This window comes from Bos indicus x Bos taurus, chromosome 16, assembly GCF_003369695.1.
Source record: "Bos indicus x Bos taurus breed Angus x Brahman F1 hybrid chromosome 16, Bos_hybrid_MaternalHap_v2.0, whole genome shotgun sequence".
Taxonomy (NCBI): Eukaryota; Metazoa; Chordata; class Mammalia; order Artiodactyla; family Bovidae; genus Bos; species Bos indicus x Bos taurus.
The window spans coordinates 69,587,902-69,844,114 of NC_040091.1; the positions used below are offsets into that span (position 1 = coordinate 69,587,902).

The following is a 256,213-nucleotide window of genomic DNA, read 5'->3' on the forward strand; positions in this document are numbered from 1 at the left end:
GTAAAGAATCTACCTGCAATGTGGGAGACCCGGGTTCAATCCCAAAGAAGGGAATGGCTACCCACTCCAGGATTCTTGCCTGGAGAATTCCATGGACAGAGGAGCCTGGTGGGTTACAGTCCATGGGGTTACCAAGAGTCAGACATGACTGAGCGACTAACACACTCAGAATTATAACCACTCTAAGAAAAGATTTCCAAGAACAATGTAAGAATTCTGTTTTCCCCAAAGTTACTCAAGGTAAGTCTTGAGTCATCTAGAATATTGATTTTTTTTTAACTTTTTCTTTACTTAAAAAAAAAAAAATAGCCTGTTTCTTCAGTGGAAACATGAATATTTGGTTTAGAAATGACCAGTGTCTCAAAAAGCTTTGATTTCTTGCCACCTACTCTTCTCCAAAATGCCAAATTAATGGCATCTGATCCTAACCAAGTAAGGCATCCACAGCTAAAAATGTCTTTATAATGGGGGTAGGGAGAGTGGGGGAGAAAGCAAGGGTAATTTTTTTCCCAATATGTTTGTCATTATTATAGGTTATATATACAGAAGGAAAGTTAATTAAGCTTTAAAAAAAAATCCATCACACATCAATGGCTGCATTTTAATGAGTACAAAAAGTTGAGGTGTTTACTACCAATTAAAGTGGTTTTTAAATAAGCATTAATTAACACAGAAATTCAGAAGAAAGTTATACCTTGTCAAAGAAAGGCCAGTGCAGGCTATGCCCACTTGTGCTCCCATTCATATTCAGATAGTAATTACCACCAACCCTATATTTTCCATAATAATGAGGAGATGCTGTCATGTCTATCAAACAACAACACACACAAAAGTGGGAGAATTAGAAATTCTCAACCTGAAGTAAACTTTTCAAATTTTTTCCTTCTGGGTTTTTCCCTCATCTGTGTCAAAGTTATTCAAAGAGGAGGTTGGCCTGATTTTAATGGTGAGGTTTCTGTCTTTTTCCCTCTTTTGCAAAGAACACTATATAAGGAGTACTCATTGCTCAGTCTACATCAGCAAATCCAAACAATTACCCAATCATGATTTAAGAGGGCCTGCAGTTCTTCCTTCAGAGAAGGCAATGGCACCCGACTCCAGGACTCTTGCCTGGAAAATACCATGGGCGGAGGAGCCTGGTGAGCTGCAGTCCATGGGGTCGCTAAGAGTCAGACATGACTGAGCAACTTCACTTTCACTTTTCACTTTCATGCATTGGAGAAGGCAATGGCAACCCACTCCAGTGTTCTTGCCTGGAGAGTCCCAGGGACAGCGGAGCCTGGTGGGCTGCACAGAGTCTATGGGGTCGCACAGAGTCAGACACGACTGAGGCGACGCAGCAGCAGCAGCAGCAGCAGCAGCAGTTCTTCCTTTGTTTCTTCATGATAATGTTAATTTGCATACTACTACTGACTGACTACTCCACTTCCTTTTAGAAAATTATTGTCTATCTTAAGGTGGTAAAGGGGAGAAAGACATAAAACCTGTAAAGCCCACAACCTAACTAGCACAAACTTTGATGGACAGTCTCCTCCTTGAGTGAAAAGTAATGGGGAGCATACTGGAGTCTGGGCAGCACCTAGGAAGATGCCACAGGGTGGTCGCAGGAAAAGGGTTCTCAGGCACCTCAGGCAACATGTTCCAGAGATGGATCCCCACCTCACAAATCAGGTTTTCTTACAGATGAACGTATTCTTACCAAATTCACGTAAAATTAGCCAATAAATCAGTGTATTAATGTACTAATCTTTAATAGAGGATTTAAGAAACTCTCTTTCTAGAGCTGCAATTCTCATGTTTCCTCTCCCTTCCTAATATCAATGTATTTAGGAAAGAATGCTGAGTTACTAATCAGAAGGCTCCTTGGTGAATTCAAAATCAGATCAGGAAAGCAAATGGTGTGGGAGGGTTCTGCCCAATGGAATTTCCCCTTCACATAACAGGGAACCTCTTTCTTGTAGTCAAAATACTGTGATCCTTTGAAAAGAAGTGCCTCTCACTTATTCAGTGTAAACAGGTTGACTTTGGTCTCTCTGGACTCCAATTTTCAGTGAAGATTCTTCCTCTATTTCACTGGTACATATCTTGCTTTATCTACCAGTAAAGTTCTTCTCTTTGCAGTAAATTAAGTAGTCAAATTCTCACCATGGGAGAAGCTCCTCCCAGCCAGTCTTTAGTGATCCAAGAATAGAACACCAAACAAGAAAGGTCAATTCCAGGAGTCTGCATTGAACATGTTTTCAATCAAGTTGGCTAAGTTGCTATAGAGTCGATTCTTGAAGCTAAAGGGTGAGAGGGAACAGTGGAAGAAATTTCATCATCTCCCAGAGAGGGGTGGTTTCTCCCCAGTGTGCAAAAGTTAACACCATGTTTCCAAAAGTTTGCACAAAAAAGTGGGAGGGAATCTACTGGTCTTCTTGAGCCCTGAATTGCGCATGAATAAAGAGATGGATGAAGAGATGGTTTGATTATGCAGCCCTTTAGTTGCCAGAGTGTATTTTCAGTGCACACCCAGTGTAGCTTCAGAATTTCTATTTATAAAATAGGTTTAGGGAGCAATCCAGTTGGAAGGGGCTTAGAGAACTTGTCTGGAAGCCACATTTGCAAAGCAAACATGCCATTTTTACCTAGATTGAATGTTTCTTGGAGTGGCCTGGGGGTGTTGATGAACACTGAGGGAGGAAATGAGGACTCTGCCCGTTGCTATGGGATTACTGAGGGCGGGAGCCAGGTCTAATTTATCTTTGAATCATGTAAATGCCTAGCAGGATGAGTAGTACAAGTGTTCAAAATGTTTATTAAATGATCGATGAGTGAGTTTTTAGTTCCATGTTAAAGATGGTAAGTTTATGCCTGGGTTTGATGCTTTATAAGCCCACTGGCTTGCCTCTAGTTTTATGACTAGTGATTAGGCTCTTAACTTGTACCAACCAACTGGTATACCTGCCCTTGTCACAACCAGGCCCAGGAAGAGGCTGGTAATGGACCAGCAAAAAGCTACAGAGAAAAAAAAATCTACAAAACCCAGAAATTTAGTTGGAAAGAGAACAGGCTGAATTGACATACAAGATAAGGAGGGGCTGGTAATCAATGAGGAGTAGGAAGCAGACTGCGGCCCATGCCTCACTGATGAACCACAGAGCACAGATATGCTGCCATTCAAGTTGCAAGTGCTCTCCATCATACTTTTTTTTAAACTGTTCACAGCTGATGTTCACCTCTGTCTTATCTGATCCCTTTGTACAGGAATAAACAGTCTTTGAAGAACAGTGAAGTACCAATATGCTTTTTAGGAGAGGATAGTAATAGGCTGGCAATGCCTCAAATTCCAGAAGTATGAAAATCTCCTACCTTGACTGCCACTTTGGTCTTTGCTTTTTCTCATTCTTTTCACTGTTCTTGCCCAAACAAATGCTTGTTTGGGGGCACTGTTTAAACATGCAGTCAATTGTACTTCTTTTTGGCAAAGTGTGCAGTTTTCCCCCATAGCATAGAGAAGGGTAACATACCTCCTTGGTCAAGTTTGGAAAAAGGAAATGTCTCTTTTTCTGCAGCTCTTCATTTATGTTACCTTTATCTGGCCTTATTAAAATGGAAAGAACTTCCCCTATGTGTGTCCCATTCTTCTATTTATCAGACTTGGGATAGATTTTGCCTTTCCACTCAATTTGGACAATGAACTGAGTTTCATTTTTATTTATGGGCTTCATAAATCCGTTTCACTTGCTGCTTTTCATGCCCCAGTTCCATGCTGTTGTGTTGGGATTTCCCACCCTGCCAGGCAATTAAACAAAAAACTCATGGAAAAGAAATTTCTTTACAAAACTCTTTTAAATTCAAAATACACACAATCATCTCCATTTCAGATCCAATATATTTAATGGATGGGGCTTTTAAGTCTCTTTTTTTTTAAGCATCCAACTCTCCAAATTAATTATTTCACTGTCATAGCCAACTCCTCATTTGAGTTCTAAAGATTAGTTCAAAATTCCAAGACAGAAAGCACACTTAACTTTAAACCCTCTATTTGCAGACCAGGTGGCAGGCATGTGAGAAGATACTACAGTGGCCACGTGGCTGATGGGTTTGAAGAACAGGAGGGGGCTGCACATCATGGTCACCTGAGCTCAGAGCAGGATAAGCCCAGAAACCTAGGGCAGCACCAATAGTTACTTGTCCTAGGCTGGATTAAAAAAAACAACAACAACAAACAAGAGCAGCCAAACTTAACCACACAGACCTACACTATTAAAGGAAGCACGGAGAGATGTAGTCCCCTTTCTCAGTGCTGTGTCACCCTCAGAGGAAATTACTGCTATTTCTTTAAATACATGACCAGACAGCAAGTTTCTGCCTGACAGGGCTGCCTCCAATAGGACCCGATAAATCAGAATCCCATCTAAGAAAATTTACAGATTGGGTTCAAGCATAGTTCAGTCCAAGAAAAGAAATCCAATAAAACTTTATTTAGACAGAGACCCAGTAATCTGAGTCTCGCATTGCTCAGACACAGGCCAAACTAAAGTTTACTTTGATGCTTTCTCTGATTTCCATCTCTCTCTCACACACACATACTATAGACAGATGATGGACAGACAGAGATATGCCAAGTAGAAGTGGGCAAAGAATGCTAAATCTGGTCCTACCAGGCTGTAAGCTACTTAAGACCAGGAACCGCTGCTGGTTGCCCACTGCGTCTAGTCCATGGAAGGTGCTCCAAGGCCGTTAGATTCATTTACCTGAAATTCTTTAAGTGTGAAGTGAGCAGGCTGCTCCAGCTGTCGTGTCACCAGTCACTAGGGTTGACCCAGATGTTCTGACTGTGAAGGTGTTTCCTTTCTCCCTCTGTGTGGAGCCGAGGAAAAGATACACTAGAAAGCAAGAATTTGTAAGTGTGTACACTGCGCGATGTTGACACGGTTGACACAGTGTTTTGGTCCAGCTGGCGGGTATCTCCCTGGAGTAGACGGGGGTGGACCAGAGTGTGATGGGAATGTCACCAACCATTAGGATCATCCACTTCACTTTGTGAACCACATAACTTCCTGGCTTCAAACGTACTTACGTAGTAGGGAGAAAATAGAGATAAGGTGAGTACCTTCATTCATTTAGCAGTTACTATTATAATAGGAAATTAATCAACTGACATTCAAATTTATACCACAATCTTTTGAACCTTTGCTACTGTGGATCTATCCCCCTGAACCTGATGAATTATGATGAATCAAGTTCTGGACCTGGCCAAGATGGGGTCTAGAGCTCGCCTTTGTGCTAACCAGAGCAGGGGTACAATACCATCGAATTTCCTGCCTCTGCAGCCATTCAGCTCTCTTAAACCTTTCTAACACTGAAATACTAGCTAGAACAGCACTTTGTCTATCCCACTGGATTGCTAAATTGCACTGAGGTAAAATCCCTCAAAAACCAAAAAGATGTTTGCCAAAAAAAAAAAAAAAATCCCTTTCTGTAACAACACTGAACAGAAACGAACCTGAAACAATGTAGAGATTCGAGGCCATTTCATAATGTTGAGCAGGTTGTGCACCATACAAAACCACCATCAAAGAGGCACTTTTCATTCATAGTCATTATTATATATTTTTGTATTTACTGGCCAATAGCAGCAAATGCCCAAGGAAGCGCTGACTTTTTCTAATGTGATAAAGACTAGCGGAAGTTCTGGAGAAACTTAGATCTAGTAAAAGTACAAGGTAGCCAGTACCCTCTATTTCTATTTATACATTTATAGGAAAATATAGAAATAGAAATAGCAATTTTATGTTTATTTATGTATTATATTTGTGTGTATGTATTATGCATATATATACATATTATCCATGGAGAAGGGATAGGCTACCCACTTCAGTATTCTCCTGCCCGGAGAATCTTAAACATGGACAGAGGAGCCTGGTGGGCTACAGTCCATGAGGTTACAAAGAGTTGGACACAACTGAGCTACTAAGCGTGCACACACACACACACACACACATATATATGTAATATCCCCAAGAAGTCCCTCTATGCACCCTACCCAATCATAATCCCTCCCTCCCCCCAAAGGAACAGTTATCCTGTTACAATTTTAACTTCTTTGCATTTAAAAAATCATTTTATCACCCAAACATGCATCTCTAGATAGTGCTGTTTAGATGTGCCCTTAAAAACTTCAGTAACGTTTCTTTTCATCTAGCATTTTCACATCTCCATTCATCTCCATCATTTTCATATCTTATAAAGATATTATCTGCTGAAGACTTCAGAACATTTGACATATAGTTCCCCGGTGTCTTGATGTTGCTGACTACATGCGTGTGCCTGTTCAGTCGCTTCAGTCATGTCCAGCTCTTAGTGACCCCATGGACTCTAGCCTGCCAGGCTCCTCTGTCCATGTAATTTGCCAGACAAGAATACTGGAGTGGGTTGCCATGCCCTCTTCCAGGGGATCTTCCCGACAAAGGAATAAAATCTGCATCTCCTGCATTGCAGGCAGATTCTTTACCCACTGAACCAACTGGGAAGCCCCTGCTGACGACATCCTTATGGAAAAGCCCACCTGCCTATGACTTCTGTGTTCCCAGCAAATGGCAGGCTCAGTCCAGTTAAGTATCAGGCCACTTTTGGATCCCTTCATGAAGACTACAGGTGGTGTCTGGCAACATTATTAAGAGTCACAAAATGTCTGGTGGTCTTTCTTTTTATAATCTTAGCAGCCATTGATGTTTGATTCTTGTATCCATCCATTGAGGGTTACAAAATGGTGATAATCTAATTCTATTGCTTCTTTTTCATTCTGTAGCTAGAATGACTCTGTAAGAAACTCTGTCCCTCATTTAATATCTGGATACCCAGAGATATAGCTCATATAAAAATCAGTGTAAATGCTTGATTCTTTTCCTTTGTTTCCTTGTTTACAAGATAATGAATTAGTTCTCTATAATTCTCTGAAGATAATTCTTTTTAATATCCTTATCAAATCATGGATTAAACATACATGATGGGCTTCCATTTTTCTCAATATTGAAGGTCAAATTGTTCCATCTTTGGCCAGTGGGAGGCTCTGTGTCTTTTTGACATGATCCGAGAAGTCTTTTAGTATATGTGCTGCCGAAGCGAGCACCAAGAAGTCTTTTATAGTTTCCTTCTTATATAAGATGTTCCAGTTTCATTTCACAAACTTTCTACCTCAGACTTATTTCTCTAAGAAGCCCTAATTTATTTTATAGAAAAATGGTATTTCAGAACCAGAGTCTGAGTGCTAGAGATGTTCTTTGCTAAATTAGACATATTTTCTAGGACTTTTCAGTGGAATAAACTAGGAAATACTATCAATTCAAAGAAAAAAATCTCATAAATGCATGTTGACACCTATTCAAATTCAACACTACAGAGCTTTTACCTAACCACTTCTCTAAACATTGGAATCTTCTTTCGTCCATTCTGAGAATTCTGGTTCTTAAAAGCAAAAAGCACAATAGACTTAGAACATCTACAAATGATCTGTTTATCCCATGTTACACAGCAGCAATATCAGAATGACAGCAGTGATGTTACCACGAATATGATTGTCAAAAATATGTTTCAATTTTTGTATATGCTTTATTTCCCCAGTAAAAAATGGATCTGTTACATTTACACTGTCAGAAAATATTATCATTATGCATGATACACTTTCCCCCTTAGTCCTAATTCTACAAGCATCTGTTTATTTAATGTTTAGGCTTACATTGGTGTCTTTTTCATCACCTCAGTCATCTACGATATATTCTCTAGTAGATTTTTTAGGAAAAGCTCATGCAAACAATACTCTGTGAATACTCACATGTTGATCACTATTGTGCCCTTTATACTTAAAAATTAGCTTTGTTGGGTGTAAAATCCTTGGCACATTTTTTTTCCCCTTATTTTAAATACAAAGGTTGAACAACACAAAGTTGGGGGCTTGACCCTCCACACAGTAGAAAATTCAGGTATAACTTATATTTGGTACTCCATATCCACAGTTCCTTCATATCCACGGTTTCACACCTCCAGATTCAAAGAACCACGGATGGTGTAGTACTATAGTATTTAGTATTGAAAAACGCATATACGTGGACCCGCAGAGTTCAAATCCGCCTTGTTCGAGGGTCAACTCTATGTTGATTCATTTCTCCCCCGCAATAAAACGCTGCTGTTGAGAAGTGATTAATGATAAACTTGTCTCCTTTGTAAGTCACGTGCACTTTTTCTTCTAGAAGCTCAAAGGATTTTTTCCTTTTCTTGGTGTTAGTCATACTGTTGCCATTCCCAGGTATGCAGTGTGCTATTTCTGTATTTAGCTTCAATTTCTTTTAACTTTCAAGAAAGTTTTCTTGAATTAGCTTTTACACTTCAATTGCCTTGCTTTGATTTTCTTTGTGATCTCCTACCAACCATATATTCTATTTCCTTTGCCCACTTCAATATTTGGGACATTTTCTTGAACGCTTTTTATCTCTTTCTCTCTTAAATTTTTTATTTTTAAAAATTTTCTGGCACTCAGTTTCCAGTTCCACAAATAAGGAGTTTAGAAGTCACCACTCTAGCCAGACCACCTGACCTGCCTCTTGAGAAACCTATATGCAGGTCAGGAAGCAACAGTTAGAACTGGACATGGGACAACAGACTGGTTCCAAATAGGAAAAGGAGTACGTCAAGGCTGTATATTGTCACCATGTTTATTTAACTTATACGCAGAGTACATCATGAGAAACTCTGGGCTGGAAGAGGCACAAGCTGGAATTAAGATTGCCAGGAGAAATATCAATGACCTCAGATATGCAGATGATACCACCCTTATGGCAGAAAGTGAAGAGGAATTAAAAAGCCTCTTGATGAAGGTAAAAGTGGAGAGTGAAAAAGCTGGCTCAAAACTCAACATTCAGAAAACGAAGATTATGGCATCTGGTCCCATCACTTCATGGGAAATAGATGGGGAAATAGTGGAAACAGTGTCAGACTTTATTTTTCTGGGCTCCAAAATCACTGCAGATGGTGACTGCACCCATGAAATTAAAAGACGCTTACTCCTTGAAAGGAAAGTTATGACCAACCTAGATAGCATATTGAAAAGCAGAGACATTACTTTGCCAACAAAGGTCCGTCTAGTCAAGGCTATGGTTTTTCCTGTGGTCAGGTATGGATGTGAGAGTTGGACTGTGAAGAAGGCTGAGCGCCGAAGAATTGGTGCTTTTGAACTGTGGTGTTGGAGAAGACTCTTGAGAGTCCCTTGGACTGCAAGGAGATCCAACCAGTCCATTCTGAAGGAGATCAGCCCTGGGATTTCTTTGGAAGGAATGATGCTAAAGCTGAAACTCCAGTACTTTGGCCACCTCATACGAAGAGTTGACTTATTGGAAAAGACTCTAATGCTGGGAGGGATTGGGGGCAGGAGGAGAAGGGGATGACAGAGGATGAGATGGCTGGATGGCATCACTGACTCGATGGATGTGAGTCTGAGTGAACTCCGGGAATTGGTGATGGACAGGGAGGCCTGGCGTGCTGCGATTCATGGGCTCGCAAAGAGTCGGACACGACTGAGTAACTGAACTGAACTGAACTGAACTCTAGCCTAACAGCATGTAAAATTCTATACAGAGTGAGAAACCAACAACTCTTAGATTTGTAAGAGAGGGGCAAGGACACAGGGAAACTGGTGTCCCTAAGACTGAAGAGACAGACAAGTGAATGAAGGGAGTTGTGGCTTACAGAGCAGAAATTCACATATGGAAGACTCACAGCTGGGAATCAAGGTTGCGGTAAGAAAATCTGAATCGTAATTGACAAAGTGATAGAGGCTCAGTGTGGACAAGCTTGAGATTTAAAGTCTCCAGGGGACTCAGTTATCGGGGTCCCCACAATACCATGAGATTCACCTCCAGAAACTCAACCAGGTTTCCATAGCACACACCAGAGAAAAAGTCCCTTGTGTTTTCATGTTCCCAGCAAGGGAGCAAGAAAGGAACCATTTTGTAATATGTCAGGGCAGTCTGTTCTTCTTAACAAGACATTTCCTTGGGGGAAACTAGTTAACCCCAGCATAATCTGCTGGGATATTATCAGAGCCTAACTGATCTGGGGAAGGAAAATAACCAACTTCAGCCTCCTCTAGTCTTCCATGTGGGAGAATAGAAATACTAACTCCAGTCTAACCAACCTGTCCTACCTAAGGAGGTTGAAAAAAACTAAGAAACTCCATGAAATTCACAATCCAGAAGCATAGTTTCACTAAAAGAATGAGCCCTAATCACAAGACTGTAGAGTGCTTCCTTTCTTTCCATACCTCACAACGACATTACTAAAGGCCTATTTACAGCAGGCATCATGTCTGGCTATTAAGAAAAATTACAAGGCATGCCAAAAGGCAAAAAAACAAACAAAAAAAAAAAAAACCACCCACCACCTGAAGTCACAGAGCAAGCAACAGAACAAAAATGTTGGCATTATCATATTGCAAATTTAAAACAAGCATAATTAATATAGTAAGGATTCTAATGGGTAAGACAACATGCAAGAACAGATAGGCAGCGTAAGCAAGCACATGGAAATCCTAAGAAAGAAGCAAAAAGAAATGCTACAGATAAAAACGCTAAAAGAAATGAAGAATATCTTTGATGGGCTTCTTAGTAGACTAGACGCAGCTGACAAATGAATCTCTGAGCTAAAGGATATAGCAAAAGAATCCTTGAAAACAGAAAAGCAAAGGAAACAAAGATTGGGGGAAAAAAATAGAATATCCAAGGACTTTGGAGTAATTACAAAAGGTATAACACACGTGTAATGTTAATACCAGAAGGAGAAGAAGGAAATGAACAGAAGAAATATTTGAAACACTAATATCAGAATTTCTCCCAAATTAATGTCAGACATCAAACCACAGACCCAGGAAGTTACATCTAGAGGAACAAAGATACAACTCACATCTGACTTCTCCTTAGAAACCATGCAAACAAGAAGAGAGTAGAGTGAAATATTTAACATGTTGAGAGGAAAAAAAATCAGACTAGAAATTTGCATCCTGAGACACTAACATTCAAAAGTGAAAGATTAAAAAAGACCCTCAAACAAAAATTGAGGGAATAAATAATATTCAAAAATCAATTAACAGGGACTTCCCTGGTGTCCAGTGGTTAAGAATCCACCTGTCAATTCAGGGGACACAGGATCAATCCCTGATCCAGGAAGATCCCACATGTTGAGGAGCAACTAAGCCCATGTGCCACAACTACTGAGCCCACACTCCAGAGCCTGGGAGCCACAAATACTGAAGCCCCAATGCCTAGAGCCCACACTCCACAATAAGAGAAGTCACCGCAGTAAGAAGCCCTGCACTGCAACCAGAGTAGCCCCCACTCTTGGCAACTAGAGAAAGTCCAGGCATGGCAACAAAGACCCAGCACAGCCAAAAATAAAAATAAATAAATAGTTTTAAAAGAAATCGATAAATGGATCCATCATATCAATAGGCTGAAAAATAAAAATCACATGATCGCATCAGTTGATAAAGAAAAAACATTTGAGGGGTTCCCTGATGGCTCAGTGGTAAAGAATCTGCCTGCCAATGCGGGACACATGGGTTCGATCCCTGATCTGGGAGGATGCCACGTGCCGTGGAGCAACTAAGCCGTGACGAGAGAAGCCACCACAATAAGAGGCCCACGCATTGCAACTAGAGAGGAGCCCTGCTCGCCGCAACTAGCGAAAGCCAGCATACAGCAGCGAAGACCCAGTGTAGTCGAAAATAAATAAATGAATTGTTTCAAAAATCTTAAAGATAAATGAATAAGAGTGTATCTTTAAAAAAAAATAAGAGCCATTTGACAAAATCTACCCCACATTCATACAGACTCTCAGAGAAGTAGGAATAGAAAGAAGCTTCCTCAGCTTGAAAAAGCGCATTTACAAAAATGTCTATAGCGAGGGGTAAACTAGGAGATTGGGATTAATATATACACTCTACAGTATATAAAATAGATAGCCAACACAAACCGACTGTATAGCCAGGGAACTATACTTAGTATTTTTTAATAATCTATAAGGGAAAAGGATATAAACAAAAAATATATATATTATATATCATATATATGTAACTGAATCACTGTGGTATATACCTGAAACTAATACAACACCATAAATCAATTATACATCCATTTTTTAAAAGTACAAAAAAAAGAGATGAAAGCAAATAAAGGATTCGTTATTAAAAAAATATCTACAGCTAACACACTTGACAGTGAGAAACTCAAATCTTTCACAATAAGATCAGAGAAAAGAATGTCGCTTCTCAGTGCTCCTTTTCAAAGTCCTTCTGTAAGTTCTAAACTTATGCAATAATATAAGAAAAGGAAAGAATAGGTATGTAGATTGGAAAAGGAGAAATAAAACTGTGTTTGTTCACAGATGACATGATTGTCTATGCAGAAAATCTGAAAGAATTGACCCCCTCAAAAAAAAATTTCCTGGAACTAATAAGCAATTATAGCAAGGTGGCAGGATACAATTTCCTATATACCAGCAGTGAAAATCTGAAATTTTAAATTAAAAAGCACAATACCATTTACATTAGCACCCTCCAAAAATGAGATACTTTAGTATACATTGAAAAAAAATAAAAAGACAAGATCTTTGTAGAAGGAAAACTATAACATTCTTTTGAACAAAATCAAAGAACTAAATAAATGGATAGTTTATGATATTTCATGGATAGGAAGACTAAATATTGTCAAGATGTCAGTTCTTTCCACTTTGATCTATAGGTTCAATGCAATTCCAATCAGAATCTCACTCAGCAAACTGATTCTCAAGTTTACATGGAAAGGCAAAAGACTCAAAATAGCCAACACAATATTGAAGGACAAAGATACTGACACTACCCAATTCAAAGATTCACTATAAAGCTATAGTAATCAATTCGAAGATTCACTATAAAGCTATAGTAATCAAGAAAGTGTTGCGGTGGGGGTGGGGGGAGTGTGGAATGAAAGTGTGGTATTGGTTAAAGAATGGACAAATAGATTATTGAACAAAGTAGAGACCCCAGAAGTAGAACCACAGACAAAGCAATACAAAGAAATATTTTCAACAAATGGTGCTGGAACAACTGAACATGCAAAAAAACGAATCTAAACATAGACCTTACATCCTTCACAAAAATTAACTCAAAATGGAATGACAGGCCAAAAGATAAAATAAAAAACCATAAAATTCTTGACTATAACACAGAATAAAAACCTAGATGAATTTAGGTACGGCAGTGACTTTTTGATACCAGACCAAAAGCACGTTCTATGAAAGAAAGAATTATAAGCCTAAGACTTTGTTAAAATTTCAAATTTCTGCTCTGCAAAAGACAATGTCAAGAGAATAAGAAGGCAAGTCACAGATTAGGAGAAAATATTTGCAAAGTACATATCTGATAAAGGACTGTTCTTCAAAATATTCAAAGAACTCTTAAACTCAACAATAAGAAAATGAGAAACCCAAGTTTAAAAATGGGCCAAAAACCTTAACAGGCACCTCACTAGAGAAAATATACAGATGGCAAATAAGCATGTGAAAAAGATGCCCCACATCATGTGTCATTGGGGACATGCAAATTAAAACAATAAGATACTACCACACACGTATTAGAATGGCCAAAATCTGCAACACTGACAGTATCAAATGATGTCGAGGATATAAAGCAACAGAAACTTTCATTCATTGCTGGTGGCAGCACAAAATGGTACAGCCACTTTGGGAGACCATCTGACGGTTTTTTAACCAAATGAAACATACTTTTACCATACAATCCAGCAATCATTCTCATTAGTATTTGTTTAAATAAGTTGAAACTTATGTCCACACAAAAATCTACATATGGATATTGATAGCAACTTTATTCATGATGGCCTAACCATCTTAGAAGCAATCAAGATGTCCTTCATCAGATGAATGTATAAATAAATTATAGTACATTCAGATAATGGAAAATTATTTAGCATCAAAAAGAAGTGTAAAGTGTTATTCACTCAGTCATGTCCGACTCTTTGCAACCCCATGGACTGTATGGACTGTAGCCCACCAGGCTCCTCTGTCCATGGCATTCTCCAGGCAAGAATACTGGAGTGGGTTATCATTTCCTTCTCCAGGGATTAAAAAGAAATTAGCTATCAAATCATGAAGACACGGAGGAAACTTAAAAGCATATTACTAAGTAAAAGAAGCCAATCTGAAGGTTGGCATCACGTATGATTCCATCTGTGACATTCTAGAAAAAGCAAAACTATGGAGACAGTAAAATCTTCAGTGGTTATCAGATGTCAGGAGTCGGAGGAGGTAAGGAGGGATAAATAGGCAGTTGACAGAGTATTTGGGGGGCGGTGAAAATACTGTTTATGCCATAATGATGAATACACATCATTATACATTTGTCAAAACCCATAGAAAGTGCAGCACCAAGCGTGAACCATAATGTTAATTTGGACTTTGAGTGGTAAGTGAAAAGAAAATGAAAGTGAAGTCGTTCAGTTGTGTCCAACTCTTTCCGACCCCATGGACTGTAGCCTACCAGGTTCCACCGTCCATGGGATTCTCCAGGCAAGAACACTGGAGTGGGTTGCCATATCCTTCTCCAGAGGATCTTCCCCACCCAGGAATCAAACCCAGGACTCTCGCATTGGAGGCAGATGCTTTAACCTCTGAGCTACCAAGCAAAGGACATGATGTGCCAAACCACCCTCATCAGTTGTAACAAACGTATCAGCCAGTCTAGTGGGCGGTGTTCACAGCGGTGGAGGCTATGAATGTGAGGGCAAAGGGCATTAGGGAATTTGTAACTTCCCCTCAATTTTGCTATGAACCTGAAAGTGCAGTAAAATGCTTTAATTTTTTAAATTAGTTTTTCATTTTCGTTTTATATTTCTCTTATTATCTATCATGTTTATGTTCATTTCTAAAATAGTTGTGTTTTTTTTTTTTAACCTCTAAGTCTTTCCTGAGTTGTCACCTCATTTCTGAGTTTTCTACTTAACGATTTCTGTCATTCTTTCATGTCATATAATTTTCTTAATGTCTTTCCATTCATTTTGAAATTGTAAATTTTCATCTGTTTCGTGAGAATGTCTTTCCGGAATGCTCTCATTGTCTCTAAGGACTTTATTCTAGCCTGAATTCTCTTTTTTCTTATAATAACTTTGTATGGGACTTGATTATTTTCTGTTGTGTATTTTTATGTGAAATTAGTTTTCCTAAACTATGAGAATGAAGCAGGTTAAACTTTCAAAGGCTCTAACTTCACAGAGCTCCTTCTGTTGTTTTTGTTAAGGTTTTTTTATTTTCTTTTTAAAGTATGTCATCTTGCTTTCTGCAATTTCCTCGCTACTCTTCCTTTCCTTTCAACTGGACCTTTCTTTTGTCCCTACTCTGCTCAGTTTTGATTCCATTCCCAGCGATTTCTCCTCATTGTAGGGTCCTGGACTAGAAGGCGGCTCCGGCAGGTCAATTTTGAAAGTTCCAGGAACCTGCCCCTTTAATCTCTTGTCTTGCAAGCTCTCTGCACTTACCCGGTGTTTAAGCAGGCGAAACACCTTCTCCTTCAGCTGCTGTTCTCAACTTGGTCCAGTGAGTACCAGCTGGCTAGCTAGGAATCTCCTGTTCTCTGGTCCCGTCAGAAGCTAGACTTTTGCTTCCTTTTGTTTCCCACACGAATTTGCTTATCACACGAGTCTTGTGGTTCTTGGTATTTTGTCCCCAGCTGCTTGCATTCTGGGGTACCAGGTACCTTGTTACCTAGTTTTATTGTGAATGTCACCTGTGAATTTTTGACCTCGCTAATCTAATTGCACCGTTACGTTTTTACATGGGATTATGAGAGCAGTGTGTTACTGCCATCATCACCACCAACTTGCCAGGATTTTCACCATCTTTTAATTCCAGCTAATTTTTGCTTTGTACTTCCTCTTGATTCCTTCCTTCAGCCTGTCACAGGAAGAACTTGGCTTCAGCTTGTATTAGAGTGTGTGTGCGTGTGTGTGTGTGTAGCTGAGCTGTATGAAGACAGGGTCATGAATGAGTTGAGGCTGCTGCTAACTGGGGGCACAATTGCAAAAAGTTAAAGACACAGTCCCTGCCCTTAGGTGTTTATAACCTAAGAACGCAACACACACTTGCTTAGTGAAGCAGAAGTATAGCTACCTGGTTTTCAATCACAGCTCTTATTAGCTTGCCATGCCAAATGGGGGAAGGCAACTCTTAGGGACTTCAGTTCCTCTCTTTTTAAAACACAGCGCATCTCACCGCCCTGTTCAGGTGTGTAGGTTGTGGGGGAAGAAATGAAATAACAGAAGCATATATGATCTGGTCATTCACGGCCTGCGTCCTGGGGGGTGGGGGGCAGCGACTGTGCTGTTCTTCATCCTTGTCTCTGCCCTTCAGGGCTTCACAGAGTGCTTGACACATTCTGAGTACTCAGTGCTTGCATCTTGAAAAACAGTACTAACAGCCCTATTATGGGATTATTAATTTAAAGAGTTCCTTGGCCGCATCAGCAATAACAAAAGTTAATCAGCCCATGTTTGGGACTCGAGAGGGTAACCTCCAGAAGGACCCTTCACATGGAAGAAATGGCCTTCACTCCAAAAGTCAAGCATCAGAAGACAGGGAAGAGCTGAGTTTTTAAAATGCATGCTTTATTATTCAGCCTTCAGCAGAAATGTCACCTTTCTAAAGCAAGCTGTTATCATGCACTCACCGTGCCAAACAGGCGCCTCTGAGGAGCAGGATTTTATCTCAACATTTTGAGTGATTTGTGTTTCCCTTTCAAGGAGCTCCATGCCTTAAGGCAGCTGAAACACTAACAGCGCAAGAAGGTAAGGTTACGGGAGGAGCAGACTCCAACAACATGAAACAGGGATTTTTGCAAAACAGGTCTAGGATCGGCATCAAAGCTCTCGTCTGCAGCCGCCCTGCCCAATAATTCATGCCCTCGCCGCGCAGCTCATTGTTTTCTGGTGGGCTCCTTGGTCGACACCATATTCTCAAAGAAACTCCGTTTTGTGACAGGGCCCCCATTAGCAAGCTCAGCCACATGACAGGCCTCGAAGCAGCCAGCACAACTGCCGGCGACGCTTGCCAATAAGCCAGATGCTGCCACATATTGGCATCTGGGTCCTGGAATCGCAACCATGTTCTCAGTCTGGCTAGGGATTCTGACCCCAGCTACGGAAGGAGACAAAGGAAGGAAAGAAAGAGATGGAGCGCGGGGAGGGCGCGCAGGCTGTGGAAGAGTCTCTTGGTAATTTCCCTACCATGGATTTAGAGCCTCCACAACAAAAGACTCCTTGGAAAGCTGCTACCAATGCTGCCATGGGCGGGAGAGGTAGAGATGGGGAGCATTTTAAACCCAGCGAGCTGCTTTGGCACCTGGGGAGTGGGGGTGGCTGATTCAAAAGGAGACAGCTGCAGCAGGCAGCCACGTTCTCCGGGCTCCGGGCACTGAGAGAGCCCACAGTGGAGACCAGCCACCGGATGGGGCTTTGATCTGCAGCTGGGGGACTGGGGGCAACACCAGGACGGCTATCGCTTTCCATTTTCTGGGTGCCAAGACCGACCCATGACGGCAAGGCCAAAGAAACAGCCAGGGCGAGATTCAGACCGGCTGTCTTCAGGGGATCCTTTCGATCCAGAAAGGTGTGATCGGGGTGGAGGGGGTGCCGGTTTGAGCAGACGAACGCGGTGCAGGCAAAAAGAAGCCCTTTGCCTTCAACTGATTTTTGATGCCACAGTGACACCAGCCCAAGTGAAGCTTCGGATCCTGCCAGAGTCCTATGAGGTGAAGGCATGGCCCAGGAGGGCTGGGCTGCATGAGGAAAGGATAGGGTCCGAAACGAGAGGAGAGAAGAAAAAGGAGGCAGAGGTTCTTCTTTCTTAAAAATCCCCAATTGTACCCAGCACCCCCTTTTTCCCCATCATGTCCATCAAGAGGTGTTCAGGGCCTTAGGCTTGAAATACAAGTGGGAGGAGCAAGAGAATCAGAGTCGACGTGGTGGAAAGAGCCCAGCTTCTACTGTCAGAAGACTGGGGAGACAGCCCCAGAGGACACCTGCCCGCGGGAGGCTGCTTCTCTTGGGGCACACTGGCTGTTTTCTGCTCATCAGATACTGTATCAGAACTAGAATCTCGTGGTGGTGCCTCTGCTCACAGTTTAGTGGTGAGGAGGAGGTGTTAGGGGGAACCTGTCTGTCAGGGCTTCCCTAGTGGCTCAGATGGTAAAGAATCTGCCTGCAAGTCAGGTTCGATCCCTGGATCAGATCCCCTGGAGTAGGAAATGGCAACCCACTCCAGTGTTCTTGCCTGGAGAAGCCCGTGGACAGAGGAGCCTGGTGGGCTACAGTCTGTGGGGTTGCAAAGAGTTGGGCGTGACTGAGTGACTAACGCTTTTCTATCTACCAGTGAAAAAAATTCTTCAAAGCATGTTCTATCAATGGTGGTTAAGCAACAGTGTTGCTTTTGAAAAAGGCTAGCACATTACTACTGAGACTGAGTTCCGCCATAGCAAGACTGTAGAGACACGTGAAGCAACTGCCAACACTGAAATCCCACCGCCTGGAAACATGAAATTATCTAAACATCTGGCAGATGCATACACATGGTCAGTATATATTTGGTCAAGATATATTTTATTATATATACTTTATTATCTCATCTAATAACCTTGATACCTTATAAACAAAAGGAGCTTCAAGTGAAAAACAGGAAAATAGTGGGTCACCCCCATCCCTTTCACACCCCCTCCACCTACACACACACACACACACACACAGCCTTCAGGGAACAGCTAATGTATTTCTCTCTACTCCTGTGAAGCTTGGTGCCCCTTTTCAAAAGGCAAAACCAAGTCTACAGAGAGAATGTGCTCAGCTGAGTCCCTCAGTTCTGGAGAACACTGAGCAGCAGCTCTGCAAGCCTCCCAAATTCGCCTGGAACTTTCTGGTGTCTTCCTCAATCTTGGTTTAGATTCTTTACACTGAGATTTTGAACAACACAGGGTCTAAATACTAAACTTCCACTGCGGCTCTGCTCAAGAATAAGCAAATAGTCCAACAACATACACCAAGTAATCAAAAGAATTGCAATGATAATGTTTATTCTGTTCAGTGGATGAGTTATTTGAATCCAGAGAACTGCGACAGAAGGGGCTGAGTCTCTGTGAGGGACCAGATCACAACCCACCACGTACGCCTCCTTCTGCCCCCGCCTCTGATGTCTTCTTCATCCAGTTGGCTCTTCCCCTTGACTTTTCCCTTCCCCCTTGTTGACTTCCTTATCTATCTTCTGCTGTCACCTGTTCCCACTGATGCAAAAACTCCTTGGGCCAGCCTCCTGGGAAATAAGCTAAGTGCTGGGAAATGTCTTCAAATTAAAAAACACACACCAGAAAAAAAAAACAAAACCACACACCACACGGAAGGATGTTGGTGTTGATGCAAAGCACAGGAGATTAGCTGACAAGGAACTAAGCCAGTGGTTCTCAAACTTCATTGTGCATGAGAATCACCTTGAAGGGTTTGTTAAATAAAATTGATTGCTGAGATCTGGGATAGGGTCCGAGACTATGCATTTCTAACAAGTTCCAGGTGATGCTAACATTGATGGGCTGGGGACCTCTTTTTTTTTTTTTTTCCATTTCCCTAAAACTTTCTTATTCAGGAGTAATTTCAAATTTAAACCCTCAGAAGAGTAAAAATCTCGCTGTTCCCTTGACTCAGATTGGGATCCCTTTTTGAGGACCCCTAAGACTCTTGAGAGTCCCTTGGACTGCAAGAAGATCCAACCAGTCCATTCTAAAGGAGATCAGCCCTGGGATTTCTTTGCAAGGAATAATGCTAAAGCTGAAACTCCAGTACTTTGGCCACCTCATGCGAAGAGTTGACTCATTGGAAAAGACTCTGATGCTGGGAGGGATTGGGGGCAGGAGGAGAAGGGGACAACAGAGGATGAGATGGCTGGTTGGCATCACTGACTTGATGGACCTGAGTCTGAGTGAACTCCGGGAGTTGGTGATGGACAGGGAGGCCTGGCGTGCTATGATTCATGGGGTCGCAAAGAGTCAGACATGACTGAGCGACTGAACTGAACTGAAGCTAAGCTATGTCTGAGGAGCAAACAATCCCCTGGCAGGACACACCGCCTTATAAGAACAGGAGCGGAGTGCTATCCACATAGAAAGGAGACCAACTCTTTAGAAGGTGGGACAAAGTGTCACAAAATGATGAGTGAAACTGAGAGGAGGTCCCGGGGGTTTTAAGCTCAGAACAGTGAACAGCATTGGCAACCAACGGGCGGAAGTATAGAAATTTCTGGTTTGTTTCTCTGGTGATTCCTTAGGGGTGATTTTCAGTTCAATTCAGTTCAGTCGCTCAGTCGTGTCCAACTCTTTGCGACCCCATGAATCGCAGCACACCAGGCCTCCCTGTCCATCACCAACTTCCGGAGTTCACTCAAACTCACATCCCTCAAGTCGGTGATGTCATCCAGCCATCTCATCCTCTGTTGTCCCCTTCTCCTCTGCCCCCAATCCCTCCCAGCATCAGAGCCTTTTCCAATGAGTCAACTCTTCGCATGAGGTGGCCAAAGTACTGGAGTTTCAGCTTTAGCATCATTCCTTCCAAAGAACACCCAGGACTGATCTCCTTTAGAATGGACTGATTGGATCTCCTTGCAGTCCAAGAGACTCTCAAGAGTCTTCTCCAACACCACAGTTCAAAAGCATCAATTCTTCAGCGCTCAGCTTTCTTCACAGACCAACTCTCACATCCATACATGACTACTGGAAAAACCACAGCCTTGACTAGACGGACTTTTGTTGGCAAAGTAATGTCTCTGCTTTTGAATATGCTATCTAGGTTGGTCATAATTTTCATTCCAAGGAATAAGTGTCTTTTAATTTCATGGCTGCAATCACCATCTGCAGTGATTTTTGAGCCCCCCAAAATAAAGTCAACCACTGTTTCCACTGTTTCCCCATCTATTTCCCATGAAGTGATGGGACCAGATGCCATGAGTTTTCTGAATGTTGAAACTACAGATCCGTATCTCCTAGGATAAACTGTCTTTGAAAAAAACGAAAAGTAATTATTTGCTAGGGAAACTCTGTACCTGAGAGACACGGACGAGACATGTACCCCTCTATTCTACTGCCTGAACTCAGGACTTTCTCTCTTTCCTGGATGTCTGCAGTTAACTCCTAACTGATCTCTTGACCTCTTATCACCCTCTCTCCAATTTATCCTCCATTCTAACCCTGAAGTTACCTTTTTAACAGCAGGCTGCAATAATGTCATCTCTCTGAAGCCCCCTACCACTTAGAGAAGGAATTCCAAATGTCTCTAGGTGGCATTTAACCTGGCCCCAACCTACCTTTCAAAAGCATATGTCTACACACCAGCCTCAATAGAATAGGCACAGTTACACCTTTTCCTAGCTCCAGGCCTTTGTACACAACTGTTTTTTGTTCCCCTGGAGATTTTCCTTCTTCCCAAACAAAATCTTGAAAAAGAGAAGTCCTTAAGTTTAAAAATACTATTCAAAGGTCAAGGTTCCATTCCAATATAGGCAGCCTTCCTGCAGTTGCCCTGGTCTCGCCTGTGTAGGCTCACCATCCTCTATTTGTACCTTCCGACACTAACACGTCCTGCGCCTTTGTAGGCTCACCATCCTCTATTTGTACCTTCTGACACTAACACGTCCTGCCCTACTTGTTATTTATGCTTTCTTCCCCGAGTTTCATAAGGTCCTTGAAGACAATTACCGTGTCTTTTGTTCAATGACCAGAGAAGCCCACAGGAGGCATGGTGGGCAGACGAAGAAAAGATGAAGGGAGGAAGATGGAGAAGAATGAGAAAAGGCGAGCACAGGGAGGGGAGGTGTTCAGTTTTAGTTTTCTTAGGCTTTTAGAATGTTTTGCTGAAGACAGATCCTTCAAAAATCTAATACATTTTCCTTCCAGAACAACCAAGACTATAAAGTTATACAGATTTTTGTTTTGCCTACACTTCACGTCTTTTTTTTTTCTTACTTTCTATGCTGCTGGATCATGGAAAAAGCAAGAGAGTACCAGAAAAACATCTATTTCTGCTTTATTGACTATGCCAAAGCCTTTGACTGTGTGGATCACAATCAACTGTGGAAAATTCTCAAAGAGATGGGAATACCAGACCACCTGATCTGCCTCTTGAGAAATCTGTATGCAGGTCAGGAAGCAACAGTTAGAACTGGACATGGAACAACAGACTGGTTCCAAATAGGAAAAGGAGTACGTCAAGGCTGTATATTGTCACCCTGTTTATTTAACTTATACGCAGAGTACATCATGAGAAACGCTGGACTGGAAGAAACACAAGCTGGAATCAAGATTGCCGGGAGAAATATCAATAACCTCAGATATGCAGATGACACCACCGTTATGGCAGACAGTGAAGAGGAACTCAAAAGCCTCTTGATGAAAGTGGAGAGTGAAAAGGTTGGCTTAAAGCTCAACATTCAGAAAACGAAGATCATGGCATCTGGTCCCATCACTTCATGGGAAATAGATGGGGAAACAGTGGAAACAGTGTCAGACTTTATTTTTCTGGGCTCCAAAATCACTGCAGATGGTGACTGCAGCCATGAAATTAAAAGATGCTTACTCCTTGGAAGGAAAGTTACGACCAACCTAGATAGCGTGTTCAAAAGCAGAGACATTACTTTGCCAACAAAGGTCCGTCTAGTCAAGGCTATGGTTTTTCCTGTGGTCACGTATGGATTTGAGAGTTGGACTGTGAAGAAGGCTGAGCACTGAAGAATTGATGCTTTTGAACTGTGGTGTTGGAGAAGACTCTTGAGAGTCCCTTGGACTGCAAGGAGATCCAACCAGTCCATTCTGAAGGAGATCAGCCCTGGGATTTCTTTGGAAGGAATGATGCTAAAGCTGAAACTCCAGTACTTTGGCCACCTCATGCGAAGAGTTGACTCAATGGAAAAGACTCTGATGCTGGGAGGGATTGGGGGCAGGAGGAGAAGGGGACGACAGAGGATGAGATGGCTGGATGGCATCACTGACTCGATGGATGTGAGTCTGAGTGAACTCCAGGAGTTGGTGATGGACAGGGAGGCCTGGCGTGCTGCGATTTATGGGGTCACAAAGTGTCAGAAACGACTGAGTGAATGATCTGATCTGATGTCACTACTGAGTCTGTCTATTCGATGTCACTATTTTATGTCTGTCTCACATGGGATAAGGGCAATATCACATTCCAATTGTTATTTTGGTTCCAATAACGAAACAGGTTGAAGTCTTTTTACGTGTGTCAAATCCCCTTTGACATTTGCCTCTTTGGTGGGGCTGGTCAAACTCCTACCTTGTGGTTTAGCTTTAGAAGGAATTTGATCAACATGCCCAGAAGAGTTACCTTTTTGATATGAACACTTTTTTGAGATTTACAAAAGCAGGACGCCAACATCTCTAAGTGTGACCAGAAGTTGGTTTGCTGGCCATTCTTTCTTATTCACTGAGATGTTTTCTTGCCCAAAGAAGTCAAAGCAGCTCTTTGGAGACACTCCTGGCCTCTTCCTTGACTGCAGACATACCAGCTGTCCTCTGCAAGAAAGCAGAGCTAGAAGCAACTCTGGGTAAGTGAGTCATTTAATTCTTTCCAGAAGGTAGTTTAGCATCTCTTTTCCTGGAAGAAGAGGAACAGTTTCTGTTTCTGCCTAACTCTCGCTGGGGGAAGAACAAAGAATAGCAGTTCAGCTCGAAAAAGCACACTCATTGTTCCAGAAACCTGGGCCAACACACCTCACCAGCCCTGCTCTCACTCTCGTAGAGTAACACTCAAGTCACTTTCTCTCCTGCACCCCCTCACGTTTTCTCTGTCGCTATTTCTCCCTGTGCCAGACCCCTGGATCAAGGGAAGGAGTCACATGGCAGGGACAAAAAAGGCGGGCTCTGCCATCTGACTACATATCACCACTATTATAAATCTTCCTAAAAAAGGAAGCTTGTCCTCTGGTTTCCTATTTACTGAGAGTAAGTGCTGCTGAATCATAAACGCCTGTAGTACTTTCCTTCCCGTTTCCCTGCTATGTTTACAATCTTACTGAGAAATGACTGACTTCACAGCTTTTGCCATTTAGTAACCCTTCAACATGGACTTAATATGAAATCCTTAAAATGAGCTGAGTAGACTCAAAAGTCCAAATTACCTAGACTGGTAGAGGTTAATGTTCTCCTGCATTAAATAGGAACAGAAGGTATCAGTTTTGTACTCCGATTGTGCCTGCCCAAGAAGTGAGTCAAATAAGCATATGAAACGTGATAGATGAGGGCAACAGGGGTAGGAAAACCACCCGAGTTGTGGAGAGAGGTCTGAGAAGTAAGCAAATGTAGGCGTGTCCTGCTCCTTTCACCTTCATGCACTTCTATCTAGACCTTCTACTCTCCTTTTCCAGCGCAGAGCTGACAGAGACACAGCCCTTTAATATTTCAATCTATTTTTAATTTTTATAGCCACATAACCACCAAGCACTGTGCTACTGAGCGAATGCATGGCAGCAACCCAAGTACCTGGGATTACTAAAAAAGCATTACAAGAAAACAGTTAAGTACCAATTTCAAAGATTTTCATTAACTTCGGATTTTTACAATGTTGGTTTACTCTGAAAAAATCCACCACATACTTATGACGCTTAGAACTCAACTGCCTTTTCATTCTATAGGTAAGGGAACAGATCTAGAATATTGTTATTAAAACTAAAAGGCTAGTCACAGAGGTGGGACCAGATACCACCCTAAGACTTTCTATTATATTTCACAATCCTTAGAGAAAGAACTTGAAATACCAGGTTTCATGACCCAGAGCATTTAGATATACCAGAGGTTAAATCCACTACTCTAAGAAAAAAGATGACCCATTTATGCCTTGGCCTCTGCTATAAAGTAATCCCTGTGTGTGCTAAGTTGCTTCAGTTAATGTCTGACTCTTTACGACCCTGTGGACGGTAGCCCACCAAGCTCCTCTGTCTAGGGGCTTCTCCAGGCAAGACTACTGGAGTGGGGAAGTGGGGATCCTCCAGGGGATCTTCCTGACCCAGGGATTGAAACCAAGTCTCTTACATCTTCCGCTTTGGTAGGTGGGTTCTTTTCCACTACTGCCACCTGGGAAGTAATCCCTAAGTGAGCCCAATAAAGATGCTAGAAAAGGCTCCCTGTGAGGCAAAGAAATTCTCAGTGCTACAATTAGGTTATTTTTCTATCTAGAGTCATAAATTAGGGGCAAGTGGAATTCAACTAAGGCATACATTATGTGCAGGGTCCTAATATAGTGTTACTGATCGTAGCATGAATATTATTTATAGATTTTATCTTTTTCATTACACACATTATACGAAAGCTAAACTTAATCTTGGTTCACAATATTCTGAAATAAGACAGGGTAGGAAAAGCCTGAGGGTCAAAACACAATAGGAATTATAGCTGTTTAGAAAGGCTTAAAATACAGGTTTAAACATGTGAACAAGAGGTCAGTAATTATAACAAGTAAATTGAAGACATACATGTCTCCCAAAAGTCTTAACTCATACCATTGTTAAAACAAACTGTTAAAATCACAGCATTCTTTGTTACATTTAGCGACCTTAACTTACCCCTTCTGTGAAACAGAAATGGTAGATATTCATAGCATATCTGAAGATAGGTGGCATTAGGCCAAATTATTGGCAACCTGCCGGAAAAGCTCTTTTTAAAGAATGTAGTAAAATAACAGTCAATGGCATTGGTAATTTCATACAAAAATATAAAATCAAATGTGAGTAAGGACTCAAACGGATATCTGTACATCAAGGTTCTTAAGGACACTGCTTACAACAGCCAGAAGGTAGAAATATTCAAATGTCCACTGACAGATGAATGGATAACAAAATGTGGTATATACATATAATGGAGTATTATTCAGCCTTAAAAAGGAATGGAACTCTGGTATGTGATACAGCATGGATGAACCTTGAAAACACTATATCAAGCAAAATAAGTCTGACAAAAAAGAACAGATATTATATGATTCCACTTCTGTGAGAGACTTAGAAAATAAGATTCATACAGAAAGTAGAACAGTGGCTACTAGGGGGTGGAGGGAGGAGGAATGGAAAGTTCTTGTTTAACGGGTAAAGAGTTTCAGTTTTAGAGATTTAAAAATTTTGAAATGCAGTGGTAATGGTTGGGAAAAAATGTGAATATACTTAATGGCATTGAATTGTATACTTAAAAGTAGTTAAAATGGTAAATTTTATTATGTAAATTTTGATACAATAAAAAACTAATTGAGAAAAAAATTTTAAAAATCAAATGAGAAATGTAAGTGGTAAGTTCTAAGTTTCTAATACATGTCATCAAGTAAAAACAGACTTGGGTCACCACCTCAAAGCCATTTATCCTGTGTGTTTATTACTCTATAATTCACGTCCACCATGATTATGAATGATGTATTTACGTTAAGTACAAGTTCCAAACACAGAAATAGAGAAACTGAAGCAACGGATTTATGTCAACACAATTCCATCTGTTAACACTGTCCTTTGAACCCAGGGACGAAAGTCATGTGGTAGGGCTGGGAGCGTCACCTTAGCTGTGAAGTCCTACTTTATGTCACAGGGCACTTCTGGAAGGAAGCTCTGGAATGACCAACTCTAACTACTTGCAGATTTCCTACTAGTCCTACACAGGAAGTCATTCTTGTGTCTCACCTGCATGAGTTCCTGTTTTGAGACCTGGGGGCTGGCGAGTTGAAATCCAGTTCCAGGGAGTGATGTCATCTCAACTGAGCTATGATCCTGGTGACCTGCTCCCCATCCTGGTGTTGTTGCAGCCCTTCAGCTGGGGTTCAGGTTATAAGGGGACCAAAAAGGAAAATGGGGGAGTAGGATAACAGAACAAGGAAAATGCTTGCACATTTCCTTCGTTCCACTAAAGCTTTTTCTGCTTCCATTTAATGTGATGGGCGGGCCTGGCCAATGGCAGCTGGAATCTGCACAGAGGCTCTTGGGGTGGGGATAGGCTCTGTCACAGATCTTGAAAATACAAAGAATTAAAACATACAGAAAACTTTCATTATGTTTGTGGCACCATTTGGAAATGGTGATTTATTCTTTCATCTTTGGATAAAGTTTAAAAAAAACATGCATTAACTTAAAAAGTTTGTATTCTGTTGTAAACACAGTATGACTACAGGAGCGATCTCAGCAACAGAAAGAAATAACAAACACAAATGTATAAATACTCATGTTCTTTCGACACAATGTCAAGTGGATGAGGAGGTCAAATCTCGAAATCCTGTCAATACATAATAAAATAGGATTGCCGTTCAATCCCACTGAGATGAGATCCTTTGGTTCTTAGGATACTCAGCCAAAAAGCTAAAACAAAGTCAAACACAGTAAGAAGCAGAAACTGCTAACCTTTCAAAATGAAAGGAAGAGAGGTCTTTGAATAGAAAAAAAATTGTAAGCAATTAAAAGAAAGAGAGACTTCAATCTTTAGTGCATTTATTTTACATCATGATTCTTTAATTCTTATTAAGTTGATACAGTTTGGGGAAATAAATACTCCTTTCCCTTTTTTGCTGCCTATGTATTAGTAGCGGTAGGAAGAACAGAATATGACAATAGGCAAAGGGTGTAGAAAGTGGAAAGACAGAGAGAGAGAGCTGAGAGCTCATATGAATCCTACTGTTAGCAATACCAACCAAGAAAGTAGAGTTGACAACAGGAAGTGTTTTTTTAAGTGGACTTCAGAAAGAATGAATATGGGACCACATTCGATATACATTAATTATATAGCATTGTGGTTGAGTTTCCTATCAGACATGATGTGTATCTTCCTTTTTTTCTCATTTTTTAAGCTTCATAGATGACACTACTTGTGAAGCACTTTTAGTATATATATCTTGGTTAGCGAAAAGCACAGTCAGCTGCCATGTAAAGGTCATCCTTTCAAGTAACACTTCATTCTACGCTCGGAGCTTCATCTCAGAGGAAATTCTTGAAGGTTGTTCCTCTTTTAGTTGGGTTTACAACTCACCTGCACCACTAAATGCAGATAAAATAAAGATCACACCTTGGTTTGTATGTAACAGCCCCTTGCAAAGGTAGCCAGTATCTTGTCCAGACAGTAACTGTAAAGGAATTGTTCTCTCTCAGGCCTTTTCTCTCCATTTCCTCTAAAGCTCTTCATCCCAATGCCTGGTGTCCCGTGAGTGAGTGTGAGGCTGAGCTGCCTCCGTGCTAGAGATGCCTGTTGCAGAGAAGGCCAGAATGTGTGCAGAGAACTCTGCGTTCTGTTCATCTCATCAGCTCTGCCCAATCCACAGGGGTAAAAAACGGATGAGATTTGATATCTTCAACACCAGCAACTCCAGCACCAAGCCGCTCCACAGGGTTGAACTGTAAGAGCTAAAAAGGAAGGATTTAAGTGAGTAGTGGGAATCTAACTAAAGAATCAAAGGAAAATAAAAACATAATGAAAGGAAACTACTTCTAAATTCAACCTCAGTAACAAATGGACTTGATGACAGCCAACTGACTGTATTTCCTTGAAAGAGGATTGTGTCTGTAACACCACCCTAGCTATGGGGTGCTGGGGAATATATCTGAGTTTATGGCTTTTCAAATGATATCACCTTGAGTAACTCACTTTGTTACTATATACTATATGCTGCTGCTGCTAAGTCGCTTCAGTCGTGTCCGACTCTGTGCGATCCCATAGACAGCAGCCCACCAGGCTCCCCGTCCCTGGGATTCTCCAGGCAAGAACAGTGGAGTGGGTTGCCATTTCCTTCTCCAATGCATGAAAGTGAAAAGTGAAAGTGAAGTCGCTCAGTCGTGTCCGACTCCTAGCGACCCCATGGACTTCAGCCTACCAGGCTCCTCCGTCCATGGGACTTTCCAGACAAGAGTACTGGAGTGGGGTGCCATCGCCTTCTCTGATATACTATATAGCTATAGTATATCTAGTATATCTATACTATATATCTATACTATACTATATATCTATATACTATAGGATAGTTCCACCTATCAATTTCCTACTCCAAAAGAATGATCATGACATTAATTAGATATTGCACCAAATTCTGAGAGATCCAGCTACTCCTTTCATGGTTAGAAAGTCTGAGAGGCACATTAAGTCTTTCAACCTCTAGTGAATTATATATGCCCTGGGACTAAATTTACCTAAGGTCTGAACGTGTGTGCTAGCTGCTTCAGTCATGTCCAGCTCTTTGTGACCCTATGCGCTGGGGCCCATCAGGCTTCTCTGTCCATGGAATTTCCCAGGCAACAATGCCCTCCTCCAGGGGATCTTCCCAACCCAGGGATTGAACCTGCGTCTGTTGTGTCTCCTGCCTTGGTAGGTGAGTTCTTTATCACCAGTGCCACCTGGGAAGCCCAAGGTCTGAATAAGCAAATTCATATTCTAAAACTGCTTTCTTTTAAACAGCTGCCTCACATGGAACAATTTGATCCAATGAGTGAAATGTGTTTCAACTTCTTCACTAATAGCAATAAGGCTAAAATAAGTTAATAATGTTATTTGCAACACGATTTGTGTGGGAAAATAAAAGTAGTCATACACAGTAACAGATGACACTGGTCATACTGAAAGAATGTGTTACTTAAGACATTCATGTATCCTCAAATTTTTGTTTTAACAACTTTACTGAGAGATAATTTATATAGCACGAAATTTATCTATTGCAAGCGTACAACCTAATGACTCTTGGCAAATTTGAAGAGCTCCCTAAAAAGTTTCTTCATGTGGTTTGCAGTCAATCTACATTTCCATCCCCACCCCCAGGCAACCACTGATTTGCTTTCTATCTCTATAAACTTGCCCCTTCTGGACATTTCATATAAATGAGATCATAAAGCAGCTGCCTTCTTTCACTAAGCATAATGTTTCTGAGGTCCATCTGTGTTGTAGAAGGTGTTGCAGAAGGTGTCAACAGTCTGTTCCTTTCGGTTTCTGAATAGCATTCCACTATTTGAATATAACTACTTGGGGTTCCCTGTAGCTCAGACGGTAAAGAATCTGCCTGCAATGCAGGAGACCCAGGTTTGATCCCCAGGTCAGGAAGGTCCCCTGGAGTAAGGGAATGGCAAGCCACTCCAGTATTCTTGCCTGGAGAATCCCATGGACAGAACAGCCTGGTGGGCTACAGTCCATGGGGCTGCAAAGAGTTGAACACGACTGAGCAGCTAACACTCCTGCTCGTCTTTGGATGGAACATATTCTGTGAACTTTGGATGGAACATATTCTGTGAGTCTGTTCACCAGTCGATGGACGTATGGGCTCCCCAGGTTGTGGCTACCATTAATTGTACTGCTTTTAACATTTACATATATGGCTTCCTGCAGACGTGTATTTTCATTTCTCTTAAGGACATCCCTAGGAGTGGGGACAGTCGGTTGTGTTAAGTTTATGTTTAGCTTTTTAAGAAACTACCAAACTTTTCTAAGGTATCTGTACCATTTTACATTCCTGTTAGCAACGTATGAGAGTTTCAGTTTCTCTATATCCGCATCAACACTTGATACTATCTTCTTTACTACAGTCCTTCTAGTGGGTATTAATTATATCTTATTTTGGTTTTAATTTATATTCCCTAATGACTAATAACACTGAGCATCTTTTCATATACTTACTAGCCATTTATACAGCCTCTCTGGTGAATCTTTGCCCATTTTTATACTGAGCTGTCTGCTTACTGAGTTAAAGGGTTTCTTTACACATTCTGAAAACATGTCAGTTACTTGATGTGAATGTATTTTCTCCCAGTATGTGGCTTGTCTTTTCAATTTTTCACTGTTATCTTTTGAAGTGCAAATGTTTTTAATTTTGTTGAAGCCCACTTTATCATTTTTCTTTTATGGATCATATTTTGGTGTCACATATAATAATTCTTTTCCTAAGGCAAGGTCATGAAGATTTTCTCCTATTTTTTCCCTATGATTTTATAGTTTCAGCTCCACATATAGATCTATGAGCTACTTTTGAGTTAATTTTTGCATATGATATGAATTAAGAGTCTTAGTTCATTTTGGTTTTAGCATGTGAATATTTTATTTTCCCAACACCATTTGTTGAAAAGACTATTTTTCACCAAATTATCTTGGCATTTTTATTGAAAAATCATAGGATGCAGAGGGACATAAGGGTACACATGTGCACCCATGGCTGATTCATGTAGATGTATGGCAAAAACCACCACAATATTGTAAAGTAATCATCCTCCAATTAAAATAAATAAATAAAATTTTTAAAGAAGAATAAGAAAAAAGAATATTAAAAAATGAGTACAGTTAATGCAGGAAGCCTAACATCCAACTAGTAGGTGTTCCAGGAAAAAGAAATACATGGAAGAGAAGAAACTGTCAAATAAATAATACTTTAAAAACTTCCCAGGACTGAAATAAACACATTTACAGATCAAAAAAACAAAACAAAACAGTACACTACTCAGTTCCAGCCAAAGCCATGTATCATCATAACAGAACACCTTCTTGAAGTATGAGTATTTCAGTAAAAAATTATCATTATAAATTTTTATTAAGCATTTTAAGAGCTTTTAATTGACAGTATAGTATACAATTTATCATCTGCTATCAGCTGTTAGGTTATTTCTATAGTCTCTAGTCTGCACATACTCTGTACTAAATAAATACTCAATTCCAATTGAAAAAAAAAATTGTTTTGGATACTCTAGGTCCCTTGCCTTTTTTAAAAATTGATTTATTTAATTGGAAGCTAATTACTTTACAATATTGTAGTGGCTTTCCCCATACATCAACACAAATCAGCCACAGGTGTACAGGCGTCCCCCATCCTGAACCCCTCTCCCACCTCCCTCCCCATCCCATCCCTCAGGGTCATCCCAGTGCACCAGCCCTGAGCGCCCTGTCTCATGCATTGAATGTGGACTGGCGATCTATTTCACATATAGTAAAATACATGTTTCAATGCTATTCTCTCAAATCATCTCACCCTCGCCTTCTCCTACAGAGCCCAAAAGTCTGTTCTTTATCTCTGTGTCTCTTTTGCTATCTCGCATATAGGGTCATTGTGACCATCTTTCTAAATTCCATACATATGCGTTAATATATTGTATTGGTGTTTTTCTTTCTGGCTTATTTCACTCTGTATAATAGGCTCCAGTTCATCCACCTCATTAGAACTGATTCAAATGCATTCTTTTTAATAGCTGAATAATATTCCATTGTGTATATGTACCACAACTTTCTTATCCATTCGTCTGTGGACAGACATCTAGGTTGCTTCTATGTCCTGGCTATTATAAACAGTGCTGTGATGAACATCGGGGTACATGTGTCTCTTTCAATTTTGCTTTCCTTGGTGTGAATGCCCAGCAGTGGGATTGCTGGGTCATATGGCAGCCCTTCCCTTACCTTTTTAAAATACTCATTTCTGAAGTCAGCTAAACATTTCCCAATTTTGCTAATCTTTTCAAAGAACCAACCTGAGATTTAATTTGTCTCTTATTTTTATCTTCTAGCCAATGAAGATTTTCTCTTCACTGATTTCTGCTTGTTTTGGATTTATTTTGCTTTTTACAAAATGCTTTTTATCTTTCTAGTTTCCTCAATTACAAGGTGAGATTTTCATTTGAGACCATTATTTTCCTATAGAGATTTCTAAAGCCATACATTTTTCTCAAGAACTGATGTACCTGCATCCTGTAAATTTTGATATACTGTGGATCTGTTTTCATTCCATTAAAAACATTTTATGGCTTTTCTTGGGATTTCTTCTTTGACTCAGGCTATTTAAGAAGTGTGTTGTTTAATTTCCAAACACCTGTTATGGACTCACCAGATCTCTTTCTGTTGATGATTTCTAACAAAAAATTGTTACAGTCAGTGTATGCTATGTGATTTCAAGTCTTTCAAATACTGAAACTTGTTTTATGGCATAGCAAATGATCTATCACAGACAATATTCCGTGTGCATGTGATAAGAATGTATTCTACAATCATTGTTCTATACATGTCAGAGTTGTTTGATAGTGTTGTTCAAGTCTTCTCTATATCCTTGCTGATTTTCTATCAATTATCATGAATAGGGTATTGAAGCCTCCATTTATTATTGGAATATCTATTTTTCCTTCAAAATAGGACTTAGCTTCATATGTTTTGAAGGTGTTATTAGAACATATACATTTATAATTGTTATATCTTTCTTTGTATTGATCCTCTCATCATTATAAAAAATCTTAGTCTCTGATAAGTCTCATTTTCACATCTATTTTATCTGATATTTAATTTGGTTAATTAAATAAATTAATTAATTTTTATTTAATTAATAAATTAAAATAAATGTAATATTTATCTGGTTATTTAATAAAACCACTTCATCTCTCTTGTGGTCACTGTTTGCATTGTTTATCTTTTCCCACCCTTTTTCTTTCAACCTATTTGTGTTTATTAATTCAAGCATGCCTCTCATACACTGATAACTGGATCTTTTTTATCCAGTGAACAATCTTTGTCTTTCGCTTCACGTGCTTAGAGGTTCACACTGAATGACACGGTGAGTTCACATTTGCCATTTCGCTATGCCTTCTCCAGTTACTGCCTTTGCTATTCCTCTTTACTGCCTTGTTCTGTGCCAAACACTTTCTACTGTACTGTTTCAGTTCCTCTATTAACTTACTATTTTTTGAGTGGTTGCTATCAAGATTATAATATGCTTCTTAATTTATCACAGTCTATTTCAGATTAATGGCAATCCACTCCAGTACTATTGCCTGGAAAATCCCATGGACAGAGGAGCCTGGTAGGCTACAGTCTATGGGGTTGCAAAGAGTCGGACACGACTGAGTGACTTCACTTTCACTTCACTTCAGATTAATACTTATTTACTTCTTCCAGTGAAACGAAGAAATTTTGCTCCACGATGGTTCTATTCCTTCTGCCTTCCTTTGTCTTAAGTACTGCACTGTTGTTGCTGTTTAGTCGCTAAGTCACGTGTGACTCTTTGGTGACCCCAAGGAGTACAGTCCACCAGGCTCCCCTGTCCATGGGATTTTCCAGGCAAGAATATTAAAATGGGTTGCCATTTCCTTTTCCAGGGGATCTTGCCAACCCCAGGACTGAACCCAAGTCTCCTGCATTGGTAGGCAGATTCTTCACCACTGAGCCACCAGAGAAGCCCTAAATACTGTATATTATATCCATATGTCATTAAATACTACATAGTCATTAAATACTATATATTACATGTGTTATAAACCAACCAGCATAGTGTTATAAATATTGCTTTGTTCAACCTTATGTTTTTTAAAAGAAGTTGAGCAGAGAAATGAGAAAAAAAACATATTTAGTCTTCTCTATTAACTCATATTTATCTTTCTAACAGTCTTCATTTCTATGAATTCAAGTCACTATATGGTAACTTTCAGCCTAAGGACTTCCTGTGTTATTCCTCATAAGACAGGTTTGCTAGGAATGAATGCTCTGTCTTTACTTGGAAATTTATTTATTTCATTTTTATTTTTTGAAGGATAATTTTGCTGGATAAGGAATTCTTGGCTGAAAATTACTTCCTTTTAACACTTTAAATATGCCTTTCCACTAACTTGTCTTCCATTGTTTCTGATAAGAAGTTAGACATCAATGTTCCTTTGAATACAAGTTGTTCTTGGCTGCTTTCAAAATTTTCAAATTGTTTTTGTCTTTCAACAATTGAAAGATGAAATATCCCTATGTGGATCTCTCTGTATTTTCCAACTTAATGTCCACTAAGCTTCTCGAATGCATTTTAATGTTCTTCATCAAATTTGTGACGCTTTTAGCTATTATGTCTTAAACATTTTTTGCTGCCCTTTTCTCTATGTTCTCTCTTTCTGGAACTCCCATTATATGTATTTTGGTGTATTTAATATCATCTTACAGGTCTCCATATCCCTGTTCATTTTTCTTCAAACATTTTTAATCTGTTTTCAAATTGAATAATTACTATCATCCTGGTCTTCAAGTTCTTTGACTTTTCCTTTATCTATCTAAAATTTGCTGTTGAGATGCTCCAGGGAATTTTTTTCACCTATTTAAGTCTTCATTTCAATTATTGTACTTTTCAACTTGAGAATTTCTATTTGGCTCTTTTTTAAAAAAAATAAGATTTAAATATCATTGAGAATCTTTATTTATTGATTCATTATTGTCTTAATTTCCTTTAATTCTTTTTCAATTAATTATTTTTGGTTGTTCTGGGTCTTTGTTGCTGCATGCGGGCTCTCTTTCTGCAGCAAGCAGGGGCTACTCCCTTTGTCGTGGTACACGAGCTTCTCACTGCGGTGACTTCTCTTGTGGAGCACAGGTTCTAGGCGCACGGGCTTCAGTAGCTGCAGCACGCAGGCTCTAGACTGCAGGCTCGGTAGCTGTGGTGCACAAGCTTAGCTGCTCCATGGCATGTGGAATCTTTCTGGACCAGGAATCGAATCTGTGTCCCCAGCATTGGTAGGCAGATTCCTATCCACTGTAACACCAGGGAAGTCCTCCTTTAAGTTATTTATACACAGATTCCTTTAGTTCTTTGAATATAACTATAATAACTGCTTTGAAGTCTTCACTATATCCAAAATCTCGGGACACCCAAGAGCAACTTCTATTGACTGCTTTTTTTCTCTGCCTATTTTGTTTCTATGAATATCTTACAACATTTTGCTGAAAATGAGACATCTTAGACAATATATTTTAGTGACTCTAGAGTCATTTTTTCCATGAAGATGGTTATCATTGCTGTTTATTCTTTGTTTGGTAACTTTTTTCCAGCTAGATTTGTAAATCTGCTTTCCCCCACCCCCACCTCCAACTATAATAAGCAGAGGTTGACAGACTTACTCATTTTTTTTTCTTTTTTTTTTTTTAGTTTTTTAACTTATTTATTTTTCAATTGAATGATAATTGCTTTACAAAATGTTTTTGTTTTCTGTCAAACATCAACATGAATCAGCCAAGTTTTATATTTTCATTTTTAAGCTTGGTTTCCTAAGGGTCACTCCTGTGCCTGCATAGCTTAGGGGCCAACTAGTGATTGAAAAGGGCTGCCAAGTCTGTCCAACTTTATAATTTCCTTTTTTGAGAAGAGAACTTTCCAACCTTCTCATATATGGCTAGTCATTCGCATCTGAGAATATCCCTAAAGCATATAATTTTGTTCTTCAGAATTTAGTCAACTGGAATAAAATATCTGGATGATTACATTAATGGTTCCACAACTGTAGGAAACCCCAATACTCAAATTAAACCTACACGTTTGTTTCTTCTTTTTCCTTTATTTCTATTTTTTTCTTTCATTCACTAATCATTAACTTAATTATTTATATAAAAATATCAGTTGATTTCCTATTGGGTGCCAATCCAGTACTTTTCTAGACCTTTTCAACATATATCACCAGCAGTAGCCTCACTCTTACACTGGCAACCCTATACTATAATTCAAATACATACTTCATCAAACTATAAATTACTACATGTCATGAGCTCTCAGTGCTACTCTATCAATAATAATAATACAAAATATTTATGTGACACTTACTGTGTACTAGGCATTATTCTAATTGCCTTGTATAAATTAGTTCATTGAACTCACAACACCTCTATGAATAGTTACTATAATTATCTCTGTTTTATAGATGAGAAGATAGAAACTTGTTTAAGGTCATATTAGGCAGTAGACAGCAAGGATACGATCTGAATTCAGGTACTAAGTCTCCAGAAGCCATGCTGTTAACCAGAGCATCACACTGCCTTATGAGTGTGTGATCTGCAAATGCCAAGAATCTATTACTTTACTTTGATATTACCAAATCCACAAGGGCAGTGAAGTATACATTTCAAAAGACTGTACTCTGTCTTTTCACTTGAAATTACTGTATCCAGCATTCAAAATGACTTTTTATTAAAGTGTACTGAGTACAAAGAATTTTTATATTAGAAGTTGCTAAGGTGTGTTAAGAGAAAAGCTGCTATTATAAAACAAACATCTAAGAATATTCTAACATAGCAAATCCATTTTCAGAATCAGACAATTCATATCTATTGATTGAGATGTGGAAGGCATCAAACATTTGAATATAAAACTAAAATACCACACATTGGTAAGAATTAACTATAACTATAGCATCTTTTTAATATTTTGGCAAATATGTAAACATGTAAGTTCTCTCTTTCTTGTTACAATTGGTTTTTCCACCCCCATTCTCTCCAAACCATGACCTCATTATGAAATTCCAATGAAAGTTCATATTTTGACTTTTATGAAAGTCAATTTACCTTAGTTCGTGAACTCTTCATAAACTTGTAAGTATAAATCCATAGGCAAAAATATAACTGTTTCACCCATGACTGTCTTGCTTATTCTGCCATTTAAAATATTAATACTATCCCAGATCTTCTGAGAGATTTCACAAAGATTGTTCTGCTAAGAGAATGTGTTGACCAGTGGCAAAAACAAGACAGTCTCTGCCAACTTCCTTTCTCTTAAAGAACAGACAATAAAGCTGAGCAATGGAAGCACAGAAATTTGTTTCTCATATACTATCTTTCAACTGACAAAGCAATTGTGTCATAAAGAACTAAATGTACACTGTGAAGTACAAACATACATGCTCTGAGCATCTGTAAATTGTAAATATATATTTTGTAAATTGCATTCAAAATGTAACTTCGCTTACTTTAGCACCATTCACTTGGACTGGGATGACTAGACCATGGGTACAGGGAATTATGAACTCTAGAAGAAAGCAAGCAGCTAAAAAGACCAAAGAGAGGAAAATCTCCTCAAAGTGGACTAATTCTTTCCATATAAATTGTTTGATGATTTTTTAAAATAACCTCTATGAACTGTGAGGTAGTGGAAGAGGAAAGTCAAAATGACAGATTGCTAATCATGCCAAGAGACCTCTTTTCCCTTTCCTGACGATGTTTCCTTAACGTGAGTGGTAGTTTCCTTAGGCAGGCCAGGGACAGAATGCTGCTTTACTATATAAATATACTTATATACTATAAGATATATATATATATATACTTATATACTATATAAGTATACTATATAAGATATGTACACATCTGTATAGGGGAACTTAACATATCTTAAGCTCAGACTCCTTACAATATAAATTCTGATAGACAGGAGCAGCAGATGTTTATTAATTAATGTGGGGAATTCTATTCTCAGTATTTGTCATGATGACTACTTCTTTAAGAAAGAGAAACAAACAAAAGCAGTTGCTGCTGCTGCTGCTGCTGCTGCTGCTGCTAAGTCGCTTCAGTCGTGTCCAACTCTGTGCGACCCCATAGACGGCAGCCCATCAGGCTCCCCCGTCCCTGGGATTCTCCAGGCAAGAACACTGGAGTGGGTTGCCGCTAGCCCTCCTTAAATTAATAGACAAAAAAAATACTTTGAATTTACCTTGCTGTTCCACAACAAAAAGAGGAAAATAGAGGAAGAGCTGTCCTTTCTCTCCATTAGAATGAAATGCTTTATGAATCTTTACATTACCTCTTAATCCTTGTACAAAGTGCTCAGGGTACTCTCATCTCACTATTTTCAACCTAATTATGTTTCTTTGTATTTTACATACTCTGGACAAATGAATCTTCCTGAAGCACAACTCTGATCCTTTCACTCTTTGTGCACAAAAACTTCAAATCTCAATTTTTTACTGAATTAAATACTATCATTCTCTTTTGGTATTTATGATAAGAGAATCCCAGCTTCTCTTTCCACACTCATTTACTACTGTTACTCATCCCTATATTCTCCCTGTACTCTAGATAAACCAAACTTTTGATTTCCCAAATGAGTCTTTCTGACTCAGTCCTTGCCTTCATTCAAACTTTTCATCCCTCCTAGCTATTCCCCCACATCTAACCTTCCAATGCCAAAATTCTGGCTAAGGCTCCACAAAAATAACACTCACTACACAAAACCTTCCCCACCACCACCACTGCATCAGTTATAACATCTCTTTATCCTGACTTGCCAAAGTATTTTTTAAACCGCTCTGATAGCCTTTACCAAATCCATCTGTGATATAGCTATTTGTGAGTCTCAGGTTTGCAGCTTATGACACCATGCCTTTATATATATTTGCTGAATGGAACCAAAATCACTGCCTAAGAAAATACTAGGTAAATCTTTTCTTAATATATTATCCCCTCCTCTTTTTTTTCCTCTTCTTTTTTTTTTTTTTTTTTTACAAATTTTGCTTTCCCTGATTTAAAAATAATTTGTGTTTCATTAAACAAAAATTTTGGTTCTTGATCTTTTTCAAATAAGTTTTCCATTGATATTTTCCCAAAAGTGTAAGGGATCACAGTTCTGACAATTCTTGCTGATCTGTGGTGAGTCTACCATAAAGCTAGACAAGCATTTTAAATGTAGGGAATCAATTTAAGGAGCTCACTAGAGTAAGCCTACCTCTGGTATACCAAACTTTAATTATCAATAGTCTCTTTTTTCAAAGCCACCAGAAATACACTAACTGACAGCAATATTCAAGTTCCATGACTGGACCTAAAGTGATTTAACTTGGCAAGATTTTCTACCATTTCTCTCCCAACCAGCCAATTCTTAAGCTTATCAATATGAATTAAAGATTTAAAATAGCCATTTATGAAATGTCGAGACTAGCTCTAAGGAATAAACACTTCAATAACTTTAAAAAAAAAAAAGGAAAAAAGGAGCCATTCATATATGGTTACAAAATATAAAGCAGCTACAGACAGGCTTAAAAGCAATACTTAAATCTCACGTCTACACAGATATATGTGAAGTGAAGTGAAGTAGCTCAGCCGTGTCCGACTCTTTGCAATCCTGTGGACTGTAGCTTACCAGGCTCTTCCCTCCATGGGATTCTCCAGGCAAAAGTACTGGAGTGGGTTGCCATTTCCTTCTCCAGGGGATCTTCCCAACCCAGGGATTGAACCCAGGTCTCCCACATTGCGGGCAGATGCTTTAACCTCTGAGCCACCAGGGAAGCCCCCATACAGATATATGGAATTGACTAAACATTAGCCTGGATTTCAGAAATAAAAAAATAAATAAAATACAACTTTTAACTGTTCTGACATCACCAATACTTAGATTATAACAGAAGCCTAAAGATACACAGTACTAGTTCTGAACGTGTAATTACAATGGGTCCTTCTTGCCCAAAACTAATTTCTTTAAGGTTTTAGAGCTGTGGGCTCTGCCAATTTGCATGGTTGATATACTTGGCCAATAGGTCAATTAAATTACCTGTTGAATGAGTGAGCGAGCCTCTTCAGAGACACATTCTGGCATGTTCAAAGTGGTGTGAGTATTTATTCCTGCTGGATGGCACTCAACCAGAGTCTGAAACAATCAATCACATACACTTCTTATCCGAAATAACATCATATTCTGTTCCATCACAGGGTTTACAGACAGCAAATACAGACAGCTCAACAATCACCCTAGCCGCAGTGCCCTCTAAGCAGTCTAGGACAAAGGCTATGAGCCTAAAGAACTTCTAACTGGAAAAAAGGCAGTCAGCATAATCACATCATAAGCTATGCCACTTGCCATTTTCCCTTAGATATAAAGAAAATGGTCCATAATAGAAAGATTCCATTACAGCCAAAACTTAAAACAGGACTCGGTATCTTGGAAATTTTTTAATGTTCTTAAAAACGTCCAAAGTCGAGAATTTGTTAATAATAATGTTTTATATATGTATAGCACCTTATGGCTCAGATGTATTAACATCTATAGGTGATTTGTATATTTCACAACAATGTTAGGAGCTCAGTATTAACTACATATTTAAGGTAGATGGCTGCTTACAAAGGTATGATTGTTCATTTCTTCTATTTTGGTCCCAGGAGGCAATTTGCACAATACTCTATTAGAATCTATTAACCTCAAATATCTTACTTAAACATTATTGATCAGAAAGAGTATGAATTCTGTACTTAAGACAGAACAGAATGGAAAAATTAAGTGTTGAGAAAAAAAATCATGCTACCTTTAATATCTACATTAATTTTCTAAAGTGATAATTCCCTCCTGATTTCAGACAGGTGTTTAAAACAGAGAATTCTAACAAATCCTTACACAACCCTTACAGGTTTAACTCTGTTAAAACTGAATCGCAGAAAAGGAAGAGAAAGAATGTCTAGTCTTCTATCTCGCTATGTACTGACACTGTGACATAACAGAATTTTACTATCAATTTATTCAATGTAATACAATTCTGCTTTTTAAAACCTCTGGAATCTTGATAAATTTGCATTTTTCTGGTGTCCCATCCCTTTTGATATCAAGGTTTTCTTACTTAGTCCCCAACCTAAAAACTAAAGGCAAAGGCTAAATATTCTCAATTTGAAATCAAGGTAGCATCTGGATAAACTTATTAAACCTCCAGGTCACTGCTTACCTTGCCAGTGAGAAGTTCAAAGAGGACAGCACCCAAACTCCACCAATCACAGGCTTCAGTTTCTTCCGTGATTGCTCCAACCTCTAAACACACCAAAAAAGGTTGATATTAAAATTCCAAAGGTCAATTAAACTCTCAAAATTAACATGTATTAGCAAGGTGACCTTTTTAATGCTGAGAGAGCACATACTAAATACTACTGGGCTTTCAAAATTCCTGAAAGTTACTTATCCCTTTGGTCACCTACTGTGGTTGCATTTTTTTTTCCTATGCAGTCATATATTAAACTGAGACATTTGTTCTTTAGTTGATAGAGGGACACCTTCAAGATGCTATACTTAAAAGTTACATGAATCTACTAGATCAGCATTTTGCTTAATTTTTCAAATTTGAGAATATACAGTCAACTCTATCTCAGAGGTCATTTTTTGTTTTAGAAATAAAGACTCTAGGTTTCAGAAGGAACTTCGAAAATTATCTAAACCAGTATTAATTATCCTTTGAGTTACAGAAACCAGAAAGGTGAAATGTCTTGTCCAATGTCATACAGTAAATCAGCAGCAGAACTAAGACCCAGTTTATAGTATCACCCCTCTCCTATATAATCAACTGTTTTCAACTAAAGGAGCATGTGAAATGCAAACTTGTTATTCAGAAGTACAGACAGACACGGTGTCTTAAGCCACAACTGAAACTACTGGCTAAGGTAAAGGCTTTTAGAGTATCTCCAAATTACAGTTTATCTGTGTTATCCCTCTCTCTCACCAGCACAAGTTCCTGAAATGTAATCGTTTTCAGGTGTAATCTTTCAGGTTTCTCCGTAAATCAGCAATAACTCCTCATTTCACCATTTTTGAGGTTTTTAGCTAACTCATGTTTTGATGTCTTCTTGTCCTTTCCTAATAAGATCCAACTAGTCCCTAAGCCTGAATATATCTGCCCTTTCATTTCCATTAGACTGATAAAACATGCTTGATTATTTGTCTGCAGGTAGCCCACAACTCACAATAATCATGTTGAAAAGGCTTTGTAAGTAGTTAGGTTGGAACTTGGACAATAATAATAAGTGGAAGAGGTGCTCAGGTGCCCAGTCTTTTAACGGATACTAAGTGAATCTACTATGTTGGAAAATCAAAAAGACTTGTAATACAGCTTGAGTTTTAAGTCTTAAAGGTCACAGGCATCAGAAAAAGAGCCATTTCTATGCAGAATACTGAAATTATTCCACTGCAGCAACCTTCTTCCGTATCCCTACCCCATTCTGGGTTGCTAAAGGCCCACGTTCAACTACGCCCTCCACACTAGCTCCCACGCAGTCTTTTCTCCCCCGGTGGTGCGACCCACCAAATGACAACCTCTATTCTCTAACTCAGCTGCTCTCAGCTAGGTGGTAAGAAGAAAACACAGATATTTAACCAACTCAAATTACTGTGTGAATGACCAAAAGTCTCCTAATCCCCTGAGAGCCCTTTGCATTCATGAAATAGCCAATTTGTTTGAAAAACTTAGAACTACCTTACTATCTGACAGCAAAGGGTCAGTTACACATATATTGGCACATCAATGGAACATTACTACGTAAGCATTTTAAATGATGTATTCACACAAGGTTGAAGTATGTAAGTAAATGTCTGGATACGTTAAATTTTAAAAAACAAGCTATAAAACAATAGAATCTTAATTTTAAAAATATGTATTTTTTTTTTAAGAGACTGGAGCGAAAATACAACAAAATGTTTTAGTTTTTGCCTCTGGGATGGTGAGATCTTTATTTTCATTCTATACTTACTAACCTACACGAATATCTAAGTGGTATGATTTTAAACATATAGTGAAATGACATGAAAACTTCATTCAGGCTTGTTGGAGCAGGAAAGATGAAGCTATTATAGGTCAGTCCTCCCTAAGAATCTATCTGCCTACAGTTTGCTCTACAATGTTACACTTAAACTTAGCCAAAAGACTGAGAAGCTATCCTCTACTTTAACGTGTTATATTATTTGAGACAGTAGAGGACTAGGAATCAAGAGTCCTGGCCTAAGAACCTTGAGGAATTCACTTGATCTCATCCTAACATGAGGATTAGATCTGAGGGCCCCTAGGTTAAATTTAGCTGTATAATCTACAATTCTGACATGGATTTCCTGAAGGAGATTTTCTTGAGGGACCATTCCTTGGGGGCTCTCATTCAAAGTACTTACACTACCCCTCCCAGATTCAAATACACTACCCCCACCGCCATTCCCAACATCCACACAGAGAGCCACCACCACCTTCAGAAGAGTGCTCTAGAAACTTTGGAAAGGATGTGTGTTCTTAGAAACGTTTGGGAAGTAGAAGAAACTTACCACAGCCCTGTCATCATATATAACCTTTTGCACATTTCCCTCTAGCCTACAGCAGGCAATGGATTGTATCACTTACCTATTCAAAATTCTAAAATGGCTTCTCTTTCTCACTAAACATTCAGTAACATTCAAATGTCTTGCTTAACCAGGCATGTATACATTCAGGTCTCCATAATGAGGTCTCAATGTATTTGATTCATTCAAACCAACACTTACAAGCAGTACAAACTAGGTCCCCTGCTAGGCCCTATTGCTCTGCAGAACTCTATGTACTTACTATGTTGCTAAATGATGTGAAGCTAAAGTCAGTTTCCCCCCTGGCAGGGTTAATGGATTTCTTTTTAAATACCTTGCTCAAGAATATGTTATGTCATTTTCTTTAATCATATAGCAAGTACTATATACTCCTTACTTTTATAAAGGTGTTACATGCTCACAACTCAAGACCCCAAGTTAATGACTAGCCATGTGTTTTGAATGTGGCACCTCCAAGTCTAACTTTCTGTGTATGAATGTTGCTAGTGGGCATGTATTGCAATAATGATAGTTGCAACAATAAAACAATAGCTAACATCTGCTGACTGCTTACTATATGTAAGGAACCGTGTTTAACATTTTACACGAATTATTTAACATTTCCAAGCATCCTTATGGAGAAGTTCCTTGGGTAGAAAGACTTTGAAGGAGAAAGAATACTATATTTGTGTGTTCAGGGAAAGGGGGAACACCTGATCCCGTCAGCTCAGATTAAGTTGTGAAAATCAGACATGTGTTGTAGGGTCTAACAACATGCCCTGAGGAGCTCTAGACTAGAATCACACCCCAAGCCTCGCTCACAAAGGTTTCCTGTCACAACTGAGCGAAGGGTCACTGGGGTAAGTCTTGGCAAGGTAATCAATGGCTAATACAACTTATAAAGGGACCTTTCAAATTCAGCTAAGGTCCAAAGTGCCATCACCCGTGCAGCCTAGACAATCAAACACTATGTGTTTGCCTGCTTCCCAGATCACTGCTAGGAAGGCGACTGGGGGTGAAACGTGTTACCACGTGTGTGTCGGGGGGGGGGCAGGGGGGCTCCTTGATGCTACCATAAGCATAGTGCATCTTCCTGAGCATCAAAGATTTTTATGTATGGGAGGGGGCAGGATGTTGTTTTATTATTAAAAGAAACACAGACCCATCATGGAACAGAATGTAATCCTTGCATGGATCTGCAAGATAAAAAGACTTCAAAGCAACATCAGGATCATATGACTAGTCTCAGAGGTCCCCATTTCATACCTCCTCTACAGTCAGAAATACCTGGACAGAAAAGTTTGAGAGGCACTTCCGGAGACAGACAAGGTGCTATGTCTCTATTGGTTTTCTGCAACCTCGCTAAACTAAGGCGTCTAAGAACAAGGCTCACTGGTTTTTATGCTGCTTTGAAATCTCTCACAATTTTCTGCCCGAGTCCTTAATAGGTAGGTAACAACCAACATAGTGCTTCAAAACGAGCCTCAGTCTGAACGTGAGACAACAGAGCCAGTAGCCAGAGACCCAGACAGGCCCTAAAGCCAACGCACTTCCCATCTTCAGTGGGCTCACTGTACAGTCCAGGATGCGCTACACGGCACCTCGTGGGGCCGCTGGCGACACTCTAGCGCCATCAACCTTAGTCTACTTCATCTACTCCCCGTTTCTTCTTCCATCTTTCCTTGACCTTCCCCTCTTCCTTCTTCCACAAACAGCCTGCTTCTTTTCCCCTCCCCTAACTCTCGCTTTCCTCCCCTCACCCCTTGGCACCACTGGTTAAGCGGGATTTCTAAAGCACTTGAGCCTAAAGGAACGACTGAACCCCATCTAAGAAACGTGCTCCTGAAAATCGGAGGCAGCTAGGCTGAATTTCATCTTGAATCTGACTGGACTAATAAATAAAGACAGCAACTTTGGAAAGTTAACTTTTTTTCTCATGGAAACCTGGAAAAAGACACTAAACAATTTTAAATCCATCCCCTTAACAATGCAGCTTGAACTACTTCAAAATGAGTTTATATTAAGCAGGGATTCATTAATTAATGTGAAACTGACATCATAACCAACTGTCCTTGATTTTAACAGATAACTCTGAACTACAACAATAAGATACAAAGAACTTCCCAACGGCTAAGAAAATGTAAATGTTAAGAGAGTTGTAAAATTTCTCCTTTAGGGTTTTAAAACAGAATCTCACTTTCTTTTAATAATCAGAATAAAATATTTTGGTTGTCTTTTTGAAATTCTTTAACATTCAATAATTCTTAAGATTAAAATTTTAAAGATACACTCTGAAATCTCATTGCCAAAAAGAAGACTGAGGTTGTGCAATTGTCAAAACTAATATTCTAAGACTGCTTATTTGTAAAGTCTATACAAAATTTCAAGCATTAAACAAGAGTGCCGATTCATATATAAAGCTACGTGATAGCTACTACAAACACAAGGTGAATAGGTATGTATATCTAAAGTCAAACACAGAGAATATAAAGAAATATCAAATAAATCTGTGAGGCTTCTTTTAAAAGCTCTTATACTCTTACACTCTTTTAAAGTATAATGTAGTTAAAGCTGAGAAATTCCTTTAAACTCCCACCTTGAATTTTTTAAATCTCTGGGGCGGTGGGGGGAGCAGAAAACAAAAAATTTAAAGGATAAATTCTACCACTGCTTTGTCAATTTTCAAAATATCTTCCCTATAAAACCCAATGTGTTGAGTTTCCACGCGGACCCCTCCCCCGACACTACATTCTGTATTTGCAGTTTCCAGGGTGGTTGAGCAGTCTCCCCAGTCTCCATAAGTACAGCAGGGCTACAGGCATTAACCAAAGTGATGGGGGTCGGGGTCGGGGGGGAGGAAGTACACTAATTCCTACGGAAACAAACAAATTCTCAGGTTATTCCCACGAAAACTCAAAAAGAGATAGTGATATCAAAGGATGCTGGATTTTTGTCTTCCAATCAAAGAAATGTACCGATGGGTCTAGTTCTGCTGCTGTTTGAGTCTGGCTGGGTATTTCAGCTTCTCTGAAAATGAGGACAGCCAGACTTCTAACACTCTTTCTACCTGTAATTTTATGATGCTGAAAGTGTTTTCAAAAGCACTCATGAGCCTTTCTTATAACTTCTCCCTCCATTAACCTAAGACGCCCAAAGAGTGGGATTATGCTAAAAAGAGCCAGCATTCCAGTCTTTCTTCTCCTTTTTCTCCACAGTGACTCTTCCCTTCCCCTGAGACCTGATGGTGAGCAAAATCAATCAGTGTCACTAAATCTAACCGCTATCATCATTTAATGTAGTAGAGACACAAACTCAGCTCCAGATTAGATTTCAACTCATCCAAATTTTTGAAGGACAGCAAAACTCCTTAGTAAAATTCTAGAACTCCCACTTTAGCCCTATCAATTCTCATATCCTAACAAAATAAAATCTCACTGATTCACACTAATGATTCAAACTACCAAAATTCACAAATAAAACAAGTTTAAATAAAACAATAAAGATATCACAACATAAAAATTGTTTACCTCTGTTTCACTCATGTTTAACTCACAGAACACTTCAACAAGCTAGGATATTTTTCAGAAAAATAATGCTGCTTTAGTAACCCATATTGTCAAAAGGCTCGCTAAAACATAGAATAAGAGTTTTATAGTCCTCATGACAGTCAGAGTTTACTGTCTCCTTCTTACAATCAAAAACAATAGTGTTAACCTGACCCCAAAACTGTGTTATAAGCAGCCTCACTCCAGAAAAGTAAAAAAAAGCAGAAACCCTGGACTCAGGAGACAAAAAAAATATCTCTATGTGTATCAGAAGAGAAGGGAAAGATGCAAAGTATACACTCTTAGACTACATGAAGTCTGAGATGCTGGAGAAGCCAGGTGATCCCAACATTACTGAAATCACACACGTACTGTCTACTGACCCAGGCCCTGCCTTTTAGGCACACAATTGAAGCCACGTGGATCTGTCAAAGATATGACTCAGAAATAACTGTAGATAATACTAAAACTAAGCGAGAAATTGTACAGAAAATTTTAAAAGCTAGAAAATGTGTCTCAAGCCCAGGCTTTAAAAATGAACACCAACCTTCCTGTAAAGCTTTATGAAGAAGGAACTACCTTGCATTTAAACTGTGAATTCCCAGAGTTAGAATTTACTTTTCTTTAAGAGACATTGCTATGGTGCTTGATAAAGAAGGGAACCTGATACTCTGCATTTAGGCTTTGATGTATTTGTTACGGCACATTTTCAGACTGGTGACATCACTTGATTCTGTTCCCTGGTTTTTCCACTAAGGGAGACCCACACATGTCATCGCATCCTTCTCCTTACCTCTACTGATAACAACAAATAGCTACTCACCCACATTCCAAAAATACTAAGAGACAATTCCTTGACCTCCCTCTGGCAGTATACTCTGTTGCTGCTCACTTCCATTCAGGATATGATAGGAAATATAGTAAGTTCACATATAGAGAAATTCTATTTAAATTTAGAGTATTTAAATATCTCTCCCAAACTCTTTCCCTTAACGACACTTCTTTTTAATAAATAGAATCTTAGACGCTTCATTTCTCTTCACTCTCGAAGTTACAGTAATTGTGGAACTGTTACTAAGAGGTCATATAAAACTCAATAAAAAAAGCAACTATTATTGCAAATAAATATAATAGTCAAATTAAACCAATATTTAGATGCTAAAAGAATTAGTCACATAAATGATGGAGCACTTGATCCAAATATCAAAATGATGGAACAATTTTAAAAGTATACACCTACAGAATACATTAAAATGATAATCAATAGTACGTATACTTTGAGGGGAGGTGGGGGGGAGGGTAAATGCAGTTCTCTAATGTCACAGGATTTTCTTCCCAAAACAATTCTTTAAATTTTGAAGTTAATTATATGACTCAAGGATTCCAAGTCTCTCTTTTGGGGAAAAAAAGGTAAGAAAAATATATAAGCTTTTAGAATAAAAGAGAGATCTTTGGTGAATAGGACAATATAAAACTTAAGCCACATTCTTACGAACCTTAAAATTAAGCACCACATATACTTTTACAGTATCAAAAAAAAAAAAAAAAAAGCTGTGGTATTTGAATTTTCCATAAATTCTGTAAGTGTTCAGTAAAATTTAAAACAAATAGTTCGTTATCTTTCTTCCAAAAGAGTCAGACTTCATTAATGGCCTTAGAAATTTTTGTTTTAATGTGATCTATCACTAGCGATATATGTGAACCAAGGAAAAGAGTATCTTTCTTCTGCAATGAGCATTCCATGTCAGCTAGAGCGTGGAAACATTAGTCCTGTGTTTCTACACAGACAGTCTTTCCCTGCAGCATCTGTTGCTAATTGAAAGGAACTAGAATTACAAAATTCTAGTCAATTTCTCTCACCAGCTCTTGCTGTGTATAAAGATTTTCTATGCAGGGGCTGAGCATTAGTCTTCCACTACAGATAATGACTAAAGAGCTAAGAGAAACACGGAAGAAAACATTTCTTTTCTCTTTATATATCCAACAGTATATGGAACTAAGCTGTGAGAAGAGGGACAGCTAAGCATATCTTCTGTTAGCTTGGTAAACTACAATTCTGTAAACATAACTATTCACCTATAAAGTGTATCCGTGCCCCAGTTAACTGTGTATGTCTACGGTTTGGGCTGTCTCTTCACACAAATCTTCAAAAGTAAATGTCAGTATCAACCAAATCTGCCTTATCTCCGGCTCTGGGGCACAGAGCCCGGCACGTGGGCAACACGTTAACAGGCGTGTGCAGAACCACCATCTCCACCTCGTGTTTCGCAGCACGATGCACTAAAGACCTGCAAAGGCTGCACTGCACGCGTTTTCTTGAAGTCTCATTGAGCAGAGATCTACAGCAAGTCTTTCGGCATTTTTCATGTGGTAGGCCAGAAAGTTTTAAATGTTATCTAAAGCATCGCTCTGGCTGCTAGATGAAACCCCGATTAGAACAAGGTAGAAATGCAGGTCACTGAGCTAAGGACTGCAACAGTCCAGGGAAGAGATGACGGTGGCTTAAAGAGGGGTGGTCAAGTGGACACCTTCCAGGGCTCCCCTCTGCAGAGTGTGACTGCTACAGTCTGTCCCAGCATGGATAGCATGTGGTAAGGAAAAGGGACTGGAAAGCCCTGGGAGTAGGGAGAAGAGAGAACTGGGAAGTAAACTGAGCTTTCCTCTGCCTGCGTTCAATGGAAGGAATCTAGACACAATTACATGAAATGTGCTGCAAATAGGTAAGCTGGAGATAACCCCGAACTAGAGCCTGGAAGCTGCATTTCCTAGCCCGTCCTTTCAAATGGGCATTTTGCTCCTTTGTTATTTAATAAAGTTTTATCTGTATTTCAGAAAATGTAAGCTCCCCAGTTATCTGGCTCCATACGCCATGAAGTCCTTCAACATTGTACTCAACCAATTATTCAAATACCTTATTGTCAAGTAGAGCGTATGAACCGCTTAAAAGTTGCTGCTGTTGCATCACTTGGACTCATTAGAGTGTCACCAGAGAAGACCGATGACAGGGGCTGGCACTTTCCAGAGGGGAGAGTTTGCAGCGGCCGGGCTCTGTACTTCTCCTCATGCCTCAGGTGACAGGAGGGAGGCGGGGCTCCTGCCCTCTCTCGGCGCATCCCAGTCTCTAGCCTTGCTTCCTGCCACCACAAGACTAATTCGGGTGGTTTCCAGGTAATCTCATGATATGAAACCCTGGGCCCTGGGTTGTATTGTGGAGACTTGAACATAAGTAACACACCACACTAAGACAATTCAGGGGAGGTCTGACAGACTTCTGCTTCTCTCACCACCCATATTTTAATTCCTTGTTGTCGTGGTGACCTGGCAACCATGTTCTGAGCTTTTACACAATTATCTGTACAACTTGGGTCAGGACTCCTTGATTTAACTAGATGCAGCATTCCAGAGCCAAAAATCACTTGTTCAAGGAAGTTTATAGGTACCGTTACTATATAGTTTTCTTGTGAGATAAAATAAGAAACAGGTAACTACCAGATGACTTCTGGTTGACTGACTGATTATAATTCTGAGCTCTGTACAGTCCTGCTTACTTAACTCTCACCCTGCATTTCTGGTAGGAAAAAAACCAATAGCATGCTCCACTTTCCATTGATCATATCACAACAACTCCATTCTGAATAGCCATCGGGTGTCACAGTGTTACCCAACCAAAGCCATTACGGTTGACTGATGAGAAAAAGGCTAACTGAAAACTGTGAATATGACAGGCACGGCTTTCCCTCTCCCTGCTGCTCTGTTGCTGTGTCAGGCAGGCCAAGCTACGTGCACTGCTATGAAGGGAGCTTCAGGAATTCTATTTGCTTTATCATCAATTTTTTAAAATCTTAGGATTTTTAAACATTTATTTGAAGGAAGTATTTATGAACAACTGTTTAGAAGGCATCAGACCTGGTTACTTCCTGGCGATTCAAACTGACAAGATTTTACAAGGTATAAAAATTGAGGATTTGGTCAGAGTAGCTTGGCAAGAGTTCTGGTATGTAATGTTGAACTCAGCTTTCATCTTCGGGTTAAGTATCAGGAGTGAAAGATAGTTCCCTGTCTTCTTCAGAATAATATGGTGGTAAGGTCAATTAACTGAACAATTACCAAAAATACATTTGGTCTTCAGAAGCATTAAGTGTTCTTAAGCGTTAGTCGCTCAGTTGTGCCCGACTCTTTGCGACCCCATGGACTGCAGCTCACCAGGCTCCTCTGTCCATGAGATTTTCCAGACAATGATACTGGAGTGGGTTGCCATTTCCTTTTCCAGGGGATCTCCCCACCCAGGGATCGAACCTAGGTCTCCTGCACTGCATGCAGATTCTTTACCAAGTGAGCTACAAGGGAAGCCCGATGCAGCTATTACTTAAAACTATTTAAGTATCTAATCTCATGTTCCTCTTCTAAAAAAGAAATTTGTCTAAGATCATAAAGAGAAAGATTAGGAGGAAATAAGAGATGAAAATTAACTTTCTTTTAATAATCTAAAGCTTGAAGTAAACCCCTTATTTCCCCAATATCAGGTAGTACTAGGAAATGGACAGACATTGTTTTCACACAGAAGAGGTGAAATACAGTATCAATTTGTTTACCCTTATCAATTCTCTAGTTCTAATAGCTAAAAAATTTCTTCTCTTGAGAGGGACTAACATAGTCTTTACTCAAGTGCCAAATAACAAAGACTAAACACTCTATTACTCTGTCTCATTTTTACCACTAGATCCAAATCACATTCTGATCTGATAAGAAGTATGGTTTCAAAATGGGTCTATTTCAGTACCGAGTGACCTTAATGCAGAAGTGAAGGTGACTGGCCCATTATTAAGGGATTCATGAAGGTTTCAGAATACACCCTGCCTAGGGATCGATCCCAAGGTTCCAGACCCTCAAACATACGTAAGTGAAAGCAAAAGTCGCTCAATCGTTTCTGACTCTTTGTGACCCCATGGACTATATACAGTCCATGGAATTCTCCAGGCCAGAATACGGGAGTGGGTACCTGTTCCTTTCTCCCAGGGATCTTCCCAATCCAGGGATCAAACCCACTTCTCCTGCATTGCAGGTGGATTCTTTACCTGCTGAGCCACAAGGGAAGCCCAAGAATACTGGAGTGGGTAGCCTATCCATTTCCCAGCGGATCTTCCCAACCCAGGAATCGAGCCACTGCCAGCGGATTCTTTACCAACTGAGCTATCTAGGAAGCCCAACATACATAAAGTAACCCTTTAATCTTCTTTCCATCAGAAAGCTCTTGCCCTCCTGGACACGGTTAATTAAGACTTAAGTTGACTTGAACCTCTTTTTGCTCAACCTAATATTACTCAGGGCACAAGCTTCATAGTACACAGCGGTACTGATGGGGGTTGAGTGCACTGACGGAGGGAATTTTCCTCACGTAAAATTTCCACTATTCTACGGCAAACTTGAAAAGATACTGCTTCTCTCAAAGAAGATATAGATTTAGTTTTATAACATTAGGAACTAAAGGCAAAAGATTAAAAGTACTTGCTAATCATTCAAGGAAAACATTAAAACATTTACTATGTACAAGAGAGCTACTGTTGAAGTTTTGCTTAAGGGTAAATCAAACAAAAGAGCTTCTGTTTGAAACATAACGTTTAAATATTAACCACAGATATTTCACTCTTTTAAAATTACTTCTATGGTTCCCTCTTGCCTTTTTCTTCCTTTTCCTATGGGGTGGAAGACTAGACCAGCAATACAGCCATACTTCCTGGTTATAACATTACTATTTCAAAATATACATCTATATTCGTCTGCTTTCTCTATCAACTTCGCATGCTTAAAATTAGATTCCTCAGTCATGGTGAAGTTACCTAGGACCCAGAAATTCTGAGATCTAAATGATTCTTCTTTTAGACAACTTTGTTAAAAATCTTGGCATTTAAATTTCACACTATTCAAGAGCTGTCTTGGCTCTTCTCCTCCAAATGAAAATATTTTCCATAAACTCCTCATTTCCATATTGCATATCATTTATGCACAAATGATACATGAGTAAAAACAGAATACTTAGAAAGTCCTCCAAGTGAAATAATTTTTTAACTTACTGATGTTAGACAAGAAATCAGTATTTATTCCTCAGGGGAAAAGTTTTTGCCTTAATAAGATGGTCTCCAATTTTGACTAAACTTTGTATAAGAAGGCTATTAGATCATCTGACATCTGGCATCTTTTCAATATTCATGAAATCTACTTCGGGTAGATATATGATAAAGCAAATATTAATATTATAGGATGTTAACTGCAGAATCTAGGTGACAGATAAATATGGGTGTACAATTCTTCCAACTTTTCTGTATGTTTGAAATTTTTTCAAAATAAAATGTTAAAAAAGTTTTAAAAAATCTATTTTACTACTGATAAATTAAGGCCTAAAAAGTCTTAAATAATTTGCCTATGTCATGCAATGAGTTAATGGCTGATTTCAGAATATTGAGTTTTGATAATTCTCAATTCCATCATAATATTCTAAATCTTAAACCTATGATGCCCTCTTGGTATTTTTAAACCATCCACAGTCCGAGTCTCAGATCTAATTATCAAATACATAACTGTCACACGGAACACCATGCTTAAAAGGCAACTAATCGTGTATAAAGCACGCTTATGGAGAAAGGCAGGAGAGACTATGCCCCAAAAATATATTCATGGGTTATTTGACAAAATCAGGCAAGAAGAGCAAAGAGTGGTAGTAAATAAATGTCATGCTCTAAAACTGAATTTTGCAGATAGTTTTCAGCATGGTTTTTCTGTTTCGCTTTTCACTGTCAGCTGTGAGCTGTTCCCAAGTGTGAAATCGCCTAAGAGAGGAAGCAAAGCTGTCATTTGACATCTGGGAGCGTGGAGATTGGGCTGCGGTAAAAAGCACTTCGGACTTCTTCAATTTACACACACATTCACCTATAAATTCTCAAGTGTGAAAAGTGTTCAATGAGAAATATCAATGTAAATCTCAAGCGTTTATAAAGGCTCATAATAGGCTGGAAAATAAAGGTGAAGAACACACTGACAGGATACCATATCAAGTTGCTAACACTGGAGTGGGAAACTTAAGTGATCATGTTAGCAGAAAAACGACACATAAACAAATTTTACTCACTTGTCTTAATTGCATATTAAACTTTCAAATCCAGTCTTTTGTGTTTTTATGTGCTTAATATTCTAAGGACTATTTTGTAGCTGCCTTTTTATGATAAAAGACGAGACCACTAAGAAAAAAATACTGGTAAAAGAAAAAAATACTTTTTTGACATTTTATTTTTCCTCTATATTTAAAATAGTGTAACAAAAATTTTATTCTATATTATGATAAGCTAATAGCTCCAGTGATAAAGCACATAAAATCTTTTACATAAATCTGTGTTTGTAGGTGTGTATATACAAACAGAAATAAAATGAGTAACTATAAGGAAGCCCTCTGGAGAAGAGTAACTAGTTAACTCCAGTTTTTCTATAATACTCCAGATTATCCTAAAATCTCTAGTAACAAAAAACAGGAGACTGATGTATGGCAGAAACCAACACAATACTGTAAAGCAATCATCCTTCAATTAAAAATAAATAAGTTTAAAAAAATAGGAGAATCTGTCTAGACATCTCTTAATATCTAAAACTCTCCTCAGATGGGCACTAGATAGTGCTATATTTATACTGTCATGCTATAAAATCTATTCCCACTTTGGGGACTATTTCTTCACTCTTTCTTTTCCTGAACTCTGTTCTGTGTTTCTATGGTATGAAAGGAACCCATTTGCCATGAATGATGTTTATTTAAAATAAAACCTTTCTAGAGAATCATCCTAGATAATCTAAGGATACAAAGTGAATATAAAAGGAATGGCTTCTACTTTGAAAACAGGGCTGAGTTTGATCAGTGAATTCGTATTCTCAAGACCCTCTTGATGGGCCTGCAGCTGCAGCCATTTATTTGCTGGCTTTTTCACAGATGTAGACAGAGAAAGCTCCATGGTTTTTGTCTTTTTGTTGTTGGATTTATTTTCTTTAATATAAAAAAGTGACAACTTTTTAAGTTCTTCGTTTCACTATAGAAACTTGTGAACATCAGACATCCCTGGTAGTATATATATTGCTGAAATAACTGACTTTTTAAAATCTAAGATCTCAAAGTTGGCAGAAACTATACTTAAATAACAGAAGGTGATCATTTGCATTTCAAAATTTATCTATCTTGCTTTTCCCCTCAATTAGACCAAAACATGTTGATTCACAGGTTTCTCTGTGTGTGTTTTCTTTTTTAAACTTATTTATAGAGCAGAATAATGGCCCCCCTGCTAGTCTGGCATTTGCTCAAGTTTCTGTCGAATCTGTTACTGGAAAATTTTCTCAAAATATAAAGGCACATCATCCACAAGATAAAAAGATACACTGCTGATATTATAGAGTACAGGGCAGGTGGACAATGTTTTTAGGACAAATGTGTGATAAGGATTCCCAGGAGAGACGAGTGGTGAGGGAGAGGCTACACGCTGTTTAAACAGAAGTGAGTCGTTCTCATCACAATCTTCCGACAACTTTACTTTCTAAGCAAACATCAGCTGCTTAACCTGCTTCAGAGTTACTTGGGCAAGAGTACTAAGGTCAGAGCTGGGAAACAGGAGGGAAAGGGGGACATGGGAGAAGTACTTCAACCCTTACTACTACAAGGAGTAGATCAAAAGATAATTTAGTACTCTATGTCCCCATGTGCTCACTGATTTGTGATTTTAACCACTGAAACGTCAGCTTCTTATCACTGCTTCCACCCCTCTGAGAAGAGGAGCAAAGTCTACTTGTATTTTTATCAGCAGCACTGCCATTCAGTTTTGAAAGAAACAGTAAATCACAAATTTTTGCTCCTTACAAATGCAATTCCCCTTCATTATAAGCAATGGGCAGGAGTACACAAACTTAACTTTGAGTTCTGCAACTCTAGGCTTCAAATCATCTGAACTAGAATACCAGCATTACTTTTCAATTAAGGCCATTACTGATCTGAGTTTTATCCTATTGATAAATTAATAGGTCCAAGGAATGAAGAGACTTCTCACATTGTTCAATATATGCCTCAATACTATAACACTTTTGTAACTCATAAAGCCTGCAGTTCTTTTATATAAATAATTAAAACAAAGCCCTTCTTCAGACGACAGCTTTTTTCAAATGTTAGTGAAGGACAACCTAGACCATGACAGCAAAAATCCATTAATGGTAGACTGCCACCTGCTGGTGAACTTTGGGAACTGCGATTTCTGGGAAAAGGCTTAAAAATTAGAATTTGGAAACTGATCTGAATTAAATTCAGTACACAAAACTGTATTCAGCTGCGTACAGAGCCCAAAGTATGTACCTGCTGATGAACGTCATATGCTTTGTTCCACATGTATTAGAATTCTCAGGGGGTCAACATGCTATGGATGTTAAACATGTCTGTATTTTGAAGAAAAATAATCTGCTAGAAAGCCAAAGTACAACCCTTCAGATAGTTTTCAACAAGAAAGTGAGAAGAAAAATAGGAAATAAAGAGTCAGTTATAAACATTAAACTACTTTACAAACATCTGCTTTTGATGTGAGATTTATACTACACTTAAGGACTTAACAGGTTTTACTTAAAAAAGAAAAACAACTCCCAGATTTAATGTTGACCCTAAATCCTTGAATCTGAGCAAACTCCAGGAGATAGTGAAGGACAGAGAAGCCTGACATACTGCAGTCCATAAGGTCACAAAGAGTCAGACACAGCTTAGCTACTGAACAACAATAAAACCTTGAAATTCATTATATTAACATACATATTTATATACATTGGTACCTAAAATATTGTTTATTATCAAATTAGAAAGGAGGAAAGTCTGTCAAAAAATAAAGCAGATAACCATAATAAAGTCATTTCACTATGAAATTTTTTTTGTTATCCCATTAACTAAATCATACTAATAAGATCAAAAGCCAGCGTAATATTATCTATTTGTGAGAAACAAAAAAATGTAGGCATGTTCTATGCTTTATAGCCCCTAGGAAGAAACAAAATCAAACAATCCTAATTTGGGGGACAAAAGAGAAAAGAAGAGTATAACAGTAAGAAGAAAATCTAAATCATTGTTTTCAGGAAATAGTTTGAGGATATCTGCTTGGCATATTGAAAAACTTTTCTATTCCCCAATAAAGAAATAATTCTTAACAATGAAAATTACAACTAAAAACCATATAGCTCTTTCAATCCTTGTAATTATTTCCCATTATGCAGGGAAACAATGTTAACAGCAACAAAACGCTGGTTTGCTAGTAAGCATTAAATACTGTATTAATCAACAACTAAGCTGATCATGTCAATACAATCCAGAGCGGTGACGAGTAAAGCAACTTTGGCCATCCAAAGGGGCTGAAAGTGAAGTCGCTCAGTTGTGTTTGACTCTTTGCAACCCCATGGACTATACAGTCCTTGGAATTCTCTAGGCCAGAAAACTGGAGTGGGGAGCCTTTCCCTTCTCCAGGGGATCTTCCCAACCCAGGAATCGAACCCAGGTCTCCCTCACTGCAGGCGGATTCTTTACCAGCTGAGCCACAAGAGAAGCCCAAGAATACTGGAGTGGGTAGCCTATCCCTTCTCCAGCAGATCTTCCCAATCCAGGAATCGAACTGGGGTCTCCTGCACTGCAGGCGGATTCTTTACCAACTGAGCTATGAGGCAAGCCCATACTAGGCAAAAGGTGAACAAACTGGATTCAAACACAGCCCCATCTGCAATGATGACAGAGAAAGTAACTCAAACCCAATTCATATGCTTAAGAGACCTGTAATTATCAGCAAAGGACCTAACAACCCCAGAGGGTCTCTAATAAGTCTCTAATTTTAGAAAACAAAGATAATACAGTAAAAGAAACCTGCTGGGTCAGATATTTGGTTATTTCAAAACAAGAAGAATATGCTTCCTAAAATTTCTCAAATATGGAAAGAATTCTTTAAAATCTGTTCTAAAATGTCAGGATGGCTCATCACTGAAGACACAATATTGTTTTTGGTTTTTTTTTAATTTCAAATTTTATCCATTTATAGCCTTAGGAATTTTATTGTTTTAGTCATCTACCTCTCACATCATAAAAATGATCCATTTGAAGAGGTTCAGGAGGACTTCCCTGGTGGTCCAGTGGTTAATAATCTGCCTTGCAATGCAGGGGACAGAGGTTCAATCCCTGGTAGGGGAACTAAGATTCCATTGGCCATGGAAAAAACTAAGCCTGCCTGCAGCAACTAAGACCCAGTACAGTCAAATAAATGATTTTCTTTTCAAAGAGATTCAAGATACTTAAAGGTCTTTTTAAACACTAAGAAGTTAAGACATTTCTACAAATTCATTGCCAGTTCTAAGAGAAGTGTAAACCCATTTAACAGCATACACTAACAAATATACATATACACATATGCTATGGACCATATAATGATTTTATCCCCCAAATAATCTTTTTTAAAGGGTTAAAGAGATAACCAGATCCAATATCTTGTCAATGGCTAGTGAAAATACAACTTGGATAAAGAAATGAGAGCTGCGGAACTACTTTTGCAAGTGAGACATTTAGGAGACGGCTCTAACCTGGGGCACAGTACATTCTCTCTATGGCATCGCTGTCACAGGAATCTTCAACCTCACTCCACCTGCTAAAATACGTTAGCTGAATGTGTCCTAAAAACAAAACGACAGGAGAAATCAAAACATTTTTCTCTTCCATTTTCTGCAGAAGTGAACTGTAATTACTCCTTTTGTAGCTAAAAACAGTATCATTAAGAATAATGGCATCATTAAGTACTAGAAGCTATTACTGGGGGTGAATTTGCTGCACTGATAATGAAGCTCTAGACAGGAAATGAAGATACTAATTACAAGATAAAACGCCTACTCAGTTAATTGGAAGCAACAGCGAATAAAAAGAAATGCATTTGCAAAAGTTCCTGACCTCTATCATTCAATAAGATGTTGTTTGGGTTCAAATCGCGGCACACAATCCCCTCTCTATGTAAAGCATCAAGGGCTACCACCATTTCAGCTGCCCATCTTTGAATGCAGCCTTCTGGGATGTAAAACCTGGAGTTCAGTGCTAATTTTTTATCAAGGTCCTCAAAAATCTGGTGTATTTCCTTGTCTCCTTCTTGTGCTAGCCCACTCTCTTGCTTAGGCTCCAAGTCTCTCTGAAATATAGCGGGTTCCTCTTTAGCCAAATCATCAGCCTGATCTGTAAACAGCAAGACTTCTTCAGTTTTTAGAGTGTCTGTATTTACGTTATATTCATTAGCACCTGAGAGCGGGTCAGAAATGTGGAATAATCTTTCTTCCGTGTTGTTTGCAGTTCCTGGTGACTCAACCGCGCTAAGTCCTTGGAACTGAGACTCTGAACTGTCTAACAAAGACATGTCTCCCGTATTACTATGATCAACAGCTGGTAAAAATAACATCCCAAGATCCCCCTGTACGTAGTGTTTCTCTGTTATACTGTGGGCTTCAGGCCCACAGGGATCACTCAGTTCCTCTGTGCCTTTTTCTTCCTGTGCTTGGCACTGTTCAGTACTAAGCCTGAGGCATAAAACATCAGGGGTTTCCAACAGTTTACTCTCTATTATGCCTATATTAGTCTGTGTGAACTTAGTAGGTCCCACTGCCACGCCATCTTTCATTGGCTCCAGTTCACCAGGCAGATTTACAAGAAGATCAGGCCTTCCTTCATCAGTACCACTGACATCATCAAAAGCAGCATCTTTAAAAGAAATAACGGGGACTGAGTCATCTGAGCCCCTGCTAATCGTGTCCTGAGCTACACACTCTACCTTGCTTTCACTCGTCCTAACGCTCCTGGGAGTGCTTTCTCCGTCTGACAGAGTGAAGAACGGTTTCAAAGGTTCTGACTTTAGACTATACAATTTTTCTCCAAAATCAAGTCCTAGGAGTTCACTAGTGCTGTCCTTACTATCTATCCTAAAGAATTCCATGGGGATGTTTTTAGATCTACTGAGGGAATCTGATGTTCTTGGAGAACTAGCGGCTTCAAGGCCATCATCTCCAGGGAAGAACTTCAGCTGTCTGCTGGGGCTGTCGCCGTCAGTAGCAAGCTGTCCTGGGAACTTTTCTATAGCTTTGGTATCAACATCATTCCTTTCAGCCTTCATGAAAGGTTCCTCACTCAAAGACCCTGGTTCAATCTTCTCTTGCCCGTACTCATTGCATAATGTTAAGTAGCTAGTAGTGCACTCTTCCTCGGAACTGGAGCCGGAGTCTGGCCATTGTGGAGAGCTGTCTTGCCCACCATCATCTTGGTTGCTATCATCCTGAGAGCTTGGAGTAAGACTAGTCTTCAAAGGCAGAACTTGGAGCGTGGCTCCACCATCACTTCCTCCGGATTCAAAGCTGGTGCTGTCCTGGGGACTACAAGCTGGCTGCTGCAGGTGAACTTTAGCAACTGAAGACTTTTTCACTTCTTCGATGTCAAAGCTTTCTTCAGGACTTCTGTTGAGAAACTTACTGATATATGACCAGAGTTTGCCACCTGTGAACAAGTACAACCAAAAAAATAAAATTAAGAACCCCAAATTAATAGTTACATATTGAAGCCATTAGAAAAACTAAAAAGTATTCTAATAATCAAAAGCAAGTCAATGATACCCATTAATGTCAAGTACGCTGTAAGAAGCATTTTAATAAAAATGCCTTCTTGAAGAACAGTTGCTCATGGATTTGGGATTCATGACAACAAAGAGTTTAAATAGAATTTCTGCAATGAAAAAAGAAACTAAATAAAATAGTTTATAAATGGTGAGTACAGTTTCAAGCGTATCTCCTAATATCAATTATTTTATAAATATCAACCTATTTCTCCCTTTGAAGAACTGGTTATAACAAAAACTAAATATGAAATTTCACAGCTAAAATTCTACTTACAAATAATTAACTCTATAAATATCTATGTTCTGCTTTGTTAATAATTTTTTCAAGCATGGCCACCGAAGCTCTACTGACAAGAAAACAGTATTACAAAAAGAAAGAATAAGTCTGATCCATAAATCTTAAAAACAGTAATTATGGGAACATACTTTGTGAAGATACAACTATTTCTTCCAAAATAGGAAATAATGCACTAAAAATGAAACCCTGTACTAATAAGAAGAAGGCAATTTTTTCAGTACATTTTTAAATGTTGCTATTAAACATCATGTAACAAAGGTAACTAAATCTTAGAGGAAATAATCATTGACAGTCAATTATATCTGTAAAAAGTCAATGGAAGCATCTAAAAACTCTTTCTCTCCTTGGCATCTCACTTCATTTAAAGGAACTCAGTAAATAACATAAATATCCAACATGGTGCCCAGCACAGAGTAAATGCTATGAAGGGTAGTTGTCATAATATTATTCCTAGGATACCCAGACATCTTCTACCAGTGATCTAGTTTATAGACTTATCCCATTTTTTTAATTCAAAAATGGTGGCTTTTAACTTTTCCCTGTGGCTTTTTCTTAGCTAATCTTCTGTCATCACTAGATTATATGCAAGAGTCTCATTTCCCCATATTCAAACTACTTTAAGGATTCATATATGGCTTTCAAATTCACTCACTCACACACAAAATAAGCTGTGCATTGATTCCATCTTTTTTTATTTCTTTGACAACAACGATGCCATTCCTCTGATCACAAATACCTTCACCAGCACACTGATAATAACGCCAACCGTGGGACTCTCCTGGTGTTCCAGTGGTTAAGAGCCCACCTGACCAATGCAAGGGACATGGCTTTCATTCCTGGTCTGGGGAGATCCCACATGCCACAGAGCAACTAAGCCAACGAGTCACAACTACAGAGCCCCTGTGCTGCAATTACTGAAGCCTGAGGGTCCAGAGCCCATGCTCTGCAACAAGAGAAGCCACTGCAATGAGAAGGCTGCGCATCACAATGAATGAATGCGAGCTCACCCCACTCGCCAAAACCAGGGAAAGCTCAGGGGCAGCAACAGAGACACAGTGCAAGCAAATAAATAAATAAGCAATGCCTACCCTGAAGCTGGGATTCTTGTGTGAAATCCAAAAAATCATGTTATCTACTGTTTTCAGTGCTCTTAGATTATAACCACCGTAAGGACAGGACCAAGTCTTTTTCATCTTTCTATACCTACTGCCTGGAGAAGGTGATGGCACCCAACTCCAGTACTCTTGCCTGGAAAATCCCATGGACAGAGGAGCCTGGTAGGCTGCAGTCCATGGGGTCACCAAGAGTCGGACACGACTAAGTGACTTCACTTTCACTTTTCACTTTCATGTGTTGGAGAAGGAAAGGGCAACCCACTCCAGTGTTCTTGCCTGGAGAATCCCAGGGATGGGGGAGCCGTCTATGGGGTCACACAGAGTCGGACACGACTGAAGTGACTTAGCAGCAGCAGCAGCAGCAGCATACCTACTGCTGATACGGTGTGCAGGAAATGACAGGCATCACTCAATGCTTGTTAACTCAAATGGTTACTCATTTGTGATGAGATACGCCATCACAAAGTGGCTACTATCTGTAGCTGTAACGTTCCAGTAATCAGCAAGGAACCTAATAAAGTTCTAAGACAAGTTGCATTTATTTTTAGGCTAATTGGGCTTCCCTAGTAGCTCAGACAGTGTAATAAAAAAAAAAAAAAAAAAAAAGCATCCACCTGCAATGCAGAAGACCCAGGGTTGATCCCTGAATCAGGAAGATCTCCTGGAGAAGGAAATGGCAACCCACACTAGTATTCTTGCCTGGAGAATCACATGGACAGAGGAGCCTGGTGGGCTATAGTCCATGGGGTCGCAAAGAGTCGGACATGACTGAGCAACTAACACACACAGACACACACACACACACAGACACACCCTGGATGAGCTGCTCAAATCTAAAACTGATTGTGCTTAAATTCTTTATTTTTGCTCCCCAGATCACTTCCTCTTTCTGACTTCAGAGCTACTGAGGCACAAAAGCTTTGGACCATCTTGGACACTTTCTCTCCCTGTTCTTCCTACATCTGACAAGTTTCAAAGTCCTATAAGATCTACACATGCTTCCCACAGTCCTCCACTTCTTCTAATTCCTCCGATCACTCTGTGCTTCCTGGAATAATGTTACAGCTACAACTAGACCTCTACTGTCAGTCCTTCTTGTGGCGCCCTGCCATACTAATTGCTACCCAAGTAAGCTTTTCACTTTAGCACAGATCTTATCATGTCATTTCTCCAAAATCCCAAATCCCCCTGCTGCCCACCTACTGAATAATGTACATCCTCAGTCATTTCAGTCATGTCCGACTTTTTCTGACTCCATGGACTGTAGTCTGCCAGGCTCCTCTGTCCATGGGATTCTCCAGGCAAGAATACTGGAGTGGGTTGCCATTTCTTCCTGACCCAGGGATTGAACCCGCATCTCCTGCATCTCCTGCATTGGCAGGTGGATTCTTTACCACTGTGCCACCTGGGAAGCCTCACTGAATGATGTACCAACACCATATGGGCATTTAAACCCCTACTAATGCAGTATCAATCCATGATTTGGTTCTCTCCCTCAAATTACTATGGCATTTTACCTGAACAGAATTTCTCCACATATAACCCATGCTGGGTTTTTGCTCAAATGAAAGCTGAGTGCCAAAGAATTGATGCTTTTGAACTGTGGTGCTGGAGAAGACTCTTCAGAGTCCCTTGGACTGCAAGGAGATCCAACCAGTCTATCCTAAAGGAAATCAGTCCTGAATATTCATTGGAAGGACTGATGCTGAAGCTGAAACTCCAATACTTTGGCCACCTGATGCAAAGAACTGACTCATTTGAAAAGAACCTGATGCCAGGAAAGATTGAAGGCAGGAGGAGAAGGAGATGACAGAAGATGAGATGGTTGGATGACATCACCGACTCAATGGACATAAGTTTGAGTAAACTCTGGGAGTTGGTGATGGACAGGGAGGCCTGGCGTGCTGCAGTCCATGGGGTTCCAAAGAGTCATACACGACTGAGCGACTGAACTGAACTGAATTGATATTTATACCACTTAGAATTTTCTTCCCTTTTAGTTTCCCCAATATCTGCTTGTCAAAATCCTATCCATTCTTGAAGGTCTTTCAGAATTTGTTTTCTTTTATCAATTTTTTTACATGTTCTCACTGGATACAATTCCTATCTTCTTAGAATCCTCTGTATCACTTCATCCCTCTTATTACATTTACAACATCCTATTTCCTACTAATATTACTTTTATGCTTTCATCAGCTCCTTTACCAGACTGCAGGGTCTTCATAACTACAAAGAGAGGATTCTGTGTAGTAAGTAAAATAATAGGAATTAAATATTTATTAAATAGAGTTTTAAAACAATGATATTTTTACAAATTTTTGAAAATCTTTCAAGGAAAAGCTTATGCACACTAAAAATGTCATTTTTTTGGTCATATTTTCTTCTTATTCTAAAACTGATACATATAATAGTTTTACTATGAAAATAAATTTAAATACAGAAAAGGACAAGGAGAACAGCAAAAAATTCAGAATACATAATTCAACCACAAACAGTATTAACCATTAGTATATTTTTTTCAGACTTTTCATAACTAACATCTTATCATAAGCATTTTCTCATTTCATGAGAATACAAACTTGAATGGCTACAGAGCATATCCATGAGATAGACAGATAAGGTGTTTAAATGTTCCTCTACTGTTGAACATTTGCTTCCAGTCTTTTAAATTAGAATTTAAATACTGTATATTCATAGTTTAATTTACAAATACTTAACACCTCTGACTATTTCATCAGGACAGAATACCAGAAATGAAAGTGGCAGGTCAGGAAGTATGAATATATTTAATGCTCCTGATATGTGTCATTAAACTGCTTTACAGAAAGGCTATGCCAGAATCCACTCCTATTACAACATGTACCAGAGCCATCTTCATAGCATCTTACCTAGACTGAACATTAGCAAGTTTACCAATTTGATTAATCAACTATGGCATCTTATTTAATTTCCATTCTTTTCATTATCAGATAAAATTTTAATATAATTGTCGGCATTTTCTTTATGAAATTTGTTACTAGCCTAAATGAGTACCCTAACACAAAATATAAAAACTGCATTTTCCAGAGAGAAAAAAACTGTTTCAGCTCATCTCCATTCTATTTGGGGGCCCCAGTTAGATTTAATGCTCAATATAGAGCTACAGAAACAAAAATTTGGTCCTATGACATACTTTTTTCAATTACAAAATCATGAAGACACATAACTTACAAAAAACATATTATTCCACAAAGTTCCTGATCCACAGAAGCTGAATGGGTTTTACTTACTACAGAGTTAAGATCAGGCCTAATACACAAGCTTACACAAACATTAACATTATTATTGTAACATTAATGACATTAACCTAGAAAATCCCATTATTGCTAAATCACAAATAGAAATAGCAAATATCTAAAAAATGTATAATTTTTAATACTCTAATATAAATGACACTTTTCTAAGCCCTGTTGAAGCATATAAAATTGTAGATATTAGCTATTTTAAGCTACAAAAATAGCAATCCATAAAGTTTAATTAAGAATTCTCTCTCATTAAGATTTTCATCTATTGGTTTTCTACAAGATTGCAAAGAAAATCTGTTCAATTTACTTATCAGAATTCAAATTGTTTTAATACATGAGATAAAATATTTCTGAACAAATGATCAAAAATCATCTTTTGACCCAGCAGTTCTACTTCACGAAATTTGTTCCATAAATAAACAATAATTTATTATTACTTAATTAATTCAATTTTAAATAAATATTTATACACTTAGGTTATTTCATTTAATTCTAATAAATTATTGGTTATTTAAATAATTTATTGTAATAAATAATAATTAGAATAAACTATTATTTAAATAACTCTCAAAACAAAAATGTACAAAGATGTATAGGGACAAGTACTAGAAACAATTTAAACAACAATTGACAGAGGACTACTTAAATCAACTACAGTAAATCAGCACAGCGAAATAAATACCCTGCATCTACTCAAAAATAAATAAAACAACAATACTGCAAACATGTACTAGGCACTATTTTAAGTATTTTACATATATCAACTACTTAATCCTTACATCAACCCTATGTAATTATTATAGTTAATTATATAACTATTACATAATTCTTATTATCCCTATTTTACATATAAGGAAACAGAGGCATCAGTTCAGTTCAGTCGCTCAGTCGTGTCCGACTCTGCGACCCCATGAATCGCAGCACGCCAGGCCTCCCTGTCCATCACCAACTCCCGGAGTTCACTGAGACTCACGTCCATCCAGTCAGTGATGCCATCCAACCATCTCATCCTCTGTCATCCCCTTCTCCTCCTGCCCCCAATCCCTCCCAGCATCAGAGTCTTTTCCAATGACTCAGCTCTTCGCATGAGGTGGCCAAAGTACTGGAGTTTCAGCTTTAGCATCATTCCTTCCAAAGAAATCCCAGGGCTGATCTCCTTCAGAATGGACTGGTTGGATCTCCTTGCAGTCCAAGGGACTTGTGCAAGGTCACCACTAGTAAATTACGAACCCACCTTCAAGCTAATGTGGTCTGGCTCTAAGATGCTTGTTTTCAATGACTATACTATACTGCCTCTCTGGATATAGACAACTATACAAGGCACTGATAGGAAAGATGATCAAAGTACACTATTAGGACAGGGGGAAAGCAAGCTATAGAACAATATGTGAAATCCATTTGTTTTTAAATATCAGAAAGATGAAGAGGGAGTTCAGTTCAGTCATGTCTGACTCTTTGTGATCCCATGGACTACAGCACACCAGGCCTCCCTGTCCATCACTGACTCCCAGAGTTTACTCAAACTCATATCCATTGAGTCAGTGATGCCATCCAACCATCTCATCCTCTGTCGTTGCCTTCTCCTCCTGCCTTCAATCTTTCCCAGCATCAGGGTCTGTTCAAATGAGTCAGTTCTTCGCCATCAGGTGGCCAAAGTATTGGAGTTTCAGCTTCAACATCAGTCCTTCCAATGAACACCCAGGACTGATCTCCTTTAGGATGGACTCGTTAGATCTCCTTGCAGTTCAAGGGACTCTGAAGACTCTTCTCCAACACCACAGTTCAAAAGCATCAATTCTTCGGCACTCAGCTTTCTTTATGGTCCAACTCTCACATCCATACATGACTACTGGAAAAACCATAGCTTTGACTAGAGGGACCTTTGTCGGCAAAGCAATGTCTCTGCTTTTCAATATGCTATCTGGGTTGGTTGTAGCTTTCCTTCCAAGGAGTAAGCGTCTTTTAATTTCATGGCTGCAGTCACCATCTGCAGTGATTTTGGAGCCCCAAAAAATAAAGTCTGACACTGTTTCCACTGTTTCCCCATCTATTTCCCATGAAGTGGTGGGACCGGATGCCATGATCTTCGTTTTCTGAATGTTGAGCTTTAAGCCAACTTTTTCACTCTCCACTTTCATCAAGAGGCTTTTGAGTTCCTCTTCACTGTCTCCCATAAGGGTGGTGTCATCTGCATATCTGAGGTTATTGATATTTCTCCCGGCAATCTTGATTCCAGCTTGTGCTCCACTAGCCCAGCGTTTCTCATGATGTACTCTGCATATAAGTTTAAGCAGGGTGACAATATACAGCCTTGACGTACTCCTTTCCCGATTTGGAACCAGTCTGTTGTTCCATGGCCAGTTCTAACTGTTGCTTCCTGACCTGCAAACAGATTTCTCAAGAGGCAGGTCAGGTGGTGTGGTATTCCCATCTGTTGAAGAATTTTCCAGTTTGTGGTGATCCACACAGTCAAAGGCTTTGGCATAGTCAATAAAGCAGAAATAGATGTTTTTCTGGAACTCTCTTGCTTTTTTGATGATCCAACGGATGTTGGGAATTTGATCTCTGGTTCCTCTGCCTTTTCTAAAACCAGCTTGAAGATCTGAAGAACTATGGACAGAGGTTGGTGACATTGTACAGGAGATAGGGATCAAGACCATCTCCAAGAAAAAGAAATGCAAAAAAGCAAAATGGCTGTCTGAGGAGGCCTTACAAATAGCTGTGAAAAGAAGAGAAGCAAAGAGCCAAGAGAGAAAAGCAAAAGATATACCCATTTGAATGCAGAGTTCCAAAGAACAGCAAGGAAAGATAAGAAAGCCTTCCTCAGCGATCAGTGCAAAGAAATAGAGGAAAACAACAGAATGGGAAAGACTAGAGAATTCTTCAAGAAAATTAGAGATACCAACAGAACATTTCATGCAAAGATGGGCACAATAAAGGACAGAAATGGTAGGGACCTAACAGAAGCAGAAGATATTAAGAAGAGGTGGCAAGAATACACAGAAGAACTGTACAAAAAAGATTTTCACGATCCAGATAATCACGATGGTGTGATCATCCACCTAGAGCCAGACATCCTGGAATGTGAAGTCAAGTGGCCTTAGGAAGCATCACTACAAACAAAGCTACTGGACATGATGGAATTCCAGTTGAACTATTTCAAATCCTAAAAGATGATGCTGTGAAAGGGCTGCATTCAATATGGCAGCAAATTTGAAAAACTCAGCAGTGGCCACAGGACTGGAAAAGGTCAGTTTTCATTCCAATCCCAAAGAAAGGCAATGCCAAAGAATGCTCAAAGAACACACAGTTGCACTCATCTCACACGCTAGCAAAGTAATGCTCAGAATTCTCCAAGCCAGGCTTCAACAGTAAGTGAACCGTGAACTTCCAGATGTTCAAGCTGGTTTTCGAAAAGGCAAGAAGAGGGAGGAGTGTATGTTTATATACAAAGGAAGTTTCTGACAATATTCCTATTTCTTGGGCATCAAAGTGAAAAAGGAAGAATTTCCATTTCTATTTTATAGACTTCCATCTAGCGTAAATTTCTTTCTATATTCATTTTATAATATTTTTTAGAAACTAGCTAATAAGAATAATTTTATCCCTTGGGTCCCCAGGTATCTTAAGGAGAAACTCTTTCCTATCCCCCACCTAATTGGTATGTTCATGCTCAGATGCTTTTCCACTTTCTTATAACCTAATCATTCATCTTTTCTTACTCAATATTGAACAGTTATACACTGAGCACCTTCTGTGTGCCAAGCATTCCTGAAAGTGCAGGTATCTGTCTACACAATGAATCATAATCTCTAATCTTAGGAACCTAAAGTTTTTAATGACACACGTAGCCTTGACTGAATATATTGTTTCTCCCACCTTTTCTTCTTCAAACAGAATTAAGAGATCCATTCACAGGAACAATACCTGTTTTAACCCTCTCTCCTAAAATCCTGTCTGGCATTTCCAACTGCCTACTCAACACCACCTAGAAATTTAATTTAATAAGCATCTCAAACTCAAAAGGGGCTTCCCAGGTAGCTCAAATGGTAAAGAATCTGCCTGCAATGTGGGAGATCTGGGTTCGATCCCTGCATTGGGAAGATCTCCAGAGAAGGGAATGGCAACGCACTCCACTATTCTTGCCAGAAGAACTCCATAGACAGAGGAGCCTGGTGGGCTACAGTCCAAGGGGTTGCCAAGAGTCAGACAGACACGTTCACTTTCACACTCAAATGTCCAACACCGAATCTCATTTTTCTCTCTACATTTACTCTTCCCAGAGCTTTCTTTATCTTAGTAAATGGAAACCATTCTTTCGGTTATTTGAGCCCAAAACCATGGAGTCATACAAGGCAGAACCATGCCAGTTCTGTCTTCAAAATACATTCACAATCTAATAACCATTTCTTACCACCTCCACCTCTGTGTCCACACCAGCGCTGACTTCTCCTGGATTACTTCAACAACCTCCAAAGTGGTCTCCCTCTTAAATTCTATTTTTCCTCCTAGATTCTGTTTTTCACCAAGCAACCAGAGTGATCCCTACCTTGTCACTTCTCTGCTCAATATGCCCCAGTAACTTCTTCTCCATTCAGAATAAAACTATGTTCTGAAAGTGTCTGAGGAGGCCACACCGGCTCTGTCCACATGTGTCCCCACCTCCACGAGACCATTTCCTGTCACTCTTCACATTCTGCTGCAGCCACCGCTGACCTTGCTGTTTCTTGTACAGCAAATACACTCTTGCCTCCAGGCCTATGAGCTTGTTCTCTTTGCCAAAATACTCTTCCCTCCCACGTCCACATCTGCTCCCTCTCTCACTTCCCTCAGGTCATCTGCCAAATGTTCCCTTCTTAATAAGATCGACCACTCTATGTAAAATAGAAACCCTCAACTCACCCTTCTGGCATTCCCTCATATATTTACCAATGTATTTGCTTATTGTCTGCTCTGCCTCTATACTATTAACTCCATGAGGGCATATTCTTCGTTTTGCTCATTACCATGTTAGAACTGGGGCTCCTCTGGTGGCTCAAATGGTAAAGAATCTGCCTGCAATGCAGGAGACCTGGGTTGGGAAGATCCCCTGGAGTAGGGCATGCATGACAAGCCACTCCAGTATTCTTGCCTGGAGAACCCCATGGACAGAGGAGCCTGGCACCCTGCAGTCCATGAGGCTGCAAAACGTCGGACACAACTGAGTGAGTGAGCACAGCACATGTTAGAACTAGGGCTTCCCAGGTGGCGCTAGTGGTAAAGAACCTGCCTGCCAATCCAGAAGGCATAAGAGACGTGGGTTCAATCTCTGGGTTGGGAAGATCCCAGGGCATGACAACCCACCCCAGTGTCCTTGCCTGGAGAATACCATGGACAGAAGAGCCTGGTGGGCTACAGTCCATAGGGTCACAAAAGAGTCAGACACACGCTAAGAAGCGACTTAGCGTGCATGCACGCATGTTAAAACTAAGAGTCCAGAGCGTGCCCAAAATATTTCTAATTGAATGAATTAAAATGTTAAGAAAATTAGTCCAAGAGACTTGTGTGGAAAATGAATAGTTCTGTAAGCAAAGGGAAGTTAAAGCCCAAACCATAAATGTTCAAACATTTATATTATGGAGAAAACAATTCTTCAATGTTTACTTTTTCAGTAATAGCCACTCATGCATATGAAAGTGATATTTTTATGATAAATGCACAACCTCCTATTTCACAGGTAACAAAGTACCAGCGACACGTAAAAGGTAACACACTGTCCCCCATCCAGTTCACCTGACTGCTCATGCCAAATCCAGGAAAGCATCCTAAATTCTCCTCCCCCTAACTTTAAATCCATCATAGGTCCCACTGAAAGTGCAAAGTGAAAGTGAAAGTTGCTCAGTCGTGTCCAACTCTTTGGATCCCATGGACTGTGAATTCTCTAGGCCAGAATACTGGAGTAGGTAGCCTTTCCTTTCTCCAAAGGATCTTCCCGGTTGAGGAACTGAACCAGGGTCTCCTGCATTGCTGGTAGATTCTTTACCAATTGAGCTATCAGGGAAGCCCACATAGGGTCCCATTAATTACCCTCAAAGCAACTCCATAGTATCCCAGAAGGCCATACCACCATCATCTCTTGCCCAGGCGATTTTACTAGCCCGCTCACTGCGTCTCCTCTTGACTTTCTATAATCCATTCCACATATAACAGTCAGAGGGATTTTCTTGAATGTGAACCAGATCGTGTCACTGCTTAAAATGTCCAATCACTTCCCAATGCCCTTGAATGAAAGCCAAAGTCTCTACCTTGCTCCTGCCTGCTTCTTCCGTAGCTTCATGTAACACCAAAGCCGTCGATTGCTAGATCCAACTGAATGGTCTCCATTCTTGTTCACCAAACCAACCAAGTTTACTTCTGCCTTCGATTTTTCACACTGATCCCTACTAGAACGGGCTTCCACCTTACATTCAAAGGGTTATTTCTTTTGTCATTCAGAACTCCTCTAAATGTCACTTTTTTAGAGTAGCCTTCCTTGAATAACTAAAATTGTCACCCAGTCACTCTCTATTAGATCTCTGTTAAAAATGAGTATGAATGAGCGCTAAGTCGCTTCAGTCGTGTTCAATATTTTGTGACCCTATGGACCATAGCCAGCCAGGCTACTCTGTCCATGGTATTCTCCAGGCAGGAATACTGGAGTGGGTTGCCATTCCCTCCTCCAAGGAATCTTCCCAATCCAGGGATTGAACCCTTGTCTCTGGCATCTCCAGCACTGGCAGGCCAGTACTTTATCACTAGCACCACCTGGGAAACCCCAGAAATGAGTACAGTCCCCATTATTAGCTGATATTATCACTCTTTCATTTTCTGTCTGACTCTCCACAAGAAGAATCTAAGTTTATTTTCCTGTCTTGTTCATCGAAAAAAAAGCCTAATAGACAGTACATACTCAATAAATTTGCTGAATATTAAATGAATCCAGAGTCCCTATTTCTACTATAATCTATTTGTATTATCAAATCTTTTAAAAATTAAACAATAAACACCTGAAATAAACTGTCAACAGCAATTTCTCTCCTCTCCCCACCCCCATCCCCCCACCTTCCCCCCATTTAAATAATCCAGGACAAATTCCATGCCATATGATCATTCAAAGTCAGGCATGGTCAACAGCAAAGGAAAAGAAATTTGGTGAAGACAATCTAAAACACTGAAAAATTTGAAAGCCACATGTCTATGGCTTTAAAGCAGATTATAAATATCATCTATAGTAACAAGGTAAAATCAGTTGAAATATGAGCTTTAAGAAGTATAAGAAATGATAAGATGGCATAAGAAAAAATTAAGTATTTGGAGAAGGAAAAGGAAAAACAGGAAGAGGAAGCTCAAATAGCAGAGGTAAACCAGGATTGGAAATTTACCACAGATTATCTCCAACATGAATAATCCACACTGGGTAATAGAATATTGACTATAATTACATTCATCCTACTGACCTTGTTCTAAATTATTATGGATTATTACTACGCAAGTTATTTTGTTCCACACCAGAGGTGGCTGTATTTCGCTATCAGATGACATGACCTCTAATTCAATAATGTCTGTAATGCACTGGTATCCTCAGATAAAAGCTGTCTATAATGTCTGAACAAAGGTGAATTAGTTATCCAATTCACACACGCAATTAACTCTCTTAATACCTGAGAGACCATGGAGCCCCTTCTGAATTTCCTATTAAATACTACATATGGAGGTCTTCCCTCCATCTGTAGTTATCTTGTGCTGTACTTCATAATAAACAATATTAATAGTTTATTGCCCCTGTCAAAAATCTTACATTAGTTATCATAAGAGACCTCATTCCACAAAGCAATGACTCATTTTCCTAGCAAAATGCATTCAATTCAAATGTTACGCCTATTACTAAAGCACAACAGTTCTTTATTCTCAGTGATGTAAAAATAATAACAACACCTTCTTGAAACATAGAAAATAATTTAATTTTCTTTACCACTTAAAAAAATCTCTCAAAATCCAAAAGGCAATTGTTTATCTTGTGCATTTATATTTATATGCTGTGTTCATTTTAATAGAAGACTAATTATTTAAACTCAGGTGTTAAAGGGCAAAAACAAACCAAAACGTAGTATTTTTTTTGCCACCTGTTCCCTTTACTAAGAGCTGAAATCTCATAAAGAGTCTGAAGGCAGAGCACTGCGCCTCTGCTTTGTACCCATATGTGATGCCAATGGCTGTATTCATAAAAACCCAGATCAGAATAACTAGTTAATGTCAAACGTTAAGCAAATACCTACGCCTTCTAAAAAAGGAGGTAATTAATTAATTCTTCAGGGGATGCTTTTCATTTTGTCATCTAACATTAATGTATCTTTTTCAGCAAAGAACAAGAGAAATCCCTAAAATAAACCCTAGTCCTCTCAGCACACGGCCGCATTAAAGTTCTCGTCATACTGGACCCATCCTCAGAGTAAGGAAGCAGTTAAGCGTATCTAAGAATGTTCCTACGGTTCAAATGAAATCTGCTGCTCGCCTGGGCTTTCATTGTCCCTCGCAACTCAAAGTGGGCGGGGGTGGGGGGGCAGGTGGCGAGCAGAGGAATAGGAAACAGTTTCTCACATGTGTTTCGTATGTTTTATCCACTCAAGTAATGACAGAAGGAAGAAGGACATTATAGAAACTAAAAAGCTAAGAAGGGTGCTCGGCTTCAGTGCATAAACAATTTAAGCTACAAACCAACCTTCTGCGTGCTGCAGCACAAGAAATACTGACTCCTCAGAAACGATGTACTTGTGCAGGCACACCATGTTGGGCACACAGCGGGGGACGATGGTCTTTCTGTTCCTGCTGTATTCACTGCTTTTCCTTAGACCCTGACAGAGAACAAAAAGGTCAGTTGTACCCTCAGTTGCCTTTGGAGCCTGCTGTGCTCTGTGTTTATCAACCAAACTAATCTATCCGAGTTACTCTGGGCTTCAGAGAAACCACTCATCTGCTGCTCTATGCCCCTCGGTCCCTGGAGGCTCTGCTGATGGCATCTGGCGTGAGTCCAGAGCACTGAAGATGCCACAAAGCTGCCATTAAAATCAATTACGTGGGTCAGTGTTTTTATTAGAGATGCTCTCAAACTAAGTCATCAGGATGACACACAGTTATTTCTCTATGACCTTTTCTTAAGTTTTATTTTACTTATGTGTATCTTCAAAGCAGCAGACATCGTGAGATCAATTCAAATTCCTGAGACACAAAAGGTATTCCGAGATTAAACAGGCAGTTTTGAAATTCTATTCCAAAAAAAATACGAAGATCATTTTAAGTTTTCTCCAAAGGAACAAGGTATGTGGAGTTCCTCACATCACACCCTGGTTTAAAAACCTGAGGAAATAGCAGCAGTAAAGTACACACAGAGAGAAAATTTTATTTCAGTGTATGTCAATGTGACCTACTGCCATGCTGATAAGTAAAAGGAAAAATATCAGAAAAACATAACACTAATTTGAAATTCATTAATTCTGGATGCTGAGGAAATGCTTAAAATTAGGATACTTTTAGAATATTGCACTATCAAAATCCACTTCAAATATAATTTTGAAATTACAAAATTGGGGGGGGGGGTTCTTCCCTTATTCACTTAATTACAAATTGAATAATACAGAGAATCAAAATTGAATTTAGGTAAAAGACACGGCCAGGGACGTAGATAACACTTTTCCAAATACCTTTAACAAAGACTTTAAGGTAAAATTTCAGCTCTTAAGAACTGTAATCATAATCAAACGTATGATTGCATGTGGTCTTCATAAATTATGCAAAATATATTAGAGATGTACTTAAATTATACACTATACATTTAAACAGTATAAAAGGAGCCTTAAACTTATCCAAATTATTTCCTCCACTCTTTTTAAATGTATGCTACAGAGTATTTATCAACTGTGATGGAAGGACACAGAATAAAGTGAATCCAGATGACTGTAAACACACAAAAAAAACATTCAAACACCCAGAAAAAAAATACTTTCTTTCAGAAGCATAATTTGAAAATACATTTCTAAACTCATTAAACAGAAAAATTCTTACTTTTAAAATAAATGTCTGTTCTGTCCTTGTGTCCATTACAAGTAAAACCTACAAAAAAAGACATGAGTAATAAATTATTTACAATATAATGAAATACGAACTCATAACTTTTTGAAACCATACTAAAGGTTTGGGGAGAAAGTGTTGAAACTGACTCAGCCAAAACCGCTAATTTGTGAATAGGCTTTTTTAAAAGTCACCAAATCACACAGTGAAAACTCTTATCCAAAGGCTATTTCCTTTCTAAAAATGCCATATTTTAGAAACTCTACCATGTTTTCCTAGATTTATTTTAAAATATAATTCTTAAAAGGAAAAATTATTTTAGAAAAAGAACTTTTCCTTATGAAACATTAAGTGGCTAAGTAAAAAATGAATAAATAAATAACTGTTTTACAGAAATTGAAGTCTCAATTTTCTTCCCAAAACCTCACACGTAGCCACTTGCTACAATGTGATCTCAATAACTCAGGCTCAACCCAAGGCACCCTCTGGTGCTACTTCTCCATCCTGGACTCATCCTTAAATCCTCTTTTCCCATCAGCAAATCCTGCCAGCTCTCTCTTCAAACTGGATCCAGAATCTGAACTCACCTCACCCCTTCCACAGGTATTACCCTGAATAAAACAAAGATTTACCCGGATTATAACAATGGCCTCCCAACAGATTTCTCTGCTTCCATCTTTGCTGTCCTATGCTCTATTCTCAAAATAGTAGGCAGGTTTTCTTTTTAAAACATTATGTTATATCATGTCACTTTTCTTATTCAGAGGAAAAGCATACATCCAAAAATGACTTCAAGATCCCTCATAATTTCACACATCACCCCCTCAAACCACCTACTCCCCCTACCCATCTTGATGAAAAGAGTGAACAGAGATAGGGAATTATCCTCCCATATTTACATTTATAGTTTATAAATATATTCGATATTTACATATTTTATATCATGTTGATCTTATCATTTTGGAGACATTACAGCAGAGGTTGGCAAACTATTCCTGGAGAGATACAGACAGTAAGTATCTTAGGCTTTGCACCCCATGTCGTCTCTCGTGTAGAGAGAAGCACATGAAGCAGCAGTCTGAAATGGGCCGTGGCGGGAGAACTTGCACACAGAAATCTGTAAACACCCAGCAATCTGTCAGCACTGTATACACGGCCTTCTTTCCTGCCCTCTTCAGTGATGGGAGCCAAGGGTAAAAGAAGGTATCAAGCTTGGGGAAATAAAAGAATGCTGAGAACAAACAGGCGAGTTAAAATGAGGAACCTGTTTAAGACCTGATGAATCTGAAGTCATAGCGACAACTTCATCTTTGACCCCTCTTCTGAGTGCTTCATCGATCCTATTCTACTCCATCTAATCTCAAACAAATACTCCCACGGATACCTCCTTAACTCCTATTCTCTTCCCAAAGCCCTCTTCTCACTAAAAACAAAACCCAGTTTCACCTCTTAACAGTATTAAATAATATTATCACCCATGAAACCCCCTAAATCAAAAAGCTCCTTAAGTCCTGTGAGTTCTCCCGTCCCCACCTTCATGACCAGTGACCTAGAAGTCTAGTCAATTCTACCCCCTAAGTATTTCTCTTTTCCACCCTCCACTCTCCTTCACCTACCATGATTTCAGTGTTTACTATGTGCTATGCTTTAGTCACGTGGAATCATTGTTAATTCTTTCAATTACCCAGTAAGATAGTTTTACCATTCCCACTCCATATGTGAAGATATTACAGCTTCATCTGTAGAAGATACAATGGTGAAGTGAAGTGAAAGTCGCTTAGTCATGTCCGACTCTTTGCGACCACACAGACTGTCTGTAGAATTTTCCAGGCCAGAATACTGGAGTGGGTAGCCTTTCCCTTCTCCAGGGGATCTTCCCAACCCAGGGATTGAACCCAGGTATCTCGCACTGCAGGCAGATTCTTTTACCAGCTGAGCCACAAGGGAAGCCCATAATGGTAGATAATAATAGTATCTACCATTTGTGAGAATTTCAGTGAGATAATCTTTAAAAGTACTTGGTACAGCCACTTGTTACTATTACTGCTGTTACTATTATAGCTTCTTCTCCCTGCAATGTTCACCCAGCCCCTTATCAAACAAGCACTCATATTTCCATATTCAGCTCAAATGTCACTGATGCTTGTCTTCCTATGTGTTCCTACTGTATACGATACCAGCCTCTTCAATATGGTTTTATTTGGTCACTTTGGTCTATATCCCAACCAGACTTCAAGCTTTTCATCAGCATGTTGTAAGCAGAAAAACAGTTGCCAATGATGCTCATACCTTAATCTCCATAACTTGTGAATATGTTATGTTATTGGCCAAAAGGACTCTGCAGATGCAATTAGGATACAGACCTTAAAACAGATTACCTTGGATTATCTCAGTGGGCTCAATCAAATCATATGAACCCTTAGAGAACTGTCTCGGTCCAGAACTGTAATGATGCACAAAACTGATATGCCAGAAGGGGAAATCAGAGGGATTCATAGTATGAGAGAGAGGTGCTACTGCTGGCTCCAAGACACAGAGGTCCACATGTAAACACTGCACATACCTCTAGGAACTCACAGTAAGCATGGGAAGGAACAGGCAGCTTTTAGGCACAAAGACCAACCCTTGGCTGAGAGCTAGCAACCACAGTCCTACAACCCCAAAGAAAGGAATACAGCCAACAACCTGAATGAGCTTGAAAGTGGGTTTTCCCCCAGAGTCTCCAGGAAAGAAAGCAGCCCTGCCGGCACCTTGATTTCAGCCCAATGCAACTCATGTCAGACCTCTGATCCAGAGAACTCTGACATAATAAAGTGAGTTGTTTTAAGCTGTAGAGTTTGTGGTAATTTGTAATGCAGCAACAGAAAATTAATACAGGGCAGAAACTGTATTTCCTGCAACACATAACCTATCCACCTCCCAAAGTAACTGTTCACTAAACGTATGTGAATGAATTTAAGCATAAAAGTTTGGACGGTAGATAGCAATGTGGGAATGGAGTTTAGAAAATAAGTCAGGACTACAGATGTATATGAATAGCTAAGAATTCTCCATTAAAAATAATAGCTAAAGACAGGAGAAATTATCCTACTAGAATGCTTCAAGCAGGCACTGTGACGGGGTTTAAAGAATCAAATCACATAATTCATTCAACAATCTAATAAGGAAAGTATACTTTTTCCTTTTTCTTTGATCACACCATGCAGCATATGGGATCTTCGTTCCCCAACTAGGGATCAAACCCACACGTGTGAAACTTTCAATACTGCACTATGCGGTGACCTGGGGACAGAAGCGAACTGCTCTGAGTTAGTAATGGGGGGTAAGAAAATGGAGGAAACGTATACGTATCTTTCCACAGAGAAGTATATCAGGAGAAGGAAAAACACTAAAATGAAACGGTTAGCAGGATTATCAGGTCTGAACCTTTTTCAGACAGGGTAAGACTGCTCTCCCCTGGAACTTGTATTCACCACCAATCTTGAACCTCCAAGTCAAGGAGATATATTCAAAGAGCCTGAACCCTGACAATCAAATCAATATCATGAGTGCAAAAGGAGGCACATCTCTGTAAAGGAGAGCTCAATAAACATCTACTGAGCCTGTAAAGACATTCAGTGTCCCTTAAATCTCATTTGTTTTCATATCTGTTTGTGACTCTTTTAAAGTCACTCACCAGATTCCAATCCAAAACATTTCACCAGGGAAAAGGTATGGAAGCCGTACAAAGGAAATAACTTTTTTCCTACCAGAAGCTTCTTAACCGACTGGACAATATGTACCTGTGTAAATCAGCAGTGATACCTCTTTGCTGGTCTCACTTAGCCATGAAGCATGAAGTCGATAGATAAAAAGGCCAAATTAAGATCGATGAACATTGGCTGAGAAGGGCTTCTTTGCTTACATTTACTTTCTCCTCCTACCAAGTTTGTTTGTGACCAGACAATGTTCACATTGAGGCAATAAACACAAGAACATATGTGATTTTTTTTAAATGTGCCCTTTGACTGTCAATTTCTCCCAAACAGGTGTTGGCTAAATGATTATAAATTGGCCTCTGGATACACCTCTTCAACTGAGCCGTACAGGGCTGGTGATAATATAATTAGACCTAAAAACATCAGGCTGGTGAATGCTTTCCATCTGTTTGGCAATAATGTTTAGTTAACAATAGTCTTTAAAAGAAGCACCTTCAACTTCAGTTCTTAAAGTTATTTATAGAGCCATTCTTAACACACCAGCACTCCTGCTAACAAGAGCTTTAGCCACTTGGAAATTATTAGCCATACGGCTGTATACAAAGAGAAACGACTGCATTTAACATCTGTATCTTTCCAAATTTACACGCTTCAACCTCATTTAGAGTCATTTCTTAATGAACAGTGCTATAGCACTGCATTAATATTATAGTTGCATGCACAAAGATCATAAGGAGCCAAACATTTTTTTAATGCCAACAGTAGGCCAATCTGTAATGAAGCTGTCAGCATAAAGGACAAAATAATAGCTTCTTTAACCCTCAAACAGAATTTGTTCATTTGTGGACTAGAACACATCAATTTAAAAACTGCTCATGGGTTTGCTCACCTTTATAAAGACAAAAATCTAATCTAGTACTAATTTGATACAATTGTCTTTCCAATAAAAGGCTCCTAAAACCAGCTTTTATTTCATGATAAAACAAGTTCTATAACTCAAACTGTCATGAAATAATTATCTTGGATGGCATACCTTATTGAGAGAATACAATTAATGTATTTTTCCCTTTCATTTTTCACACTCACTTATCAGCACTATATTAGCATATGGTCTAACAGGAGAGATTACTCCATCTTTGCCCATGGTAATATATAGAATCACTGCTCCTAACTGGAAAAAAAAAAAAGCAAACAACTTATCCCTCTAGGATTAGCCTCATCTGTTCTTCAATTCCACCAGCACAATGAGACTTGCCTACTTTCCTTTCACAACAGTAGCAAGAAAAGTTCCAGTTGATTATCAGTAAATTTTGTTAACTAGAATGGGGAAGACTTGACATTTAACTAGGTTTAACTAGGTACTACCTCTGGAAAGAGGGGAGGTGGGAGAGCATATCAAAAGTATCAAATGACATTTAATTTTTAGGCATATGAAAAATAAATTTGGAGAAAAGAAAAGAGACAAACAGCAATAAAGACATGATGAATGTGGTGAGGAAGTGCAGAAAGTTCCCTTCGGTGAAGATTATATGTCATCTATTTTTTAATTTTTTTAGATACTTAATTTAAATGCTGACATTCAAAGTCTGTAAGCCTCTAGAGTTAACTCCAGCTCCAATTCCTTTAAGAAGAAAGATTACCTGGGTAATCCAAGGGAACATCTCTCACTACTTTGGTGTCACTTATTTCACAGAACTCCAAAACAATTAATAAAAGTTTTTTTGTTTTTTCTTTTTTTAATGTTTAAGAAAGGCCTACAGAGATAGCCATACTGGGACAAACTGCCTTTCCTCTAACGGTTGTCACGGTATTATTCGTGTTGTCTGGATGTCATCTAAATGGACTTTAGTTGTGCAACTGATACCACTTAGAATTCACATATAAATATACCAGAGAACAAGGGGATCAACATAAGAAAGAAGCCAGAGAAAATAGAGAAGCCCACTCACACAAGTTAGCTAGTTTTTCTCAACATAGTTCTCAACACTTGACCATGAGTAGATTCATTAAATTCACCTTGGCAGCATTATAGGTACTGGTAATGTTATTCTTCTGTAGAAACAGTCACAAACCTAAAGTACTAAACCCTTGCTTTCCCTGTCAATACTACATGATGATAATAAAATGTTACTTACACTTATTGCTAAAACTCATCTCATTTCATAGGCTGAGAATATTCAAAATGTATTTTGACTGTTAACTGTTAATTCCATACCTTATTCTTAAGAGAGACATCTTATAAAAATTCAACAACCAGAAAACAAGGAGTACTTGGTGAACTTTAATACGAACAACTCTTCCAATTCTTCCCACCGGGGTCTAACTTTCTCTTTCTTGGACATCAGAAACTAGCAGTGTTCCCTGTACCACCGCCCAGCAACTAAAAAGCAAAGGATACTCAGCCTACCACTTCTGTCCATGAGAAACTGCAGCACCAGGAGTGTCAGCATGAACAGACAGTGGAGAGGCACTTCTTGCCCTTATGCCATGAAACCAGTCTGTTCTGGATGGTCCTGTGCTTATTCAGTTTCACTGATAAGAACTGAAGTATGAAGAGCAACATTAGACATGGATACTTACAACTCTATCCTAAAAGATGGAGAGTTCAAGGATCTGTTTTCAGTAAATCATAAAAATTACCCTTGTGACTGACGGGAAACAGAAAAAAAATTCTTTGGCATCTTATCAGTGTTTTATTCTTGCTAGAATTTCCAAAATAACACAACATCGTGAAGTAAGTGAACAAACAATCCAAAAGGATATTGCTCTGTGGATTGATGGCAAAGCCAAAAACATCACCACGCAACTTACAGCAAGGTGAAATATCATTTTGAAGTGGGCTGAGTTCTCTAGGCATCTATATAGCCTAGAAATATCTTCAAATGCAGGAAACAACAGAACTGATCTACTAGGATTATATGCAATGAGCATGCAAGATCCACATTGTTTTCTAGTTATTAAATTCTAAATTATCATAAATAAAAATATAGTTTAAATGTTTATCCAAACACATTTAATTCCCCACAACATCCCATTTCAGTTTACCTAATTTTCTTATCTGCCTTAACTATAAACAAATTGGGGCAGAACAAGGGGGAAAGAATGACATTAGGACAAGCAAGCAACACAAAACTAAGCTGGTAAATAACTAATTTCTCTAGGAGAAAACAACTGATCTTAGACGTCTTTAAATGCCCACACATTTGCAAAGGTTTGAGTATGCTAATTTTTTAATTAAAAGATATTTCAGCAGTGAAAGCTCTTTCATATGCACTACTGATTCTTCATCAAACGTTAACTTTCCAACTTAACACCAGTATAGCCGGTGGCAGCCTGAAGGTTCACCATCTGCTGCTACCCAAAGTCACTGTGGCCACCTTCAGAACATATGCATCAAAGCCTGGAGATAAGAGACTGAAGGAATACTGCCTAAGTCAGCATAAGGGCGATGACAAACCCAGAGGCAGGCAACAGGCAAGCTACCAGAAAATTTAGAACATCACGAACCATCAGTCACCTCTTCGAATACATACCCAAGGTCACAAGGGATTCTAGTGGCTGAACAAACAGCCAAGAGAAATACTACCACTAATGGCATTTACTTAAGTAAATAAGTGTGATGATTTTTTCCTTAAAAGAGAGGGGATAGTTATTTTTTAAATCTCCTGTAATTTTATTCAAAGCAAGCATATGGTAAATGAAATATAAAATTGAAGTTATATTAATCTATGAATAATAATAAAGGTATAAGTATATATTTTAGGCAGTCATAAAATAAGGTACTTTGCTTTGAAAGATTTATTTTCTGTATACCATCATACCCACCATTCAAATATTATCAAAGTACTTTGAGATGAGATTTTATAAAATTCACAAAACAGCAATTAAAAACCCTGATTTCTGGCTACTGAAAAATGTCATTTATTTAAGGTAATGATCATATTCACCACAATACTGCATAGAGAAACATAATATTGTGGTGTCTTTTAAAATATTAAAGAGAGAAACTCAAAAACCTGGCTATATTCAATTAGAATACTGAATAATTGACATATTCATCTTAAAAGAAATTAACTAATATGAAATTTTCTTATACATCATCTTTGATTTCTAGGTTGGTTATTTTGGTTTCTTAAATGTAGTTAGAAAAAAGCAATATAGAAAATATGTTTTAGAGAATATAAAGCATCTTTCAATTCTTAATTTTAAAATGGCAACAGATATATTTAGTTAGAATTCATTCTAATCTTAATCCAGATATTTAAAAATTCTTCCAAACTTCCACAGCAAATTAGTTATAAATTAATTTAAATCTAGGGCATTATTAAGCATTCATATACCATAAGAACTGTCATGATGAAGCCCATTTGTCCTGCCCTCTATTTAAATTGAACACAACCTGTTGAGCACAACTATCTACAGTTTCTACAACCGAATACAGTAGTGTAGTGTATGTATGCGTGTCCCAGGAGAACACAGTTAATACCTCTGTACACTTGTAATTTCAATAATAATCATGATTTCTTAAAGGGTCATAGTTTGTCATTGTGAGAGCTAAAAATAGAGTTCAGTTCACTTCACTTCACTTCAGTCGCTCAGTCATGTCCGACTCTTTGAGACCCCATGAACCGCAGCACGCCAGGCCTCCCTGTCCATCACCAACTCCCGGAGTCCACCCAAACCCATGTCCATTGAGTCGGTGATGCCATCCAACCATCTCATCCTCTGTCGTCCCCTCCTCCTGCCCTCAATCTTTCCCAGCATCAGGGTCTTTTCAAATGAGTCAGCTCTTCGCGTCAGGTGGCCAAAGTATTGGAGTTTCAGCTTCAACATCAGTCCTTCCAATGAACACCCAGGACTGATCTCCTTTAGGATGGACTGGTTGGATCTCCTTGCTGTCCAAGGGACTCTCAAGAGTCTTCTCCAACACCACAGTTCAAAAGCATCAATTCTTTGGCACTCAGCTTTTTTACAGTCCCTCTCTCACATCCATACATGACCACAGGAAAAACCATAGCCTTGACTACACGGACCTTTGTTGACAAAGTAATGTCTCTACTTTTCAATATGCTGTCTAGGTTGGTCATAACTTTCCTTCCAAGGAGTAAGTGTCTTTTAATTTCATGGCTGCAATCACCATCTGCAGTGATTTTGGAGCCCCAAAAAATAAAGTCAGCCACTATTTCCACTGTTTCCCCATCTATTTGCCATGAAGCGAAGGGACCGGATGCCATGATCTTCGTTTTCTGAATGTTGAGCTTTAAGCCAACTTTTTCACTCTCCTCTTTCACTCTCATCAAGAGGCTCTTTAGTTCTTCACTTTCTGCCACAAGGGTGGTGTCATCTGCATATCTGAGGTTATTGATATTTCTCCCGGCAATCTTGATTCCAGCTTGTGCTTCCTCCAGCCCAGCGTTTCTCATGATGTACTCTGCATGTAAGTTAAATAAGTAGGGAGACAATATACCGCCTTGACGTACTCCTTTTCCTATTTGGAACTAGTCTGTTGTTCCCTGTCCAGTTCTAACTGTTGCTTCTTGACCTGCACACAGATTTCTCAAGACGCAGGACAGGTAAACATTATCAAAATAACTTTATCTTCCAAAAAATGTTATGAATATATTATGAATCATAACATTAAAAAAAAGAAAGTAAGCATATTTTGGTGGTGCTAAAAGAATTTGCAAAAACAAGTAATGTACTCAAAATTCAAAAACCAGTCATTCTCACACTATTTCATTCCTCCAAAGGGCACTGAAATATGGCTGGCAAAGTTTGTTTTCTTTGACAGACTAATATCAGGATCAGAAAAGATAAAAAGGATTTTAAGGATGTTTCTCTACTTCCCATCTAAAAGTCATTTGGCCAACACCTGGATTATTCATCCTTAGGCAAATAGCTAAATCTAGTCCTGCCCTACAGCAATACAAAACACATGTGATTCTCTGGAAAATAACCCAGGGAGTAATTATTTCAACCACAAATATGAATTTTAAATCTCTTATATTCCTATTAGCCGAATGTCAATGAATGTGAGCCATTCCTCAGTGATATCTCATATTAGGATGTGAAGTGAATGATTCAGTGAACAGTAACCTATACAGAAATGTCTTATATATATACACACACACACACAAACATAAATACATGAAAAAACTTTTACTTTGTATAATTTTTAAAATCCTAGGCCTATACATCTATTACTTCATAAAACATGCTTCTAAAGGACATGCTGTGTCTTTGTAAGAAAACAGGATATAAATACAGCAGAAGGCAGAATATAAAAGACAGAGAAATCAGGTTTAAAACAGAAAGGCTGAAGAGCTAGGAAAAACATCCACTTAGGAGGCTCTTCTCAGATCCAAATGCTTTAAAAGCTAGATCTCTACACCTTTGTCATTCTCATTTTGATTGTCTGTTTTCTGTTTTTGTGAAGCAACTTGCCCAAGGCCACAAAGAGATTACGCTAAAGAGAGGTTAAAACTCTGAAGTTCTGGGTTTATAGGCCCAAGTTCAGCTTATGTCATTCAATTCCATAATGAAACCATTTATTTTATTTTTTTGGTTTGAATTCTGAAGTTCACTTGGGATAATGATTTGACACTGTTAACTTTAGATGAAAATTAACTCAAAAGTATGATCTGTTATACTTAGCTTTAGATACATTTTTTTTTTTTTGCATTTGCCAGAAACACCTAATACTCTAGAGCTGATAAAAAATATCCATGAAATTAAAAGACACTTACTCCTTGGAAGAAAAGTTATGACCAACCTAGACAACATATTAAAAAGCAGAGACATTACTTTGCCAACAAAGGTCCATCTAGTCAAGGCTATAGTTTTTCCAGTGGTCACGTATGGATGTGAGAGCTGGACTACAAAGAAAGCTTAGCACTGAAGAATTGATGCTTTTGAACTGTGGTGTTGGAGAAGACTCTTGAGAGTCCCTTGGACTGCAAGGAGATCCAACTAGTCCATCCTAAAGAAAATCAATCCTGAATATTCATTGGAAGGACTAATGCTGAAGCTGAAACTCGAATACTTTGGCCACCTGACGCAAAGAACTGACTCCCTGGAAAAGACCCTGATGCTGGTAAAGATTGAAGGTGGGAGGAGAAGGGGACAACAGAGGATGAGATGGTTGGATGGCATCACCAACTCAATGGTCATGAGCTTGAGTAAACTCCGGGAGTTGGTGATGGACAGGGAAGCCTGGCGTGCTGCAGTCCATGGGGTCTCAAAGAGTCACACAACTGAGTGACTGAACTGAACTCAACTGAACTCTGTCTTCATCTCTCTGATTTTTAAAAACAAATGGATTTCACATATTGTTCAGTAGCTTGCTTTTGCCCCCATCCTAATAGTGTACTTTGATCATGTTTCCTTATCAGTGCCTCATATAGGTGTCTATATTCAGAGAGGCAGTATAGTATAGTGATGAAAACAAGGAGCAAAGAGTCGGACACGACTGAATGACTGAACTGAGACTAAGACTGATTCATACTCTGCCTTAGTATTTTCATTCGGCTGCTAAATGTGCTGTCAATACACTCGAATAAATTTATAGGTTCTGGAAACTGAAATAAGTTCCTAAAAATTAGCAAATATATGCACATAGTTTGTATATCGTGTTCAAAATTGGAGTAGTGTGTACTCAGCAAATGCTACCTTTCAAAGGTAAGAGGCTGACACAGAGCCTACATCTTCAAGTCAATCATGTGTATCCAACTAAGTTGCCAATGTCAGAGACAGCCTGATTCCAATGCAGAAGAAAATGCTTCAAGGGCAAAAAAGCTTTAGATGCTATTATTTTTAAGTGTTTTAAATGAGTTTTGCACTTTTGTAGCAGATGGAGTCGAAATTTTGGTACTGATTAAAATTTAACAGTGTTTTAAATATGACCTAGAACATTTATTTAGTTTAAAAATCCAAGTGCTGATGTTCTTTAAAACATTCCAAAGTATTTCAAAGCACATATGAAACACAAAGACACAACACTCATTCTCAAACTGACAATTTCATTGACTGCAACTATTTCCCTGCCAACAATCTTCACGTGTATTCCGTGAGATGGTGAAAAAGGGAGAGGGATGAATGCTTGGACAGTTTTCAAAACCCCTCTCTTGCTCTGATCCTGAACATGTGGTATAGTTTGAGGTGCAGCCTCACAGAGTATGTGAAACCTTAAAATACATGTATTATTTCTTTTTGTCCCCTTTATAACTATTCAGCAAGCATTTATTAAATCCTTACTGGATAGACAGCAATATGTTTAATTAGGAATTATCAAAGAAAGAAAGAGAGGTAAATAAGGTATACTTTCTGCCCTCTAAGACAGGTTAACAATATATTTAAGGCAACTAAAGTGAAAATAAGACACAAACGAACACTAAGTTTAATTCAAAGAAAGGAAAGATGAATATTACAGTTGAGGAGGTAAGCTTTCAACTATGTCGTGAAGACTGGACTGTATATAGGCAGGCAGGAAGGAAAAGAGAAGAAAAAATTCACAGTTGAAGAAGCTAGAAAGAAAGCATGCTCTGAGTCTCGCATACCTCTGAATACGGCATTCCTTTAGCCTTCGATGAGTAACCCTACTCATTTCTCATGTCTTTACTTTACTTTCTTTAACCTCTGGAGAGCCCCAAGTTAGGTACCCCTCTTACATGTTCTCATAATTCTCTAGTGTACTTCCCTCACTGAAAACAGTTTCACATTGTACTGTAACTGCTATTTCCCACTAAATTATAAACTCTGAGAGGGTACAGATCACGTGTTTTATTCACCATTATATCTCCAGTGGCTATTATCACATTTGACATATAGCAGGAGCTCAACAAAATCACTGCAAATGGTGACTGCAGCCATGAAATTAAAAGATGCTTACTCCTTGGAAGGAAGCATATGAAAAAGCAGAGACATTACTCTGCCAACAAAGGTCCATCTAGTCAAGGCTATGGTTTTTCCAGTGGTCATGTATGGATGTGAGAGTTGGACTATAAAGAAAGCTGAGCGCCGAAGAACTGACGCTTTGGAACTGTGGTGTTGGAGAAGAGTCTTGAGAGTCCCTTGGACTTCAAGGAGATCCAACCAGTCCATCCTAAAGGAGATCAGTCCTGGGTGTTCACTGGAAGGACTGATGTTGAAGCTGAAACTCCAATACTTTGGCCTCTTGAAGCGAAGAGCTGAGTCACTGGAAAAGACCCTGAGGCTGGGAAAGATTGAAGGCAGGAGGAGAAGGGGACGACAGAGGATGAGATGGTTGGATGGCATCACTGACTCAATGGACATGAGTTTGGGTAAATTTTGGGAGTTGGTGATGCACATGGAGGCCCGGCAGGCTGTGGTCCATGGGGTCACAAAGAGTTGGATACGACTGAGCGACTGAACTGAACTGAACTGAGGAGCTCAACAAATATTTTCTGAATTAATGAATGAATGAAAAAATAGAAATAGAAAAGACCTGGAGAGAAATGGTGAGGAGGTAGGTCAATTAAAATAAATGGTCCCTACCTGTTTTTAAGATAATGTGAGTAGAGAGGTATCATTCATTCATTTATTCATTTTTTTCAACACATATTTATTGAGTATCTGCTGTTTCTAAGTCACTATGCTAAATGTCAACTATGCTAACTGTCAAAAACACAAAATTAAATAAGATATAGTCACCAAGCTGGTATTTGACATCTTATAGAGGCTTCCTCTTCAAAGACACATTATCTTCTGCCCAAGATTTAGACTATCTTTCCTGTCTAAAATTAATAGATGTCTATGATACTGTATCAAAATACACAAAAATGTTAATTTTCAGGAAAAAAGAAGAAAAATACTTGGTATTTGAGGCATGTGAAGGCTTGTTGAAGGAGGCATAGAAATAGTATCAAAAACTACCATACAGGGATTTCCCTGGTGGTCCAGTGGCTAAGACTCTGCACTCCCAATGCAGAGGGCCTAGGTTCGATCCCTGGTCAGGGAACTGGATCCCACATGCCACAACTAAGAGCTCGCATGCCACAGCTAAAGAACCCACACACCACAACAAAGATCGAGGATCCTGCATGCTGCAGTTAAGACCCGGAGCAGCCACATAAATAAATATTTAAAAAGTAAACCTACCGTATAATATGCATGAATGCTACGGCAGAAAGGTTCAAGGCATTAAAAAGACACAGCAAAAGATATTTAAAAACATAATAATTCTTTCAAAAAAAAAATAATAATTCAGAATGAGACAAAATTAAGTGAGGAAGGGAAAAAAAAAGTCACTCCAGGTAGAGGGGTACATCCTGTGTAAAACATGATACCCTGTGTACCTTACAAGTTCCACAGGGCTATACCCAAGGAAGCATGCTGAGGTGGTCTGGGAACAGTCTTTGTGGCTTAGATAAGAAGTGCAAACATTACCCTAAAAATCTATGTGATGGTATTAAAGGCTTATAAGCAAGAGAGTTACTAGCTTTGGAAAAATCACTTTTCTAAAGCATCCATTTTATGAATTATTCTGACAGCAGTGTCAACAATGAACTGGAGGAAAATCAGATTAGAGGCAAGTATAGTATATATTAAAAGGGGGATAAAGGGAATAGTGTATGCCTTTAAACTTACAAGTAACTTGGGATGCCTAAGTTTTGATTTGAAACAATTGAAGGTTAGTTGTAACTAGCAGTGCCCAGAAGGTACTGGGTCAACTTGAAATAATTATTCTAGCTATACGTCATCTACAGGATTCTTTGTCCTATTTTGGTGAAAAAAAAAAAATTGTTAACTTGAAAAAGGTCAACAAAGACATGTTGATCAAAATCATGGACACCACAAAGCTGAGAGGTCCACACAAAGTGTTAAATTTAACATTCTCTGAAACACAGATCACTATCCCCTGTAGAAACTGGTGATGGACATGGACGCCTGGCATGCTGCAGTCCATGGGGTCGCAGAGTCAGACATGACTGAGCAGCTGAACTGAACTGAAAGAAATTTTTAAAGCTATATAATAATGACTACAAAGAAAACAAGAGAGGAGATGAGAAAAGATGGAAGACAGACAACAGAATGAATCGGATACTACAGACAGCTAAAGCAGGGACTGAAGAGTGGCAGTGAAAACAGGGCTTATATGAAGACCTACACACCAAATGGATGAGGACAGTGGTCCTCCTTCAACCACTGGGCTCCCAGAATCTTGGTTGGTCTAATACTACATCCCTCAGTAAGAGACCGGAAAGTTCTTTTCTAAGAAAACCAAGTAGCCTAAAAGATAAGGCATACAGATACTGAAACTATTAGGTCTCCTAATAAAACATCTGTATCATTATCCAAATTGAAGGTCACCAAATGCCCAACTCAACAAATGAAAATAAAATAAAATCCCACCAAAACAAATCACTGTGAAATTCTGAAAGAGTAGGGTCAGAAAGAAGAGCCTATAGGCCTCCAGCAAGCAGAAAGAAGGTGGGGGTGGGGGAAAGGTCAGGAACTGGAATTCAATATAGAAGATTGATGAAAGGAATTCCCAGGAAAACAAGTGAAAGTGTGATGAGGGTATCTATGCAGAAGACCAAGAGAACAAACCAACCCAGACTTGAGAAGAGCAAAGAAGGAATCCGAGAGAGAAGACTACAAGAAAACCACTGATCCAAAGTACTGTCTGAGGCACCTGATGGTACTGAGACATTTTAAAGTTTTATTAAATGGTTTAGTAATAAATGTAAAAAATAAGAAGGACAGGGACATAGGAAAAAATAAGAGGAGTGCGATGGGGAGAGAAGGAAGCAATATATTAACCCTACAGAAAAAACCAAAAAGTGTGTACAAGGAAAGTCTGAAGATATTTCAACAGATTGAAATTTTGGTCAAATTTAAGCAAAATAAAACTAGAAGAAACAAACAGAAAACCAATACCAACTGGAAAGACAACACACTGTCTTGAAATAACTAAAAAAAATGGTTATTGGAGAAGGGCAGTACTAAGGACTAAAGCAGCAGTACTTGGCTCAAGAGAAAAAAAAAAAAAAGACTTTTTAAGAGTTTCAATTGTGTAAAATGGAATGACTGACTGAGACATTAAGTAGCTCAGTCTTTACTCACACTTCTTTATACTCCCTTCCATGTTGTTTTAGAATTTACATCAGACCAGATCAGATCAGTCACTCAGTCGTGTCCGACTCTTTGGGACCCCATGAATCACAGCACGCCAGGCCTCCCTGTCCATCACCAACTCCTGGAGTTCACGCAGATTCATGTCCATTGAGTCAGTGATGCCATCCAGCCATCTCATCCTCTGTCGTCCTCTTCTCCTCCTGCCCCCAATCCCTCCCAGCATCAGAGTCTTTTCCAATGAGTCAACTCTTCGCATGAGGTGGCCAAAGTACTGGAGTTTCAGCTTTAGCATCATTCCTCCCAAAGAAATCCCAGGGCTGATCTCCTTCAGAATGGACTGGTTGGATCTCCTTGCAGTCCAAAGGACTCTCAAGAGTCTTCTCCAACACCACAGTTTAAAAGCATCAATTCTTCGGTGCTCAGCCTTCTTCATAGTCTAACTCTCACATCCATACATGACCACAGGAAAAACCATAGCCTTGACTAGACACGCCTTTGTTGGCAAAGTAATGTCTCTGCTTTTCAATATGCTATCTAGGTTGGTCATAACTTTCCTTCCAAGGAGTAAGCATCCTTTAATTTCATGGCTGCAGTCACCATCTGCAGTGATTTTGGAGCCCCCAAAAATAAAGTCTGACACTGTTTCCACTGTTTCCCCATCTATTTCCCATGAAGTGGTGGGACCGGATGCCGTGATCTTCGTTTTCTGATTGTTGAGCTTTAAGCCAACTTTTTCACTCTCCACTTTCACTTTCATCAAGAGGCTTTTGAGTTCCTCTTCACTTTCTGCCATAAGGGTGGTGTCATCTGCATATCTGAGGTTATTGATATTTCTCCCGGCAATCTTGATTCCAGCTTGTGTTTCTTCCAGTCCAGCATTTCTCATGATGTACTCTGCATAGAAGTTAAATAAACAGGGTGACAATATACAGCCTTGATGAACTCCTTTTCCTATGTGGAACCAATCTGTTGTTCCATGTCCAGTTCTAACTGTTGTTTCCTGACCTGCATACAAATTTCTCAAGAGGCAGATCAGGTGTTCTGGTATTCCCATCTCTTTCAGAATTTTCCACAGTTTATTGTGACGCACACAGTCAAAGGCTTTGGTATAGTCAATAAAGCAGAAATAGATGTTTTTCTGGAACTCTCTTGCTTTTTCCATGATCCAGCGGATGTTGGCAATTTGATCGCTGGTTCCTCTGCCTTTTCTAAAACCAGTTTGAACATCAGGAAGTTCACGGTTCACATACTGCTGAAGCCTGGCTTGGAGAATTTTGAGCATTACTTTACTAGCGTGTGAGATGAGTGCAATTGTGCGGTAGTTTGAGCATTCTTTGGCATTGCCTTTCTTTGGGATTGGAATGAAAACTGACCTTTTCCAGTGGTGTGGCCACTGCTGAGTTTTCCAAATTTGCTGGCATATTGACTGCAGCACTTTCACAGCATCATGTTTCAGGATTTGGAATAGCTCAACTGGAATTCTATCACCTCCACTAGCTTTGTTAGTAGTGATGCTTTCTAACGCCCACTTACATACTGACCTGTATCTCTCCACTAGACTAAAAAGAAGAAACAAGTCCTATACAGCACCCAGCAGTGGCTGTCACATGGTGGCATTCAAAAGAAGCTTGTTAAATTAACAAATAAAAGAGCCTAAAGCTGAGCAGCCATTCAGTGGGGCACTACAGATGGGCCAGAAGATATGTAATTCACTGGGTCAGATGACCTTAAAGTCCTTTCTAACCCTGAGCTTGTATATGCCAAGCCATTAGGAGGTAAAATGAAACTAGCTCCTTGATTCCAAAATTACTTAGGTTATCACATTATAAAACTGTCCATACAAATCTATCCCTAAAAATATATTAGATAATCATACTTTAAATACAAAAAGAATGAGTTCTTTAGAACAAAAAAATATTCTATTAATCTATTAACATTAATATCATAGGTAAAGAGTTTTGCAAGTATAGAATCCATTTTTATATATTCAATTATAGTTAAGACGTATGTTTCCAAGAGACAGAATAAGATATTAAAGTACTGAACATAATGAAACAACCCAAATGCATGTGTGTGTGTTTATCAAACATGTACAGGTATATTAGATGCCATTCTTTAAAGACGATATTACTAGCTATAACCAAAGTCTATTTTGATTTCATGTATAAAAACTGTGGCTAAACTACATGTCCTTCAACAATATGCATAAATTAGCTTGTGGTTATTAAGGTTATCAGCACAATCCAACTCTTTTGTTAACTGTTCCTTAGCTTCTTGAAGCAGTTATAGGTTCACAACAAAATTGAACAGAAAGTACAAAGTTTCCATACCTCCCTCCTGCCCCCAAACAGCCTACAAGGTCCACCACTGTGAACATCTTGCAGCAGTGGTACATTTGTTGAAACTGATGAACCTACGGTGACACATTATTATCACCCAGAGATCACAATTTAGAGTTCACTCTTGGTATTTCAGTGGTTTTTGAGAAATGTACAACATGTATCCACCATTATATCAAGCGGAATAGTTTCACTGCCCCCCAAAATTCTCTACCTATTCATCCTTCCCTCCTCCTCCTGATCCCTTGTAATCACTGATCATTTCACTGTCTCCCTGACTTTGTGCCCTTTCCAGAATGTCATACACTTATAATCGTACAACACGTACCCTTTTCAGGTTTGTATGTTTTCCTTGTTTGGGATTCCCAGGTGGCACTAGTGGTAAAGAACCCACCTGCCAACGCAGGAGGAATCAGAGATGCAGGTTCAGTCCCTGGTTAGGAAGATCCTCTGGAGGAGGAAATGAAAACCCACTCCAGTATATTTGCCTGGCATCCCATGGACAGAAGAACCTAGAGGGCTACAGTCCACGGGGTTGCAAAGAGTCTGACGCAGGCAGCATGCACATCTTTCACTGAGAGATATGCATTTAAAGTTCCTCCATGTCTTCACAGTTCGATAGCCCATTTCTTTTAAGCGCTGAATAATTTTCCATTGTCTAGATGTACCACAGTTTATTCATCCCATGAAAGGCAACTGGTTGCTTCCAACTTTTGGCAATTATGAATAAAGCTGTTATAAACATACACATGTAGACTTTTGTGTGGATGTTAACTTTTCGACTCATTTGAGTAAATAAGTAATAAGCACAATTGCTGGATTATATAGTAAAAGTATGTTTAGTTTGGTAAGAATCTGTCAAATGTCTTCCAAAGTGGCTGCACCGTTTTGTACTCCCAGCCAGCAATGAATGAGAGTCCCTGTTGTGTCACATCGTCTCCAGCATTTGGTGTTGTCATTGTTTCAGGTTTTGGCCATTCTAATGGCTTCCCTGGTGGCTCAGCAGTAAAGAATCTGCCTGTAATCCAGGAGACTTGTAGGAGACGCGGGTTCGATCACTGGGTCGGGTCAGGAAGATCCCCTAGAGAAGAAAATGGCAGCCCACTCCAGTATTCTTGCCTTGGAAATCCCATGGACAGAGCAACCTGGCAGGCTATACTCCACAGGGTCACAAAGAGTCCCACATGACTGGGCAACTCAACAACAAGTATCTAGAGGTATTCCATTGCTGTTTTACATTCCCCTGATGATGTATGATGTGCAGTATCTTTTCATATGCTTACTTGCCATCTGTATACTTCCTTTCGTGAGGTTCCTATTAAGGTCTTCAGCCCATTTTTAATTGGTTTGTTCATTTTCTTATTGTTAGGTTTTAAAAGTTCTTTGTATATTCTGGGTAACATTCCTTATCATATATGCTTTTACAAATATTTTTTCCCAGTCTATAACTTGTCTTCCTTATCTTGACAGTGTCTTTCATAGAGGAGAAGTTTTTAATTTTGATGATGTCCAGCTTATCAAATATTTCATGGATCACGTCTTTGGTGTTATATCTAAAAAGTCACTGCCATACCCAAGGTTATCTAGATTTTCTCCTATGTTGTATTCTAAGGTTTTCATACCTTTGTGTTTTTCTCTAGGTCTATGATCTGCTTTGAGTTAATTTTTTTCAATGTGTCTGTGTCTAGGGCCCCTTTAAGGCCTGTGTCTAGGGCCCCTTTAAGGCCTGGGCCTCGGGCCCCTTTAAGGTCTGTGTCTCGGGCCCCTAGGCCTTAGCCTGTGTCTCGGGCCCCTTTAAGGCCTGTGTCTCGGGCCCCTTTCTTCACGTGAATGTCCACTGGCTTTGGTGCTTCAGTACCATCTGCTGATGCAACTATCTTTTCTCCATGGTACTGCCTTTACTCCTTTATCAAAGACCACTAGACTCTATTCATGTAGATCTATTTCCAAACTCTATTCTGTTCCATTTATCTGTCTATTCTTTCACCAATCCCACACCACTGTCTTGATTTCGATAGATTTACAGAAAGTCTTAAATTCAGGTAGAATTACTTCTCTGAATTTGTTCTTTTCCTTCAATATTATATTTTCTGGAACTTCTGTCCCTTTATAAAAACTTTAGAATCGTTCTCTCAATATCCACAAAATAATTTGCTGTGATTTTGACTGAGACTGTACTAAATGTATAAATTAAGCAGGGAAGAACTGACATCTTGACGATAACGAACCACTCTACGTATGAACATGGAATATCTCGCCACTTATTTAGCTCTTCCTTAATTTTTTTCATTAGAGTTTTATAGTTTTCCTCATATACAGTTGTATATATTTTGTTAGATTTATGTCTAAGTATTTCATTTTTTTGGAAGTGCTGATATACGTGATATTGAGTTTTTAAATTCCCCTTGTTCACTGCTGGTATATAAGAAAGTGATGGACTTTTATACATTAACCATGTATCATGCAGCCTTCCTATAATAGTTTATTTTTTGGTGCATTTTTCATATAGACAATCATGTCACCTTCAAATGAAGTTTTCTTTCTTCCTTTCCAGTTTTTGTATCTTTATTTCCTTTTCTTACCTTACTGCAATCGTGAGAACTTTCAGTAGGATGCTGAAAAGGAGGGATGAGAAAGGACATCCTTGCCTTGACCACGATCTTAGAGGGAAACTTCAAGATTCTCAGCATTAAAGATGATGCAAACTATAGGAGCTCTATAAAAGCGCATTATCAAGTTGAGACATTTTCCCTCGATTCCTAATTTGCTGAGAGTTTTTATCATGAATGGGTACTGGATTATGCCATATGTTTTTTCATAGTCAATTGAGAGGATGAAGTGATTTTTCTTCTTTAGCTTGTAGATATGCCGGATAACATTAATTGACTTTGAAATATCAAACCAGCCTTGCACACATGGGATAAATACCATTTGGTCACAGGACATAGCTCTTTCTATACATTATTAGATTCAAAATTCCTAATATTTTTGTTAGGCTTTATTTACTATGTTTATGAGAGACACTGGTCTATAACTTTCATTTCTAGTAATATCTTTACTTCTGTTGTTAAGCTAACACTGGCCTCAGTGATTGAGTTAGAAAGTATGACCACTGCTTTGATCTTCTGGAAGAAATTATAGAATTGGTTCAATCTCTTCCCTAAATGTTGGTGGGATTCACCAGTGAATCCATCTAGGCCTGATACTTTCGACTTTAGAAGCTTATTAATTATTGGTTCAATTTTTTTTAATAGATATAGACCTACTCAGATTGAATATTTCTTGTGTGAGTTTCAGCAGACTATGTCTTTCAAGGAACCGGTCCATTTCATCTAGATTATTAACTTTGTGTGCACAGCATTTTTCACAGTATTCCCTTAATACTTTTTTAAGGTTTATGCCTAAAGTGAGGTTCTCTCTTACGTCTCTGATCTTAAAAATTTGTATCTTTTCTCTTTTTTTATTAGTTAACCTAGATAAAAGCTTATTGACTTTTTAACAGAACCAGGTTTGGGTTTTGTTGATTTTCTTTTTTGATTTCCTGTTTTCAATTCTTATGATTTCTGCCTTAATTTTTATTATTTCTTTTCTTCTGCCTGTGCATGCCTGCTAAGTCGCTTCAGTCGTGTCTGACTGTTTGCAATCCCATGGACTGTAGTCCACCAGGCTCTTCTGCCCTGGAATTCTCCAGGCAACAATACTGGAGTGGGTTGCCATGCATTCCTCCAGGGAATCTTCCTGACCTGGGGATAGAACTCATGTCTCTTACATCTCCTGCACTGGCAAGAGGGTTCTTTACCACTAGTGCTACCTGGGAAGACCCAGTGTTAGTCACTCAGTCATGTCCAACTCTTTGCAATCCCATGGACTATAATCCGCCAAGCTGCTCTGTCCACGGAATTCTCCGAGCAAGAATAATGGAGCAGGTAGCCATTCCCTTCTCCAGGGGATCTTCCCAACCCAGGGATCGAACTTGGGTCTCTTGCATTGCATGTGGATTCCTGAATCCATGCCTGGTGGACCACAGTTCATGGGGTTGCAAAGAGTTGGACATGATTGGGCGACTCCCTATTTATTTTGCTCTTCTTTTTCTCATTTCCTAGGATGGAAACTTAGATAACTGACATTAAATCTTTCTTCAATTTTAATATATGCATTCAATGCTGTCAATTTCCTTCTAAGCACCACTTTCACTACATCTCACAAATGTGAATTGTTTATTTCTCCTTTCAGCTTTATCAGTTTTCTGAATGTGCACATCAGTATACTGCTACTAATATACCAAACTTATATACGGTGAATGCATGTCTAGGGCCGCTACATGTTCTTAGTGGATTAACCCTTTTATCATTATAAAATTTTCCTGTCTCCGGTTAATTTTCTTTGCTCTGAAGCCAATTTTTACATTTTCTGTTTGTTCTCTTTGTTTTTTCTATTCTCTTTTTCTTGCCTTCCTGTGGGTTACTTGAATGCTTTTCAGAATTGCATTGGGTTTATCTAGAGTGTTTTTTAGTGTATCTCTCTCTACTCTAGCCATCAGATACAAATAACATCGCTGCCTACTGGTGTCATCATTTTACCATTTCAAATGAAGTGCAGAAACCTTACATTCCTTTATACGCCTTCATTTATAATTATCTTAACTATTTTCTCTTCACACTTTTAGAACTACATCAGGCCCTCATGAAGCAGACCACCCAGGGCTGGTGCTCTGTGACAAGCTGGAGGGAGGGGGCGGGGCGCAGTGGGAGGACGGGGGGACACGGGTATACCTGTGGCCCATTCATGTTGATGTATGGCAAAAGCCATCACAATACTGTAAAGTAATTATCCTCCAATTAAAATAAATAAATGATTTTTTTTTTAAAGGAACTACATCAGACAGGATACTTTTTGTTCAACCATAAAACAACTTAGAATACTCAAGAGGGAAAGGAAAACATCCACTCGTATTTCAGTCTTTTGTTCTTTCTTCCTTCTTAATATTTTAGAATTCCTGCTTTTATTATTTCCTTTCTGTTCAGAGAACTTACTTAAGCTATTCTCTCACAGCAGACTATCAAGTGGCAAATTCCCTTAGTGTTGCTTCATCCTTTTCTTCTTGAACGCTGTTTTTCAGGACACAGAAACGGGGCTGGCGGTTCTTCAGCACTCCAGTGCTGCGCCACGTCCGCACGGCCTTGGTGGTTTCTGGTGAGAAATCCACTGCCATTTGAACTGTTTCTCCTCAAGAAGTAAAGTGCTGCTTTCCTTGCACCACGTTAAAATGAAAGACTTTCCCATCCCAGTTAAAGAACAGAAAGTCACTTACTCCTCTTTGAATTCTAGACCAAGACACAACGACGTAATTACTGTCCCTCTGGGTAAGGACATCTGAGCGTCTTGAACCACGATACTAGATGGCAGTCTCACGTTATACCAGTAGGTGTCACTCTACATATGATGCATTAAAAGTCACTTAAGTCTCAATTGCATCCCTTCAACAAATATTGACCAAGTGTCCATTATGTGCCAGGCATGATTCTGGATGCTGATATTATAAAGGTGAACAAGAAAGACATGATCTTATTTCCATGAAGCTCACAGTCTAGATATTAATGAACAAATCTGCTTTACTTGTTTTCATTATAAAAGTCTGTCAAATTCTATTCCAAAGGAAATTTTATTTTCCTAAGTTATTAGAGAATAACATTTAAAATAGCTCTTAAAGAACATATAATAATTAAACAGAATTAGAGAATCTATGTTCAGTACAGGTGAGATTGGGGCTTCCCTGGTGGCTCAGTGGTAAAAAATCCACCTGCCAATGCAGAAGACACGGGTTCGAGCTCTGGGTCAGGAAGAGCCCCTGGAGGAGGAAATGGTAACCCACTCCAGTATTCTTGCCTGGGAAATCCCATGCACAGAGGAGCCTAGTGGGCTACAGTCCATGGGGCTGCAGAAGAGTTGGACACAACTTAGCAACTAAACAACAGGTGAGATTAATGTATCCAGTTTATTTTCTAGAATTGACACAACACTTCTCTCCCAAACTTTTAAGTTTCTAAAACCCAAATATTAGGTACCCTTCACTACAATGGAGAATTAATCTTAAAAAAAATTCAAAGTTTTTTAAAATCCACCTATTCATGTTTTTACAAGAGACTATTACAAATTTTTAAAGATTATTTGCAAAGTTTATTAATTCCAAAGTACAGATTTCTTTATTTCTACTTAGAAAAGTTAAAACGTCCACTTCTAAACACCAACATACTCCCCCAGTTAAGAGAACAAAGATAATAGTGAATTATCGTTCTCAGCATAGAACTTAGGGATTCCTCCACTGTCAACACCCTTATTTGGATAAACATGTGAGACTCATAGCTATTACCAGGACTTAAAGGTGACCTGCTCATGGTTAAGAGTCGAGCAATGAAAGGTCATATTTGTCAAAATAAACAGATCTAAGACAGGGAGCAGACATGGTACCTCAAAAAAGTATATTTGCCTGCACAGAAATCCAAGAACTTTTAATTAATCCAAGAAATATTTAACTGCTATTTTACTTCTCTGAATTCTCAAACAGAATTTTCTCTAATCTGGGAAGGCTAGAAAAAAATATGGTTAAGGAAATATTTCAGGATCAAAAGTTCTATTGCTTAGAATTCTTTAACTTGAAAATTTAGTCAAATAAATTTCTCTGAGACAAACTGATGCTGATAAGAATTTTAAAAGACCACAACATCTTCATGTAATATCTAACCTAATATTCCTTTTGAAATACCTCAAACTCTTAGTTAGTATTCAAATTACCTGAAATATATTCCACATTATTCAACTTTAGCTTAGAATCACACACATACTTTAGAACACAAGAAGCAGTGAATGAATGCGAAGTTATAAATAAACACTAAGGTGCTTCATAAAGGATTGACTGACATTAAAAAGATTAAATTAATTTATATCTAATATTAAAGCATTTTCTTTCACTTTTAAAGGTATTAAAATAGTGGTGGTTGACCAAAAATATTTAAAACTGGCTTAGTGGGTATGATTTTACAATTACTCAAAAGCTTTCTGACGCCCCAGCACTGTTGTCTGGCATATCTGAGATATCTGATGCTATCGCAGTACTTGGATTTCAAATATAAAAATATGAGTGTGTAAAAGGGGATTTAGTGTACAGGGAAAAAAACACAGCTCTTGGTGTTACAATGATCCTGGTTTGAATTCCAGTACTACCTCAAATAGTTCTATGTGACTCTGAGGGCAAGTTATTTAAACTGTTCTAAACATCACTTTTCCACCAAGATGCAAATAACAGGGCTGAAAAAGGATTATGCTGTTTATACTGTAAACATACATAAAACATTGTATTATGTTGTTTATATTACATAAAATGCCTAATACACAGTCTGATACATAGTAGGTACTCAAGAAACAGTATTTATTAGGAGAGCACCATTCTTTTTAACCACTAGACTGACTATACCAGTTAATGCTGAACAACTACTGACTCACTAGTTTTTGTAACTAACACACAGTATCTTTACTGCTATAACAGGTTTATAAAATCAAACTCTTTACTAGACTGAATGCCAACAAATAAGCACCTTCTCCTTTAACATAACATATTTTGCATGACCTTACACGAATTGCTTAGATAAAAGCTTTTTCTTTTCTGCTTTTGTTATTTTAAAGTGCAGATGCATTTGAGTCATTTTCTCCTTTTGTTTCATATCCTTAAGATCCAAAGCTTCAAAGACATAATGTCAGCATGCAGTCGATTTATTACTGAACTCTTGAAGAGACACTGAAGAATTACCTTGTCAATCACCCCAAGGACTCTGAAGGCCTTCAGCTCCTCGGCAGGGCTCCTTAGGTTCCAAGGGGGCCTTGAACTTAGTGATCCTGGAGGCTAATGGAAGATATCAAAGATTACACATCAATCAGGGAGGTACTTGAAGGAAGACTGCCTGCTGAAGCAAATGCCAGGCCAAAGGAACTAAATTTATCATAAATCAGAGAATGGAAAGATGAAACGAGGAAGTTTCTGTTTGTCTGTAATATAAAGTAAAAAATAAAATAAAAAATGAAAGAAATCAAAAAGAAAAAGCAAGAAAAAAGTCCCAAGTAAATAAATCATGATAACACTGGAAACAAGATTTTAAAAAAGAAAAATTAATGAGCTGATACAGTTTCCAGAGCAACAATTCAATTCAGAACTGTACAGCTATAATGCAACTTTGTAACAAATGCATAACTGAACCAACAATCAATCACAGCCTTATATTTGCCCCAGAAGGCTCAAGAGCAATTTAGAAGAAAAAGACTAAAAAACAATAGATAAACTTGGGGAGAGAGGGAACATAAGTCATTTTCTCTCATCATAAGACTACAGTTCTTTAATGCTACTTTTTAAATATATACTATGTATGTTAAGAGAGACTGGCAAATTTAAGGTCAACCAGAATTGCTAATAATGGTGAAGAATTAAGCAACTCTATCCCATAACCAATAATTATTAGAACTGAGATTGGTTAAGCCTAGAAAAGAGATGATTTACAGAAGAAAATGTCTTTTAAATATTTGAACACTTGTGATGTGGAAAACTTCATCTGTTCACCATAATAAAAAGTGCAAAAAAGATCAATGAATACAGAAGGGATATTTCAGTACCACTTACAATAAAAGAATAATCCTAACTTCCCATCCACTGGTCTTAGTTTTTCACTACCAGTCATATAAAACATTAGGCTAGATAAATTCCAAAGACCTTTCCATTGGCATTCACAATCAGAAAGCAATCCTTTATTAACCTTTATATTAAAATGGTGATGCGATGACAGGACACACAAAGCCTTATTATATCTTCAAAACAGACCCTTCTGTTGTCAACAATCTGTTAGAATACAGAGGAAACATTTATCGCCCCACTGAGTAGCTACTGATAAATCACCTGGCTAACCAAATGTTATGATTACTGGAGTTACTGAGCTACCATTTTCGATACTTCAAGTCCTCGTGCAGCCCAACATCACTAGACAAGAAGCTCCTTGGGAACAGGAAGTAGGCCTTATTCACCTGTATGTTCACAGCAGCTAGCATGCTGGTTGGAAGCAAAGAGGAGGAGCAGAAAAGAAAGGAAGGAGGAAGAGAGGAGAGTGACAACTGAGGGAGGTCACACAGACTAATTAGGTGTCTTTAATAGCTACGAAAACTATCACTGTGCAATTAGCTTTCAAAATTTTTTTTGTTTGTTCTTAGGTTTAGCAAGCAAACACTAACTATAATATGCCTAAAGAGGTGATTTTTTTAAAAAGATAACTCTTTACTTTTTAAAGAAACTTGAGAATGTTGGTGATAATGGCAACTCAACAGGGTAATAACAATCTTTTCAGTTCAGTTCAGTTCAGTTCAGTTGCTCAGTCGTGTCCGACTCTTTGCGACCCCATGAATCACAGCACGCCAGGCCTCCCTGTCCATCACCAACTCCCAGAGTTCACTTAGACTCATCCATCGAGTCGGTGATGCCATCCAGCCATCTCATCCTCTGTCGTCCCCTTCTCCTCCTGCCCCCAATCCCTCCCAGCATCAGAGTCTTTTCTAATGAGTCAACTCTTCACATGAAGTAGGTGGCCAAAGTACTGGAGTTTCAGCTTTAGCATCATTCATTTCTACTTCTAGGATATGTTTCCAAAAAATTATATTTTTAATATCTCACTTATATTAAGTGCTGAGCTAGATGACATAAAACACAGATACATCTCTGTCTCCCTAAAGCTTAAAATCCAAGGGGGAATTTTTAAGGCTAGAAAAACACTTAGCAGGGCATTTTAATAGAAATGAAACAGAAATACAGACTCTTCTCTCTTAATCTATGTTATATTATTTAATCTTCATATCTCACCCTGGTCTGAGTGTAGTACTTACAAGAAGTTATCATTATAATCCCATTTTACAGATAAATAAAAGGAAGTTCAGAATGGTTGGGAGTTTACAGTCAGAAAGAGTAGTGAAAGATCCCAGACTAGATCCCAACTCCTTACATGAAATTGCAGTCCTTCTGTTACACAACACATTCTGATGATTAAAAATTCAGCTCTGCCTACTCTATTATCAAGGAAGCATAAGAACCGCTTGTGATTTTTGTAAAAGGAATGGCTAGAAAACGTCATAAGAGGAAAAAGAATAATATGGCCAAACATGTCCAATATCCCTATCTCCTACTTATCCCTCTTATTCACTGATGTCATAGGATCTTTCCGTTTCCAAGGAAAGTTATCAATCTCAACACTTTATCAATCTCAACAGCAGACAGAAAACCACAAGCTCTCTACTGTGTCTTTCAATAAATGACCATGCCCACCATGTGCATGATAATTTAAAGGGATAAAAATCATCAAAAGACACAGTCCCTAGTTTCAAGACATTTACAACTTACTTGAAGAGATAAGCTAAACACATGAAAAGTTAAATAACAGTAAAACATTTTTTAAAAATAGAGATAAGTCACTAGTCAATGTATGATAAACTGTGGTCTCAGAAAGAAGTGAAATCAAAGGGGATTTTAAATGTTACGTAGAAATTAGGTTAGGAAAGGATATTATACATAGGACTGGGGGAAAAAACTGGCTTGGTAGGGGGGAAATGTTGAAATTGTAGAACAGAGGAAAATAAAATTACACATTTAAGGTTGGTTGGTCTTACTGCCTTTAACAGGCCTTGAATGCCAAGAAGAAAAGTCTGGACTATGTTCTCCAGAATCTAGAAAACAAGTTTTTGTATGAGAAGCAACTCAACGAAACAGTATTTAGTAAGGTTACTTTTGCAAAGACAGGAATGGTGAAATTGTAATGGGGAAAGACCAAAGGCAAAGTGATCATTCAAGTTCTCTTTCTACTTTAACCATCTATAAAAGTCTAAGATCAGAGAAACGAACAAAGAAAGATCATGAAATAAAATCATCAATAAAAAATCCTGTATTTCTGATATGCAGTGTTTAAATTGGGCAGAATCCCTATAGATCTATTCCTTTTTTTAGATGGCAAAAGGAAACATAAATCCACAGAATTTTAAGAACAGAAGAGGCAGAGATCAAGTCCAACACTCTTTTTTTTTTTTTTCAGATGAGAAAACTGAAAAGCAGCAAGGTTTAGCAATCTGGCTAAGATGACAAAACTAAATAATAGATAAGGGGGATTAGATCTTATTTATATAATTACATAACACTGTTAAAGGAAACTTCAGCAGATACTGTTGGGGCAGGGTAAATGAAAATATTTCCAGGCAATATGGCTCATTTCCTTAAGGAAGAAAAGAAAAATTTTACTTCTTTGTATCGGCTACAATATCAGAAGATGCCTAGAGAAACAAAAAGTTCAAAACTAAATACAGGAGGTGTGGAAGCAGGGGGGAAACACAAGAAGATGTGATAATCCACCAACTTTCAGAAGCAAAGATGGCAAGAATGTATCACTCAACTGTTCCAGCCTATGGCAGACCCTGTTAGTCCATACTCTGTCTTGCAACGCAGGGCTCTTGGCAGCCACCATCAGTGGATCAGAGTTACCAGCACCTAGTGAGACCTGTTTACTATCACTGTCTGACACTGTCTACATGGCGGAAGTGAAGCTTGCCTTTGTTTTCACTTGGGTTCTTTTTAAGTTGTTACTTATCCAGCCCAGAGTGTTTTTACTTGATATTATTCCCTTTTCTCAATGAGATCTAGCTCAATTCTTAACTATCTGTTAGTGAGGTACTTTTCAAACTTTTAACATGCATGTGCATCACCTGAGGACTTGGTGAAAGTGGAGATTCAGACCCAGTCAGTTCGTGGTAGAGCCCACGAATCTGCATTTCCCAGAAGCTACCAGGTGATGCTGAGCTGCTGGTCCACCAACTGTATGAGGAACAGGGTTAGCTGCTCATCCTTAAATACCCTGAGAGTTAAGTCAGCATTATCTGGGCGGGAACAAGCAGTCAAAGGCAGAAGCAAAGTTCTACCAGGAACATATCAAGAATCCACACTCTGAACCATGACAGCTAACTGCACTAGCTTCTGAACTTGGCTTCATCTGTAGATTTTTGGCTTTGCCGAGACTTTCCCTGGCAACCTATTAACCCCCAATACTCAACCTCCTAAACAAGTCTCTCTTAGGTCACATTTCAAGCATGACTCCTAACTGCCGTCCTATTACTGATCTGGAGTGCACCTGCCTGCCATCTTTGCTTTGCCCACGTCTCATTAAGGGTGACACGACACTCATTCTAAAGTATTTGCTGAAGAAGAATTGAGACATACCAGTGATACTAGTAAACAAAATGCACAACGGTGAAATACTTTCAATATTATAGCAACTATACTCAGAATCTATGAAATACTCAGGAAATGCATACATTCTACACACAACTGTCCCTGGAACCAATACACAGGAGACTGATTCCAGGATCCCCATGAATACTAAAATGCACAGATGCTCAAGTCCCTTATATAAAATGGTGTCGTAGTTATATAACCTACGCACATCCACCCATATATATTTTAAATCATCTCTAACTACTTATAACACCTAACGCAATTCAAATGTTATGTCAGTAGTTGCTGGCACGCAGCAAATTCAAGTTTTGTTTTTTAGAACTTTCTAGCATTTTGTCTCCCTAACTATTTTCAGTGTGTAGTTGGTTTAATCCACAAATGTGGGGCCCATGCGTACAGAAGGCCCACTGGGTTTCCATTCATACCTTATAACTGCAAGTAAAAACTGCATTCATACTTTAGAAACTACACAATCTTTTACGTCCTAAATTTAGACCATTTACTTTTTCTAAATTTCATTGATCTTGAGTTTTAAATTCCTAGAGCTAAAAATAGCAAATGAGCTATTCCATGTCTTTTACAGGGAAATCTCCTCTAAAACTAGTAACTCTTAAATCATTCAAAGTCATCTACAGTTCAAAAAAAGGAAAAAGAAATCCATCTCCTTTAGTTAAAACTGCAACTTTAAGTGAAAGTTTTAGTCATTCAGTCGTATCCAGCTCTTTGCAACTCCATGGACTGTAGCCCACCAGGTTCCTCTATCCATGGAATTCTCAGGACAAGAATACTAGAGTGGTTTGCCATTTCCTTCTCCAGGGGATCTTCCTAACTCAGGGATCGAACCCAGGTCTCATAAACTGCAGGTGAATTCTTTATCATCTGAGCCACTGTATCTTTAGTTTATGCAAAGCTCATTTCTTTCTTTCTTTTTTTTTTTTTTGAGATTTGGTCTTTAAATTTCCTCGGAGCTTTTTAGTAATGAAGAAAAGAAAGAGTAGGATAGTGCTTTTGTTCCTTTCTGTCCTCTTTTTGAAAAAGATATTATCAACAACAACTGGAAAAATTTGGAACTTTTTTATTTACTGCATGAGAGTCTCAAATAAATTCAATAAAGCAAAAGCTTGAACCATCACAGAAAACTCAGTAAGTAAAGTAAGTCATGACCTAGACTGCCCCAAAGGAAAAACAGTGATCAACAAAAAAATTCAAAACTGAAAAGGAAGATTCTTTTATTTTCTTAATAACCAGGCTAGAAACAAATGTTTGTGTGTTCAAAAAAGAAAAAGATCTGCTCTGCAGAGAATTAAAGACTTGCCAAAAATCATTTAAATCAATTCACTTGTTGTATGGGTTGACACTATAGTCCAAATATGGTTAAAGAAGAGAAATAAATTCATCAAGCTAATCAAGAACCTCCAAAAGACATTTTACATTAAATTTCAGACAAGAAATAACCAAGCACGTCTCTAACCTAAATAAAGGCCAGGTTTAACAGAGTAAGGGCTTCCCAGGAGGCACAGTGACAGAACCTGCCTGCCAAAGCAGGAGACGCAGGAGATGCGGGTTCAATCCCCGGGTCCGGAAGATTCCCCTGGGGAAGGAAACTGTAACCCATTCCAGTATTGTTGCCTGGAAAATCCTATGAATAGAGGAACCTGGAGGTCCATGGGGGTCACAAAGAGTTTCAGACACGATTGAGCCACAGGTATGTGTGCGCGTGCGCGCACACACACACACACATTAATACAGTAAAATACAAAAGTGAAAATAAAAAGTAAATGCTTACTCTAAAAGAAAAACACCTTGCTGTTAATTGCCTAAGAATTGAGGGAAAAAATCCTAACATATCAAATCTAATTCACTAGGTACCCCTTTTTAACCCCTGCCGATACAAGTTTTATTATTCTACATGGCTCTTACAATTCTAACGCTTGTTACCTCAATGATGCACATATACTGGCTCCTCAATTGTGCTTTGGGGCAGTGGTCCCAAACCTCTTTGGCACCAGGGACTGGCTTCATGGAAGACAATTCTTCCATCAGCCGGGCTGGAAGGGGGACGGTTTGGGGACGATTCACGCACATTCCATTCACTGTGCACTTTGTTTCTCGTATTATTACATTAACTCCATCTCAGATCATCAGGCCTTAGATCCAGAGGCTGGGAAACCCTGCTTTAGGTGTGCAAGAGCAGAGACTGTGTGGATGCAACTCCAACGCACACCTAGTTTGATACTGTACACACAGAGTCTTAGATGCTAGTGAATTTATATAATCTAATACAATCAGCTTCCCTATACTAAATCTCTTTTGATTTATTTTCATTTAAAGCTATGCCTGAAAGAAAATTCTGACTGATACACATCATGGTTCCTTTCTCAAAGTCAAAAGTTACACGGCAGGCTTTATATACTTATTTGCTTAATAAGTTATTCCCTTATAAAAGTGATTATGGGGAACTGTAACAGAGAATGTATAAATAGGGAGCTTGAATGAGTAAGGATGAGTAGAAATGCCAGGCTGGATGACTCACAAGCTGGAATCAAGACTGCTGGGAGAAATACCAACAACCTCAGATATGAAGATGATACCACTCTAATGACAGAAAATGAAGAGGAATTAACGAGCCTCTTGATGAAAGTCAAAGAGGAGAGTGAAAAAGCTGGCTTGAAACTCAACATTAAAAAAACTAAGATCACAGCATTCAGCCCCATCACTTCATGGCAAATAGCTGGGGAATAAAATGGAAACACAGTGACAGATTTTATTTTCTTGGGCTCTAAAATCATTGTGGATGGGGACTGCAGCCACAAAATTAAGAGACGCTTGTTCCTTGGAAGAAAAGCTACAACCAATCTAGAGAGCATATTAAAAAGCAAAGACATCACTTTGCCAATAAAGGTCCATACAGTCGACTAAAGCTATGTTTTTTCCCGTAGTCATGTATGGATGTGAGAATTGGACCATAAAGAAGGCTTAGCACCAGAGAATTCATGCTTTCAAATAGTGGTGCTGGAGAAGACTCTTGAGAGACCCTTAGACTGCAGTCTATCCTAAAAGGAATCAACCCTGAATAGTCATTGGAAGGACTGATGCTGAAGCTCCAACACTTTGCCACCTGATGCGAAGTGATGACGCACTGGAAAAGATTCTGATGCTGGGAAAGATTGAAGAGGACGGCAGAGGATGAGATGGTTGGATGGCATCACCAGTTCAATGGACACGAATCTGAGCAAACTCTAGGACACAGTGGAAGATGGAAGACCTGGTGAGCTACAGTCCATGGGGTCACAAAGAGTCAGACCCAACTCAGCAACTGAACAACAGATCCTGCAGTACTACTGCTAAAAAAAATTCACATGTAAGTAGACCCGCACCGTCCAAGCCCATGTTGTTCAAGATCACCTGTATTTATATACAAGATGGATTTAGTTAAACAAAAAAAAACTAAGTTCATAGAGGCCCATCCTATTTAATATGTTTATCAATGTCCCCCCAAAATAGATGGAGAATATACACACTGGACTGCACGTAGGGCCAGCTGCCAACTCCACAGAAAACAAGAACTGAATTCAAAGCAACCTTCAGATAAACAGTCCACTTAAAAATGTTTAAATGCAACCCTGTCATTTGCAACAACATGCATGGACTTAGAGGATATTAGGCTAAGTACACTAAATCAGACAGGAAAGACAAACAGCATATGATTTCACTTATATACAGAATCTAAAAAACAAATGTATAAACATAACAAAATAGAAACAGACACAGATCCAAACTGGTGGTTGCCAGAGGGGAGGTGGGAGAGTTGAGTGAAATAGGTAAGGGAGATTAAGAGGTAAAAACTTTCAGTTAAAAGTAAATAAGTCAGCACAAGGAATACTGTTAATAGTACTGTAATAACTTCATATGGTGATAGATGATAACTAGACTTACTATGATGCATGTTTTACAATATATAAATATATTGAATCACTATGCTGTACACCTAAAACTAATACAATATCGTTGAGTCAATTATACTTCATTAAAAATGCTTTTTAATTTTAAAATTAGAAAGACTAATTCAATAGTAAAGAAATAATATAATTGAAACAACAATGACAGAAAACAGGAAAAGATTAGCAAACAGAACAGAGTTATAACCATTAACAATCTGAAAATGGCTCAGCAGGTAACTTTACTTAAACACATTTATTATGTTAGAAGAAGTAACAAAAGTGTATATACTTTGTCCTAAAAAGAACGGTCAACTGCCTAACAACAGAAATTCTTACACTAAGAAGTATAGTTCTGATAACTGTACGTTTTAAAAGGTCATACAGAAAATGAAAAGGACTCAGAAAAGCAGCAGAAAAATTTCTAGTGGTCTGATGCACCAAGATTACAGTCTGTTTCTAAACTAGAAACTGAAACCTTTTACAATTTTCAAAAAGTATAAAAAGCATTTATAAATGTCCAAAAAAATATATAAAGCAAATATATGAGGGGAGATGGAAAATAGGTTAATGTTTATTAAGCTAAGTCACTTCAGTCGTGTCTGACTCTGTGCGACCCCATAGACGGCAGCCCACCAGGCTCCCCCGTCCCTGGAATTCTCCAAGCAACAACACTGGAGTGGGTTGCCATTTCCTTCTAGTCTTAAAAGCTTGGCTTATTAGCCAGTCTTTTTACAAGGTAGGCGCTTGATTGTTTACATGGGAGTATGTGCATGCATCCACATACGTGAGCGATTTTTTTTTAACCTATTTAATCCTAACAACAACCTAGCAGGGAATTACTATTATCCTCACTATTCACATGTAGAAACTGAAGTGAAGAGGTGGAGTTAAGTATCTTGTCCAATCTTCCACAGCTTCAAGGGACAGATCTGAGACGTAGACAAGCCTGCCTTAGATTAATTAAGAAACATTTTTGCCCTAGAAGATGTAACTCTTAAACTGCATCATAAAAATAAAACCTTGGTTTAATTAAAAAAGAAAATATCTTCCAGAAATATGCCACATCCAGATAGACGTAACATAAAAAAAATAACTATAAACCACAATGTTTCTAACATTTTAAGCATTCACCTGCTTTCTTAATGAGACTAGGGGTAGCCCCAAACACCCTAAATATCCCTGTTAGAATTATGCCTTTCTAATTCCAGGTGATCGTTAGCTGCCACCTGTAGGACTTACGCTTAAATTAGTTTTAGCATGACTCAATAAAACTGTATGTGAATGCTATAAGAATCATAATTTAAAATTTCAAATGAAATAAAGTATAAATTACTGTCATTCTACACATGGCAATATTATAGATATTAGGGATGGAATTCCTGCCTGGAGAATCCCCATAGACAGAGGAGCCTAGCGGGCTACAGCCCATGGGGTCGCAGAGAGTCAGACACAAATGACAACTGTTCAGCACAGCACAGAACAAAGAGCAAAGGGCCAAGAAAAAGAAGGAGAAGGTGAGTCTCATTTTATTTCATCTTTGATGATTTGCTTTAATGCTTTTCTTCCCATCAATCAGATCAGATCAGATCAGTCGCTCAGTCGGGTCTGACTCTTTATGACCCCATAAATCGCAGCACGCCAGGCCTCCCTGTCCATCACCAACTCCCAGAGTTCACTCAGACTCACGTCCATCGAGTCAGTGATGCCATCCAACCATCTCATCCTCTGTCGTCCCCTTCTCCTCCTGCCCCCAACCCCTCCCAGCATCAGAGTCTTTTCCAATGAGTCAACTCTTCGCGTGAGGTGGCCAAAGTACTGGAGTTTCAGCTTTAGCATCATTCCTTCCAAAGAAATCCCAGGGCTGATCTTCAGAATGGACTGGTTGGATCTCCTTGCAGTCCAAAGGACTCTCAAGAGTCTTCTCCAACACCACAGTTCAAAAGCATCAATTCTTCGGCGCTCAGCCTTCTTCACAGTCCAACTCTCACATCCATAGCTGACCACAGGAAAAACCATAGCCTTGACTAGACGAACCTTTGTTGGCAAAGTAATGTCTCTGTTTTTGAATATGCTATCTAGGTTGGTCATAACTTTCCTTCCAAGGAGTAAGCGTCTTTTAATTTCATGGCTGCAGTCACCATCTACAGTGATTTTGGAGCCCAGAAAAATAAAGTCTGACACTGTTTCCCCATCTATTTCCCATGAAGTGGTGGGACCGGATGCCGTGATCTTCGTTTTCTGAATGTTAAGCTTTAAGCCAACTTTTTCACTCTTCACTTTCACTTTCATCAAGAGGCTTTTGAGTTCCTCTTCACTTTCTCCCATAAGGGTCGTGTCATCTGCATATCTGAGGTTATTGATATTTCTCCCAGCAATCTTGATTCCAGCTTGTGTTTCTTCCAGTCCAGCGTTTTTCATGATGTACTCTGCATATAGGTTAAATAACCAGGGTGACAATATACAGCCTTGACGTACTCCTTTTCCTATTTGGAACCAGTCTGTTGTTCCGTGTCCAGTTCTAACTGTTGTTTCCTGACCTGCATACAAATTTCTCAAGAGGCAGATCAGGTGGTCTGGTATTTCCATCTCTTACAGAATTTTCTACAGTTTCTTGTGATCCACACAGTCAAAGGCTTGGCATAGTCAATAAAGAAGAAATAGATGTTTTTCTGGAACTCTCTTGCTTTTTCCATGATCCAGCGGATGTTGGCAATTTGATCTCTGGTTCCTCTGCCTTTTCTAAAACCAGTTTGAACATCAGGAAGTTCACGGTTCACATACTGCTGAAGCCTGGCTTGGAGAATTTTGAGCATTACTTTACTAGCGTGTGAGATGAGTGCAATTGTGCGGTAGTTTGAGCATTCTTTGGCATTGCCTTTCTTTGGGATTGGAATGAAAACGGACCTTTTCCAGTCCTGTGGCCACTGCTGAGTTTTCCAAATTTGCTGGCATATTGAGTGCAGCACTTTCACAGCATCATCCTTCAGGATTTGGAATAGCTCAACTGGAATTCTATCACCTTCACTAGCTTTGTTCATAGTGATGCTTTCTAAGGCCCACTTGACTTCACATTCCAGGATGTCTGGCTCTAGGTCAGTGATCACACCATCGTGATTATCTGGGTCATGAAGATCTTTTTTATATAGTTCTTCTGTGTATTCTTGCCACCTCTTCTTAATATCTTCTGCTTCTGTTAGGTCCAAACCATTTCTGTCCTTTATCGAGCCCATCTTGCATGAAATGTTCCTTTGGTATCTCTGATTTTCTTGAAGAGATCTCTAGCCTTTCCCATTCTGTTGTTTTCCTCTATTTGCATTGATCGCTGAGGAAGGCTTTCTTATCTCTTCTTGCTATTCTTTGGAACTCTGCATTCAGATGTTTGTATCTTTCCTTTTCTCCTTTGCTTTTTGCTTCTCTTCTTTTCACAGCTATTTGTAAGGCCTCCCCAGACAGCCATTTTGCTTTTTTGCATTTCTTTTCCATGGAGATGGTCTTGATCCCTGTCTCCTGTACAATGTCATGAACCTCAGTCCATAGTTCATCAGGCACTCTATCAGATCTAGGCCCTTAAATCTATTTCTCACTTCCACTGTATAATCATAAGGGACTTGATTTAGGTCATACCTGAATGGTCTAGTGGTTTTCCCTACTTTCTTCAATTTAAGTCTGAATTTGGCAATAAGGAGTTCATGGTCTGAAAATCATTGATGAAAAAGGAAATGGTAATCCACTCCAGTATTCTTATCTGGGAAATCCTATGGACAGCGGAGACTAGCAGGCTCCATGGGGTCACAAAAGATTCAGACATGACTTAGTGAGTAAACAACAATAGCCAAATAAAATCATGAACAATCAAAATGACAAAATTGACAAAGAGGAATAGTTATTATATATACCTTGTTTAGACTCATTTCCTTCTTTGGATCCCACGTCTATGCTAATTACCTTCTAACATTGTGCAGGCCAAAATGAGCAATCAGAGCTCCTTTAAGCACTTTTAAGAACTTTTTGTTTAACAAAAAAGTTTTCTTGACACTCACAGAGTAAGCTGCTTAAAAGGGACTGATTCAATATTGTCAGTACCAGTGTGAGTGAAGAGAAACTGAACTCCTGGCCAAGAGATGTTAACTTCGAAGGCAGGAAGTTGTTGTCTAAGTACAAATAATTTTGCACTGCATGAGAGAGATATATACGATTTGATTTACATTCCATTTTATAGATTGCCGGGAGAAATATCAATAACCTCAGATATGCAGATGACACCACCCTTATGGCAGAAAGTGAAGAAGAACTAAAGAGCCTCTTGATGAAAGGGAAACAGGAGAGTGAAAAGGTTGGCTTAAACCTCAACATTCAGAAAACTAAAATCATGGCATCCGGTCCCATCACTTCATGGCAAATAGATGGGAAACCATGGAAACAGTGACAGACTTTATTCTGGAGGGCTCCAAAATCACTGCAGATGGTGGCTGCAGCCATGAAATTAAAAGACGCTTTTAATTTATGAAAGTTATGACTAACCTAGATAGCATATTAAAAAGCAGAGACATTACTTTGCCAACAAAGGTCCATCTAGTCAAGGCTATGGTTCTTCCAGTCATGTATGGATGTGAGAGTTGAACTATAAAGAAAGCTGAGCCCCGAAGAATTGATGCTTTTGAACTGTGGTGTTGGAGAAGACTCTTGAGAGACCCTTGGACTACAAGAAGATCCAACCAGTCCATCCTAAAGGAGATAAGTCCTGAGTGTTCATTGGAAGGACTGATATTGAAGCTGAAACTCCAATACTTTGGCCACCTGATGTGAAGACCTGACTCATTTGAAAAGACTCTGATGCTGGGAGGGATTGGGGGCAGGAGGAGAAGGGGACGACAGAGGATGAGATGGCTGGACGGCATCACTGACTCAATGGACATGAGTTTGAGTGAACTCCGGGAGTTGGTGATGGACAGGGAGGCCTGGCGTGCTGCAGTCCATGGGGTTGCAAAGAGTTGGACACAACTGAGTGACTGAACTGAACTGAACATTTTACAGACACCTCTTCAAAAGGAAGAAATAGATTTCCTAATTAGTATTAGTTTATGCTTAAACTTAATATTTTACCCTGAACTCTTGAATTTTCCCATGCCTTTGCAAATTCAATATGTGTAATTTTGATCATGGTGGAAAAAAGAATGTCTCATGTATCCTACTGTCCCTCAATTCAGCACAAATTTACACTTCCAGGCTCAGTAAGTATTTGGTTAACCAGTGAGTAAATATTGTAGACAGCAGTGGATATACAAGTAAAGTAAAACCAGTAATTTACTGTTTATTACAGAAGACATCTCATCTTTTCTACGGCATTTTTGCACAAATAAGTGATTTTATGATCACTTCGGCCTTTTTTTTCTCAAGTAACCTTGTAAGCTGCTCCTTCATTTTATTATAGGAATAGTGGGAATATAGAGACGTTTTCCATTTTGCATGCTGGGTTGGACAGGAAATTGGTAGAATTGGGACTGTGGAACGTGGGTCACTTAAATTTTTATATCTTGTATAGCCAAATTTTTCATATAGGAAATTACCATATTCCTATTATCCAGTACTCTAAGGGCCTGTGTATAACATTCTATTTCATTTACCCCAGGTATATTTTCATCCAAAACTCTTTCAAAGGTATATCTTGAAGGTGCTTCTATAAAAGCAGCACTACATGTATTCATTAAGTGATCTAATATTCCTAGAATAGTTTTCATCTTCTCTTTTTCCCCTCTAAATAATAAATTTTCATAGAGCTTCTCTTTATTTCTTTGGGTTTTACTTATTTGCCATCTCTTTTCATTGCTGCTGCCAATGTAAAACTTCTCTTTTGCTGGCAGAACGAAAAAGCTTTATTTTGAGTTTTAAGTATCATGTATCATACATCAATTAGGCTCAATAAAGCTGCCATTTTGAACTAGAGGTATCCTGTCAAGAGCTTGCCAAGGAGTCTCATTGCTTCCTCTAAGAGCAGCAAATTCAGTGATATATCTGCCCAAGTGATATTTTGCCCGAACGTTTGTGAGTCTGATCAAGAAACACAATGGGTCTTCTGTGTCAGAAATACTGTGAATGAAAAACTGCCAAATCCTTTCTTGTATATTTTAAACACCCCTACAACATTTTACCTATCTGTCTTTAATGGTTTCTAAACATATGGCCAAGTTTGATCTGGGTTTCATTTCTTTGGTGAAGAGGATGCCATCAAAACAATTCTAAAACGTCTGAATACACGGCTAGGTTGAAGTGTCAAAGACTATGTTTTAATTTGGTTTGAATACACTAGAGTGAGCAATTATGATTTGCCTAAGAACAACACAACAAGCTCATATTTTGCTTTTTTCTAACTGAAGACATTCACGGATATATTTTAACCTCAAACGTATTTTTAAAAAATAATAAATGAGTGTATCAGAATTCTTCCAATAAAATTTCTGCTAAAAAAAAAAAAAAAGAAAGAAAATCACTGATAAAATTCCAAAGACCAAAATTCTCAAACATCCTAGTTCGAAATAAAATCAAGAGAAAAAAAAAAACAGCAAAGATGGCTAAAAGGAAATGCACAATGAAACATAAGACATACCTGAGACACATCATCAAGCTGAGGTTTCGCACAAAGGCTAGAGAGAGTCTCTGCTCGCATGAGATATTCTGCAGTTCTTCTCTTCACAGCTTCTCGCCGGGTGGGGCTTGACTCTCCTAAAAGGAGAAAACAAAAGTCCGGACATGTGAAAAGTAAACTTTCACTCCTGCAAACTGAAGATTAACTTCCTTCTACCCAATTTACCACCTGTCACATTTCTAATTGAAAAGACGAGAGAGATCAATATCGGAACAGACATCAAAGTTACTAATATCAGCAAGGTCTACATATTACCCAGATAAATTGCATTTATCTAAATTCTGAAATTCCCATATTGTATAAAAGGAATCAATATATAAAGAATGTGATATAAAAAGCTCTGTGGACAAAAGATTAGGCTAGTCCAACTCAACAAATAGCACCAAATGGAAGAGATGTTTAGTAAGAGGTGAGACATGGATGTGAGATGCTGTAAAAGTACCACCAAACCAGATAAAAGTATTCAGGGAAACTTTAATTTTTCCAAGTGTCATGGTTTATTCATGAATAACAAATTGTCACCCACCTTACAACTGAACACAAGAATGTGACTTTAATTCTTTTAACATATAATTATCTGAAACTGAAATAGGGTCACTACCCTGTCTGGCTCCCAGTTTCCCTAACGGAAGGGTATTCAAAGCGGCCTTTAATGAACTCAGGATCTCAAAAAGGAGGCGGTCTACTCCTGGATCTCTCCTCTCCAGAGCAGGATGATCCGATGCTTTTATCCATTTTATGTACTCGACTATAACATTTCATTTGAAGAAAAGATTCTAGGGCTGAAAGTCAAAAAGTTTGACACCACTGTACTATACGATGTCTATGGTTCCGTTTATAAATACTATTCAATACTGTGCATGACTCATTTTTATCAAAGCACTTCATAATACACAGTACTGTTTTTATAATTCACCCTAGGCACCTTCTGAATGAAGCTGTTTTAAGTATCACACAGTGGAAAGTACCCTGGATTACATCCCAGAAACCCTGGTTATCTGAATTCTGGCCCTGCCTCTCATTAGTCATGTGTCCAATGATAAGCCATTTCAACTCTGAACCTCTTCCTCATTCTCTAAAATGGAAATACATACCTCAAATGACTACAGAGATTAAAGGAGACAAAATACATAAAAGGTACTACAACAGATCCAGTAGTAAAGAAAGCAATAAATTATTAAAGTTTTCAATCTTGGTTTTCCTTTCAAAACCAAATCCTATGCAATAATGTCACCTAGTTTGCTGAATTAGAAGTGAACTGAATTACAATAAAGCAGATATTTTCCCCCAAAAGACTTTCTGCCTGAAATAACATCTACTTCTTCTGGGAAATGTCCTTTTCTCCTCCCCTTCAGACCCCTCCATCTCCTGCCAACCACTACCAACTCTTAGTTCAGTTCAGTCGCTCAGTCATGTCCAACTCTTCGCAACGCCTTGGACCACAGCACACCAGGCCTCGCTGTCCATCACCAACTCCCGGAGTCTACTCAAACTCATGTCCATTGAGTCAGTGATGCCATCCAACCATCTGAACCTCTGTCATCCCTCTCTCCTTCCGCCTTCAATCTTTCCCAGTATCAAGGTCTTTTCAAATGATTCAGTTCTTTGCATCAGGTGGCCAAAGTAATGGAGTTTCAGCTTCAGCATCAGTCCTTCCAATGAATATTCAGGACTGATATCCTTTAGGATGGACTAGTTGGCTCTCCTTGCAGTCCAAGGGACTCTCAAGAGTCTTCTCCAACACCACAGTTCAAAAGCACCATTTCTTTGGCGCTCAGCTTTCTTTATAGTCCAACTCTCACATCCATGCATGACTACTAGCTTTAACTAGAGGGACCTTTGTTGGCAAAGTAATGTCTCTGCTTTTTAATATACTGTCTAGATTAGTCATAACTTTCCTTCCAAGGAGTAAGCATCTTTTAATTTCATGGCTGCAGCCACCATCTGCAGTGATTTTGGAGCCCCCCAAAATAAATTCTGTCACTGTTTCCACTGTTTCCCCATCTATTTGTCATGAAGTGATGGGACCAGATGCCATGATCTTCATTTTCTGAATGTTGAGCTTTAAGCCAACTTCTTCACTCTCCTCTTTCCCTTTCATCAAGAGGCTCTTTAGTTCTTCACTTTCTGCCATAAGGGTGGTGTCATCTGCATATCTGAGATTATTGATACTTCTCCTGGCAATCTTGATTCCATCTTGTGTTCATTCAACCCTTAACATGGTTTGAAAGAAAGCTTCTACCTTTTTTCAGATCTCAGCCCCTCCAATCACTACTTGTTAGCCAAGGGTGAGCCTCCCTGTTACAGCAGAGCCAATCAGAACCCCACCCTCCTGGCCACAGCTGGAGAAGGGAGAATTTGACCCAACACAAACTGGACCAATCCTCTGTGTAACTGATGCTGGAAATAAGATGAGTGGGACTGCCAACAGCCATCGTTTCTGTCAAAGAAGAAAAAAAAAAAAACCTACAAGAAGGAACTTGACAGATGCAAATATGAGAGACAAAAAAAGAAACTCTAATGTGACTGGGGCCCCTGATTTTAGCTGGACCTACAATCCTAAGGAAGTGGACTGTATCACATGTAAACCAAAGAACCCTAACTGAATACAGACCTCAAAGAAAAACTGCAACAAAGCCTGGATTGCAATTTTGCTTGAATATCTTTCCTTTCACAGCTCTTACCTTACAATTCCATCTCTTCTCTCCTTTATGGTTGTCGTTGTTCGGTCACTCAATCATGCCCAACTCTTTGTGACCCCATGGACTTTGGCCCACCAGGCTCCTCTGTCCATGGGATTTCCCAGGCAAGAATACTGGAGTGGGTTGCTATTTCCTCCTCCAGGGAAATCTTCCCGACCGGGGATTGAACCTCTTGTGTCTGTCTCTTGCATTCACAGGCAGATTCTTTAGCACTGTGCCACCTGGGAAACCTTCAGTGTAATTAACCTCTAATAAAACTTCAAAATATTCTTTTTTTCAAAAGAAAAAAAAATTAACTTTCTCACAAAGTAACCTGAAATTCAAAAATGTCAAGACTATAAAACACCTATTTAAAGCTAGAGCTAAAACTCTATTTTGTAATCAAATTGCTGCTTTTTAAACTTTTGGTATTTCTGTCGCTTTCTAGGCAGTCACCATAGTAACAGAGAAAAAAGAACCGGAAACTAGCAGTTGAAATGGACTCCTGCTGATGATAGTGGTTCCGCTTCCATGGAAACAACAATGAAGTGATGGAAATACTGGAAGCCTTTTTAAATGTAACCTTAAATATACATACTAGGACTCCTTCCTTATCAGCCCCTTAAAAGTAGGTCACAAGCACTGCCGATCAACAGCAGCCGCCCAGGATGAAAACCACCTCTTGCAGACTGTGGCTGCAGGATCCTTGCTGAGGTCTGTGAGTCCCAGAAAGAAAAGATCAATCTATCGATTTCCAGAATAAGTCCAACTAATCACATTATTTATAAATGTGACTTTAAACGGATTTTACTTGATCAAAACTTTTGAATCTAACCTTAATTTCTTAATCTTCCTTTTAAGACACACACAAAGCTTATGATTATTTTTCAGGGCAACCAGGCTACCTGGAATTTAACTGCTAACCCCACACTAGGTCATGCGACTATTATTTCTTCAGTAATCTATCTATAAATGCTTTTAAAAATGGATCCATATTTAACATGCTACCTAGAAATAAACCAATACCTTCAGTAAGTTCTCTACATTTCTGTTGATCATTCAGAATTTCCACTGTGCTTTGGCAGTCAAGACAGAAAAGCTGCTTCTGTTATTTCTTTAACAACCGTTAGGTCAAAAAGTTCTGGTGTCCAGTAAAAGACGTTTTGTATATATTCAGTCAACTCATATTTCTTTACCTCAAATCAAGAGAGAGGATAGAATCAGGGTGATTACAGAACGTGTGAAAGAAGAAAGTGTAGCTCAATAGAAATGAGCAGAAATTTTGTAGTTGTTATTGAGGGACTTCCCTGGTGGTTCAGTAGATAAGACTCCCAACTCCCATTACAGGGGGCCCAGGTTCGATCCTTGGTCGGGGAACTAGATCCCAAATACCACAACAAAGAATGTGCATACTGCAATGAAAAAGATCCCACATGCCACAGGGAATTCAGATCAAAGCCCCTGTGGGCTGCAACCAAGACCCTGTTCAGCCAAATAAGTATTTTTTTTAAGTTGTCATTGACAATTTTAGAAGCACTGGCCTGCCTAGCCTATCCCAGAGCACCAACTCTCACTCAGCTTCCTCAGAGAAGTTTTTATAGAAGGTACCATCTACAGATAATAGAATTGTGAAATTCTCATTCATCTACAGATAATAGAATTGTGAAATTCTCATTCATCTACAGATAATAGAATTGTGAAATTCTTATTTACCCAAGAGGCTATCACCATCTGGCCACTCCTTGATCACAACAGTAAATTCATCTACTGTATTACCTTCTTTTTTTAACAAAGGAAATGGAGGCTTGGAGATGGGAAATGCCTTTCTCCATCACAAAGTTAATTTAAGAACCTAAATCTAAACCAGGTCGTATGCTACCACGCTTCACATAATTGAATCTGAATTAGATCATTGAGTAGAACAAGAAGAATACAGAGCACAGGGCAAGCACAATACAAGTGAGTAAGGGCACAAAGATGAGGAGAAAATAAATGTAAGGAGTTGAGGCAGGAGCCTGAGTCAGAGAGAAGCAAAGAGACTGAAGGAATCAGACAGCACACGGTAAAATCACAGCCATGAAGAGGCATATAAATTTCACACCATGTAAAAGAGAATGGGCCTCTAGGAGAAAAACTGGGCTCTCAAACATTCTTCTTACCCAAGGATTTCTTTGGAAAACAAAAGCGAAAGTGAAGTCGCTCAGTCGTGCCCGACTCTTAGCGACCCCATGGACTGGAGCCTACGAGGCTCCTCCGTCCATGGGATTTTCCAGGCAAGAGTACTGGAGTGGGGTGCCATTGCCTTCTCCGATTAAAGGCCACTCATTTATCCGTTTTTAAAAAAGGGCATTTTTACTCACAGAAATAATGAAAATCAGTTTCAGGAACTAGAAAAGTGAATTCTTCCAGTTCTGTTTTTCTACCCTTAGACACTAAAAAAGAATATAGCTAATGCCTCATCACTGATTCAACAGAAGAAAAGCAATGCTAAAGGAAGAACTGACCATGTTGAACTTTTTACAATAATTTTATGTATTCATTTTTGGCTGTGCTGGATCCTCACTGCCGCACGGGCTCTTCTCTAATTGCAGGGAGCAGGGGCCACTCCCCAGTTGTACTGCATAGGCTTCTCTTTGGGGTGGTTTCCCCCGTTGAGGAGCACAGGCTCAGGGGCATAGGCTCGGTAGATGTGGTGACAGGCGGGGCAGCTCCGCAGCATGTGGGATCAAACCTGCGTCTCCTGCGTTGGCAGGCGGACTCCCCACCACTGAGCCACCCGGGAAGCCCCATGTTGGACTTCTTGAAAGCCAGTGTGTCTACATTTGTACTTTATGGGAAATTTTAGGGGATTTTTAAGAGCATTTTGATCATACTTGATCGTCTCCACATGCTCAGAATTTAATTCCCATATAAGACTGTACTTAATCACATCTTATATTTTGATCTCTACTCCTCTACTCCACACTGTCCACCAGGCTCTATGCCACATTACTCTTGGTCAAGGGTGCCTGGTTTGCATTCAAATTTATCACTTTAGAAAGAACATCCAAATCAACCTGGGTTTGCTGCAGTAAGTTTTTGTTTGTTAGTGATTCTCTTTTAAACAACTTCAGTCACATAAAAGAATACGCCTATTTGAGATGGCCTTGGTGGTGAGAATTTGTTGTTTTTTTTTTTAAGTGCTGATTTATTATATTTAATGGGTTTTTTGTTCTTTTCAGGGAAAGCCTACCATTTCTGACTTATGCTAAGTGTTCTGACAACAAAAGGCAACCTTGAGAAGAACTGTAATGTATGGTTCTATACAAAATCCACAAACATGGAGCCAGCAGCCTTTCCATGAATAACACAAACCTGGTTGAGAAAGGAAATCTGCTTCCCATTTGCATTTAACCAATCTTCTATTAATGTTTTTTCTAAACTCAGTGTCATGTGAACCCTAGAAGTTCAAAGAGTCACCAAAGAATAGTAAAAGCAATAGTCACAATAACATTCACACCCAGGCACTGCCTCGATTATAATTGCTTTCAATGTTGTTTTGCCGTTTTTCTGTCCTTAAAGAAACAAGCAGCCCAAAATGGAGCCACCTGAGCTAAGCCCATGTCACCAAACCAAGACTTAATACCTAACCTAACTGTAGTTTCAAACTTCCCCGGGACTGGAATCTTAACCAGTCAGTCTGGAATTTCCTGGTCAGCACCAGGGAGGTAACTGGCCAATAAGTATTTTTGTCTCCCAAAGGAAAGTGCCTTGCTCAAATAGTTCTTTTCTGTTTACAACTTCCTTGTCCCAGCCCCTCTCTGGCTTTAACAACCTTTCCCTTTCTGGAGTTCCCTGGAGCTCCTTTCTACTTGCTGGATGGGAGGCTGCCTGGTTCATGAATCAACTAAAAAAGCCAACTAGATCTTCAAACTTACTAGGCTGGATCCTTTTAATAGATAGGGTGTCAGTGCTGGGATCCAAAGTGAACAAATTTCTGATGGCATTCTGACACACAGGTTTGGAACCTGTGGAGCCCTTTTTGCGGTTGCTGTCTTTCTTGCTATTTTCAAGGACCAGGGGTAAGTTTCTGTAAACACCAAGCTCCTTTCTCTCTGCATCAAGCTCCACGTCTGATTGGCTTTCCTTTACAGAGCAAGACACCTTAAGCTGATGGGCACTTCTGCCTGGAACTCAAATCCCTCGCTTTATTATGGATTGTAGTTCCCAGGTTTTTGAGCAGAACCCTCAACCCTTAACTCTGTCCCAGGATCCACTTAGGAACTGTTCGCGGTAATGTGCAGTTCCCTATTTATGTGGAGCCCCCCGTCCACCGCCCTCATTTATTGAGATCTGCTGGTTTAATCCTTTCCCCAGTCTAAGGTCCCACATTGGGGCATTGGTGTGGTACACACAAGGCCTCTTCTTGGCTGGAACTTAGTTACCTGAAGGTACATGGTGGGGGCGGGGGTCTTATTTTATGTAGATAAAGGCTAAATGCTAATAATATCCCAGAATTCAAAACAGCCTCAACATTTATGGTTAAGGATTAAGGATTTAAGATCTGTTAGCGCAACTACCACCTAACTCAAAAACTCCCGAATTAGGATAAGCTGGTCACAGAATGGGATATCATCTTCTAACCTTAAGAAAATTTCCACACACAGAGGTAGACGGTAAAACACTACATAATCCCCAATACAGTGACTCACCCCTCTTAGGTATCAGTTTGATTCCAAGAGACCAAAAGGCTTAACTAAAATAATAAAAATAATAACGGAATCTTTAAAATCCAGAGTTAAGCAAACCTATGTCTAACAACTATAATCCTGGAAATCTACAAAAGTGGCAAAAATCTAACTAAAAACAACCTAGAATTATGATGGCCATTATGGGGAACTTTGCAACTAGACAAGATCATTCACTTGAGATGCACACTTAAGAGTGCCCCAATTAAATTACAAACAGAAGGGGATACATATTTTAATTGGTATGCAGAGCTTCCAAAGGCTTCAAAATGCCAAAAAGAACTTTAAAGTTTCATTACAAAAAACTAATAAAAAAGTAAAGACACAAGAGGTATCTAAAACAAAGGATTGTAAGACAGACACCACTCCTACTGCCCCCTATCTACCTTTATCTAGTACTCACTCTAGTAGTCCTCTGTTTGAACTGTCTTTCTACTCTGAAGAGACTACAGGGCCATAAGCAAAAGTCTATGAGGTTAATGGCCTTAAAGGTACCCCCATATAGCTCTGAAAGAAGGACCCTGTAAAGACCCCTCTCAGACATAATGAGACTGAGGATTTTCTGCTAAGCTGCTACATCATTCCCTTAAACAACCAAGGGGAAGCTAAAATCAAAAACTAATTTTAAAACCTTGACAAATTCTGGTAAACATCAGAGATACATTCTTTCCACTTAAACCCCACTTAGAACCTGCAGCCAGGATCTTGGAAATAAACTGGCAGAAGTTAGCTAAGGGTAAGAATTATTATAATTCTTCTGGATCTCTGTCTGTAGTACCCAATAAAGAGAAAAATGTGTTTTTAATCCCATTACAGGATGCCTCTTAAGTCCAAAGGGTTGTTCAACACTGTCAGAAATATTTACTGTTTATTCAAGCTGAAAACTGGTAAGATTGTATTTTTAAAATTTTAAGCAGTTCTGTGGTCAAAAGTTGGCCAACTTGGAAGCTGATATACAGAGCCTGGTAAGAACTTTTTAAGGCCTTCTCCCCTAAACTAAAATAATATACCCAGCGCAAAGAAAAACCTTCTAAAGCCCTTGAAAGGACTTACGGGTGGATCAACCTATGATGTCATTTAAGTAACCACCCAATTCCTTGAGTAATTGAGAGCAACTGTCCTTATCCTATAAATCTTTGCAAGACTAGAATGCAGCTCAAGGCAATCCAAAATTCACCTATTCCTTCTTCTAGTCATATAACCTCCCTTATTTACTTAAAAGTCTTATAACTTGCATTTTTTTCTTATGTCTTTGGGATGTAAATATTAACGTACAAACTTCAGAGAGGTAATTCTTATTAGTAAAAAAAACACAGGAAAGAGGAGCTGGGGGTAGGTCATTTGGAACTTGAACTACTGAGAAATCTTAAGTGTAGAGAAGCTATGCAGTCCCTGTTCGTGCCTGCCTATACATTCCCATGTGCCTATACCTGAGTTACAGATATATTTTCTACTCTGGATTGTACAGCCAAAATGAATTTATAGAAGAGCTCTATTTAATTGGCTTACAAAAAATTAAACACTTCAGGTATTCATAAAATTCTTTAAAAAATAAGAAAAATTAACCCCAATGCTTTTGAGGTTCACATGATCTGAGATAACATTGAGTAAATAAGCTTGTTTTAAGTTTGTTGATTTCATTAAAACAGACAGACACATCTTTAAAGTTATTGATATTAAAAATAATGAAAGTATACACCTTTCATTCAACCCAGGCTCACTAAATATCACATAAGTTCATGTTATCTATTACAAATTTTGTCAGCAAGAAAAATGGCTTAGAATGAACACTGACATTGTCTAATGTTTCATGAAGCTTTTGTGGGCAGTCTAAGCATAATTGTTAAAAACAAGTAAATAAAATAGATGTAAGGAGGATAAAAAGTTTGTAGGTGAACCATCTAATAGTGTCTCCAAGTCTTTACAGTAACCTGAAATTCCACTAAGTTAAACGATAGGCATTAAATATCTAGATCATTTCCAAACAAGGTGGAGCACTGAAATATTAATTACTGAACACAAGTTTATTTAATTTTTGTTTTCTTTCATAGAGGAATTAAAGGCATTTTGTTCTCTTAATAAGCTTGTTTTTGCCACACTGAGAAACTATAAGAAAACACATTTCTAGAAATTTTAAAAATATTTAAGAATCTGCCAATCCACAGAATGCTAATGTGAAAGATAGTCCATAATTGCTCACTTCCCAGTTTTCACTAGAAACAAGTTTTCTAAACAAGTTTAAAAACAAGGTTTATAAGGGTTAAGAATTCTCATATTAATCATTAAAACTACTAGAAATAATAAAGGAAAAGGAATTTTATGTGTTATCAGGACTGGCTAAGATGGGAATGAGTCTGATTAAGTGAGTTTTAACATCAAAAGTAAGCTGGTATAAAATTAGAATTTGACTTTCTCCCTGTTGAAAGGGACAAAGCTTTCTTAGACTGTTGGTCTGCTTTTCACAATCAGAGATTATAAAAGGTTTTTCTTTACCTTTTGAACAATCTGCCAGGGAGGAGGTGGGGGACACAAAGATCTTTGCTTTGTCAAAATAAGCACCTATGTTCCTGCTGTCTATATCAGACCTTTGATCTCTTAAACCTAGTCCTGTCAATATTAAAAGAGCTAATTTTCACTCAGAACTACGTAATCTATATTTGCCTGTAAAGTCTTTGCCACTTTAGTTAAATACATAAGTACTGTTTCGCGGTTTCCTATGACCCTATGTGACCAAGTATTTTTAAACCTTTTAATATTTTTGACAAACTTCCCAAAAATCAAATTCTAAAAGAAGTCTTTCTGACCTCAAACTAACTTTGGGATGTTTTTTAGAGGGCCCCAAGCATATTGCAAAAGATTTCGTTCTCTCTTCTCATAAAAAGATAGATGTTAAATTAACTACACTTATTTGATATGTTAGAAGCAATGTGAAGAAGCATTGAGAAATAAAAATACTAAGTTTATGTTGTATTTATATAGGATGTAAGTACTTTTAAAAATATATGAAGTTCCTAGAAATCTGATATATGTTAGTATCTGGTAATGTTGTGATAAAACATTATAATACACAGTGATATTTTATTTATAATAGTAATACAATAATAACTCTGATAATGTTATCAGTCATAATTCTAGTTACTGTCTTAGAGTGTTATGTATCATAGAAATAACCAAATTTCCCTGTCAACTACACTGTAATGAACTCTAATCAGATCTTTAACCATGGCATTTTAAGTCTTTTGACATTTACAGACAGTTATTGCTTTACTCCGAGGTTTTTCCTAAAGCGTTCCTAAAAAGTGTTCTTTCTTCAGAGAAATTTCTAAAAAGCATTCTGACAGGTACTCTAGGATACAAGTTTATGTTAACTTTCAGATCATAATAACAACTGGGTAAGAATTTATGGAACTCTAAGGAAAAACCAGATTCATAAAACTGCTAACAAAAGATGAAGATCAAAAACTGCATAGGACTGAATGAACTGATAAAGATTCGTATAATTTTTTATGATTTTTTTGTTTAAAACATTGCTGGTTCTTTCTTTTGTGTTTTGTTTTTCTAGGCTTAAGGAAATCCTCTTTTCTCTTAAAAGCTTTTAGCAATTTGGTAATAAACATTTGTGAACTCAAGTGAAACATTCTCCTTACCTGATCTCACCAAAATTCAGAAACTCTTGAGTATTCTTTCCATTGCAATAAATTTCATTATTTGCATAAGTGCAATAAGAATGTTCTCTTTATACCAGAACACAATTAGAAACACTGGCTATATCACAAAGGCTTTAAACAGAATGTCATATTTGAGAGAAATGTGTATAGACCCAGATATGACCAGACAACTTGGAAAAACTGGCCTCGTGCCTTACTTAACACGTTTACCGTCAATCTTACCAGATGAGTATGGAAGGTTCCACCTCCTGGCAGACCCAGCAACCTTGAAGAGAGTTCACTCAGACTGTAGGTACTACAAGGAAAATCTAGTGATGATTCTTAGAATGGCTTCCTAGTCTCAAAGGATTTTAAGAGTTCAGTCTGAGACCCCTTATGAAAATTTCCACCAAAGCAGTCTTAAAAAGAACTTACACACACACACACAAAAAAAGAACTTATACAATCAATCACTATTCTTGCTGCACTTGTGTAATCAAGCCAGTCTAATGCAAACTAATTAGTTTTACTGTAATTATCCTTAAAAAAGAGAAGTGGAGATAATTGTATGGAGAAAAATTATGCCTAGACTTTTGTCTATTTTAGAGTCTAAACTCTATCGACTGTTTTTGAGGTTTTGTGATACACCTAGCAACTGAACTAGATCCTAAATTCTTCTAGTTTCCTCAAATATCTGGCTACAACTTTCCAAACTAACATTTCTAATTTTCTCTGACCCTTCTAATTTAAAATTATCAAAAACAAAGACTGCCCTTGAATCTTCTTGGAAGGGACTATAATAACCAGGTCCTCTTCCCTGCCCAGATGGCAGTCAGACTTCAGGCACTTGAGCCATGGATATGTGTCTCACAGCTGAAGATGGCTCCACCTGACATCTGGTCCTGGACAGGCACGAAGGACCTTTGAATCAAACGCTCAAGGGAGAGCAGTAGCTGATATCAGGGTAGATTGCTTCTGCCCATGATGTGTTATGGGCAGATGGGCCCATATGATGGGCAGATCAAGACAAAACATGAAATCCTTTATTCTTCTCTTTCTTTCCTTTACTCTGGAATTGGAAAGACATTTACATATCTCTCAGTCCAGTACTAAGTAGGGTAACATCTCAGCCTGCTGGGTTTGTCGCTAAAGATTCTGATATACCCAACACTAGAGGTCTCCTGGAGAAGGCAATAGCACCCCACTCCAGTACTCTTGCCTGGAAAATCCCATGGATGGAGGAGCCTGGTAGGCTGCAGTCCATGGGGTCGCGAAGAGTCGGACACGACTGAGCGACTTCACTTTCACTTTTCACTTTCCTGCATTGGAGAAGGAAATGGCAACCCACTCCAGTGTTCTTGCCTGGAGAATCCCAGGGATGGGGGAGCCTGGTGGCTGCCGTCTATGGGGTCACACAGAGTTGGACACGACTGGAGTGACTTAGCAGCAGCAGCAGAGGTCTCCTGGGAGAAGGCGATGGCACCCTACTCCAGTACTCTTGCCTGGAAAATCCCATGGATGGAGGAGCCTGGTGGGCTGCAGTCCATGGGGTCGCTGAACAGTCAGACACGACTGAGCGACTTCACTTTCACTTTTCACTTTCATGCATTGGAGAAGGAGATAGCAACCCACTCCAGTGTTCTTGCCTGGAGAATCCCAGGGATGGGGGAGCCTGGTGGGCTGCCGTCTATGGGGTCACACAGAGTCCGACACGACTGAAGTGACTTAGCAGCAGCAGCAGAGGTCTCCTGGTCCTCCCTGTGACCAGTTTCTCTTCTATCCCAATGCCAATGGGAACTATGATCAACACCACCCCCTCAACCTAGAAATCTCTTACCAACTTCAACTCTTGTGGTCAGAATATCAAATACTGTTTTTATCTTTCTCCAATTATAATACTTACCCAGTTAGACACAATCACCCACATAATTTTAGGTCATTTGCACCCCCACATTCCCATGATTATCTACATGAATCTGCCCCCACTCACTAGGAAATCTCACTAGCAGCACCCATCTTTGCAAGGTGGGTGCCTCTTTATTTCAGACTAAAAGATTTTCTTTCCATATGCACTGAAATCCTAATTGACTCCTGGCTTGAACACTAAAAACAGCAATCCCTGTGAATGATCCATTAGCAGCATCACTTTAACAGGAATGGTTTGTGCCCCGACAGGGTTTGTCTTTGTTTGTGGTGGCTATAATTCTCCTTGGGCCCATGAATGCCTAGATGGCTGGCATACGACTACGTGATGCCTCTTAGGTTATCTAACAGTACCCCTAAGTTTCCACGAATGAACTAGTCACCTCATTGGTTAACTCCCATAGATTTACACCAGAAAGTTCGAAAAGACTACCAGGAGGTGTTCATGACTCAGAATTCACTTCCTTTGGCAACGCCATGCCTTCCTGGTGAGGAGCAAATGTAACTGAGAATGTGATTTTAAAATTCTCCTTAGTTCTTGAAGATATTCAAGAATCCCCTGCTAAAACAACAGCTGTCCCCAAAAAACTCCTCAGACTCTTCAGCCAGAATTGTTCCTCAAAACAGAATAGCCCTTAATTATCTTTTAGCTGAGCAGGGAGGTGCTGTGGCCAGTACAACCTGCTGTGCCTAGATTAACACTTTGGGGGAAGCCGAAACAATTACATAAGATCGCTGAGCAAGCCACTTGGTTCAACGGTGACTCCTTCAGGAGGGTTGTTCTTTGATTTATTTGGTCTCGATTAATTTGGATCCTGGGGACCATGGTTCCAATATTCACTCCAAATACTGGGAATTATCCTGCTTCTGATTATTATAATCATAATAATCTCCCTGGTACATTATATTGAACCTTAAACTTTGATCACATTTCTCAGTTAAGCTAAGGGTTTGATCAAAAGGGGAGAATTGTTTAGAAAAAAAGAAACAACAGGTCCAGAATGGAGTCACTTGTGCTAAACCCATATCACCAAACCAAGACTTAATACCAAATCTAACTGTAATTTAGATTTCAACTTTCCCAAGGATTGGAATCTTAACCAACAGATCTGGAATCTCCCAGTTAGGACCAGTGAGATAATATACATAATAAACCCTTTTGGGACTTCCCTGGTGGTCCAGTGGCTAAGAATCTGCCTTCCAATGCAGGGGACACGAGTTCAATCCCTGGTCGGGGAACTAAGATCCCCACATGCCAGGTGGCAACTCAGCCCATGCACCACAACAAAAAACTAGCAGAGCCAAAAAACAAAAGTAAAAAAACAACCTTTGACCCCAAAGGAAAGAGACCTCACTCAAAATAATCCTTATTTTTATTTTAAAGATGAAAATTCAAAAGACAAATCATTCAATTCCTTCAAAAGAATATTACCTGGACATTCTCTTTCTGACAATAAACTCTTCTAAGTAAGAAAGTAAGTAAATAAACAACCCCCTAAATGTTCCAGATGATGATAATCCCCTAAGGATTATGTTCTAATTAAATGACTTCTAAAAGATTAAGATAAAACGATTAAAAGAAGCTATAGATACATTGAAGGAAAAGGGAATAAAGAATTAAAACCAAGGAGTTAAAACTTTCTCTTAAAAGATGGAATAAAATAAGATAGAAGAAAATTCGGAAATCAAACTCCACATACACTTAGGAGTTTTTTTATCTGCCACACAGATAAATATGCAAAGTCCCCCAAGCCATACAAAAGCTTTTACTCATTTTTTCACTGCCTATAGGAGACATCTTAAAAGAAGTAGCAAATCTATGAAGATTCAGTTCAACAACTGTTTTCTTGATGTCATGATATGGAATCACATTTTTTCCCCTTAGATGATATAAAATGATAAACAGAAATATTGACTATAATCTGTAAATTCTTCTCAATTCTAGAAGCTTCACAGACTCTTTTAATGCATCCCCCTGGTGGCTCAGGAGGTAAAGAATCTGCATGCAATGCAGGAGACCCAGGTTCTATCCCTAAGTCAGGAAGATCCCATGGAGAAGGGAATGGCAACCCACTCCAGTATTCTTGCCTAGAGAATCCCATGGACAGAGGTACCTGGAGGGCTGCAGTCCTTGCTGTCATAAACAGTTGGACATGACACACTTTCACTTTAACCTTAAAAATTCGATTGACTTGGTGCATACTAGAATTAGAACAGATGCTATCCCATCTTTCTTCAGACTGATCTAAGGTAAAGATATACATATCGCCACATTCAAACAGTTCAAAATATGTGTAAAGCAATACTCCCAGAATATATCACATGTAAAGCCCATTTCAAGAGAACAATGAAAATCCTCCTAGCAACTGGCTTTCTTTAAGTAAGCCATCAAAGTGAAAAAGTTCTCCATATCACTTATTCCTGCTCCTCCTACCCCTTTCAGAAGGAAAGATATCTACTAGTCACTAACCATATATTATGTTCCAGAAAGTCATCTCAATGTTTATAGTCATTTCAGTGTTATCATTGAACATTACATATAGAAGACTATCAATAAAATTTTTTAAACAAATGAATGGAAAAGTAAGTAAATGATTTTGCACCAATAGTTCACAGTCTGATAACAATACCTTCCCGCCTAGAGATGATCCAATTATAACTTAGTGCCTTTCATAATAGTCACATAAAATGCATTTCAGACATGCGTATAATTATCATCTTTATCATCTGTGTATATAAAAGGAATACAAAGGAATATAGCATAGAAGGGGCATGGCTGAACTAAAGAGAGAATCTGTATTTGGTCTAATTTTACATTATAACTATCAGTGAGGAAAATATAACACAGATATTCTAAGTAATTATAAATCACTGTGAAGTCTATGAACTCTTTATTGTTTGACAATTTTGGAAAATGTGTTTCTAACAGTTTACAAAAGTATGATATGTCTGCACAGTGATCTGGTTATTTTTCAAATAAACACACTTTGAGACCACAAACAGAAACACAGTGTAATCTTCTGAGAAAAAGCAGAGTTACATTTTTAATACTCCCTAAAAGGGAATAAATAGGCTGAACTTCCATGCAATTTATTAACAGCTCAATGTTTAAGATACAGCTGAAGCTCTAAGTTATATAAAAGTACGTAACTCAAATAATAACAAAATAATGATTAACTCCTTGCCCAAGTGCCTAACAACCTGCCAGAATTAAAATAGTAGTAGTAGTTTTTCCACCTAGGGTATTCTAGTTCTGTTTGGTTTATTTTAAAATACTCATGGATATCTACAATTCTTCTGATCAGAATCAAGGTTCTTTCCTTTTTTCCCCCCCTAATAATCACAGGGATTAAACCAACCCTCTCATTTTAATGTTTTAAATTGTGTTGCTAAAGATATAAAAATGTGGTGATACTGATGACAGAGACCATCTAATAGAATAAAAAAGCCCTTCGAGAATCCTCATCTATCTCACTGCTTTTGCTGTAGAGCAGCTGTGCCTCACAGATTCACATGAATGAAAATATTTAGACGAGAAACCACCCACTTAGTTTATTTTCCATATGACTTTCCTGTAATTATTTTGTAAACTGTTCACACAACAATACATAAAAACATCTGCAAAAACAGGTAATTAATGTGTCAAGCCAAACTAATGCATTTTTTATGGTGTCCATGCTTCGTCAACTGTAATTATAACTCTTTTTTAAGCAAATGATGATGTGTTTGTTGCAATGTGCAAGTGGTTATTTTAGATGCTCTGTTTACTCTTCATACAATCTGAATATAAAACTCCTCAGCTACTTTACCCCACATCGATGCTTTACCTAGCTTTTTGCAGAAGCAGGAAAGTGGCTCTCTTTTCCAAGCTATAATTTCCAGTAAACATTTTTGTCATTAAAACATGAAATTCTAAACATAAAAGTCATTACCAAAATAGCCAACAATTCAAGAAATAATATGCCCACAGATGATTCAACAGGACTTTCTTCCTTCAGTTGTAACCGCCTGAGAATGCAGCACTTTTTGCCGATCGACTACAGTATGCTAAGCCTTCTGAACATCAGACTTAGAGGTGCATTGCTTTCTGAATGTGCAATAGTCATTCCATCTAGACCACCAAATATACATATCTTCAACATGAGACCAACAAATGAAGAATCAAATCCTGCCCAAAGTATACTGCTTCATAATCAATTCATCCTGCTTGAGTTCTAACTATATGAAAGATCATCTTAATTATCATTACTATTACTATACATTAACAATATTATTCATAATAATCCTTAAATGGACGTTCTTCTGGGCCCAAGGTATGTGATCTGTTAAATTCTGTTTCCAGAGGAAACAAAACCTAAAATTAATGAAGAAGCACAACAATGTAAGATTTTCTGGGGTTCCTTCTCTTCTTATAAAAGGTAGTTTGGAGGATTTCCCTGTGATCCAGTGTCTGGGAATCCACCTGCTAATGCAGTGAACATGCGTTCAATCCTAACATGCCACCGAACAACTAAGCCCGTACACCGTAACTATTGAACCTGCTCTCTAGAGTCCACGAGCTGCAACTACTGAGGGCCACACACCTAGAGCCCATACTCTGCAACGAGAAGCCACCTCGGTGAGGGGCCCTGCAGCAAAGAGCAGCTCCTGCTTGTCCAACTAGAGAAAGCCACACATGGCAATCAAGACCCAGCACAGCCATACATAAATACATAAATATTTTTTTAAATAAGAAATGTAATTTTTAAAACTTCTATGATTAAAACCCACAGTATTAAAAAAAATGTGGTAATAAAGAACTCTTAGTACACAAGGTTTTTCTGCTTATTTTCACAATGAAAATTCTGAGAGAGAATATAAGAATTAGCCCTTCTGGGTCCAAACTTATATAACTCTTCATTTTAATACAAATATATCTAAGCCAAATTATCCCATTCTTCCCCTGACTATTAGCTACCGTGACAGGCTACAGGTGTCTTCTGGAACAGAGTACAGGTGTTTGTCTATCCCTACCTTGTTCTCAAAAAGAACATGAGGAAAATATTAGAGTAAATCAAATGACAGTTTCCCAGCCACCAAGCATGTGTTTTAGGTCAAATGCTAATTCTGGACAAATTAGTGAAAGTAAAAGTCACTCAGTCGTGTCCAACTTTTTGTGATCCCCCCTGGACTGTAGTCCGTGGAATTCCCCAGGCCAGAATACTGGAGAGGGTAGCCTTTCCTTTCTCCAGGGGATCTTCCCAACCCAGGGATTGAAGCCAGGTCTCCCACATTGCAGGTGAGTTCTTTACCAGCTGAGCCACAAGGGAAGCCCAAGAATTCTGGAGTGGGTAACCTATCCCTTCTCCAGAGGATCTTCCCAGCCCAGGAATAGAACTGGGGTCTCCTGCATGGCAGGCAGATTCTTTACAAACAATTTAGGGTTGAGTCTAATTAAAACAGAACGGAGTCCTAGTTCCAAGGACGCTGGGATAGAAACACAAGACCAAGACCTGGAAAGGTACCAAGACAGAAGTATATTTGTTGAAGCTAGAAATCAAACTTAGGATCAGATTAGCAGAAATTCTCAATACTGAGTTCTCACTATTTATGTAGCAACAAACATAAATGTAATAATGCATATAATTAACGTCATTTCAAATGGCTGCATTCTACACATTGTCAACCTTTCGGGATAAATACACTAATGTCTGTGTGGAGTACTGACAGGACAGGCAGAGGTCATTTTAAACCTACCTGACACTTTCACAAGCTACCTTGATGCATAGTGGCTATTCATCATACATACTTTAAGACTTCACTTAACTATCACCTCTTCCAGAAGCCTTTCCTATAAGCCTTCTCCTTCCCCTTGGTCAAGTGCCCACTTATATGTATCTACAGAAGCACTCTCATTCAAAAATATTTATAGGGAATTTTCTATGGAAAAGCCACTATGCTAGAAGATACAATAGTGAATAAGAAAATTCCTTGCATTCAAGGACATCTACAAGTAAACAAAGAGACATTAATTCAACAAATAACTAGATAAATAATTATTTCATTGTAAATAAATACACTTGAAACAAAACAGTGTACAATGACCACAAGGTTCAAGGAATCTATTCTGGTCTAAACAAAGGTAAGGAAAGGCTTCCTTGAGGAACTGTCATTGAAACTGAGACCTGATGAAGAAGGAGGTATCCACTGAGGAAGCACAGGAAGGCGCTCAAACACAGCACAGCTCACATGAAGGCATTAACACGGAAAAGACCTTGGTGCCTGCCGGGAGGTAAAGAAGGCCACTGTGGCTAAAGAAGGCAAAGTGAAGAGGAGTGGTTCAAGATGAGCTTGGAGAGGCAGGCAGAAGCCACATCACTCACAGCCTCGGAGGCCATATCTTTGGATTTTGTCCTCAAAGTAATGAATTTAATGCAAGAAAGTGACATGATTAGACCATTTTTAAAAGATCACTCAGGCTACTGGTATAGAAAGAATAAATTAGAATCAAGCAAGAGCAGAGCAGGCAGGGAAGAAATTATAAAGTTGTTAGAAAAGCAATGATGGAAGGTGGGACTTCCAGATTATGAGAGAGAGGAACTGGAGAAAACATCTTCCCAGGCAAAACCGGTCAAAATTATCAAAAAATCACAACTCTGGAAACTGACTACAGAGAAACAGAAAATTAAGAAATACGTATGTAAGAAAAAGTACTGAACTGCGACAGAGAAGCAAGGGTGTTTCAACACGTAGCTACTCCTACCCGTCCCTAGCCAAATGCTGATAAGGGATGTGGGGATCAACAGTCTTCCTGATGCTGGAGGGGGCTAGTCTGACATCTACTGGAAAAAGCTCCAGGCTATTAAAATCAACAGCAAACAGTGACAAAAGGCAAGACAAAAATTTAACAGAGAAATCTGAGAAACTAGGTAAGTCATAGTGTGCTCTGATAAGCTCCCATATATTCACAGGGATCTTCAAAGTTATACACATTCACAGAAGAGATCGCAGAGGGTCACAACCACCCACTCACTCTTGGTGAACAGGAGACCCTGCAAAAACAGAAAGTAAAACCAGGGAAGACTTATAAACCACCTGAATTTTTAAAGCCCCAGCCCACACAACAGTCTCAGCAAATGGCAGAAGCCTCACTAACTGAGGCAGTTTAAGAATCATCTCTACATAATCACTGACTGACCACAAACAACAACAAACAACCCTAGGTAAATGGAAGGGAGGAGGCAGAATCTTAAGAGTTGCTCTGTTATCTAAAATGTCAACTTTTCAACAAAAAAGTACGAGACACGCAAAGAAACAAGAAAGGTATGGCCCATAATCAGAATAGAAGCAGTCAGTAAAAACTATCTCTGAAGGGCATGCATGCATGCTAAATCACTTCAGTCGTGTTTGACTCCTTGTGCCTCTATGGACTGCAGCCCACCAGGCTCCCCTGGTCGTGCTATTCTCCAGGCAAGAATACTGGAGTTGCCATGCCCTTCTCCAGGGGATCTTCCCGACCCAGGGATTGAACCAACATCTCTTATGTCTAACCTGCACTGGCAGGTGGATTCTTCACCGCTAGCGCCACTTGGGAAACCCATCTCTGAAGGGACTCGTATCTAAGAAGATCAACAAATATCATGGATACAACAAATACCAACAAGGATAAACTTAAGAGTCTCACACCCAAATACATAATAGCCAAACTGTCAAAAGCCAAAGCAGAAAATCTTAAAAAAGTAGCAAAAGATAAACATTACTTATCACATACTAGGGGATCTCAACAAAACTTAACAACTGACTTATTATCAGAAAAATGAAAACCAAAAGGCAGTGACATAGCATATTCAACATGCTGCAAAAGGGCATAAAAACCTGTCACACAAGAATCCAATATCTAGGGAAACCATCTTTCAACAATAAAGACAAAATAGAGACCTCCCTGGTGGTCCGGTGGTTGGGAGTCCACGTTCCAGGGTGGGACACGTGCGTTCAATCCCTGGGCAGGGAACTAGGATCCCACGTGCCATGGGGCAACTGAGCCCACACGCTGCAACTAGAGAACCCACACACCGCAGCTAGAGAAGCCTGCACACCCCAACTACTGAATCCAAGTGCTCTGGAGCCCTGCGCCGGGCAGGAGGCCCACATCCTGCAACGAGAAAACCCGCTACGTGCCACAACTGGACAAACTCTGTGTGCCGTGAGGACCAGCACAGCCAAAACCAAAAAATAAAAAAGGACAAAATAAACATTCCTACAGAAACACTGAGAGGACTTGTTGCTAATAGACTTGCCTTGGGAAAAATTTTTAAAAGATAGCGTAAGTATATTTCTTCTCATTTCTTCTCCAAAGTGGTTTCAAAGACAAGCAAATTTAATCAATAATTGTAAAACTGTACTGTAGGGCTTATATAAAGACAATACATATGAAAATACTAGCAAAAGGAAGGGAAGGAAGCTCTACTGACGCAAAGTTTCTCTATATCACTAGAATTAAGGTAGTTTTCTCCAATGGCACCCCACTCCAGTACTCTTGCCTGGAAAATCCCATGGACGGAGGAGCCTGGTGGGCTGCAGTCCATGGAGTCGCTAGGAGTCGGACACGACTGAGTGACTTCACTTTCACTTTTCACTTTCATGCATTGGAAAAGGAAATGGCAACCCACTCCAGTGTTCTTGCCTGGGAATCCCAGGGACGGGGGAGCCTGGTGGGCTGCTGTCCCTGGGGTCACACAGAGTCAGACATGACTGAAGCGACTTAGCAGAAGCAGCAGCAGAAATGTTTTAAGTTAAAAGGCTTATTACTTTAATCTTCAGAAAAACCATTATGGGGGGAAGAAGGAGAGGGTGGGATGTATGGAGAGAGTAACGTGGAAACTTCCATTACCATATGTAAAATATATAGCCAACGGGAATTTGCTGTGTGACTCAGGGAACTCAACAAGGGCTCTGCAACAACCTAGAGGGGTAGAATGGGGAGGGAGATGGGAAGGAGGGTCAAGAATGAGGGGACATATGTATAGATTCATGTTGATGTTTAGCAGAAACCAACAAAATTCTGTAAAGCAATTATCCTTCAATTAAATAATTAAAAAAAAAAAACTATTATGGAAAATCAGTCAGATCAAAGTCAAAATGATATAATCTAGGGGAAAAAAAAGATAATAAAGATAGCCTAGAAATACATCTAGTCACAGAGGAGGCAGTAAAAACAGAAAGAAATGACACATATAGAAAACAAATAGTAAGACAGCAGACATAAATCCGATATTATTAAATACATTAAATGAATATGGATTAAACATGCCAATCAAAAAGTAGAGATTATAAGACCAATTTTTTTTTTTAATCTAACTACATTCCATCTACAGGAGAAACACTTTTATTCAGACAAATATAGGTTGAAAGATAAAGAATGGAAAAATGTATCATACAAAAACTAATCATAAGAGAGGTAGATAACTATACTAACATCTATTGAAATAGATTCCAAGAAAAAAAAATTTACTAGAGACAAAAACAATGTTAAAGTTAAATTAATCTAGGTTTATTCATGATAACTATTTTATACCAAGATTGTACTTTAATCATGAACTTTTCACCCACAGCCAATAAAAGCAGGTATGCTTTCATTAATCAGAGAACAACTTAACGACACCTCATATAGTTCAAAAATCAATTTAATTATAAGTTCCTATGACTAGTCCATAATGACTGATTATCAAAAATTACAGAGACTACTAAAATGTGGGAAATGTCCTACAAACATAAATATGATAGCTATGTTATAGAAAGTGTCATGAAACCTTCAAATAACATAATGTATCAAGCATCCCCATTTCAAGTCCCTGTGTTAAAATGATTAAATAGTATGACCTGGCCATAAAGAAAGTCTCAACAATTTTCAAAAAGTTAAAATCATTCAGACAAAGTCCCTTGGACACCATGGAATTAAGCTAGAAATCGGAAGCAAAAAGATAATCAGAAAAAAATCTCAACTGCTAGGATATTAAATAGTACACTTGATCTTCCCAACCCAGAGACTGAACCCAGGTCTCCTGCACTACAGGCAGATCTTTACCATCTGAGCCACCAGGGAAGCCCTAGAAATATATTACTTAGAAGTAATTCACAAGTGCAGGAGGTAGACTAATGGACTCCTAAGATGTCTGTGCCCTAACAAAGAAACCTGTGAATATACTACTTTACTTGGCTAAACAACTTTACAAAATGCGATTAAGGTTACAAATTTTGAGACCGAGCAATTTTCCTGAATTATCAAGGTGGGCCCAACCAAATCACCTGGGTTCTTAAAGTCAGGCAACATTTCCTTGCTAAGAATCAGAGTGAGATATAACTATGGGAAAATGACCAGGCAGATACAAAACTGCTGGCTTTCCAGGTAGAAGACATGCAGGTGGCCTCTAGAAGCTGGAAAAGGCAAGGAAACACGAGAGTCTCTGGAAGGGAATACAGTCCTGCCCAAACTTTGATTTCAGCCTGTAAGATTCATGGCAGATTTCTAACCTACAGAACCATAAAATAATAAATTTGTGTTGTAAATCTGTAGTAATTCTATATAACAGAATCTAACTCTCTTTCTTGACAAAACTAGAAACAAATGGGAACTTCTTCAACATTACCAAAGGCACCTATGAAAAACCAATAACTAACATCATAGTCAATGGTTAATGACAAAGCTCTCCCCCTGTGATCTGGAACAGGACAAGGATGCCTCCTTTCCCAATGCTACTGAACACTATACTAGAAGTTCTAGCCAGAGCATCAGATAAGAAACAAAAGGCAACCAAACTGCAAAAGAATACATAAAACTACATCTATTCATGGGTAAAATAACCCTATATACCGAAATCCCAAGGAATTTACAAACACCTACCTAGAGCTAACAGATGAATTCAGCAAGTTGTCAGATACAAGATAGACACACAAAATCAGTTGTGTTTTAACACACTAGAAATCAACAATCTGCCAAGAAAATTAATGAAACAATTCCATTTATGATAGCATTGAAAAATATAAATATCTAGGAACCTATTTAACCAAGGAGGCAAAAGATTCATATGCTGAAAATCACAAAATATTGCTGAAAGAAAGAAGATCTAAATAAATAAGACATCTATGTTCACAGATTGAAAGACTTAATATTGTTAAGATGGCAATATTGCCCAAATTTATTTAGATTTAATTCAATGCCCAGTAAAACTTCAATAGCTTTTTTTTGGCGGAAATAGAAAACATGATTTCTAAAATAATAAAAACTTTGAAAATAAAATATGTCAATTATACCTCAGTTTTTTAAGGTGATTTTCAAATTCATATAGTTATAAGGAGACCCCACAGTAGAAACAACATTGACAAAGGGAAAAATTCTCAAAGTAGATCATAAATCAAAAAAGCTAGGAGCCAATGTATTAGATGGCTAGACAATCACGCCACTATTGCTGATAAAAATAAAAGTTTGGGGATTTCCTTGGTGGTCCAGTGGCTAAGAATCCACCTTACAATGCAGGGGACTCAGGTTCAATCCCTGGTCAAGGACCTAATGTTCCCACATGCTGCAGAGAACTAAACCTGTGTGCCACAGCTACTGAAGCCCCCATCCTGGAGCCTGCGCACTGCAACTAAAGAAGCTGTGAACCACGAGGAAAATATCTGCATGCCTCAACTAAGACTTGACAAAGCCAAATAAATAAATAAATATTTTTCTTAAAATACAGGTTTTTGTCTTGTTAGCCTTATAAATATGCTTTGTACTGAACTGGGCAACCCCTTAGAGAAAAAGTGGGCTGAATAATATTTTCGTAAGATCATCAGAGTTAACACCGTAAACAGCCAAACAAAGTTTAAAGCTACATATTTTCACTTCTGGAATTCAGCAATAAGAAATCTTGTGACTTGCTTCTCTTCATCAAACATAGACTTACTACTACCTTTCTCATATATCCATCCATTGTAAAGCAAACAAAGTTATCCTTTGAGCTTCCTCATATTTGAGTAACTCATTCAAAGGAATAAATCTATGGTCAAAACTGTTTTATAAAGCATGTGAAATATATATCATTATGACTGCATAGAGACTAGCCACATCCCTGGTGGCTGAGAGGTTAAAGCTTCTGCCTGCAATGTGGGAGACCTGGGTTCGATCCCTGGGTCGGGAAGATCCCCTGGAGAAGGAAATGGCAACCCACTCCAGTATTCTTGCCTGGAGAATCCCAAGGATGGAGGAGTTTGGTGGGCTACAGTCCACGGGGTCACAAAGAGTTGGACACGACTGAGCGACTTCACTTTCACACATGTCCTAGAACCAACCCTGTAATTCTGAGCTAGTCCAAGTGACTGAAAGGAAACCTAGACATATATGTAGATTGATGATTTCTCCAGAAATTCTATTCCTCACTGCAGGAAGGGGAAGAAAAACAATCAAGACCCAGTAAGAGACCCAGAATGATGTAGTACTTCTACACAAGTTCGGCTTTTGAAATATATCTGGACATCCCTGAGAGCCTAGCACACATAAACGCAGGGGATGGGTAAACCATGAAAAATGGTTTGGTACCGCTTATTATACCATTTACCAGGAGGAAAACTGCAGAAGACTGTTTGCATCTTTCAGCTGAGTAATAGCATCACAAGTAGTCTCATATGTTAAAAATATCAGTAAGTTTGACCAAAAAAAAAAAAACACCAACAACATCAAGAAACTCTCTTCATCAGTTCATTCACTCAGTCATGTCCGACTCTTTGCCACCCCATGGACTACAGCACACCAGGCCTCCCTGACGATTACCAACTCCCAGAGTTTATTCAAACTCATGTCCATTGAGTCAGTGATGCCATCCAACCATCTCATCCTTTGCTGTCCCCTTCTCCTCCTGCCTTCAATCTTTCCCAGCATCAGGGCCTTTTCAAATGAGTCAGTTCTTCGCATCAGGTGGCCAAAGTATTGGAGCTTCAGCTTCAGCATCAGTCCTTCCAATGAATATTCAGGACTGATTTCCTTTAGGATGGACTGGTTGGATCTCCTTGCAGTCCAAGGGACTCTCAAGAGTCTTCTCCAACACCACAGTTCAAAAGCATCAATTTTTTGGCACTCTGCCTTCTTTATAGTCCAACTCTCACATCCATACATGACCACTGGAAAAACCATAGCTTTGCCTAGATGGACCTTTGTTGGCAAAGTAATGTCTCTGCTTTTTAATATGCTGTCTTTTAATATGCTGTCATAACTTTTCTTCCAAGGACTCTTTTCATAGTGATATTCATAATGCATGCAGGAGACTTAAAAAGAAACAGAAAAGAGAGGGGAGAGAAGAAGAGAGGAAAAGAAAGGAAAAAAAGGAATGCGGAGAAAGTAGAGGAGGTCTCATTTTGAAAGGCCATCATTCAATTTTATATTTTTATAAGAGAACACTATATAGTCACTATCACAATGCCTGGTACATACAAGAAGTAAAAGCTTGTTGAACGGTCAACTGAATGAATAGATGGCTGAATGAGCAAAGAAATAAATGGGCAGAATGAAAAAGAAAAAATACTTGAAGTTTAAAAATATTTGATTGTGAAGAAGATATATGTCTCCATGTTAAAAAGTTAATCTAATAGGAGAGAGATGTGAGAAGTAGCATGGCAGAGTGGAAAGAAGGCAAGATTTGAATTCAAAAGGACCTAGATTTAAATCCTGGATGAAACTTTCACTGGTCTGTGCTGCTAATATTTTATATAAGCCTTAGTTTTGACTGGTTCAGGAGTGAGAAATGAGTACAACAGGGCTGTATATTGTCACCCTGTTTCTTTAACTTATACGCAGAGCACATCATGTGAAATGCTAGCTGGATGAGTTACAAGCTGGAATAAAGACTGCCAGGAGCAACATCAACAACCTCAGATATGCAGATGATACCATTCTAATGGCTGAAAGAGAAGAGGAACCAAAGAGGCTCTTGATGCGGGTGAAGGAGGAGAGTGAAAAAGCCAACTTAAAACTCAATATTGAAAAAATTAACAAGATCATGGTATCCAGTCCCATCACTTCACAGCAAATAGAAGGGTAAAAGGTGGAAGCAGGAACAGAATTCCACCTGGGCTCTAAAATCACTGCAGATGGTGACTGCGGCCATGAAGGTAGAAGACAACTGCTTCTTGGCAGGAAAGCTATGACAAACCTAGACAGTGTGTTAAAAAGCAAAGATGTCACTTTGCCGATAAAGGTCCATCTAGTCAAAGCTATGGCTTTTCCAGTAGTCATGTATGGATGTGAGAGCTCAACAGTAAAGAAGGCAGAGTGCCGAACAATTGATGCTTTTGAACCACGGTGCTAGAGAAGACTCTTGAGAGTCCCTTGGAAACCAGGGAGATCAAACCAGTCAATCTTGAAGGAAATCAACCCAGAATACTTTTTGGAAGGATTGATGCTGAAGCTGAAGCTCCAGTTCTTTGGCTACCCTATGCAAAAAGCTGACTCACTGGAAAAGACTCTGATGCCGGGAAAGACTGAAGGCAGAAGGAGAAGAGGGCAACAGAGGATGAGATGGTTGGATGGCATCAGCGATTCAATGGACATGAAATTGGGCAAGCTCTGGGAGATGACAAGGGACAGGGAAGCCTGGCATCCTGCAGTCCATGGGGTCATGAAGAGTTGGACGCGACTTGGCGACTGAACTAGTTTTCTCCATCTGTAAAATGGGGATTCCAGTAACCACCTTACAAATACAATAAACCAGCAATGTTGGCACCTAGAACAAACTGAACAAAACCAGCTCTCAAATCAATTCTGTAATTCATAATGTAGCCCACAGATGGGTGTTACTAACAATGCTCGCCATCTGGTAGCTTCCTCTTTTAAATAATTATTCTTGCTAACTAGGTGCCAAGCTTTTAGAATCATTATAGTGAATGTTTGCACCCTCTAAATTTTGGTGTCCTTAGAAAAAGCCCAGTGTGACTAGCCATAGCTCATAGTATATAGGTTTGCTAAAAATAACATTAAGAAAAACCCGTTGTACAGTGACAGACATGTAATCAATAATAAATTATTATTTAAATATTTCATGAATACCTTTATATCATCCATTTGCCACTCCACATTATCTCAATTATTCCAATAAGCCCACACTAAGAATACAGATTAATCATATCAGTCACTTGCAGAAAAACATAAATAAGGCAGAAATGAAAGGTTATAGAGACAGAAATGAGAAATTCTGAAACATTCTCTTCAAAGAGTCAATTTGATTCCTTCAATCTTGACTTTTTGCATTTTCTCTCTTAAATCCAGAAAAACCTGAGGACTTAGAAGTGTAGAGGGACCCTAATTTCAAGAGCCATTTCCAGACGAAGGAAATAACTGTTGGATTCAAAAGGAGAGTTCAAAGTTACCACTCAGTGTATGCTTTTTCTTTGTTGGATGGGCAAGAGAACTGCTGCTATTGTGTTCTGTATCTAGTCTCAGCTGTGCAAACACCAGTTAAGTAAGAAAAACATCAAGCCATCTTTATAAGATCTACAAACAACCTAGACAAATTCCTTTAGAAAGCATAGTTAGTTAAGCTGAATAGTTAGTATGCAAAATAACAAAACTTGTCAACTCATAAGAACCCCTGTATAAAGTACTCTTACTTAGCTCTGAAAGACTATTTCTCTGGATTATCAGATATCCAGAAATAGTTATTTTATTTTAAAGCATGCCAATCCAATCCAAGGTCACAGATAACAATTCTCACAGAAAGAGTTAAACTAAAATGACTCATTGGTATAACTAGTTATAATGATGCCACAATAACAGTTTTTCTCCACGAAAACATCTCTTCTGCTCCTAAATGTTAAGTTAGTTCACAAGCGAGAGCCTCCAGTTTCCCCACAAACAAAAGAACAAAGTCTTTATACTCAACTTCAGTCAACAGTAATAAGTTGAAAGGTTTTCCTCTAAGATCAGGAACAAAACAAGGGTGCCTACTTTTGCCACTTTATTCAACACAGTACTGGAAGTCCTAGCCAGAGTAATCAGGCAAGGGAAAAGGGGGATGGGGGAAGGACAACATCCAAATCAAAAGGAAGAAGTAAGACTGTGTCTTTTTACAGACCACATGATGATAGATACATAAAATCCTAGATTCCCCCCAAAACTGTTAAACTAATAAATTCAGTAAAAGTGCAAGATACAAAATCAGTACACAAAAATCAGTGTGTTTCTACACACTAGCAACAAAGTATTAGAAAGATAAATTAGGAGAGCAACCCCACTTAAAACTGCATTAAAAAAAAAAAAAAAACCCTAGGAATAAATTTAACTGGGGAGGTGAAACATAAGTATACTAAAACCAACAAACAACTGATGAAAGAAACTGAAGAGAATGATGAAAGATATTCCAAGCTCATGAACTGGGAGAATTAATAATGTTAAAATGTCCATACTCCTCAAAGTGACCCATGATTTAAAGCAATCTCTATCAAAATTTCAAAAAGCAGAAAAAACAATTCTAAAATTTATACAGAACCTCAGAAGACTGAACAGGCATAGTAATCTTAAGAAAGAGGAAAAAAGCTGGAGGTCTCACATTTCTTAATTTCAAACTATATTATAAAGCTATAGTAATCAAATAGTACGGTATTCACATTAAAAAGACATAAACGTTAATGGAACCAAATAGATAGTCCAGAAATAAAACCATACATGCATGGTTAACTAATTTTCAACAAAGGAGCTAAGAATATTCAATAGGAAAAGAATATGCACAATAAATGGTGCTGGGAAAGCTGGGCAGTCACTTTTAACAGAGTAAAACTGGACCCCTATCTCACACCATACACAAAAATAAACGCAAAATGGATTACAAACTTGAATGTAAGACTTGAGACCGTGAAATTCCTAGAAGAAAACATGGAGGGTAAATTCCACGACATGTCTTGGTAATAGTTTTTGGACTTGAAACCAAAAGAAATGGCAACAAAACCAAAAATAAACAAGTGGGACTACCTCAAACTAAAAACCTTCTTCTGCAGAGCAAAGGAACCCATCAACAAAATCAAAAGAGAAACCAGAAGGGGAAGGACAGTTGGGTTTGGGATTGACGTGTGTGTATATTGCTTTATTTTAAATGGATAATTAACAAGGACCTACTGTGTAGCACATGGAACTCTGCTCAATGTTATTTATGTGGCAGCCTGGATGGGACATGAGTTTGGGGGCAAATGGATACATACTCAGAATGGCTGAGTCCTTTTGCTGATCGCCTGAAACTATCATAACATTGTTAATCAGCTATACCCAATACAAAATAAAAAGTTTAAAGCATTTTAGGATCAAATGGCTTCACAAGAGAACTCTATTAAACATTTAGAGAAGAGCTAATGCCTATCCTTCTAAAACTCTTCCAAAAAACTGCAGAGAGAAGAACACTTCCAAACATTCTACAAGGTCACCACCACCCTGCTACCAAAAACAGACAAAGACAACACAAAAACAGAAAACTACAGGCCAATATCACTGATGAACATAGATGCAAAAATCGTCAACAAAATTTTAGCAAACAGCATTCAGCAACATATCAAAAAGCTCATACACCATGATCAAGTTGGGTTTTTTCCAGGGATGCAAAGATTCTTCAATATACACAAATCAATCAATATGATACACTGTATCAACAAATTGAAAGATAAAAACCATATGATAATCTCAATAGATGCAGAGAAAGCCTTTGACAAAATTCACACCCATTTATGATTAAAATGTTACAAAAAATGGGCACAGAGGGAACCTATCTCAACATAGTAAAGGCCATATATGATAAGCCTACAGCAAACATTATGCTCAATGGTGAAAAACTGAAAGCACTCCCCTGAAAATCAGGAAGAAGACAATGGTCACCACTTTTACCACTATTATTCAACACAGTTTTGGCAGTCCTAGTTACAGCAATCAGAGAAGAAAAAGAAATAAAAGGAATCCAGATCAGAAAAGAAGAAGTAAAGCTCTCACTGTTTGCAGATGACATGATACTGTACATAGAAAATCCTAAAGATAATAAAAGAAAATTACTAGAGCTAATTAGTGAATATAGCAAAGTCACAGGATACAAAATCAATACACAGAAAACACTTGCATTTCTATAGACTACCAGTGAAAAATCAGAAAGAGAAATTAAGGAATCAATCCCATTCACCCTTGCAACAAAAAGAATAAAATATCTAGGAATAAACTTACCTAAGGAGACAAAAGAACTGTACACAGAAAATTATAAGACACTGATGAAAGAAGTCAAAGATGGCATAAACAGATGGAGAGATATTCCATGTTCTTGGGTAGGAAGAATCAATATTGTAAAAATGACTATATTAACCAAATACAGTCTACAGATTGAATGCAATCCCTATCAAATTACCAATGGCATTTTTCACAGAACTAGAACAAAAAATTTCACAACTCAAATGGAAACACAAAAGACTCCAAATAGCCAAAGGAGTCTTGAGAAAGAAGAATGGAGCTGCAGGAATCAACCTTCCTGACTTCAGACTATACCACAAAGCTACAGTCATCAAGACAGTATGGTACTGGCACAAAAACAGAAATATAGACCACTGGAACAAGATAGAAAAGCCTAGAAATAAACCCATGCACCTATGGGTACCTTATTTTTGACAAAGGAGGCAAGAATATACAATGGGGCAAAGTCAGTCTCTTCAATAAATGGTGATGGGAAAACTGGACAGCTCCATGTAAAAGAATGAAATTAGAACACTTCCTAACACCATACACAAAGATAAACTCAAAATGGATTAAAGACCTAAATGTAAGACCAGAAACTATAGAACTCTTAGAGGAAAACAGGCAGAACACTCAATGACATAAATCAAAGCAAGATCTTCTATTATCCACCTCCTAAAGTAAGGAAAATAAAAACAAAAGTAAACAAGTGGGACCTGATTAAACGTAAAAGCTTTTGCACAGCAAAGGAAACTATAAGCAAGGTGAAAAGACAACCCTCAGAACGGGAGAAAATAATAGCAAATGAAACAATGGACAAAGGATTAATTTCCAAAATATACAAGCAGCTCATAGAACTCAATACTAGAAAAACAAACAACCCAATCCAAAAGTGGGGAAAAGACCTAAACAGACATTTTCCAAAGAAGACATACAGATGGCTAACAAACACATGAAAAGATGCTCAACATCACTCATTATTAGAGAAATACAAATCAAAACTACAATGAGATATCACCTCACTGGTCAGAATGGCCATCACCAAAAAGTCTACAAACAATAAATGCTGGAGAGAGTGTGGAGAAAAGGGAACGCTCTTGCAGTGTTGGTGGGAATATAAATTGATACAGCCACTATGAAAGACAGTATGGAGATTCCTTAAAAAACTAGGAATAAAACCACCATATGACCCAGCAATCCTACTCCTAGGCATCTACCCTGAGGAAACCAAAACTGAAAAAGACACATGTATCCCATTGTTCATTGCAGCACTATTTACAATAGCTAGAACACGGAAGCAATCTAGATGTCCATCAACAGATGAATGGATAAAGAAATTGTGGCACACATACACAATGGAGTATTACTCGGCCATAAAAAATGAATGCATTTGAGTCAGTTCTAATGAGGTGGATGAACCTAGAACCTATTATACAGAGTGAAGTAAGTCAGAAAGAGAAATATCATATACTAACGCATGTACACAGAACCTAGAAAAATGGTACTGAAGAATTTATTTGCAGGCAGCAATGGAGAAACAGACATAGAGAACAGACTTATGGACATGGGGAGGAGGAAGAGAGGGTAAGATGTATGTTGAGAGTAACATGGAAAGTTATATTACCATATGTAAAATAAATAGCCAACAGGAATTTGCTGTATGTCTCAGGAAACTCAAACAGGGGCTCTATATCAACCTAGAGAGGTGGGATGGGGAGGGAGATGGAAAGGAGGTTCACAAGGGAGGGGATATAGGTATACCTATGGCTGATTCATGTTGAGGTTTGACAGAAAACAACAAAATTCTGTAAAACAATTATCCTTCAATTAAAAAAAAATTTTTTTAAAGTCAAAAGGCAATATACCAATGGGAGAAATATTTGCAAATTATATACCTGATAAGAAGATAATATCCAGGGGCTTCCCTGGTCGTCCCATGGTTAAGAATCTGCCTGACAATGCAGGGCACATGGGTTTGACCCCTGGCCAGAAAGATCCCATACGCCACAGGTCAACAAAGCCCATGCACCTCAACTACTGAGCCGTGCTCGAGAGCCTGCAAGCTGCAACTACTGAAGCCCATGCCCTGCCACAAAAGAAGCCACTGCAGCGAGAAGCCCAGGCACCACAAGGAGGGAGAAGTCCCCACTCGCCACAACCACAGAAAGCCCAGGCACAGCAATGAAGCTGTAGTGTCACTATAAAATGTTTTTAAAGTTAATATCCAAAATACATATAGAATTGTCATAACTCAAAAGGAAAAAAATCAACCAGATTAAAAAATGGGCAGAGGAAGTGAACAGACATTTTCCCAAAGTAGACATACAAATGCTTAAAAGGTATATGAAAAGGTACTTAACATCAGTCATCATAAGGGAAACCCAAATCAAAACCACAATGAGGTATCACCTCACACCTGTCAGAATGGCTATGCTATCATCAGAAATACAATACATAACAAATGTTGACAGGGATGTGAAAAAAAGGGAATCCTCATACACTGTTGGTAGGAATGTAAATTGGTGCAGCCCCTACAAAAACTGGTATGGAGGAAAAATTAAAAATAGAACTACCATATGATTGAGCAATTCCATTTTCAGGTATATATTCAAAAGAAACAAATCATTATCTCAAAGATATATTTACATGTCCATGTTCACTGCAGAATTATTCACAACAGCCAAGACATGAATCAACCCGTGTCCATCAACAGATGAATTGATAGTGTGGTGGAATATTATACAACCATAAAAAATATATTTTATGATAGATAGTGAATAATATACAGCAGAATATCATTCAACCATAAAAAATAAATTCTTCAGGGCACTATGCTAAGTGAAATTAAGTCAGAGAAAGACAACTACCATATGATCTCACTTATATGTGGAATCTAAACGGAACCAAACAAAGAAATAGAACAGACTGGTGGTTGCCAGAGGCAAGTGGTGAAGGTGGTCAAAAAATGCAAACTTTCACTTATAAGATTAATAAATTTGGGGGATAAAACATACAACATGGGCTTCCTAGGTGGGTCAGTGGTTAAAAAAAAACAAACCCGCCTGCCAATGTCAGAGACTCCAGTTCAATCCCTGGGTCAAGAAGATTCCCTGGAGAAGGGAACGGCAACCCACTCCAGTATTCTTGCCTGGGAAGTCCCACGGACAGAGGAGCCTGGAGGGCTACAGTCGATGGGGTCACAAAAAGTCGGACACGACTTAGCAACTGAACAATGACAACATACAATATGGTGACTACAGTTAACGTTACTATATTGTATATTTGAAAGCTGCTAAAAGAATAACTTTAAAGTTCTTATTACTAGAAAAAAATATATAACTATGTAAAGTGATGTGTGTTAACTAAACTTACTGCAGTAATCATTTCACAATATATGCGTATATCAAATCATTATGATGTCATATGTCAATTATACCTCCGTAAAACTGGGGAAAACATTTTTCAAAAATAATGTCCATGTGTGGTGACTGGTATATTTCTAAACAGAATCCACAGACTAGAAACACTGCCCTAATGTTACATTTAAACATGTATAACATTTAAACATATAACATGTTAAATGTATAACCATGTGCCTGAAACAGACATTATTATACATTTTGGTTAAAAGTTAGAATTGTGACTATGGTCACCACGGTTTGTATGAATTAAATTGATCACATTATGGATAAACAATAGAAGGCTAAAAAAAATTAGTTGACTATAACTTTTTAGACTTGATGGCATATTAACCACAAAAACTAATCCAGGCAGAAATAGAGATTGCAGTTTCAGAAATGTGGTAAGCTAAATAGAAAAAAGTATGTTTAAATTTTAACATTCCTTAAGACAGAGGTCTAGTAGGTTTACAACTAGCCAATCTGATCACATGGACCACAGCCTTGTCTAACTCAATGAAACTAAGCCATGCCCTGTGGGGCCACCCAAGACGGACGGGTCATGGTGGAGAGGTCTGACCGAATGTGGTCCACTGGAGAAGGGAACAGCAAACCACTTCAGTATTCTTGCCTTGAGAACACCATGAACAGTATGAAAAGGCAAAAAGACAGGACACTGAAAGAGGAACTCCCCAGGTCGGTAGGTGTCCAATATGCTACTGGAGATCAGTGGACGACAGAGGATGAGATGGTTGGATGGCATCACTGACTCGATGGACATGGGTTTGAGTGGACTCCGGGAGTTGGTGATGGACAGGGAGGCCTGGCGTGCTGCGTTTCATGGGGTCGCAAGAGTCAGACACGACTGAGCGACTGAACTGAACTGAACTGAACCAGTAGGTTTGGTATCAAGTTGCAGTGGAGAAATAACTCACCACCATAATCACAAATAACAACATTATTATTATGAAATAATGAAACAAATGAAACAATATTATTTTTTGGTATTTGCTGATATGTATCCACAATTCTCATTTTGAAGAAAAGATTTTTATTTTTCTGGTGCCATCAAGTGGTAACATTATGAAGTGTTCTAAGGTTTAAATACTAATAACTTTAAAACAGAAAAGTAACACACTGATATGTTTTATATATGTCAATTTTGTGTTTTAGCACAAAATTACATAGAAAAAAAAGGGGGTAACACTAAATCTAACTGTTTGCAACTCATCCCCATTTTCAAACTCCAAATGAGAATTAAGACAAAGAAGAAAAATGAGTAAGTCATTAAGATTGGAATGTTCCACTAGCAGACAAAAAACCCAAAAGACAATGAAACTACCTGAAAAACAAAATTTATATCAAAATGATATATCAATCAAATCATAAGAGATGCTCCCTCCTGAAGTTCCATTAATGTGGCAGTAAAAGAAATTATTTTTAAGGCAAAACCCTTCAAGAACAAAAAGAAAGAAAACAGCAGCAACAAAATTTTAGAAGTTAAAAAGTAGATGAATAAGTGGTTACTGTTTGATCAACTCAAGGAAGCTGCCTTACTAACAGAGCAATGTAAATCTCTCCAAAATTTCAGGGACTGGTGGTCTTAGATAGCTGTGGGAGTGTGAAAGCTAAAACCAAGAAAATTCACCAAAATCCTAGTTAAGAAGTTGTTAGGATGCCACTACACACAGTCCTTCTTCCACTCCTTATGGCCAAGTATCCATTTTTACATCACTCATACTAGAAGACGGAAAGTTTATACTGGAGGAAGAGTAAAGAGAGGCTTCTGACCACAGTACACCAAGCATAGTGAGGGCAGAAGTACTGCAGTTAAAAAACAAAAACTGTTAGTAATCCAGGAGACTGTGATAATCTAAACAGTACTGACAAGTCAAAGACCACAGAATAACAACAACAACGATGATTTTCCTGAAAGAAAACCACTGGAAGAAGGTCCTATTAACCTTTGACCATTGTGTCCGGGACGTCAGATTACGAATCGCAGTATGCTTCAATCTGCTTCCCTAAGAGAAAGGCAAATGATGAAAAACTGATGCTTAAAAATAAATAACAGGCTAAATTCTACTTACAGACATTTAGCAGCATTCAGCTCTCCATGTCCTGTATCACCCCCATTAATTGGCTGAGAATTTATCACAACTAACACAAACGGAAGAGTAAGCAAATCCAAGAACCCTTTACGATCTCAGTTTAACAGCCCATTTCATCTCGCCTCTTCAGGCCATCAAGAGTGAATGTACTAAAGAATCTCTGGGAATACTCCTGACAGAATCAGGTGAACATGGCAGGAAAAAATATATATATATATATTATTCAAACAAGGGACTTAGAAGCTTGATTTTTAAAAATTCTGTTTGTGTTGATTAATTGATCAAAGCAGAGACTTAAGTATACTGTCTTCCACCACGTAATTAAAAGTTAAATTACCATATTTAGGTAATTTAATCTCCAGTAATTTCTTTTTTTCAGTCTTGTTTTTACACAAGATTATACATAAGAAATTGCTATATATACAAGTATGTATGTGTGTGTGTGTGTGTATTTTCCCCCAAATATCAACAAAAGAACATGCCAAAATATAATAATACAGATAAAATTGTACCTTGAACACCTTCCAGGAGCAAATCAACTCCCTTCCTATAAAAATCAGAGGCAGCTTCATAGTCATCTTCTTCTTCCTTTTTTAAAGCCAGCTTTATTAATTCTCCTGCTTTCTCCAAATAATCTCTCTTGCCAAGCTTGGATTTTAAACTGCTGGGAAAAAGGCTACGACTTTCCCGTTCTTCTTCTGTTTTGTTCTGTTCACTGTCAGAAAAAACAGTCCCTAGCACTGAAGAATCCGAAGAAAGATTGGGACCAAAAGTCCTGATGGGAGAATTCTGATTGGAAGCCATTCCATCATCCAGCTCAGCAAGAGAATCCACATCAACAGTAAGAGATACCAGGTCACTGTCGCTGGAGAAACCTAGAAATATGATCACAATAGTGAACAGATATTAAACTGAGAATCGGCCAAAAGAATACAAATCACACTGACTAAACATTTTTTCATATTACCCATGTCAATCAGGAAGATTGCAATTTACTGATGGAAGTCAGTGTCTAGCAATTTGTTTCAGCTTAGTTCATTCATTTTTGTACTATCTCCCCACAGTTCTGGAAGACAATCTCCTGCCTTAACCATCAAACTAAAACTGAAGACAAGTCTTTATCTAGCCCTGTTGTTACAAGCCTTTACCACAGGATCTTGTATTTACAGAAGGTTGATGCTTATATACACAGGTTCTGTGAACAACAGAATTATGATAAAAGGAAAAGAATAAGCGCTTTAGAATAGAAAAGAGAAGTGCCTGAATCCCAGCTCTTAAAACTTACTGTGTGACCAACCACAAGTTACTTAATAATAAAACTTATTATGCAAGGCTTTAAATGAGAAAAAGAGCTAATGCACATAATAGGCTAAGATTAAATTATAACTTTTATAGCAATTACATAATAATAATTTTACTATACATAATATAATGTATCCTCAGAGATGTGCTTTTAAGTAACCATCCATATCTGGAAAATGTATGCCATGCAGCACTTTTTTAACCGAATTTTTTGAAATTCATGTTTCAGCCTCTTCCACAAGCTTTTGGCAAAAGCTTTGGTCAGTATTTGCATCTTAGTTTTCTGACAGAAAATGAATAGAGAATGCTACTGAACATTTACTCAATGAAAATCACTTCTTCCATTTCATATAACTGACTTCATGATACACAATCTTGAACTACAATAACCGTTACTAAACCTGCTCTACTTGTACATTCTTAAAAATGATTAAGGACCTCAAAGAGCTTTTGTTTATATGGATTACATCTGTAAATATTTACTGATCTTGGTATTTTAAAAATAGACTGAATTTTTAAACACTTAAAGTCCATTATATGTTAACATAATTTTTATAAAAATAATTAAGAAGTACCATTGTTTTACATATTTGCAAATCTTGTTAACAGAAGATGGCCATATTCTCATGTCTAATTCTGCACTCAATCTGTTGAATGTCGTTCTGGTTAAAAGAGTTGAAGAAAATGTCACATTGGTAAGTAACTGAAAATGGGGTGAGTATTTTAACAGCCTTTTCAAATAACTATAGCTATCGTTTTTTTGATACTACAACAAAACTTAACAAGTAATAGTTTCTTAAAGGTTAGTTTACATGTGGAATATAAATTTCTATCAGTGTAATTTCTGTTTCTGTTACATTCAAATCTATGGGTCTGTCTCACACACTGAATGGATCTTTTATCATGTATGAGTCTATAACATCACACTCTGGTCATTTTGAAAATATTAGTTTCCTGAGTTACATGGAGCCTCCAAATGGTGATAAATTTCATCATTACAATATCTCCAAGAAAATCATATTTGCTATCACCACCAACCTCGTCAGAAAATTGTTTACATATTGTAAAACTGTTAGGCTCAAAGTGGCTGATACAGGTTCTCCAAAATTCTGTTTTGGTGTTGAGAACTAGAATATCATCACTATCTGGCAACACATACTGTTAACTGTTTTCCTTGAAGTACAAGCTTCCTTTTTTCATTTGAAATGAACAATGAGTTGTCTGTCAATCATTCTTTCAAGCAAAAATGGGGTCCCAGGAAAAGAGTGGCTAGTTTACAGTTCAAATAACTGCAAAGGTGCCTTTTTCCAAGACAACCAGGGCAGTTCATTATGTAATGTGTTCTTCATTTTCATTTCATCTCACATAATAGCATATAAAAGACATATATCCAAGGGTTGAGATTTCAGTAAAATTAACTGTTTTTACTGCTTTATCAAGGACCTCCTAGGTGAAGTAAGCATTGGTATTACTGTAAGGATGTGCAACGAATACTGTCACAGTCTCATAGCACTGTCCTGATTCATGCTCAAGTACAGCAGTTTTACCCACCTCTGCTTTTGGATCATCAGTACAAACGTCAGCAAAGTAGAAACAGAAAATAACTTCCTAGATTATTATAAAAAATAGTTTCTGCCTTGGAGAGTCCCTGAAAAGATCTCAGCAATGAATACCCAGAGATCTGAAAACTATACTTTAAACGCCACTGACTTGTATCATTAAATAAGATTCACAACAGGGTTAGGCAAAACTTAGGTTTTGGAACAACTATGTGATCTGCATCATCACTGAATACATACTGACTGCCACGTTTCTCAGGAAGGAAAATACTGGGTTGGCCAAAAAGTTCATTCAGGTTTTTCCATAACTCGAACAAACTTTCTGGCCAACGTAATACATAAAGAAGAAAATGATCTCCCCAGCATCACACACTAAGTCAAAATCAAAGGTGGATCTGAGTGAACAGTTCCAGATCAGGGGTCAGCAAACTGTTTTTCTGAGGGCCACAGGGTGAATATCTTAGGCTTTCTCGGCTACACAATCCCAGTCACAACTAGTCAACGCTGCTGCTGTCACAGGGAAGCAGCCACAGACAACACCCACACGTCCAAGTGCGCCTGTGTCCCTCAAAGCTGCTCAGATGGGGGCTGAGCTCTGAATGCCGAACAATGTTCACATGCCACACAACAACAACAAAAAAAAGTAATATTAACCCAGAAATACCACAGCTGAAAAAAAAAAAAAAAAAAAAAGCTTTTCTGAAATTCAAAATAAAATGCTAAGTGTAAAAATGTAAAAACCATTCTTAGCTTATAGGGCGGGTCATATAAAAACAGGTGGAAGGACAGACTTGGCCCATGGGCCACAGTCTGTCAACCCCTATTATAGACTCAAATTGCTTCAGTTCAGTTCAGTCGCTCAGTCGTGTCTGACTCTTCGCAGCCCCATGGTCTACAGTACGCCAGGCCTCCCTGTCCATCACCAACTCCTGGAGTTTACTTAAACTCATGTCCATTGAGTCGGTGATGCCATCCAACCATCTCATCAAATTGCTTACTTCATACCGAATAAAGTAAGTTGGGATAAAAACATTTACTGGCAGCTAAGCTCTAATTTCAAATCAACTTTAGACACTATTTTGGCACTCTGTCAATATATCCTGTTTTCAGGGTTTGGCACTTTTTTCCCCCACAAATCCTTGGAATGCCCATGAAATACTAATTTTGTTCCCTGAAAGCAAGAGACTTCATTAAAGCCACGATATCAGATGAAATTCACTGGATCTAGTGGAAATCTCTTCAATTCACCACATTTCAACTGCATAGACAGCACTTAAAATCAAAATCTCTTTATAGCCATCTACAAATTTATGCACTGCTCTGAGAAATACATAAACTTTCCAAGATTTTTAAAAAATAATTTTAAATATTTTCTATATTCAGTACAAATTTACTTCCTTAAATGGTTATCATTGTATAACCTGGTCATCCGAAATTAATAAACAGACAAAGAAAAGAATGCTGTGGTTTATACAGCTAATCACAAATGAAAGGAAATGTTGCTACAGATCTTTTGTCTGCTCTCTGATGTCTTGTCACTATAACCTCTACATCATCTATCACATCATACTGCTTCATGCTTTGCTTGATTTTCCTTTCTAACAAGAACAATAATACCAAAGGGCAAGAGGGTACAGTTATGTGTACTCAGTTTCTTGGCTTTTGACCATAAAAATCTAGTCACATAGTCATATTTCCTCTCACTCTTCCAACCTTATTTTATTAGCAAAGAATCATGATTACATGAAACTAGAACAGAAAAGTAAGATCATAAAAACACCTAGGGAAAAGTCAGAGAGTAAAATAAAGTAATAAATAAAAGCTCTATACAAATTGTTCCCTCTTCAAATCCTACCTAATTCTAAATGAGAAATGTTTCAAAATAAGCAAACAAATAAGAACTAGCCGGTTAGGAAGAGAAACTTTTTAGCCTAAGCAAGAGAAGCAAAGGAAACAACACTACTTCTTCTGGTGTATGGAGGGCAATTTTAAAATATACGTCAGATGCAAAAACGCTTATATCTTTAATCCAGAAATTTAGCAATATATACCAGAAACAATCAGAAATGTAGGGAAAAAAAGACTGACACGTAAGAATATTCATCACAAAAACTAGTGCAATTGAAATAACAAAATCCTAACAATTGGAGAATATGGTATATCCTATGAGGAGGCCTTACAAATAGCTGTGAAAAGAAGAGAAGCAAAAAGCAAAGGACAATAGGAAAGATACAAGCATCTGAATGCAGAGTTCCAAGAATAGCAAGAAGAGATAAGAAAGCCTTCCTCAGGTATCAATGCAAAGAAATCGAAGAAAACAACAGAATGGGAAAGACTAGAGATCTCCTCAAGAAAATTAGAGATACCAAGGGAGCATTTCATGCAAAGATGGGCTCGAAAAAGGACAGAAATGGCATGGACCTAACAGAAGCAGAAGATATTAAGAAGAGGTGGCAAGAATACACAGAAGAACTGTACAAAAAAGAGCTTCACGACCAAGATAATCACGATGGTGTGATCACTGACCTAGAGCCAGACATCCTGGAATGTGAAGTCAAGTGGGCCTTAGAAAGCATCACTACGAAGAAAGCTAGTGGAGGTGATGGAATTCCAGTTGAGCTATTTCAGATCCTGAAAGATGATGCTGTGAAAGAGCTACACTCAATATGCCAGCAAATTTGGAAAACTCAGCAGTGGCCACAGGACTGGAAAAGGTCAGTTTTCATTCCAATCCCAAAGAAAGGCAATGCCAAAAATGCTCAAACTACTGCACAATTACACTCATCTCACACGCTAGTAAAGTAATGCTCAAAATTCTCCAAGCCAGGCTTCAGCAATATGTGAACCGTGAACTTCCTGATGTTCAAGCTGGTTTTAGAAAAGGCAGAGGAACCAGAGATCAAATTGCTAACATCCACTGGATCACGGAAAAAGCAAGAGAGTTCCAGAAAAGTATCTACTTCTGCTTTATTGACTATGCCAAAGCCTTTCACTGTGTGGATCACAATAAACTGTGGAAAATTCTTTAAGAGATGGGAATACCAGACCACCTGACCTGCCTCCTGAGAAACCTATATGCAGGTCAGGAAGCAACAGTTAGAACTGGACATGGAACAACAGACTGGTTCCAAACAGGAAAAGGAGTACATCAAGGCTGTATATTGTCACCCTGCTTATTTAACTTATATGCAGAGTACATCATGAGAAACACTGGGCTGGAAGAAGCACAAGCTGGAATCAAGATTGCTGGGAGAAATATCAAAAACCTCAGATATGCAGATGACACCACCCTTGTGGCAGAATGTGAAGGGGAACTAAAAAGCCTCTTGATGAAAGAAAAAGAGGAGAGTGAAAAAGTTGGCTTAAAGCTCAACATTCAGAAAACGAAGATCATGCATCCGGTCCCATCACTTCATGGCAAATAGATGGGGAAACAGTGGAAACAGTGTCAGACTTTATTTTTCTGGGCTCCAAAATCACTGCAGATGGTGACTGCAGGCATGAAATTAAAAGACGCTTACTCCTTGGAAGGAAGCTTATGACCAACCTAGATAGCATATTAAAAAGCAGAGACATTATTTTGCCAACAAAGGTTCGTCTAGTCAAGGCTATGGTTTTTCCAGTGGTCATGTATGGATGTGAGAGTTGGACTGTGAAGAAGGCTGAGCGCCAAAGAATTGATGCTTTTGAACTGTGGTGTTGGAGAAGACTCTTGAGAGCCCCTTGGACTGCAAGGAGATCCAACCAGTCCATCCTAAAGGAGATCAGTCCTGGGTATTCATTGGAGGGACTGATGCTGAAGCTGAAACTCCAATAATTTGGCCACCTCATGTGAAGAGTTGACTCACTGGAAAAGACCCTGATGCTGGGAGGGATTGGGGGCAGAAGGAGAAGGGAACGACAGAGGATGAGATGGCTGGATGGCATCACCGACTCGATGGACATGAGTTTGGGTAAACTCCAGGAGTTGGTGATGGACAGGGAGGCCTGGCATGCTGAGATTCATGGGGTCGCAAAGAGTCGGACATGACTGAGCGACTGAACTGAACTGATGATAAAAATATTATAGAGTTATTAAAAACTTTTATCAGTTCAGTTCAGTCATTCATTCACGTCTGACTCTTTGGGACCCCAAGGACTGCAGCACCCAGGTCTCCCTGTCCATCACCAACTCCCTCAGCTTGCTCAAACTCATGTCCATCGAGTCGGTGATGCCATCCAACCATCTCATCCTCTGTCATCCCCTTCTCCTCCCACCTTCGATCTTTCCCAGCATCAGAGTCTTTTTAAATGAGTCAGTTCTTCGCATCAGGTGGCCAAAGTATTGGAGTTTCAGCTTCAGCATCAGTCCTTCCAATGCATATTCAGGACTGATTTCCTTTAGGATGGACTGGTTGGATCTCCTTGCAGTCCAAGGGGCTCTCAAGAGTCTTCTCCAACACCGCAATTCAAAAGCATCAATTCTTCAGCGCTCAGCTTTCTCTACAGTCCAACTCTCACATCCATACATGACTACTGGAAAAATCACAGCTTTGCCTAGATGGACCTTTGTTGACAAACAAATGTCTCTGCTTTTTAATATGCTGTCTAGGTTGCTCATAGCTTTTCTTCCAAGGAATAAAGAGCCTTTTAATTTCATGGCTGCAGTCACCATATGCAGTGATTTTGGAGCCCCCCAAAATAAAGTCTGTCACTGTTTCCATTGTCTCCCCATCTATTCGCCTTGAAGTGATGGGACCAGATGCCATGATCTTAGTTTTCTGAATGTTGAATTTTAAGCCAACTTTTTCACTCTTCTCTTTCACTTTCATCAACAGGCTCTTTAGTTCTTCTTTGCTTTCTACCATAAGGGTGGTGTCATCTGCGTATCTGAGGTTATTGATATTTCTCCCAGCAATCTTGATTCCAGCTTGTGCCTCATCCAGCCTGGCATTTTGCATGGACATTTCACAGACTGGGTCCAAATAAGAAAAGGAGTACATCAAGATTGTATATTGTCAGCCTGCTTATTTAACTTATATGCAGAGTATATCATGCGAAACGCCAGGCTGGATGAAGCACAAAAATTGTTATAAGAGAATATTTAATGCTAAAGTATTCATGCTTTATTAATCAAAAACAACAAACTGCAAAGCAGTATATACACTATAATTCTAGTTTAAAAAAACAAACACACACCAATGTTCATAGCAGCACTATTTACAGTAGCTAGGACGTGGAAGAAACCTAGCTGTTCATTGACAGATGAATCTATGAACAAGTTGTGGCACATATACAATGGAATATTAATCACCCATAAAAAGGAACGAATTTGAGTCAGTTGTAGTGAGGTGTATGAACCTAGAGCCTGTCATACATTGTGAAGTAAGTGAGAAGGAGAAAAACAAATGTCATATATTAATGCCTATATATATGGAATCTAGAAAAATAGTACTGATGAACCTATTTGCAGGGCAGGAATAGAGATAAAGATGTAGAGAATGGACCTGTAGACACAGTGGGGTAAAGAAAAGAGGAGACAAATTGAGAGAATAGCGTTGACATATATATACACTACAATGTGTAAAATAGCCAGCCTCGTGGGAAGCAGGTGTATAGCACAGGGAACTCAGCTCGGTGCTTTATGATGACCTAGAGGGGTGGGAGGGAGGCTCAAGAGGGAGGGGATATATGTATACTTATAGCTGATTCACACTGCTTTATAGCAGAAACCAACACAACACTATAAAGCAATTATCCTCCAATTAAAAATACATAAAAAATAAAATTAAAAAACACAAACAGGAAAAAAGGTTAGAAAAGTACACGAAACATTAACAGCACTTTTCTCTGTATGCTGGAAGTACAGGTGACTCATCATATTTGCTGTATGTGTGTGACAAGTCCTTAAGGCTATGTATGTGAAGGATATCAAAGAAGATGCAGCAAGAGCTGAAACTGGCGATTTGTTTGTAAATCAAGATATGTTATACAGACATAATTTATAAAACGTAGACCTATGTGAATCATCCAGCAGCTAGTGCCAAGTAAGTTCTAACTTGAGAGAAGACAGAGATGATTATAAAAACAGATCTGTACAAAGCAGACTAACCCCTGACACTCCTTTCTTACTTATGTTCTTCCTTTCATTGTCCTCTTAAGATGTACCCTAATGTACCTGGAAAGCCTAGCACTAGCACATTTCCTCAACTATACACTGCAACTAACCTAGTATTATCTGATGTTTCTCTTCCATACTGAAGCAACTGCTAACTCCCCTTCTTTTCACTGAAGAACTCCCCAACCAGCTCAAGAAGAACATTCCCCATCACTACCTCAACAATGAGTACAAAGATAGAGAGAGAGGAATGCAAATACTCAGTACCTATTTTATTCATCTTATATCTTTAATATGTCTACTTAATACAGTGCTTGCTCAACTCCTTGAAACCACCGGTCTTGTCATTCAGTCTGTTTTTTATAAAGCTTCACATAATGGACACTAGCTCCCTGAAACCCAGAAAGTTAACAAGTAAGATAAAAAGAGCTGCAAGCAAGAAAGAGGTTCTCAGTTAAAGTGAGTAAGAAGAACATTGTGGATAATGCAGGGCAACAACTGACAATACAGAGGCTATTTGTCAAAAGTCAAACCAACCTGAAGTCAATCCATGTTTAAAGGGGCCCTCTGGGCCATCAGAAGAGTAAAAGGTGCATCCTTTACCAACACCATCAAGTCAAAAACCTAAGCCTTTTTTGGAAAGGATGGGGGTGGGGGGGAGTCAAAGGTTCTGTGAAAGTGTTCAGCCTCCAGGTTCATATCACAGAGATTCAAGTCTCAGGGCTATTAGAGGACCCCAGGTGACTGGTTAAAAAGCAGCTACAGACATGAGGGGTTTGTACAGCGTCCCAGTTCACCTACCTACCCTCACCTTCTGTGCTTTGAACTGCTCAGAGTAGGGCAGTGTAGTGTAATCCGTCTAGGACACCATCTCTGAAAGACAGGCACCAGGGGAAAAGGTTGAGTTGCCATAGAATAAATCTTTATACTATAAGCTATCAGAAATCTGTATTTGAAGACCTTCTGCAAAAAGAGATCAGTTTCCTTTAGAACAACAGGTGGTCTCTCATGGCCGACTATGCCTAAAATACATGGCCTCATTATTATTAGCTGATAGCTTTCACTGAGCCCTGAGGTTCAAATATTGCCATAGTCAATGAAAGGGAATTTCTACCTTTCCTAGTAGCGATGACTCAAGCTTCACACACAAAGCAAGGTATCTAGCTAGCAGAACAAAGGTCACCCTGAGGTAGAAGACATAATATCAATCTCCATTAAGAAACAAGCCTTTATAAATATGATTTTAAGTGACTACCTAAACCTAAAAGATGATGTTAGTTAAGATTCCTCTATTTGATCGCCAACTCATCACTCAATAATAGCTACTGTTACTAAAAAGAGCCATTCCTCTGACATTTCACATTTTTATAATGTTCCTGATACATGTCTTGCTTCACCCTTGAAATTTTATAAAAAGAACATCGGAATATTTACTGCATATTTGGTTTAAGAAAAAAGAATAAGCACAGGAAACAACACATCAATCACAATTACAACCCTAGTACTGTTACCTTATCATGAACAACAAAGATCTATGAGTTGGCTTCCATTTTTACTTAATGAACTTTTTATGCTGCTCCATAATCTACTCTGCAAATCAAATCTGTGACCAGCACACAAGCAGTTCATACTGAGCTTTCTATACCAAATTAAACCTCATTTCAGAATACAGGTCTGGGATTGCTGTTAAATATCTGGAGGGCTTTGACTGCCTTAGGCATCTGTCTTAACTTTTCTGAAATTCCAATTTTTAATTATAAAGTAAGGTATTTATCTATATCACTCCCACTGTTCCTTCTACTCTAAAATATCTATTCCCACAACATTGTGAAATTTTTATTTGCCCCATCAGACTCCTAAACTCTTAATATACAATGTTATCCTCAATAGTCACAGAATTGTTAAGGATCAATTTTTGTAATTTTGTGTCAACTGTTTTATATGCACACATACACACAAGGACACATTCTCATTTCTGCTTATCTTAAATAATAATAACTTATTCTTTTTCTATTTATTTTAAACTTCCCCACAAAGAAAATTCAACTAATAATGGACAGTGAATAAAAGTTAAGTAGATAAGCACTCAGGAGAAAAAGGAACTTCAAACTGAATAAATACACTCTGAAGTAGTACAGGAGCACCCAGAATTAGCCCAGTAACAAGATTTAGCGTTCTTGTGGTGCCACCTGGTGGACATTTGCTATAAATTCTACTTTAAATTTAAAATCTTAATTTTGTCATCTTTGTGCTTTTCTATATAATGAAAAGAATTATTACCCTGACACCAAATAAATACACAAATTTTGAACTGAAAGTGATTTTGAAAAGGTCCTTTACACGGACCAGCAATAGATTCTATTCTCAAAATGTACATCTCATTTACTTTAAAATAGCTAATTCAAGACAGCTTACTTAATAGACCCTTTCTTGCGTCTACAACTGCTACAGTGAGCACTTAGAGAGTTCTCACTCCACAATTTACAGGCAAAAAGAAAAAGAAAAAAAAAGTAAATTTGACTAGGAAACATTTAAGAATATTTACTCTTAAGATATGCTACATACAAAAAAAAAAAAAAGATATGCTACATATAAGAAGCTGATCTCTCAATTTCTATCTGTGGTTATGATCACCTAATTACTTTTTCTTACTTGCTGCATACACCTGGAAAATGTCCCTCCCAAAACTGCAAAAGAAGTCAAGTAATGTACTGCGAAGAGGAAATGACACAGTTTACCAGATGAGCTTACACAAACATCAAAGGCTCCGATATTAAGGCCAGCATGCAGTAAAGCAACCTATATCCTTCCAAAAGGCCAACAGATGAGAGAAACATGCCAAGAAGTTCAATTCCCATCCACCACTCTGGCCAGGTCCCCACAAATGCCACAGGAACTTTATGGCTAAGTTTAAGTCAACAAAAAGATGGAATTTTAAAAAGGAAGTAAGATGTTAACAATGAATTAAATCTTCTTTCAACTTTGAGAAAATATATAGTTTAATTTCACTGAACAAGAGAGATGAAGAGCAAACCAGCACTTCATTTTAAAAATATAAAACAACGTTAATGTTTCATCTAAAAACCTACTGGAAAAATTTTATAATTTTTAATTTCATTAGATAAAAATACATTAAGCAGTTAATCACCAAATTGTTGGGCTTTCTAAAACCTTAAAGGGGTTTCCTCTATCACAGTATACTATATAAACCACTGAAAGTTTTTAAAAATCCTCTAACCCAACTCTTTATGCTTTCCTTAGAAAACTTTCTTTCAAGGTAAAGACTTGTTGATTGCATTTTATGGTACTAATAAAAATAATGATCACTTAGCCTCTGCATCTGTTCTCTGAGAGGTGATGTACTTGCCATGTGTCATTCTGACTCTAACTGAAGGGCCTTGGCACAGCAGACTATACATATTAAGATTCGCCCCGCTGGCTCATTCCACTGGCAAACTAAATGACAAGGATGAAAAATGAATCCACCTTCAAAACACCATTTAAAACACTACACTCAGAGGAGCTGTTACGCAGTGGATCACCTCCTCGCGCTTCGGCTCTAAACCCGCCTCGCCAGCATGCGCCTCCACAGCCCCTTGACAACCTTCCCTGCCCTCCACACCTGCGGGGCTCGGCGGGCTGCGAGCTGCTCTGCCCCTTCCTACAAGAGGCCCTCTCTCCTGGTTGTCTCTGGGACTGGCAGACTTTTGGAGTGAAAGTAACTCTTGCACTTACCCAGGATGCCAGGCAATCTCATGATATTTAAAAGTCATTTTTCCTCTCAAATACCAGCGAATCTGTACGATGTCTGATACTCAAACCTGTATTTGTCAACAAGGTGTCTTTGGGCAGGATCAATGAGCCAGGTAGAGAGGTTTTTAAAGGGAGGGGGTGAAAAACGTAAGCATTAACAGCTTTTCCAGTTCCCTGGTTTTCATTCTTCATGGATCCCAGGGTGTTTCAGAGGTGGTAATGTAGTTAGAAAACTAAATTATGCACTGAAAGGATAAAATTTCAGTCTTATTCTTAAGTATCGTTAAGTCTTTTTCTGTGTTTTTAACAGAAATGTTGCCCCCAGTTTCCCCCATAAAAGCATATTCCTAAAATGATAATTGCTTCCAAGGAAAACTCACCGTTTTGAAATGTTAAAGATAAACTCTGAAACAAATATACCCTACCTATACTGTAGGTAGAGAGAGCAGTCATCCGGAGAGCAGTCCTGGTCTTGGTGAACAATAAATACAACAGCATCTTCTTTAATTCTCAGAAGTGTATCAGTTGGGACAATAAATTACAAACTCACCCTATAAGTTTAAGGCTACAACCCACCTTAGGTTATATCTCCTTTAACATGAATACCTTTTTATTCTGAACAGCCTTCCACATTTTAAAACACCACCCCAAGAAAAGTCATCCTAATAACAACTCTTCCCCCTTCTCTTCTAAACTTAAGCAAAGGGCAAATGACCTCTGCACCCCTCCTATCCTTGATTTCCTGAGACACCCTTCTCTCACCATGGCTGACACCTACCTAGGTAATAAAGACTTATCAAGGATATAAAATAGAGTCACCCTCAAGTCACATACCCTTCAATTCCTGACCCAAAAATCAAAGAGAAAAAAAAAAAGATTCCGTAATTTTCAGGAACTATACTCCTCACTGAACACTCTCCCACAAATCTTTCTAAGTCGACTTCCTGCTTGTCCTCTCTTGGACATCACCAAATCTGCCAATTTTACAAGCAGAAAATGTCGTCTCCCTCTTTCTCAAAAGTACAAGGGTATCTCTGAGGCAACAGCCAGATCAGGTTATCCCAAAAGAGTCATCCTCCAAGGAAACTTTTTCTAAAAATAGTCACCTTGGGATCCCAAGAAGTGGTTAGATTTTTCCAAAGCCTAGCAAGAATCTCAGATCAAAACAAGTCATGGAGAATAGATGTATTTTTCCCCAAAAACATCTGATGGACTGTAAAGTAAAATGACTATCAATATTGTTTTTCTATGATCTTAGCTGATTCAGGATGGAGTTGAAGATACTGAGGACCCAAAGGAGACCCCAGCCTAAGATCCCCCATACATTACACAGAACACTGGATGGAAGTTAATGGACTGTGCTTTTAAGTCAATGGGAGCTACCAAGAAAAATAAGAAATTTTAATTACTTCTCAGTGTGGATTTTCTTCACCAAAAGAAAAATAAATTTTAAGTGCATCAACCCACAAAATGGATGGGAACTTGTTGCTCCTACAAAAACATGATGAGAACTTATTGCAACAGATCTATATTAGCATGTCAACGTGTGACATCAGTACACATTCCAACAAAACCAGCACTACAGTGAGATCACAACCACCTCTCACGTCAGTCATAAACCATTCTCCTCTACCATAGATTCTTATTCATGAAACAGATCAAGAAATATTCTCTGGTGTATGATTTTTCTTTTATATAAACCAAACCTAAGCGACTTCAAGCAAATCTAATTTACCTATTTTTAAAGACTCTCCCCAGCCCTGTCCCCAAATATATCTCTCTTTTAAATCTAAAATGTTTTCTGGAAGAAAACGAGCTAAGGAAATTTTTTAAATCTTCATTAAAAATTCAAGAATGGCTTAATAGAGGAACAAAAAGAAGAGATGAAGCATTATTGAATTAAAGTAGTTAATAGAACAAAAAATGCTTTGGTTAAGACTCATGTTATTACAAAGAGTATCAAAAATACTAAAACTGCCTTAGATTTATTCTTCCTGGTACATGACTAAACTTTCAAAGCCCCTTTTGAAATTAATTGTCTGAAAGTCAGATCCAGCTAAATAAACTTCAGAAAGGCACTCTTATACTAAACAATACCAATTCTGAGCACTTACTATACCACATTTCAACAAACCTAAGAAGCCGTTAATTGTAGGACAAATCATTATTTTATGTATCACTAAGAAAGAAAAAAGCTGTCAATTAATGTATCATCAACCCAATACTATGTACTCAATAGCAATGATGTGAAAATGTGAAGAAAAAAAGTACCTTAGAATTAGTGCAATACTCTCAAACTCCTACATCCACCTGATTTGGGCAATGTAGATATGATTTACAGTCTGCAGCAATCAAAACCACTGAAATGAAAAAAATAAAAATCTCTTACCTTCTGTGCTGCACTCAGGAAAGCTATCAGTGAGGGAATCCGGATAAGCTTCAACGGGACCGATCAATTCAGAGCCATCATTGATTATCCCACCCTAAAAAGATTAGAATAACTGTGTTTCATGGTCAATATGACTATTTTAAAATATCAGTAATGAATGAATGATAGTTATCGCAACTATTTTATAAGAATTACAAAAATGTCCATCTATTAAACTAGATTACGATTGCTTTTTAAAAAATCAACAGGAATAGCCATACTGGTTTATCAAAAGTAAAAAATGTACCACACCAAGGCAAGATGCTAACAACAAGGAAAACTGTGAGGGAGAAAGGTGAATATATGGGAAAACTCTATACTTTCTGCATAATTCTTCTGTAAACCTACACTGTTCTAAAACTTTTTTAATTCAACAGGAATTTTATACTGTTTCTAATAATGTGTGGCTTTTTACAAAAGTATGTTATTTGAAATACATCAAAAGTGCTCATCTTTTTAAAATGCAGAAAAAGAAAAAGCCCACCAGCTAAAGTGGGGGATGTTATTCAGTTTCTTTAGAGTCCCTAGTCTTTCTAATTAGTGATAAATGATGGACTCCATTAGGGAGTCACTTAATTTTACCAAATTAAAAACTACCACATACTACACAGTACCTCAAGTGATCCAAAAACTATATTTGAGAATCATTTGAATACAATGCACACAAAATGAAATAAATTTGTTTATTAAGGAACCTTTTCTTTAATATTTATTTGGCTGTATCAGGTCTTAGATGCGACACGTGGGATCTAGTTCCCTGACCAGGGATCGAACCCAGGCACCCTGCTCAGGGTCTTAGCCACTGGACCATCGGGGAAATCCCTACGGAAACATTTTTAATAAACATAAAACTGATTTATCCGTGTGACCATCATTGTAATTAAATATTTAAGTTTCCAAATTCATGCCTAAAAAGATTCTCTTACTTTGTATATAACTAGAGACTGCTCTGTCAGGCAAGTGGTGTAGTGTGATTTTGTGCTGTGGCTTTATGGACTGAATGCTCTAAAGGCTTATAACCCTTAAAGAACTAAATTAATGGGCTTCCCTGGTGGCTCAGTGGTAAGAATCTGCCTGCAATGCAGTAGATCCGGGTTTGATCTCTGGATGGCGAAGATCCCCTCGAGAAGGAAATGGCAACCCTCATCAGTATTCTTGCCTGGGAAACACCATGGACAGAAGAGCCTGGAGGACTATGGTCCATGGGGTCGCAAAAGAGTCGGTCAGACACAACTTAGCGACTAACCAACCAACAATGAAAATAACAGCTCTTCTGCTCTTTAACCGTCCACCAACCATTCTATACCCACAACACTATTACCAGAGTAACAAAGCCGAAGAGAAATACAAACCCCCTATTTCCTCTCTGGTTCGGCACTCAGAACTCAACAAGTATCCTTCCCCCAACTCTCAAAAATATCTTTACCTCATCAAGTCTCCCTGCCAGTTAAAGGAAGAGAAATGTGAAATGGTCCCTCTCAAATTATCAAATTTTACTTCCTTGAGTTTTAAGTGAACTGAAACACTGAAAATGTTTGAATTTTTATCACTTTATTGTATGTACTCAAATATTCAAATCACAGATTACAACTGACTGTTTCTCCAAAAAGTAGAGTATCCATTCTACACTAAACAACATCCACACCAAATCCTAAGAAAATCTAAAAGTATTTTGAGCATTTTAATGGACAAAGTTGATTTGACCTACAATCTCACGTAACAGAAGGTGCCTTTCAACTGTTAACTACCTCTTCCACTGCCAGGTATATGACTTTAAGTTACCCACCTATAAAATGGAAATAACACGCATATAACTAACTCAAGGATTTCTCAGGACTAAAAGATTTCACGCATATAAAGTGTTTAAGACAATGTAAGTACTCAGGAAATGATTATTTGTTATTATTACTAGCTGATATAAAATCTGCTTATAAAAAAATAAAAACACTAAAGAATACAAAAAATGTTTTAGCCCATAATCCTAGGGAAATTTTACTTACCTAATTTAATAAACAATTTAGTAAAAAAAATAGATAATAAAGAATAAATCTTTAATGAAATAATAATAATAAAAACTGTTCTAGAGGAACTTAAGTAGTAGGAAAATATGCCACAATTCTATTTTAAATCTTCACTTCAAAAATATTAACCTTTTAGTGTTTCTGAATATGTAGTAAAAAGAAACTCTTATTATACAGCATCTCAAAGGTATTGATTAATGAAGAGTCTATTTGGAGGCAGGGGAAGGGGAGTTCAGATGTGCTGCTGCTGCTGCTGCTAAGTCACTTCAGTCGTGTCCGACTCTGTGCAACCCCACAGACGGCAGCCCACCAGGCTCCCCCGTCCCTGGGATTCTCCAGGCAAGAACACTGGAGTGGGTTGCCATTTCCTTCTCCAATGCATGAAAGTGAAAAGTGAAAGGGAAGTCACTCAGTCGTGTCCAACTCTTCGCAACCCCACGGACTGCAGCCTACCAGGCTCCTCTGCCCATGGGATTTTCCAGGCAAGAGTACTGGAGTGGGGTGCCATCAGATGTGCTAGAATATCCAAATATGGTGGGAAGTGAGCAAATGCTCTCCCCTCAGAAGGCAATGACAAAGCTAGAGAAAAATGTCAAAGAAACCATTCCAGAGCTCTGGAAACTGACAAAAAACACAGAGCAAATGAGTAAGTGGCTACTCATGAAAAGCTACAGAACCAAAGGTAAGAACTGTGGGAGTCTGTGGCATTCTTGCCTGGGGTTGTTTCCATCTTCCATCCCATCTGGGTTGCCATGGTAATCATACAAGGGAAGACAAACCTTAAAAACTAGCAGATTCACTTGCAGATGAGGCTGGCATGATTCAGATTCAAGCAGAGAAAGAGGTCCACTCCAGTGTCATCAACAACAGTAGTAATCTCAGTGCCAAACATGGCAAGAACATAGACTCAGTAGCAGCACAAAGTTGCAGTCAACAAAAGACCAGACATTTAGCAGGAAGATCCAGAAAATGGCAGAGCTATTAAGGGTTCTTAATAAGCTCTCCACCTATCCATGAACGAAAAACCAGAGAGGGATCAAGCTATCTGCAAATCCCTGGCAAACCATGAGAGGGTGCACATGCACAGAGGAAATCCAAGAGATCCCAGAGGAAAACAAAAGCCAGAGCAAACTTAAAACATGCCTGAACTTTCAAAACACACAAAGAACCATCACATTAAGGGAGAAATAGAATGAAACAAAGTGTACAAGCAAAGAACAATCACTGGCTGACCCAAGCTATGCTTACACAGGGCTAGCCAATACCAAACTAGGTTTAAAAATACAATAAAGATATTATGTTGAGCAGAAATATTAGCAGTCACACACTGTACATCAAACAGACTCCACAGATTTAGTACACACATGTTAGTAAACACACTGATAAAACTACAGCAAGAACCCTCAGGGGAAACAAATCAACACAGATTCGCTATATTATCCAAACTTTTCGGTTTTCAACAACAAAATTACAAGACATACAAAGAAACAGACAAGTGTGATGAAGAGTAAATACACAAAATGTGATATATCCATATCCACTTCACAGAATATTATTCAACCATAAAATGGATTTAAGTACTGATATATGCTACAATACAGATGAACCTTGAAAGCATTAAGCTATGTGAAACAAGTCAGATGCAAAAGACCATATATTAGATGATTCCATTCATGTCCAGAATAGGCAAATTCATCAAGACAGAAAGCAGATTAGTGTTTTCTACAGGTTGGGGCAAATGGTGTAGGAAAGGTGAACGCTAATGGATATAAAGTTTCTTTGTGTATTCAGTCGCTCAGTCCTGTCCCACTCTTTGTTTCCCATGGGCTGTAGCCCATCAGGCTCCTCTATCCACGGGATGTTCCAGGCAAGAATAGTGGAGTGGGTTGCCATTTCCTCTTCCAGGGGATCTTCCTGACGCAGGGATCGAATCTGCATCTCCTGCATAGGCAGGCAGGTCCTTTACCACTGAGTCACCGGGAAGCCTCTAAGGTTTCTTTATGGGTGATAAAAATGTTCTCAATTAGGTAGTAATAATGGTTGCCTAACCATGTGAATATACTAAAAAAGAAAAACACTGAACTGTACGCCTTAAATGGTAAATTTTACGTTATGTGACTTGGTCTCAATTTTTTAAAAAAGTACCAGATGAAAATTCTGGAGTTGAAAAGTTTAATAACAAAATTTTAAATTTACTTAGAGAAGTTCAACAATAGATCTCTGAAAGACAAATAATCAATGAGCTTGAAGATTAATATAAACTATCCAATATGAAAATCATAGGAAAAAAAGGAGCAATAATAAAGAGAATCAGGGAGAGCTGCCAGACAATATCAAACATACCAACTAATAGTACCAGAGAGGAGAGCGGGAAAAGGGCTAAAAAATATTTGAGAAGATGAGGGCAAAAAACTTCCCAAATTTGATTTTAAAAAATTAATCTACTATATAAGAAGATAAACCCAAAATAAAATAAACAGAAAGAGATCAACACCTAGTCACACAATTGAAAGACAAAGGCTAAATTCTGGAAGAAGTAATAGAAAAAGATGTATACAGTGGAGCCATAGTATAATTAACAGCTGACTTCACATAAAAAAACAATAAAGGACAAAAGGCAGAGGAATGATAAGTTCAAAGTGCTAAAAGAAACACCGTGGGACCTCCCTGGTGGCACAGTGGATGAGAACCCACCTGCCGATGGTGAATTTTACGTTATGTGACTTAAATCTCACATAAACATCTCACAAACCCAGGGCACATGGGTCCGATCCCTGATCCAGGAAGACTGCACGTGCCGCGGAGCAACGAAGCCTGTATGCCACAACCACTGAGCCAGCGCTCTAGAGCCCTCGAGCGCAACCACTGAGCCCACGTACCACAACTACCGAAGCCTGTGCACACCCAGCCTGTGGTCCGCAACAAGAAAAGCCACAGCTGTGAGAAGCCCACAAACCACGGTGAGAAGAGGCCCCTGCTCACGGCAACTAGGGAAGCCCACGCAAAGCAACGAAGACCCAGCACAGTCAAAAATAAAGTAAATGAATTTTTTAAAAAAGAAACATGTCAATCGAGAATTCTCTATGTCCAGTAAAAAAGAAAGAGAGAAAGATAGTGCTATGTCGTGTCCTCCTCTTGCAATCCCATGAACTGTAGCCTGCCAGACTACTCCAGGCTAAACTTTACTGTGGGTAAAGGCACACCCTGGCAAGGGACAGTGCCGTGAGTATGACGTCCAGCACACAAGTTGAATGAACTTCAGCACCGACCACTGCTGCTGGGACAGCTGCAACTGGTTATCTAGCTTACAAAAGATTTTAAAGATCATCACAACAAATCTAGGGTAAACCCTCTCATCCAGAAAAACAACATCAAGGTAGTACATGCTTTTGACATGGAAGATTTGGCAGATAAAGCTGTGTACTGACGACGCTGCTGAAGGTCCCAAATAGTTCCCATTCTGTGATGGATCTGACACAAAACACAACGAAGAAACTGGAGACAATATGGGACCTCTGATCATTAAGAAAAAAGACACTTAAACGGATGCTTCTGATGCTGTAGACCAACTTGTCCGGGTGTTTCCTCACTCTTTAACTAGAACAACTACCGCTTCTGTCTAATTCAGCTCCTCTGAGTTCTAGATGTGGTATATTGCAAACTACAACTCTTGTATTCACCACATCCACCTTGTATGCTGAACCACTGTGGTGCACAATTGTTGAAACCAAAAAAAAGGAAAAAGGAAAAACCAATCTCATGGCCCAGGGGTTACTTTGGTCCTGTAAGGATCTGTTTCTTTACATTTAAAACTGAGATTATTATATAGTTGTATGTCAAAGCTAATGTATTATTCTTAAAATTTTAAAAAAGATGGGGAAATAAAAACATTTCCAGATAAGGACTAGAGACTCTATTACTAGCAAATCTGCCTTACACACACAAAAGAAAACTACAGTCCTCCAAGCTGAAAGAAAAGAATAACATATGGTAATTCCAATCCACCTAGACAAATAAATAACACCAAAAAAAAAAGACAGAGAGAGAGAGAGAAACAGGGCAAGTACAAAGACTACATATGTATGTGGTCTTATTTCTTCCTCCCTGAACTTTTTAAAAAGACACTGTAACACTGTATTGTTCTGTTTATATATGAGGTATCAGTTCAGTCCAGTCACTCAGTCCGACTCTTTGCGACCCCAAGGGCTGCAGTACGCCAGGCTTCCCTGTCTATCACCAACTCCCAAAGCTTGCTCAAACTCATGTCCACTGAGCCGGTGATGCCATCCAACCGTCTTATCCACTGCCGTCCCTTCTTCTCCCGCCTTCAATTTTTCCCAGCATTGGAGTCTTTTCCAATGAGTCAGTTCTTTGCATCAGGTGGCCAAAGTATTGGCTTCAGCATCAGTCCTTCGAATGAATATTCAGGACTGATTTCCTTTAGGAAGGACTGGTTGGATCTCCCTGCAGTCCAAGGGACTCTTAAAAGTCTTCTCCAACACAACAGTTCAAAAGCATCAATTCTTCAGCGCTCAGCTTTCTTTATAGTCCAACTCCCACATCCATACATGACTACTGGAAAAACCATAGCTTTGACTAGATGGACCTTTGTCGGCAAAGCAATGTCTCCGCTTTTTAATATGCTGTCTATGATGATAATAATAAAAAATAAGGAGTAAATAGAGTAAGTTTGCACCATAAAGCTCTACTTTACTAGAATTTAGCATTCTTCTCAAGTAAATTGTCATAAATTAAAATGCATACATTAATCCCTAGAGCAAACAGTAAGAATATAACTTTTAAAAGCACATACATAAGGGACTTCACTGGTGGCCAGTGGTTAAGAACCTGCCCTGCAACACAGGGGACCTGGGTTCAAAACCTGGTGGGGGAGCTAAGACCCCACAGGTGGCAGAGCAACCAGGCCCAGGCCGGGACTACTGCGCCTGTGCGCCACAACTAGGACGTGGTGCAGCCAAGCAAGTAAGTGTTCTCTAAATAAAAGCACACACAGAAAACAGAATTTAAGTGGTACAATAAACAATACCTATTCAATACAAAAGGTGGCATAAAGTAGAAACGAAAAAACAAAAAATATGTATGACATATAACAAATAGCAAATGACAGACAAAAATTCAGTCTTATCAATAATTGAATACAAAAAGACTAAATACCACATCAACAACAGCAGTTCTCAGACTAGATTAAAAAAATAGGGTCAAACTATATATAGTGCATGTAAGAGTACTCTTTAGATTCAGTTATACAAACAGATTGAAAGCAAAATTTAAAAGAAAAGTACATGCAGATTGTAAGAAACCTAGACTGCCTGTATCAAAATCACACAAAACAGACTTTAAGATAATAAACATTACTAGAAGAGGGACATTTCGTAAGATTAAGTAAATCATTTCATCAGGAAGACAGAAAAATTCTAAACATACATGCACACGCCAAAAAAGGCCCAAAATAAAGTAAAAATCAACATAACTGAAAAGAAAAATAGAAAATTCGACAGTAATTAGAGACTTCAATACCTCAATCTCAATAATTGCTAGAACAACTAGACAGAAAATCAGCAAGGATAATGAAGACAATACTATCAACCAACATGACTTCATATTTACTCCACCTGAATTAATAAATGTAACTCTGCCTGATAACAGAATAAGTCAACATGTAACATTCTCCAGGGTAGAGGACATGCTAGGAAATAAATCATGTCCCAATACATTTAAAAGGTCTGAAATCATACAATGTATATTTTCTGATCACAACCACAAGAAAACAAAATTAGAAATCAGTAACAGATGAAACTTTAAGAAATCCACAAGCATTTGGAAATTGAACACATCTCCAAATAACCAATGGGTCAACAGAAAAATCATAAAAGGAATCAGAAAATACTTTAAACTGAATAAAAGTGAAAATAAAACAAAAACTTATGAGGCTCAAACAGTGCTAAGAGGGAAATTTATAGCTGTAAATGCCTATGTCAGACAAGAAAAACCATCTCAAATCAATAACTAAAGCTTTCAATTTAAAGAATTAAAGAATCAGATAAAGAGCAAAGTAAATCCAAAGCATGCAAAAGGAAGGAAATATAGTTTAGAACAGAGATCAGTAAAACAAAATAGAAAAATACAGGGGAAAAAAAATCAGTGAAACCAAGTCGATCCTTTGAAAAGATCAACAAAATACCAAACCGTTAGCTAAATGGGTCAAGAAAAAATAGACACAAATTACCAAAATTACGAATGAAAGAGGGGATATCACTACCATTCCTATAGGAGTTAGAAACATTATAAGTGAACAGCATGAACAAATTACAGAATTCAAATGAAAACTCCTAGTAAAACACAAGTTACCAAGCTGTACCAAGTATCAAGCAAAAAGAGAGAAAGGCAATGCCAAAGAATGCTCAAACTACCGCACAATTGCACTCATGTCACACGCTGGTAAAGTAATACTTAAAATTCTCCAAGCCAGGCTTCAGCAATATGTGAACCGTGAACTTCCTGATGTTCAAGCTGGTTTTAGAAAACACAGAGGAACCAGAGACCAAACTGTCAACATCCGCTGGATCATGGAAAAAGCAAGAGAGTTTCAGAAAAACATCTATTTCTGCTTTATTGACTATGCCAAAGCCTTTCACTGTGTGGATCACAATAAACTGTGGAAAATTCTGAAAGAGATGGGAATACCAGAACACCTGATCTGCCTCTTGAGAAATTTGTATGCAGGTCAGGAAACAACAGTTACAACTGGACATGGAACAACAGACTGGTTCCAAATAGGAAAAGGAGTATGTCAAGGCTGTATATTGTCACCCTGTTTATTTAACTTATATGCAGAGTACATCATGAGAAACGCTGGGCTGGAGGAAGCACAAGCTGGAATCAAGATTGCCGGGAGAAATATCAATAACTTCAGATATGCAGATGACACCACCCTTATGGCAGAAAGTGAAGAGGAACTCAAAAGCCTCTTGATGAAAGTGAAAGTGGAGAGTGAAAAAGTTGGCTTAAAGCTCAACATTCAGAAAATGAAGATCATGGCATCTGGTCCCACCACTTCATGGGAAATAGATGGGGAAACAGTGGAAACAGTGTCAGACTTTATTTTTCTGGGCTCCAAAATCACTACAGACGGTGACTGCAGCCATGAAATTAAAAGACACTTACTCCTTGGAAGGAAAGTTATGACCAACCTAGATAGCATATTCAAAAGCAGAGACATTACTTTGCCAACAAAGGTTTGTCTAGTCAAGGCTATGGTTTTTCTAGTGGTCGTGTATGGATGTGAGCATTGGACTGTGAAGAAGGCTGAGCACCGAAGAACTGATGCTTTTGAACTGTGGTATTGGAGAAGACTCTTGAGAGTCCTTTGGACTGCAAGGAGATCCAACCAGTCCATTCTGAAGGACATCAGCCCTGGGATTTCTTTGGAAGGAATGATGCTAAAGCTGAAACTCCAGTACTTTGGCCACCTCATGCGAAGAGTTGACTCATTGGAAAAGACTCTGATCCTGGGAGGGATTGGGGGCAGGAGGAGAAGGGGACGACAGAGGATGAGATGGCTGGATGGCATCACTGACTCGATGGATGTGAGTCTCAGCGAACTCCAGGAGTTGGTGATGGACAGGGAGGCCTGGCGTGCTGCAATTCATGGAGTCGCAAAGAGTCGGACACGACTGAGCGACTGATCTGATCTGATACAAGAAAATAAACTGAATTAGAATTTAAAATCTTCCACATCAATTCCACTCCTAAGTATATACCTAAGAGAAACAAAAAATGTCCACATAAAAACTTATATGCCAATATTCCTAACAGCCATCATTCATAGTAGTCAAAGAAGACAACAACCCATACGGGCATCAACTTGATGAACAGATAAACAAAATGTGGTATATCTATGGATCCACACAGGGAAAATTATAATTAGTATTTAAAAATAAATTAAGGAATTAATGGATACTGGCTATAACATGGATAAACCTTTAAAGCACAAGGCTAAATGAAAGAACAATTCCATTCATAATAGCATCATAAGAATAAAATATTTTATATTAAATTTGTATAAGGTACAAAAAAAGTACCTTATACAGGAAAATCACAAACAGTGCTGAGATAAATTAAAGAATACCTAAATAAATGGTGAGTTATTTCATGTTCACAGATTATATTAAGATAACAATTCTCCCCAAATTGAACTGTATACTTAATATAATTCCAATCAAAATTTCATCAGAATTTGGTGCTCACATGGACAAACTGATGTTAAAACATTTTATGAAAATTCAAAAGAATCAAAACTGCTGTAATAACTCAGAAAAAATACAAATAAAGTGGGATAACTTACACTTTTTCATTTCAAAACTTATTATAAAGCTACAATAATCAAGACAGTATGGTATTAGAAAAGAACAGGCACACAGATCAACAGAAGTTTATGTTTTTAAGAAACTGTTTTCCAAAGTGATTTTTACCATTTTACATTCCCCAATAATGAAATTTTGCCATCTGCAACAACAATGCATAGACTCAGAGGGTGTCATGTTTGGTGAAAAAAGTCAGTCAGAGAAAGACAAATACTGTTTGATATCACTTATATGTGGAATGTAAAAAACAAACTAATGAATAAAACAAAAAAAGGAAACAGACTCAAAGAGAAACTAGTGGTTACAACTGGGAAGAGAGAAAACCTGAAGAGCAAAATAGGAGTAGGGGACTAAGAGGTACCAGGATATACTGTACAGCACAGGGAATATAGCCAGTATTTTACAGTAACTATTAATAGGGTACAACCTTTAAAATTGTGAACCACTATACTGTATACCTGAAACTTACATAATCTTGTAAATCAACTATAATTTTAAAATATGTACATATATGAAAAAAAAAACTTTGTTGTGTGAGACAAACAAGATAACATGGTGAGTTTTGCTTTGTTGCTTACTTGGGAGTCAAATAACCTTCTAAGACCATATTTACTCATCTCTACATTAAGAAACTAAGCATCACTGTTAGGATATTAAATCAGTATACTTCTCCCACCAAACACACTGCTTAGGATATTTCCAAGATATTCTCCAAGACTAGCTTGACCTTTCTTAAACTGCCCAATTTTTTCTTCCTCTTCTTTTGTTTCTCATTTCACATAACCCAAAAATAAGTATCTTTCAGCAACAGTTACAATGAGGAATTCCCAGATCCAAAAGAAACAGAATGAACAGCTTTTATTTTATTTAAGTTATTCAAAATCTACGATCTGATCTCTATATTCTTTTTTTAGCCCTTGGTATAGGAGAAGGCAATGGCACCCCACTCCAATACTCTTGTCTGGACAATCCCATGGATGGAGGAGCCTGGTAGGCTGCAGCCCATGGGGTCGCTAAGAGTCGGACATGACTGAGCGACTTCACTTTCACTTTTCACTTTAATGCATTGGAGAAGGAAATGGCAACCCACTCCAGTGTGCTTGCCTGGAGAATCCCAGGGACGGGGGAGCCTGGTGGGCTGCCGTCTATGGGGTCGCACAGAATTGGACACAAATGAAGCGACTTAGCAGCAGCAGCAGCATGTGTTAATTTGCAAGATTGCCTTTCATAATTTCTATAAAGCAATATTCTTCTTGCTTAATAATGCTGTCTTTTTCTATAAGCACAGATTCCCTGCCATACAGAAACAGCTGTATTTAGCAAACAGCTAATACTGTATCAATTTGATTTGGTCTTTTATCCTAAATAGCATTAGGTCATAAGCAGAAGCCAATTCATCATCTCAGCCCAGTTTGCAGAGTAATGAAAAATTAAGCAACAAAGTCAATCAGCAAGAATCTTATTACCACAAACTTTTCTACTATTATTTCTAAATCACAAGTTTGTAATGTCTTTCAAAAGATCCACTTCCTTCAGCAAACTAAAATAGACCATAAAAAATAAATTCCTTTTGTAGATAATATTCTTTTGTAAGATCCTCATATACCTTGCTGGCTGCATGTTCTAAGAAATTACATTTATACAACTGAGTAGATTTTTAGTTAAAGAAGGCAAAAAATAATTATGGCACAATCATATAGTTTTAGTCTAGAAAGCTAAATGTAACAGAAAAATTAAGACATTAATATTGAATAAAGACATTGATATTAACTGACAACTAGCAAAAATTCAATACATAATAAACTAGGATATTATTAGTAAAAATGATAATGAACTCAGAATGAAGGCATCTCATGTCAAGAAACTTAAAACACTAATATCCAAAGATCTCTGGTAATACAGTTTGAACTAGACTACCTCTTTAAGTTGTACACGAACTATTTTTGTTCTATCTTTATACAAATTAGTCTAATTAGAACAAATTTAATATGGACTTACAGCGGTTTCTGTCCCCAAAAGAAGTCTCTTACTGAAAGAAACCTCAAAAAGTGAAGATAACTACTGGAGTTTCATGGTATTTAAACGTTTTAATTTTTTCAATTATGATGAATTAGATAAGCTCTAAGCCCTCTGCAACAATTTTCTTAAATTGGTGAATCACAAACTGTACACATTTCCACAAGAGAAATAGAAGACATGCCAGACACTGTTATTTACTATTAACTTCTAGTTATTTTACTGAATAATGAAATTTAAAAGTAAATGACATTTTGTTTGGGGGAGAAAAAAAAAACTTTAATCTTGCTTTACTACAAATCAGAAAATAAAGACATTTAATAAGATACAAAATATTTAAAACAAAAAAAGATACAAAATATTCCAGAAAGAACACCAAACCTTGAAAAAATCTTCAAGCTGTTTACTGTTATAAAGGGCAGGAATGTTGGCAGAAAACTGCAGCAGATCTTCAGCACACTGCCTCCTCTCTTCAATAACAGTTTCATCAAATCGTCCTGGAATTAAATAAGAGTCAACACTGAAGGAAAGAAAGATCAAAGCTGGTTTGCAACAGTTGAGCTTCACAATGAGAAAGCTGTCTGCTGTGGTCACCACGCAGTCTTCTGAAGTCAAATCTAGTCTCCATACCTGGAATCACTTGTGCTCCCACCAGGGAAGAAGAACGTTTCTGATAACACGGGAGGCAGAGGTGTCAACTAGCCAATAAACAGTGCTGTCATAATCTAAAGACTGTCAATACAAAAAACTTACCATTTAAGAAGCTGGCAATTTGAAACTCAAGTTGAAGAGAGAATTATAAAGAACTCAGTTTTCTACAGTAATTTAATACTGCAATTACTCATATCATTTTCCCTTTCCCACTCCTTTTTGATTTATAAAAGGAGTCGAAGAGAGGAAATTATGAGAACATCTGTATGGCAGTGGGGTCAAACACCTCAGCTTGAAGCAAAAAGCTTTCAAGCCAATTTCCATGTGCGATGCTGTCAGTGTACATAAAGCATGCTTGCGAGAAAACAGAGAACCCGCATGGCACAGTCAGCTCTGGTTTACAAGGTGATTGAAAGGTGGTTTTCATAGAAATTTTTTTAATGATATATACAATTTGAATGCTGATAAGACATTTTCAAATATGAGCATTTTGTACTACTCTCGGATAAGATTACCAGTTGGCATTTGTCACACGCCATGCATCATACTGATTGCGATTTAGGTTTAAAAAACTACAAAATCAAAAGAGTAACACATCCCATACTTGACTGGCTTTGAAAAATGTTAATGAAAACAGAGGCATAAAGAGATTCTTAGTTATAGGCACCACAACTTACTGGAAATAAATCAACTTCTTTGCAATTATCACAGAGCCGCAAATGAATGAAAGGGAAGAAAGAAACAGACGGATTAGAACAGAGCCCTCAGTTGCTTTAGTCAAAGGATTAAACACTGTACATCCGAGAGTACAGAGAGAAAAGAGGTCACTTTTACACTGCCACACTTCTTCCAGTAGCTTACTAAGTACTTAATATAACGATAAAGTAAGGAAATCTGTTTTTTAGCAACTTTTTAAAATATCACATATGTTTTCCACTCACTCAGAAACACAATTAATGATTAAATTTTGGTATGTTAACTAAATTTGTGCCAAATCTCTACTCTCCCTATTGTTTATAGGGAAATTTGTTTCAAAATGCTCAACTCTATTGTGAGAGCGCAGAATTACAAAAAAAAAAAAATGTTCTAACCTAGGAAACATCACACACATCTAATCCAACATACTTTAAAACCAACACTTACATGTAAGATTATACTATCTCCCAGCTGACAAACTTAACAACCAGACTTTGTGGAAAATAACTGAGGTTCAAGCTTGTTGATTTTAATCATGACATCACCTTAAAATGGTTAACAACAGAAAGTGAACAGGTTTTTAAACAGAAATAGAATAGAAATGGTTATATATATATAACAACAGAAATGGGTGTGTGTGTGTATATATATATATATATATATAACAACAGAAATGGTTATATATATATAACAATAGAAATAGTTATATAGAAAATGAACAGGTTTTTACAAGTCTATGAAGTGTAAATAAGCAAGGTAGTATGATCACAAAAACGCTGCTGCTGCTGCTAAGTCACTTCCGTCGAGTCCGACTCTGTGTGACCCCATAGACGGCAGCCCACCAGGCTCCGCTGTCCCTGGGATTCTCCAGGCAAGAACACTGGAGTGGGTTGCCATTTCCTTCTCCAATGCATGAAAGTGAAAAGTGAAAGTGAAATCGCTCAGTTGTGTCCGACTCTTCTCGACCCCATGGGCTGCAGCCTACCAGGCTCCTCCGTCCATGGGATTTTCCAGGCAAGAGTATTAGAGTGGGGTGCCATTGCCTTCTCCAACAAAAACACGAGTCAACCTTAAAAAAAAGAAAGACTCCTAGTTATACTACCCAAGGCAAGAATTTGAAACTGAACAATTAAATGCCTCAGCTCAATGTGACTCAAGTCTAATGAAACATCTACTTAATGACAACCGAAAGAAACGGTTTGAGAGACAGACCTGGGTTCAAACTACTTGCTCTCTCATTTGGTAGTTATAAAATTTAGGCTGATGACGTCCTAATTTACAAAATGAATAAAATGAACAATGTACTCAAAATGAATAGTCCGTATCAAGCACACGCATGCATGCACAGTCACTTCAGTCATGTCCAACTCTGTGACCCCATGGACTGTAACTGCCAGCTTCCTCTGTCCATGGGTTTCTCTAGGCAAGAACACTGAAGTGGGTTGCCATGCCCTCCTCATCAAGTACATAGTAAGCTCTTAATAAACCAATCATGGTTTCTTTAAACCTTCAAGTACCATCATAGTGTCCAGTATATAGAACAGGCTAAAATATTTTTGTTGACTGTATGAGTAAATAATAAAAACTTAAAAACTCTGTCCACGGAATTTTCCAGACAAGAATACTAGAGTGGGTTGCCATTTCCTTCTCCAGGGGATCCTCCCAACATAGGGATTAAACCCACGTCTCCTACGTCTCCAGCACTGGTAGGCCCATTCTTGACCACCCCCCTGGTGGCTCAGGTGGTAAAGCATCTGCGTACAATGCAGGAGACCCAGGTTCGATCCCTGGGTCGGGAAGATCCTCTGGAGAAGAAATGGCAACCCACTCCAGTACTCTTGCCTGGAAAATCCCACGGACGGAGGAGTGTGGTAGGCTCCAGTCCATGGGATCACTAAGAGTCGGACTCGACTGAGTGACTTCACTGTCATTGTTCTTGACCACTGAGCTATCTGAGAAGCCGTGGGCGAGGGGTGGGGGCGGGAGTGGAGGGGTGGAAATAGACGATAATTTCCAGCTTGCCTTGAGGTTACCTGTGGAATAAATTCTGGCCAATAATATAAATGAAATTTATTTTGCAGCTTACCAGAAATCTCTTTAAGAGATAACTGCTATACACCCTCCTTCTCCCCCTTCTCCTCTTCATTCTATCTCCTTTTCCCCTTCCAGGAGGGACTAGGATGTAGGAGGTTAAAAACAAGACAGAACAAGGCAGGAAGGAGCTTGGATTCCTGATCGCTCTGGAGCCATGTTGCCTGAGGCTACATCCAGAGCATTAGCCATGAGAAACCAAAACTAATATTACCCATTATGCTAAATCTACTAGTTTCCAGTTCACACTCAACAACTACATTACATTCTTCCAATGACAAAAACACGCCTAAGGTGACACTGCTAGCTTACCTATCAATAATATTAGCTGGAAACAAGCTTCTGAGAGCTATAACATGTAGCACAAATTCTCTGGCCTGAAAACAACCTAAGATATTTATCCTGGGGGAAAAAAAACATTGGCCAAATAGGTGAAAATGACAGCTAAAAATGTCCATTATCCCTTCTTTTGCCTAAATAAGAATTTGAGTATTCATCGGTGCTTATGATTATTGTCCAGCATATTTATCCTTTAAACAAAAAAGCAAACTGCAGTACCTATAAATATAGTAGTAGTAATTGTGTGAGCATCCGTAATCTTAGAACAGAAATCCAGAAAATGCACACATTATATTATGTTTCAACCCACAAAACCACCCAATATTATCTTTAAATGAACTAATAATTTGTTGTGGCAGAAAGTAAAGAGGAACTAAAAAGCCTCTTGATGAAAGTGAAAGTGGAGAGTGAAAAAGTTGGCTTAAAGCTCAGAAAACGAAGATCATGGCATCCGGTCCCACCACTTCATGGGAAATAGACAGGGAAACAGTGGAAACAGTGTCAGACTTTATATTTCTGGGCTCCAAAATCACTGCAGATGGTGACTGCAGCCATGAAATTAAAAGACACTTACTCCTTGGAAGGAAAGTTATGACCAACCTATACAGCATATTCAAAAGCAGAGACACTACTTTGCCAACAAAGGTTTGTCTAGTCAAGCCTATGGTTTTTCCTGTGGTCAGGTATGATTGTGAGAGTTGGACTGTGAAGAAGGCTGAGCACCGAAGAACTGATGCTTTTGAACTGTGGTGTTGGAGAAGACTCTTGAGAGTCCCTTGGATTGCAAGGAGATCCAACCAGTCCATCCTGAAGGACATCAGCCCTGGGATTTCTTTGGAAGGAATGATGCTGAAGCTGAAACTCCAGTACTTTGGCCACCTCATTCAAAGAGTTGACTTACTGGAAAAGACTCTGATGCTGGGAGGGATTGGGGGCAGGAGGAGAAGGGGACGACAGAGGATGAGATGGCTGGATGGCATCACTGACTCAGTGGACATGGGTCTGGGTGAACTCCGGGAGTTGGTGATGGACAGGGAGGCCTGGCGTGCTGCGATTCATGGGGTCACAAAGAGTCGGACACGACTGAGTGACTGACTGAACTGAACTGATAAATGAAAAACTTCCCCACATTTGATGACATCCTAAAAAAATGCTAGTTTACTAGTTGAAACAAATACATAAAAATTTGGCTGCTTTAATCCTAGTGTGATCAATGAATCACCTCACTTCCCTATTAAACTAGATTTAAATGCTTAAGTTGTGAGTATATCAACTTCTAAGTAGAATAAACATGTCAAAAGTGCATTTTTGTTCTATTTCTATTGATCTATGCATTTCTATTCCACTAAACTTGGACAAGCAGAGATGAATTAGAACATTTTTCAGAGTACAACCAAAATTAAAGGCTAATGCATTAAAAGGTTCAATTACACTAAATCCTCGCATCAGAACAAATATGATAAAAGAACATGTTCACTTCTTTGTTCCTAAGATATTTCAGAATAACAAAAATAAAAAACAGTATTGGTAGCACAGACAAAGAGAAGCAGATAAATTTTAATGCAATGACTACTGGCTCTAATACATGGCACAAAGCCACCTAATTTGACAACTGAATTTAAAAGCAGCAAGATTCAACAGTAATTCTAATGGGAGACAACGCCCTAGGGGCTACTCTCAAACTGTTCATCTTTTAATATCATCATAACCTCCTTTGAAAGTCAACAACAATGAGAAATTATGAACAGGTGCTTCTCTTACAGCCTTTAAATTTCCATTTACAGGAATGGAAATTTTATTTTCTTGTGAAGAGTAGAAAAATTATAGGTAATTTATGATAGAAAATGTAAAACAATCTTTCCTGAAGTTTATTATGCAGTATTACACATTATGTACTATATTATTTGTGTATGAGTGTGTATATATTATCTTTAAGTCACTCTACCACCTCCAAATTACTCCACAATGGTTTGCTATTAAAAGTGGCAGAAGGAAAATTAAACCAAAACCTTCTCACAAAGCTGGTAAAGCACTGAAAATACAGTCTCTCTCTTTGATTTCTAAGCTGTCTTTGAAATCTTCTCCAATTTTTTTTAAATTATGAAGAACAACTCATGAAAGCAGGATTTACAGCTTTTTAAAAATGCAACTGTCAGTAACCAAAAACCAGTTAAACAAAACTAAAGGTTATCCTTGACCAGTAAGAAACTAGCCAGAGAAGCTTGGTGCTAATTCCTAACTGTATTAAAAACTCATTCACAAGGCAAAAAGGAGAGGCCGAGTTCTTAGGTGTGAATTTCCTCTAGTCAACAGCACCAAGAACATACCTCTAGTTAAAGAAGTTAGGTTTAAGACTCCTTATGAGTAAGGAGAATGTATAGATCTTTTCAAGATCTTTCTGTGTTGTTGGGTGTTGTCATTATAGACATGCCTGAACCAGCTAAGTCTGCTCCTGCCCCTAAAAAGGGCTCTAAAAAAGCTGTGACCAAGGCTCAGAAGAAGACGGCAAGAAGCCCAAGCGCAGCCGCAAGGAGAGCTACTCCATGTACGTGTACAAGGTGCTGAAGCAAGTCCATCCGGACACCGGCATCTCGTCCAAGGCCATGGGCATCATGAACTCCTTTGTCAACAACATTTTCGAGCGCATCGCTGGCAAGGCGTGGCACCTGGCGCATTACAACAAGCGCTCAACTATCACATCCAGGGAGATCCAGACCGCCGTGCGCTTGCTGCTACCTGGGGAGCTGGCCAAGCACGCCATGTCCGAGGGCACTAAGGCTGTCACCAAGTATACCAGCTCCAAGTAAATATAATATGCCTAGCCGCTGTTAATGGAGAAGGCAATGGCACCCCACTCCAGTACTCTTGCCTGGAAAATCCCATGGATGGAGGGCCTGGTGGGCTGTAGTCCATGGGGTCACTAAGAGTTGGACACGACTGAGCAACTTCACTTTCACGACTAAGGAGAATGTATACTCTAGGGAACCCTGGGGCGTTTCACTCAGAGGGTGTTAGAAAGGACTTACAGAATTTGAGTTTCTGTTGGCTGCTGGGGGAAAGACGCAAAGAAGTGGGGCTTTGTTTGCTCTGTCAGGAAGTGGGAGCCATTCTAAGATTCTGTTAATTCTATATAATTCTTCGATTCTATGGTTTTAATAAATTTTATTATGAGGCAAGAAGAATGAAGAGAGGCTAAGGCTGTGATTTATAAAAAAAATCTGTAGTCATCATGGTAGCCAGGATGAAGCGAAGCTTGATCATTTTTGTGACTTGACAATGTTCATGTTTTTGTCTGTGTTCAGACATGATTACAGCATGGTCTTGTTTTAGTCTTGATCCAAAGACAAAGAGCACCCTTGTCTAATGTTCCTATTCTGTGAAACTGCTTATATTCAACAGGAGAACACCACGACCTAGCTGTGAATGCCAGGCCAACTCTAGTAAGAAACACCAAGGTCGAACACATAGGGAGTGTCAGGCCAGTTCTTCCTTATATCTGTCAGGAGCTGCTTTTCCCATTCTCACAGGAAATCACAGTGTGAGGAGAGATGTAACAAAACAAACAAAAAACAGTTTTTTATGATCTTAAAAAAGATCAAGATTGTGAAACCTACAAACTAATACTCTTTTAAAATGTCAGAACAAAGACCCAGCACAGCCAATAAATAAAGTTATTTTTTAAAACAAAAGCAAAATAATATTTTTTTTTAAATGTCAAAGTCAAAAAAAAAATAAAATCAAATAAAAATGTCAAAGTCATGAACAGACAAAAAAAATGCATAAGGAATAGTCTAAATAAACAAACCTACAGATATGATCCTGGATGCAAAAAAAAAAAAAATTTAGAATAACTAGAGAAAACTGAATATTAACTACATATTTAACAACAGTATTATATCAGCATTAAATTTCTTGAGTAATAGGGGAAATATGGAAGTAGGGATGAAATGTCACAAAATCTGCAATGTATTCTCAAGTGGTTCAGGAAAAAAATGATACACAGAGACACAGGAAAATGTGGCAAAATGTTTTTCAGTGAACTTGAGCCAAAGGTATAAACTGTTCACTATATTATTCTTTAGGCTTTTCTGTAAATTTTGCAAGTTAAAAAAATTGGAGAAAAATAAAATGAGTTAAGTGCCAGACTGGTGAGACGTACAGCCCGGAGGGGGAAACAACCATCTCAACTATCCCCAAAGAAAACAGAGAACTTCCTAGAAGAAGAGACAACTAGAGCCCTGAAAGGCTAACCAGAAGCTTCCACATGGACAGTGTGGTGCGTTAGGGGAAGGGCAGACCGAGCAACAGATGAGAGCTAAAGGAGCTGATACGCGTAAAGCACCGAGCTACACACGCTACCGATACGATCCTCAGGAACGGATGTAATTCCTAACTCCTCAATAACAAGCTCAGATGTTAATTTGTACAAGATCACACCACTAGTGAACAGCGGAGAGAAGATTTGGGCCTAAATCTGATTCCAAAAGGCATGTTCTTTTCCCTGAAACACTCAAATAGTAACCACAGATCTGATGGTTCTGTAAATCACAAACAGGACTCTTTTGCAGCTGAGGCTCATGTACTAAAAATGTGAGACTAGCTAAAAAGATAGATGATTAACTAAAACTTCCCTTCACACAACCACAGCTGCTGCCTGCAGGGTTCACTGCAACTATAAGTATTACAAATGGACTGCACCAGTTACTGAAAGAGATAAATTGCTTACTTACTAAGATTAATAAGAAACTTTCACTCTTTAATGTATAAGGATGTGGAGAAAAGTTGGAAATAACCCACTAGCAACAGACAATAATAGTTAAGAATCTCAACCAATCCAGAAGCCATTCCCTTGCACCCAGTGATAAGCTTATCGTTTAATTTGCACAAGCTCACAAGCTACTTGAGCGCAGTTGAACTCCACAGCACAGAAGGCGTAAGGCAGAAAGCAAAAATATCCCTCCACCCACGCCACCACAGGCTGCACACATTAGGTACGGCTTCACACAAACATGTATGTCTATTTAAATACAGATGGGATCTGACTAAACATACTGCTATGCAACATTTGTTTCTTTATCTTAAAAATAAATCTTGGACATGTTTTCATATCAGTGTATCCCAAATAGCTGCAGAATCCTATAATTGTCTAAATTTGTATGGCACATCCATACAATCATATAGTGAGAAAACTCAGTTTCAGTTTTCTTCTACTGAAGGAGAGGGAGGCAGGAATTGAGAGAGCAGCACTGACGTATCTACACTACCATGGGTAAACAGCCAGCCAGCAGGGGAGCTGCTGAGCAGTTCGGGGAGCTCAGCCCAGTGCCCCGTGATGACCTGGGGGGGCGGCGGGGGGGAGACTCAAGGAGGGGGCATATGGATACAAATGGCTGACTCACACTGTTGTACAGTAGAAACTAACCAAACTAAAGCAATTATATTCCAATAAGTAAATGGGAAAAAATGCTGCAAGGACAGTCATCTGTATACACATATATGTGTTCAGACATGTGTTATGTGTTCTCAAAGTGTAGTCCGCAGACTGCTGGGGGTCCCCCAAGGGCATTCAAAGAATCAATAAGGTCAAAACCATTTTCATAATAATACCAAGACAGCAGCTGCATTTTCACCACATGGACATCTGCACTGATAATCTAAAAGCAATGGCAGTAAAACTGCTGACCTCTTGGCATGAACCAAGACAATGGTACCAAACTATACTTATTAGTAACAGTCATATTCCTTACTGCCACTCACATCAAATTTTTTTAATGCCAGTTTTACATAAGAATGTCCGTGATGAAGCATAAAAATTAACTTTATTAAACCTCAATACTTACTTGAGACCATTTCTTTTTAAAAGTCTGTGTGTAAAAAAAATATAAACTACTATGACTTGGATATCTGACAGATATTTTCTCAAAAATAAACAAACTGAGCCTAACACTTCAAAGAAAACAACCAGGAGCATCATTTTCAGTGATGAAATTCAAGCCGTCAATTCACTATAAGCTTGACAGCTTCCTAATACTTTAAAAAATTTCCTTTAGAGATCTGCTGTGATAGTTAACATTTTTGGATACTATTTAATGAAAATGGCCAACATTTGCAAAATCTGCATAACTCAGGGAACCAAAACTTGTCAAATGATCAATGTGTGTCACAAGCTCACACATAAGTAAAAGATACATTCAAACCAAAGACAGATGAATGGATTTTAATATAACAAAGGACCAGAGCTTCATTGACTGAGTGTCAGATTCCATAATGTAACTAAGCCTTTATGAAATGACTGCTGTCTACCCAGCCATAGAAAAGAATAGAATTTTCCCATATGTAACAACATAGATGGACCTCCTGGAAGGTATCGTGCTTACTGAAATTAGTCAAGACAGAGGAAGACAAATATTGTGTATTTTCACTTATTTGTAGAATCTAAAAAATAAACAAATGAGTATAACAAAACAGAAACAGATTCACAGATACAAACTAGTGGTTACCAACACAGAAAAGGGTGAGAGGAGGGGCAATATAGTGGGAGAGGATTAAGAGGTACCAACTACTAGGTAGGAAATAAATATGATACCAGGATGCAAGGCACAGCACAAAAAATATAGCCAACATTTTATAATAACTTCAACTACAGTATAATCTATAAAAATATCAAATCACTATGTTGTATACCTAAAACTAATATAATACAGTAAATCAGCTATACTTAAATAACAAAAAAAGAAGGAATTTACCACTACCAAGCTTTGGTGTATCGAAGAAGAGTTATCTTCAACCATCTGAAAAGCTGTTAAAATACTCCTCCCTTTTCCAACAACATCATCTGTGTGACCCTAATTTTTCTTCATATGCTGCTGCTGCTAAGTTGCTTCAGTCATGTCCGACTCTGTGCGACCCCACAGACGGCAGCCCACCAGGCTCCCTCCTCCCTGGGATTCTCCAGGCAAGAATACTGGAGTGGGTTGCCATTTTCTTCTCCAATCCATGAAAGTGAAAAGTGAAAGTGAAGTCGCTCAGTCATGTCCGACTCTTCGCAACCCCATGGACTGCAGCCTACCAGGCTCCTCTGTCCATGGGATTTTCCAGGCAAGAGTACTGGAGTGGGGTGCCATTGCCTTCTCCATATACTTCATCACATTTTACCACAGACTGGATCCAGAAGCAGATATGAGAATTAGGTATTTTTCTTTTAATCCAGGCATTGAAGATTCATATAAGTAAACTAATACTACTCTAATTTTTTCATAAAAATACTCACGTTACATTTTTAACTAAGTACAAAAATATTTTTAAACTTCTAGTGTGATAAATATTAATAGCTACAACCACATAAACAATAGTTTTTCAAGCTTCAGTAATTTTTAAGAGTGTAAAGGAGAATTCTGAAGCCAAATATCTAATAATAATTATCTCCCTGTAGACAAGAGAATAGATGTGTAGTAAAATTTACTAAAAAACAGGAAAAGGTATATTCCAAATTGTCCTCCCCAAACTATGCAAATTTCTACCCTTCCTATATCTATTTCCCCGTACTGCTGCTAAGTCACCTCAGTCGTGTCCGATTCTGTGTGACCCCATAGACGGCAGCCCACCAGGCTCCCCCATCTCTGGGATTCTCCAGGCAGGAACACCGGAGTGGGTTGCCATTTCCTTCTCCAATGCATGAAAGTGAAAAGTGAAAGTGAAGCCGCTCAGTCATGTCCAACTCTTAGCGACCCCATGGACTGCAGCCTAAGAAGCTCCTCCCACGGGGTTTTCCAGGCAAGAGTACTGGAGTGGGTTGCCATTGCCTTCTCCCTTCCCCATACTAGTTATAATCAAACTTTTAAATTTCTGCCATGAGAGTGATTTTTAATGGTAACATTGTCTGTCACTAGTCCAGCTCTTAAACCTTAACTCATTATTTCTGTATTTTTCAAGTATATATATGGTTAGGCATGGTGCTACATGCTGAAGATACATCTGTAAATAAGAACAAAGCAGTCTCTAAACAACACAGCTCAGGAAAGGCGGAGGAAAAGGTAGGTACAATACAAGAGAAGTTTCTTTCCTTTTAGAATACAAAAACAAAAAACTGTTGGTGTGGCTTTAGAAGTATGATTCTTAAAACTCCTCAGAATAGTCAATTTTTTACATTACTTGCACCTTCATAATAAAAGTAGAGAATCACAAGACTTAAAAACTTGACCGGATGAAAGCCACATCCAGCACTTCTGGATCATGATGCTTGCTTCAACTATGAGACTCTAAATTTCTGAGAAGGCAGAGGCTGAGTCACTGTATACAACAGTGCCCATTTCTAAAATGTTTCTTGAATTAAATGTGCTCATAAAACCCCCAGATAATTAAGGGTTAAGCTGAAATTAATCAGAGAAGACTCCAGTAGTAGAGTCTTACATTTACGGCATGTAACCAGCTACAACTTGACAACCTTAAACGGGACAGGTGTCATGAAAAAAAGGAAGGAACCACAGGGTTTGGATAGTAACTGTAAACAGAAACCATGAGAAATGTGGAGAACCGATGGGATGTCTAGACTCAAAGACCAAAAGCAAGCAGTCAGAGGTTAACAGCCTACAATAACAAGAGTTCGTGGATCCCCTAACGCTGAGTACAAGAACGTAATGAATGGATGGAACCATCAGAACTAATGGTTCTACGGCTAGTGACCAGTTGCCCACTTCCCTCAATTGTTTTTTTATCTTTCTAATTATGCATCCAAGATACTTGTTGCTATTACTTATATTTTGAAATGTCAGCATATATCATAAATTGTTAATATTTAGCATTTATTAAAATTAAAGCATTGTAGCAAGAAGCTTTCAATGACCCCTTTATTCTGGCATAAATGTCACTGATGTTGCTATACTATATAAGATTCTCTGCATCTTGTGCCCAAATCTCAAGGAGCTGTGAAAACCTGCTGCACATTCTGAGGAAGCAAGTGTGAAGCTCAGGAGTACCGTGATCCTGCAATCAAATTAGAATGAAGAAATCCCTGTGCCACGAGAACCCTGAGCTAACGGAGACAGGATAACGTCAGATTACCCAGAATTCTTCTAAAATCAAAGACAGACAGCAGGGTCCAGTCAAGAGATCAAAAATCACACAGCAACTGGAATAGGAAAAAATTAATATAAAGAATTATTAAGCATGACAATAGAAAAATAGAAACTCTAAAGTGAAAAGAGAATCCTAATGAATATCCCAGGGTACCCAAGGAAGAAAAAACTTGGAAGAGGGAAGCCCTCCCCACGGTTCGATCTCAGATCCTCTTGGAAAAGGTATGGTTACAGCCACTGGATTGGGAGACATTTGCTGGGCTCCCCGGACTGGTCCACAGTCACCAGGAAAGACCCCCTCCATACTTCAGAAGGGACAGGGCAGGCAGGTGGGCAACGAGAGAGTCACAGTGCTGGGAGCCCACGCATAAAGCAAGGTCATGCAAGGCCTGGGGAACACGCTGGAGGTAAGGAAGGCCACAGGAAATGACTTTCTGAGGTAAGGAAGGCAGGCCGCAGCTGTCAGACTGGCAGGCAGAAGGGGGAGTATCAAGAATCTGTTCGCCTGCAGGGCAACAAGGCCGGAGGTCTAGTGTCCTGTCGGAGAGGTACAGGGTGCTAGCGGGCTGCAGCTGAGGGGCAAATACACAGACAGAGAGTGTGTGAAGCCCACTCTCCAACAGCCCTGGAGACCGTGCAGTGCTTAGCTAGACGGCCACCGACTAACTGTGGCTACAAGCTCATCAGGAGCCTGGGCTCCAGGTGTGTGGCTGAGGCAGATGCTTCTGACAACAGCGCAGCAAAAGCAAAAGCAAAACAGTCCACAGCAGACTGCAAGGAGGGAGAAGAGACCTGACCCTCCCAGAGCGCCCTCCAGTGTCCCCTACAGTTAAGCATATGTCTAAGTGAAGCTTAACTGCAATACTCACTGTAAAGGGAAACGCTTGAGGAGTCCAGCCTATTAATGTGGAACAGGAAATGAAAGAAGGACCTGACGGGAATTCCCTGGAGGTCCAGTGGAACTAAAATGGGGGAACTAAATCCCACAAACCGCACAGTGAGGCCAATTTAAAAAAAAAAGGAATGGACCTGAAGCTCAGAGGCAATAAATGGATAATGGATAACTGGCATGGCTTCTGAGAACCAAGAAGAACCAATGTAAGAGCCCCAAGTATTCCAAGATGACCTTGCAAGGCAGCATTTCCCCAATGCTGATGAGAAATATAGCTAGCATCAGACCATACTCTATAAAGCCATTATACAAAAATCAACATGGTATAGAAACAAGAATTAATGTAAGAATAGACAAATAAATGCCACAAAAGAAAAAACCCTTAATTAATGGCAATGCATATGAAAAGTATAACAAAGATTTCCTTAGGAAAAATACAAATTATTGAATAAGTGATGTGACAACAGATATCTAACCATCTGAAAGAAAACTAAAATGGAGCATCATGTGACATCCCATTCAAATATAAATTCCACACAGATATTAAAAAGAATTTTTTAAGCTATAAAAATCATCTTATAAGCAAATGTAGGTATGGGACGACCTTTCTCATCAGGACCAAAACCATAAAAGCTTGGCAAGGAGGTTAGTGGAGGAGCATTCAGGAATAAAACTGAACATATAAAACTCTGTTTGGCAAAAGCTATCATAAACAACTCTGAAATAAGCACATGTAGGTGTATATATATATATATATATGTACAGATTTGTACATGAATGGAAGTATGTACAATGCATGCATTGTAATATGTATGTACATAAATGCACTGATTCCCAACTACAGCAGCTGAAAGAGCCTTGAAACAGGCCACAATGAGCCTGTCTACCAGTAGATAAGTACTGCCCAGATAGAGGACCCTGCGGCAGCCAGAGTCCAGCCAAAAAGTGGAATCCACACGGCAGTTTGAAGAGGGAAAGTCTTATAAAGAATTATTAACTACTTACACAGGATTAACTACTGCTGCTGCTGCTGCTAAGTCACTTCAGTCATGTCCGACTCTGTGCGACCCCACAGACGGCAGCCCACTAGGCTCCCCCGTCCCTGGGATTCTCCAGGCAAGAACACTGGAGTGGGTTGCCATTTCCTTCTCCAATGCATGAAAGTGAAAAGTGAAAGTGAAGTCGCTCAGTGGTATCTGACCCTCAGCGACCCCATGGACTGCAGCCTTCCAGGCTCCTCCGTCCATGGGATTTTCCAGGCAGGAGTACTGGAGTGGGGTGCCATTGCCTTCTCCGGGATTAACTACTAAGAAGGAATAAAAGAGAAGTGTAAGGAATATCCTAGGATGGAGGGGAAGAACCGAAGGCAGTCCTAGCAAGGGGGCCTGCTCCCCAAGGCTGGATTCGGGGCTCCCGGAGACAGGGCAGCTGCAGCAGGCTGGCTGAGAGAGTCAGCTGGGCTGCCCCAGCCACTTGCTCCACAGCAGGAGGGCCAAAGGCACTGGGCACGGAACTGCAGGCTGGACTGCCAAACAGGAAACTCTCTGTGGTGTCAGCAGGCCGCAGGTGGAAGGAGGGGAGCCCTAGACAGGAGCGAGCAACAAAACTTGCTAGAAGGTGAGGACCGCTGGGAAGCCCACAAACGTCCGCGCCACTGGCAACACAGAGCACGCAGGAACAGAAGTCCATCTCCCACAGAGTCCCTCAACACCTCGACAGATTAAGTTTATACAAGCCAGTTGGAAAAGTAGGTCCAATAAGGGGGAAAAAAAAAAAAGGTGGAATTGGAGCTAATTTTATGCAAAAAAAATGATAACTAACAGTTTCCAAAAACATTCCCCACAAAAAGCAACCAGGGCTCTGTGAAGAGATGGCCGATTCCAAGGCTGGAGCTTATGAGCTCACAGATGAGCACTGAACGTCTTGTTATGCTTAAAAGTAGTAAGTGCTTTAAAAAAACAACAACCACAAAAACATGTGATGGTGAAAAGTTTCAAGGACAGAGAAGCCCAAAGTAAAAGGGGCCCTACTAGTCAAATCTAGAACAATTTGGGCATCTAGTACCCTGAAAGAAAGTGTGAACGAGAAAGTCACTCAGTCATGTCCGATTCTCTGTGACCCCATGGACTGTAGCCTTCCAGGTTCCTCTGTCCATGGGATTTTCCAGGCAAGAATACTGGAGCATTCCCTTCTCCAGGGGATCTTCCCGACCCAGGGATAGAACCCAGATCACCTGCATTGCAGACAGATTCTTTACCACCTGAGCTACCAGGGAGGCCTAATGAATTCCAAATTCTAAACTATTGGGAGGGGAAAATTAGGTATATGAGTCCAAATAAATAATGGATAGATGGAAAAATACAGAAATAGACACAATACACAAACATGCAGCCATACAGATAGATAACAGAGATTCAGGTAAAAAGAAGAACAGTTACAAAGACACACAAACAAAGAGATAGGGAGGATAATCACTAAGGTGGAAGCAGTGCTAGAACTGGAAACTCATTATTATGAAGCCATGATGGGAGCTGGTGATGGACAGGGAGGCCGGGCATGCTCCAGTCCATGGAGTCGCAGAGTCAGACACAACTGAGTGACTGAACTGAACTGAAGCCATGATGTAAACACTGGTTTGTGTAAGAATCTATGGATGCTAAACATAAGGGGCAATTTTGTAAAAGAGCAGAATATATTCATGATCTTAAAAGTTTTGAAAGAAAGGAAGAGAGGGATGGAGAGAGGAAAGGAGGAACTCAAATATATGTGATAGTCTCAAGATGGCCCCAAAGTTTCTAGGTCCTAATTCCTGCAACTTGTAAATGATACTTTATTCAAAGAGTGTGTGCAGATGTGATTAAGGACCTTGAGAGGCAGAGATTACCCTGGATTATCAGGAATGGGCACTAATGCCATCACAGATGTCTTGTAAGAGAGGGGCAGAGAGAGATTTCACACAGAGAAGGCAGTGGAGTATTGAAGTAGACAGAGAATTGAAGATGAGGGCCTTGAAGACTGAAGTGATGCTGGCATAAGTCAAGGAATACACCCAGTCACCAAAAACTGAAAGAGGCAAGGAATGTATTCCTCCCTAGAAGCTCTAGGCTCTGCTAACACCTTGATTTCTGTCCAGTGATACTCATTTCAGACTTCAGGCCTCCAAAACTATAAAAAAAAAATAAAGCTCTATTGTTTTAAGCCACCACAAAAACAAACCTTCCTCTAATTTCTCTCTCACGTTTTACTAAAAGAAGCAAGAAGAAACCACACCGAACTTACTAAACACTCTGGTTGGACATCTCCCAGCAGCATACCCTCTTCCGTTGGTACCTTTCCTACTTCCCACACCTCTGTACGCAACCACATTGCTAAACTTTCTACAACGATGTAAGAAGGACCCGCTCCCTTCCTCTAATTTCCAGTAACATTTACCTTGTTTTCCTGCAAACCGTCACCTGCAGTCTTATCAAAGACCACGAGGCTTCTATAAACAGCTTCCTCAAGACAGTGTAGGCCCTCATACTCTCCTCAAAGCCCATGGCTCATTCCAAAGCCACTCTCCACATTTTTGGGTTTTGTCATAACAGCACTCAAACTTCCAGGTTAAAAAAAAAAAAAATTAAGTACTGATTGCGATGTAAAAAATTATCCCAAAACTTGGTAGCCTACAATAACAAACATTACTATCTCACAAAGCCTCTGATAGTCAGGAATCCTAAGAGGCTAGGCAGGATGTTTCCAGCTCAGTGTCTCTCATGAGGCTGCAGTCAAACTGTCAGCCAGTGCTGCAGTCATCTCAAAGGTCTACTGAACCGGAGAAATCAGCACCTAAACTCATCCACATGATTGTACCAGGTTTCAGATGACTGCGGGGTGTTGATGTTGGCCTCTGTTTCTTTCAACGTGGGCCTCATCATGGGTTGTGTGTGTCCTCACAGTATGAAAGCTGGTAACCCTCAGAGCAAGTAATGAGAGAGGCAGACAACATCCCCAAGAGACAAGCCACAGCTTTTATAACCTAACCTCAGAAGTGACACACCGCCACTTTTTTTACGCTACTGGTCACACAGGCCAATCGATTCCTGGGAAGGGAATACACAAATGTGTAACTAACAGGAGACAAGGATTACATACGGCCATCTTGGAGATGGTCTATCACAAAAGGTATGGTCCAAATATTTAGCAAACTAGCACGCAGCATGAATTTGATTTACTGGTAGTATAAGGAAAAAAGATTCCATTAAAACTACATTGTCGTAACATGTGTATGTATGGCTGAGCCCCCCTGCTATTTACCTGAAACTACTACAAGGTTGTTAACTGATTAAACTACAATAGAAAATAAAAAGTTTTAAAAAACCTACATTGTCACAGTAGTCATCACAATTAAACTTAACAAAAGATAATTGTTACCTGTTTAATGAACAATATTTACAGTCATGATACAAATATTACCTGATATAATAAACAATATTTATAGACATAATGATACTAATATTACAGATGAAGTTGATTAAAATTCCGGATTTGAAAATCATTCTACAGATTAAGTATGGAATCTTAATTATGATTATTGAAAAGAATATAAGTATTACCACCTTTGAGAAATGTTAAAATAAGCATACAAGTTTCAAAAGCTGAGTGGTAAAAGGAGCTAATGAGGTAAAAGAGAGGACAAATACACTCCTAGATTCATCTTACAGAATGGTGTTGTCCATAGCTATGGGACAAAGAAATAGAGACGTGGTCAACAGAAGAACTAAAAATATTACGTAATAATACACGGGAACAGGTAAGTCAAAATCTTACCTATCAGAGTAAAAAGTAGATAAACATGTCATAAGCTGTTATACCAAAAAAAAAAAACTGTATAAATTTACTATTATAGATACAGAATACACATTCAAAAAATGAAAAATAAAAAAGATAAAAGCCAGTTTTCTCTAGAAGCAAAACTAGGAAGAAGATGCACAGAGCAGAAAATTACAGTACTTTTTTTTTTGTTTGAGGTTTATAACCATTTGCACATTGGTTTACAACAGCAAGTTTCTCATGTGTAACATTTTAATTCTACTTTCGTACACACCACAGCATGCTCACCACCCAAGTCCAGCTTCCATCCATCCCTGTGCACTTGACCGCCTTTAACCATTGTGCCCTATCCCCACTACTCTTCCCCCTGGTAACTACCAATCTGTATCCACATGTTTGTTTTTGCTCCATTTCATTTCAATTAGATTACACATGAGTGAAATCATACGGTATTTGTCTTTTTCCATTTGATTTATTTCACTTAACATAATACCCTCTAGGTCCATTCATGTTGTTGTAGATGGCAAGATTTCATTGTTTCTTATGGCTGAGTAGTATTTGATTGCATATATGTACACAGAAACATTTTCTTTATTCATCCGTCAGTGGTATTTAGGTTGTTTCCTTATCTTGGAAATTATAAATAAGGTTGCAATATACATAGGTCTGCATCAGTTCAGTTCAGTTCAGTCGCTCAGTCATGTCCAACTCTTTGCGACCCCATGAATCGCAGCATGCCAGGCCTCCCTGTCCATCACCAACTCCAGGAGTTTACTCAGACTCACGTCCATCGAGTCAGTGATGCCACCCAGCCATCTCATCCTCTGTCATCCCCTTCTCCTCCTGCCCCCAATCCCTCCCAGCATCAGAGTCTTTTCCAATGAGTCAACTCTTCGCATGAGGTGGCCAAAGTACTGGAGTTTCAGCTTTAGCATCATTCCTCCCAAAGAAATCTCAAGGCTGATCTCCAGAATGGACTGGTTGGATCTCTCTGCAGTCCAAGGGACTCTCAAGAGTCTTCTCCAACACCACAGTTCAAAAGCATCAATTCTTTGGCACTCAGCTTTCTTCACAGTCCAACTCTCACATCCATACATGACCACTAGAAAAACCATAGCCTTGACTAGACGGATCTTTGTTGGCAAAGTAATGTCTCTGCTTTTGATTATGCTATCTAGGTTGGTCATAACTTTTCTTCCAAGGAGTAAGTCTCTTTTAATTTCATGGCTGCAGTTACCATCTACAGTGATTTTGGAGCCCAAGAATATAAAGTCTGACACTGTTTCCACTGTTTCCCCATCTATTTCCCATGAAGTGATGGGACCAGATGCCATGATCTTCATTTTCTGAATGCTGAGTTTTAAGCAACTTTTTCACTCTCCACTTTCACCTTCATCAAGAGGTTTTTTAGTTCCTCTTCACTTTCTGCCATAAGGGTGGTGTCATCTGCATATCTGAGGTTATTGATATTTCTCCCGGCAATCTTGATTCCAGCTTGTGCTTCCTCCAGCCCAGCGTTTCTCATGATGTACTCTGCATATAGGTTAAATAAACAGGGTGACAATATACAGCCTTGACGTACTCCTTTTCCTATTTGGAACCAGTCTGTTGTTCCATGTCCAGTTCTAACTGTTCCTTCTTGACCTGCACACAGGTTTCTCAAGAGGCAGGTCAGGTGGTCTGGTATTCCCATCTCTTTCAGAATTTTCCACAGTTTACTGTGATCCACACAGTGAAAGGCTTTGGCATAGTCAATAAAGCAGAAATAGATGTTTTTTCTGAAACTCTCTTGCTTTTTCCATGATCCAGTGGATGTTGACAATTTGGTCTCTGGTTCCTCTGTGTTTTCTAAAACCAGCTTGAACATCTGGAAGTTCACAGTTCATGTATTGCTGAAGCCTGGCTTGGAGAATTTTGAGCATTACTTTACTAGCATGTGAGATGAGTGCAATTGTGCGGTAGTTTGAGCATTCTTTGGCATTGCCTTTCTTTGGGACTGGAGTGAAAACTGACCTTTTCCAGTGCTGTGGCCACTGCTGAGTTTTCCAAATTTGCTGGCATATTGAGTGCAGCACTTTCACAGCATCATCTTTTAGGATCTGAAATAGCTCAACTGGAATTCCATCACCTCCACTAGCTTTGTTCGTAGTGATGCTTTCTAAGGCCCACTTGACTTCACATTCCAGGATGTCTGGCTCTAGGTCAGTGATCACACCATCGTGATTATCTGGGTCGTGAAGATCTTTTTGGTACACCTCTTCTATGTATTCTTGCCACCTCCTCTTAATATCTTCTGCTTCTGTTAGGTCCATACCATTTCTGTCCTTTATTGAGCCCATCTTTGCATGAAATGTTCCCTTGGTATCTCTAAGTTTCTTGAAGAGATCTCTAGTCTTTCCCATTCTGTTGTTTTCCTTTATTTCTTTGCATTGATCGCTGAAGAAGGCTTTCTTATCTCTTCTTGCTATTCTTTGGAACTCTGCATTCAGATTGCTTATATCTTTCCTTTTCTCCTTTGTTTTTCGCTTCTTTTCTTTTCACAGCTATTTGTAAGGCCTCCCCGACAACCATTTTGCTTTTTTGCATTTCTTTTCCATGGGAATGGTCTTGATCCCTGTCTCCTGTACAATGTCACGAACCTCAGTCCATAGTTCATCAGGCACTCTATCTATCAGATCTAGGCCCTTAAATCTATTTCTCACTTCCACTGTATAATCATAAGGGATTTGATTTAGGTCATACCTGAATGGTCTAATGGTTTTCCCTACTTTCTTCAATTTAAGTCTGAATTTGGCAATAAGCATAGATCTTTTCAAATTACTGTTTTCATATTCTTCAGAATACCCAGAAGTAAAATAGATGGATCATATGGCCATTTTGATTAATTTTCTGAGGAATCTCCATGCTGTACTCCCAGTGTAAGAGGGTTCCTTTCTCTTCGCATCCTCTCCAACAACTTTTGATAATCAGCATTCTAATGAGCATGAGGGGATATCTAACTGTGACTCTGATTTGCATTTCCCTAATAGTGATGTTGAATATTTTTTATGTGCTTGTTGAACATCTATATCCTCTTTGGGAAAAGATTTATTCAGATTCTCTGCCCATTTTTTAATCAGGTTGTTTGGCTTTTTTGTTGTTGAATTAGAGGAGTTCTTCATATATTTCAAATATTAGCCCTTAACAGGTATACAATTTGCAAGTACCTTCTCCCACTCAGTAAGCTGTCTTTTCATTTTGTTAATGGTTTCATTTGCTGTGCCGACGCTTTTTAGTTTGAAGTCATCCCATTTATCTCTGCTTTTATTTCCTTTGCCTGAGGAGACATATCCAAAAAAATTACTGCTAAGACTAATAGCAAAGAGCGTACAGCCTGTTTTCTTCTAGGGATTCATGCTTTTGGATGTGATGTTCGTGTCTTTTGCACGTTTTAAGGTACTTTTCGTGTGTGGTATAAGACAGTGCTCCAGTTTATTCTTTTGCACACAGTTGTTCACTTTTGCCAACACTAATGGAGAGACTTTCCTTTCTCCATGGTATGTTCTCAGTTATCCATATGTATGTGTGCATTTATTTCTGGGCTCTCAGTTCTGCTCCATTGATCTGTGTGTCTGTTTTCTGCCAATAACATGCTATTTTGATTAGTACAGATTTGTGCATGCATGCTAAGTCGCTTCAGTTGTGTCCGACTGTGAACCCACGGACTGGAGCCCACCAGGCTCCTCCATGGGCTTCTCCAGGCAAGAATCCTGGAGTGGGCTGGCGTTTCCTCCTCTGGGGAGCTTCGCAGTGTAATTTGAAATCAGAGAGTGTGAAACCTCCAGGTTTGGTCATTTTCCTCAGGATTACTTCAGCTATTCCGGATCTTTTGCAATTCCATAAAAATTTTATGATTTTTTGTTCAATTTCTATGAAATCTGTTGTTGGGATTTTTGACAAGGATTGAATCTGTGGATAGCTTTAGGTAATATAGGCATTTTAACAATGTTAATTCTTCCAATCCATGAACATGGGCTATCTTTCCATTACTTTGTGTTTTCTTCAATTTCCTTCAACAATGCTTTACAGTTTTCAGTGTACAAGTCTCCACCTCCATGGTTAAGTTTATTCCAGAGTATCTTATTCTTTTTGCTGTGATTGTAAATGGGATTGTTTTAATTTCTCTTTCTGCTACTTCTTATTAGGGTATAAAAATGCAACAGTTTTATATTTTGATTTCCTATCCTGCAACTTTTCTACATTCATTTATTATTTCCAACAGATTTTTGGTGAGATGTTTATAGGAGTTTCTATATATAAAATCATGTCACCTGCAAACAGTGACAGTCTTCCTTCTTCCTTTCCAATTTAGAGGTCTTTTCTTTTTCTTGCCTAAATGCTCTAGCTAGGACTTCCAATACTACGTTGAATAAGAGTAGGCATCCTGATCTCACTGATAAAAGGACAGCTCTCAGTTTTTCATCATTCAGTATGATGTTAACTATCAATTTGTCATATATGGCCTTTATCATGTTTAGGTACATTCCTTCTATAATAATTTTATTTTATTCAAAGTTTATCACAAATGATCGTTAAAATCTGTCAAATGTTTTTTCTACATCTATTGAAATGATCGTATGATTTTTATCTTCCATTTTATTAATGTGGTGTAGAATATTAATAGATTTGCAGATACAGAGCCACCCTCGTATCCCTGGAATGAACGCCACTTCATCATTATGATCCTTTTAGTGTACTGTATTTGCTTAATATTTTGTTGAAGATTTTTGCATCTACGTTCATCAGAGATATTGGCCTGTAATTTTCTTTTCTGTATGTTATCTTTACCTGATTTTGGTATCAAGGTAATGATGGCCTCGTAAAACGTGTTAAGAAGCACTCCAGTCTCAATTTTTTGGAAGGGCTTCAGAAAAACAGGTATTAAATCTTTGAAAGATTCAGAGAATTCACTGCTGAAGCCATGTGGTCCTGGACTTATGTTTTGGGGTGGTTGCTTTTTTTTTTTTAGTTTCAATCTCTTTACCAGTGATCAGTCTATTCAGATTTTATACTTCATGTTTCAGACCTGAAAGGTCGAATGATTCTTAAATTTATCCAGTTCTTCTAGACAGTCCAAGTTGGTGGCATATTCATTCATAGTAGTCTCTTATAATCCTTTGTATTTCTGCAGCATTCATTGTAACTTCACTTCTTTACGTTTCTGATTTTATTTGAACCTTCTCTTTTTTCTTAGTGAGGCTAGCATAAGGTTTGTCAATTTTGTTTACCTTTTCAAAGAACCAGCTCTTAATTTCACTGATCTTTTCTATTGTCTTTTAAATCTTTATTTCATTTACTTCCACTGTAACTTTTCTTATGTCCTTCCTTCAACTGACTATATACTTCATTTGTTCTTTTCTTCTAGTTTCTTTAGTTTAACGTTAGATTACTAGAGATTTTCTAGTTACTTAGAGAAGGCCTGCTGCTGCTGCTGCTGCTGCTAAGTCGCTTCAGTCGTGTCCGACTCTGTGTGACCCCATAGACGGCAGCCAGGAGACTCCTCCGTCCCTGGGATTCTCCAGGCAAGAGTACTGGAGTGGGTTGCCATTTCCATCCCCAATGTATGAAAATGAAAAGTGAAAGTGAAGTCGCTCAGTCGTGTCCAACTCTTAGCGACCCCATGGACTGCAGCCCACCAGGCTCCTCCGTCCATGGGATTTTCCAGGCAAGAGTACTGGAGTGGGGTTCCAAGGCCTACACTGCTATAAACTTCTGTCTTAGAATTGTGTCTTTGCTGCATCCCATAGATTCTGATATGTCATATTTCCATTTTCATTTGTCTTCATGCATTTTTTATTTCTCTTTTGATTTCTTCATTGACCAATAGTTGTTCAGTCTCCACATACTTAGGATATTTTCCAGCTTTCTTCTTATAGTTTGATCTTCTTTAAAAACGTATTTATTTGGCTGTATCGGGTCTTAGTTGCAGCATGTGGGATCTTTTCACTGCAGTGCAGTAGTTGCGACATGCAGGCTCTCGACTTGTGGTGCCGGGGTTAGTTGTCCCACAGCACGTGGGCTCTTAGTTCACCAACCAGGGACTGAACTCACAGCCGCTGCATTAGAAAGCAGATTCTTAACCACTGGACCACCAGGGAAGTCCCTAGCCAATTTTCTTAAAGAGACTGAACTTGTGTCCCAACATACAGTCTATCCTTGAAAACAATTCATGTACACTTGAGAAAAATGTGTATTTGTTGCTTTTGAATGAAATATTCTGTATATATCTGTAAGAATGGTCTAATATTTCATTTAAGGTCAATGTTTCCTTGTTGACTGTCTGTCTAGATCTATCCATTGATGTAAGTGGGATGTTCAAGTCCCCTACTATTATTGTGTTGCTGTCAATCCCTCCCTTTAGGACTGTTAATAATTGTTTTATATATTTTGGTGCTATGTCAGATGTATATATTCTTATTAATGAGTCATGTCTTCTTAATGGACTGTCCCCTTTATCATTATATAACATCCATTTTTATCTCTTGTAATTTTTTTGGCTTTAAGCCTATTTTTCTGCAGATGGTGATTATAGCCATGAAATTAAAAGACACTTACTCCTTGGAAGGAAAGTTATGACCAACCTAGACAGCATATTAAAAAGCAGAGACATTACTTTGTCAACAAAGGTCCATCTAGTCAAAGCTATGGTTTTCCCAGTAGTCATGTATGGATGTGAGAGTTGGACTGTAAAGAAAGCTGAGCGCAGAATTGATGCTTTTGAACTGTGGTGTTGGAGAAGACTTTTGAGCGTCCCTTGGACTGCAAGGAGATCCAACCGGTCCATCCTAAAAGAGATCAGTCCTGGGTGTTCATTGGAATGACTGATGTTGAAGCTGATGCTCCCATACTTTGGCCACCTGATGCGAAGAGCTGACTCATTGGAAAAGACCCTGATGCTGGGAAAGACTGAGGGCAGGAGGAGAAGGGGACGACAGAGGATGAGTTGGTTGGATGGCATCACCGACTCAATGGACGTGGGTTTGGGTGGACTCCGGGAGTTGGTGATGACAGGGAGGCCTGGCGTGCTGCGGTTCATGGGGTCGCAAAGAGTCGGACACGACTGAGCGACTGAACTGAACTGAACACATGCTTTCTTCCGGCTGACATCTGCTTGGAGTATCATCTTCCATCCCTTCCCATCCCTTCCATCCCATTGAGCCTTTATTTGTCTCTAGAGCTGAGCTGAGTATCCTAGAGGCAACAAACAGTTTTTAATCCCTCTGGTCACTCTGTTTCTTTTGAGTGAATTCAATCCATTTACATATGGGGGATTTCTGACATTTGAAGACTTAGTATTGCCATTTGTTTATCATTTTCTGGTTGCTCCATATTTTTTTTTTCTTGTTTCTACCATTTTAGTTTGGTGGGTTTTGTGATGTTTTTCTCAGTTTCCTCTTTATTATGTTTCATGTTTCTGTTCTAGATTTTACCATACTGTTTTTGTTTTATGTTTTGGTCTTTTGGCTGCAAGGCATATGGGATCCCAGCTTCCCAACCAGGGATCAAACCTGTAACCTGCACTGGAACGCAGTATTAACCCTGGACCGCCAGTGAAGCCCAATACAGCAGCAGTATTTTTAACAGCCAAAAGGTAAAAGCAATCCAAGCGTTCACTGATGGATGAAAAAATAAACAAAACGGTGGACACACACCTGATGGACTACATTCAGAAATAAGAAGGAAATTCTGATACATGCTACCACGTGGATAAATCTTGAGAAATGATGCTAAGTGAAATAAGCCAGCCACAAAAGAACAAATACTGTATGATTTTACTTATATGAGGTGCTGATCCACAGTTGGTTGAATCCATAGATGAGGAACCTGCAGATACCGAAGGTCGACTGCACTACACCAGACAAAGGACATGAGCATCCACAGACTCTGGTACCCAAAGGGGGTCCTGGACCTAGTGCCCCATAGACACTGAGGGACAGCTATGCAAGAATAAGTCAATGTCACCTTATGTTCCTACAGGGTTTTTCTATTTGCTTAATTGGTTAGAGTTTGAGTTGTTGTTCTGGTGCTGTTTTTTTCATGAAAGGGAAGAGTAAATGCACTCTGAGTTAACAAAACCACAGCAAGAACATGAAAAAACAAGTGACCCAAAAGGACTGACGTCTGTCCTGCCGTGTTCCTCTCTGTGGAATTTGAGCCCGCAAAGCTAGCCTCACCACCCAGAGGGGAAGATGTATAAGGAATCTGCATAAGACAGCTGTGCAAAATGGAGCTGGAGGAGCCTTATTTGTGCACAGAGATACTCTTGAGTATAACCCAGACACTCCATTTGACTTCATACCGGAAAATTCTAAGAGGACAGAAGCAACTATAAAAAAAAAAAAAAAAAAAACTAGCAGCAACACATAAGGCCATAGCTGTGCTTCCACTCCTGGATTTAGCCCAGATGGAATACATGGCTGCCCCTCTCTACATGAAAAAGGTTACAGGAAGTTCTGCAATTATCTTCAATAAAAGTATATGAAGCAGCAATTCTTTATGCAATGTACCATCCAAAGCCAGTTGTTAAGTATCATATCCAAGCCTATACTACTGTGCCTTGCATGCTTTGAAACCTGGACAGCACACTGGAGGCCATTCAGGAAGAAAGCCTGGAATAAAGGCTGGGGAGGCTACACCTGATAGAAGTAGAATGTTTAGAAGGCTGTGTAAACGCACCAATGGTTCAAGTAAATGACAGCTACTACGAGAATCTGACGCCTAAGGATACTGAAGAAATTACTGAGGAACTCGATGCTGGCAAAATCCCAAAACCGGGGCCAAGGAGTGGCTGCTTCTCACGTGCATCAGTCAGCGGCCTCACCTCTTTGACTGAAGCACCTAAGACACTTGGCTTTGGTGTGCAAGGAGGCCTTTAATTTATGTTCAACTGTAAATATATCACTGAGGAAATAAAATATGAATCTCCTATCTTAAAAAAAAAAGCCATGAGAAAACAACTTCAAGAGCTTGCGGCATAATAGCAATCATAAAGGGGCTTCTGACCTCATGGTACAGTGTTTTAGTGTTCAGTGTATATACATAATTAGCTAGTCATCACTTTTCAAAATCACAATTACAAAATAATCACTTACCAAACACGATTCCTTTAGCAAACGGAGGAAACAATTCTGAATGTCGAAATAAGTTTTTGTGAATTTGCCATAGTTCTTTGTGCAGTTTCTTAAAATCACTATATCTCTTCCATACGATTATCTAAAGAGAGAAGAAAATTAAATGTGTATCTCACAGTCAAACCATTTCGGTTCATATATCTGAACAAGAAAAAAATTTTTCATTCAAGTGCTCACAACTGTCATGCAAAGGCAAACAAAAGTGTTCTAACCAATGCAGTTACCTGTCTGAAATCAACTAATAATATTTACTTTAAAAACATAAAGCAGCAAGTCTCCCTCCAACTGTTTTGGTTTTTAAATTTCATTTTAAGCAAGCACTGTTTTCTTCATATTAGAAAAATATCCAACCTAGTACAAAAAAGGTCTGCACTACACAAAATGTCACTTAACCTCTTCAAACGTTAATTACAATTGCCCTGGAAATGAGTTAGATGTCAAAATATATATTCATCTCAAAAACAGCATGTTTACAAACACAAAATAATTTAAACAAATTTAAACATAAAGAACATACTCAGCATTTGCTTTAAAGGATAAATAATCTGAAAAATACTGAAGAAGAAATAGCTTTGTAGCAAGTAATTAACCTAAACTTTTGCATTTCATAAAATCTCAGTTAAGATAGTAATAAGATTTCTGGAGGCAAGGTAAATCCTGATCAGAATACCACTAAAATTAGGATATTTCAAAAAACAAAATAACAATCATTTAGATTATATAACACATAAAAGTAAGCTACGTTCATTAGTTTAAATTATTGTCTAAACTTATTTAGATTAAATCAAAAGGGAAAAAAAAACACTTAATAAAAAGAATTTAAAACATGGTCTTAACACTGATCCAGACCTCAGTCTCTATAGGGTAAAACTGAGTTTTAAATTCCATTATCTAGTACATTGGGCCCTTTACTTCTGAAAAATCTAATTACCTAACTTCTAACAAACTCAATAGTGTAATACTAATAAGCAAACATTAGGCCAAACAGGTAACCAAGTGTGATTTAAGAGACCTGTCAAAAAATCCACTCACTGTATATAAGAAATTCTTTGCAAAATTCTGTCATGCTATCAAAAATTTTATTATGATTACTATATGTCATATAAGAAATTCTTTGCAAAATTCTGTCATGCTATCAGAACTTCCATTATGATTACTAAATGTGATATAAGAAATTCTTCGCAAAATTCTGTCATGCTATCAAAAATTCTATTATGATTACTAAATGTGCTGCTTTTCATAAGAGACTTGCTTTTAATTCTAGGAGACTAGTCAGACAATATGAATTAATTTAAACAAACTGCTTACTCCTGATCTTTTCTTTTATTCATTTGCATGTGTGTGTGCTCAGTCACTCAGTTGTGTCCAGCTCTTTGTGACCCCATGGACTGTAGCCTGCCAGGCTCCTCGGCCCATGGAGTTTTTCAGGCAATAATACTGGAGTGGATTACCATTTCCTCCTCCAGGGGATCTTCCCGACCCAGGGATCAAACCCACATCTCCTGCGTCTCCTGCACTGGCAGGCAGATCCTTTACCACTGAGCCACCTGGGAAGCCCTTTTTATTCATTTACTCAACAACAAAAATAGTCAACAAAGCAAATATTTTCATGAGTATACTTTATGCTAGGCACTGTGTTGGCACAAAGGACGAAGAAATAAGAAACACAGTCCCTCCTTTAAAGAGTTCTCTGTCAAATTAAGAAGAATAAGCCAACACAGTAACTGTATCACAAGACGGCATGATAAATGCTGAAAGGGGCAGCCCGAGGGTGTTGTGGAAGGAGCACCTACACAGTGTCGACTTAGGTGAGCACACCGAGGAAGTAATGGCCAGAAAAAACAAAAGAGAGGGAGACAGAAGTGATCAGGAATGAAGTACTTTAAAAGGAGAGGGAAAGGCCAAATATAACTACTAAAATTTTGGCTTTTACAACTGGATAAATGGTGGTGCTATATTCCCAAAGGTCAAGAGCCAAGGAGAAAAAAGCTGTGATGAGATAAGAATGAAGCTCAATTTTAGATATATTTTATTTAGGTGCATGTGAGGCTAAGTCTAACTGAAAATATCCAATAGACAGGTCGGGAATTCAAGAGCAAGAACCAAACAAGATGTAGTAGCTGGGGAGTCATGAGAAGAGAGGTGGAAATAACTCAGAAAAGATTTCTCAGCACTTGTTACAAGATGAGGAGTCCAGACGGCTGAATGTTGGGGGTCAGCCAGAAGTAAAAGAAGAGGAAACCAAGGACAAAGTCAGTATTGAAGCAGCTCAGCTGTGCCAGGAGACAGGACACCTGGAAGAACAGGTTTCATATGAAATGGAAACGAACAAGACAAATGCAGAGAGTAGAGCATCCACAGTTCCAGCAGAAGAGAGAGTAAATGGAACTGAGAGAGTCAAACCAACACTTGAAAAGTAAAAGGCCTCAGGACACTGAGATTACATGATTTTTTTATTTTCATATTTTGCTTCCCTGCATTTTCTAATCTTGATACATTAACATAATTCTGGTCATGGGAACACAGTGCTATTTCATATTTTTTAAATTGATCAAATTATGGTGGTACCACATCTGCCAACGGCTTAAGGGCAAAACGAGTGGTGGGCTTCTGACAATAATCTTACCTAAGGGAAGCACAATCCTTAAAGCTATTATAAATTAGACATGAGAGCTTTTCAAAAGACCACAGCTCATGGAAACAAATCTGTAGATAAAATTTGTATTCCAGTTAGGGTCATTGTCAAATAAAGTCAGGGTAACTTAAGGGCCAAAAGTTAATAATTTAATCACAATAATGATAATAATACCATGGCATATAAACCAGCAGATAGTCTTTCAGAGCAAAAATTAGGAAACCTGTTTTTCTTCATTATGTCCTAATTTATTCATTCACATATTCACTCACATATTCTCAACACTATAGAAGTGAAATGCCCAAGAGCAAATAAAAACCCTCAAAAAATGCAGGAAACCAAAGCATCTCCAAATGTCACAAGCCACTGCCTCCTTTTCTTCTCACTCCTTTTAAGCTTGGACATTTCTAAAGATCTTCAAAATGGAAAAGTGAACAAAAGCACACCTCCACTGTATCAGCGAGTATCGACGTCTATAACTGGACTATACAAAGCAGCCAAATTGCAAACAAAATATTTCCTCTAATAATCAATTGTTTCCTATTAGGAAAAAAAATTATAATAACACTTTTTACTCTACTGATTCAACTCTGTAGAAATATCCTATTCATTAAAGTTACCTCTGCATAAAATTTCTCAATTAAATATTCCTCGATTAAAAATTCAGTGACAACCATAACAGACTACAAAGAAAAGCTTAATTTTCATTAAAAACATTTCCTTAGATTTTTTTTACATAAAATGAATGCTTTCTATACAGATAATTTCTCTTAACAATACCAAAAAAACCTTAGATCTTTTACAAAACCACTCAATTAACTTTCTCCTTTTTACTCTCAAATAATATTTAAAACTTGCTGGATCAAATTTTCCTACAATGTCACCATCATACTACCTGCTTATGAATTTTCTTTCCTCCCCCTTTAAAGAGCCTTTTCTTTCCCGACACATTTCTGAATGTGCTCAAATAGTTTTTCTAAAACTGTTTTATTTATGAAATGACTTAACAGTGAGAGACTTCTGATACACAGAAAGTTCTATTGTGGTTCTCCTTTCCCAGATTTCCCCAGTGAAATAGACAGACACAGAGCTACAGGTTACTTCTTTACATCCTACAAGTGTGTGTGCTCTAGAGAACCTACTGGACAAAAGGTCACATTAACTGTTGCTGTCCCCCCTCCAGAGTGACCCGTGCTGCTCTTACTAAATGAAAATTTAGAGGGAATGTTTAAAGATAAAAAGGAAAACCATCCTGGATAATTTTAAATTATTGACTCTATGCAAGTATTCTGGCCTACTTAGAAAGAAAACATAACTATCTGGTAGCATGTGCCAAGGTGTGTGTGTGTGAGTGAGAAAAAGAGCTAAATCTCCCCAATTTTCTAAGCATAGCTTATTATTAGTCTTATATTTGATTAGACAAATAGTACATCTACTGATCTTCAACAGCTCTGGTGAAACATAAGTAAATTCTAAGTGAATCAGTTAACAGAGAAAGAAAGTGAGAAGAAAAGAAACGGAAACAAATTCTACGTAGTAAATTCCTTTCCTAAGTAAGAATTTCAATGTTTAAATGAAATAACACATGGGAAGCTAAAAAATGTTGTTATAACTTCAAGGTTATTCTATCCTTCAAGAAATCAGCTAGACAGAAGACATTCTTTTTAAGATTTTATATCATTTTTAACAAAGGACCATGCAATCATCTAACTAAAGCACACTTACAAGAGTTTCTGATGAATGGTTCACCAACAGTTGTTATTATAAAAGAGTTTTCCCCCAAAAAGGATTAAGGAAATGGCAGAGAGTATGTTCATGGATAGGTTGGCTCAGGATTCTCCCTGGAAAAGGGGAACATCAAGCTACAAACTACAGCACAGCAATCAGACAATGTATTCAAAGGAAACAACCCATTTTCAATTCTAACAGATGTAAGTTTTCAGAAGCAGAAAAGCCTGGTATTGACTTTTCTTTTTTTTGGTATTGACTATTAATTCAACAGAATTAACAGAATTTTAAGGAATAGTTCATACTAATGAACTGACACTTAAATAGGAAGAGTACTCTCTTAATCAAAGGTACAAGTTATTCTCAATGCCATTTTGAAAGGATATAGATATATATAAATACAGTCTTCCAAAATAACAATATTTTCTTCCTGGCTATCAGGGGGGCAGGGAGTGAGGTTAAAACTCCTAAGGAAAACAGTATGGAATCTTTTTAAAATGTGTCTTTTATCAAACTTTTTTTTTTACTCTTTTTAACAACAGGACAAAAACAAGTACCAGATTAGATATAGCAAGAAGCAGTAATACATAAAAGTTAAAATATTATCGAAACATGTTCAAACCAACCAGAACCAATCAATTTAAATCTATGAATCAAGACAGGTATGTTTGGTAAGGAGTAAGTGGGGCTTGTGGTTAAATAGATAATACATAGCCCACCCGAAGACATTAAAATGCAATTAGGAAAAAAAGTCTTGCAGAATAAAGACTTAACAAATTACAACATCTGTTTTAAACACTTTAATAGGAAGAAAAAATATATAGACTATACATATCCTTCTAGTCCTACTATAAACAAGGACCAAAATGAAAGTAAACTTAAAAATGTTAAAAGATGTTAACTCCTCAGTTAGGATTCCTAAAGGTATATAACAAGGACAAAGTAATTACAAATAGAGAAGTCTACAGTTCTAAGCAAAACTATAACAAGCTGGTATCATTTTAAAAAGAGGGAATTAGTCTGCAAAAGAACTACATACAAAATTCTAAAAAGAAGCAATTTTCCAGGATGTCAACACGCCAAGTCAATATAAAAATGGAAGTAGAGAAGGAGGTTCGGGAGGGAAGGGATGTATGTATACGAACAGCTGATTCACTCTGTTGTACAGCAGAGACTAACACAACACTGTAAAGCAATTCTATGCCAATAAAAAAACTGCAAGTACAGAGAAACCCATAATTTATTACGCTCTTTAAAATTAATACAAGTTACCAAATAGTCTCTTTTTTATTTTTTTTTCTTTACCACACAGGCATCATAATTTTCAAATCAACAGGGGCCCTTAACTAGTACTGAAATCTTATGAGTGGCAATTATCAGAAAAGTTATCACATTATTAAATAGCACTATAATTCCTGAAATTTTTATTTATATACCTTAATACCTACTGAAACTTAACATTTACTTAATAGGTCTGAAATGAGATACTTCAGTTACTGTTCAGTGAATTGAAGACAATTTCCAAACATACAAAGACTGACATACAAATAACTGCTTCCTCAATGAAGCATTTAATTAAATTTTTGTCAAAATGCATAAAATAAAATTTTCATATGGATAAACATGTTACCTCCTGGACATCCTCTGGATTTCTTCGTGAAACAACCTAAAACAAAGAGAACACAGAAATATCTAATCATTATCAAATCTACTTTACACTTGCATGATTACTTTCAACAGCATTTGTATGAAAAATTCAATTTGCTGAAAGAAATCATTTGAAACACATACTAAAAAATGAAAACAAAAAGGCAACTAAAATAAAGTCCACATGCTAATGTTCATGTACTATTACACTCACAAGAGAATGCCTCATCCTTTTATTCTTACTCGACAATTCTAACAGCTCATCTATCTCCCTTCCCAGGCTACATATAAATCAGAAGCATAAAAAGGCAGCTGCACCTCAGCAAAGTAAACAAAGGGACAGCTCTGTATTATTTCTTCTTTTTTATTTTTCTTTTTCTCTGTATTATTTCTTACACCCATATATAAATCTACAATTAGCTTAATAAAGAAACAAAAGTAACCTGTTAAAAAAAAAATGTATACACATCACTCACGGACAAATAACCCTATCATTATTGCCTGAGCCTGGAGGGTGGGGTTGAATTCTTTCAGACTTCTCTAATGACAAAAGCCAAAAAGTCTACCACCACGTACAAAGAATTCCTCACAAAGTGTACAAAAAGCAGGCTGGGTGCTTAAATCATCAAATGCATTGCAGAGTGATGCAGGGAAAATCTCATATTAGATACATAATATCCTCTGCTGCTGCTGCTGCTGCTAAGTCGCATCAGTTGTATCCATCTCTGTGTGACCCCATAGATGGAAGCCCACCAGGCTCCGCAGTCCCTGGGATTCTCCAGGCAAAAGCACTGGAGTGGGTTGCCATTTCCTTCTCCAATGCATGAAAGGGAAAAGTGAAAGTGAAGTCGCTCAGTCGTGTCCGACTCTTCGCGACCCCATGGACTGCAGCCCACCAGGCTCCTCCATCCATGGGATTTTCCAGGCAAGAGTACTGGAGTGGGGTGCCATACCCTCTATGCAAATATAAAAGTCATAAACTTGATGCTACAATATGTATTCTGAAGAAACAAACAAAAAAATAGATCAAACATATTAAAACGGCGCCTGCAGATGAGAGGAAGAAAAGTCTTTGATGACAGGTGACAATACTATAACTGCAGATTATGATCCATTCAACACCACACTACTCCTAAGGTCCAAAACAAGAAGTATGCTGAAGTCACAGAAACCTGGGTTCAAACTGCAGTTCCTCCACTCACGGGCTCGAGGGGCTCTATGGAAGGAGGGTAATACTCTCTGGCCGGCTGTAGTCGACAGCGAATATGGAGACACAAAAACTCCATGATTTAAAAGTTATCTTTCTCTTACTAGGGAATTTAAGTACCTTGAACGATCCCACACGACAAGTCCGAAAGAAAAGGTTTCCAATTTCTTGCCACTCTACTCTCCAACTCTCAGGATATAAAATTTGGTGAAATCTCTTAGCCATTTTCATTAATTGAGAATAATGCTCTCCAACAGTACTTTCTCTGATGATGGAAGGAAATATCCCCTATTGCCACTGTTCAACACAGTAGCCCCTGGCCACATGCACATGTGGCTCCTAAGCGCTGGAAATATGGCTACGGCAACTGAAGAACAGTAATTTTATTTCATTTAAATTAATTTAAATTAAAATAAAAGTAGCCACATATGACTAATGGCTACCATATTAAACAACACAGATCTACAGTAAGAGGTTAGAACAGGTAACTAACAACAACATATTATTCAAAAACTGGAGTTTAACTATTACTTTCAAATTCCACCCCCTAAAAAATGTCCACCTTTCCAAAAGCATGGTGTTTCACATAACTAAATGATTTAACTTTACCTCCTATAAATATAAATTTGCTTCCTAAAAATATAAGAACATATTTTTATAAAATGTGCTAAAGAGAAGTTAGATAATCAATCCACTAATATCGACCCACCAAAAGTAAATCAACATATGATCACTGGCAATAAGATTTATGTACCTTACTATTCTAAACAATACTTTAACACATGCAGATGATCTTTCTGGGACAAAAGAAATTATTTTCCTGCTTGGTGTATGTAGTAGAAATATCACATTTTAGATTCTCCTCAGGTAAGCTGTTCCTGGAAATCAAATATATGTGTACTGCATCATCAAAAATATATTAGCCATTCCCTAACAACAACCACAATTTAAAAACAGTTTCATCAGAAATAACCAATCTGGGGCTTCCCTGGTGGCTCAGTGGTGAAGAATCCGCCTGCCAATGCCGGAGACACGGGTTCAGTCCCTGATCCGAGAAGGTCCCACATGCCACAGAGCAGCTAAGCCCGTGCGCCACAACCACGGAGCCCGCACTCCAGACCCCACGCTCCACAGGAGAAGCCGCCGCAGTGAGAAGCCTGTGCACCGCGCCTGGACAGCAGACCCTACTCTCTACAACTAGAGAAAAGCCCACGCAGCAACGAGGACCCAGCACAGCCAAAAATAAGTTTTTTGTAAAGTTGGTTTAAAAAAGGAAAGAAATGATCAATCTGGGACTTCCCTTGTGGCCCAGTGGCTAAGACTCCTCACACCCAATGCAAGGGGCCAAGTTTAATCCCTGATCAAGGGAACTAGATCCCACATGCCGCAACTAAAAGACCCACATGTCTCAACCAGGACCTGGGGCAGCCAAATAAATAAATAAAAGTTTTAAAAAAAAGAAAGAAAGAACCAACCTGATTATGACTCCTCATCCACACCCTTTGTTGGCTCATGGACTTCTGCTATGTGGCTATGATAGCAAGCAAAAGAAAGTCCCTGCCTTCACACCTCCCAAAGCTTACAGTCTGGTGGCAGACGGTAGTTGCTAAGCAACAAGTTAAGAATGGCTGCACCTCCAATGTTTTCATGGCAAGTCATTCATAGTTATTATAGAAAAGCAAAACTTAAGTACTCAAACTAAGTGGAGATCTTTAATTTTAAGCTCTCAAAAAGAACTTCTCCTCATCCTCACATACTTCTCATATGAAGAGGCAAGAGTTGAGAAAATTAGGTCAAAAGTTACTTCCTGAGCATTCTATCCTCTTCCCAAACAGCATAAAAAAGCTTAGTGAAAAGCATGTCTGGCAAGTAGAGGGCTATACTTGCTTGATTCTTGTTCCTTGCTGGTTCTTTTGCTTCTCTTTTGTAGGTTTTCCTTCCTCCTTCTACCTTCAACTTTTCAGTATTAAGAGAGAAAGTCTGAATCTGTGTTAATACTGTTCAAGGCACTGACTGTACTAGGCAAGTGGGAGGGGAAAAAAAAAACAACCTTGACTTCATACATTTACATTTGCACAGCATTTTATATCAATCTTTCATTTTATTCCCTCAACAACCTGTGAATTATGCAGAAGTGGTTATTATGAGTCCCCCTTTTACCCCACAAGGAAACAAGGTCCAGAAACTTGTATAAGGTCACATGGCTTTTCACCTTCAGATATGGAATTAGAACTCGGATTTTCTGATTCTTGATTCAGTACTCTTTCCACCGTAGTCTATTGCAAAGGTCCCCAACCTTTTTGGCACCAAGGACCGGTTTTGTTAAAGACAATTTTTCTACAGATGGGGGTGGGGGGGTGGGCTTGGGGATGACTCAAAAGCATTACACTTACTGTGCACTTTATTTCTATTATTATTACATCAGCTCCACCCTCTGATCATCAGGCATTAGATCCTGCTCTACTGTATCCTTCAATTTACCTGCAGTATTTTCTGCAATAACTTTACTTAACTCCAGAACATCCTTCACCATTAGGTTTTATTTACTCTTATTCATTCAACAAATATCAGTGCCTACTCTGTTAATAGGTAGAGTAGCATAACAGTGAATACACTGGGTATGATTCTTAATAACATTAGAAAAATATAATCACTTGCTAAATACAACCACTTGGTACCCCACTATAAGGATTCAGTATTCCCATGTGTGCAAACTCACTTAAATGAGTTAATAATCTGTCCTCTGAAATGAAAACCAAAAACCACAATGGGTTGGAATGACATGGTGGTGGTGGTTTAGTCGCTCAGTCGTCTCCGACTCTTGAGACCCCATGGACTGTAGCCTGCCAGTCTCCAGTCTTCTCTGTCCGTGGGATTCTCCAGGTGAGAATACTGGAGTGGGTTCACGTTCCCTTCTCCAGAGAATCTTCCCAACCCAGAAATCGAACCCAGGTCTCCTGCACTGCAGGAAGATTCTTAATTGGCTGAGCTATCAGGGAAACCCCCTCATGGAATAGCATGAATTGAACCCAAATGTCCTTTAAGGGTAACTCTTTCTAACTATGTAATTCTCTTCAGCAGGACTACAAAACTGACAAAAATAAATAAATAAAAATATCAGAAATCTGAGGGAAAAAATATGATCATACTGAAAATGAACAAAATTGAACCCTCAAATCCAGAAGATTTCTATAACTTTTAACATTGTGTTAACAATTATCTTAATAAGTAGTCAATTCCAAAACAAAAATACTGTAAATTCAGGGACTTCCCTGATGGTACAGCGGTAAGAATCGCGTGCCAATGCCAGGGACATGGGTTCGATCCCTGATCCCAGAAGATTCCACATACCAGGGAGCAACTAAGCCCACGCACCACAATACTGAGCCGAGTGCTCTAGAGCCCAAGAGCCTCAACTACTGAGCTGGCATGCTGCAACTACTGAAGCCCTCATGCCTAGAGCCTGTGCTCAAAAAAAAGAGAAGCCGTTGCAACAAGAAACCTGTGCACTGCAACAGAGTAGCCCCCACTCACCACAGCTAGAAAAAGCCTGCTCACAGCAACAAAGACCCAGCATGGCCAAAAATAAATAACTAAATTATATTTTTAAAAATACTGTAAATTCACCCTGATGTAGGTTGCTAGCATTCAGTAATTTTTTTTTCTGGGTGAATTTCAATATTTTGTTATACAATTCCAGAAAAGTTAGAATTTAAAGCAGTGATTCTTTTCATTTAAAGTTCATAAATTTCCATGGCAAGCATAGACTATCACCAGCTCAGTAAGTACTATAGATATCATGAAGACCCTTTTGCTATAGAGAATTCTATCACCAAGTCATCTTGAAAATTATTATCTAAAGCAGTGCTTGATAAACTGTGCTGCATGGAATACAAATATTCTTTAAATCACCTATTTTAAAGGGCTTAATGATCAATTCAGTTTACTTTCGTTTAAAAAAAAATTTTTTTTTTACAGCAGAATTTCTCAAGGCCTCAAGGCCTCTCAACATTATTATACCTGGTAAATTTCCGAAGGAAAAACAAATAGTATTTCCCAAGGTCATTTCTTCACCCAACTATTTATGCAACACCTATTACTGATAAAACTTGGAACACAACTGGGAAATGCTACTGCAACATTTGTAGTCCATTTGCCTCAATTAATGCCAACAGCAAGTTCTGAATTTAGGGAAACAGGGACGCACAGTAAAGGTTAACTATCTCTTACTATGCTAAGAAATTAAATATTTTATTACATTTAATCAACACAACAATCTTGCCTGCTAAGATGAGATAACCAAGGCCCAGGGGAACATATTAGCACTAATCAGATTCATCAGTAATACACAGGACCAGGTCTCACAACCCTCTGGTTCTAAACAAAGTGCTCTTTCCAGGACATAACTAAATTGACCCTCCTAGAGATTAAAATTCCAAGTAACAGCCCTAATGCCAGTCCAACTCTTTGCAACCCCATGAATTGCAGCACGCCAGGCATCCCTGTCCATCACCAAGTCCTGGAGTTCACTCAAAGTCATGTCCATCAAGTTGGTGATGCCATCCAGCCATCTCATCCTCTGTCGTCCCCTTCTCCTCCTGCCCCCAATCCCTCCCAGCATCAGAGTCTTTTCCAGTGAGTCAACTCTTCGCATGAGGTGGCCAAAGTATTGGAGTTTCAGCTTTAGCATCAGTCCTTCCAATGAACACCCAGGACTGATCGCCCTTAGGATGGACTGGTTGGATCTCCTTGCAGTCCAAGGGTCTCTCAAGAGTCTTCTCCAACACCACAGTTCAAAAGCATCAATTCTTTGGCGCTCAGCTTTCTTCACAGTCCAACTCTCACATCCATACATGACCACAGGAAAAACCATAGCCTTGACTAGACGGACCTTTGTTGGCAAAGTAATGTCTCTGCTTTTTAATATGCTATCTAGGTTGGTCATAACTTTCCTTCCAAGGAGTAAGCGTCTTTTAATTTCATGGCTGCAATCACCATCTGCAGTGACCCTGGAGCCCAAAAAAATAAAGTCTGACACTATTTCCACTGTTTCCCCATCTATTTCCCATGAAGTGATGGGACCGGATGCCATGATCTTCATTTTCTGAATGTTGAGCTTTAAGCCAACTTTTTCACTCTCCTCTTTCACTTTCATCAGGAGACTTTTTAGTTCCTCTTCACTTTCTGCCATAAGGGTGGTGTCATCTGCATATCTGAGGTTATTGATCTTTCTCCTGGCAATCTTGATTCCAGCTTGTGCTTCCTCCAGCCCAGCGTTTCTCATGATGTACTCTGCATTTAGGTCCTCTAAATTCTTCCCAGTGCTAACTTCTTTTATCTACTTCTTACCAAGTTATTACCTAGTTTCCTTAAGGAGCCTTCCCGGGAGCTCAGCTGGTAAAGAATCTGCATGAAGTGAAGAAGACCCCGGTTCTATTCCTGGGTTGGGAAGATTCCCTGGAGAAGGAAATGGCAACCTACTCCAGTATTCTTGTCTGGAAAATCCTAGGGCCAGAGGAGCCTTTCAGGCTACAGTCCATGGGTCACAAGAGTCGGACACGACTTAGTGACTAGTTTCCTCAATAGTCAAAGTCAAAAGCACTCTTATCTAATTATCATGATAATGATTTAAAATCAATCTCTTAACTTGAATACACAAAAGAATTGTCATCTTCATAAGATTAAGAGATAGCTACTGGAAAACAAAACTACAAAATTTATTCAATCTAACCGTTATAGTTCCTACCAAAAATGATCACAAAATAAGTCCCTTTGGAAACAAACAGAATCATAATATGATTTATAGTCATATAATCATAATTTATACCACAAATTTAAACAGGAATTTTAAAAAGCTACTTTTATGAGCAATTTATAATAATCAGGTCTCCTGACGGCCACTTCACTATCAGTATTCAGCTGCTAGTTCAGGGCAGAAACAGAGGTAAGAGGATAAAATATTAACAAAAGTAACATATTGTTTAAAAAACTGTCATGACACAAATAATCAAACTCAATGAAAAACAGAGACATGCCCCACACATTTTATTTCTCAAAGATATGACTTTCCAAATGTAGAAGAGAAAAAATAAGGTATACAGAAATGTAAGGCTACACTATACTGAACATTTCCCATTGTGGTGACTAGGCAAACCAAACGGAACATCCATCTGTGTAATGCACGCAATCCTGACTTTCAGACATTTGACTTTCACAAAATCCACCTTCATGGAAACATACTGACATCTTTAAACTGCATTTCATACACACACACACACACACACACACACACACACACACACACACTCTGGCAAGAGGAACAGCGACCTCAAAGCGCCCAGCTCACACAGGCAAGCATCCCCTACCAAACTCAACCCCCCTCCCCCTCCCCCTCCATCACCTGCATCTCAGCTCCTCCCCCTCTTTTCCCTGCAGAGCTGCAGGTGTCACTGGTTGGCAAGGATACCTGGGTTGGTTAATCACTTGCCAGCCAGGTAGTCAGGACCCAAGAGACAGCACCTGCACAAACCATAATTGGATATTTTACAATATTTTTTTTTAGTACTCTGAAAAGAGAGAAGTCCCATTAAGATAGATAAGTCAATGGGGAAAATTTTAGACATTCAACTTTCTAGTAATTTCTTATGATAGTAATATGTTGAAAGTAAGAAATATTTTCTACATTATTAAAATCCCAAAATCTATAGGAGAATAAAGAAACTAACAACAAGTTACTTTTGTATACTCAATAAACACTTGCTAAAGTTACTTTTCTCACTTCAAATTCTCTCAATTATTATAGCACTACTCTAAGGTAAACTACTTTCCAATCAAAGTTCAAGGAAAATAAAAATCCGTAATGTTAGTTAACATAGGGACTTCCTTGGCAGTCCAGTGGTTAAGACTTTGCCTTCCAATGCAGCGAATGAGAGTGTGATATCTGGTCCTGTGAGCTAAGATACCACATGCTTCACAGACAAAACACCAAAACATAAAACAGAAGCAAAAATGTAACAAAGTCAATAAACACTAAAAATTGGTCCACATCCAAAAAACAAAGTCTTTGCGGCAAAAATAAAAGGTATAGCGGCAAGTTACCTTGGTATACTCAATAAATGTTTTGCTAAAGTTGCTTTTCTCACTTCAGATTCTACCAATTATTATAATACTATTGCTGTTTTTTAGTTGTGAAGGTGTACCCAACTCTTTTGCCATCCCATGGACTATAGTCCACCAGGCTCCTCTGTCCGAGGGATTTCCCAGACAAGAATATTGGAGTGAGTTGCCATTATCTTCTACAGGGGATCTTCCCAACCCAGGGACAGAACCTGGGTTCGATCTCCTGCATTGGCAGGTGGATTCTTTACCACTGAGACAGCAGGGAAACAACTATTTTCCAATCAAAATTCAAAGAAAGTAAAAATTCTTAATGTTAAAGTTAATGTACTGAGTTCCTGGAGGTCTAGTGGCTAGGACTCCACATTTTGAACACAGGGGGTGCAGGTTCAATCCCTAGTCAGGGAACTAATATCTGCAAACCCTGGGGTGAGGCCAAAAAAAGAGTTTATGTAAAAATCTTTAATATTAAAATGTTAATATCTGAGCATATAAGTCGTCAATAAACAAGATGAAAACAGGAATGGTTTATATTTTTTAAAACCTGGTGTCAACAAAGAGATTTTATTAGATACAGCACTAAAAGCCCATTTTTCCTCCATAAAAGAAAAATATGATAACTTAGACTTCACCAAAATTAAAAATTTTTACTTTGTGAAAGACATTGTTAAAGAGAATGAAAAGACATGCTACATACTGGGAGGAAACACTTGCAAACTACATATCTGACAAAAAACTTACATTCAAAAAAGAACTATCAAAAGTCAACAATAAAACAAACCCACTGAAAAAACTAGACAAAAGAGGATGATTCTCTTTATAAAATGCCCTCAAAAGGACAGAAGTATAGAAGAAGAGAGCAGAACAGTAGCTGCTACGGACTAAGAGGTGGGAGAAGAGTGTAAAACAAGGAAAGCAGAGGGAGATTTTGAGGCTGATGGGAACTGTTCTGCTTCCTGATCATGACAAAGGATATGTGAATCCATTCATGTGTAAAGATTCATAAAATTACACAACAAAATATCAATTATACTGTATGTTAATTTAAAAGATAACAGAAAGGAAAACACTGCCTCTTTCCAGCCTTCTCTAAAGTCCCTACTATATCCAGGCTGTGTTAGGCACTAAAAATAGGTTAGAAAGACAGTTTGCCCTCACTCAGAGGAAGCAAACAAGTACAATAAGGTAAAGGCTTTAACGGAAGGATATATTAGGTTGGTGAAAAAGTACTTGTAGTTTCTGATGGTGAACCTTAAATCATTGTAACCAGGCTCAAACACATCTTTGTTAATTAAAATAGGAACCATTGCAATCAACAAATTTCTGCCAGTGAGAAATAAGTTTATTTCCTTAGCATAAAAATCTGTGCTTCGAGATTCAATGAACTCTTGGAAAGCATTTTCTGCCTCCTACTGGTTGTGAAAGCGTTTTCCCTGTAAAAAGTTGTCAAGATGTTTGAAGTGGTAGTTGTTTGGCAAGAGGTCAGGTGAATGTGGAGGATGAAGCAAACCTTTGTAGTCCAAATCATTCAACTTTTGAAGTGTTGGTTTGTGACATGCAGTTGGTCACTGTCGTGGAGAAGAATTGGGCCCATCCTGTTGACTAATGCTGGTTGCCGGCGCTGCAGTTTTTGGTACATCTCATCGATCTGCTGAGCATACTTCTCAGACGTAATGGTTTGGCAGGGATTCAGAAAGCTGTAGTGGATCAGAGTGGCAGCAGACCACAAATCAGTGACTATGACCCTTTTTCTGGTGCAAATTTGGCTTTGAGAAGTGCTTTGGAGCTTCTCCCCAGTCCAACCACTGCGCTGGTCACTACCAGCTGTCGTATAAAATACACTTTTCATTGCACGTCACAATCCAACTGAGAAATGGTTCATTGTTATTTCACAGAATAAGCAAAGACAACACTTCAAAATGACTATTTTTTTTAATTTTTGGTCAGCTCTTGAGGCACCCACTTATTGAGTTTTTTCACCTTTGCAATTTGCTTAAAATGCCAAACAATCGTAGAAGGGTCAATGTTGAGTTCTTCAGCAACTTCTCGTGTAGTCGTAGAGGATCAGCTTCGATGATTGCGGTCAATTAGTCATTGTCAACTTCTGATGGCTGGGCACTATGCTCCTCATCTCCAAAGCTCTCATCTCCTTTGCAAAATTTCTTGAATCACCACTGCACTGTATGTTCATTAACAGTTCCTAGGCCAAATGTGTTGTTGATGTTGTGAGTTGTCTCCGCTGCTTTATTACCGACTTTGAACTCAAATGAGAAAATTATTAGAATGCGCTTTTTGTCTAACATCATTTCCCTAGTCTAAAATAAATATAAAATAAACAGCTAGCTCAGACAGTAGAGAATCTGCCTGCAATGCAGAAGACCTGGGTTGGATCCCTGGGTCAGAAAGATCCCCTGGAGAAAGGAATGGCAATCCACTCCAGTAATCTTGCCTGGAAAATCTCATGGACAGAGGAGCCTGGTGGTCTATAGACCATGGGGTCACAAAGAACTAAACACGACTGAGCGACTAACTTCACTTTCACTAAGTCATTAACAAGAAAACATAAAGCAAGAAAGGTCATTCAAATGATGTGTCACATAACCACATTTATCTAAGAATGTATTCCAATATCAAACAGCAAAGTTCAACAACGCAAACCATAAATACTTTTGCACCAACCTAATACAATACACAGAGTTCTCCATTTAAGAAAGGCTTTCTCTAGAACACAGGGCAGGAGAGGTCACTTGAGACTAGCAGCAATTGCCAGGGAAAAATGGAAGCGCATTCCAGACTGAGAAGGCCACATCTAACAGAGAGGCAAGGAAGCATGCTTCCCAGTGGTAAAGAATTCGCCTGCCAATGCAGGAGACACAGGAGACGCAGATGCGTGTTCAATCCCTGGGTTGGGAAGATCTGGAGGAGGAAATGGCAATCCACTCCAATATTCTTGCCTGGAAAATCCCATGGACAGAGGAGCCTGGTTGGCTATAGCCCACAGGATCGCAAAGAGTCAGATACAGCAGAGCACACACACATGTGCACACACACACAAGAAAAACTCAGTGTACCAGCACACTTAGGAAACTACAGATAATTATCTTTCCAAGCACAAGCAGCCCATACAACAATGTGGTCAGGAACTGAAAACAGGTTTCCTCCAAGCAATATAAATCGTGCTTGAATTTGAAGCTTTGGAAGAGGCAATTTTCAGATTCAAGTCAAGCTGAGTACTTCTATTCATATTTGCATCTATCACTTTAGTAAACTACAGTATACCCACAGCCTCTAATAAAGTGTGCTTAGGAACTCAGCATCGCACTGGGATTAAAAGCACTCTGACCGACTACCAGGGTTCAAATCTAAACTCTACCACTTGTTTGTTGAGTGAGCCTCGGCAAGTTATTTAACATTTAGGTGCTTCAATTCCCTCACGTGAGAATGTGAGAATAATAATGGCACCTACTCACTGCACTGCTATAAAAAATGTGCTAATTTATATAACGTGCTCAGAACAGAGCTTGACTCACACTAAGCACCGCAGAAGTGTGTGCTATTAATACTCAACAAATGTTAGCTATGTAAAATAGACTTATGTATTCTGATAGTTTGAAAACAAACCCAAATTATGTGCAAGACCTGCACACTAAAAACTGGAAAATATTGCTCAAATAAAAGAGCTAAATAAATGGAAAATTTGTGCTCATGGATTAGAAGATTCAATATTATTTAAAGACATCAATTCTAAAACTGATCTACAATCAATGTGCGTGCACACGTGCTCAATCGCTTCAGTTGTGTCCAACTCTTTGGGACCTTACGGACTGTAGCCCTCCAGGCTCCTTGGTCCAAGGGATTCTCCAGGCAAGAATACTGGAGTTGGTTGCTAAGCCCTCCTCCAGGGGCTCTTACTGACCCAGGGATCAAACCTGTATAGCCTTTGGCTCTTGCATTGCAAATGATTTCTTTACAACTGAGCCGCCAGCCACCAGGAAAGCCCCACATTCTCAATGTAACTCCAATCAAAATCTGAGTAGGCATGTTTGCAGTTTAATAAGCTGATTCCAAAGTTTTTCTAAAAATGCAAACAATCTAGAATAGCCAAAACAATTTTGAGAAAGAAAGAGGACTAAGACTATCGGATTTCAGCTTAGTATAAAGGTATAATAAGGCCGTGTGCTATCAAGAGAAATAAAAGCCCACATTCATTGAGACTTGTATATAAATGTTCACAGTAGCTGTATTTAAAAGAGCCAAAAACTGGAAACAACTCAAATGTCCATCAACCCAAATGCGGATGGATTAACTGTAGTATAACCATACAAGGGGATGTGCGTGCATGCTCAATCGCTTCAGTCAGGTCCAACTCTTTGGATCCTATGTACGGACTATAGACCGCCAGGCTCCTCTGTCCATGGGATTCTCCAGGCAAGAATACTGGAATGAGTTGTCATGCCCTCCTCTAAAGAATCTTCCCAACCCAGGGATCAAATCCACGTCTCCTGCTCTCCTGCATTGCAGCTGAATTCTCTACCACTGACCCAACAGAGAAGCCCACAAGGGAATACTGGCCAGCAATAAAGGAGAATAAAAATACACAATATAGATGAATCTCAAATAAGCCTGCTGAGTTAAAGAAGCCAGATCCCTCCTCCACAAAAAAGCACAGTACAACAGAAAGCTGACCGGCGGCTGCCCAGGGACAGGGGGTGGGGAGAGGGAACTGACTGCAAAGGAGCATGAGGGAACTCCCGCAGTGATGACCGTGGTGGTGGTGGTTACACAACTACAGACACGTGTCAAAACTCGCCAAACTGTACACTTAAAATTGGTGAATCTTACTGTATATAAATTATGCCTCAATAGAAAGAAAGTCATAAGGCAGTATTGTCTTTTAAAAATAGAAACAAGATTTTCTTTTCATATTCATGAAAGAATACAGGCAAGAATTACTATTTACTTAATACTGTTAAGAAATCTATATTACCTTATACAAATTTTGTAAACTTCAGCATGATGAAACAACCAAAAATACTATGTGAATGATTCTTTTACACCTGTGTCTCCTTTAACTAAACAATCAATGGAAATCTACAAAAGAACTTTCTAATGCTGAACAGAAGTACTTATTCAAGATGAAAATTAACGAGCAACATAGGATTTAACTAGGAAATCCGTTAGCAAGCTTGTAACTGGTCATAAGGTTATCTAAGCCTGCCAGCTTCCAGAGAACTGGGGGAAAAAAAAGTATAAAGGAGATTTAAGAACATGAAACAGCTCTTATGCCAACCAAAACTTAACAGTGGTAATTCCAATGATTCTATTCTTACATAAAGAACCTTGCAAGAATCAAGAATATAGAGATTGTTCCCTAAAAATATAAGTCAGTCAGTAATAGGAAACATAAAGGGACATTTTTATCTCACAAAGTTCTGTCAGGGGAGCACTACTTACCTGATTAATTCTCCTGAGGTAAGATGTTTTTCTCTTTAAGTCTCAAAAAATAACAAATAATTTACTTATATTTTATACTATGAAGCTTTTTAAAGTATATCTCTTTATTAATCCTCAATCTTTAAAATTAGAAAACAATATCTGTACCATAAGCAATAAATGAGGACACAAATATTTACAAGGAGAAAAAAAGACAAGTGTAAGCAATTTCCAGTTAAATAACCACAGCAATAACTAATATGCATATTACATGGATCTGGTTAGACCGGCAATGTGCTACTTTATCTTCTAATTGATGTTGTCATATGTTAGTTTACCACTTTAAAAAAGATATTTAAGATCTCAACTAGATTAACCATCCCTTTTGTAAAGTAAGACTACAAGTAATAATCATATTCAGTTTCTTATTCAAGTTCTACACACATTCACATATTCCTTCTACCTGCAGTGCCCTTTCCACTTGTCCCACCCATCTAGATTCTTCCCATCTCTCACCACCTATCTTAATTGGTACATGTTCCCTGATCCCTTGAGCCAGAAACTCTGTATTGTGAAACCCCATAGCTCTTTCCTATAGTCTTTTATAGCATTTAACACTTTCTACCTTGCACTATACTTCAAGTACAGTAAACCATCTTCTACTGGGAGTATCGTTGAAAAGAAGGTCCACACTTTATGCTGCCTGGTAACCCTCAGAGCTCATAATACCTGAAACTAAACATTCAGTAAATGTGCTACCTAAAACACAGAGGAAAACAATAATTTTAGGCACTCTGTGCCCCACAATGCCTTGGGAGATACAAACGGAAATAAACATCAATGATAGTGACCTGCTCTGAATCTGAGAGACACAGACAAGCAAACACATTAATACAATATATTATAACTGTGATAAGTGTTACAATAGGAGATGAACAGGGTGCTCTGAGGGGAACATTAGAGTTAGGGCATTAAGTATGTTGAAAATTGTTCTAATTTCACAAACTATATTAGGAAACCAAGTCTAGGTTTCTGAAGGGCCAAAAGAAGCTTTCAAGGGGGCTATAGTAAGAGCACCCTTAATCTTGAAATTTTTTCTTAAGCTGAAACTAACACTCCACCTATATAACAACCTTACTTGCAAACACAGAGTAACAATTTTCTCTGTATTCTTGGTACAACCCTCTGCAATAACCAGGCCTGGTCTTACTACAATTTACACAAATTTGCCCATCCTATCCTCTTACACTTGTCTGAACTGTGCACCAACTCCAAAAAGCACATGCCACTCCCATGCCCCAAACTCTGCGGATCTAAATCTATTTAACCTCTAAGGTTCTTTTCAAGGCCCACTTCCTGATCTATCACCCAAGAGTACTACATCCCCCAAACGTATACTGTAATATTACTATCTGTACCTCTCTTTTTTTAACAATTAATGATGAAGTTAATTCTTAAACATTTTTTTTTACAACTTAAACAGAATTGACCTCATACCCCAGATATGCTACTTCCTTGCAATGTGAAGCTGGGCCAGCTACGACACTTTCTTGAACCATAGTTCCCTCTTCATTAAAATTAGGATTTAACTGGGTGATGTGTACATATGCCTAACACACACATACATTCATACTACATATAATACGTTACATAAATATGTAAATTTAATACTAATTTGTATTTAATATTAATATTTAATTTTATTACTCTTATTTCAAGGAGGAAGATGCAAACTCTAAAACTCGAGCAATCAAACATGAACAAAGTGGGTCCTAAAAACTGTATCAATTAGTCAATGTAAAGGAGCCTCACAACTTTCAAATGTGCCCTCAAGACAACTCACACAAGACACCCTCAGCAGAATTTCTCATGTCTCCTACAGAAAGCCACGAAAAATTCAGAGGCGAAAAGACACAACCAGTTACAGAGGTCCTAGGATGGTGGCCCTACCACTGACATACTTCCCAAGGGTTTATCTGCCTCTGTGCAACCCAGAAGGAGGGGAAAAAATATCCTCTATTATATAAGTCAAATAGTACATCAATTTAACATTTTTTTAAAAAACCTGCATTATCCCTAGGAGACAAGCAAAACCACTTCTGCATATTTCAGCCTCGGAAGAGAAAGTCCAAGCGGGATGGGGCTGAGTCATCTATTAAAGATCATCAACGCCTGCCCCACCCTGGAATGGGGACACTGTTGAGACCATTTCCAGCGCGATCCGGGACTTGGTACGCTCTGCCCCTACCGCATCCTTTTTAAAGTCCCCACCTCGGGCGCCTGTCCCAGCACTAGGCGCAACCTGGCATCCGGCATCCCCACACCAGGGTCCACGCCTGTCTCTCGTCCCTGGTCAGACTCCGACCCCCGTCCGGCAACTGCACTCACCCGGGCGGTGACCTTATACACCGTGTAGCCCCTCGGGTGTCGCTGGGGCTCGGTGACAGTGTAGAATCGGGCCAGATCGGCACCCCGCTCGCGGGGAGAGGTCATCCTCCCGCCGCCTCTGCCGCCGCCGCCTGCCGGGGATCATCAGTGCAACCCGGCGCCGCCGCGGTTCTCTGAAGCAGCGGCCAGGCGGCGAGGGGGCGGTGGCTCATCGGCGGCGCCTCCGCCGCTGGGCTCTGCTTCCGGGGTCGCGGAAAAGCTTCCGGGTCAGACCCGGGCTCCAGTCCTGGGAGGGAGACTCCACTTGAGACCCGGACCCGCATCGCCGGCCTGAGCCTGGCAAGTGAACGAGGATCAGGCAATGGCACCGCCCGCCACGAGACGGAGGGATACCCCAGCCTAGTATCTTCTTTCCTTCCCTATTGGCCGCCCATTGGTTTAAATACCCACAACCCCTGAACTCTTCTTTTAAGACAAACCCGGTCCATCTGTGCACCTGTGTTTATACCACCACAAAGTGAAAGTGAAGTGGCTCAGTCGTGTCCGCCTCTACGCGACCCCATGGACTGTAACCTACCAGGTTCCTCTGTCCATGGGACTTTCCAGGCAAGAGCACCGGAGTGGATAGCCATTTCCTTCTCCAGGTGATCTTCCCAAGCCAGGGATTGAACCCTGGTCTCCCGCATTGCATGAAGTGAAAGTCGCTCAGTGTCCTGATCCTGCGACCTCAAGGACTGTACAGTCCATGAATTCTCCATGCCAGAATACTGCAGTGGGTAGCCTTTCCTTTCGCCAGGGGACCTTCCCAACCCAGGGATCGAACCCAGATCTCCTACATTGCAGGCAGATTCATTACCAGCTGAGCCACAGCAAGCCCCCCAAGTTTAAAAAAAAAAAAAAATCGTTGCCTGTGTTAAGAGTTTCATACGGATTAAGCTTCAACCCACTGCAGTGCACTCACTACAGTACACCCTGAGGGGAATTCACACTAGGGGAAATTAACACGCATTCCCTGCTTTGAGTATACTAACCCTTAGGTAGTTAAGTTGCGTATCTCCGGGAAAATTTCATAGATGTCGTGGTCCAGGCGTGGGTTGGAAAGGAGTTTCCAGGCATGAGACAGAGTGAGAGGGAAAGTAAAGTTTATTAGAGTAGGAGATGCTGTTAGAATACCGGGCCTGCTCTAGGGAGAACCGACTTGAATGGGGGTCCTTAGTCCATTTTTATACCCAGGGTACAAGTAGTGGGATAGGGGTCTTGCAGTCATTTGCTGATTGGATGAGGCACGTATACTGGGTGGGGAAAGAGTAGAGCAAATACCTTCTCTCTATGGGATAGGAGGGAGACAGGTTATACTATTCCATTAATACTGTATATATAATATACACAAAGTGAAGTCGCTCAGTCTTGTCCGACTCTTTGCGACCCCATGGACTATAGCCCACCAGGTTCCTCCTTCCATGGGATTTCCCAGGCAAGAATACTGGAGTGGGTTGCCATTTCCTTCCCCAGGGGATTTTCCTGACCCAGGGATCGAATCCAGGTCTCCAGCATTGTGGGCAGGCGCTTTACCGTCTGAGCCACCAGGGAATCCCATATAATATACACAGTATATAGTATATAACACATACTGTTCCATGGGGGAGGGAAGGACGATAAGGGTATGGTTTTTCTGTTCTGCATTCCAAGACCCTCCTGGGTTTTATCTGCTCTTTCGTCCTTGGGTCACCACATTCCTCCCTCTATTTTTAGGGCCAATTCTTTGGACTCTTGATACCCAGTTCATTTCTACCTACCTACCTATTTCACTTCTTAGGCACTTGGGAACCCAGTCTCAAAGGAAAAGAGGCCATGACCGCTCTGGCTTCTTCAGGCTGTACAGGGGTGTAGTGGAGCTCTGGGTTCCCTTTGCCTGCTCCCTGTCGGGGTGCATTTACAGAGAGATGAAAGTCCATGGAGTGATAAGGCAGCTTGTTTCAGCATCGTCTGGGTGTTGGCCAGGGAACATTCTTGTCATACTACCACTTGGAGATTTGTTGTAGTCTAGAGGGAAATGGCAACCCACTCCAGTATTCTTGCCTGGAGAATCCCAGGGACAGAGGGGCCTAGTGGGCTGCCGTCTATGGGGTCGCACAGAGTCAGACACGACTGAAGTGACTTAGCAGCAGCAGCAGCAGCAGAAGAAGAAACAAACAACAAGAAAGTTAAAGGTACTTGGCCCAAAGATTAATAGAAGTAGAAAAGCTGCTGAGGAGCTAGTCAGGAGAATCAGGACTAGACGTTGGTTTGTGACATTAGTGTTTCTCTAGGTATGAGAAGATGCAAGAATTTGTCCTCATAAAATCTTTACCTGAAAACATCTGACCATCTGAAGGCCGGTTCTTGTGGGTTTTTCCCAAGCACAGAGTACCTTATTTCTGGTCTCCACCCTGAACTCCTTTCAGGGGATGTTGAAGGTCAGCAGCTTGTAGTGGTCATAATGTAATCCTTGCAGAGGCAGCTGGCAAGTGCCAATTTCCAGTCAGCAGGGTCCCTTCATAGCCACATATTTGACCTTGCTTTGGGGGCATTTCACGGCCATTGTGTCCCGCGGTGCTGGGAATGTTCATTCCCAGGTCTAATGAAGATTCCATTGACAGGCCATTCAGTGTGCTGTTATTGGACTAGGCCTTGCGAGGAGCAAAAGTCTCTGGACCATGCCTGTCTTACTAGCCTCTTGGTCCAGGAAAATATTCCCTCTTGTTGCTTCTTCTCATATCTAGAGTTACATTATTACAATCACTGATCTCATATGGAACTGCATATCAGCATTTTATCACAGGCTCAGTCACACATTTGGTGATATAAGAAACAATCTTATGAAACAAGTGACATAGAAAATAATATACTGATCCCTAGCAGTTATTAGTAAGGTCATAAGTCAGTCAGATAGGATCATGTAAGTCACTGTGAAATAATATATTCACTTAGCAAAAGTAACAAAGAAGATTTCAAAGTTAAACATAGGGGGAGGAGCCAAGATGGCGGAGGAGTAGGATGGGGAGAACACTTTCTTCCCCACAAATTCATCAAAAGAGCATTTAAACGTCGAGTAAATTCCACAAAACAACTTCTGAATGCCGGCAGAGGACATCAGGCACCCAGAAAAGCAACCCAACTCTTCGAAAGGAGGTAGGAAAAAATATAAAAGGCAAAAAAAGAGACAAAAGAGGGAGGGACGGAGTTCCGTCCCGGGAAGGGAGTCTCAAAGTTAAACATAGAACAGATCACTTCAGAGGTAAAGAAACTTAAAATCCATTATCAAAGGCAGTTCAAGAAACCAAGAAAATTTGTATTTATGCACAAAACTCTTCCCTTGGAATGCACTTTCCATCAAACCTTCTTAACACTTTCTGTACCCATTACTTTGTTCTCCCATCCTGAAACAGCTACCTGTAAGTCAGACTTACTTCCTTTTCCCTTCATAAAATGTAATTTCATTCCTCATACCTTCTTTACTGAAAACACACATCGTAATTTCCTTAAGCAACCAAGAACTGACCTTTATATTAGCATTCTACAGATTGGTGAACATAAATACCAGTGACAATTTCTAAAAAAATTCTAGAGAACATCTCAGGATGGCATCAAACATTATTCATTAACAGTCCAAAATCTCTAGTTTCTCTGTAAGAGGAAGTTAGTGTTCAGTAATGAATGTTTCAGAATCTTATTTTATTTGGAAATGATCTAGCTATTCAATACATCAGTCACTTAGTTTAGCACAACCCTAGAAATTCAGGGTTACCAAAATCTAAAAGGACTGTTTTAGAGAAACATTTCTAAAGTATAATGATTCTTAATAGTTTATCTAAAAGCTCCTATCTCATTTACTTTTTTTTTTTTGAAGTTTCTTCACTTGATGTACTTTCCTTACTGACAAACTTGTAACAGATATAACAATATAACAATATTTAACTTATAATAAACCTAGACACAATGAAAATATGCTTAATGTTAATGACTCTTAGACATGTCTATATTAGATTAGCAAACAAACATTAATACTAGGTATTTAATATTGATTATTTCCCAGTTCATGTGAATCTGAAATTCATTTAGGTTAATTTCTCTTGTATTTAGAACTGTCTGATTTGTAAGTGCTTACTTTTCTTTCAGTTCAGTTCAGTTCAGTCGCTCAGTCGTGTCTGACTCTTTGCGACCCCATGAATTGCAGCACGCCAGGCCTCCCTGTCCATCACCAACTCCTGGAGTTCACTCAAACTCATGTCCATCGAGTCGGTGATGCCATCCAGCCATCTCATCCTCTGTCGCCCCCTTCTCCTCCTGCCCCCAATCCCTCCCAGCATCAGGGTCTTTTCCAATGAGTCAACTCTTCGCATGAGGTGGCCAAAGTACTGGAGTTTCAGCTTTAGCATCATTCCTTCCAAAGAAATCCCAGGGCTGATCGCCCTTCGGATGGACTGGTTGGATCTCCTTGCAGTCCAAGGGACTCTCAAGAGTCTTCTCCAACACCACAGTTCAAAAGCATCAACTCTTCGGCGCTCAGCTTTCTTCACAGTCCAACTCTCACATCCATACATGACCACTGGAAAAACCATAGCCGTGACTAGATGGACCTTTGTTGGCAAAATAATGTCTCTGCTTTTGAATATGCTGTCTAGGTTGATCATAACTTTCCTTTTAAATTAGAACTCATTTACAGCTTCAGCAATATTAAAAAAAAAAAAGACACACACTGAGACATACATAAATCCAGACAAACAGAGATCTCATAGTTTGCTTCTTGAGATTTTAAATGTCTCTTTGACCCTCCCCCCTTTTTTTCTTTGCTTGAAGTTCCAATTTGCCCAAGGCTGAGGTCTCAGGCAAAGTGGGCTGTGTATTTCAAGAACTTGAAAGGATGAACCTCAAGCTTTTCCCTAGGCAGGGCTTTTAATAAGCTAGTTGTTTTTAACTGCGTATGCAAAAAGAACTGGTTTTGTAGTTTCCAAGAAAAAAAAATTCATTTTAACCAGTCTTCTCCAGAGTCTAAAGAAAATCATGGCCATCCTGTGTCCAAAAGTCATCGTTCCTTTCTGTGGTCATAGTTTTATAGCTAAAATATAGACCAACTAGTGCTCAAATTGACTCTGATATCAGAGGCAGATGAGCTGATGAAAATCTTGGATTGTCCCTTTGGTGGGAAGTGAGGTCTTTGTCCCATCAGAACAATCTGAAGGGCTAAGGGAATTTGCAGGAGTGGGGAAGTGTGGTCCTTCCCCACCCTGAGAAACAGGAGTAGTTAAAAGAGAATTCTTTAGGATGTTCAGGAGTGGGGGAAATTTGGTTCCCTCTCCACCTGAGAGAGGAGAAGGCAATGGCAACCCACTCCAGTACTCTTGCCTGGAAAACCCCATGGACGGAGGAGCCTGGTAGGCTGCAGTCCATGGGGTCACTAAGAGTCAGACGCGGCTGAGCGACTTTACTTTCACTTTTCACTTTCATGCTTTGGAGAAGGAAATGGCAACCCACTCCAGTGTTCTTGGAGCCTGGTGGGCTGCCATCTATGGGGTCACACAGAGTCAGACACAACTGAAGCGACTTAGCAGCAGCCACCTGAGAGATAAGCGTAGTTAGAAGGGGATTCTTTAGAATGTTAGGAGAGTTTTTGATTCTTCAGGCTTTTGAATATAGGAGAAAGACCCGACAAAAGGGAACCTCAGAATCCTTTCCTAGAGGTCATGTGGATATGAAAGGTCGAGTAAGGGTTGTCTAGGAAACCTGATGGAGAGAGACAGGGGGCAGGAGATAGGGAGACAACAGAAAGACACATGCAGCCTGAGTCCCTCAAGTCTGGATTCTGACTGAGGGCCATGAAAGCAACATCTAGGCTCCTGTAAGTCAATCCGGACCAAAAGGGAAAGAAGTGACAGGGAAGAAGGCTGAGGTATCCGCCTTACAATCCTATCGGAGAGGCGGTGGCCAGGGCACGATGGTCTCTGTTTTGCTTCAACCACGATGTGTCTGATTTGGTGCATGGAAGTTGTCTTGCTTGGGGTGGAATGCCCTTGTGGCCCGATCTGTTCTGTGTCCCCCTTATCAATGTGGCAGGAGCCCTAATGGTTTTTAAGTGCCTGACCCATGCCCGGACAATATCGGTTGGCCTAGTCCTCAGTTGGAAAAAAGACAAAGAAGAGACCCTCACCCATTCGGGCGGCAGCTACTGGGGTGCAGTGAGTAGTGGGGCCTTTGGAACACACGAGACGGTAACCCTGGCCAGAGTGCCTCAGTTGCTTCCACAGCACTTGCCTGTTCGCAGAGGGCCCCTATGAAAAAGAAGAGGCAAGGAGGTGGAGGAAGAGACCCCAAGGTCCCCGTATGAGCCACCAAAAATGTTGTGGTCCGGGCACGGGTTGGAAAAGAATTTCCAGACATGGGACCGAGTGAGAGAGAAATAAAGTTTATTAGAGTGAGAGATGCTGTTAGAACAGCGGGCCTGCTCAAGAGAGAACTGATGTTGAATGGGGGTCCTTAGTCCTTTTTTATACCCAGGGTACAGGAGTGGGATAGGGGTCTTGCGGGTCATTTGCTGATTGGATTAGGCATATATACTGGGTGGGGAAACAATAGGGCAAATACCTTCTCCCTATGGGATAGGAGATGGGGACAGGTTGTACTGTTCCACTAATAGTTACAACATGGGGGAGGGAAGGACGATACAGGTCTGGTTTTTTTGTTCCTGAATTCCAAAACCCTCTTTGGTTTTATCTGCTCTTTCATCCTTGGATCACCACAATAGATTCTTATATCTTCCACAAATGGAAAAGCATTAAAATCATTAACTGTGATGCATTTTCTGTAACCAGCAGTAATGTTTCACTACTTCATGTTTTTCCCAGCAAAAAAAAAAACAAAAAAGAATCATATAAAACCTGTCTCCTCCCTTACCTCTCTGGAGCAGTTTCTCAGCTATCTGAGAGGCTATCTCTTGGGGTATTGTTCTCAAAGCAGCCCCTGAATAAAACTGAAACTTGTTCTCACACTATGCATGTTTTTTATTTGACACAACCTATTTCAATTTTAAAATTCATCCATTCATACTCTAAAGCTGGAAACTGTGTCTACTACGAAGATAGAGCTCCTATTTAAATTCGTCACTATCCATAGCTTGATTCCTCTACCTTCCTTCATCAAGATTTTCTCATTCCCCACAACATTCATTCCAAATGGTTGCGGCTCTCCTCAACACTCTATTCCTCTTCACCTTGCCTTCTTACCTGTTGGCCCCTCCTTCTTTACAGAGGGGGAAAAGTACTTAGCACCAATCCCTTCATCTTCACGTATTTCTGTTTCAATCTGAGACCTACACATCTCTCTACCTCATTTTCCAGGACTAATCACTCTTTCTGTGCACTGATATCCGTCCTCATTGGCAGACCTAAAGACCTTGTTCCATCAGTGACATCCCAACTCTACTTTCTATACCTTTAATCTCTTCCTTGTCACTGGCTCCTTCTTCTCAGCCTATGTATGCAAGGTCTTCCCTGTAGTTCAAACGGTAAAGAATCTGCCTGCAATGCAGGAGACCTGGGTTCGATCCCTGGGTCAGGAAGATCCTCTGAAGAAGGGCGTGGCAGTCCACTCCAGTATTCTTGCCTGGAGAATCCCATGGACAGAGGCGCCTGGCGGGCTACAGTCCGTGGAATCGCAAAGAGTTGGGCATGACTGAGCGACAGACACTATGTATCCCTAAACCTATCACTTGTTTATTCAACCTGAACTCACCACCTATTATATGCCAGTCATCATGCTAACTAGGCATTGGAGTTACAAAGTCCCTGATCTCAAGAACCATTTAGGAAGAAAAAGCAGAGACCATTTAAAGTATATTGTTATTAAAATAAATACTATCACAGGTGCATATATGGCATACTACAGAACACATCTAATTCTGTTTGGAAGATTAGCTAAAATTTTCTGATACTGGGGAAACTATGGTGAATTTTGAAAGAGAGACAGGAATTAGCCAGGAAGAGAAGAGAATAAAGGAAACCATTCATGTTCTCATCTCTCCTGATTTTTTCTCCTGATACTGAGCAGTGGGTAGTGGAAAAGGCATGAAAACCAAGGGCACTGAAAATCAAGTTCACGAGGAAGCTATGTTCAAAGAGCTAAAAAAACACACACACACACACAACAAGCAAAAAATGTCCAAACTGCTTAACCAAAACTGGTTCAAGAAGAAAGAGGAAATCTTAATCAACCCATAATAAGTAAAAATACTGAATCAGTAATTTTAAAACTTGAACAAATAAAAAGCCCAGGATCAGATGGCTTCACTGGTGAATTCTACCAAATATTTAAAGAAAAATTAACATGAATCTTTTTCAAACTCTTCCCAAAAAAAAAGGAAATGAGAAAACAATAATTCATTTTATGAAGCCAGTATTAGCTGAATACCAAAGGCAGATGGAGCTGTCCCAAAAAAAGAAAATTGCAAATATCCCCTATGAATATATATTCAACTAGGGGACTTCTCTGGGGGTCCAGCAGTTAAGAATCTACCTGCCAATGCAGGGGAAGTGGGTTCAATTCCTGGTCTGGGAAGATCCCACATGCCATGGAGCAACTAAGCCCAAGTGCCACAGCTACGGAGGCCTGAGTGCCTAGACCCTGTGCTCTGCAACAAGAGAAGCCAGTGAAATGAGACGCACTCACACTGCAATGAAGAGTAGCCCTGGATTGCTGCAACCAGAGAAAGCCTACTCAGAGCAGCAAAGACCCATTGCAGCCAAAAATAAAAACAAACAACAACAACAAAAAATCTTCAACTAAATATTAGCAAATAGAATCCCAGAGTATATTTAAAAAGTTAAATAACATGACCACATGGGATTTATCCCCAAAATACAAGGTTGGTTCAACATTATGAAAATAAATCAGTGTAATATACCATATTAATGAAATAAAGGCAGAAAGTGAAGAGGAACTAAAAAGCCTCTTGATGAAGGTGAAAGAGGACAGTGAAAATGTTGGCTTAAAGCTCAACATTCAGAAAACGAAGATCATGGCATCTGGTCCCATCATTTCATGGGAAATAGATGGGGAAACAGTGTCAGACTTTATTTTTTGGGGCTCCAAAATCACTGCAGATGGTGATTGCAGTCATGAAATTAAAAGATGCTTACTCCTTGAAAGGAAGGTTATGACCAACCTAGATAGCATATTCAAAAGCAGAGATATTACTTTGCCAACAAAGGTCCATCTAATCAAGGCTATGGTTTTTCTAGTGGTCATGTATGGATGTGAGAGTTGGACTGTGAAGAAAGCTGAGCACCAAAGAATTGATGCTTTTGAACTGTGGTGTTGGAGAAGACTCTTGAGAGTCCCTTGGACTGCAAGGAATCCAACCAGTCCATTCTAAAGGAGATCAGTCCTGGGTGTTCTTTGGAAGGACTGATGCTAAAGCTGAAACTCCAATACTTTGGCCACCTCATGCGAAGAGTTGACTCATTGGAAAAGACCCTGATGCTGGGAGGGATTGGGGGCAGGAGGAGAAGGGGACGACAGAGGATGAGATGGCTGGATGGCATCACCGACTCGATGGACATGAGTTTGAGTGAACTCGGGGAGTTGATGATGGACAGGGAGGCCTGGTGTGCTGCGATTCACGGGGTTGCAAAGAGTCGGACACGACTGAGCGACTGAACTGAACTGAACTGAATGAAATAAAGGGGGGAAACACTGGATAATATCAATAAATACCAAAAAAAAGCATTTGACAATATCAAACACCCTTTCATGGTAAACACAAAGCAAAGAAAGAATAAAAAGGAATTTCCTCAACCTGATAAAGGGCACTGAGGAAAAACTCACAATTAACATCATACTCATGGTGAAAGACTAAAAGTTTTCTCCCTGAAATTAGCAACAAGACAAAAATGTACACTCTTTCCACTTCTATTCAGCATTGTCAGAAGTACTAGACAAGGCAACTAGACAAGAAAAAGAAGTAAAAAGCATACAGAAGAGAAAGGCAGGAATAAAACTCTTCATTTGCGGGTGACATGATCTCATACATAGAAAATTCTAAACACACATACATGCAATAAAACCATTAGAACTAATAAACAATTTCCATTAAATGGTAGGAATAAGATCAGCATACAAAAATCAATTTTATTTCTATACATTAGCAATGAACAGTCTGAAATTAAAATTAAGAAAATAATTCCATTTACAATACCATCAAAAATAATAAAATATTTGGGAAAAATTTATAAAAGAAACATGACTTGTACACTGAAAACTCTAAAAACATTGTTGAGAGAAATTAAAGCATACATAAATAAATAGAAAGTCATCCCCATTCATGGCTTAAAATATGGTTAAGATGGCAATACTCCCCAAATTTATCTACTGATCCAATGAATCCCTATTAAAATTCCAACTTTTTTTTTCTTTTTTCAGAAATGGTCAAGCTGATCCTAAAATTCATTTGGAAATGCAAGGGACTCTGAATGGCCAAAATAATCTTGAAAAAAAAAAAAAGATTCACTTCCTGATTTCAAATTTTACCACGAAGCTACAGTAATCAAGGCAGTGTGGTAGCGGTATAAGGATAAACATATAAATAAATGGCATGGATAGAGAGTTCAGAAATAACTTGATATATTTATAGTCAAGTGATTTTCAACAAGGATCTTAAGATCATTCAATGGCTGAGGAGGGTGGAAGAGCGTGGGCAGGGGTAGCAGACAGTCTTTTCAACAAGTAATGCTGGAAAAACTAGATACCCACATGCAAAAGAATGAGTTTGGATCCCTACCTAACACCGTATACTAAATTTTTTTTAATAACTCCTGCTCATGGGGCATGGGTCAAAAGAAATGAATCTGATGTTAATGCACATAATGTTCAGCCCAGCTGCCAGAAATGAGTACATACTCTATGATTCCATAAAGTTCAAAAACAATTAAAGCCAATCTGTAGTGATAGAAGTCAGGACAGTGGCTCTCCATGGAGGATGGGGATGGTGAGCACGTGAGAAGGACACGAGAAACTCCTCTGGGATGCTGGGAAGGGCCATGATCTGGTTAGTAGTTACATAAGGCCCCCTCTACCTCCTGGTGGTGCAGTGGTAAAGAATTCACCTGCCAATGCAGGAGATGCAGGAGACGCAAGTTCAACTTACAAGTTCCATCCCTGGGTCAGGAAGATCCCCAGGAGGCATACTCTAGTATTCTTGACAGGAAAATCCCGTGGACCGAGGAGCCTGGTGGGCTACAGTCCATTCGGGTCACAAAGAGTCAGACACAACTGAACATGCATATACAAGTATATGTATATGAAAACATTTATCACACTAAACATTTATGATTTGTTTACTTTACTGTGTGTATGTTATACCCCAATCAATAAGCTTATTTCTTCATTTATCTGTTTTTGGCTGTGCTCTGCAGCATGTGGGATCTTAGTTCCCCCACGGATTGAACTTGTGCCTCCTACAGTGGAAGGCAAAGTCTTAACCAATGGACCTCCAGGGAACTCCCCCAATCAGTAAGCTCTTTAAATTTTTAAGAAAACAAAAGTCCCCTGGTCTCCCTAGACACTTCCAATCCACCTTTCATATTCCCATTAAAATCATCCATTTTAAAAGCTATGGCATTATGTCACTCTTCTGTAAATTCTTCACTGGGTCTTATTGTCCTGATTTTTCTGTCATAGATTTTTAGGATCCATTATGTCTGGTCCTTGCTCACCTCATTTCATTTCTCTGGGTTTCAATCAAATCATTTGCAACATCACACCTCCAGATCTTCAGACCATCTGTTTCTTTAGAAACTCCCACCACCTCCAACAAGCCTTCAGAAATCAGCTCACTCAAGGACTAATGAAGTCGTCTTTCACAGCCCAAGCGTCTCTTTCAAGGAATAGTAGGTATTTCTTCTTCTGTGCAATCACCTCTCTATTCTTCACCTGTGCTACGGACCTGGCACAGGGTAGCCATACGTTGTGTGGGCTAATTTAGGGCTGAGATGTTTTTATCCCATTATGCTGTGAACTCCTTAAAGGCAGGGGCTGTTCTTGCTTTGTATTCGTACCCCAGGTAACTGTTGCAGTGGCCAGAAGGGAAGAGCTATTTGCTAACTATATTAACTCCAAGGTTCTAAAGACTTTTTTCCTGCCAATCCAATTAAATATACTGTTATAACTATTTATCTTTTTGCCCAAAACAACTGACTTTTAACTACTGATCTGAGCTTCTGACCAGAATAAAATAAAAAGTATACTCATATTAAGCTCTTATAATATCAGTCAAAAGCAAGAAACTGTGATTTTGGCAAACCTTTGCTGCCTTGTTATAGACTTTTCTTCAATTTCTATATGATATTTTAAAATATTATAATAATTCAAAGATTTCTTTAAATTTTTTTGATCTCCAGGATCCTAAACTTCCCAGGTTTAGCTAACTATGAACTAAAGATTAATTAAAGAGAATAAAGTGATATGTTACCTACACCTTGATGTTAGCCTTCATGAAAGACACATACTGCTTTCAACTATATGCTTAGTTTTGGCATGGCAAAGTCAAAATTCTTGGTAAAATACTATAAAATATCACATTATTTAGACAAACAAAAGACACAGTTCCTGTCCTCAAGTGGGAAATAGACAACCATGAAGAGCATTTTTGCTCTTTCTTACAGACAGCTTCCTCATACTCTCCTCTGCTCTTCCATCATTCTCCTCTGTATCTAAAGAACTTCTGCTGGTATCTGCCCTTACTCTTTCATCAGTTCAGTTCAGTTCAGTTCAGTCGCTCAGTCATGTCCAACTCTGCAACCCCATGAACCGCAGCACACCAGGCCTCCCTGTCCATCACCAACTCCCGGGGTTCACTCAAACTCATGTCTATCGAGTCGGTGATAACATCCAGCCATCTCAGCCTCTGTTGTCCCCTTCTCCTCCTACCCCCCAGTCCCTCCCAGCATCAAGGTCTTTTCCAGTGAGTCAACTCTTCACATGAGGTGGCCAAAGTATTGGAGTTTCAGCTTCAATATCAGTCCTTCCAATGAACACCCAGGACTGATCTCCTTTAGGACGGACTGGTTGGATCTGCTTGCAGTCCAAGGGACTCTCAAGAGTCTTCTCCAACACCACAGTTCAAAAGCATCAATTCTTTGGCACTCAGCTTTCTTCGCAGTCCAACTCTCACATCCATACATGACCACAGGAAAAACCATGGCCTTGACTAAGATGGACCTTTGTTGGCAAAGTAATGTCTCTGCTTTTGAATATGCTGTCTAGGTTGGTCATAACCTTCCTTCCAAGGAGTAAGCATCTTTTAATTTCATGACTGCAATCACCATCTGCAGTGACCCTGGAGCCCCAAAAAATAAAGTCTGACACTGTTTCCACTGTTTCCCCATCTATTTCCCATGAAGTGATGGGACCGGATGCCATGATCTTCGTTTTCTGAATGTTGAGCTTTAAGCCAACTTTTTCATTCTCCTCTTTCACCTTCATCAAGAGGCTTTAGATCCTCTTCAATTTCTGCCATAAGGGTGGTGTCATCTGCATATCTAAGCTTATTGATATTTCTCCCAGCAATCTTGATTCCAGCTTGTGCTTCTTCCAGCCTAGCATTTCTCATGATGTACTCTGCATAGAAGCTAAATAAGCAGGGTGACAATATACAGCCTTGACGTACTCCTTTTCCCATTTGGAACCACTCTGTTGTTTCATGTCCAGTTCTAACTGTTGCTTCCTGACCTGCATATAGGTTTCTCAAGAAGCAAGTCAGGTGGTCTGGTATTCCCATCTCTTTCAGAATTTTCCACAGTTTACTTTTTCATAGCTTCCCAGAAAGATAACCACAGGGGCCTGAAGACAGACCAGCCCAGGCAGCAAGACCATTTGTCAGAGTTGAGCTCTATTCTGTGATATCCACAAGTGTCTGCACTGTTGAGACCCACAAATCTGAAAAGTTCCCATTCTGGGACAGAGATGGGAAGAAGAAAGGCTTTGGGGGTAGAGAGCAGAGAAGAGCTAATCTAAATTTTATATCCTGACTGCCAAATCTCTATCATTGTACCTCTGCTGTAAAAGCCTGAACATTAAGATGTTCCCAGTGAATTAAGGTTCTTGCTTCATGGCAAAAAAATTTGGAGACAAAGTGATAGGAAAAGTGGTTTTATTTAGGGAGAAACACACTCTACACACAGAGTATGGGCCATCTCAGAAGGTGAGAGGCCTCGAAATCTGGCAGGGTTAGTTTTTATGGGCTGGGTAGTTTCATAGGCAAATGAATGAGAGGATTATTCCAATTATTTGGGGAAAGGGCAGAGATTTCCAGGAATTTGGCCACTGTTCAGTTTATGACCTTTTATGGTTGGTCTCAGAACTCTTCCGGAGTTCATGGGCGTGTCACTTAACATGCTAATGTACCACAACTAATAAGGCTCCAGGTCTACTGGAAGTCAAATCTCCCGCCATTTTGGACCTAGCTGGTTCTAATCAGTTTGTGTCATGTCCTATGACCGTGTCATTCTTTTAAAGGTTGTGGCCCTGCTCCCTTCCCTCCCTTTCATTCCCCCCTCAGAGATTTTACTCCCATAGTCTTACGGGAAACAGATGGGTAATCATCTGTCTTCTGTAACTGCTTTGTTTCAGAGAGTTCTTAATTTAATCAGTCCATTTACAGGTTAGGAAAGAAACAAGAGATTCTAGCAAGGGCTGAATGCTATAGTGTTCATCAAGGAACACTGCAGAACATATATACTCATGAAGACTTCCATCAACTTTCCAGACCAATTTACCGACTATTGGCTATTGTGAGTGAAGTGAAGTGAAAGTCACTCAGTCATGTCCGACTCTTTGTGACCCCATGGACATGGAATTCTCTAGGCCAGAATACCAGAGTGGGTAGCCTTTCCCTTCTTCAGGGGATCTTGCCAACCCAGGGATTAAACCCAGGTCTCCTGCATTGCAAGTGGATTCTTTACCAGCTGAGACACAAGGGAAGTCCAAGAATACTGGAGTGGGTAGCCTATCTCTTCTCCAGCGGATCTTCCCAACCCAGGAATCAAACCAGGGTCTCCTGCATTGCAGGTGGATTCTTAACCAAGTGAGCTATCAGGGAAGCCCTGCTATTGTGAGACCATTCATCAAATATGTCTGCCCCAAATCAAACCTTTAATTTGCCACCACTCTAGCAGGCTCAAATGCAATTTACGCTGGAAAAATAAGAAAGAGCATGAAAAAAGTAAAGGTAAGATTTCATAACCATAAAGAGTTAGGAAACCACTGCACCAGACAACAAAATTCTGCAGGGGAGAGAATTATGTCACCATGACAACCTGAGATATTTTTATTGGGAGAGTTGGTAGGCTATACAGAAACATTTTCCAAAAATTGGAGTTGAGACTGAAGTATAAGAACATGTGTGGGAGTTGAGAGACACTTCAAATTTGAATTTTCATCTTTATTTTTTTAGCTTTTTCTTGCAATCTACATATTGCCAAATCCTGTTTTATAAGTGCAAAAGGGCAAAAATAATTTTTATACCCCATACTCATATACAAATGTTTTGTACATATGTATATGACTATGCAACTTCAGGAATTAGAGGGTTTTGTTAACAAAAGATACAAGGTTTCTTGAAGAATAGACATTTATATCAATCAACAGTTCAAATAGATCATTACATATATTAGCACATCTATCCTTGGCTAAGAAACCTGAGATTATTAGGTGGATACCTCATGTATTGAATCTATACCATATTACACTATATTTGATTTTATAACATTTTAACTTTCTGTGTTTAATTATTTTGTACCATTTCCCAAAATGTCTGCATAAAGCTCTGTTACATGTGTATTATCTACTTAGTATATGTAGTTCATTTAATCACGTTTATGTTCAAGTTTGTTTTGCACACAAAGTTGATGCAAAATAAACATTTCTGCCTATGTCTCATAACAGATATTTCACAACTATCATTTTATTTAATCATCACAATATTTCACAAGTATCATTATCGCCTTTTAGAGATGAGCTAACTATAACCAAAGAGGTGATACATTTGCCCCAAACCACATCTGGAAGTGTCATGTCTGTTAAGCTGCAGGTCTATTTGACGCTCACAAGTCTTCCCATTTCCTGTGCTACACTGAATCTCAACGTCCTCATGATTCTTGAGGCATACATTTTGAACTTATAAAGAAATTGCTTCTGGATATTACGTAGTACAACATATTTGGACTTCCAGCTAAGATACCTTGTAAGTTCTTACACTGAAATATTCTCTGCTCCAACACATAGCAACCAGAGATAAAATATAAAAAGAGAAATTAACACACAAAACCAAAAAACAAACAAACAAGTAAACTACCATGCTCAGAACCAATTTAAACCTCTCTGAGGCTCAAAAACACCAAAGTTGAGGCCTGCTAGATCCTCCATCTAAGAATTTTGCTCCTGCTCATTAACATGGACTTAAAGTCCTCCCATGAAAGGAAAGAGATGAACTCAGTCTCACTGGGGAAACTGGGGGCTTCTTCACCTATGACAAAAAAGGTTGAAAAGTGCAGCAATGACTGCTTCCGGAGCCACGCCCCAAGTGGAGAAAGGTGACAGTTTCACATCCAGGACCTAGTCCACTAGCTCAGGCTGGAGCTGCAGTGTTTCTTTCTTTTATATATTATTTATTTATTTTAATTGGAGGCTAATTACTTTACAACATTGTAGTGGTTTTTGCCGTACATTGACATGAATCAGCCATGGGTGTGCAGTGTTTCTTAACAGCATAACTAGACAAGCCTAAAGCCAGCAATACAAGATCTAATTCTGGTCTGGGATTCCATAGAGGGAAATGCAGGCAAATAAGACACAGCTTAGTATTGATAACTATATCAAACCCTAAAGTATCACTCACAGAGAAACCAGAATGAAGATGTTTATCAGTGACACTAAAAAGAAAAGATTTTATCACCAACAGACATTTGCAAAAAGGAGAAACAATGTTTTAAAAAAGAAACAACAAACCCCAGATGGGCTACTTTGCAGATACAGGGCTTACCCTGTATCTCCAAATCAAGACTTAATTCCTAACCTATTAGCCTCTCCCAGGAATGTAATTTTAAACCAGACAATCTGAAATTACCTGGTCAGCACTGGCAAGGTATTCTACTCAATAGGACACTTTTGTCCACCAAAGGAAGGTGACCTTCCCTGAAACAACCCATTCTTTTCTAGAAACTACTTTATCTCACCGTTTTCTGCCTCTTTAAAAGCCTTTAATTTTGTACAGCTCTTTGGGGCTTCTCTCTGATAGGATGCTGCCTGATTCATGAATCATTGAACAAAGCCAATCATATCTTCAAATTTCCTCAGCTGAATTTTGTTTTCAACAACAAAGAGCAAAGAATTGTTGTCGGTATGTTAGTGAATGTACTATTAAAAAACTAATGTTGAGGGCACAAAAATTCAAGAAGTATGAAATAGAGTGAAGTTGCTCAGTCGTGTCTGACTCTTTGCAACCCCATGGTATGTAGCCTGCCAGGCTCTTCCATCCATGGGATTTTTCGGGCAAGAATACTGGAGTGGGTTGTCATTTCCTTCTCCAAGAAATATGGGCAGCAATGTTTAATGAAAAATTAAAGTCTGCTAAAGTTCTTGTCTTAATCATGAAAATGATAGAGATAACAAAGTTCTTATTAGAAATTTTGTGAGGAATTCAAGTGAAACTAGTGTTTGGAGCAATGGAAATTTTTACATGTCCCAAAGGAAAGTTCAACCACTCTAGAGAGCAATTTGGCAATATGTAGTAAAGATGGAACAATTTTATGTTTCCTATCATCGGAACAATTCTATCCCAGGAACACATAAAGAAACATCATAGATGCAAACAGGGAGACGTACAAGAACACATATTAGTAATTGTAGTATTAGTCATGATAGCAAAAATGGTAAACAACATAAATGTGTACCAGTAGAATGAAAGAAAAATAAACTGTGACTTGTATTTGGAATACTGTACAGTATTGAAGAATAAATGCACCAGAAAAAGGTATGCTGCTGCTGCTGCTAAGTCGCTTCAGTCGTGTCCGACTCTGTGCAACCCCATAGACGGCAGCCCACCAGACTCCTCCGTCCCTGGGATTCTCCAGGCAAGAACACTGGAGTGGGTAGAAAAAGGTATAAATATGGGTAAATCTTAAAATATTATATTGACATTAAAAAACAAGTTGCATAATGATACAGAGTATGCCATTTATATACAGTTTTAATATGTTTCATAAAACATTATATGTTTGTAATACTTACATATATAGAAAAATATAACAGCATATATGGGAATGAAAAGCATGAAAATCAGGACAGGAGTTACATCTGGGGAGATGAGGGGGTTGTGGATGAAGTGCCAAGAGGCTTCAACTACATTTTTAATACATTATTTCTTAAGCTGGGTATTGGGATAAATGAATAAATGAAAGAGTGAATGAATCTTAACTGCAAATGTCATTGGAGTCCAACTGGTGTAGAGATGTAACAATAATAATATCTGGAAAAATTATTTAAATTGGAACTTAACAAACTACAAATGCTCTGCTCTTGGTATGTCATTAACTTCTTCCTCAACGCCCCCTATTACTGAGGTATGATTGACAAATAAAAACTGTATATATTAAGGTATAAAACAAGTTTTGGTGTATATAAACACTTTGAAATGACTATCACAAGGTAATTAACATATACTATCCATCTCTTCACTTAATTACCATTTTGTGTGCATATGGTGAAAATACTTATCTTAGCAAATTTCAGGTACTCATTTTCATTAACTATAGTCACTATGCTGTGTACTTTAGGTCTCAGAACTTTTTCATTTTATAACTGAAAGTTTGCACCCCTTGACCAATATGGTATTAATTTCAGATTCCTCCTGTCCTCTGGAAACTTGTGAAAACGTTCTCCAGACATGTAATCTTTCTCTTCCAATCTATTTTAGATTTTTCTTCTATCATAATCCATACAATCCTGCTTGTATACTGATCCAGTCTGGACATTTCAGACTAGACAGCCGAAATTGTCAAGCCTCTGCTCAGGGATTTGAAAACAATCTTCAGATAATTCTAGGTCTTTTGCTATTGTTCAAAATTAATATTTTTTTAAAACTTGTATTGGAGTATAGTTAATGTACAATGTGTTAGTTTCTGCTGTGCACAATCCATTATACATATATATGTCTGCTCCTTTTCATATTTTTTCCATACAGGTCACTACGGAGTACTGAGTGGAGTTTCCTGTGCTGTAGAGTAGGTCCTTATTAGTTGTCTGTTTTATATATAGAAATGTACATGTATCAATCTCAATCTTCCAATTTATCCCTCTTCCCTCTTCCCTCCTGGTAACTATAAACTTGCTTTACATCTGTGACTCTACTTCTGTTTGTAAACAAGTTCATTTGTACCGGTTTTTAAGATTCCACATATAAGCAATATCACATGGTATTTCTTCCTCCGTCTGACTTACTTCACTGAGTATGACAGTCTCTAGGTTGATTCATGTTGCTGCAAATGGCATTACAAAATTCATACTTTTGAGTGTTATTTTATCTCTGACCACATTTCCACGGCTCTAGTCATCTCTATTTCTAGTTGGAAAACCCTTAACTCCCCAGTGAATTTCTCTGTACCTGTGTCACACTGCTAAATGCTTCCGCCAGTGACTTTTCCTGGAAGAGAGTCAGTCTCTGACTTCATGCCACTGCACCTCTCCACCCTCCTCCTTGCTCCATAATCAGCCCTGGCAGTTCCATGGAAGAGAGAGGCAGTCTTACCTCCTTTAGTTTCTGGCAGCAGTAACAACTTCCATGGATCAAGATTAAACTCAGAAACTCAAAAACTCACCCATCCAGGGAATCCCCTGGCCAAATGGATTCTGTGCTTTCACTGTGGAGAGATGCAGGTTCAATCCCTGGTCAGGGAACTAATATCCCACAAGGGGTGCTATGCGTGGACAAAAATAAATAAATGAACTCCATACAGAAAAAACAAATAAACAAGCAAAACCTCACCCATCTGTCTTTAAAGAATTGTTCTTTCCAGGGGGCACAGAATTCTTGAGAGTCCCCATACCGTAGAAATGTGGGCTCTGAAGCACTTTTCTTTTCTTTAAAATATCAGAGCCTCTGAGAGTCGTTTAACTCACACTTTATTGCCATATTATCTCCTCACGCCTCTGCCTAATTGATTCAAGTTCCTGAGCTTTTAAGCAGTCCCCTTAGTACCAGATGAATCTCCATATGCTTGTGTGAAATATTTGGTTTCCCTTTAGTGCCAGGTACCACGTGCTAAGTAGCTTCAGTCCTGTCTGACTCTTTTCGACCCTGTGGACTGTAGCCTGCCAGGCTCCTCTGTCCATGGGATTCTCCAGACAAGAATACTGAGTGGGCTGCCACGCCCTCTTTTAGGGGATCCTCCCAACTCAGGGATCCAACCCACGTCACTTACATCTCCTTCACTGGCAGGTGGGTTCTTAACTTGAATGTTGAGGTATCCCTGACCATTTTTCACTGCCTCAGCCCCTGGCTATCTATGCAATTATGATGAGATGGTATTTTGAGATCTCAATCAGTATCTCACCCCACCCACTTCTTATTACTTCAAAAAAAACTACTTCAAAAATGCAATGACTTGTTCACTTAGAGACTGATCTTAATTATTTGAACTTGGATTCTTAACACATTTCTGAGTTACTTTTTGCAAGAAAAATATATATATTTCTTTTAAGTATACCATATTTAAAGTATTTTGGGAAGTTCCTAGCAGTCTGGTAGTTAGGACTTCAAGCTTCCACTGCAAGAGGCAAGGGTTGGACCCCTGGTCATGTCACAGCTAAGGATCTTGGCCTTCCCCGGACAATAGAAATTGACTAGATGCCAGGCAAGGCTTTACTGGGGCTGCAGGAGGGAGGGAAAACAAGTTACAGGTTTCCTTGCTTGCTCCCCAGGGAGGGAGGGCTGGGGTGTGTGTGTCCAGGGGTTGGACTGAAGGGTGGCTCAAGTAGTTTGCCCATCCCTTTGTGGTGATGTGTGTAGGGGGCATGCACAGTACGCTACTTTTGTTCCTAATACCTGGTTTTTTGCTCTTCAGTTCAGTTCAGTTCAGTCGCTCAGTCGTGTCCGACTCTTTGTGACCCCATGAACTGCAGCATGCCAGGCCTCCCTGTCCATCACCAACTCCCGGAGTTCACTCAAACTCATGTCCATCGAGTCAGTGATGCCATCCAGCTATCTCAGCCTCTGTCGTCCTCTTCTCCTCCTGCACCCAATCCCTCCCAGCATCAGAGGGATTTTCCAATGAGTCAATTCTTCGCATGAGGTGGCCGAAGTATTGGAGTTTCAGCTTTAGCATCAGTCCTTCCAAAGAACACCCAGGACTGATCTCCTTTAGAATGGACTGGTTGGATCTCCTTGCAGTCCAAGAGACTCTCAAGAGTCTTCTCCAACACCACAGTTCAAAAGCATTAATTCTTCCGTGCTTAGCTTTCTTTGTAGTCCAACTCTCACATCCATACATGACTACTGGAAAAACCATAGCCTTGACTAGATGGACCTTCGTTGTTGGCAAAGTAATGTCTCTGCTTTTTAATATGCTGTCTAGGTTGGTCATAACTTCCTTTCAAGGAGTAAGCGTCTTTTAATTTCATGGCTGCAATCACCATCTGCAGTGATTTTGGAGCCCCCCAAAAATAAAGTCTGACACTGTTTGGCTCTTCAGAAATGGCAGTTGGGTTTTTTTGTTTGTTTGTCTTCATATCTTTTGGTCTAGAATTTGCCCCAACTGGGCATACACACAGTTATTTTTAGTCCCACACAGTTTCTTTGTATTCTGTTACTCTAGGAGGCATGTATCCAAGTGCAAGTTTTGCAGCATTGCAGCAAAGGGTCCCAGGTCCCAGTTGGGGGATCGAAGATCCTGCAAGCCTCTCAATGCAGCCAAAAAAAAAAAAAAAATAATCCCACATATGTCTATTTCTTTGTTTTCAGATAACTTGGGGAAGTGAAAATTTATGTACCTCTTAAACGATTCAGAACAGAGCTCCTTTAATAAGCTTTATAATTTAATATATTAGTACCATCCAGATGTAAAATATCTCACTCTCACATAATGCGAAATAAAGGTCTTTAGAAATAACAGACACATAGACACACAGGCATATGGAGCGTTTATGGCTTAAATTCTACAATTTCAGCTATGGGTCAAGAGTAAACACAGAAGTGTGAAACGTAAAACCTCACTAGTTTAGATATCAAAGAGCTATTCTACCCAGTAGAGAGAGAATCTTCTTTTAAAAATATATATTTATTTACTTTTGGGTGTGCTGGGTCTTCACTGCTGCGCTTGGCCTCTCTCTTGTTGCCGAGAACGGGGGCTACACCGTAGCTGTGGTGCACTAGCTTCTCGTCGCAATGGCTTCTCTTGTTCAGGAGCGCAGGCTCTGGGCGCTCGGGCTTCAGTAGCTGTGGCTCACAGGCTTCAGGGCATGGGCCCAGTAGTTGTGGTACACGGATTTAGTTGCCCCTCGGCATGTGGGCCCTTCTAGATCAGGAATCAAATCTTCCTCCTGTGTCCCTTGCACTGCCAGGTGGATTCTCAACCACTGGACCGTCAAGGAAGCCCAGGCAGATTTCTTGAGCTCAAAATAGACAAAAAGAAAAACCAAACTAAGAAACCAAACATTCTCTGTCTCTCACTCAACAGATAATGCTGCCGCTGCTGCTGCTAAGTCGCTTCAGTCGTGTCCGACTCTGTGCGATCCCATAGACGGCAGCCCACCAGGCTCCCCTGTCCCTGGGATTCTCCAGGCAAGAGTACGGGAGTGGGGTGCCATTTCCTTCTCCAATGCATGAAATCGAAAAGTGAAAGTGAAGTCGCTCAGTCGTGTCCGACTCTTCGTGACCCCATGGACTGCAGCCTACCAGGCTCCTCCATCCATGGGATTTTCCAGGCAAGAGTACTGGAGTGGGGTGCCATTGCCTTCTCCACAACAGATAATAGATCTCTATAAATCATTAATCCTTTTACAGAGCCCACCGTACAACCAAATTCTTGATCTTGCTGCCACAAGAGGGGAATAATTTACTGATCACATAAAAACTCTTAACAAACTGATGGAGGAGAATATTTCTGGGAGGAAAACAGAGGACCTAAAGAATTCTATTATGCTTCAGATTCATTTCTGGGAACAAGAAAATAAATTCCTAGATTTAGGTATCCATGAAGTGTACTTCTCTGATGGTGAAGTTCATTTGCTCATCAGATGAATTCATTGGGCATCTCATGTGGAACAGCAGACTTTTTAAAGGATAATTCACACACACACACAAAATATGAAATCATATTGTTACCTTGCCAGGGTTCTTGGCCTCCCTGCTGCTGCTGCTAAGTCGCTTCAGTCATGTCCGACTCTGTGCGATCCCATAGACGGCAGCCCACCAGGCTCCCCTGTCCCTGGGATTCTCCAGGCAAGAGTACGGGAGTGGGGTGCCATTTCCTTCTCCAACGCATGAAAGCGAAAAGTGAAAGTGAAGTCGCTCAGTCGTGTCCGACTCTTCGTGACCCCATGGACTGCAGCCTACCAGGCTCCTCCATCCATGGGATTTTCCAGGCAAGAGTACTGGAGTGGGGTGCCATCGCCTTCTCCGTCTTGGCTTCCTTAATCAAAAGAAATTGATAAAAAGTCACACAAGAAATTCAAGCAAGGGTTTATTGGGAATCTTGCTGCTAGAGGAGGGAGTAAGAACAAGCAACAGTTTCCCTTCCTCACTCCTTGAGGCAGAGTGAGTTGGTTCCTTACATAGGGTAAGAGTAGGGATGGGCTTCCCTGGTGGCTCAAATGGTAAAGAATGTGCCTGCAATGTGAGAGACCTGGGTTCGATCCCTGGATTGGGAAGATCCCCTGGAGGAGGGCATGGCAACCCTCTCCAGTATTCCTGCTTGGAGAATCCCCACGGACAGAGGAGCCTGGTTGCCTGCAGTCCATGGGGTTGCAAAGAGTTGGACAGGACTGGGCAACTAAACAAGCACAGGGATGGGTCCAAGGGTTGGGCCAGAGGGGTGGCTTAGTTGGTCTGTCCACCCGCTTGGTAGTGCTCTATGCAGAGTGTAAGCACAGTGCCCTGCTTTTGCTCCCAGCACCTTTCTTTTGCTGGGGCTTTTGGTCTTTTTGTGTCTTTTGTTCATAATGTGTCCCAAGTACCCATGCACACAGGTATTTTTAGTCCCTCAGAGTTTCTTTGTATTTTGTTTGCCCAGGTACAAGCACTGCAGCAAAAGGTCCCAGGTCCCAGATAGTCTCAATATAAAACAATTTTATTTAACTTATTAATAAGGGAACCAAAGATATGTTACAATTTGTTCAAGGAGAATCCAAAAAGTAAACATTTTACAGAACAGGAATATTGAATTTACAAATGGATGCAAAACTGGTTTATCTACAGAGGAGAGTTTTCCCTCCATTGGATAGAATTTGTTGACATGTTCACAGGCAACAATTATTTGCATTACCATCAGTTCTCTACAAGTTAATATCTTCAAAATTCTAAAATAGTTTAATTCAAGGTAAACGTGACTATCTTTTAGGATCAGATAATCCTCCAAATTCCAGCTCCATTGAAAGGATATTCATTAATCTCTGTTGCTTCTTTTTTTTTCTTGTGAGACCTACCGGCTCACTTGCCAATGCAGGAGACTCGGGTTTGATCCCTGGATTGGAAAGATCCCCTGGAGAAGGAAATGGCAACCTACTCCAGTAGTCTTGCCTGGGAAATCCCATGGACGGGGGAACCTGGTGGGCTACAGTCCATGGGGTCACAAAGAGTAGGATGCAAATGAGAGACTAAACAACAACAACACTGGCTGATTTATTTTCCCGTCAAAGAATAGCTCCAGAGGAGTCCCCAGGGATGTTGCTTAAAGTGCTACATTCCTCCTTACAAATCACAAACCAGAGGTTATAGAGTGTATTCGAGAGAAAAGGTTCTGTTAATTCGTAAGCCTTTATTTCTGGTCCAGTATTAACCATTCATTCAAAAGAATACTATCCACAATCTATTGTGTAATTATCATAGCACCGGGTAGGGTGTATTTTGAAAATAATGAGTCATAGTCCTTGCTCACAAGGTACTTACAACCTCATTATAGAGATA

General features: G+C 39.0%; 1 protein-coding gene, 1 non-coding gene and 3 pseudogenes across 5 annotated transcripts; 4 read left to right on the top strand and 1 right to left on the bottom strand.

Moving 5' to 3' along the window:
- Nucleotides 1-27,136: 27,136 nt before the first annotated feature.
- On the bottom strand, nt 27,137-231,250 carry RPS6KC1 (ribosomal protein S6 kinase C1). 4 transcript variants are annotated; one of them, XM_027565623.1, is made up of 16 exons: nt 231,010-231,245; nt 214,849-214,884; nt 213,216-213,331; nt 208,817-208,937; nt 181,512-181,627; nt 168,671-168,764; nt 154,083-154,445; nt 116,843-116,958; nt 101,804-101,896; nt 75,861-75,908; nt 74,521-74,653; nt 59,388-60,968; nt 59,027-59,116; nt 41,506-41,588; nt 40,347-40,442; nt 27,137-28,476 (listed from the first exon to the last, which is right to left on the bottom strand). In XM_027565623.1, the coding sequence occupies exons 7-16, from the start codon at nt 154,372-154,374 to the stop codon at nt 28,366-28,368; spliced, it is 2,643 nt and encodes an 880-aa protein (XP_027421424.1). In that variant the 5' UTR covers nt 154,375-154,445; nt 168,671-168,764; nt 181,512-181,627; nt 208,817-208,937; nt 213,216-213,331; nt 214,849-214,884; nt 231,010-231,245; the 3' UTR covers nt 27,137-28,365. The 4 variants fall into 4 exon arrangements, with proteins under 4 accessions (XP_027421424.1, XP_027421421.1, XP_027421423.1 ...); XM_027565620.1 differs by lacking the exon at nt 213,216-213,331 and having other exon boundaries at nt 231,010-231,249; XM_027565622.1 differs by lacking the exons at nt 101,804-101,896; nt 213,216-213,331 and having other exon boundaries at nt 231,010-231,250.
- TRNAG-CCC lies at nt 89,468-89,540 on the top strand. The gene has a single exon. It is a non-coding gene; the product is annotated as a tRNA-Gly (tRNA).
- Nucleotides 169,965-174,948, top strand: LOC113907022 (annotated as a pseudogene).
- LOC113906891 lies at nt 186,009-187,714 on the top strand (annotated as a pseudogene).
- LOC113907023 lies at nt 205,692-208,810 on the top strand (annotated as a pseudogene).
- Nucleotides 231,251-256,213: the final 24,963 nt, after the last annotated feature.

Excerpts from the sequence above, each read along its gene's own strand:
- RPS6KC1 (XM_027565620.1), bottom strand. The coding sequence starts at position 231,114 with ATGACCTCTCCCCGCGAGCGGGGTGCCGATCTGGCCCGATTCTACACT. Across the intron at positions 116,959-154,082 it reads GCTCCTGGAAGGTGTTCAAG|GAGAGTCAAGCCCCACCCGG; the intron begins GTACAATTTTAT and ends TTCTCCTTTTAG. Across the intron at positions 74,654-75,860 it reads AACAGACATTTATTTTAAAA|GGTCTAAGGAAAAGCAGTGA; the intron begins GTAAGAATTTTT and ends GTTCTCTGTCAG.